Genomic DNA, 288358 nt, shown 5'->3' on the forward strand with positions numbered 1-288358 from the left:
TGCCATTTCTGTATAAATAAACAGATCAGCCCTAAAATAATAAAAAAAAACAGCTGTAAAGTAAGCTCATCTTGTCAGGGAAACCGGCATCCTGGCATTCACATGGATGCTGCTCTTAAAACTACCTAAACAGTTTTGCAGTTCAATATAACCTCACATGGCAACAACACTCCCCTACAGTAGCACCCCCCCCCCTAAAACCCAACCAATTAACACTCCAAACTCCCCAAGATACCAGTCTGATTGACTGTGTGAAGCAGGCCCAGTCCATAAAGACTGCACCCTACAACTCACAGGTGCAATAAGAGCTATCATTAATGTCCCACACCACATTGTTTACCGTAGCCTAATAAAAGATCACCACCAACTTGATGTAAATATCAAAGAATCTGAGTCTGATCATTTCCTTTTTTGTACAGTCACTGCTGTTCCTCCACTCCAGTTTGCTGTCCAACTGAACTTGTAATGTTTTACAACTGTACTGAAGCTAACTAAAAAACACCATTTCTGCAAGGCAACCATTTTTCCTTGCCATTAAAATTATTCACAGTACTATACACACAAAGACCCCATTTTGTAATAATACAATGCATGCTTAAAACACATCAAGATTATATTTACATATTGTGAAATGAACACAGTAGTTTCGGGCTAAAATGTGGCTACAAGGTTACACAAAATTTCATCCAAGTCAGAATAAATATTTGAAAAGCTGTATGAAATGTTAACAAATGTGTAAAAATGATAAGAAGTTAAGAAAACATTCTTTAGTGTTCCAGAAAGAGTTGAGTGTTTGCAGCTATAAATGACAAATGCCTTTAGGTTGTTTGGGCCACTAGCACCTCACAGAGGATACCATGCTAGGAATCTTGTTGTGATTATGGATGGTGCGTTTAAGCTGGAAAAACAGGTCAGCTCGGTGGTTAAGTCTAACTTCTTCCAGCTAACACTTATTTTCAATGTCAAGCATTATCTAAGCAAAAGAGACCTTGAAAATGTCATTCATGGTTTTTATTTCTTCTCGCTTAGACTATTGTAACTCCCTGTATGTGGGACCTGAACAGTCAGAGCTTCACAGCCTGTATCTTGTTCAAAATGCAGCCACCCATCTCCTCACAGGGACAAAGAGACATGAGCACTCTGGTGCTCCCTTCACTCCACTGGTTTCCAGTCAAGTACAGGATTGATTTTAGGATTCTTTTATTTGTTTTTAAATGTCTTAATGGCCCCCAGAATACCTGTCTGATTTCACTGTACTGCATTGGCCCCTCCAGAGCCCTTTGTTTAGTCAGTCAGATGGTTTTGGGGGTTCCTCAGTCTAACCTAAAAACTAGGGGAGACTGAGACTTTGCAGTTGTGGCCCCCACTCTGTGGAACACTTTGCCTTTAACTGTGTGGCCTGCAAACAGTCTGTCTGCTTTTAAATCTATGCTCTAGATCAGGGGTGGCCAACGCTGGTCATCGAGGGCCCCAATCCGGCAGGTTTTCTAGATTTCCGTGCTCCAACACACCTGACTTAAACTATTGAGTCATTGTGGAGATCCTTATAGGCTGTTGGATCCATTTAATTTGAGTCAGGTGTGCTGGAGCAGGGAAATCTGGAAAACCTGCCGGATTGGGGCCCTCGAGGACCAACATTGGCTACCCCTGCTCTAGATGCATTTGTTTGCCTTGGCCTTTGGCTGAGTACAGGCACCCTAGTTTTATGCTGTATCTTTGTGTGTTGTCTCCTCACTGAGCCGCCGCCTTACTATGGTGGAGGAGTTTGCATGTCCTGGTGATCCTAGTGGCTATGTTGTCTGGGGCTTTATGCCCCTGGTAGGGTCACCCATGGCAAACAGGTGTCTAGGGGAGGGACCAGACGAAGTGCGACTCAAAACACCCCTTTAATGATGACAAATCATAGACCCAGATTTCCCTTGCCCGGACGTGTGTCACTGGGGCCCCCCTCTGGAACTAGGCCTGGAGGTGGGGCATGGAGGCGAACGCTTGGTGGCCGGGCCTTTGCCCATGGGACTCAGTTGGGCTCAGCCCAAAAGGGTGACATGAATCTGCCCACCCGTGGGCTCACCACCTGCAGGAGGGGCCATAGGGGTTGGTGCAGTGTGAGCTGGGTGGCTGCCAGAAGCGGGGACCCTGGCGGTCTGATTCTCGGCTGCAGAAGCTAGCTCTAGGGACGAGGAATGTCGCCTCTCTGGCAGGGAAGGAGCCTGAGCTGGTGTGTGAGGTTGAGCGGTTCCGGCTAGATATAGTTGGACTCACCTCAATGCACGGCTTGGGCTCTGGAACCACTGTCTTTGAGAGGGGCTGGACCCTCTTCCATTTTGGAGTTGCTCCCCCCGTGAGAGGCGCCAAGCAGGTGTGGAAATGCTTATTGCCCCCCAACTTGGCACCTGTACATTGGGGTTTACCTCGGTGGACAAAAGGGTAGCCTCCGTCCGCCTTCAGGTGGGGGGACGGGTCCTGACTGTTGTTTGTGCTTATGCACTAAACAGCAGTTCAGAATACCCACCCTTTTTGGAGTCCTTGGAGGGGGTGTTGGAGAGCACTCCTTCCTGGGATTCCCTCGTTCTGCTGGGGGACTTCAATGCCCACATGAGCAATGACAACGAGAGGGGCGTGATTGGGAGGCACAAGAGTGTCCACATGTTCACTTGGTACCAGGACACTCTAGGCCGCAGTTCGATGATCGACTTGGTAGTCGTATTGTCGGACTTGCGGCCGCATGTCTTGGACACTCAGGTGCAGAGAGGGGCAGAGCTGTCAACTGATCACCACCTGGTGGTGAGTTGGCTCAGATGGTGGGGGAGGATGCCAGTCAGGCCTGGCAGACCCAAGTGTGTTGTGAGGGTCTGCTGGGAACGTCTGGCAGAGTCCCCTTTCAGAAAGAGTTTCAACTCCCATCTCCGGCAGATGTGGGGCTGGGGACATTGAGTCCAAGTGGGCTGTGTTCCATGCCTCTATTGTTAAAGCGGCCAGCCACAGCTGTGGCCGCAAGTCGTGGCAGTAACCCCCGAACTTGTTGGTGGACACCAGTAGTAAGGGATGCCGTCAAGCTGAAGAAGGAGTCCTATCGGGCCTTTTTGGCCGGTGGGACTCCAGAGGCAGCTAATGGGAATTGGCAGGCTAAGCGGAATGCAGCTTCGGCGGTTGCTAAGGCAAAAACTGAGGTATGGGAGGAGTTTGGAGAGGACATGGAGAATGACTTCTGGATGGCTTTGAGGAGATTCTAGTCCACCGTCCGGCAGCTCAGGAGGGGAAAGCAGTGCTCCATCAACATTGCGTACAGTGGCGATGGGGGGCTGCTGACCTCAACTCGGGACATTGTGAGGCAGTGGAGGGAATACTTCGAAGACCTCCTCAATCCCACCAATACGTTTTCCATTGAGGAAGCAGAGTCTGGGGACCCTGGTGTTGGCTCTCCCATCTCTGGGGCTGAGGTAGCTGAGGTGGTTAAAAAGCTCCTCGGTGGTAGGGCCCCGGGGGTGGATGAGGTCTGCGTAGAGTTCCTCAAGGCTCTGGATGCTGTAGGGCTGTCTTGGTTGACACACCTGTGCAGCATTGCTTGGACATTTGGGATAGTTCCCCAGACTGGCAGACTGGGGTGGTGGTCCCCCGCTTCAAAAAGGGGGACTGGAGGGTGTGCTCCAATTACATTCCTCAGCCTCCCTGGTAAGGTCTATTCAGGGTTGCTGGAGAGGAGGGTCTGTGGGATAGTCGAACCTCAGATTGAGGAAGAACAGTATGGTTTTCGTCCTAGTCGTGGAACAGTGGACCAGCTCTACACTCTCTTCAGGGTCTTCACTTAACCAGTCTACATGTGCTTTGTGGACTTGGAGAAAGCGTTCGACCTGGTCCCCCGGGGACTCCTGTGGAGGGTTCTCTGGGACTATGGAGTGCCAGACCCCCTTGTACGAGCTTTCCAGTCCCTGTACAACCAGTGTCAGAGCTTGGTACGCATTGCTGGCAGTAAATTAGAATTGTTTTCAGTGAGGGTGTGACTCCGCCAAGGCTGACCCTTTGTGGCCTCAGGATTTCGTATCTGCTCTTTGCGGATGATGTGGTTCTGTCAGCTTCATTGGGCCGTAATCTTCAGCTCTCACTTGAGCGTTTTGCAGCTGAGTGTGAAGCGGCTAGGATGAGAAGCAGCACCTCCAAATCCGAGACCAAAGGTGGAATGCCTTCTCCGGGTTGGCAATGAGGTCCTGCCACAAGTGGAGGAGTGTACGTATCTCAGGGTCTTGTTCATGAGTAAGGGAAGGATGGAGTGGGAGATCGACAGACTTTGAGTGAGAGATTACTGGATTTAATTAAACTGCCTTAGAGATGTTCGTACTTCCACATTTGCTTTGTATCAATGTTATATTATAATTGCAGTTTTGTAATAATTCCTGTTTGCTTAATACTAAAATGACTGAAAAGAATAATAAAATTAGACACCCCAGTGTCTAATTTTTTTGTAAGTGGAAGTGTGTTGATGGCCAGAGCATGAACTGGAGCAGAAAGATCATCTAGTAAATCACAACCTTTTATTTTGTTTTATTTTATTTATTTATTTTAATAATGCTCATACTTCATACAAGTCTAGAAAAGCATTTATTAATTTTGATTTAATTTCAGCAGCTGATGTTTCAATGACTTCAACCTTGAAATTTTGTCTTAAACAGATGGTTAAAATCTAAGAACTCTCATCGGAGAGGATGACTAGTAAATCACTTTATAGCCTACTGTATGTGCAGGTGCACGTTCTATTAATGGCCGCGTTCCAGTTCATGGATTTGTCCGCTGATTCGCAGATCTCACAGCGCGTGGATAAGTCTACCGCACTACGGCCATGACCACGGCTGTGACACACACACATAGCAGAGATACAGACGGTGTGGGACGCAGCCGCTCTTCAAGGCACGAAGCAACAGCAGCAGCTGTCATGTGAATCAGCTGGACGAACAAGGAAGGACATAAACAACAGCACGATTCCAAATTTCTAACTCCAGGTGAAATTTCGTGCATTTCTGTGGGTACGAAACCTGATATAGTGGACATAGCCATGCATGGTAGCTTTGTATCAGTGAATTAGGGAATGAGGTGCATTTTGTGATTCCTGTGCAGATTTTGCGAAGCTATCAGCAGCTAACCGTTAGCGTTGCCAGTCACATAAGTTGGCACGCGATCGTGCCAGTAGTTGTTTCGCTGTGGGTGCCTTGTCATTGTTCTTTTATATACAGACAAACCTGTAAAATGTTTCAAATAGTGTCAGCACATACATTACAGACTAAATCATTTAGACAGAGTACAGAGTCTCAAAGGATTTAGCTACGGGCCTCTGTGCAGCCACCTTGCGAGGGGCATTTAAACCCCAGTCACTCGTGCAGTAACAAGTTAGTTAATGTTATAGCTAGGTTAGCTTAATAGCTACTTATTCCCGTCCGGGCTACTTTTGTTATATACTGTTGAAGGATCTACCATGAGCTCATGTCAAATTAAAGTCGAAGAGCACCTTAGGAGGCTGTCATGTAAATTTCAGTTAGCTGGTCAGCTGAACTAGCAAGCTACGCTATTTGTTCAGCCATTACTCGGCATCATAACAGAACGTAGGCTAGCTGCGTTGGCAGACAAAGATTAGCATAGCTACATAGACTAATGGGGTGATAATAGTCAAAGCGCAAGTCAGCCTAGATTTGTTTTACCTTAATTTTTATTGAGATTTTATCTTGGTTAAGTAATGGTCCAATATGCTACATAAACGCCACCCAGCGTTTAAATAATTAGTCTACTGTAATATCAGAACAAAGAGACTAAACTGTAGCTGCTTTTTATATTTCGTTTTCTTATTTTCACAAACTTGTGTCAGAGTGGAACTCTAATAACTGGGTCGTAGTGCAGTGAAGTAACGTAAATAGAATGATTTAAAAGGCTTGAAAATCTGGCTTCACGCGGGGAAATGTGATCCTTTGTGTTTTTGGCACTGTAAAGTCAGAGTTGGGAGTGGGATGGGTGGATGGGACAAAAACCCGAGAAGGGATATTGGCACCAGCAAGGTTCAAAGGATCACAACTACAGTTAGTTGATTCTCTACCTCCGCCTAGTGGTGAATTCACGAACCAACTGTCCCACATCTTTATACTAGTTAGATTCTGTATTTTTTTTAAAAAAAAGGAAAGAAAAAAAGACTGAATGAAAATGAATGATTCATTTTTGTCTCTTTTTATTCATCCTTCCAGTTCCCAATAATTGGTCAACATATGTTTTTCAATTTTAAAACACATATTTTTATTTGTTACTTTCCCCCCCCCCAGATTATTGCCAGTGAGATTGCAGGATGGCGGGAGCAGGGGTGTACACCCCTGCAAACCCCACCTGCAAGATTATGACTTTCCGGCCCACCATGGAAGAGTTCAGAGACTTCAACCAGTACCTGGTTTATATGGAGTCTCAGGGTGCACACCGTGCAGGTTTGGCAAAGGTAGGTAACTTTTTCAGTGTTAGCTTAGACTAAAATTTAGCCACAATATAAATAGGTGTTTTCTCTTATGGGCTTAACTTTTCATGAATGTTACTTTGGCTGATAATGCATCGTTCTGGACATTTTGAATGCTAGATTCAGTCAAACGGAAGAAAGAAGGGAATCCAGAGAAATACACTCTTTTATAACTTGGGATTTATCTGCATACCCCATTGCCAGAAAGGTTGGAAGAGTTTTTAAAATAAGACCAAAACAGTCTTTGAAATACCAATTTTACTTCTCCAAATCTGAGATTCAAGCCTGATACGCTAGAACCAATGAAAGAGGTGGTTACATTCTAAGAGCAGCTATGATTGGTTTAACTTGGACTTCACTGCTCATTAACAAAATGTTGTATTGCTATTTCAGAGACTCCCCCCCGGTCCTCCAAACTAAAATGCAACAAAAGCTTTGTGAACTGCTATTAAATGTACACAAAAACAAAGGAAATATTTTCTAGTATCTTCTCTGGCTACCTCCATTGTAATTAAGACATTTAAACAAATGTAAAAGTTGATGCACACACCAGGCTTGTACAAAATTCATAAATTAATTCAATTCATTGAATGACTTTGAATTTGAATTGACTCCGCCTCACAGGATGTTGAATTATGTGCTATCATTTTCCACAATTTGAAAATTATTACAATTTCAATTATCTGTTTTGCAGAGCGTGATTTTAATGTTGATTAAAGTTAAAAGAAGCCCATTTACTATAATAAAGTACTGTGTACATGAAGTCTCTAGAATCATATCTGAATGGAATTCATGTTGCAGTCATACGTCATATATACTGCAAAGCTTCTTTGTTAAAAATACCTCAGCTATGTATCATGAATTTCATGGAATTCCAATTCTACTTCCTGCAATTTGAATTGCAATCCTGTTTCCTGTTTGCAATCACAATTCAAATTCAAGAAATGAATTGAAATTTAGGTGAAATTCTCCTTTTAATTCTAAATTTTGTACAAGCCTGGCACACACACACTGTCTCACATATCATCACAGACACTGTGATGGTGTAGCTTCCCCTGATAATGGTCTGGATGGCCTTTCTCATCTTTGACGAGTAGAACCCAGCATCCATTTTGCTTCACAACACAGAATATGTGTCCTCTGTTCTTCTGACCATCCATGCCTGCATTATTGCATAATAGACTTCCTGGTAAAATTTCTGGATGCAGCAACCGACAGTGTGGATTTTGTGCTGATTATCATTGTTATATGATGATAATTTTATTTAGAGTTATATTTCACTATGAAGTAGCAATGTTCCAGTTGTATTTTTATCAAATCCTCATTACTTTTCTGTTTGTTTTCCAGGTCATTCCTCCTAAAGGCTGGAAGCCCCGTCGCACGTACGATGATATCGACGATTTGATGATCGATGCTCCCATTCAGCAGATGGTGGCCGGCCAGTCGGGGCTCTTTACTCAGTACAACATCCAGAAGAAGCCTCTTAGTGTGCAGGAGTTCAGGCGATTGGCTAACAGTGACATGTGAGTGTTATGGAGTTTTCAGTGAAAGAGATTTTCTTAGTGTGGAGGGATGGCTCACAAATGTTATTTCCTGGTTCTACCTGGGTAGATTATAACTATTCTTTTTTTTTTGCACAAGGTGCGCTACTGGTACATTATAGGTAAAGTTTTTTCTTTCTTTCTTTCTTTCTTTCTTTCTTTCTTTCTTTCTTTCTTTCTTTCTGTCTTTCTGTCTTTCTTTCTTTCTTTCTTTCTGTCTTTCTCTCTCTCTCTCTCTCTCACGGATAAGCTGGAGCCTTCCCCAGCATTTTAGCAGATGAAGTTCAATGTCTAGCATTTAAAATTAAGTCTTTCAAAGCTCCTAAAATCTTATTAGTTGAAAGTTTTCACCTGTAAAGGAGAAACTGTTTTTAGAATACAACATAACTCCTGCAGTACTGTTTTATATTGGGCAGTCAGAGAGTAATAGAGCTAGTAATAGTAGCATCAACATGGTTGAAATGTTTTTGTAGTTTTTACTTCAGAGTTTTTACTGTACAGGTTTACAGGTGTTGATTATACTGTATCAGATGGATACTTTTTTCTCTTTGCAGGTACTGTACACCTCGCTACCTGAATTATGAAGATCTTGAGAGGAAATACTGGAAGAATCTCACTTTTGTCTCCCCCATCTATGGTGCTGATGTCAGTGGAAGCCTCTACGATGAGGTAGACCAACTCCTTTTCTTTTTAACCATTTCTCTGCTGCTTTCTTCCTTTTTCTCTTCTTTTATATCTCTATGTTGATTTGTCATTCCATCCTTAATTAGTCTTTCTAATTTGGTTTTAGGGTTACAAATAAGATGTCAGGCATGGATGGATCCCTATACTATAGACTCTTTGCATCAATAATGGCAAGAAGACTTGAAAACATAATTCGTGATATTATAGATAATGATCAAACAGGATTCCTCAAAACCAGACAAATCCAGGACAACGTAAGGCGAGCCTTACACCTAATAAATAGTATGAACAAAAGTCGAAACAAGTCCGTTGTTTAGAGCCTAGACACGGAAAAAGCCTTCGACTTTGTTAGTTTTAATGTTTCAGTCATTCAGCTGGTGAAGAACTTATATCAATTTCCAGAGGTGAGAATAAAAATAAACAGGGATCTGACCAATGTAGCGTCCATTCAAAGAGGTTGTCTGCAGGGTTGTTGTCTTTGTCCAGCCCTGTTTGCTTTATTTATAGAACCGCTCGAGCAAGCAATTATGGAGAGGATAAAGAAATCAGAGAAATTCGGACTAAGGACACTGAATCCAAAACTTGGCTGTACACAGATGACATATTAATAACCCTCAGTCAACCACAAACCAGCTTACTCAAATTTTTGTCAAGCATGAAAACATAGTGACTGGACATAACGGACTCAGAACATCTGCTAAAACCTGTACTACTAACTGGACTTATGGTGGGGCGGGGGGGGGGGGGGGGGGGGGGGGCTGGAATCGATTACTCGGGATCATACCTATGACACTTATAAGTTAAGGACATATGGGACATTCACTGACCTGCCTGGATGCCCTGAATCTGATTTTCTTGATGTTGAATCCACTTACCATGAACAATATGTCTGTGCTACTCTTTTTTTTGTTCTCCTTTCTCTACTTTTTGTACTGTTTATAACATGCAAAAATAAAGTTAAAAAAAATTGTTGAAAAATCTGGACTGGAAATAAAGTAGTAATTATCCTTCCCAGATCAAATGAACTGGAAGCAACATCAGCGTTACAAGCACAGAAATAGTTTAATCAGTCTACAAACAGGAACACACAGTATAACCTGTGCAGACGACCCACAACAGGCTTACTCCAAGATCTCTAAAATGGTTAATTGAATTATTTAGCTGGAAAAAGTATCTGTCCCAACAAATTTTCTTTGGTTGCTAAGAAGTCTGATGTGTCATATAGTTGGGTTTACTGAAGCTTGGACAATTTCCACATTAAACAACTTAAGTTTAAAACTACATTTTCCCCAAAGCAATACCTTTTTAAAGGTCCTGTACAGTGTTCAGTATTTCACTTAAATAGAAGCAAAGTGACTAATATTTCCTCTTGATTAACTCTGCCTGCTGGCACCAACCTTCAATATTCTGATGTCATTATTTGACATGATGATTTAAGTCATGTCTAACACTGCATGTTAGATAAAGGTGTTGAGTTTCTCTTACATCTGTGGAAAAGAACAAGTAACATTTTACAGTATCTAGCCAATACAGATTTAAAAATGCCTTAGTTGACCCCACTGCCAGTATGTAGCCCAGGTCTAACCCCTGTTTTCAATCCCTAGGATGTGGAAGAGTGGAACATTGGCCATCTGAACTCCATCCTAGATGTCATCGAGGAGGACTGTGGCGTTTCCATACAGGGGGTCAACACTCCATATCTTTACTTTGGCATGTGGAAGACCACTTTTTCCTGGCACACTGAAGATATGGACCTGTACAGCATCAATTACCTTCATTTTGGAGAGCCCAAGTCCTGGTGAGTGTGGGACATTGTATTCAGCATAGGGGGTGAAACCATAAAGCTCCAGACAAAGCCAGAGCAAGCATACCACAAAGTGCAGGGTTGCATGAACTCTAGAAGAAGTTCACTTTCCCTTGCATTGCTCAGGTTTAAAATGAGGCTTGTTGCTGTGGATACAACTTATTTCCATAGCTACTAAAATTCATGCGAGCTAATTACGGTTAATTGAAAGTCATATCTCTGTGGCATAGAGAGCCTTAAAACAAATGCGTCATTTTAAAGACAAACTTCATACATTTATATACAAAACTGGTTATGCAGTAAAGATAGTATATACACAGAGTAATAAGGGAGTGTTTGGCCTACCAATACCTGCATTTTGTTCATATTTACAAGTACACAATGGAAAGTGTCAAATGGTGTCAGAACCACCTTTTATAAGAACACGAAGAGCCTGAAGAAGGAAATCAGTGTTCACAAGGAAATGGATTAATCCTGCTTTGTCAGAGTGGGGTTTTTGCTTTTATGATGCTAAACAATACAAAATAAAATCTTTGTGTCTTAGTTTGTGAGACTGTTATAACTAAAGGTGATCAACTTATTGGCTACTTTTAACATCAAAATGTCTGTTGTGTTCACTGTTAGCGGACATTTTTGACACATCTTACAGTGCTTGCTGAAACAGAACAAAAAAATGTTATACAAATGCAAGATTTATTTAATATTCTCCATTCTTATTTAAAATAGGAGTATTTATGTGGTAATGTACATATTATTTAATTTGCTTTGCCTATTGCTTTTCTTTACCCTAGTTTTGTTTACACAGTGACAGAAATGTCCGCTGCAATAACTAGGAGACTAACAGGAGACTAAATACTTGTGGGAATAGAAAATAATGCAGCTGCAGGAATTAGTCTGCATGTTCATTTTGGGAGTGTGTATGGAGCTGTGTTATTCTCCAAGAGTTGAAGGATATGGTTGGATTTCTTGGAAGCTACATTTGTTGTCCGTAACAAGGAAAAACATAACATTTACCCAGTCAGCCAATACATTTTTTTTTTTGAAGTGTGAGCAGCACCATAAAGAATTAGCTTAGGAGTACTAGTTATGTTTTTACCATTACTGCTACCTTTCTTCACCTTGTCATACTGAAAAGAGAAAACAATAAGCAATCGGTCTGGTTTTTATTCAACAGAACATACTCTGATAACCAAAGTGCATGGTGTTATGATCCGGTTGGTCACAAAATGTGTACTGCCCAACTCTTAACAGGTATTTAATGACTTATAGGGGCTCAGTAAATAGGACATTAGGGTCAAAGTAATAGAATAAACAGGAAGATGAAAAATGCAGGTGGATCAAAATGGAGATGGCTTTTTATTTCTTTGTCAGTGTGGCCTGCTTCGTTTCCTTCTCCTGCCCTGGAGGTAGTTCTGCTCATTAGAGCCGCAAACCCTGCAACCCCCACAGGGATCAGTGTCACAGCCAGACAGTGACACACACACACTTTCACACACGCACAAAAAGCAGCCTCATGTGCCAAGTACCCACACGTACTCATGCTCTTATCGTCTACTACACACACACACTAACACACACACACACAAACGCACACTGACATGGTCTCTTTTATTCTGGTGCTTCTTTGACATCTCATCTCAGGAAGGGAGCAGCTTAAAGATGCACCTCTTCTCAATTCCCCATTCTGACTCCTTTACCTCTCTCCTTCCCGTGTCACCCCCCACCTGATGTTGCATACCTGTCTAACCGTAGTGCCGTGTTAAGCTGACAGGTGATGTGATGATAGAAACGCCACAGACCTGAGGGTGGATGGAGCTAGTCAAATGAAATGCCGAGTCAAAACTTGAGAGATTTCTGTCACACTCCCTGCAACAAACCCAAGATTGTATCAGCAACATGCCACAAAATAAAGCAGACTAATGTCAACCTAATATGCCACAAACGTGTAGCTCAGCAGAAGACAGTGATGGTTATTTTATCCTCATTAATACATATTTAAAGTCTTTCCTTTTGAGATATTTCACACTATAACACGTTAAACAGTGTAACTTGTAAATGGCCAGCATCTGTCTTAAAAAGCTGTAGCAAGCAGTTAATGAGATGCTTTTAAGAGGAAATTAGAGCATGAGAAAAATTACCTTTTTATATGTTGTAAAAATTTTATTTTACCAGTTTATTGCCTGAAAATGTTGACCCCCCCCGTCATTCATGTTCCCTCCACTTGATGGCAGTATTGAAATTCCTTGTTAAACTAAAGATGTTATAAAAAGCATATTCTGAATTTCACACAGTCAAAAACAACTCACTGTGCACCATATCTCCCATTTTAACAGGTATGCCATCCCCCCTGAGCATGGGAAGAGGCTAGAGCGTCTGGCTACAGGTAAAAGATTATTCAACATTCTTTGATGTGTCTGTTTAAATTGAGTTGCTTTGGGATTTATGTCTTTTCATGTCTGAATTTGAACTCAAAACTAATCTACAGGCAAAATTCACAACAGCAAAAAGAAAATGGATTCACTTCACTTGGAAAATGTTGCTCAGGTGGTTGGTTTATTGTAGAAAAATATCATTAATATGGCAAAACTTTTTTTCATTTACCAGCAGAATTTTCTGTTTTAGTAAAACATAGCCTTTAAAAAATGGTTAAATAAGATAGAATTATTTGAATAGTTTTTCTGTTTTTCAGATCAAGTAGAAGAAAAAACTATAGAATCAATTTGTAACTTGTTTTCTCAAAAAAACTAAACCAAACAAAAAACAACTGTTGTCTCACCTGTGACCCCAAAAGAGAGCCACCGTCTGAACGAATGAAGATTATAAAACTCCTCTAAGGATACCATGCAACTTTGAGTGTGATACAAGATGTAGTTTATGGATCAGATGTTTCTAAAATATGGAGCAATTTCAAAGAAAATGGGAAGGTTTTAAAAGGGAAACATAGAGGTTGATTCAGGAAGATGTAAAAACTCAGGATAACGTGAAGCAGTATGCCTTGAAAATAGAAAATACACAACACAAAAAACTTTCAGGAACAGAAGATAATGTTTATAACTGAACTGTCAGAAACTGGCTGAAGGAAATGGGATAGAAAAAAGCTTTTGGTTGGTGTGGTCTAATAAATGTATAAAGACACCTGTTTGCAGAAAATAAACTAATTCCCCAAATCATTCATGGTGTTGGTTGATGTCACAGGTAAAGGGCCAGAGGAGGTGACAGTCATTACCGCTGCATTAATTGTACCGATTGATGCTAAAATAGCACACTTTTCTCAACCCATGTCACTCAGGAAAACAGATTAACTCAGTGACACACAAGCAGCAAATGTAATTTAAATGAAACAGAGAGAAATTCTCCATAACAAGGTTTTATCCTGCAAAGCTGATCTGTCAGTAGCTAAATGAGGACGTTAAAACCTGATTGATGGGGAATTTTTTTTCATTAGTGAATTCCTAAAAGAGTTCAGTCTGTCCCAACAGCCTCATTAGCTGCAGCTTTGGTGATTTTTTTTTTTCCTTCCCTTAACCAGACAAAATTATTTTCCATTTATCATATCCACTTATATGTTTTCCAGTACTGCAACTGAATTATTAAGTTTAGTTTGTTTGCAATTATTAGTCCCTTGTTCCAGTTAAACTTTGTGTATCTCATAAACTACCACTTCAGTTACCCTATGACATCATATAAAATGCTATATGACTAATGACTGTTGATGACTTGCATTACTTGGTGTTAACGAAAGATGGCCGCAGTTAAGGGGGAATGTTTATCGTCTCTCTCATTGTCCATCTGTCAGTTTGTTTTTACTTTTATGCCCCTTTTAATTTAAAAGTTAAATTTGCCCACAGCGGCTGTCACCTTTCATCCTCCCGCCTTTGGTGAAGAGCTTATTTTCCTGTTATGATTCTGACACTTTGGTTTCGATATTGTGTTGGTTATAGTTGATGGTTTGGTGAACAGATGTTATTATCACATTGTTTTAGCTCATTTAGCCTTTCAGCTTGCATCTGGCTACCCGCAGGAAAGCCCCCTCTGAGACTGCTGGTTCTAAACATGAAATTGGCAATTAGTGTTGCACTTTTTCCCAAATTAAAAGTTGGCTGAGGAGTGAAGGTTGAGTCTCATTTAATGCAGTTGTAATTGTAGCAGCTTTGCTTTGTGATGTTGATTAATAATTACACTGTGTAATCTTTGTTTGTACGTTACATAGTGAGGCCAAACTGAGTTGTAGACCTCAGAACAATGGGCTTCCACCACTTGTTTCACACAGATATTGTTAACTAAGGGAAATTGATCAAGAAGTCATTTCTTGGATTATAACAAAATGTTGCTGTATGATAAAAAGGGATGAAATGACTGCATGATTAATCAGCAAATTGGTAGATTTTTAATTAAATGACAGATATATTAGTGTCTCTTTGTACTTTCATCAGTTAAAGCCTTGTGTGTTTGTGTTTCTCTGTCTCTCTCTATCTCTGTCAGGTTTTTTTCCTAACAGCTTCAAGGGGTGTGAAGCTTTCCTTCGTCACAAGATGACTCTGATCTCCCCTTCTGTACTGAAGAAGTACGGCATTCCTTTTGATAAGGTAGACTCTCCACTCTTTGAGAAAACATTTAGTTCACCTTGTCTTGCCATTTATAATATCCTTTATCTACTAACTTTATGAAAACATATTTTCTTGTAGGTGAAATAAGCAATGCCCCTGTTTATAGTAGCAATCTTCAGTGATGCTGTGTTATTATTTTTATATAAATTTTTTTTTAGTAGTGTTAAGAACTGTTTAGTGTCCTGTCACTCCTCAGTTTATTCAGACTGATCTCTACCCCACTTGTTAGATTACTCAGGAAGCTGGAGAGTTCATGATCACCTTTCCCTACGGTTACCATGCTGGATTCAACCATGGCTTCAACTGTGCAGAGTCCACTAACTTTGCCACCGTGCGCTGGATAGACTACGGCAAAGTGGCCACACAGGTAACATCACACTCGCACATTCCAAAGAGTTTTATTTTCTTTCGACTTTGGAAAGGCTGACAGATAAATCATAATTAAATCTGACTGATTTCACTTGAAGTTCTGCTCCTGTAGCATCAATGACAGTAAATACATTGTGTGTTAAACACAAGTGCAGCCGCTTCATGTTTTTCTTTTGTCCTCTGTCTCCCCTCTTCTAGTGCACATGTAGCAGAGACATGGTAAAGATATCCATGGAACCCTTTGTGAAGCGTTTTCAGCCTGACCGGTATGCTAACTGGATGGTGGGCAAAGATTCAACGCCTATAGACCACACCCAAGCCACTCCCAGTTCAACACCAGAGCTGCAGAGCTGGTTACAGAGACGCCATAAGACCAAGTCTACAAACAAAGGGTACTGAGACAGCGTTCATGCTGTTTTGAATGCTACTTTAGTGATGGAGAGTGGTCTGCTGCAGCTGGCCGGGAGGTTTCAGTTTAGAGGAGTGGTGCTAAACTGTGTGAATGGGAAAAAATCTGGATATGGATCACATCATAATAACTGGCATTTAATGTATTTGGCAAGAATTATTGAGCAGCAAAAAAAAAAAAAAAAAAAAACCACATTCATGGGTTTTAAGTCACAAAAATCTGCATTTCCTTTTATCACTTGTCAGTATAAATGTGGGCTATGAGTCTCCATCATCTTTGATCTCTTCCCTCATACAGCAGCAGCCACTCTCGAATGCGCTCCAAGCGCCTCAGGACCACAGAGGAGCCAGTTGGCCTGGATGGCAGCTCGGTGTTGAACAGCAGCAAGAGGAAAAGCCAGGGTGGTCCGTCTGCTCCCAAGGTGCGAAAATCTGTGGCAGGGACAACTTGCAAGGAAGAGAAGGAGAAGAAGAAGGAAGCTGAGTCCAAGCACAACCAGAATCCAAACTTTGTTCAGCTTGCTAGTAAGACTGACTAATTGTGGTGAGAATGTGTGTGTGTGTGAACAGGACAGTCTATTTACTAAATACTAAATTACTAATTATTAAACAAAAGCTTATTTATTGACGGTTGATGTGGTTTGTCCTATCCTTCGCAGGTCCTTGCAGACAGATGTGTGTGGTCAAGGTAAATCGTGTTGAGAGCAAATGTTTGCGGTTTTCTAATAAGGACGTGTCTAGTAACCCCCCCTCCACCTCACCTGCTTCACCACTGAAGAATGAAACAATTATCGATCCCCAGTACCTCTCAGGATCAGGGGTTACAAGCAGGACTCCTGAAGGACTCAGACCAAGTCCTGAGGCTAATCAGATGCATCTGAGAATCAAGGAGTCAGTGTGTTGCTCCGCTGTACCTCAAGACCTCCCAGATTGTGTAAACTCTACCAGGGTTCCTCCTCTGGAGGCCAAAAAACTCAGCTCACCTTCACATGCAAACACTTCATCTGAGACTGTAATAGACTCCAAGCTGTCTGCTTCCTCATCTTCAAGCCTAACTATAAACATGGGCAACAGCACAAACACAGGTACAAAGAAATGCACTAACACTGTTAAAGCGGGGAAAATGGACACACATGTTAAACCACACTCCGCTTCAGATGCACTTTCTGATCTCAAGATTGAGCCAGCAGAGGGCGATAGCTGCACACCAGGTGGATCTTCCTCTGCCTCTCAATGCATTTGGAATGGAGGAAAAGGCAGCATTGAGGAAAGACTTTTCCCTCCTCTTCTGCAGAGGAATGCAGTGGATATGCCACAACTAACACCAGAACCAGCTGATAAGGTTGGAATTTGCCCTTTACCACCTGTGTTAACCCAAGAGATGCCCTCCCTCACCCCTGCTGATGATGGGCTGACTGATTTCCCAAAGTCTACATTGTGCAGCCACCAGAGCGCACCTGTGCTACAGAGGGAGACGCCAACTGGCTCTCCATCTTCACAAGGAGCCAAAGAAGATCATTTAAAACCATCAACAGAACCTTGTGCAGCAGAACATGCCAACTGCTGGCATTTAGATTTACCAATTAGTTGTGAAGAGGCTGCAATGTCTGGTTTAGAGGGAAGCATGCCTCATTTAACTGCCAGTGGTTTGCACAAAATAACATCTGGTGCTGACCATGAAATGCTAATAATACCTGCAGCTGCTCCAGAAAAGGATCACACAAAGCTGGAAAAAAGGACTCCTGGACAGTTAGTTCATAGAACTGCTCCTCAAAGAGAGCCACAACCCAGCTTACCAGATACAAATAAAAAGAACTCCAAAGACCCAGCTCAAAGAGACTCCCTTCTAGCCCCCATCACTCCTTTATGCAATCAAAATGGCAACCACTCATCGTTACAACTTAATCACCACTCCACATACTCCTCCTCCCTTTGTAATTCCCAGAATGAATACATGGAACCAAAAACCTTCTCCGGTAGCGTCTGGAAAAACTTTAATTCCCAGTGTCCTGCGGTTCTCATCCAGAGTCTGCACTCAGAGCTCCCTTCTGACTTCTCCCACGACCCTCTGTCTTACACCATGTGGACCGAGCCACAATGCAAAGAGGTCACAGACCTGGAAGATGCAGCAAAAGACCTCCGTCAGTCAGAAAACCAGGAAAATGAAGGTGGGCCTCTAACTTGGGCCCAACTTGAGCCCACCTCTCTTCTTTCAGTTGGTACTATGGATCCTCTGGGACTTTGTGACGATTATGCTCTACAACGAGATGACGTAGATGGGACTGAATCCCTGTCACTGAGTAGGGAAGCTGGGAGACAAAGGGAGGCAGAGGAGCGTCTACACTCAGAAATGGCAGCTTCTTCTGTCAGGACAGGAAGGGGAGAACAGGATGGGGTGTCCGATATGGAATTAGGGGGATTCGATGGTGAAGATGCAGAGCAGCAAAGTAGTGCTAAAGGAGAGAGCAGCAGCGATTCATCTGAGGAGGAAGAAGAAGAAGAGGAGGAGGAGGAAAATGATGAAAGTAGTTATGAATGTGAAGAATCAGGCCTGGAACCTGGGGAGGTTTGTGCTGTGAGTGTTTTTTACACTCAGTTATAATCAATCAGACTTTTGCTTGACCTTCATACAAATATAGATAATATTTATATTCACATATGTGCACTGATAACATTTCCGTTTCTGTGTCAGTACCCTGCCATGTCAGCAAAAATGACCACTAAGAGCTGGCGTCACCCACTAAGGAAACCCACCGCAAGAGCAGTGCCCACTGCTGTCAAACAACAGACTGCCAGCGACGAGGGTGGGCACATTCTCACACACACACACACTTGCAGTTCATTAAGAGTTACTGCCACAGACAAGTAGTGTGAGCCAGACTAATTCGTGTTCATTTCACTAAAAACTGCAGGACATTTTCTGTTGTGTTGTGCTTCAGCGTGTGAAAGGACCAGAAACCATCACCCAGAAAAGGATGACTCACAATGAGCCAGAATGCAGCAGCCATAAAGTTCGTTTAGATTATTTGGCTTTGCAGGCAAAAAAAAATACATTTTCTGTGTTTTAACATGTTATGTCTAAAATTATACATAAGCAATTATTCTTCTTTCTTAATGTTGTGTGACAACAAATGAGTTGTTTTTGTCAGGTGAAACTCGGTACTCTCACACAGTGAATCCTTTGTCTCTGTGGTCCTCACTCTCTCGTCCTCATTTTTCAAATTATACGTCCCCCTCAAATGATTCTCCTGACGTCAATGCACACATAAACCAAACTGATTTCATTCTCAGGGCTACCACAGAGCAGTGACTGTGTGATTGATAATGTGTTTGTTTTCATGGTTTAATGATGTTGGAAGGAGAGCCCTCCTTAGCAACTACACATATATACACGCACACACATACACGCTCACATTTGTCATCCCCATGGTTGTGAAAAATGATGAATAATTCTGTAGCCACTGTAGTTGTTTATCCCTGAGTAACAAATGACAATGAAATGACTGTGGCTGAGAGAAACTTGTTTTATGATGATGAGCAAGCTTAATTGTTTTGGGCCGTTTGGTAAGCAGACAGGCGCTTGTTTAGTAAAAATGAAGTGGAGGAAGTTGTTAGTGCTGTGAATGAATTAGATCTGACTTGGCGCAGTTATAAGTGTGATGTTTAATGTCGTCTTTTTTATTATCTACAATAAAAGGAATCAAATGGTAAAATATTAAGAAGTTGGATGTTTAAATTAAGAAAATCTTAGATATTCCTGATTTTCTTTTTTTTGTTTTTTTTTGGAATGTGTTTTGCTGTTTTTATCTTTTCAAGCAGATGAGCTCATGTATACCTTTTTTTGCGTGTGTGTCTGTGTGTGTAATCATGAATAACTTGATTCTTAATCTTTGTTTTGGTCTTCACTCAGAGCCCCCTGAAGCTAGCCTAGCAGATGAGGAGGAGCAGGAAATGGAAGCATGGGCAAAGCCCCTTGTCCAACTTTGGCAAAACAGAAAGAGCTGCTTCACAGCAGAGAGGGAGTACAACGCTCACGCAGCCACCATGCAGCCATACTGTGCTGTGTGCACACTCTTCATGCCCTATTATCAGGTAACTTAGTGATGCACCATTTTCCTGGTACTGTTTCTTTCCTTTTTGTGAAACGGGCTTAAATAACATGACGAAAGAAGCAAACAGCAGCTGAATAATTGCAAGTGAGTTGCAAGTTTCAACTGGCCATCCAGGATTATAACTTTTATTATAAATAGGGACAGCAAACATTTAGTCATCTGCCTTCTCTGTCAGTAATCCACTCTGTTTAGGTCTCCAGAGAAACATAAAAATAACCGAGTTTCTTCCTCCTACAGGCTGAAGACAAAGCTGAGGACATTAAATCTACCACAGCTAAGGATGCCTCTGAATCATCCTCTCCAACGAAGGGCCCTTCACCTCCCTGCAGGGGGTTAAAGAGGACCAAGCCCCTGGTCCCTGAGATCTGCTTCTCTTTCCGGGAGCAGAACTGCCCCCCAACTCCTACTAACCCTCTGCTGCAGGAGGATGGAACCTCCCCTCTTCTCTCCTGCCAAGGCTGTTGCCTGCAAGTCCACGCAAGTACGTATGCACAGGCAAGAGTAGCGTGCAGATCTAAGTGTGACTGCGATGCACGTGTTACATAGCTGCTTAACTTCATGGGGTTTATTTACCACCCACTAGATGAAGCAACATTGTTTGTTTGGACATGTTGTGCTCGTCTCTGATGGCATCGTTGGAGGGTCAACGGGTTTAAATCCTGACTCACTTGCTTAGTGTTCCACCCCCCTTTCTGTTATTTTTTCCTTCTCTCTTTCTCTCTCTCTCTGTGGTTAGAAGTATTTTATTTCCCTGTCAGCTGAATGAGGGTGAATCCTTTTTCTTCACCACAGACAGTTCCTCTTTAAAAGCCTCGAGCCAGAAACAAGCTCTAACATACACATCCCTGTCCTTTTCACTGTAGACACAGATGCTATGTGTCGGGCATTATCACAATCCCTCAGTGACACATTCACACAAACAACCCCACATCTTGTTCCCTTACTCAGCGTCCTGCATCCATAACTTTAAAATGACATTGCTTCTTCCAAAAAGTCAGACTGTATCAGTGATATTGGTGTTGATCCCACCACACATTTTTGTCTGCATGGTTTTGGGTGTTGCGTATGAACTGTGTGGTGTGTGCACAACAGCTGTACTGCATTTGTATTTACTTGGTTTGTGTGAGCGTGTGGGAGTAAGAAATGAAGCGCATGTCATTTGACACTGATGAAAAAGCCGCAAGTTTGGTTTTGAGATTCAAGAATAAGTACAAGTAGATGTCGCTTTTCTCTCTGCAGTGATATTTAAACTCTGGAAAGGAAACGAAGGTGGGCTCAGATTTTACTTTGGGTTTTGTGATGGATAGTCGAAGAAAAGAACAGAGACACATCCACATACACAGACTTAACGTCTCGTTTTATAAATGTAAAATTTCCCCTTGCTTACATATCTAAAGCCCCCAGAGGATGAATTTGAACCAGCTTTTAAAAGAATCACATTTGTTTTACTCAATTAAATTCTGAATGTTTTTCTGTTTGAGGCTTCCAGCATGTTTTTCTTTCTTCCTCCCTGTGCTCGGCCACGCTAAGAAAACGGACCAAAACTAGACAATATAGACAGCATAAAGAGGCATCTGAAATGAAAGCACTGTTTTGTATGAGATAAACACACAGAGGTGTCTTATAAAACATCAATCAATACAGACACAGTAACTCTTCCTCTCGTATGGTTCTCCTTTTTCTGTCTTGACCACACAAACATCCCCCCACACACACGCAGACCACCAAGTTCTCAATTTCCCCTTAGTCTGCCCCAGTGTGCCTGTCTACATGGAACAATACCACTTCAATAACAGTAAAAAAAAATCTGTGGAAACAATGTTGATGTGGCGTTTTGTTCCCAGCTTTGTAACCTAACATTTCCTGTCAAGTCTGTTGATTCATTGATGAAACGCACCCTGCTTTGAGCTTAACAGCCGAGCAGTATTTGAGTAAATGATTGATTTTTTTTTTCATCCATGCCTCCCTCCCTTAGGTTGCTACGGTGTTGCAGCAGATGACATCAGTGAACAGTGGTCATGTGATCGCTGTACAGAAGGAGGCTTTGCAGCAGTAAGATCGTTTATGCTTTTGTTTGATTGAATATTTAACTTTTGGGTTAGTGAAGTGTTAATAGGAAGTTAATTACTGATTAAAAACTCATGCAAATGAAGTTATTTGAACTTTTTTTTCAATGCGATCTGCACAAATATACATGAACTACTAATTCTAATTAAACTATATTGTGTTTCCTACGTGCACTGAAGCAAATTTAATTTAAAGTTGCAAGGTTTTAACAGAGTTTGTATGTTAATTCATCTTTATAACACACAGCTTCCTGAAAATATGATTTGGTACCATTTGTTAATTGTAGTTGTGTTTTTATGTGAGCCTGTGTAAAGATTTTGGTTACTCAATTTTTTCTCTCTGTGTTCTCAGGAATGTTGTCTCTGTAACCTCAGAGGTGGAGCTCTGAAGAAAACCCAAAACGACAAGTGAGATGTGCTTTTGTTCAGTGATTATCTCTGCATATTCATCCCTAATCTCTAGAGCTCTACACAATGAATTGTCTGTGTGTCTTAATCATCATAATGTATTAACTTATTTTTATGTGTGTGTTTGTGCAGATGGGCCCATGTGATGTGTGCAGTAGCACTGCCAGAGGCAAGGTTCAGGGATGAAGCCAAGAGGAGTCCCATTGACATCAGCAGGATCACAATGCAGCGATATAAACTGGTGAGAGGTGACACACACATACACCCACACACACTCTCACACAGTCCTTGAGGACTGGCTTGGTCTAATTAATGAAGTGTTCACAGTCCTAATTAACAGTGTGAGATGAACATGCCCGCAATCAAAGCTAGATAATTAACCACTAGTGGGGTTGGGAGTGTGTGTGTTGGGGAGGGTTTTGTGTGTAGGTCTTTCTTTTCTTGTGTTTGTGTGTGTGTGTTTTTTTTCCTTTGGACATGTGTAGGTTTTTGTCTGCCTACTTGTGTGTAGGTGCATGCATTTGTGCATTTAGAGTGTGTTTTTGCTTAATGAGAGAGCTGGTGTGTGTCTCAGCAGACCTGACATGTTGCCACTATAGTTAGCTCTGTGCTGCAGGCGCTGTGGTAGCTCAGCAGAAAGTGAGGTGTTCAAAAGTACTTCCAGCACAGGATGGCTAACAGAGGTTAAATACTGACTTGTCTGTCAAATCCCAGCTTTTTTCAAGATTATATATTTGAGTAATTAAAATGTTTTAGTCCAAGACAGTTCTGTCAAGTTGTGTTTCAGAAACAGATTTTACACACAGCCTCTTAGGGCAAACCGACAGTGCTAGCTATGTTCATCCACTGACTCTAGATGGAAGACAAAGTTTGTGGACAAAGTGACCCACAGGGTATTTACAGAGATGTGGGACGCCGCACTGAAATTAGGCTCATTTGGATTTGAAAGCACAAACCGCAAAGTTTTTTCACATCCATGGGCCAAAAGTGTGAACAGAATGATTGTTGTTCTGACTGGAAAAGGCTGTATAGCTCATAAAAGGCCCAGACACAGACCTGCTTGGTGGTGAAAATGTAAGGACTTGACTTCTTTTTCAGGTTATCAGTGTTTTCCTGCCTTTGTGGTTAGGGTTAGGGTTAGTTATGTCAAGTATGTGATAGTGCTTAGTTTATGTCCAGATTATGCTCTGCCTCGTACGAGTATTAAAAGCAGGTTCTTGGGCAGTCTTTTCCTTTTGTACTATTTAAATTGCCTCTAATTAACAAGCTTCTGGAAGGGCTCTTTTCATTCGATGATAAAACAGATGGTTGGTTTTTAAAACATCTCTGAGAAAATAAAGATAGAAATAAATGATAATCCCTCTATCACTCAGCACAGACTTTCTCTTAATAGACCTAAAAAAACTTGTTTTTTGTCAGGTGTTTAACTTTACATGATCTTTGCTTCATTATGTGTATTTTCCCTTTATGAGCCATGTGTTTAAAAGTTTGCATTGGACCCATTGCCCCTGCATCAGCCCAGAACATTTATAATTCACCATCACACAACACACACATTCATAATTTACTGTGGGAATGTTCTTAACGCATGGCTCAACACAGGCACCCAGATACACTCAGCAGAAGGCAGAAGCACGAAGAAAACTGGTTTGACTTGCTCACACTTTAAAACTTTAAATTACTCTGACATATTTACTCTACTTTATGTTCTCTTATGCATCAGTTTTCCACCTAAATTTGTATATGAAATACTCATTTAGACACATTTTGCACACACAAGGGAATGTTTTCTGGGCCAGCTGCAGTCTCGTCATGTCGGCCTCGAAAGGTAGACAAGACAGTCGTGGCAGTTCGTCAGCATCTTCCTGTCCATTATGAAGGAGATATGTGAAAAGGCTGGATGAAATATAGGCCAAGTTACTCATCAAGACAGCTGTTGACTGGAAGTCCCTCAGTTGACAAAGTGGAGCAGCAAGGAAGCAACAGAGGTTTTATTAATGGGTAGAAAGGATAAAATCAGGGATTTTTATTACCATTTTAAATTTTTATATTAAGCATTTACATCCATTCTTGGTTTGCCTTGCAAGAGGAAAAGATGAATAACCTCGATATTCATCCGATATCTTAATTAAGCTAATCTGATCACACTGAAAATGAAAACAGCACCGCCAGAGATAGAGGTTAAATTATATATTTACTTTTTAAAATGAAAGAATTCAAGCAATAGGAGAGGAGATGGGGAAGGAAGTAAAGTGTAAAATACAGTGACTACTGAAACCATGAAATTGTTGTGCAAAGAGAAGGAACAGAAACCCAAAAAAGCATCTCCCTTCTAAAGTACTGAGGACATTTGGGTTTTGAACTTAAAAAAATATATACACTCTGCAGATTATGTGGGGGAGAAGTCTAGAAATGCTGACCACATACAGTTAGACTGCAGTAGCATTGTTGCTACAGTCTCTGTTGTCACATTTACACCTATGATGTCCTCAGTTTTCCACTTTCACTACATTAAAATCACGTTAAGCAATTAAAGAAACAATTTTTTTGGCTCCTCCTTACTATAAAATGTAAGTTGCACCTTGAATTCAGGCCCTCAGCGGTCAAGCTTTACGACTGACGACTTGGTCTCGTCTGTGTTTACAGAAGTGCATCTATTGTCGTAGCCGCTGCGCAGGGAAGCGGCAGGCAGGGGCTTGTATCCAGTGCTCATGTGGCCGGTGTCCCACCTCCTTTCATGTGACCTGTGCCCATGCTGCCGGTGTAATCATGGAGCCGGATGATTGGCCGTATGTCGTGTCAGTCACCTGCCATAGACACCAGTCACGGAGTTCTTCAGCTGTAAGTTATAGGATAGTGGTTTACTGCAGCTGAGAGGTCAACATGTGGGCAATTTGTTAATCTTGTACAGAACAGATAAGGCTGGTTGACTCTATTGTAAACATGTACTGATTTGATAGAATCTAACCAAGATCTCTCCAAGAGATAATTGTTTTCAGTGTAAAATCAGCATCAGTTGTTGGTGTGTAAATAAAAACATTTCTTTATTGACTAGCAGCAGCTGTAACAAAGAGGAAATTGTTCAGTTTTGTAGGAGACAAATAAGTGTACATCCTGTGCAAACTGTCTGAACACAGACTATGAATTTGTCTAACATTGCTCCATTATTTACTGCAAAGGATTATTGATTACTTCTGCTGCAACAGATCAAAGGAAAAAAAAAATTCCCACCTCAAGTGAAAACAGCTTGAAAACAGTGTTGACATAATTATATCAGGATGGCCATGAGTGCTTTTAATGTCAGGGATGTAACTTCACAGAGGTCTTAGTGGATGAATTGAAGGAAAATCTCCTTATTTTAATGAAGCGCTAACACCACTGAAACAGTTTAATAAAAGATAACTTACACAGTAATATTTAAAGCATATTTTTTTTTTATCTTTTATTGCAACTAACTTGTTTTACGCACCCTAAAAACAATCTGTTGAAACTAATCTTCATATAAACATAAATGTAAAATATATTTCCCTTAACTACACTGGGTTCATCATATCACAAATGAAATACTGCAGATCCAAAGAGATCTCAACCTGTGGAAACATGAAAATCAAACTGTAAATAGGACACTGACTGATGGCTTTCTTCTCGTACATGAGCATCATTGCTGCTCTCTCCTTCCTTTCTGTACCAGAAACAGCGGGCGTGCCAAACGTCCATCTCACTGGGCCAGACGGTGATCTCCAAACACAAGAACCTGCGCTACTACAGCTCCAAAGTCACCCAGATCACCTCCCAGACGTTCTACGAGGTCATGTTTGATGACGGCTCTTTCTCTAATGACACCTACCCGGAGGATATCGTGGTGAGGTTCAGTTTTAATTAGACACAAGCTCAAGGGATCTCCCCACAGTTGTATAAGGTCATGAAATGACACGAATGAAATGAGAAATGCTTTATTATTCCCCTAAAAGAAATTATATGAAATTTTTCTTCTCAGGTATTTAACTCCAAAATTTCAAAGGCTTATTTTTATTTATTTATTTTTTTAAACAGGAAATATGAGATTTTTTTTATTTGGTCTCATGTTTTTGTCATGAAACAAACAGAAACACAGCTGAGTTGTCATGGTAACGTGCAGACAACATGATTATTGTGTGTTATATCAAAGTAATAAAAAAATTCTATTATGCTTTAAAATCTGACAAATCATCTTAATTTAAAAAATAGTTTAACAGCATTTGCACCATATTTTGTTGAAATTTAATATGATAAATAATCTTTTAGACTAATTTTCAACATTTCAGAATTTAAAATAGTGACTTGTTGTGTAATTTAACCTGAAGGTTTTTGGGTGACTATAAAATAGATCCATTTGTTTATTGTTTTATATTGTATTTTTTATATATTATATTAAGATGCATCTTGGAAAGACTTGAGGCGTGTGGATTGTTTAATATTGAAGTTTAATCTGTTTGTGGCATCAGTCTTAAACCCAATAAGCTTATTCCTACAAGTTTCCCATACTACGTATATAAACTATACACACTACATTAGGAAAAGTAAGCCATGGAGATGGTGGTAGTGGAAACACTTCACAGCAGAATTGGTTGGCTCTTTCACCTAATTTAAAAATTTCTCCAACTCCTGATTTCCGTTTGCTCTTTTCTTATTTTACCTCTAAAAGATGTATATATATGTTTAAGAAATCTGAAATATTAGAGCCATGAATAAATCTGAAAAATAATGTTCTGATTTGCTTAAATTTCCAGCTGATACATTGTAGTAAATAATGTATTGAAAAGTGCATTTTTGGGTATTTTCTTTCCAGGAGTAAAGAGACGCGATAACAAAGAAAAATATCCGGGAAAATCTCCAAATTAATTAGAGAACGTTAAAGCAGTGATCCATCTAAGCATGTAAGAACCGAAAGGAGCTTTGCAGACCTACTGTCTATGTAAACCTTAATTAATGATAGATACACCAGATTTCTGTGTAGTCTTTTTCCCAGAGGACACTTTTTACTTGCTCAATAATGTGTTCTAACACTGGAAATGTGACCCATCTTCTATAAAAGTGGCCTGATAAATGACTCTCCGAGTGGCTGTAGTATTTGGCACAGAGATTTCTTCCAACATTACAAGTTGTTTTTCTTGAGCTCTCTGGTAGGATAGAAATAAGTTTCAATTAAAATGAGTCATGACACTAACCAAAAGTAATCTTAAAACTTAAAAGTAGTGTTAATTCACACCTCACAAGCAGTAGTTTCAAGTTCAGGCCACAAAGATGAAATATGATTCATTCATGTTCATAGTTCACCATAAATTTATAGTTTATGATCTTCCTTTAATGGCACAAAGAACTGTGGAGCAGTGAAGTGATCAGATGCAGGAGCATCTCTACATTTATGTGTTTTATTAGTAATCGCCACCACACTTGTACAAAGCCTTTCTTTGATTGTTTTTAACTAAGTTTTTTTGAGAGGTTCTGGTCCTTTTACAGGCTTAAATAAAGACGGCTTTGCTTTTGTAGCTCACATTCATACTAAGTTTCTTATCATGACAGTTCAGCTTCTGTCAGGTCAAATCAAACAGAAATGGATGCAGATGATTATAAGCTGCAAAGTTCTAACAAAATAGTTTTTCCCCAAACGCCAGATAAAAGAAATATTTTTAAAACCATATTCTGGTTCAGAAAACCATCAGCGTGCAAGCTGTGGCAAAGAAGCTGCATCAGTGGAGAGCCAGCAAGATGCAACCAGTTTAACTGAGCTATAGGAGCAGCAGAACAAGGCCCATACAGCCAACACTGATGCATTACTAGGAAAATCTGTGTGACGTGAAAGGGTGCTACTTGACTCTAACTTAACAAAACACTCGTGGTTCTATTGAGCTGTTTGGGTTAACCTCATGAAGTTCATGTTCACCTCGTTTGGTTAAAGTTTTTGTCTCCTTGTGCAGTTTAAGAGAAAGTCTTAAACATTTAAACCTTTTCTGACATAAATCCAACACTTGCCTCTTATGTTTCAGAGCAGAGACTGTGTGAACCTCGGTCCTCCAGAAGTTGGGGAGACTGTTCAAGTAAAATGGCCTGACGGGCTGTTCTATGGTGCTAAATACCTGGGATCTAGCGTCTCCTACATGTACCAGGTATGCATGTATGTGGGCAGTTTTCATGTGGGCTGGAGGAGACAGAGAAATGACCCAGTTGTGCAGATTTTATCTTTTTCCCACTGGAACAGTTGTAGGTCAGAGTAGCAACGCATTAGACTTGTTGAACTTCCCTAACATCAGAGGTATTGTGACTCCTGACGTTGTCAGGGTCCCTCGGTTTTATGTCCGGGGAAGCAGAGACGCAAAACCAGGACATTTGGGAAGGAGACTTGAAGCTGGAACGGCTAAATAGATTGAAGATGATGGGAGGGTAAAAATACAGATACGTAGGAGGAAAGGTGTGCAGACACAGTAATAGAAAACATGTTGAGAAAATCAATGTTGAGGGTGAGAGGAAGAGGACGAAGACGAGGAGGAGGTGACAATCTACATTATTCAAACTCGCTGAATTATTCACTGAGCTCAGAGTCTTGGGGCTTCCACTTAAAGCTTTATTTAGTCGAGCTGGGCGTCAATTAGTTATGCATAAATGCATCCGTGACGCACACACTCAGCTGAACACGGGTCAGATAGTTCTTTTAAAGGCTGAACAAGAATTGTCCATTGTCATGGTCTGTTTTAGATCTGACACAGTTTCAGCCTGAGCTTTATATAAAAATCTGGAATTTCTTGAGCATAAAAGTTAAAGTTTAGAAAATCTGGGCTCTTAGATTTAAAAAGTTTATTTGAAACTGCATTAACGGCGTTTTTATTATCTCAGGTGGAGTTTGAAGATGGGTCTCAGGTGCTGGCAAAAAGGGAAGATGTCTATACGTTAGATGAAGACCTCCCTAAGAAAGTGAAGCGCCGACTCGTAAGTGTTAGACGTGCTCGGAAACGTGAGTTTGATACTCTGATGGCACGAACACTGAGCTGAAACTTTTCTCATGACTCACCAGCGTTTTCTCCTGTTTTGTTTTCTAGTCAACGGCCTCAAGCATGCGTTTCCAGGATGCCTTCTTCACCACGCAGGGGGAGAGGAAACGACACAGGACGCCAAATTCCCGTTTCCAAAATGACTATGTGGCCCTGCCAGGCCTCCGTACAACTGCCAAAAGCACATGGGAGCAGCGCAGCCACAAAGGGAAATGAAGTCATGGAGAAGGACTGATGACAAACGAATGCACTGAGTTAACAGTGGATGTACAGGAGAGGTTGTTTTGTGCGAGTGTATGGTTGTAAGATTTTTGGATCCACTTCCGTGTTAACAGCTACAGCCCACAAAGCCCCCGTGCAAAGCTCAAGATTACAGGAAGTGATGACAAGGGAGTGGGAGACTTGGATTGTGTGGATGCTGATTTGTGAGTGCTTGTACATTTTAAGCCAGTGATCGGTGTGGTTGGTGTGAAGGGCTGGAGAGGAACTCTGATAGGACTCATACACAGCAGGTTAACAGAGGGCGCTGCTGCCTCAGTTGCCTCGAGCTTTCAGATCCATCAGGGAAATTAAACGTGACTTACAAATGTCACACAACCCTTTTTGAATTATACTTTTTTTTTTTCCTTTGTAAATCAGAAGTTCAAGTTTTTCTAAATAGCCCACCTATAGTAGCATTATTTAAGTGGGGGTCTTTAATTTCTAGTTTTGATTATGAATGTTTATGTATTTGGTTTGTAGTATTTTCCTCTTGTTTTCCTCGCATGTTCTACACTGTCTAACTGCTTCTGCTGGGCCCGATCCGATTACACTACGATGGCTTCCTCTCTGCATGTTTGTTCTTTTTAATGGATGTGGGAATTCTGTCATTTGGAAACGGAAAAAGACAATGAGCGAACATGTTCATATGGGAACATGTACAGACAGGAAGCCATGCCCTTGTGTTGGATTTTACCCTTTAAACGTGAAATGCTACTGTTGCTCTGTTGAATGAGACACATTGTTGAAATTATTTAAAATTTGTATTTATTTTTGGCTTGCTATATTGCTATAACTATTGCTAACTGCTGTAAGAAAAACAATAAAAATCTTTTTTCTTTTTTGTTTTTAAAATAGTAAAATTCTCCCACTAAGAATTGAACTGGATGTTTCAGGAGTCATAAAGTTTGTGGCTTTTTGAGACACAAGTTAGGGGAAAATGTTTTTGAAGATGACAAATATTAGAACAATGATTGGATATTGAGCACCATATTTCAATGGTTATTTTATTAAAATATTTGAAACTATTAAATTCAGACCTTTATTGTTTCCTTTGCCCAAAGCGACTGTTCCTTCCCTCTCTGACGTGACTACTTTATGAATGACATGATGGTTTTAATGGTAAAACATCTGCAAGGTGCAGAAAAAGTGACATCAGAATGTTTTAACTTCAGTATTACATATTTCACTCAGTTTTCAATTGTAGAATAGATGATTTAAAGTTTTTTTCTTTGATAGTGGTTTCATTGGAGACAGGGTTTTTAAACACGAAATACACGCTCATTGTTGGCTTTGTTACTTCTGTTCAACTGCAAATGGATAATCAGCCAATCACCTGGCAGCAACTCAATGCATTTAGGCATGTAGACATGGCGACTTCCTAAAGTTCATACAGAGCATCAGTTTTGGGGGGAGTGTGGTTTTTAAGCTATTTTGAACATGGCATGGTTGGCTGTGCCAAACAAGCTAGTATTTCAGAAACTGCTGATCAGCTGGGATTTCACACACAACCATCGCTAGAGTTTACAGTCTTAAAAAAGAGAAAGTATCCAGAGTGACAGTTGTGTGGATGAAAATGTCTTGATGTCAGAGGAGAATGGGAAGACTGGTTGGAGATGATATAAAGGCAACAGTAACTAGAATAACTTCTGTTTACAACCAAGATATGTAGAATACCGTTTCTGAACACGTCCAACATTAAAGTAGATGGGCTACAGCAGCAGAAGACTGCACCAAGTACCACTCCTCTGAGCTAAGAACAGGAAACCAAGGGTACAATTCACACTGACTAACCAAAACTAGACAATAGAAGATGGAAAAACTTTGTCTGGTCTGGTTTCAGCTGCTGCATTCAGATGGTAGGGTCAGAATTGTGTGTAAATAACATGAAAGTAAGGATCCATCTTGCCTTGTGTCAACAATTCAGACTGGTAGTGTTGGTGTAATGGTGTGAGGGATCACAAACAGCATCACTTTAACCCAGTCGCTTACCTGGGTATTATTCCTGACCATGTCCATCCCGTTCTGACCACAGTTAGCATCCTCTGATGGCTACTTCCTGCAGGATAATGCACCATGTCACAAAGCTTAAATAATTTCCAAATGGTTTCTTGAACATGTCAATGAGGTTGCTTTAAATAAAGTGGTCAAGTAGTGTAGAATGGACTTTCTAGTGTGCAAAGATTCAGTAAACAACGTGGTAGAAACCCACACTTTGTGTTGAAGAGCTCGTTTTAGATCGTAGTGATAACCTGTAGCTTTAACCAGTTATTCTCTGAATTGTTGTACCAGAATTTGCATGTTCGTACTAAATGAGGCCGCCTCACACCCAGGGATAAAGAGTTGAGTGTTCTCAGTAGATTCAGCCTTGCAGAGAAGACAGGAAGTGAAATCTGGGCAGCATCTTAAATGACCAAGCTTTGTACTCCCATTGAAACCACGTCACAGCACACTTCACATGGCTCTGATACCAAAGCCAGAGTGAGAATTAAAGTTTGATGGAAAAGTCAAAAAGGAGGGAAGAAAATTCACCTCCTTTCAACACCATTCCCTTTGTGTGGCTGTAGCGAATAACCATCTAGCTTTTAGAGATCCTTCAGGGATCATCTGAGTTCTTTTATAAAAACATCTTTTAGTTGTTGGTGAACATTCAAGGTTATGAACAGGACATCTCAGTCAGTGAACAAGCTTTATTTTTTACCTCCAAACTCTGATCCACCCTCACTCATGCATGAATAGATGGAAAGAGACCTCAATTAAAGCCATGATTTTATATAATAAAATACCTCTTTTGCTATTGTTAAATCCTTAGTAATCTTTTTGTAGCTTTATTCTAAATTAAATTTCACACATTTTACATTGATATTACACATTTATCATCAGCTATACTATGTATTTATTGACAACACACTATTCTTTACACCTGCTGGATATAATATATATCCTGCTATGTATATATTTACTATTTATATAATTATCCTTCAATATTATCAGCGCTTATTCCTTGGAAGCTGTACAAAAGCCCAAGTACATAATCCAATATTTATAAACTCCAATTAGACATTTTTAGACTTAGAAAAACTTTATTGTTCATAGCAGAGCAATGGAAATTTGTCTGTGACTAAACAGCCCACAGAATAAAAACACACAAGTTAAACAAGTAATTAAAAAAAAAGCTTTACTCCTAAGTTTGATTTATTTGCTTACAAAACCCAATGCTTAGTGAGTTACATTAACAGTTTAAATAATTGTTTTCACATTAAAACAGATGTAATTAATCCTATTGTAAATGTGCAGATGCTACCAACACTTGTAAAATCTGAATAACATTACATGTTATTGAGCCTCTTGTCAGGACAACAACCTGAACTTCAGTAGCTTTTCCAAGGGCATCGATCGGAGATGGAACAAACATCAGGAACTAAAGGGTTGAAAAAGAAATGCTTTAAACAGTTTTCAAGATGTGTGATTTTAGGAAATGGAAAAGGTAGAATTTGTCAAGAGCTTTGACACAGCCAAGGTAAAGAAGGCTGAAACATGATCAAGACTAAGTAACATTTGCAGGCTGAAGTGTCAGTATTGAGCCAAGAAAATAACCGAGGCCTTTCTTTAACCTTTTTTTTCCTTTCTTTTTAATGGATAGATAAAATGGAGGCGATGGAGAAGATGGATGGACCTGCACTGGATCATTGAGTCAGGTGCCAGCAGGATGGAGGAGGGTTGTTAGGGACTGCTATCAGTAATGATGAGCTGGTCGGACTTTTTATTTTTTTTTTTTTAGGTTGAAAATGGACTGAAAATCAGCTCCAAAATTTACTGGCAGTTAGTGGAAAATACTACAAGCATTGGTGCAGGAGGAAGTCTGTGATCGCATCACATCCATCCAGGTGCTTCTCCATTTATCCTGCCAGCAAAGATGATGAGAAAAGATGTTGCTTCCCTTCCTCAGCTGACTTAAATTCTGCTGAGGGACTCTTGGGCCCAGCTTTAAAGATTAGATTTATATTGCATTACATCCATCTGGAGCATTCTTGAGTTGTAAAGTGCTCACTGATGGCTTTTAAATATATAAAAAATGTTATTTGATATTTCTTTTTCCTTTTCTGTAGATTGCAACATTCAAGGTTTTTGCAGCTGTGCATAAGCAGCATCTGTGAGCACAGACCCTGCTACAGCATTCAAGTGGTGTCTGCTCCAAGCATGCCATCTGGATCGGACCAAAGGTGTCAAAGGGCAACTTAAAACAGAAAAACCAAGTTGCAGCATTATTTGGAGTGAGCACTTGTGAGACATTTAAATTGAAGGTCGAGCTTCAGTATCAGAGACAGGCGTCAAGAAGGTTGTTTTCCTCACCCTGTCGGTTCTTACAAACTGTCGGCAGTCATCTACAGGTTTGCAGTAAAGGTTTGCAGGACAATATCGCAGACAGCTATTTACCCAGACAATCTGGAACACACTGCATGCAGCTAGTTCACCGGTTTCATAGAGCTGCCACCGGAGCATGTGAAGGAACGTTATGTTCATGGATGAGTCTAAAGTATTTTATTGCCAGTTTGATCAAACTGTGGAGAAGATGCAAAGAATGCTATGCTGATTGCTTCACTGATATGTAACAGCTTTTGGTGGAGGCAATGTACAAGTGTGCAGCAGCATCCCACTTCAAAGAAAAACAAGGCTTGTCATCAGTGGATTGACATCAGTGCAGAGATATTGAGATAAGATTCTGCAACTAGCGGCAATCCTATATCTTCACAGTCTGGGACGGAACTCTATCCAAAAAGATGGCAATGAAAAGAGCAAGGTTTACCAGAGACCACCTCCTGAATTTGGGAGTGAAGATCTGCAATGGCTTGCCTGCAGTCCTGACCTCCACCTCACTGAACACTTGTAACATCATCTTGGGTGTGATGATTGTGCCAGAGTGACCAACACAACTACACTGGCTGACTTGTGACAAATATTGTTAATGAGTTGCCATCCCACAGAAGTGTGTGACTAAGCTGGTGACACTGCTACTGAGACCCCTGTTTGCTAAATGAAAATCAAAGTGCAAATAACTGACACAAAACAAGAGTGGACGGCACACAAAGCTGTTTGGACAGAGAAGATTCGGCTAGTTTTTCATGAGCCAACCCACATACTCAACTCTGCTGCTCATCCCACAAAGACATTTTCCTTATAAATGTGGCACCATTTAAAAAGGAAATTAACAATTTTTCCACCAGTATAATATTTACTGTCAGGAAATATTGTTGCAACAAAGAAATAATTATTCTAAACATAGATTTTTTACTTTTTGTACTAAATTTAGATGCAGTTTTTGCAGGTTGCAGAACCTCTGCCTATTTTTACTTCTAAAAGACTCTTCCTCTCCAAGGTGCTCCTTATTTTTTTAGCCAATTATGTTACTACTCTGCTGCCAATGAACATACATGCAACACACTCACTAACTGATTTTTCAGTGCCAGTCTACAAGAGAAAATATTTAAAAGGTTTATAAATTAAGTGATAACACAGCAACTGTAACTAAGGATCAGATAGGCAGCAGGAAAAAGACAGTTCCTAAATCTTTTTCTTGAATCCCAGCTGAAATAAAGTTTCTGTGGAGGAGACGCTGGAAAATAATTTGCTCAGCTCACTGCCTCAATCTGTTTCCTAATATGGATTTAACCAGGCTAAAAGAATTGCAGGGTAAGAAGCCCTGCGAGACTGGAACGCTCATTACACATCCACAATGATGTTCTTTTAAAAAAGAAAAGAAAAGAAAAAGAAAAGGAGGGGTGAGGATGGGATTGGTAACAGAGATAATGATGCTTTTCTTAGCATCTCATAATTAACAGGGTGGAATGGTTTAAAGTATGACCAGAGGATGTTATGAAAATCTAATGATTGAGCTGCTGTAAAACATTGTGGCTTAATTATATTCATACTTTGGTGTTTGGAACACAGCAACAATGGCATACATGTTCAGGGCTCCATGACATTCTTATTAGAACAAAAGTAAATGACAATGGACATGTCACAATGACAAGAATGGTTCAAACACTTAGATGTGCAGTTGTATATTATACCCTCTTTCAGTCTAAGGTTTGAGGTATCAGGGCATTAAAACATCTGACCAGGTTTTAAAATGAGATACAGCCTGAGATAAGATGCACTTTGTCATCATTTATTTGATTCCAGTTATGCCAAAATAGAGAAGCGGGTTGGAAAAGTACTCCTAAGGATTCATCAGCCTGTATAAACACTAATGACTTGCAGAAATCATTTTCTCTATGATGTTATCAGTCTCTCACATTGATGTGGAGGAATTTTGGCCAGCTCTATTTTACTAAGCTGCCTCTCTTTTATTAGGGTTTGCAGGCATTTATTTATGCACACAGGGCCCACTACTGCATTTCAATCAGGTTGAGGTCTGAACTTAAAGTGGACCATTGCTGCCCCTTGATTATTTTCTTCAGTCGTTCTGTTAAAGATTTTCTGCTGTTCTTGGGGTCGATGTCTTGCAGCCTGGACCTATGTCATCCAAGCTTTAGCAGTGAAACAGCTTGACCCTGGAATACAGTGACTGCAAGGTATCCAGGTCCTGTAGCTGTAAAACAAACCCGAAACCCCTCCACCACCATGCTTGACAGCTGGTGTAAGGTGATGATATATGCTTTATGACCTGAAATGTCCACTTTGGCTTCATCTGTCCAAAGGACAAAATAAGCTGTCATGTTCTTTTTAGACAAACTGTCCAAACTTCTGATTTTTTGTAGAAGCGCTCAAATTAGATGATCAATTAATCAAGTGCATGTTATTATCAGCACTTTTTTCTTCATGCAAAAAAGACAGAAAGGATAGATGAAAATGGAGGAAGTTCTTAGTGCATCATATGGCATCCCTCAGCATTCTGAGCCTATGGCAGCATAACTAAGGGATGGTTAGACCACCCCTGACAAAATATTTATCAAAAAGGAAGGTTTTAAGCCTGATCTTAAAGGTAGAGAAGCCGTCTGACTCCCAAACCCAAACTGGGAGCTGGTTCTATAAGAGAAGGGCCTGAGATTCTTTTAAACTTTGTTTTAAACCTCATTTTAAGATTTAAAGCAAAATGTTACTATCTGATCTTTAAGTGTAATCTTTAAATGTAGATTGACTACATTCAACAAGCAGCCAAAAGGATGTAGTTTACCGTTTTCTCTCAGGAAGTCTTCACGTAATCCCTTTCCTTTCAACAGAAACAATGAGGAACGTCAAACCTTTGATAGCTTTCAGTTTTTTGTGCATTCTTAGCATTTATAGTATCTTTTTTTCCTCTTTGGATTGTATGTTGTCTTTCTGTATTGTTTTATTTGATCTGTACAGTTTATTTCTGTTTGTACATGCTCATTTGTAAAGCTTTTCCTTGTACCCAGCACGGGACTATGGATCAAATGGAGCCATTTTGAGGTTATCCAGGCATGTTGAAATTAAATTAAATTCATCACAGCTTGAACATAGTCCCATGGAGTTCACATGCTGTCAGTAAACAGCTGTTTCCGTGTGGTGTGGCCTTGCATCTTTCAGGCATAGCCAATATTTAGAGATATCTCATCTTCTTTAGTAGCTGCTGAGTTAATGACAGTTATTGATCTTGTTCATACATGCTTTAAAACAGTGTATCAGAGGGATAGCCCTGTACTTTAATATTTTGTCAGTGATCTCATATTTGTCTCTAATCTCCAGCATATTTATATTGGCAAGAGGAACTTGGTACAGGGGATTTCTATTTTAGCTTTTCTCTCTTGGTTTGTTCCATTGACAGGTCAAAATAAATGAACACATGATAACATGTTTAAAAATATGCCCGGCATCATATGTTACTATACCCGAATGAAGACTGCCAGGATTTTATTCATGTTGTTAAAAGGACCAGATCAGCCTTTTTAGACAGTATAATATAGATGTTAACAACTTTTACAGCATTTACAGCCTCTGCTCTACTGGACATATTTCCATCACAATGCAAAAATGTGTCTGTGTCAAAGTTTTGATGTACAAGGAGGACTGGATTAGAAATTCTACCTGTCAGCACATAATGGATGCTGACACCTGAGACCACTTTAATTTTTAATGATGGGGTTTTTGCTTGCTGTGTAGTTTGGTTAAATGAGCTGAAAATAAAGCTAAAAGTTAGTCTTGAAACTTGCTGCATATTGTGACACTGGGAAATTACCCAGAGTGATTGAACAGGACAAACTCAGGACAGATGTCATCTGCCCCTTATCAGGTGTTACAATGAGGAAAATACATTGTCAAGTGAGCAACAACACATGGAGTATTTCACCAAAACTGAGCCAAAATGCAGAAACAGCATGCTGGTAAGTTAGAATAAGCCATAGCATGTAGTAAACTACCTTCAGCAGCAACAAGGTGAAGTAATCATTTTCTCAGTGATGATGTGATCACTATCTCATATTACACCGTCACCTGTCTCTACAGTGTTGCTGTTCATTTATTTGGGTTTTGTTTTTAGCTCTCTTAACGTCCTGTCTCTGCATTAGATGAGTATGAGGTCTGGACTTTGACTGGTCCATTGCTATACTTAAATTTTTTTATGTTGTAGATTTGCTTCTGTGCTTCATATCATTGTCCTGTTGCCAGGTGTTAAAAAAGGCTGCAAAACGAGCAAATCGTGGACCTCCATCACAATCCCAAATGATCCTGACCAAACATCTCCACTTTGGTTTTAATCTTTCTAAAGGAAATTGTTCCAGAAGTCTTGTAATTTGTTTAGATACAGTTTTGCAAACCTAAGCTGTGCTGCCATGTTCTTTTTAGAGGCTTCCTCTAAGCAAGTGTTTCTCAGTCCTGGTCATCAGGACCCGCTGCCAGGCCTGCATGTTTTAGAGCAGAGTTGCCCAAGCCCAGTCCTTGAGATCTACTATCCTGCAAGTTCTAGATGCAGCCTTTCTCCAACACACCTAAAACAAATGAATAGCTCGTTACCAGGCCTTAGCAGAACTGAATGTCATGCACACGAGGAAATTCAGCCATTTTTTTTCAGGTATGATGGAGAAGAGTTGCATCTAAAGGTTGCAGGATAGTGGACTTGGGCATGACTGTTTTAGAGGAAACCTTACATTAAACCACACAAATCAAATGAATGGCTCATTAACAGACTTGCAAATAACTTGAAGAGGAAATCAGGTGTATAGGAACAGGTAAGACATGCATGGTAGTGGGTCCTGAGGACCTGAATTGAAAAACACTGCTCTACACAAGCTTTTCTTTTTCTAACTGCACCGTCCTAAATTTTAATATTTAACATGCTAACTGAGGCCTGAAAAATGTGACATGGAGTCTTGAATTATGTTTTCACTTTCTCTGAGCATTGCACAGTCTGACCTCGAGCTGAACTTGCTGAGACATCCACTCCTGGGAAGACTAAGCTGTCTTAAACATTTCTCACTGTAGAATGATGAACAAATTGTTCAGAAATATAAATCTTTCCAGAGTGATGCATGGCATCAGTTGCTTCTCTAAGATGCCTGCAGATGCTTTTCCTCCCTAGCATTGCGTTAACATGCACTTTACATCTGATCAGCAGCACCTTGCTGCGACTTCCCCTCTTAATTCCTTTTTATGAAAATGCCTCTACATTTTTGGCTTGGTGTTGAGGAGTCTCTGGTTGTATTTACCCAGTCTTAAGGCATGCTAGGAGCCATTTTATCTAACGATGAATCTGCAGGGTGATTCTTTCCTTTCTGTTCCTTTCTTTCCACAGTCTGACATTTGTTACGGACCTTTTGCGTTATGATTGAGAAATGACAGCCGCAGCAGAAATTTCACTTGAGTTTATTTGTAACAAATGAAACTTGTGTCGATAAAGAACAAAAATCCAGACAGACCTGTTTTTTTTTCTCTTTTTTTTCTGTTTTCACACGCTCTGAGAACCAATGTAAGAAAATAAAAAGCACTTGTTGATTCAGAGCTGAAAAAAAAGTTTACATGTACAGACCAATTGGAGGTAACTGATCCAAGTAACACACCATATTTTCATTTTTTATACAATTTATAAACTCCAGTTTTATCCATTTACATGATACATTGCAGGGAGGGCGGGGCGGGGGTTAAAATATAACACATTTTTGTGAAACTTCTTGTTTGTGGTACAACAAATCCACAATGTGATGTATTGCACATACGGCTGTGCCATAAATCTGTGATTTCAGGTGCATCCTCTTTATTATACCACTCTTATATATCTGATAAATTTCTCTTCACTCCTGAATGCTATATTTAATTTACTTATTTATCCATCTATTTATGCATTTCAGTTACTCTCTGTGTTTTGTGTTATTTACATATACACAACCATGTGAGCATTGCAGAATCCAACTTTTACTGAGTTCAAGTAAGACTCCTTTTTTGGGGGCGGGGCTGTCAGAGATAATAGGATACTAGTATTAGTGCATAGTACAAAGAGAGAAAGTGCAAGTCTTCCCATAACTGGTGTGACCAAAGGGGCATCTCAAAAGTGGTACCATGCATACAAAAAAACGACAGGGTTACTGTAAGATGACGGAAAACTGTCGACCATCTCTTGTGTGGTCAAGCGTTAATGGAGATAAGTATATATGTATATAAAAAAAAATATCTATGTTCTGTGTCATTAGCACCGGAACTTCTTTTAGACTTTGCTGTTATTGGAAAACATACATGAATATCAACGTCAGACTGAGGAACAGAGGTGAGCAGTTGGACTGATTTTGGGTGGGTAACATAGTACTCCTCTGGTGGGGGTTTTCTCCTTTCTGATCAAACTTAACAGAGATCCACTGCCGTTCAGCTTTATAGAGATTTCTGCATAGTTGAGCAGGTTTGATCCGTCCGATCCGACTCAAGAAGTCAGAAAAAGTTGGCCGAAAATTTCATGGCAGGCAAACTGAAGTTTCCACGAAAGGAGCAGAAACACAAAGATGGAAAGGCTGGGGATAGTCGAACCGTCCTGCCGACAACCCGCTCTGAAACCACGTTTGGTGTGCAGCCGAGTCACGCGTGATGTAACGTACCTAGTCAAAAACAGACCTAACCTTGCTACAGCTACTCGACCTGCCCAGAGCCTCCCATGTAAAAGTACACAGCCAAAAAAAGACCCAAAAGTACCTGAACATATCGTAACATAACTAAATCAAATACACAAACGTTCAGAATCACAAGCATACATACAGAAAATACACCGAAAAAAAAGCCTTTAAAGAAACTTTATCAAAATAGGCGTGTAATATAAGGCACTAGAAATCTAAAATCAAAATACTAAATAGATGCTGTTGAAGTATGAGTTCGATCATTCGTTGCGACACACAGAAGGATGACATCATCTACTTGAAGTTTTGACGTGATAACCGATCCTAAGAGGTCAGAGGTTACTCCTCCGTCTGGACACGCTGAAACCGCATCGCGTGAAACATCCTTGTATCTGGTATAAATGACGCCCCAACATCTATAATATCATCATCATGGCGTATAACTGCAGTTAGTGACTTGACACAAAAATATACAATACATCTACTTATTGCACACTTAATCAGACAGAAAAGTCAAAGGTGAGCATTCCAGTGAGAAATTTGTTCCTCCCCCTGACCTCCCTTCACCCCCCACCCACCTTGTCTATATCCCTTTCTTGCTCCCTGTTTGAGAAATCTTTGTGAAGCTTATTTGGACACATAAATAGTTGTTTTTTTCATACTTCCTGTGCATACTCTGTACTTGTGTTTTCTCTGGCTTTTTATCAACACACACAGAACAACTTGGCAAAGGATTGTTGTTGGGACTTCCTGGGAGCAGCAGCGGTAAAAAAAATAAAAAAAAAAATAAAATGGGATGTGTATGTGTAAGACGTGTGTGCGTGTATGCCCAGAAGCAGGACATTTTCTTAAAGAGTGAGTGGAGAATACAAGATAGTGATACTCGATGGTGTTTTTTTTTTTTTCTTTTGTTTTTTTGTTTTTTTTTTCTTGTAGAAATGTGAAACGTTTCTCACACCAGAATTGATTGTACACTTTAAACCACAGAAAAATGGATACAGCTCATTGGATTTCACAGAAAAAGAAAGAAAAGGACATCCTTGCTTTGTAGGGACAGAAATCATAAACATGTAAAAAAAATAAAAAAAAGGAAACAAAAGCATGTGCCAAAGTGAATACCCAGTTTCTATTGTTAAAAAAAACAAAAAAACAATATAGTCACATATATTTCTAAAAAACTAAATAAATGTTTATTCTGTGTTATGCATCTCAAACTGCTCCTTCTGTACTTCCCTTATTTTAAACCGTGAAGCATAAGGTTGAACTGGTAGTGTTTATTACTGTACGGTAGAACGTTTCTCCTTGTCACTCACAGGAAACGAAAGTCTGTTTCCGAAACAAAAAAGAAAAAAAAACACTTCTTGGCCCTTTTTGTCTTTTTTTTTTTTCCTTTTTTCGTTAACGATGTGTTTGTCTCTTTCATACTGCGTGCTCTGTGTTGTTCAGTCTCCTGTTGGCAATGCTGCGGTGCTTAAAAGTCTGGGTTCTCTCGGTCTACAAGGCCTCCGTGAGACGGATTTGTAGACTCCTTCTGGACTTTCCTCGTGACAGAAAAATCAACACTTCCTGTGACTGGAAAAACAAACGACAAAAACGAAACCTGTAGCTTTGTCCTGCCTTTCGTTTGGTGATGCTACACTGGTGGTGGACGAGGTGAGTGTTCCACACCCAAACGACACAATTCTGGGTGCTCACAAAAAGCACAGAAAAAAAAATCTATACTTGATCAAGTATTCTGACTGGAACAGTGGTTGAAGTTGCCTCTTCACACTGACCAATGGGGATGTTTTTAGGGGGGCTGAGGGTGGAAGGAGACACCCTTGTCAAGCAGGTTTCTATGGCTCAGTTAGAGGTGCTGTTTCTGGGTACAGGATAAGCCGATGGTCCCCGTTAACTCTGCGTGTGGTGGTAAAATCTTCACGCACACATCGCAGCCTAGTGCATTTATTCAGGTATTGTGTGACACTACAAAAAGGAGAACTAGGCTGAATGTGGCATGAAGGGACAGCAACTGGGTTTACGTTGCATAGTGGTCGAAACTTCCCAGGTACTCCAGACTGGCTCGGTAGCAGAACTGGTACTGGTCCTAAAGCAAAGCAAAAGAACATCCAGTAAACAAGCAAATAAAAAAGGAGATTGTCTGTTGATTGTTTTTAGAAAACAGAGGGAAAACTTGCCTCTGTCTGAACGGTGGCAGGTCTCTGAGTGCGCAGCATCTTGACCGTCTGGAAGATGTCCACTACTCCCTCATACCTCATCCTCTCCAGCACGATACTGAGGGTGATGAAGACGCCGGTCCTCCCCACTCCAGCACTGTTAGTGGACAAATAATTAGCGCTTTTAAACAGCTGAACCTTAAATTCTTTGTCACAATAAGACTTTAACAACACGGTCATTATCATGACCAGAAACGTCAGGATAAAGATCTGATTCAAGTTGTAACAACACATCAATACATCAATTCAACAGCGTCGATCCACAAATTCTACACTCTAAAAATCAGCTAGCTTTACACTATATCCTGATTTAATGTTTCTTCTATGTGATAAAGCTCAATATTCAGAATGAGGCACTTTAAAGTCTATTTTTGTCCTTTTTTTCTTGTCAATTTAAAGTCTGAATGAGCTCAGAATAAAAGTTTTAAATATTTTATTAGCTTTTTGTGATTAAATGAAAAGAAGTGATTGTGTTAAATCAGCATGTGAGACTGAATCGAATCAAATATTGTTGAAGAAATTGTGCTAACGGCAAACATGAAATAAAAATCCATTTAACCGATATAATACCACTTTGTGTTCAAACTTTCTACGATACCAATAGAAAACAAAGACAAAATATGGCAATCAGACTAATTCAGTTCTGTGTTTGTATTTTTGGATTTATTTTTTGATAACTTAATAACAGACAAACTAAAATGTCATAAAATCCCCCGAATCTGCTTTTTATTTGAACTAAGTGAGATCAGAACATGATATAATGTGTGTGTCTTTAACATACCGATATCTCATTTTATTAATATAATGATTATCATAAATAACGGTACATCGTTATACTTCCAGAGTTATACAGCAGTACCTCCTGCTCATTTCATGACCTCATTCTGATTATCTGTAACTGAGACTATGGAGTCAAGACCAAGTTCAAGATGTAAGATTTAAGATTCAAGATAACTTTAATGTCCCACTAAGTTGGCTTTTATTCCTGCTGCAGCCACAGAACGTTGGGAAATAATAAAATGAACACAAACAACTAAAACCTTATCACATAAAACAGAACAATAAATAAAATAAAACAATTTAGTAAATTAGGAAAACTATAGAAACAGTGATAAAGATCAATTAAAAACAATAAAAATAAATTAAAAGCAGGAAACTGTTTACGTCCCAGGCTTTATCTGTTTGTTTAAAAGTTGAGCTGACTCAGGGATAAATGACCTTTTTTTTAACCCATTAAATTTGCAGTGAGGGACTTGGTTTCTCCTTCCTGAGGGCAGCAGCTCGTACTTATTAAGCAGGAAGTGGGTCAAGTCAATAATTATTTTACCAGCTTGTCTACAGGAGGCCTGTTTAAAGATGGTCAGAACAATAAAATGTTGAAATTAAAAACTTTAAACTAGAAAAAAAGGACTAATTTCAAACTTAAATACTTCAAACCTACAAATTTCTGCATAATTATTTATCTTTCTTTCAGCAATTTTTTTCTTTCAACTTAATATTGGCCAGTCAACATTTTCTTAATTAAAAAAAAAAAAAACTTGTAAATGATCCATTTTTCTTCTTGTACAGCGACTCTGCACAAATCTAATTGAATTGAACTTTTTGGTCACTGGGTAATGTAAAAAATTAGCTCAGCCAGCCCAATTATAGAGATAGAACCCTGCTAAATAAATCCACTCTAATATAAAATGCTGACCCTCCTTTCAAACACAAACTCAGTTTTGGTTAAACAAACCAAACGGCTTAATGCTTAATGTTTCTATTCTTTAAATATTCATTCAACAATTTATTTTAAGTGTGTGTTTTAATAATTTAATAAACATAATGAAACAAGTTCTTTTTATTTATTTATTTTAGTATACTCCAACTCACATGAAACATCCATACCCGGTTTATTTCCTTTACCCATGTATGTATCTATGTATATGTGTATATATATATATATATATATATATATATATATATATATATATATATATATATATATAAATATGTATATATATATATATATGTGTATATGTATATATATATATATATATATGTGTATATGTATATATATATATATATATATGTGTATATGTATATATATATATATATATATATATATATGTGTATATGTATATATATATCATCATTTTCAGAAGTGTGCATACAGCTGGCTGTGGTTTGTCCATTTTCTTCTCATTGTCTCTGTCAGGTTGCAGATGTGCATCATTTATTTGCATTACAGCAATAAATATTAGTCAGTGAAAAAAACAGATTGAACTCCCATGAGTTTCTTGGGTGGGTATTTGGCTTTGAATCAGTTTGCATTAGGACCTTTCTGAGAATTTTTGGTACAGAAGCAGATTACTTATATTATGTAATGCTTTGCAAACATCACTTGGATGCATCTTATGTAATGTTTTCTGTCCAAGTGCCAGTAAAAGTTTGGTATGCTTCCAGCTGTCTTTTGTGTTTTCCTTAAGTTGTTTTTCACATAAACTTTGTGAGTTTAAGTGTCACTGATTCATCTTTAAGATCATAAAAATGCAGCTGATGGCAAGACGAGACAAACTCCATCCAGATGTGGTCTTGAGACCCACACCAGTCTCGATTACTCCAACATTAACCATTTGATGGTACAGTTTGGTGGATACATGATTGTACTGAAAACTGAGAGGTTAAGCCCTGAAGTACCTCCTGAGCCACAGCTAACCCAATTTGACCTGTTTTCAAATGATTTAAACCCTTTATTTGATTTAAAACAGTAAAAATAAAAAAGACTCCAAGACTTCTTAGTGCTTTCAGAACAGTGATGAAATGTTTAGCAGAATATGATTTCAGTTGTAAGTTGGCTTCTGTCTTTAACAATTGAAGTGAAAATAAGGAATAGTTCTGGCTCACTGGCACGAACACAAAAAAAACTGCTGGTTTCAATGTTTCTGACAGAGTTAATCAGCACATGTGAGAGTGTAACCATTTTTTATTGTCTCTATGCATGGCTCAGAGATTCCAGACAAGTTTGCACACTTTTCTCTTAAGTTTGCTTTAAAACATGCCAACTTCTGCAGCAGAAATGTTGCAGACCTCTTCCAGGGTCTGTTTTTGTGTGTGCAACAATCATGAATCTAGTTCCAGAGCTGCCAGCTGGCATAAATCAAGCTAAAGAGCCACTGATCAGCAGGCTGATTTCTATCAACATTCATGAGCTGCTCTGTGTTGATCATTTAGAGTTACATATGGTCTTGTGATGCAGATTTTCCATGTGGTCTGTGATTTATGAAGGGAACATAGCTAGAAAAGCCTGAAGATTTGCATTTGCATTCCTTATAAATCAGTGTTACTGAAATGTTGCCAATTAGGTGCTTTTTTTTCTCCTTTTTTTACAGTTTTGTTGCATATATATATATATATATATATATATATATATATATATATATATATATATAAAACTGTAGAATTTAGCTATTTTGTTGTCTGATATACTTTTTTTTTAGTTAAATATAAGGTATACAGGATATGCAAATAGGTGCATCCCCCTTTTTCTCCTCAATTTACCCTATGAAAGATAGCTTGCACACTGCAGGGCTCTACCCGTAGCGTTTTTATGGCATCTCTTCATCAGACACTGTCCACCTATCGTGCACAATACATTAAAACTAGGAATATGAATTGACAGAATATTTTGTAGATGTCATCAAGATGTTGTATAAACATTATCTAAAACAACTGGAAAAACCAAGGGCTCATCTCTCTGGAAAATGAGGTATTATCCTCGTTTAGGGAACTGGAAATGATTATTTGCTTTTCTCTGTATTGTTGTCAGAGTAAACCTGTAGATTAAATGCTTCCAGATATCCTTACTAAAGGAACAAGCAGAATTCTTCTTAACTGGTAATTCTAAGTTAAACATAATAACATCCTCATTTTCTGCTGTAACTTTTTCAGCATAAATAATTTATAGGAGGACTCTGCCTTACCTGCAGTGCACAGTAATTGGCCCGTCCTGGCCAAACTGTTCTTTAGTTTTGTGCACCTGGCCAATAAAATCAATAAACCCTTCTCCTGATTTTGGCACTCCTTGTTCTGGCCAATCAGTGAACTGGAATTGACGAACTGTCCGTGATTGGCCATCCTGAGAAAAAGAAAAACAATGTGTTATTCTTCGCAAAAAAAAACAAACACAAACATATGAGCAAACTGGAGACTCACTCTGGCATCTGTCACTTTGAACTCTCGGAGGATGTACTGGGGCATGTTGTACTCGGCCATGGGATCCACAACGAAGTACTGGTACCTGGCTGAGCGCTCTGCAGGCCAGTACTGGTGACACTTCTCCTGCAGAGGACAGCACACAGGCTTCTTTTCAGAGCTTTATGTCATGTTTAAGGGATTTTTCTTTTTTATGTGTAAGGAGAGGAAATTCAGACGACTTCATCGTGAAAATATCTCAATAACTTCACAATGTCAACAGTTTATCACATTTAGATGAAAATGTGATGAAAACTTCTACTGAGGTCAAGAGTAGAAAAGTGACAATTTTTACAATTTTGTGAAATAAATTTCTTTACTAATTTAATAATCCTTATTAAATATTATCATTGCTTTGTATGATTATTTTATGCTTATATTCTTACTGTGTACAAGTTTAATTTGACCCCTGGACTGAGAACAATGTGTGCTTGGTGGAAGACACTGAGGCGTCAAAACAACACCTGCCAAGATAAGAAAAGCCTCAAAGACTGAACCCAATCTTATAATCCCACTGTTTTATTTTCCCCTCCCTCTGTGGGTCAAAGTCTCTACACATCTTTCTCCTCTAAACCTCCCCCGACTGTCTGAATCGGGTTGACATGTTCTAACATTTTGATCCTACCCATTGAGACGTGCTCCCTATGCCTTCTGTGCATGCGCACAACACAAAAACATCATTTCAATATGCGGTAAGGACACGCCCATAAATCCATGCTACCCTCAAGTCCATGTCTAACAGCGCTACCTGCATGTTGTGAGGGTTTTGTCAGCTGTACCTCGTAAAATAAACCAATAACTTAAATGTCATATTAATTTTATGTATTTTCATAGAAATTGTAGCCCTATATTTAAAATATTCATTTTTCTTTTATTATATAAGCCTGTAACATAAACTTTCATTCATTTATACTGTTGCGACATCCTACTTGCATAAATATATGATAGGTTGTAAAGTAGCATACGCATACTTCGATGGGATCATTTAAAAAGTTGAATCCTTCTCCCTGCATCAATAAAGTAGCATACTGTCGAAACATCCAACCCTCATTATTTAATTTTTGAACTGTTACATTATTTCTTAAGATCGTACCTTAAGGGTACTTCAGTTATATTAAAGATAATTAATCCACAAATATGTGAATTAATGATGTTTAACTATTTCTGATCGTACAAAACTCTGACAGGGTAGCACAGAGCGACGGGTAAACATACAAATTCAGCTCGAGGTAGCGTATTTCGGCAAAGCGGCCTTCTCCTTGTATGAGTTCCTTTTCTCTTTTTGTACTAAACTTTGTTAAACTTCCCTCGTCCAGACTCTTGATAATATTTTATCTACAACAAATTCATTAATTCTTTAAATAACCTCAGGAAAAAAAGGAAAGAAAAGCAATGAAATCTTGTCTACTGCCTAAAATCTCCAGCTTACCTACAAGAATTTAATTTGTAGTGGATTTAAATACTTTTTTATTTATTCTTTATCTAGATTTTCTATCTGAATAGTCTTTATTAAAAAATTTTTTTTCACTTTCTGGCTCACGGTCAAGTTCAAAGATAATGCTACAGACCTTTGATGGGACAGATTATGTGGATTTTTTCATGCTAACATAAGAGTATGTGAGTTTGTATTCCGTACCCTTCCCATTTCTCTCAGCTTGGTTAACATGACCACGATGGTGGAGTTGTGCTCCCACAGCATTCTCCAGAAGTCCTCTGTGGTCTCAGCCAGTGGGCCTTGGGTTGCTATATAGGCCTTCTGCTGCCTGGAAACACAAATACACAAATACGGGTATGGTTCTCACTCTGGATTACAACTCTGAAACTAATGTTCATTTCTAATTTTCCCTAACCTGTATCCATCAATGAAGCTGGCATTGATATAGTCAGATCCTTCCACTCCTCTGATTGGCTGCAGACACACGCGTGTGGTTTCATAGGGCATAATATTCACCAGTCGGTTCTTGAACTTGTTGCATGGCAGATTGGCACTCACAAACCGTGATGTGTGAGCCTTGGCACTTGCCAGGCGCTGGAAAAGAAAGAAAAATATGCATTTTTTTAATATCACACACCCACAAATAATAATACATTTTTACTATTGTTAGATAAGGGTTGATGAAATAAAGTTTGCAGGGGCACATCGGGCAAAAGCCGGAAAATAAAATGAAAGTTTAGACAAATTCAAGGACCTCTGAAATGTATTCAACAGGAGGCCTGGTCTTTCTCTGGCAAGTTGGACAAGGGAAATTGGAAGATCAGTTGAACTAGGCAGGCCTCAGGATATTTAGCCAGACATCTTCAGTTGAATAAACAAAGTGGGGGCGTCTTAGAGGGATGAGGGCAGCGGTAGGCAATGGAAGAGGGAATATAATAAGAAGAGCAGAAAATCAAAAGTCGGGGTTCAGGAAACCACAAGGCCCCACACTGTCTCAACTCACATATGTGAACCACACTTGATCCTACACCAGTAAAAACAAAAAAGAAACACACTCACACAAAAAAAAACTAAAACCTCTTAAAGCCAAAGCACACACCTTCATGCATATATACATATATGTGCAGACATGAGCACACAGTCCCCTTCACAGTCGACCATTGGATGACACGGCACAAAATGAAAGACAGAACAGAAACAGGCAATGTGGTGACCGCAGACACAAGGCAAACAACGGAGTCTTGTGAACTGAACCTTGAACCAACTATGGGAGAAAAAGCAGTGCCTTATTTTCTTACAGACAAACTCAGCTGGAAAAGCCCACTGACCAGCCAACATAAGTTCACCAGTTCAGCTGGGTACCGTGAGCTCTGTTTCCAGCATCTTTATGTCATTTGGACTGAATTTGACTCCGCCTTATCAATAAACTTATCATGCCAAACCTTTCTTTGAACTCAAAAATCAGAAAATAAGTAGATTACTAAAATCTGCCATAAAAATCTCCAGCATACTCTGGCTTTCTGGAATTTCATGTGAAGGATGTGATGCCGGTCCTCCATGAGAAATCTCACACACTTTTGACGTCTCAGGCAGCAGCCTGTTGTGTCCCAAAAGCTTTCAAGTCAGATGAAATACGGTGACTGGGACAACCCAGGCATGTGTTTTACATCGACACTGAGCCACAAAAACAATCCAGTGAACGCTCCATTCATTGTCATTCAGAGAAAACCGCTGCTATTAAGAGAGGAATGCAGGGGTAATGGGAGGATGCAGATTGCATGAAGACGCTGTGTTGACTTTGCCCTCTGAACGTCTGAGCAGACATAAACCTTTTCAGGAAAAAATCTAAGCCACCTGCTTTCACTATACACCTCACCCAGCCAGACCAGACAGGTCTGCAAAAAAGTCATCTGGGAAGAGGTAAACATCACAGTAAACAAAACAAAGAAAACCTGTCAAGGCTTGTCAAGCTTTAAAACGATGATGCTCTCTGACAGCTACAGTGGAAATCTCACTTTATGGTTGGGAAATGCAAAGCAAAGATAATATCAACCTCTTTTAAGAGGCTAAAACTGTACGGGACACTGATATCCAAAGATCCTCAGTGGTTATGAGGGTCAAAACCTCTTGACTAATACATACTAGAAGACAGTTAATACATTTACAAGAACAGTTAATCCAAATTGTGACTCTGCTATTAATTGAACTACTTATTTGTCCCATATGGAATTAACCTACTATTAATTTCTGAATACTACAGCAGGTGAGATACGCTTCCTTTTTTAAGCTAGTTTACATTGTTTCTTTTAGTTTTTTACAGAAATGAGATGCTCTGTGATGGACTGGCGACCTCTCCAGGGTGTATCCTGCTTCTCAGCTGATAGCAGCTGGGAAACGCTCCAGCCCCACCTCACAACTCCAAATTAGATTATGTAGGGATAGAAAATCAATGTATGCATTCTATTCCTTTTGTTGTTCTATGTTGTTACCATCTTCATCCTGTCTGTTCTGCTACTTCTGACTCAAAAAGAGCTGAAAAGACTGCAAAGCATGAGCGGAGTGCCTGTGCAAGACATAGTATAAGACTTCCAACTGAAATATCTCAGCTTGTTGGTGCAACTTAAAAAAAACGTTTGAATTCAGTCAGACTTTGGTTATTTTCACAGATCATGTAAAAGGTTTTTTTTTTTTTCTTTGCTGCAGATGAGTTGTCTTCCAACTGAGTGCTTTCAAAAGGAGCCGAAACTGTAGTGTCAATGTGGGGAGCTGAAACTGTTGAATGAAAGGTGGAGAAGACGTGATACTGTGCCCAATTTTTTCCTCATGAGGATGGGATTTAGCAGTCGGAGGAGAAAGACCATTTTTAGGCCCCGGTGTCTAAAAATTGTGGAACAACTTCAGAAAAATGTTCCTCTGTTAAATTGTGAAGATGTTAAAAGTACCTGGCATCTGCAGTATATTGTATTATGAAAAGGTTCAGATAATCAGAAGGAATCTCTGTGTGCAGGGACACGGTCACAGGTCTAAACTTGATGCTCTTGATCTTCAGGGCCCTCAGGTGGAACTGCTTTAGACACGTGCATGATTCTCTACAAGTAATCACCACACTGACTGAGGAATACTTTCAGAAATCAATATTTTATTATAAAATTTATAATGAGCTAAAATTTTTGACGAAATGATAAAATGTCTCGGATTCAACATTTGACATGCTGTTCATGTTCTTTTGAGAAGAAAATACAGTTTTATGAGATTTTCAAATCATTGCATTTTGTTTTTTATTCACATTTTACACTGAGCAGCAACTTTTTAAAAATGTTTTTGTTTGTGCAAAAACAATAGAGGATTATATAGCTTTACATGGTCAAACACTAATTTATATCTGGGAACTTCTGCAGCCATATGGTCGCAGCAGGTCCCTGAGGTCATGTGATCAGGGTCTACTGGTCGTGCAGCAAACACAGTTAAAACCTAAAGCCAACAGGGCCTTGACAATGTTTGCTCCTGCTCTCTGAAAAACCCTTCCTCCGAGCCTGAGCTCTGGACTTGGTGATTGCTTTTAAAAATCTGCTAAAAACCCATCTTAATAAAGTTTGGTTAGCTTTTGTTGTTTTCAATTTTCTCATGTTTCTTGTATCTCTTTGTGAAACACTTTGTTGTTTTCATCTTGATAGTTGCTACATAAATAAAACTTAGACATGGATGTCTAATCATCAAAGTGATAGGAGGCAAGAAAAAAGTAAGTGTTTCTTACAGAAAATGGCTAGATCTTGAACTGGTCCTGACCTTAAACTCCAGCTCCATGCCAGTGACGTTTTCTCCTGGCTCAATCTGTGTCAGCCTCTGGATGTAAGAGTACAGATTCCTCGCTGGAACCTCAGTGTTCCCGCAGGTCACGGCCTCCAGCAGAGCATCATGGATAAAGATGTACTGGTCCTCTGTCTGGACCATGTAGTTCCGCTGGGAGCGCATCAGTGTGACGTGGCCGTAGATGTCGATGGTCTTCTCGTGCTTGATGCGCTCCGTCATGGCGTCAATGACGATGAAGCAGCCGGTGCGGCCCACTCCAGCGCTGAGCCCAAACAGGGAATAAAACAAGAAGGGACATATGGTGGTGAGATTTCCTCACAGAAGCTGGGATGTGAACAGTAATGGTCGTGTGTGTGTTTGTGTGTGTGTGTATTTTCCTCCTGGGGCTTACTTGTACCAAGTAAATTAAGTAAGAATGTAAAAGATGCCAGACAGCAATATTTCTAACAAAGGACGTACAAACTGACATCAGCGATGAGTCAGCATCACCTTCTCATGGGCATTAGGAGGATATCATCCCTATCGACATATAATCCAGAAATATAATACACTCAGCTGCCCACCCAAACACTTCACATTTTTGCTGTGTTGGTACCTAAATGGTGAGATGACCTGACCGAGCAAGTTTGTGTAAGTAAATGAAAAACTCTCAATATGGTTAAATTAATATCACTATGTGTGCATGTGTGTGTGTGTGTGCGTGTTTTATTCAGGTGAAATAAGATTCAGCCCATTGTTTGAGTCGGAGGCAGCTTGATGCGTTAAGGCACATTATGACGGAGTCTTGCCAGGATAATTAAATTTGACTGATAATCCTGTTAGATACTCCATCTGACTGTGGCGGGAGATTAGGAAGAGCTCCTCTCTTGCCAGCCTCCTCCCCGCATCTCCCTGCCTCTTTATCTTCTCTCTAAGTACCCGTCCAGCCCTCTCACACCGACACCCACCACTTTTTCACTCGTGCATTTTGTTACATTTATTCTGACCCCATTTTCCATCCACCTTTCCCTCTCTTTAATTCATCATTTTCATTCATTGCGTCCTGTATTTGACCTCACTCTCTCTCTCAGAATGCACAAATCTCTTCTAACTCCTATTCCCCTGCTACCTCTTTCTCTCAATCATTGTTTCAACTACCCCCTCTTCTCACTAATTTTCCCTCTCGAGAGCATCTGCTCCACATTGCCTCTGCTACCCTCGATCTTCTTCTCTTAGTAAGAGCAAATCGCAGCTTCTTTCCAGTTCTGGAGCTCAATGTTGTGCCAAAACAGTAATGACATGTTTCCAAAATCTTCCCTCCATCTAGCATGTGAGCCTTCTGCTTAGACAGCAACTCATTTGAACATAAACTTGTGAACCCACATCTACCAGAAGCTTAAACGGTGAACTGTCAACTGTGAAAGCTTATCATGGGAAATCTTAGCGATGATGGATGTTGTTAAGAAAGGAATGTGGGTGTCTAAGCCAGTGAGGGAGATTTGGGGTTTGCATAATGGCAGGTCAGTCTTATTTTTGCTCATGGCCTCCAAATGATTTTAAACAAGTGCCCTTGGACTCCCAGGCTGTTTAAAATGATGTTGCACAGTAAAACCCAAAATTACACATAAGTGTTTTGAGGATTAAATGAGTTCCTTTTTGGGTCTACTGGATTGAAATCATGAGTAATTTTGCTTCAGTTAGTGACAAAAATGGATGAAGTGTGAGGTGAAAGATGCAAGAATACAGACACACACCTGCAATGGACAATCATTGGTCCTGCATCTGGAGGGTTGCAGGCCTTGACCCTGCGTAGGAAGGCCAGGAAAGGGGTGGGGTGTTCAGGCACCCCGTGGTCTGGCCAGGCTGTGAACTGGAAGTGACGAACCTCACGCTTCTCATTGGAGCCGCTCTAGATGAACAAGAAGATGGAGAATTATAAATGAGGTTGGTGTTTTTCCTGTTGCTTCCTTACTGTCAACAAATCCCATCAAAAATCACTTGGTCATGAAGAAGAAAGTGCACCTTCTTTCAACTCTAAGGTTTTACATGTCAGCTTTTTAAGTTATTGTCATTATTTATTAAACAAAAACTAAATTAGAAAAAAGAAGTACAATCCATGACTTAGAAATCAGCTTTAGCAGTGATAACCTTGAAGTTCTTATTATGGATGCGGCTCTCTTACAGTCAACACAACAGCTAAATCAGGTCGAGGTCTGGACTTTGACTGAAACATTGTAAAACCACGATTCCTTTAATTTTCTCAAATGATGATTTGCTGCTGTGCATAAATTAATTGTCCTAAGACACAGGGGCAGCATGGCTCAGTGGGTAGTGGTCATCTCGTAGCCTGAGAGTTGCCGGTTTGATCCTCGGCCTGTTGAGCTCATGTCGAGGTGTCCCTGAGCAGGACACCGTACCTCAAATTGCTCCTGATGGGTCGTGGTTAAGCGCCTAGCATGGCAGCTTCTGCTATCAGTGTGTGAATGTGTGTGTGAATGGGTGAATGTGATGTATAATGTAAAGCGCTTTGGGTTTACCATTGACTTGTATTTTAAGGATTAGATTTCACATTTGACGCTATAATAATTTGATGTGCAGATGAGTTTATGGTCAACACAGTGACTGCAAGGTATCCAGGTCTTGTGACTACAAAACAAGTCTAAATAATCAGCCCTCCACCACCGTGCTTAACAGTTGGTATGAGGTATTTTGCTGCTTGATTATCAACAAACATTGTGCTGTGTATTATGGCACATTGCTCTGAAAGTCTGGAAGTAGTTTCGTCAGATGCAACTTTGCAAAACAAAGCTGTGCGGCCATCTTCTTTTTAGAGAGAGAAAGCTTACTCCTGCAACTCCTCCAAACAAGCCATATTTTCCCCATCTTTTCCTAATTGTACTGTCATGAATGATAACATTCAACAAGCTTACTGAAGCCTGGCGAGTTTCTCGGAGCACTGTGTGGACTGTTCTTGGGATGAACTTGCTGGGTCGTTTACTCCTGGGAAGATTAGCAGCTTTTTTGAATGTTTTCACGTGTAATCTTTCTAATCTTTCTCATTGTAGAATGACGGACACCAAATTGTTTGGAAACGGTCAGCAACATTCCTCCTCTAAGATCTCTGCTAATGTCTTTCCTCCTTGGCAATGTTTTATCACACACCTAAATCCTCTAAAAGTAGCAAACTGCCAAAACTTCTGCTTTTATTCTGACACCTTGTGACAATAAATCAGGCAGGTGCTTTTAATCAGCAGCTTCTCTTAACTCCCATGAAGCAGTCATGCTGTAGCTTTTCATACACTTCTGCTTCTTTTGGCTCAGTTTGTGAAAAATAAATAATGATATCATTTAATAGATAATCTTTAAGACGTGGGAAAAAACATCTGTTTTTTTCCCACGTTTTTTTTTTTTACATGACTGTACATGGATAAATACTTGTGGAGCAGTTGGGGCATTGATTGTTAAAAATGTGCATTTTAGATAAAAAATACATATAATTAAAACATAAAATAAACCATTAAAATGTCAAAAATCACTTAAATCACATAAAAAAACCCAATGTAGTGTTAACAAATATCTTCCAAACCCCCTTTAAAAGACACAAATAGGGGCTTAAAACTGCCGTTTTGGCCTTGAAGCAGTCTGTAGAAATGTGAAGGAAAAATTGAAAGGATAATTACAATAAACTGGAACAGACTGGAGCTTTTCTCTGAATGATTCATCCTGTGCAATTGGACTCTATACAGAAGAAGACTTTTCAGGAAGTTGAAGAGCATTTATTGTGTATTTTGGGCTTATGAACCTCTGAAATGCTCTAAAAGTTAAAAATATGCAATAATTGTTACCTTGTAAAGAGCAAAGGTTCTGACGGAGTAGGTGGCCAGCTCCACTGTGTCCAGCAGAGTGACCTGAATGAGGCCGTAGGTCTCTGTGCCTCGAGTGGGCCAGTACTGATCGCACTTCACCTGCAATGTAGAAGAGGATAACCTGTTGGAGACGTAGAGCAGCTTGTGCTTGTGTGTGTACATTTCTGTGAAAGAAGTGAAAGAAAGAGTTGAAGAGTGGTAAAACCCACATGTAGAAGGGTGAAAAGAAGGGTGGCAGTGTGATGAGGTAGATCAGTGAGCGATTTAGCAAAATTCAGACAGTAATGTCTGCAAAACAAATGTGCTTTTTAGAGGTAGTCCAGCATGTGAAGAGTGACAGAAAGAGAAATAAAAGGAAGAGGGGGAGTTAAACTCTATGTCTTTTTGTTCTGCAAGTGTACTGTCACATGCTGATGAACTCTAACAAGGATGAATCACTGTTCTTTAGTAAAGCCAAGTTCAGCCTTCACATATTGCACATCGTTCCACATTGCAGCCATAAAAATACCTACAGAACTTTCACAGCACACCAAATCCCAGCATCCCTGACCACCAAAACACTTAGAAATCCCCAGTACAGGGCCATCATATTAGTAGTTTGTCAGCTCAGCCTCAGAGGCAGACGAAGGAGGGAAAAAAAATCTCGGAGGAGATAAAAAGGAGGGGAGGAGGGTCTTGGCAGAATCAGGCCAAACCAAACGTTATGTGCTGATCCCTCCAGTCCTCACATCAAAGACAGCAGGGAGCTCAGCTCAGCTTGCTCTGCATTCCACTGCTCCAGACTGGGGATTATGCATTTTGGCCTAGGACGTTCAGGCTGTAATTACAGCTTTGCAAATGCTGTTTTCCCACCAGACCTTGAGACACTGTGGGGACAGAAATTGTTGTCCTCGTAGGGGGGGGCTGCACGCTGCCAGCTACTATACAGGACTGCAGAAAATTCCTGGTGTGAAGTCTATATTATATGTTTATTTAAAGGAACACGCTGTGACATCGATTTGCTTTATGCTAAAAGGAAGGATGCTGGCAAGATTCCCACAGTGGGACCATCTGTGATCATCTGTGTTCTTAATGGATAAATACATAATGACATAATATTGTGTTAAATGAGATCACATTATTTTCTCCAATGAGCAGCCCACTACTCCTTCAAACAGCATGTAGAGAGGCATGGCAGTAGGCAGATAATAAAAAGCTACACATGTTCAAATTGAACACTTTCATTGCATCACATTGTACCATGTAATGAATTTAAAACTTAAATCTGAAGAGGATAAAGGGATTCCCCATAATTAGGTTTAACAATTATAGCAGCAATGATAGATTTTACAGCATAACCAATAAAAAATACTCCGAAAACTCATGATAATTTGGCCAAAAAAAAAAATCCCCTTCTTTAAATGGCTTCATGTGATACTCTGTAAACACAAGGCAGGAAAAGAGAAAAACAATTGTGGTGTGGTCATGCAAACTGTGGACAGGGATGTGCACTGTCTCTGAACTGCAGTGGTTACAATAAAACCAATTTCAAACCTAAAGTATGGGTGCCTTGTGGTAAGTTGGAACCAAATGTGCATTCTCATTTAATTTACTGGCTATCGCTTGTAAAAAAAAAGAAGAAGAAAAACAAAAGGGGTGGGCAGTAGAATAAAAAGACCGAATAGAGGAAAAAAGGTAAGGGGAAAACCATGTGAGGTAAGGTTGCATTTAAAAAGGGATTAGCAAAGGAGAGAAAGAGAGATCTTGCCTTAGAGAAGAAATAAGAGGGCATCTGAGGGTCAGAGAGACACAACACAGACAGTTGGAAAAGGGTTGAAAAGGAAACAGAGTTTTCAAACAAGGCACAGGTTAATAGGAAAAGAAGCACAGGTGGGAAGAAAGGATAATGTTCTGGAAAGGATGCTGGACATAATTGGTTAGCACTTTGTCATGATTCACACTTCAAACCCTTCTTGCTCATTTCATTCTTACATGACGTTCTCATTACACTGGATTTTTACTCATGTGCAGCAAAATGCCTTGAAACCAAATGACTTTCTAATTCATTACCGACTCCAGTTTAGCTGCGTCTGTAATCCCCCTCGGGCTTCGCTCACCCCTATTCTATTCTGATCCATTACATGCAGCCTCACATGACCACTCCAACTTAACCACAGCATTTGACACTTAATCATAATGACGCTTGCTGCTTTCTAGTTTATTGTCCTGTGTGTGTGTTCTAGTCTTTCATAATGAATCCCAGCTCTGCCTCTAAAGTCCTTTTCTTGTCTGTGCTGTTCTGTTGAGTTCTGCGACTGTCCTCCCACATCCTAAAAATACCGACGTCCTGATTTCCTGGACTGTCCTGTTCAGCTTTGTCCTACGCCTCCTCACTGCTGTCAAACTGACCTATCTCTCTTTATGTCATGCTACTGTACTCAGCTGCAATCTTTTGCCCTTTTTAAAGTGCTTGAAAAAGCTTCAATGTGAAAGTGTTTACTCAGCATTCAGTCCCATGTTAAATGACTCAAACTAAGATTAGCACCAGTGGAAACAAAACTAACTTCCACTGAGGATGCTGCAGTCACGGCAACACAAATAGACTCAGCTCAGGTTTTCTGACTGTAACTCATAAACTAAATGAGTTTAATTGATTTGTTTATTTATTTTTTAACCCCCCCCCCCTTGTTTTAAATCCTGTTGTCAAGACAGCTGGAAGCTTATTCTCTGTCCCACTGTATGGCACATGACGTCAGAGGTACAGTCAAAGGTAGTAAACTAGCCTGATTATCCCAGCTGTGATTACCAGAAACACAGCTTGTAGCAGCGTAATGTCATCTGGTCATGTTGTCGTAGTAACACGCGTGTCCTCTGGGAGACAGAGGTATTCCTGACCAGGACGTTACAGCTTTCAGATCAACTGATAACAAACCCATGTCTGCACAAAGTAGGAAAGGCTTTAAAATGCATCTTAAAATACATGTTTAAACATGCTGTTTTTGGTGTGAAATGCTGTTACGGTACTCTACTGCATTCCTCTCGCTTCACTTTTGTTTAGACTCTAAATAGGCTTAACATTTATACTATATCCTTTTTTTTTTAATACAAATATTAGTTTCTTTTTACATTTTATGAAAATGTAAAATGTGCCCAAAGAATAATTATAAATTTTAATATTTAGCCTTTTAAAACCTGACGTCCCCCAAATGGGGCACTTTGAGAATAGATGGTGCCAAACTGTACCAAAATGACCATTTTTGAGACCTTGCATGAACTGTTTGTACAAAAACTGCTCGAATTATGCTGTGCTTCACTTCTTTAGAGCTGGCCTTTCCACAGATGATGTTCATGTAATTTACTATGATTTGATAGAGGTTTGGGGCTACAGCTGCATTATTCTAAAACAATATTCATATTCACCCTAAAAGTCTTTTTTTAGGTGAGCCTGGAACTTTTTTTCCTTTGTGCTATGTGCCATCTTTATTTGTTCTTCACCAGCAGCACATACTTTATACTGATATTTACACATCTTAAATAATTTCACAAGTGTTCCCTTTACGACATTTCTTCAAACGTATTCAAACAGACCTTGTGGTTGCAGAGATATACTCATTATAGGTATGTACTTTATGAGCAGAGGTCTAATAAGTAGGAACAAGGCTCAAAGAGTTAAGTTTCTTTTTGTTATTTGATATGAATAGAATTAATTCTGTGTGTGATATTGTCTTAAATCGAACTTAAATCGCATCTGGGCAGAATATGTGATATTGCCAAAAGCTGAATTGTTATCCACTGAATTGATAAACTATATCTTGTTTAAATTTGGGATCTACAGCCCTACTTTACCCTAAAGAATTAAGTCACATTATTTAAATCCTCTATAATGTTGTTAAATCTACCTTTTATCTTTCAACCCTCTCATCAGAAAGAAAAAAACCCCTGCAACCCGACATAAAGTCCCAAATGATGAATAAGCATCTCTAAAATGTGTCCTGCGCATACTTGCTGTTTTTTAATTGGCCTTACATTACTACAGCTTACTCTGTCCAGCTCTTAAAGCCACCATTTATCATCCCAGTCTTATTACACCACCTATCTAATAATTTCCTGTGACTGTTAGTGTTGAGGCATGCATTAGCCTTTTCTATGGCCCTCCCTATTGATCTGACTTTTCTTTTGCCTTGAACTACGTCATCCTACTTCTTATAACCCCATCGAGTCTTTAATTTTTCTATCATGTTTATGATGAAGTGGTGTTAGCCTAGCCTATCCTCGCTCTTTGGTAATCCTTCATTATTCCATCACACTGTCTTACCCGTGACTTCTCCTCCAGTTTGGTCATCATGATGATGTTAGCTGTGTGCTGCTCCCAAACCATCCTCCAGAAGTCCCCAAAGGTCTCAGGGAGGGAGCCTTGAGTGGCAATATAAGCATTTTGGCGGCGGTAGCCGTCTATATAGTTTGCATTAATGTAGTCACTGCCAGGGACACCTATATAATGAGAGAAAAAGTGGAGGTTACAAAGGCTAAAGAAGGAGAATGACGTAACCAGGTAAGTAAAAAAAAAGGGATGCAGCTGCTTCTAAAAAAACTGCAATCTTTCATTAATGATCCAACAACAGACTCTCTGTCGCAGTTATTTTCTTTGTTTAAAAAAAAAGGAAAAAAAAAGAAAATGGATTATTAAAAGTCTACTGCTTTGACAGTAGGTTTATGTCAAAGTAATAAAGGGTGAGGATCATGTGAGGTCATGGTGGTGAGATTAATGTTTTCACTAGGCCCAGCGTCCTCTGGTGTTGGATTGTTCCGTCGTCTTGTTTTATAATACACGCTAAGACGATCATGGGCCTAATCTGAGTATACTCTGGATGTGTCGCTTTGAATGGCAATATGACTGTAAGGCAGTCTCTGTGTAAGACTCAGCTGACAGTGCTTGTCCTGGGAGGGATTGTGTGTGAGTGTGTGATGTGAGAGAGCGTCTGTGTGAGTTTGATTTAGGATCAGGCCTGCTCATCTAGGGCCTAATACCATAATCCCAAAAACCACTGAGTCACAGCCCAAACATGCACACATACACTAAAACACCAAAGTACACATAAAAACATGTCCTAAAACGTGCACGCGTGTGCTCAGATGTGACCCGCTTTTGCAGACGTGGGACACAAAACTCGTGTTGAGTCTTCTGATAGTAGTTTACGGTTAAAAAGATGGAAATCAGGAAGGAAACTGAATGAACCTGCTTGAGCTCGTTTTCTTGAGGCAGCCTATTTGACTGTATGAGCATGACTTAGTCTCATAAAGTCATAAAAAACTCCAATCCAGCATTTGTCACAGACACACACAAGTCTAAAAGAAAGAGGAGCGTTTGGTTTTTATGTAACTTAGTTCCAGAGGGAAGGGGATGGACAGCTAGTCAAACTTCTAACATGTGTTTATCACCCTCAGTTTTTTAAAGACAGCTTGACTGAACACTTTGGATAGGCTTCAACTTCGGTGCAAGGGACTACAACAGAGGCACTATGGAGATAAAACAAACATTCACATACATTCTCAGTTACTCTGTGGCTGTACTGGCTTGGCAGAGCCTATGTGACGGGGACTGGGAGCAGAAAAGTGCATATCTGTGCTTGTGCACACTCTGGAAATTTTTTTTTATATACAGCAGAGCGTATGTGCGTGCATTGGCAAATGTGTGATACTGTGTGTTTAGACGCACTCAAGAGTATATGTTTACAAAAAGAAAAGAAAAGACAGACAGCCAGGGCTCCAGGACAGATGGGGGTGGAAGGGCTGCTCACACATGCTCTGCCCAGATAAGGCTCATCTGCTTGGGCTTGGCCTCCCACTGCCTCCCTCTCTGCACAGTGGAGAAGCCAGATTCGTTGCCTCAGGTCTTCACCACCGAGGTGGGTGAGTGCGCTTCCAAATGCACAATAAGAATAGAAGTGAGGAAATTTTTATTCCTGTTGTTTCAGACCGTTCAAAGGGATGAAACCCAGGGAAAACGGCGAGGCAGTAAGGGATTAAAGAATAGTCTAAATAAAGTGTGATTATAATTTAGTTCCTCTTGTATTAAAGTGACCAAAATTGAAAATAAATTAGTTGTTCATTGTGGTTGAAAACAACCATTTCAGAATTCCTAATTTGCTGTTTTTCATTGTGTTGTATGGGATAGGAATTGCATTTAAATTCCATCTTCAGACAATGAAACATGGACAAGTGATATATTTAGTCACTTCTGCTTCAGATCTGCACAGTAGTGGGTGGCTGTGATTCTCAGCAGTTTGAATATTTTTAATTTGGATTTTCATGGTGAATTATGGTGTTTGTATAGTTTGCACAACTCCAGCCTATTAGAACACATGAACCAGAGTTTTCCTGATCTAATGGAGCCACTGTTTCCTTCCTTGGGTGCATTTTATGCAGGTGAATAGACGAGACTCCATCTTGTAATGAAAAATACAATTGTGTATGACGCTTGTTTCTATAAAGAATGGTAATGTTCCCGGAAATTTGATTTAGCTCCAGATGGGATGCTAAAGCCAGAACTATGTGAGACTGATGGCTGCAACTCATTGTACGCAGCTGCTTTATTATCACCACTGGCAGCAGCCTGTGGCACAGGGTGTTGTGCCAGGACACCAGAGTACGGGACTGAAGCAGCAATGGTAACAGAGCGGTGAGAGATCCAAAGGTGCTCTTTTTTTTTCTCATAATTGCTAACTAACAAACTCCATTTCTGGAAAAGTTGGAAAATGTTCTTAATCTAATTCCAGTTAAATTAATTATGACTGTTCAACAAAAGACATACTTATTAGTGCAAAGTTGCAAAATACTTTAAACTTTTAACATATACAGTTCATTATATTGTGACAAGATTAAGGGAGTCTGAGGAAACCATGTAGCCTTCAACTGTCAGGCAGATCTGCAGCGTAATCAGTACAGCCACATGGGCTTGGGAGTACTGTGCAGAACCTTTATCACTCAACACAGTCCACTGCTTCATCCAGAAATGTAATCTGAAACTGCATTAACCAAGTAGGCAGCTGTATATCAACTCTGCAGAGGCATATGTTGGAACTTTTAGGAGACATAAGCCACCATCAAGGCAGTGTCTTTTTCTAGAAAAAGTGGTTATGTCAGCATGAAAATGCTGAATTCACTCTGTATGACTTACAACAGCATGGATTCATAAATACAGCACATGTGTGCTTGACTGGCCTGCTGCAGTCCAGATCTGTCTCCTATTAAAAATATAGAAAGTGTCATAAAGAGGAGAATCAGACACTAATAACTAGGACCTGCTGAGCAGCTGTAATCATGTATTCAGCAGGAATAAACATATTCCTCTTATAAAACTGCAAAAATGAATATCCTCATATCCCAAATAATTAAAGAGTGAAATCAAAAGGAAGACTAATGTAACATAACAGCAAACATGTTTCCACCTCAACTTTTCAAAGGAATTTGTTAATAAAACCTTCAAACAAATGAATGAATTACAAATATAAGCTTTACATATCCCAAAAGTGTCTAACTTTGTGGTACAGGGATTTGTAATAATGTTTCATTTGCCTCTTGAATAAGCTTCACGTCTCTATGTACTGTGTAATGTGAATCGTCCCTTCAACTGAAACTGTGTGTGACAAAGTCTATGTCATGGCTTATAGACTTAAAGCAAATCATTAAGCATTAGGTTCTGATTTTTATTATCTGTAAATGCTCCAGTAATAAAAAACAAACAAAAAATAAATAGATAAAAGAACACTGACATGTTATAGAAAGAAATGATATGTAAATTTAACTGAACTGTAACATTAGCAACTGTTAGCTAACATTGCTAGCACTACACACAGACTCAGTCCTCTGCTGGTTCTCCTCAATCCATAGATTCATTTCACTATGATGCTCTTTTTAATCATTAGAAGACTGTGATCTTTAATTTGTATGTGTAAGTTGAAAAATCCTATATGGATCCACTAGAACTGCAAACCTATCCTAATTATCGTAGCTATACTTCTGTAACTTTGTCATAAACCTAAAAGAACCTTGAAAGAGACCCAGATATTTCCAAAAATTTTACAATTTTTTTGTACAATATGGTCATTCTTAAGCAAACCCTCACAAAGAGAAATACCAGAATATGAAACTGTGTCTTACCCTCAATGCTGGACAGTATAACTCTTGAGTGATCGTAAGCAATGACGTTAGCATAGCGGTTCTTTGGTTTGTTGACCTCCAAGTTGGAGTTCTCCCATGTGAACTGCTGACCGGGGTCGACGGACTGCAACACATGAAGGTGACAGCACAAAGATCACAAAACAAGAAGTTAGAAATGCTTTTAGTGTTTGTTGAAATGAATGAGTTTCAGACCATCTCATGGGCATTTTTATGAACAGTCATGCGATGTGTTATTTGTTTATAATAAGCTAAAAAAAGTTATTTGTGTACAAAGTGGATTTGGACTGACAGCCACATGCTAGTATGACAGGTCTGTAAGTCTTTGGATGGTGGCACAATTTAATAAAAAAAAATTCCCTGTGAAAAACATCTATAATTCCTAAATGGTTACTGAAAAATATCTGTTAAAATCCACAAATTCAAAGCTTCATGCTTCAATTTCAACTGCAGATCCACTGCAGTGGTGTACAGAGATTAATTGCCGAGGCCTCTGGCTTCTTACAAGATTGCAGCAAGGCTTTAGACTGTGTGTTTGTGGCCAAGGTACAGCTGGGAAGACAAATCAGTGCCCTTTACATGTAGCAACAGGGGCTGTAAGGGATGACAACAGTGAACAATGGTAGAAACCTAAAGAGGTTAGTGTAGAAGCTGCTGAATCGTTTGTTATATCAGAAGTGGAGAGTATTTCTCATCTGAAAAAAAAAAAACAAAGAAGGATGCTAGATGCTTGGTAGAAGAAATGCTTTAGCTTGTTTCCAGAATGAACTGGTCCAGCTGTTAGGTTTCATTGCTCTGATTGGTTTAAATACACAGTAACAGAGGAAATGCACCTACTGTGCATCATTGGGAGTATGATTAGTGGATATAATCTTAAATTAAAGGCTGCTGTCTTGACAGGAATCTTTGGAACATCCAGAAGAATCAGTGGCTCATGGACATTAATTTTAAAGTTGAAATGGATGTTTACTGCAGATCGACGTTATTGGGCTTGAATTCCAGTTGTTTTGATAAATTTTAATATTCCATTTGGCTCTTTTCTCATTACTTTAATGATGTTTATAAAAATATAACCTCAAGTTTTTGTTGAATCTGTTGCTGCAGCAGATTGCACAAAAGATCTTCCCCATTTTGGACTAACTTTCTGTGTTGCTGAGCTGGTCTGCCCTCTACCATTGAGCCTTTTCACACTGCAATGGTTTTATGTGAAACATAGTGGTAGTGGATAAAAGCTGCTGACAATATCCTTTTCAACATGTTGAAGCTTATTGAACTGTCTGTTATATTCATTAGGGTATAATTGCACCACAGCAACAGTAAATCTGTTATAAACTATAAGAAAACATGTTCACAGAGAGCAGAGGCTTCAGCTCTACAAAGACTTTTCCTTTTTTCATTTGGTTCAGATGCTGATTAAAATATAACTAAAGGCTGCAGCTAATTACTGGAAATAAAACCTTGGAAGAGAAACATTTTTCCAGGACACCACTACAGCAGTTCATACTACTCCTATATTGAAAGTAATAATGTACGTTACAAACACAGACCTATTCAGACAACCATCTCAAGATGTTTTGGAAATACACCAAGAGGGAAAGTCTCACATGACACTGACATGTTCAGTTGTGACCAGACTGCAAAAACAGTCTATCTAACCAAGTCTTACAATCTTATATTCAGCCAAAAAGTAATTTTTAACTTGTTTTGAGTGATAAACTTGGCAAAGATAGTTATGAAAGTGTGTAAAAAAAACACCTGGTAAGATTTCCAGGAAAAGAAAAATCTAGACAGTGAAAAATATCTTTAAAAAAGTGGGACTTGGAAGGACAAGGTAGGAAGATTCATTCCAAGTCCTTAATTGAGTAAAAACAACCTTAATTCTTCTTTTCAGTGTAGTTTTTTCTTACTTTGAGAAAATATCCAAAAACAAGGGAACTAAACAAGAATTAAAGAACTGATAGCACGGTGGTGCACAATTTAGTTGCTCTTGTTTTGAGATATTTTATGTCAAAGTGAGAAAGAAACAACACTGCAAAGCATTAACAGGCTAGTTTTGAGGGTTTTTCCACCTAATAAGGGACTTGAAGTGTTTCACATCTTGTTTTAAGATGTTTCTCACTCGTCTAAAATCTAGATAATTTTTGTTATTTCAGGAAATCTTACTACGTGTAATTATCTCACTTTAAGTGTATTTTTACTCATATTATAATAGCTTATTTTTTCAGTGTGAAAGATGTTTATGTCAAGTGTCTTTTTGCCACTTGATGGATGTAATCTGAGTACCATTACACTCTGGATGACAGCGTGGATTCCTACTTAAGACAGGCGGTTTATCTTGTAACCTACAAAGCTTCTTTTTCCAAACAGTTTTCAAAGATTATACCAAAACAGCTCCTAGAAAGAAAAATTCAAAGGTTGGACCTGATGATTTTCATGATGCGGAAAACCCAGATGGAAACATAAAATTTGACAATAAAACCAGAATTAATTATAAAACGTGTAATAGTTGCTGATCTGTTTTTCCCACCAGTTTAAGAGTTTTTCACCCTGCCTGAGCCACATGATCAAGAAAAGCTGGATGAGAGTTGAATGCAGCTGCTCAAGTCTCCCCCATGAAGTTCAGCAAAGACTACAAGGCCAACAGAAACCCTGAAATTGTCCAAGAAATTAAAAAAAACTCAATGCAACATCGATCTAGAAAAAAACTACTAAGCTGCATCTGTTTCTTGTGAAGCATCAGGATGAGAATATACCGGCTGACAAACAAGGACAGCTGGTTGAGCAGCCTGTTCAAATATAGACGTTACAGATCCGCGACGCAGCCGGCCCAGGTTTGAATCTCAGCCTAGTGCCCTTTGCTGCATGTCACCCCTTTCTTTTGCTGACCCTCCTTTCCTGTCAAGTAACCATAAAATAAAAGCCTCTATAGCCAAATAAAAAGAAAAAAATCCCAAAACAAAACAGAAATATTATAATAAAGATATTTTCCTACTGAACTGAATTTAATGCATGCACCACATGAACAGCCACATTCCCCTGGAAAAAAATCAGGTCTCATAACAAAACAGAATTCAGGGGGGGAAAAAAAAGAAAATATTTGGGAAAAAAATAACAGAGATTTATATTACCATACAAAAGTAGTACCACTCTTCCAATACTGATGGAGCTGAAGATTTCTTGTGACAGGTTGCCACTAAAAATTGCCCAAATGAACACGGACAACTGGCTCTTAGAAAGGGAAGATTTTCACAGTTCAAAGAATCTGAGCAAACCCTAATTTTACAACACCAACTACAAATGAAAGATTACAGATGTGCTGCTGATACTAGACGTGAACATGGGTACTTATGGTGTCCTTTTTCAAGAAAGACTTTCCAGAGAAGCTAGCTACCAGACAAAGATGATACAAAGCCCATTAAATTCCACTGGTATAGAGAGGATAGTTATGTTAGACCATTAAGTTCCTGGAGGGTAATTACAGTGTAACTCTTGCAGCTAGCAGGGAGAGGCAGACATGAGGTCATTACTGGGCTGTCAATGGAGAGGGACAAAGAGGGGAAAGCCAGAGCAATTTAGCAATTTTGAATATTTTACAACACATAATTATGGTTTGGTTGTGGGGAAAATGGACAGGAGTGGTGCTGGATAAATGCATGTATGTGTATGAGGGAGTTGAGGAGTTCTTTTCTCCACACTGCCAACATCATGTGTGCCTGATTATCACACCGCAATCATTTCTGGCCTCCCACTCTCCCTTCAGTCTCTCTTCCATCCATCTCTCTTGTTCCTTCATTGAGGGCTCAGCACCGAACAAAGCACACAGTCATGCAGAGGGAATGCGAGGCCCAACAGAGCCGTTCCAGCTCTCGCCACAATCACACACAGCTTCTCCCTCGCTGTCTCGTCCTTTCTCCCAACACTTTCCCCCCCGTAAAACAGTAAAACACCCTCGGCTCTGTTTTTATACTTTTTGCGTAATGCGTCCTCTTCCTCTATACATCTGTCACACACAATCCACAATCTGTCTCTCTGTTGTGGTAGCCAATTAAAAGCCTTGTGTCTCCTTCTTCACCCAGAGGCCCTTTGGTCTTTTCCTTTTTTTTTTTGCAAGCAAAAGAAAACATTTTTACTCCTTTAATAGCTCTCTGTGGAGCTCATTGTAATGCTGGGTTTAGCTGCTAAAAAAAAGAAAGAAAAGAAGCTAGAATAGGAAATATTTCTGCTGATCGGTCTGCTTTTTTTTTCTTTCTCATTTTAAAGCCACATTTCTGACACACTGTTATCTCCAAGCTGATGCCATTATTACTCCACATTAACTCTGCTGCAAATTTAAGGAAACTAATCAAGAAGGGTATTTTTTCATCTCTTAAATTTCACATATTTGTTCCCTGTATCTTTGTGCCTCTTTATTTCTACTTTCTCGTTCTGCACCAGAGCGTACAAATGAGCGCTCGATAACCATTTGGATGGAAACGAACTCTCTTTGCTCTCTTGAACTTGCAATTTAAGCTCCTCTTTTTTACATGTATGGTTAACAACAAAACAGCAGAGAGAGGAAAATGTGTTTTATCTTTTGTTGTTCTAAGATAACAAATCAAATGCAGAGGTCAGTTTAATTGAAGAGTGAAACATCAAGGATAAATATGTGCAACTGCAACAAGACCAGATGGATTTCCCACCTAAGGGACTGGGCAGATAATCAGTATTCATACCTCATACTCTTGAGAGAACTTGAGATTGTCGTTTGCCTTGAGGCGCTCGATGTGATCTGCCAGCTCAGAAATGGGGACCGGCGGGTGACTGGCCATACCTGCACAGCACAAGAATAGAAGAAGAGGCTGTTTTGACACAGGTATTGTACAAGTGAACTCCTTAGGAGGAAAATGTTAAGAGCTGGGACTCTCTAAGGAGGTGTTGTTTAGTTATCGCTCCATGGTCAGTGCAGGAAGCAAATGGAAGTGTTTCTTTTCTTTATATTTTCTTAGTTAAGTGACTGCTTTCTCTCCAGACAGACTGAGAGAACAATGTGCATGTTGAGAAAGTTACTGAGGCATAATAACACATCCTCAGAGCATATGAACACTGCTGGTGAAGGAAAAAAAAAAAAGAAAAAGAAGTCGATGGCACAGGCAGTTAAAAATTCAGCATGATTTTCTTTTCTGCGAGTAAGTATTGGTGAAATGTTGTCAATTCAAGCTGCTTCATCCTACATGGGATGGAAGGTTAGAATTGAAATGAGAGGAAAGAAAGGAAGAAAGAATAAAAGCAAAAAAATGTCAGCAGAGAGAAAGAAATCTATTGTGGATTGAGACCAACTAACTTGACAAACGGCGATAACCGCGGTACACTGATACACGGTAGGCTGAAAAGGGAAATGACATCACAGTTAACCTCATCGGCAGGATCAGTACTGACTACATGATGGTGATTTGTGCAGCTATGTGGTTCCCTTTAATCTACCTGGAGTTTGGAAGTTGATTCTGCGCAGCTCCACGGGATCAGTGGGGTGGTGAGAGGACATGGCTTTGCTGCAGGGGAAACTGCCCTTCCTTCCCTCAGCCTCAGCCCTTTTCCTGTAACCAAAAAACACAATCTACCTAAACACAATGCACGTAAACACACCTTGCATCAAAGTGAGGCTGCACATTTTAGGCTCAACCTTGTATCTACGTATGAATCTGCTGCATTTAAAGACAATTGACGAGATTTCTGATGTAAACCAGCTCTCTGGTTTTTTTTTTTTTATCCCCAGAATAATGGACCGCTTATATTGGAGCGGGCTTTGGTTACATGCAAGTAAGCATTATGTGGAGAGCAGAAGTCTGAAATACAATCCCAAAACCACCAGCTCTTGTCTGACAGCGATTTGAACTTTTTTTATTAGCTTCATTTAAACAATGACTGGATGGAACCAGACGTCTTGGAACCGATTTCTGTTATCCAGATCTCCATGATGGTTGCACCAGAAGCCCAGAAATAATAGCCGTTGCCCCCAAAGAAAAAGCCATGGCATAATAGCCAGTGGGTGCTCAGAATGATTAATGCTTACTTTCAAAGTTTTAGATTTGTGTTGCAATAAATGGAACAAATCAAACAAATCTACAGTTTCTCTTTGAAAATCTTTCCACAGGTTTGATTGTCTAGTTTTCCAGCTTTTTAGAAATGAATGGCTCATTTTCTCACATAGTTTCTGCTTTTCCTCACTGCCAAAAGTTAAAAGTAACACCTCACCTTGCATTTCCATTGCTTCTAGTTAAAGTGAACAAACCCATAAAGTGCAGCTATCTATAAATAATCACATCTCTTCTATTTTTAACCAGTGCACTGAATAAATTGAACTTGCACAATTCATCCAGCACATTCAAGGTTAATATTTAGTTATGAAAAGCAACACAAGCAAAATCCTGACTCTTATGCACATTTTATTTCCAAAGTATTTCTTGTCGAAGCTCTTCTAGAAAAATATGCCTACAGGCCAGAGGAAATGGTAATAGGTAGTGCTTGTTTACCTGTCAGGTTTGCTGGATCCAAACAGGGAGACGAGCAGATAAAAGGACAGACAAGGATGAATAACATTAGTGTCCGATCAAAGGACATCAGGGACACAAAACAGTCCTCATTTTCTCCCACGTTTAAACTAATCAGTGTCTTATTATGATGTCAGCTATGCAAAGTAGTGCCTCCTGTGGACATGGAGATGAACAGTAGATGTAAATATAAAAAATAAAAACAAAACAAAAATGATGACTTTTTTACACAGTGCACAAACACACACATCACTAAGCCATACACTGCAGCACCTAATAACATAGTGGAATTATAGCTTAAGCATCATCTTAGCCACAAGTGAGACGTTAATAGCTGAAGATCTCCATGGGTGATTACGAACATCAGATTATTACCATCAAGGTTAATAATTTTGCTATGCCACATCTGTCACAGCAATTATTTATGTGCATTAACAAACCTTTAGCCAGAGGAGCAGATGATAATCATGAATAATGCTAATGGCTGATAATGTTATCTTACCCTATCTCTTATGTAAGCTAATGCCTCTCCCTGTGCATCATAGGCTGACATACAGATTACAGGATAAAATAAATACTGGAATTTCTATGACAGATATGTGAGCTAAACTAAACTATAAATAATAGAATAAATAAACAGACTGAGATGATAGCTGTTTACCCCACAGCAGTACAGAAGCATGATAAATATATGGTGAGATAAACAGATTTTCGGGGGATTTAGCAAGAAGTTTAAAGTATTAGAACACAAAATTATTAATCCAGTTCGCAAATTTGATTCCTTTTTTATTGTCTTTCACTAACCAAATGCTGTATTGGACTGCTTTCACTTTCACTTCACTTCTACCTCCATCATGCTGTTCTTACCTCTTAAATAGAAGAATTGCGATGACGATGCAGACAATGAATATTACAGCCAGCACAGGCCCCACCACCCACAACAGCCCCTCCTCCTCATCAACTATCGGCTGAGGATCCACATCTGACGAGGTCACCGGATCAGAATAAGGGCTTGTTGCAAACATCGTCTGCAAGAAATTGAATGTTTAATGACACTGTAAAATAAGCTGGTTGAAGGATTTCATAGGGGAGAGCAGTGTCCATAGTTACATTTTCAGAGAGGTCCAGCAGTGCGAGGACAAAGAAGACATACTCCTGCCCATTCTGCAGAGGACGGTTGCGGAAATCACCATAGTTTCGGCCATCACCTAACGTAAACTCCAAGGGAAGGGTCTTAAACTGAGCTGTGACGTAGGCCTTGGGATCTGATTGGCCAGCCTGTCTGCGGATGCGCAGGGCACGACTGACACTGGTCCTGTTGATCTCTTTAAGGAGCTGGAAGAATGGAAAGCATAAGACGGTCAGATGGTTAAATGGAAAAAGGGGAAAGCTGTGGTCTGATGTTGAGAGAAACATCCGGCCACAGCTGGCGGTTAACTTTCATCTAAGATGTACCACATTTAAACAGAGTGCAGCATCTGTGCAATTTGGAAACTGAATTTCTTTACTATAGTATATGTAACTGTAACATTACTCCTTGAAAAATGTGGGGAAAGTTTCAGCAATTTAAGTAACGTAAAAACCCTTATCAGTAAACGAATACCAGGCTGAATAGGGCAATATCTCAACTGCAAAAATGTCATCATCAGCTGAATGGCTGCCACTATTATCCACTGATACAGTAAACGCCATTAAAAGAGTATAATCTAATACACTTGAATATGCTTTCAAAACAGCATAATGAGACAATGATGTCTTTAAAGTAAGTCAGAAACTGGAGTTAGTAAATAGTGCCTGACTCTGCTTTCTATAATACTTATTCACTTTCACAACAAAATGACCAAATCTGCTTGTTGGCATCATTATTCAGTTCTCACCTCATCCAGATTCATTTGATCTGGATGCTCCCAGGGATTCAGGAACTTGCCTCCTCTCTGCCTCTTCAGCGGCGCCACCACCACATAGTAACCCCTAAAACACAGCACACACTGAATGTTCAAATGTTGGAATATGCTCATCTTCCTTTTTTTTCCAAACATACTCATAGAAGAAAATATTTATACTACTTGCTTCTTTATGGTATATATGAATCTATGGGCATTACCACATCTGAATGTTACAACAGGAAATACAAGGACTCACATAAAAGTGAAAAATCTCCATTAATTCACAATTTTCCAGTGAATCATGTTATTGTTGTGAGCATTTCACTGGCGTTAAAGATTTTCTTGAAAATGTGTAGTATTTCCATTTTCCATAATGCCCACCACACGGCAGTCAAACACTTTAGCAAATTTATGACAACTCAAACAAAAACATTTCATAAACAAATCTTTTTATGAGGATAAGCAAGCTATTGCCAGTGGCGTCTTGTTAAATAGTACCTGTGTTTACCAGACGTTATGGATTCACCTGTGTCAACCTTCATGATTAGGAACTCCCATATTTCAAAGTTAAGACAAAAACAACCATGAAGTCTAAGAAATTCTAGTCCACTAGATTAGTTTAGTTTAAGATTATCATTAGTGCTCCTCCTAAAGTTGGTCAGCAGGTCAAAGTCACTAACAGGAAGAGCATGTGTTAGGAAGATGACCAAAAACCAAATGCCAAGTGTTTCCTGCTAAGCTAAGCTAAGCTAAGCTAAGCTAGCTGATTCACAGCTATAGCTTCCATGTAAACACAAGAGTGGTATTTGTATTACCATCCAACTTTTGGTAGAAAACTAAAAGGTTTTTCCTCAGAATCGGAAGCTATTGTTTTAATAATGTCCTTTGCATTATTACTTGAGTCATAGTGATTTGATTTTCTATTTGAAATGTCTCGACTCATCATTACCTGACTTTGGCTGTGGTTTGTACAGTTGGCAGCTGCACAGTCACCATGCCGTCGGCATTGGTCTTTCCCACGACAACAGGTTTGGTTTTCAGGATGTCTGGAGCTGTTGTGGCAGTGACACGGTGCTGCAGGCCACCGGCGCTGTTGGCTCGGTTAGTGAGCAAAAAAGAATACTGGGTGTCTGGATCCAAGCCAGTGATGAGCTTCTGAGTCTGCTTGCCATCTACTTCCACAGACCGGCCCTTTCCATACAGGATCTAAGAACACAGTACAGATTCAAAGTTAAACAACAATAACAAACCATTTCTTTAATATTTATATCTATATTTAAGCAAACTCAATTTCAACCAGTCAAAAATTTAGAACGACCATTTTTTTCAATTGATCTTCAAGTAGTAAAAGTCCTGTGGTAGCTTGAAATGGTACAAAGGTAAGTGGTGAACTGCCAGAGGTTAAAGTTTCCCAACGCTGAAAAATAATGCACATTTCAGAAATAGAGTAAAAAAAAGTTCAGGGAACAAAACGTGTGTTAGCAAGCTGTTTTGCAGCAATGGAGGTTAATGTAGTCTTTAAAGTTGATGCTATCAATCACTAAAGGTACTTAAACTTTTCTTCAACTTACAGCCCCTATGCATAAAAGTACTGCAGGAAGACATTGTGGTACCATAACCTTGGGAACATTAGGCGCATTCAGCCAGAGAAGTTCTAAGAACGCAGTTCTAATAACTGCCCTAGTTCTATGAACGGCCCTTCCCCAGGGGAACTGTTTCGTGTTGCAGTCGCACATGAGTTGGGGGCGGTAGCGGGACCAATATGAGGCAATCTTCTGCGACAGTGACGTGTGACTTCTTCGCCACACAACAACAAAACTAAACCCATGAAAAATAACGAGAGCACAACACCATCAATATGGACAACGAAGGGATCGCCGTTTTCATGCTCTGCCTCACTGGGATGTTACTGATGGAGGATGAAATCAGGCGTCTAAAGTCGAGGCTGGGAATGCACATTCAAAGAGTGATGTCGAGGCTGGAAATACACACAGAGAGAGTCAGAAGAGGAAGAATGCAGTGGCAGGCGATATTTTTCCGTTTCATGGAGGAACAAAGGAAAGCACAGCGCCGCAGACAAAGGAGACGACGTGTAAGTTTAAATTATTAAACATGCAACGACTGTATGCGTGTCGTATGACTAAACATTTCAGACGGTATTCTACTGTTTGTGTTAAGCATATGACACTGAGTACTTTCAGGTTTATTATAACTCGTGTTCTGTTTGCGTTTCAGACGTTGCTGCGGCTCATCGCACAACACTCCTCACCGTCCGTCTGGGTCCGGAGCAAAGCTGATGACTGGTTATTTGAATAGTAGTGTAGAAAAAGGCAACGGACAATGGAAGAGAGACAGATCACCATAACGCTTAAGAGTGTCGGCCTTTCCTATAGAAAAACTACCAAGTCAAGGTGTCACTGAGTATTGTCTCCTTCTTTGGATGCAAAGGCACTCAGAAACTGGGGAAACTGACAGAATGAGGTCTGATAGACTCAAAGTCACAACAAAATAAGAAGAAAAATTTCTGAGTTACCAGCTTGCATGATGGGTGGCCCACAAACCCATTTTTGTAAAAAAAGTTTTTTCAGCTGCCAAAGGTGACTACTTTGATGGGTCAAAAGTTCAGAATTCAGAATACGTTCAGGTTAATAAACAGATTTCATGAGTTCTTTTATAACTTCATTTATTTTTTTTTTATGTAGTTTTTTCAGAATCCAATGAGACCTTAAACTGCTTGAATACAAAAAAAAATGGGCGTTGTAAAACTTTCTACTGACATCATATGTATATAAATACATAAACCGTAATTTCAATTCTCTGTCCTGTACATGCTTCAGAATTGACATTAAAGCTGACTTTGACTTGACTTTGACTATATCACACTGAACAAGTTAAGATTTTAAAAAGGTTTAAAAGGTTAACACATCCAGATAGTTTGGTTGGGAGCTTCTGCAGGTTTATGTTCAACAGTAACTCAAACTTGGCTCAGGTCATATTCTTGGACCTTTATTCAGTCAATAAATCCATTTCTCTCCTGTTGTTTAATGGGACAGGGAGAGTAGTTCAGTTAAGTGGTCTAAGTGAGCTATAAGCATGTTCAGAAATGTACTGACTTGTTGTAAGATGCAGGTTGCATTCATTTTCACTCAGCCTAATTTTGGCTTTTGTTCCTGTTTGTTTTAAGCAATCTTGCCTGTAATTGTAAAACTACAATGGTTTAAGCAACATAAACACAGCTTTTACACAGTCTGGTGAGAAACTGTGCTGACAACGTATCTTCCCCCTTCATTATCCCAGGCTTTTATTTAGGACCTCCTTTTGTTTGCAGAAAATATATGATCTGAAAGCTGGCCACTACAGCTACTAATTTGTTTAAATGAAGTACAACAGAGCTGCACTTACTGTGAACGGCTGGGATGGGTTCTTGTCCCGGATCTCCCAAGAGAGCAGAACAGAGTTCTTCATGGCGGCCTTTACTCTAAAGTTGGTGGCAAAAACTACAGCGCGTGGAGAAAGGATAAAACAAAGATAAAAGAAAAAAGATGAATATTTTTCTACAGGCTCAGTTTTTTCCCCTGCTGGATGATGCGTGGCAGCCTTACCTGTATTTCAATCTCTAGTACCGGTCTTAAGCTAGGTATTAGTTCTCAACAACAGACTGTGTGACTGGACTGAGATACTTGCCCAAAACCCTCGACTCTTACCTTGATTTTAGAAAAGGATGTTGAGTTTAAGGCTACAGTGACAAGACAATGAAAAAGGACACTTAGGATGCAGTCACCAGATGTTGTGTGTTTGTGCTTGTGTGCATGTGGGAAATTGTTTGCGCAGTTATTCTTTAAATGTGCTGTTAAGAAGAGTGTCTGCATCCAGAGCAATGAAGATGGATTGTTAAGAATGTGAGTGTGATCCTACCTTGGTCTAGCCGCTGCGTTCTAAACTGGACACCAGGGCTGTACGGCCCACCCCCGACAGCTGTGAACGCACACACCCTGACATCATACACAGTATCGGCACTCAGACCCTCCAACAAAACACTCGACCCAGGAGCGGGCACTACAACCTCTGAGGCATTTCCTCGACTGTTTATATCCTTGTATAGCACCGAGTACTTCACAATTTTCCCATTTTGCTCAATTAGCGGGACTGATTTCCACGCCAGCCGGAGCGAGTTGGCAGAAGCCTCCTCTGAAATAACATTTTCTGGGTATCCACTTGGGGCATCTTCTGGAGTAGTCACCTCCTTTACAGCCTCTTCTCCATAGCCCATTTTGTTACGGGCAGAAAGTCTGAACACATAGTTAGCTCCCTTATGGATATCCTGAGCAGTGTAGCGGCTTTCCTTAGTGGGGAACTCCACCACAGTAAAGGGAAGGACGTCAATGCGGCCGAAGGTGAGGCGGTACCCCAGGAGTGGGGTGGGGGGGTTGGGAGTAGGATACCACTGGAGCAGGGCCGTGCCTGATTCAGTGGCAGTGACCATCAGTTTGGGTTTCTCAGGTACTGTAAACAGGAAAAAGCAGGAGAATGATGAACAGATTATTAAAAGTTACAAATCATGTTATTTGCAAAATGTGATTTATGTGGCACCAAATGACTTGCCTCTTACAGGCACAGCTAGGTCTGACAGTGACTGATGACTAACTTAATTATTTAATGGCCTCTAATGATCATTAATTATGCTAAACGTTATTACCAATTACTGTCTATGTGCTGTATGTGCTTTTTAAATTTTGCATCCACTTGTGTAGGCATACTTACAAGGCAGGGCGGTGCACACAGTTACAGGTTTGCTGCGAGCACCATCACCTTTAGCTGTGTAAGCTGCTACTGACACAGAATAGGAAGTGTCTGCTTTCAGGTCTCCCAGCACCACCTCCTGCAGAGCAACAAAAGGTACACTCAGCTACAAAAAAAAACCCTCAAAGCAATTTAGTTCTTAAAGTTAATGCGATTAAAAGTGTACATAATACAGCAGCAGTGACCAAAAGCTCAGTTTGTGTTTCTGAAGTTCTGAAAACATGTTTAGCTTAAATTGCTGCTGCTTTTGGTAAATGTGTACTGGCATTTTCATTTCCCAGCATCTCCTCAACACACGAGTTCTATTCAACTTCATTAAATTACAAAAGGCTGAAATCATCACTCAATTCAAAATATAATTTCACCACAACACACTAAACTCTGCAAGATTTGTCTCCATCAAAACAAGGAACATTTTTCCTTCATTTCTTGGCCTCCAGTGAAATCACATAAATTGTGATGCTCACAAATGACTCATATTCACATTAATCTGCATTTTTACAGGATCAAGAACATATAATAGAGAAACGGGACCTTGGGCTGAGTGGAAACCTCTTGCTCTAGTCCACATTTTACAGCTGCAATCTCATAAGTATGACTCATGCACTTTTTTATGCTTTGATATTATCACAAGCAAGCAAAAAAAAAAAAGAAAAAGAAAGAAAGAAAAGGTTTACTCACATATTCTGTTGAGTCACCACGTTCCCACTGAAAGATGAAGTGGTCCAGATGAAAAAAAATGAGAGAAACACAAAATTTTAAAAAAGCTTTCATTGGTGGCATCAGGTCACATCTCTTATTACCACATGAATGGTAGTTAGAATGATAAGCAGTAATGAACCGGCTTGGATGACTAATGGTTAACTAATCACCATGAAAACTAATGACCAATAATATGAATACCATCATCTATTTATCATCTATTTAATTTAGTTTTTAAAGTTGTTTTAGAAAGTAGACTACAGAAATTTGCTTTGTTCTTAAGGCTTAAACTGCATTCAGATAATCTGAGAGGAAAATGATGAAAAACATTCCCAAGTTCACCATGAGCTACAAGCTACATGCTAGCCATGTTAGCTAAATTTCTTTCTTTAAAGAAAGGCATATATATATATATTATTATTTTTTTTAATCTTTTGGAGTAGCATAGTGTCACTCATTAGCTAGGTGGGTAGCATGACTCATTCGATGCACACTGTAGTAAGCTACTGATGTTGAAATTAAATAATCTAAATCTAATCGATTAAAAATTACCTGTAAATTACTGAAAAGGGTGTTTTGTGGGAAAAAAAGTGCATTACATTAAAGTTACTAAGTATAATAAAGTGACTGGAGGGAGAACAGTACATAAGGTACTGACAGGCTAGTGAAATTAAACACACTTTTAAACTGATTAAAAATGAATTTCTTTTTGATTCTTGGAGAGGTGGTGTGGGTGGAACTCATTTCTTGATAGGCTTTAAATCTTTAAAACAACAGCTTAAAAATGGTGCTGAAGGTTGTTTAAAGGATGTTTTAGACTTTGATTAGTTTCCCACAAAGTTAAAGTTACAGTGTTATTGTTACCTGTGAGTCATCAATGAGGATGTCTTTGATGAAGGGCTGACCCTGAAGTTCTCCATAGTTCATCCTCACATAATGGATTTGGTAGCCTCGGACCTGACCGTGCTGCAGTTGGATTGCCGGTGCTCGCCATTTCACCCTAACGGCCGAGGCGTTCACAGTCTCTGCCTCAACCCCTCGAGGAGGACCACTTGGAACTAAAAATGCATTTGGGATACAGGTCAAGGGTCACAGATGATGGGCACTTTAAACTCTCAAGTAAAGGCTTTCACTTTAGTGAACTTTTGTCTACTCAAAAATAAGTGGGCAGATAAAAAACGTAAAAATAAAAAAATACCCCAATGCTGAAAAAAATGCAAAAAATTCAACAATCCAAAAAGTCTTAGACTGCTCTGATGTCTAGGAAAAAGTCAAAATAGTTAAAAATGAAAGTGCTTGAGGGGGAAAAATGGAGGAAAAAAGCAGTGGAGTAGAGAAGGCAAATGTAGAGAAAGATAAGAATGGCAGATAGCAGAGGATTTGTTGCCAGGGGCAGATAAACAGTGGCAGGCAGTCAGAGAGAAAATACTGTTATCAAGAAAGAACCTCTCTTGTACTGCCAAAAAATACATTTCTACCAAAAAGAAGAAAAAATACAGAAAGGAGCAAATCCTCCAGCCACAAGCAGTTGAAAGAGTGGTGGGATACAAAAATACAACTAAAAATAATACAAACTACCCTAAGTAGATTAAAATATCCCAAATAAATTTAGACAATGAAAATCCAAATATTTGTAAAAAAAAAAAATTGGAAAGGATTTGGAAAGATGGATGGTCAGCAAGAACAGCAGGGTTGAGTAAAGACTGAAATAAAGCTCCTCTTAGTATTGTAAGTGGATAATATTGCTATCATTAGAAAAATTTAAACCAAATCTTTTCTTAAAAAAGCAAGGGCTTTTGAAGAAAAATGAAAAAATGCTGGTTAAAAATGGCTGCTGGAGGAAACAGGGGTTGCTGTTGACAAGTGAAAGCAGTCACGAGGAAAGAGTAGGAAAAAATTTCCAGGTAGTGGAGGATTCTGGTGGTTATAAAGGAAAATAGGCAGGGGTTTAAAAGTTTGGAGAGTCTGACGGAGCATCATCAGTTTATAGTGAAGCTTATGGGGAAGACAAAATGACTTTACTAGCCAGTGGAACAAGCTAGCTGTTAGTGCTTTGAGCTTGTTAATGCTATGTTAGTGAGGCTGCCATTGTTAGTGGGCCGGACCATTTTAATAGAGGCTTTAGTTTTTTCGGGCGAGGGTTTTTGGAACATACCATCTTCCTCAGTGCGGATAAGCAGCTGTAAACTTTCTGGTCCGTCTCCAGCTTCCGTGCGTGCCAACACTGTTATCCCATACTCAGTCCATTTCTCTAGGTTTTCCAGAAGATACGGAGAACTTTCCGGAGAAATTCCATCAACTCTTTTAGAAGTTTTGTTGCCCTCTGTTGTGGAGTACTGGATGGAGTATCCTGTTATGACGCCATTCTGAAACTCCTGGGGAGGTGGAGCCCAACTTACCAGGATGCCGGTGGAACTGGGACTGGTGCATGTGATGTCCTGGGGAGGTGCTGAAGGAACTGATTGTCCAGTTTTAAGGAGGCACAAGTAGGGTTGTTTGGGTAAATGTTATTTGGTTGTGTGTGTAAGTTGTTAATAATGGGTGGAGAGGTGAGGAAATGAGGTGTGCCATGAAAGAATGGGGACGAAGTTGAGCAGATGACAAACAGAGAACAAAAGACAAAGAAACATAAAATGAAAACAAAACACTGGAGAACAGAAGATCTTGTGTACGAAAAATGACCCTGTGACTAGAAACCAAGATGGCCAAACAAAGATATCGAATGATGGGTGTCACATCTGCTTGGTATCGATGTTTGATCGATGTTAATGAAAACAAGTGAATGATTTAAAAGAAATGCAGGACAAAAACACTGACTAGAATTATATACACAAAGATACCTGTCCATAACTTACTTGTCCTCATAGCCTACTGAGGCCTCTGTGATCCATGTTGGAGTTCTCATGTCTACGTGCAAACCGCTGACCTCTTACCTTGTTTTGGCCGAATCTCTTAAAGACCTCAGATTGGTAGCCAACAAATAAACTGTTGCTGTCAATTGCTTTTGAAATTCTTGGCACTACACACCAACCAGCCACATTAAAACCACCAGTTCTGCTCAAAACCCCTGGTTCCTGACTTGTTAGTTGGACAGAAACTGTGGACAATGTGTACATGCATAACAGTATTTCAACTACTAACCTAATCTAAATAAAGCATTTACTGGATAATAGTTTTAAACATTAGTTGCACAAAGAATTTTACTACAATCCATTCTTGCTGACATGTTACAGAGCACACGCCAAATAACCATATTACTTCCTTCTATACAGAAGCAATGTTTGGACAAATCCAAAGTTTTAGTTATTGCTGTCCCTCAAAATGAACAAGCTCAGTCTGGGTTTCTCTTTCAGCCTAAAAATATTTCTTCTTTAGTCTTCCAACCTTTATTATTTTCACTGAGCTTTGCTGTAGCCTCTGTTGCCAGATCATTTGATAAAAATAAGCAACCAAATCTATAACAAGTCCTAAATAAACAAAATGAGTCATAAACTGAAAAGCAGGAGAGTGTATACAAGGCTAAAATTTGAGTCCAAACAGCAGATTTCCTCTTATTGCTTACTTCAAATATGACCTTATTTGGGTTAAGGTAATGAGAATTGGCTGTTTACATGGTAGCCGCTACATTTTCATCCCACTGAGCATTGGTCTGGCAACATGAGGGGGACCAACAGTTCACATTATGCAGGTGGTTTTAATGTTGCGGCTCATTTGTGTATTTGTGAAATACAAAGTCTGAAGAAGTTCTAGATATCTTTAATACCTGAATCAGATATTTGTTCAGCTATCCATCCTGAGGTCAGCTAGGGTGCTGATGGCCTTTTTTTGACAATGCAACAAAAAGCCTCTAATAAATATCCATGCCTGATGTTCAGATTTTGACATAAAATGTATTTAAGGTTTAGTATTTCTTTGGATTTCAATACATGCATTGTCAAAACTGAAACCTGCTTCACTCAAACACTCACACACACTAACACACAAACACCCTCTTCACACTGCTGTGTGAGCAGGTAGACCTACGTGTCTGTGGCGTGTCTATGGACACTTCATTGGTATACGCCCCAATTCCATTTTTACTCTTGGCTGCCAGCTGGAAGTTGTAGGTTGAAAAGGGCTTCAGGTTCTTGAGCAAGTAGGAGGTGGTGGGTTCAAAGCTCACTTTCTTCTGAAGAGATGCAAAGACAGGAGATACCACTCAGATCAGGTCATCTTCTCTCTACCCATCCCTTCATTTATCTACCTTTTACTTTGTTATCACATGTCCAACTACCCGTGTAAATTCCTACCTCCATCCTTACCTCCTCTGTGTCATCCACCCTTCGGTAAACCAGTTCATAGCCTGTGATTTGGCTGTCTGGGCCACCTTGGGTTGAGGGGGCCATCCAAGACAAGAGGATACTGGTCTCAGACTTGGCTTCACCCTTAAAGTCTAAAGGCTGGGATGGAACTACAGAAATGAAGAAGAACGGGATTTTTTTTTTTATAAGTACAAACAGTTTCAAGCAACACTCTTGCACATATACATTAAACAACTTTAAGTTATACCTCCAGTCTTGGCTATGATTCGCAGGTCCTGGGAGAGGGGTCCGTCTCCTACAGAGGTGAATGCCAGCACTCGGATGTAATAGGTCTTGTTAGGAGTCAAATCCTGGATGGTGATGAAGTTGGAGCTGCGCACCATCTGCTTCTCCCACTAAACACCACAGTTTCATAATTAATTAATGTAAGTAACATGTAATAAAAAAATTAAGGGATTCCATATTTATAAATATACACACCTGGTTGACTGGGAGTGTGTTGTCAGAGGTGTAGTAAACTCTGTAACCAACCACCTGACCATTAGGTTCCTCTGGCTCATCCCAGTGTATCATTGCTGTTGTGGCGCTCAGCATCCGACCAATGACCTGCAGAAAAAAGGATGAACTTCAGCAATTTAACACACTTAAAACAAGAGACTTAAAATTAAACATGACCAATCTAAACTCCATAAACCAAAGCCAGATTTTTTTATCACTGCTTAAACTTCAGACAGCTATGTCAAATTGAGGTTTCATCCCGAACCTGCCGGGGAGGTGAGGAGGGGGCCTGCTCTGCTGTGCGAGCCTCCACCACGTCGCTGGAGGGGCCCTGGCCGATGGTGTTGACAGCTGCCACCCGAAAGTCATAATGTGAGTACGGGCTGAGGCCGCCCACGCTGTAGCGCGTTGTGGCTATGCCATCGATCTCTTTGTAGGGGTCCTCTGAGCCTTTGGCACGATGCTGGAGGAAGTGGGAGATGACGAGGGAAGAAAGAAGAAGCATGTACTGATTTAAATCAGCATTAAACTTTAAACTGAGGAATATGTACACCTCTCCTTATAAGCAAACAGACACTGCATTATCTGAAACTCAGGCCAAAATACACAGAATGAAATGTGAATCTTGGTATCTGCCTTATTGTAAATTAAGCATTTAGTCTGCGCTCTTTAAGCAGTTCATGTTTCATTACTACATTTTATGTTATGGCTCCTTCTGGGCAGATAGCAGTCACAAAACACCAGATTTCATTTAAGCAGACTGAGAGATATTATCACCATCAGGAGAGACAGCAGGCCCTCTTCTTTTACGGCCCTACTTAGTGACTAAGTCTGTTAATATCAGTTTATACTGACATAAACTCTAGTGCTTTGGCTACTTTCAGTTATATGTGTAAAAAAAAAAGGTGTGTGTGCAGTAGGAAGTGTGTAAAATGTGTATGTGGTTATTCATCTGTTCCACACACCTGTATGACATAATAGGAGACAGGTTCAGGATTTCCTGAGTCCCAGGTGAGAGTTATGCTTGTTGCAGTTCTTTCTGTAACTACAGGGATGCCAGGAGCCTTTGGCAGAGCTGAGGGGGAGAAAAAGAGAAGGAAATCTCATCCATCATCCAGTTACAAGCTGAGAAAAAGGAAAAGGGAACAGACATGAATCCGAATCTCCACACAATGAGTGAAAATACAGATAACTATGAGAAAAATCAGTTTTAAAGTCCTTTTTGAAACTTATCTGTTGCTTCAAAGATAAATTTAACTTCCCACATATTAAATCCAAATTAAAAACTATCAACAGTAACAGACTAAAATGGGAGATTTTCTTTTGACCGTTTTGAAAAGGCAGGGAAAAAAAAATTATTCTGTTATTAGAAGATAGCAGACATGAAGAGCAGCAACTATTTTAAGAAGTTTTCTTCTTTATTAAGATTTCATATAACAGTTTCAAATTTGTTTGTAATTTGCTTTTGCTTCTGAATATTGGAATATCTAAAATAAAACTTCCACATATTAATACATTAAAAATGTTTCTTTTTACATTTAAAACCAAGCAGTCTCAAAAGTCATTTGCATCACTTCCCTTTCTTTTTTCTTCACTTTGTGATAAAAATGATCATTTTAGAGAGAAAAAACAATTCTCAGATGTCCTTTTAAAAACCCACCTCAGTTATGAATAAGTCACAAAATGTTGCAAAGCTAAAACAGTCTTTTCTTCATATTCTCTAAATAAGAGAACCTACCTTTTACAATAATCTGCGCCATTGCTTCGATCACACCCAGCGTCGACATGGCGACGCAGGTGTAGTTGTTGGACTGGCGCACGTCAGTCAGTTCCAGCACGTTTCGACCGATGGGCATGTCATCCTCAGGCGTCAGGTCCTCTGCTCCCAGCATCCACTTCACGTACGGCATGGGCGAGCCAACCGCCACACAGGTGATGTTGACGTTTCCGCCTGGCATGATTTCGCTGTCGGATGGGGGGATGGAGAAGCGAGGGGGCACACGACGAACTGGACCGAGAGGAGAGGGTTGATTAGAAATTCAATATTGCCCAGGAAGGTGGAAAACAGTTTTTATTTACTGCAGGATGACCTGTGAGATGAAGTTTTACAGCTTTTATATGAAACCGCAAGCAAACACACAGTCTGGTACATCATCACTCTGGTGCATGTAATATCGAAATATTTTATTAATGCCATTTTAAATTGTGCACCATTAAATATTTCATGAACTGAAGCACAAAAGATGTTAAAAAAAGTCACAGCGAACAGACATGCGCACACAGGGAAGACTCGCATACAGATTATTTTTAAAGACATAAATCATTCAAGCAGGTTTAAATCTAAAAAAAAACAGATGTAAAACAACCAAGACACAAATGCAAATGGATGATGAATAAAAGAAAAGACTTGGTAGAGACGTAAAAGGAGCCACACAGTTATTATACCAACCTTCTCGCAACTCTGCAGCAGGAGGCAGGGCAAAGCACGGTGGGAGGAGGAAGAAGGAGAGAAAAAGCAAAGAGAATGGGAAATATCAGAAAGATGGGGAGAGAAAACAAGTTAGACAAAGGAGAAAGAGAAAGAAACAGGGAGAGACAAGAATAAAAGCCATACAGTGGAGGGCTGATGCTGGAGAAAAGTCGTTAAGTTTAAGCAGCCTCCAATGCCAGCTGTCTCCACAGACCGCCTGTCAAACAGTCACTGAGCAGCTCTGCAACATTTTACTGGCCTTGCATGCCCTGTTAGACACACATCACTGACTGTCCTCTTTGTCTGTTATGTGTTATATACACACATAGAGTATAACAATGCTGCTAGTTGTGCTTCGTTTGTATGTTCAGAGGTATGATGCCAAGTTTTGTTCAAGGGAGGTGGGCAGACACCAAAACAAACAAAAAAAAACTCTAGGATTTTTTTTTTTAAAAAAAGAGTCTGATTCAAACATTTGGATGTGAATGTGTGAATGAAAGAGGGAAGGAGATAACACCTTAGGAGGTGATACACCTGTCAGATTTAGGGAGAAACAAAATTTTACCAGACAATGATTTGAAAAGGTCTAAAGGCTAAGAAGTCAGGGTGGAAAGATAAATGGCTGGAGAGAAGAATGAGTCCAAAACTATCCTGTTTTATGACTGTAAAGCTAAAGGAACATCAAGTACTGCAGGTTTAATGGAATCATGTTCCTCTAATATTATATAGATAATCTTAAAAAGCACTTTTTGAGGACTGCATCCTCCATTAACAGATGCTTTAGAATTTTCTTCGAATCTCACATGTTTGTTTGTTTCCTCTTACCTCTGACATAGAGGTTAGCCGGGGTGGAATAGCGTGTCCCATCACTGTTGGTGGCAACACACTCATATTTCCCCTGGTCTGACTCCTCACTCATCTCTATCTGGAGGGCACCTGGATGAATGAAGCGAAGGAGAGAAAGAGTAGAAGACAGGAAGAGGAGAGAGTCACACAGATAGATAAAGAGATAGAAAAAGGGGGCAATCACACAGGAGTGGTAGACGTCAAGTCATTTGATAAAGCAGTCACATACATCAATATACAGATGGTGAAAATTTCAGAAACATAAATGAGTCTGAGGGGAGTTTTAAGCAAATATAAAGTGAACTTTGAGGAGCACAGGGCTATAAAGAGAGCCACGAGCAAGTTTCTACCACTGCTGGTAGGAATCAGCCCAAAACAAGGGTCGACTTCCTGATTTAGAAATGAGAAGAAAACAAAAACCTTTAAAAATCAGAGAATGTTGTCTTCATGCAGAAACACATAAACCAAGCAAAAAAATATGGAGGAATCCAGTCACAATTACAATACTTAAAAAAAAAAACAAAGAAAAAAAGAAAAAAAAAAAAACAGAAAAAAAAAATAGAAAACGAATCTTTGCTGCAAATTGAGATGCGGTTATATCAAGGACAAAAGGTGACAAAGATATTGTCATGGCAATAAGATATCCCCAACCCTTACGGATCCACCAATGGGATCAGGAGTGTGATGTCAGTTTAAAAACACACCCAGTAAGGAAGTAAAAACATCAGTCGAACTCCATCAAGGCCAACAGATTAAAAAGAAAAGAGAGAAAAAAAAAAACAAAAAAACAAAAAAAGAACGACATACGGAAAGCCTTGGGAAGGGGCCGACGCTTTCTCGCTCCCTGAAAACAGAAAAACTGTCAAAAAAAGGGTCAACCAGAGCTTCTTTAAATATGGTGTGGCAAGGCAAAAAAAGCGCCCAGAAAAACTTTATCAAAAAAGTGGTTGTTTGGGGCTTTTTATTGTTAATGGAGGAGAAAAGAGAAAGTGATGGTTAAAAAAAACACAAAAACAAAAAAGAAAACCAAAAAAACATGAACACATGTTCATGTGTATGTGTGTGTATGTATGTGAGTGTGCAGGTTGGTGGATTTATTTGTGAGTGTCGGTACGCTAATGTTGTGTGTCTGAGTCTTCGCCATCTGGAGTATTCAGGCGGAGCGAATAACAGCTGGGAGGGAAAACAAAACTGGGACATTTGATTGGGCAAATATAGAGAAGGTAGAGGGAGAGGCCGGGTCAAGCTTGGGTCAAGACCAGACCGTCCAAAAAAACAAACAAACCAAACAACAACAAAAAAAAAAAACACACAAAACAAAACAAAAGAACAAAAAACTGAAAAAAAAACACCCAGACAAACAAAAAAGGAATAAAAAAAAGAAAGAAATTAGAGCACCAAAATAAAAAAGAGAGAGAAAAACACCTCAAACTAAGCAACAAATAAAAAAAACCCAAGTTATAAACACACCATGCTTTACATCAGGAACAAATTAGATGTAAAAGGTTAAATGACTGTAAACGGATGGAAATGAAAGAGTGATCACAGTATGGTGAGGGAGGAAGCAACGGTGTTACAGAGTGAATGCTGAGGCTGAGATGGAAAAATATAAGAATGACAAGAGGATGAAAGATGAGAAGAGAGTAGGTGGTAGTCATAGTATAATGAATTGCTTGCTCAACTCCAGTTCCTTCTCTTGAGCCTACTGCAGATCTGAAGCAGCTGGATGAGTCTTACCAATACGGTAGAGCCTCAAACCCCATATTGATAGACCCACCGGGAACTTCTATTCAGATCTGCTAATAGACAAGCAGGAACCAGGCGTTGAAAAAGATTCAGGCCACTGTGTCATGTTGGTCCTCCCAGCGGTCTTACCTCGTATGGGCGTGCCACCTGAGTGGGCAATGAATGCACGAGATTAGAGAAGGAGAAGAAGAAGAAAATGTTAGTACCACAGGAGGAGACGGGGGTAAGGGAGGGAGGGACTGGGGGGAGGTAACTTGGAGAGGAGAAGAATCAAATTAGAAAGAAAAGACTCAAAATATAGATCCTTAGAGAGCAAGATGAAGAGAAGGAAGACAGAATAAGCCTGAGAAGAGAAAAACAGATCTTAGATAGAATGACAGACAGTGACAGAGTTATAAGGAGATGGGTTATTGATTTGGCTTTATTGACTTGCAGCAGGGCAGATGTAGCTCTAGGTGTAGGAAATAATCTCTGAGCGCTTGGTAGACTGTAAGTATATGCCCTGAGTCTAAAACTGTTCTTGTCCTTCACATGGATCAAAAACATGTCTAATATGTCTAATACTGCTATTTGCACCGTGTAAAAATGTATTATTATATATAAGTAAAAAAAATAAATAAAAAAAAATCCACTCTTCAATGCTTTTAAACAGCTACGCATTCTTGATCTTCTATTGCTGTCTCCAGAAATGTTAGATGTGACAATGGGCATACTTTTCACCATGTTATGTTCTGTTCAGGTTTATGTAACGCATGCAAGCTTGTAGGGATTTATTAAATTAGCTCTGTGACCATTCCAAATTATATTTCCTACAGCGCCTCTGACACACTGTTGTAAGACGGGAGAGAAGAAGGAAATCCTACCCAACAATGACAATCAAGATCAGATACTGAAACCAGAAACTTATGAGAATTAAATGATCAATTTGGCTCAAAGCAGACAGCTACAATGATCACCCATGATTTATGTGTTCATTTATACATAAAACCCCCATATAGTAGAAATTGTGCCTATTCATGGCATCCCCTAAAGTAAATTAACTTATCCGTTTTTTACGCCATTTTCGCAAATGGAGTAAATGTTTGCTCTTGGTCTCTTCAGAAAGCAAACACTCAAGATTTATTATAATCAGCCTAAATCTTTGTTTGAAAACACTTTAAATACTTCTTTGGTCTATTTGACTTTTCTTTTGTAAGCAGTCTTGTACAAGACTATACTTGTCAGCTATTAGTTAAAACCCAAGAAGAAAAGCCTTTGATGCATAGTGTCCACTACAGTGGGCACCTATACTTCAGATAATATTAAAGATAAAGTAAAGTATAAGTGTAAATGTCTGTAGAAGTAAAAATAATTCATGCATCAGATCAGAATTAAAGCAGCAGTATTGATGTAGATGTGCCCTACTGAAGGCTTATTTGGCTTCCATCTTGCTTCCTGTCTCTTCTCTGAGTTCTCTCCAGTTTGTAAAAGTCAGATTGATGTTAACTCTTGTCTTATTTCTTACTCTGTCACTTTCCCTCTCTCTTTTCCTTTCTTCCTCCAATAATGTTCTCTTGTGTTTCTTTGCTGAATCGACCATGGTGCATGTTCAAAACAGTCAGTTACTGGCATATAATGCGGTGCCATAAAGTAAAACACAGCTGTTACATGATGCCTCAGGCTGGAAAAGAAATTTGTGAAGGGCGGTTTCTCAGCTTCGTGACGCTGCAGGGCAACGGCAGCACTGGGGACTCGCTTAATGAAGGACTGTGTGCCATCAAAACAAGTCAGACGCACAGAATCTGAAGGTCAGAAAATTATGCAGTTATGCTTTTAACAGTTCTGATCCAAAAATGAAAATAGCAGAAGGTATGAGGAGGTGGTCCCTACAAACCTTTTGACTATAAAAGTATATGAAGGAGACATAGAAGCTCCTACAACAGGGATCCTTAGCCCTGCTGGGTAATAAGCAGATTTGTGCAGAGGCTGACATAAAGCTCTGCACAGGTCTGCGTCTGAATCAGGTGTGTTGCAGCAGAGAAACTTCTAAATCCTGCATGACACTGGCCCTAGAGGACCAGGATTGAGGATGCCTGTCCTACAGGTTCAACAAAATGTTTTTTTTTTTTAGGAAAATATTGATCAGTGAATTACCAGCAGGCTTTATTTGTGAGCAAACTTCCACAGAGGTGAGTTGCCTCCATGTTTGGGATCTGCACTTGATGTTGCACCAACAACAGACTTTGTGTTCACCATATTTTAAAATGTCTGCATCAGCTGAATGGCAAAAGCTTTTCAATGCTGTGTTGTGATTATAAAAAAACACAAGAAGATAACAGATGGTGTCATGGCCAGATTTAAGCAATTGTAACCAGAACTGGAAATGACAGAGGAGCACTGCAGGGTGGATTTTTTCTTCTTTTTTTTCTAAATTGCAAAAAAAAAAAAAAAAAAAAGCTAAAATAAAGCTAAGCTTTATTAAACCTTTATACAAGCCCTACATCTACGAGCAGACCACTTCTGCTTTGCTACACTGTCTGGTAAACAGGTTTAGTCGTCTACACATGCTACACTGTACAGTCAGCGTCTGGTAGTTTGAAACCAGGAAGCCATCGATCAAGTCCCACTCTGGCTGCACCAGTAGGAAAACCTAACTGCTATCTGGAGCTGATGGCTGATGGCTTATTGACCGGTAACTCTATACAACAGGGTGGAGAGATTAAGTGAGTGAGTGAATGACAGGGTGAGTGAGAGAGGGAGAGAATAATTGAATAAGTGAATGAGTGGAAAAGTAAATAGGTGAGTGTGAGGAGGGGAGTTATTATTCTGCGGGTGTGGAAAAGCTGCAGGTGCACAGGTGAGGGTGAGGTTAGCTACCTATAGGTGGGATATGTATATATATATATATGTGCATGTCCTTGTGTGTGTGTGCACATTAATATCCTGTTTACATTATCTATACCAGAACAATATGAAGGCAGTTGTGCATATTTTTGTTGGTCTATGTGTTTGAGTGTGTGTACGTCTGGGTGTTATATCATTGTGTGTGACTGTTAGAAAAATGCATGCCATGCATTTTAATAACGCTGCAATGTGTGTAAGTGAGCAGCAGCAGCAAGAGTAGCAACATTAGTGAGCAGTAAATAGAAGAGTGGACAGTGAAGGTGTGGGCCTCAGATCAGAAGCACTTACCAAAGGACTCTGTGGTTAAAAAAGATACAGAGAGAAAAGAACAGCACAGACATGGCATTATAATCGGACCACTGGTTACACAGATGTGTTGACTTAGTAGAAACACCTTAAACAACACTGGAACTCCACAGAACTTCACTACACAGAACTTTCTACTTAATCATAAAAGTCAACAGTTTTGTAATCAAGATATGTAAATAAATGAGGCTAACATATAAAATATTTAACACTTTATTGTAACAATTTATTTTTACATGGTAAGTTAATAAAACTGAACCTGAGTGGGGCACTAAGCTAAGATAATGCTAATAATAGTAATTATTATTATGATTATAAAAATAAAATGAGGACAAAAGCAGGGGAATTGGGCAACACATCACAAGAAAATGGGTTCTAGGTCTAGAAAGTCCCTGGAAGCAGAGGGGGCACATAGGAAGGAGGGGACTTTGTGAAAAAATGGGATTTATCACACTACTGTGGCTACTGAAATTAATTTGGCACATTCTGTTATTGTATTTCCTCAAAAAACATTAATACACTCTTAGGAAGTTAATTTCACATCCATACAAAACACACTTTCCAAGAAATGAGGAAAAACAAAATGTTATTTGAGTGTTTAGTCACAGCAGTGAGCTACGCTCAAGAGGCAATTCCTTAAGCACAAACCACCATCACCCGGCTTTACAGTTTCCATTGATGGTGAAGAATTTTATCGAGTTTTGACTTTAGGTGTGTGGTGTACTCATGATTGTCAGAAATATATAACAATATGCTTTGCTTATGATTTTTTTCTTTCTTTTTGTGATGGTGATTTGCTCAGGAAGTCCTCAGAGAGTCTGGAGAAAAGTTAGGTGTTCACTTTAAAAGGCCTTGAGGAGCTTAGAGGGGTTGGCGCCCATACACAGCCAACTCATAATACAGCAGCAGCAGAGAAAGACAGCTGAAAATTACAGCCAGAGACCACCACCACGGCAGGAGGAGGGAGGAAGAGCAATAAGAAAAAGGGGTAAACAAGGGTAATAACAAAAAAGACTTTGCAGGAGTGGATCATAAAAAAATGGGTTTCAGTGGGAGAGAAAGGGGGGATAAAAGCCTATTAGGAGGGAAAAACCTTATGGGAGAGAAATAAAAGCTGGGAAAAGGAGGGTATGAGAAGAATAAAGAGATAAAAGCATGGGTTACCTGAGCGGAGCTGCTTGATTCGTCCGTTGTTATTGGACGTGTTGACCGGCAGGAAATCCTTGAACCAGGTAATTTCTGGGTCAGGGTTGCCGCTCGCAGCGCAGAGCATGGTGGCGGTCCGAGAACGCTCTACCACTTTTAGCTGGGGACCCATGTCAATGGTGGGAAACCCTGGGGGTAGCTGGTCCTCTGGATGAACAAAACACAGGTACATTTTTTAACCTTATATCACCAGGCAGCAGGTCCCAAACTCGTCTGAAATAATCTACCCTACAACCCTGCATCACTGATATGTTGATGTTGTGTTACTTTTGTCATAATTATTCATCAACTCTTGTTTTCTTCAAGCTTACTCAGATTTCTTTAGAAGCTGTAGAAAACCCGATCGGTTTCCTCTGATCAATTTTACACTTGGCCCTTCTCCTCCATTTTAAAGAGATAAGTTGTGCCTTTTCTTTAAGAGATCAAGAAGTAGTGGTCGTCTAGCCACCCAAATAGCTTTAGACATTGTGAACGAAGAGCTAGATGGCCACAAGAACTCTGTGCCTGAAAGAAAAATAGCACTTTACCCGAGCCAAATGGAGGTTTAGGGCAAAATAAATGGACCCGTATTAATAATCAAAAGGCCACACTAAAGTCAAAACTAAGGATCAGAGTGGACAAGGCTTGGAATTGAAGTAACACTGAACACAGCATTTATATGGATACTAGAGGGATTTCTGTGCATAACTTTATGTAGGAGAGAACAGCCCAAAAAGAAATTCATAGCCAGAGTACTACAGTATTGGAGATTAGAGTGGCATTTCTCAGAAAGTTGACATACATGGGATAAAGCAGCAAATCACACTGGAGATGTGTTGTGAGTTATGTAAGAAAGTGAAACTGTGGCTAAGCTAGGCATGAGCTCGTCCACTGGAAGACTGGACAAATTGCTTAGTGTGATGAGTCTGAATGTCTGCTGCCAGATTTAGATGTTGAGGGTTTGAATTTATAAAAAGCATCCATCCTGCCCTGTTATCAACTATGCACACAGACCGAGGCGGTGTGAAGGTGCAGGGGATGTTTTACTGGATCATTTTATGCTTTTTAGTACTAACTGAATATCACTTAAAATCACAACCTACTTGAATGTTGTCGGATGCTGTATCATCTCACAAATAATCACATCATGTCAGATGGGTTTCTTAAAGAAGTTGAATGTACCCAGATGGTCTCTACAGTCACCACATTTCCATTATAGCTCATTTAAATGGTGGTAAAAAAAATTACAGTTGGTGCTGCCCACAAATCTGCATCACCATGCTGAATTAAAGATTTAAGTGAAAGTCAAAGTATAGGCCAGCTTTATTGTCAATTCTGCTCTACATACAAGATAAACAAAGAACTTGAAATTGTGTCCTTCATGGTGTAAACATAAAAAATAGAGAATACAGAAAATATGGAATATAAAAAAATGTAAAATAAAAAGTCCTGTCCTATCCTCAAGGCAGGCAGGTGATAGCCAAGGGGAGACTAGAAAGGTGTGACCTGCTAAATGCTGCTCTGGTCCTTTTCAACACAGACTACTAAAGCACATCTTGTCTGCACTTATCTGTAAAAGCCAAAAGGACATCCAAATGTATGTATGAGGATTAGATAGAATAGAACTGAATACCCTTGTTCTTCTGTTTGATAGACACAGGTCAGTGAACATAAAGAGCCCAAAATGCTTATAATGTTATGACAAACAATATAAAATCACATTCATGCTTGGTCAGCTGGGTGATATTGCCAAATATTCACCCTACTATCAAAACATGTCCCCAAAAACAGTTAGCTGAACTTGCATGATTAATGCATTTAAAAATACTGTAAAAGCTGGATAGTTTGTAAATGACAGAATCACAATTATAGAACAAAAATGATACCAAACTGTATTGTTGAAGAAAAAAAATAGTCAGTTAAAATGAACTGAAGTCCATAAATATGTTTATTACATCAGACACTGGAGGGGAGAGTTTTGAAGAAGCCAATGGTGAGGTCAAGCTATTTACTCCCTGACGAATTTACTATGGCTTAATTCAGAAGGTGTTCAAGCAAAAATTAAGTGAAAATCAAACTGAATTCTTCAGGGAATCTGTAACATCTAAGCTGCACTTTTAGCAGCTCAGTCTTTTACACACAAGTCTCTCTGGAAGTTCAGCTCTTGCATAAAATGAAATATCAAGTCCAATAAAGATGTGTCCACTGAGATTTTCACCATTTTGGGAAGCTAAATCCATTGTAAATTCATAGACATCAGTGACAATTAAATCAAACATGGTAAGTCATTCCACTGTGATAAAGGAAGTCAAAGACAGTGAGACAACTTCATTCACCTGAAGAGAGAGATTTAAAGAGAAAGAAAGGGAAGTACTTCGAGGAGTTATAGATGATCAAAGACAAAAAAAAAAAAGCCTTGGAATCAAATAGGGACAGAGCAAATCCACTTTTAAAAAACACAATCAGAACTTATTGGGAGACTGACAAGATGAAGATGAGGAAGGAGTGTCAATTTGCATGTTTTTGTGCTGCATTTGATTTAGATGACATCTATTTTAATAATTCCTTTTCTTTCTTTTTCTTAAACTCACAATCCCCTGTGACATTATCCCTCTCCACCACACCGAGTCTCATTAACGGGAAATCCTAGCACTAAACCACACCAAGAAGATGCTAATTCTGGTAGCAGCCCATCGAACCGTAGCCAACGGGTCGAGAAACACCGGCATTAACGAGTTGCGTGTGTGGCCTTTTAACAGCTCTGGTTTCAATCAATCACAGCGCCTGACAAATGGAAACATGGACGTAATAAACTAACAGAAGAAGATGAGAACGTGCTTTGTGTGAGCCGTTGTGTAGTGCGGCTGGTGAAAGACGCCGAAAGTGCAAAAGAAAAAAAAAAGAAGAAGAAAGATGAGAAGAGAACAGAATGGGAAAGGAAAGTGTGACAGAAAGGAAAACAGACATGAGCAAGAGAGAAATAGACAGGGAGGGAGAAAGAGCACAAGGGATTTATACAGCATAACAATCCTGATTCTCTCTGCTTTCATTATGCAAACACTTAACTTCAAAGACAGCCCCTTGTAGGCAGGAATAATGCATTCTATTTCATCTACCTGGGGTGGGACACTGCACTGAACAGTGAGGGTGCGCAGTCAGAATGCTGCTCCCTGAGGTCATGCATCGTTTTCTGCCTCCTCTCTACTTACATGTGCGAAAAAAAAAAAGCTGTAGATTCAGATCTGCTTGTAGAAGTGCATAAAACCTTGTAAATGCAGACATGCATGGGTGTGCATACGTCCTGAATGAAAAAACACACATGTACAGACACTTGTTGGGATGCAACGTCACTGATGATTTTTATCAAAAGCTGACAAGGTGTTAATTGACATAACTAAAAGTTTTGAAGGCTCAAAGTTACACTCACATGTTAACACATGCACATAACCAGTCTTCCGCAGTCCATCATGGAGACAGGTGTAAGCTACGCCGAAGTGTGTTTGGCAAAAAACTGCTCCAGTACGTGTGTGTACATTAGACGACGCTGCTGAACAGTAACAGCTAAGAACCCCCTCGAGGTCAGGGCAGATGTGTAACTCTACACTCCACTGTTGATGCTGCCTTCCACACGTCATTGTGTTTCATTTGGACTTGCTTCCAATTCATTATTTCCACTGTGAGTAATCCAGATAATTTTAAAGCTGACAGAGAAGCCTGGTCCCACAATCATAAGAGCTGATGCATGAACACTGTCCTCTTTATATAAGACTCAAAATGTAATCCCCACACATTGCTGGCCGACTTCATCATCTGCCTGGAAGACTGCAAGTCAAGTCTGGTCTTCCAATCATGGGAATTGAAGAACGAGCTGGCTGCTATATTACAGCCACAAGTGTACATAACATGTGCCCCTGCAAATAAACTTGTTTCTTTCTTTAATGACTGCTTCAGGCAGTAAACAGCAAGGAATGGTTATAAGGCCCATATGATATTATCCCATATATCCATCCATCAAGCCCAGCTGCCATTAGCTGAGGAGAAGTGCACCCTGGACAGTCTGTCATGTTTACATTTTATCGACAATGTATGTAACGACAACTGAAAAGTGCATGTGTTTTTTTGGGGCCAAAAAGAGATCTAATTTACAGCTTTGTTTTTCTAACGAAAGAGCTGATCAAACATCCACTGAGGCACACGTGAACTTCATCAGAACCATGAATTATACAGCATCTAACTGTCCTGTGGATACTTAAGCATATAATTGCTTTAAGCCTCATTATTTTTTCAGCCTTCACCAATCAGAGGCATTTACTCTGAGCCAAGATTTCAATTAGTCTGGTTCTAATCATCAGTAATTAAGCCAGCTGACCTTTACACCAGATCCCTGTCAGTCAGTCAGTCTTTAGAGAGCCAAAGGGGGTTAGGGCACATGACTGACAAAATTGTGTGTGTTTGAATGCCTGCATGAATGTGTGTGGGTGCATACACGTGAGTTTAAGTGTGTGTATTTTATAATTGACATTTGGACTGACAGTCTATCAGGGGCGATTAGCTGCTCCCAGGTGGCCTCTTATTCATCCTCAACACAATGACTCCTCAGAGGAACAGAAAGAAGCTAATCACTATGTAAAGACTGACTGTCTTAGACTGAGGGGATGTTTGTGTGAGTGTGTGTGTATGACATCAGTCTTTTCCGCTATCAAGAAAAAGGGCTGTCGATGAGTGGATCGGAGCTTCCAACCACAGTGGCAGGAAAATCAAAAAACAGATGCCAAGATGCATAAACAGGAGCGCAAATACATATACACACACTCACAGCTGAGTATGCCTGCATGCACTCATGTACCACATAGACAAACAGAGAGAGTACACACACATACATGTCCAAAGACAACCCCGTGAGATGGGAAAAATTCTGGATAGATGGAGCAGAACAGCACAGAAGATGCAAAGAGAGGTTTGATGTGAATAATTTAGAGGTTGCTGTACAGTGGACCTAAGAGCATGTGGTGAGACAGAAGGAGGGAGAAACAGAAAAAAAGAAGGAATTTGTATAAAAACAGAAAAATGAAAAATTAAGAGTTAGAGGGAGAGGTCTTGTGGAAATCAAAATTAAGATACAGGATGAAGAACTACAAACTTTACCATATGCCTCAGGGAGGTGAGAAGGAAAAAAAGAAAAGAAAGTGAGGAGGTGCTACAACAACAAGCTGCATGTCCTTTCTCCCATGAGCTTCTCCTGCAAAGGCAGGTGATGTGATTATCCACACTTGAGCAACTTCACTCACTAAGACACTCTTAAGCTTCAAAACCGGTACATAATGTTCTCCTAATGGACTCCACTAACACCAACCATCTGCATTAATGGACTACTGCTAACACTATATCACTGACTACAGTGTATCCAGACTCACAGCTACCAGATATCTGTTTTATGTGATTGTAGCTTTAATGCTATCCAGCCGAACATGCGGAGCCCCAATAAAGCATTAAAAGCCAAGCTTTGAATTTCATAATCAGAACTAATACAGATCCAGTGCTTAGTTAATGCTTTAAGAATACCTTTTATCTAAATGTTGTTTACTTTTTTTTTTTGTCAGAAGAAGAAATGAAAAGACTTGACTCATGTTAAATTACTAGGTTGTGACTCTGCCGATCACTGCTGGTGGTCCAAACCGTACATGCTAGTTAGCAGTAAGGCTGTGTATCATACTTTGGCGATACTAATACTAATAGTAAACATGTTACATTACATTCGCAACAAAGCCAGTAAAGACTGTAAGTTACCATGACAACAGTTTCTCAAGTTATTTACTAATTTTGTAACAATTAGTCATTTTTTGCCATGATTTTGATTCTGTCTTGGTTTTCCTTTTGTTCCACCTTGTCTAAAGAAATATAAATGTCATTTGTGGATGTTTTTTTAAAGTTTTAGTATTATGCAGTGAATGCTTTGCTATATTATACTGTCTTAACTGCTATTATACATTTTTGCTTAATCTTGGGCTACTATTGATGTTTATGCAGCAATCCCATAATTGCATCTTGTTCTACCAACGTCTCACAAGAGGCTTAAAAATCATAAACTATGACAAATGTGGGACATGTGAAAATCTTCACTGTATTTGGAAACTGACTGTTCTAAAAATAACTATAACACATACCTGTACATGTACTAAAAATACAACATTTTGCAATCTGAAATCTTATAAATAATATGCAAATAAGATAAAGTTTCTACCAGGTGTATAAGTGTTTACATTTAGTGCCTTGAAAGAAGAATCAACCCTGCCTTGGCTTTTTACCTATACTGTTACATTACAACCTGGAATTTAAATTATTTTTTTGTTTGAATTTTATTTATTGGACTCCGCAAAAAAATCCAAGTTATGAAGTGAAACGAGAAATACATAATAATAAAAAAGCTTTTTTTAAATAAAAAAACTGAAAATTGGCGCGTGCATATGTATCAACCCCCTTTGCTTTGAACCCCCTAAAAAATCTGGTGCAACCAATCACCTTCAGATGTCACATAATTAATGAAATTCAGTCCACCTGTGTGCAGTCTAAGTTTTACATGATCTGTCAGTATATACACACATTTTCTAAAAGGCCCCAGAGGCTGCAACACCTAAGCAAAGCTAACTAAACACCACCATGAAGACCCAAGAACTCTCCAAACAAGTCAAGGACGAAGTTGTTGAGAAGTGCAAATCAGGTTGGGTTATAGAAAATGTCCAAATCTTTGTTGTATCATCAAATCCATCATAATCAAATGGAAAAAATATGACACCATAACAAACCAGTCAAGATAGATTTGCTCAAAAAAACTCATGGACCGGGCAAGGAGTGCATTAATCAGAGAAGCAGCACAGAGACCAAAGGTAACCCTTGAGGAGCAGCAGAGGCTGGAGTATCATAGGACCACAATAAACCCTTTATGGAAGAGTGGCCAGAAGAAAGCCATTACTTTCAGCTAAAAAACATTTTGAGTTTCCAAGAAGGTATGTGGGAGACTCTCAATATGTGTGGAGGAATGTGCTCTGGTCAGATGAGACTAAAATTTATCTTTTCAGGCATCAAGGAAAATATTGTGTCTGGTGCACATCCGACACGTCTCATCACCCCAAAAACATCATCCTCCCCACAGGAAAACATGGTGGTGGGAGCATCATGCTGTGGAGAAGTTTTTCAGCAGCAGGGACTGGGCCCGAGTCGAGGGATATTCTTGAGCAAAACCTGTACCAGTCTAAAAGTGATTTGAGACTGGGACAGAGGTTCACCTTCCAGCAGGACAATGACCCCAAGCATATAGCTAAAGCAGCACTTGAGTGGTTTAAGGGGAAACATATGAACGTGTTGGAATGGCCTAGTCAAAGCCCAGAACTCAATCTAATTGAGAGTCTGTGGGCAGATTATCAAACTATCAAACTTGAAGAAGCTGGAGCAGTTTTCCTTTAAAGAATGGGCAAAAATCCCAGCGGCAAGATGTGGCATGCTCTTCAAGATAAGCTCAGACTTCGCAAAAACAACTTGCAGCTGTGATTGCTGCAAAATGTGGCTCTACAAAGTACTGACCTTAGGAGGTGAATAGTTATGCACATCAATGTTTTCTGTTATCCTGTCCTATTTGTGTTTGCTCCACACACAAAAAAAAGAGACATCTTCAAGGTTGTAGACATGTTTGGTAAATTAAATGATGCAAACTCTCAAACAATACATTTTTACTCCAAGTTGTGAGGCAGCAAAGATTTTATGCTTCTGCAAAGCATTGTAAATATCTTCACACTGACCTCGTAGCACATTGAGTCGGGTGGAGGCTGTGATTTCTCCAGCTGAGTTGGAGGCATGACATTCATAGATGGCCTCGTCTCTGGGAGTTCTCAGCGGCTGGATCCTCAGGACTGAGCCAGATCCATCATCAAACTCTATTACCTGTTAGTGAGAGGAGATGTTAAAAACAGAAGATAGAATTTATGTTTCTTTTATGGATCAAGTGATGTGTTAACTGAGATTATAAATAGGTTTTACATGTAATTACAGTTCCCCAAACCTTGACATTTACACATGTCCTTCTTGGTGATGTGACAACATGGATTTCTTTTTGAGCTGCTGGATGCCGCATTGTAACCGATCTTGCATAAGTTTAATACACACATGTAATTTCCCTGGATTCTCAATTCTGGGAAGGTTTTGACAGGCTGAAATCCTACAATAAATCCTGCTACAAGCCCTGCCCGAGCAGGACAAGAAGGGGGAATTTATACAGCAGGTAAACTCTGCTCATATAGCTGGGATTAAAAATAAAATATCTCCTCGAGTGATTTAATTACAAACGGGAAGATGCCGAGATTAACTTAAACATGAAAGGAAACCAGAGTTATTAAAGTGGAAAAGCATCCCGGGCTTTGGGAGACACTGACTGTGATTCAACATCTCCATCTGAGGGTGACTCATGAGGCAGAGAAATAAATCAAAAGTTAGAGCCTTCAGGAAACTAATAAGGCGAATCATAGAGGAAAAAGCCTGGGGCAACCTCTGACATATGAAAGAGTTAGAGCACGCAGAATTTTACGCACCTATGTGACCTTTCAAGTCCAAAATGAAGAAAAGCAGGTAGACTGACTGAATGTGATCTGTACTTAAACTTTTCATGTGTCTTTTAGACACAGATAAATAAAAGAGAACCAAACGAAGCGGTCATTATCGAGTTTAATGTCAACTTCCATTGCAAAAAATAGCATTAAAATAATTCACGTTTCTCCCAGCAGCTCTTGAAGTTGTCCTTGAAAAAAAGGCGTAATTTAATAACATTATTGTTGATGGTTGTCTGTTGATGGCTTAGAAATAATTGTTGAGCCTAAAGTCACAAAAACGGATCTCTTTTAACCTGGCGATATCACCATGGCAACACTGAATATTTAACTTCCTCTGGAGCCATCTTAGTTTATAGCTTAGGATTAAATGAACTATATAAGCTTCATGCTATCAGTGACCCTTTCCTTAATCCATATGTCATATTTGTGGCAAAACTATTAAATCTCTGCTGATGCCAAACTGACTGTCCTTGATTAACCCCTTATCAAGCGGGGTCATTTTGGCAAAAATGGCTGTGATATGAACTCTCCAATTTAGAATTACTGCTGTTATTAAACCCTCTGGATTGTAAGTACAGGCTTGGGCTCTTTGTAAAGGTAACACTCTCTACACTCTACACTTTAGAACACACAGAAAAAAATATTTTTTTGGTCCTCGCCTAACCTGTACGGACAGAATGAGACCAATCTTGATGGGAAATATTGATGTTTGACCTATACAGAGCCCTCAAAGGTAAGGAAAGTCAACATTTAAACTTTCTGCTTTTCTGTAAAAAAGGCTTTAGTGTTAGCGTTGTGGTTGTTGCGTGTCAAAATGGTTTATATCATCGGAAAGACAGACTTTGAGGTTTCATTTGATGTGTATATTGTGGGCATTCATGACGGAGGGGCTTGAACATGGCTGCAATGTTGTTGATTAGTAGTCATGTACCGGGACTGGTACGTCTGCATCGTAAGGGGTTAAAGTTGAATATAAGTTAGATTTTTAAATAAATGACCATTTAAGTGTCATCTTAGTCGATAATGATTCCATCTTTTCCTAATTTAAGTATTAAAAGTTGGAAATATGACCTAAAATTGACCCTTTTGACCAAAAAAATCTGTCTTGAATAGAAAACTTGAGGCATTCTCAACTGAGGGAATACATTAAGCTGTATCTGTACATTACGTCACCAAAGAAGTATTGCAGATACAGTAAAGCAAACTCCAGGCTCAGTAACATGACCATGGTAATTTAGCTGGGAAATCAGAATGGGCTATACAATCTTTTCTTATATTGTCTGGATTAGCCGACAGGTCCACCCTACGCTGCTGCAACTGCTAAAAAACAAATGAGGATATCAGGCTACATCCTGACAATATTCATGTCAGTAGCATTTATTCCATGTTGGACGGAGATTGACGTGACTTCTATGTCATTATGGGACAGCATCAGAGCTAAATGCACTTTGCGAGTATAAGGTTAAAAGTTGAAGAGATTACCACAGCTAAACATTAGCAGCAGGCATATTAACTCGCTACACTCCACCACCAACCGTTTTTACTGCGGTCCTCTTATGTCATTTTTATGTTATATACATCTCTTCATTTAAACAGCTTAATCCTCTTATGAATGGAGTGTCAAGCAATTGTATTTCATGAACAAGATGTACCAAATGGTGTTTAAACATCACTTTTTTTTGTAAGTGTGCACTCGTACTACAGCCTAACTTCATCATGAATGATTCCACAAAGTGGCTCAGCTTCTGTAAAACATAATAAAGGAAAATTTATGTTTATAAGCGCCTCTAAAGATAACTAATTAAGCTCTTTTATCTTGACTGATTAATGAATGTGAAATCTAAGTGTAAAAGTAATTGTTGCCTTTTAGCTATCTAACGTTTCCATGACTTAAATGATTGCTTTAGGCAAACAGCTGACATTTCATTAGTGTTACCAAACAAAAATGTGTGCTTATAAATATTTATGATAATAATTACAGGACAACATTAACAAGAACGGACAACAATAGCAGCAGCCATCCTGCTTCAGTGCAGCGAGTGACCTTTCAGGAAAACCCCTCATTTCCACACAACCAGTGAGCCTCCATTCTGGCTCTGCTGTGGGATATCCACTCTATTAACCATGCCTCATGAAAAGAAGTGTGGACAACCACAGAAGATGTGAAGCTGTACTTTGGTTAGGAGTGTCACAGCACCGCACCTCAAACCTCTGGTTGCTGACTTTTTTGCCCTTCTTGTTCCAGACAATCTTTGGCTGTGGATCCCCTGTGGCCTGGCACACAAAGGAGGCCACTCCGCCCTGGACTCCCGTTTGGTCCTCTGGGGTTCGTGTGAATCTGGGTGGAGCTGTAGGAAGAGGCAGTCAGGGGTTAAACACCAGGTTTACACAGACGATGTTCATGTGCACATATGTGAGCATATGCAAATGTAGATAAGCAGAGGTAGAATTTATGACTGACAGCTTTACACCAGCTTCCATACACCAATCATATTTATTAAAAACACACACACGCATATACTGTACATCCTCTAATGGATTATTATGTTTTTTTAATGAAGTAATACAGTGTAATGTAATAATCTTTCAATCATCCATTTATAACAAGTAGGATTGGGAATCCATTACATATTTTCAATTCCGAACCCTCTTGTTGATTTGGTTTATGACCTTGTCCTAGTTTCAGTTCCTTAGTAGATTCAAGATCTCATAAAGAAGATACCCTATTGTCACTCAACATGCCTCATGCGAAGGAGCTTTATGATCCAAGGATTGGCTGTGAGGCACAAATAAGAGCATAAAAAAATAACATGTGATAGTAGAAAAAGTACTAGTGAGGCTATAGTTGTTGCAGTAGTTGGGGAGACTATAGCTCAGAAAAAGGGATGAAGGTTGGTGGATCTTCCTCCATCAAAGTGTATGAGTGTAGAAAAAAGTACTTGATTCATATACTAAGACGTGTGAGTGATTGGGTGAATGTAGCATGTAGTGTCAAAGATCTTTGAGTGGTCAGACATGACTAGAAAAATGCTGTAAGTATTTATTTATTGAAATGCACACATATAGGAATATTGTTGCATAATGCACATTATTTTTGAGCAGAAGTCAGATGCACAGGTCTAACAGAGAAATATCATTTATTTGGAAAATGGCAGCCTATGCAGAGAGAAATTCTTCCACCTACTTTGGTCTCTTTCAGGATCTGATAAAAAAGACATTTTTTCTTAAATAATACCTGATACATTTATTTCTATTTAGAACAAATCCCCATAAAAAGCTTCACCTGTATCTGAAAGCGAATGCTACAGCTGTTCTTGTTCACTGTTGTCACGCTAAAGTGTTACACTCTTTGGAATGTGTGAAAAAGTACCGCACCTTTCAGCACAGCCACACACCTGGATGACTTTATGTCTTCCCGTGAGCGCACAATCCGCCATGTTTTTCCCTCTGTCCCTGCATCACCAAAGAAGCTTAATATTTCTGTGCCATAAAGGATTTATGAAGACTTACTCCTGACATGACCACTAAAGCCCCTCGTTTCAACAATATCATAACTGCAGCCTCCGCTGGATTGTGACATCACAACATCAAAAAGATTCGGCACGTCAGTCACGGCACGTCACCACCAGCTCGCCTAATGGCATTCCAGCCAAACCAGAAAATCCCTACTTAAGGGCTTACCACCAGCCGCCCTGACAAAGAGAGAGAAATTGCTTTTTGCTGTTTAAAAGGAGGGAGGGAGAAAGAGAGAAAAGCTAAGCTGTTCAGAGCAGGAGAGAAAAAGCGAGTCTGCTGAAAGAGCGAAGAGCAAATGAGATAAAGGCAGCGAGCAAGAGAGACAGATGGAGAGCAGTGGAGGGAGAGGGGGAGATGAACAGAAGTGGGTACGAGTGAGAAAGAGATGGGGAGTAACAAAGGTGAAGACAGATATGATGGCAAACAGTCTGTCAGTTAAAGACGAGCAAGCTGCCCAATCAGCTCCACACCTCACAGGTTCACTGTCAAATCTAACCCAATGACTGCAAGTGTGGGGGGAAATAAACTTGTAATAACAGCAATAATTACCCTAATATGAGGAATAAACTTGGGAAGTTTCCTGGTGATACCAAATATTGGATCATTTTAAATTCCATTCATCTGTTGTGTTTCATCTTTAGTCATAACAGCCAGTTTTTTAAAATGTGTTTTTAGACTGTTGATTGCTAAAGAAGCCTTTCTTAATTTTTTTTTTTTTAATTTGATAATGACATTTTGGGTTCTGAGAGGTTGCCATGGCAATTTTTGTTCTTTTCGCTTTTGACATTTTGCATCCCTCTTCACCCCTACTTCATTAACTGATCAGACAGGAATAACAGTATGCAGATTAAAAAGAGATGAAGCAAACCATTTGTTTGACGTAATTACATGTAAAGCTTTACGTAGGGACAGTTTTCACATACGTGGTGTTACAATGTGAGTGTGTGCGTGGTGGCGCATGAGTGAGTGCATGTGTGCCGATCAGAGAAACAGAAAGGCTGAGGGAAAGAAGAAGAAGAAGAAGAAGAAGAAGAAGAATGAGGAGTGGGGGAATTTCGCTCTTAATCCTCTTGCTAATCTCTCCTCCACAAAACAAATGAAAAGTGTAAAGCCAGCAGAGCCATACTAACAGGCATGGTAGATCTTTCAATTGCTTTTTTTTTTTTATCTCCCTCTCTTCTTTTTATCTCTCTAGCTTCTTCATACATCTCCCATTTAACTCTCTAAGGTTCTCTCTGTCTTCTACTTTGCTCCTTTATCTTTTCACCCTCCTTCTAATTCTTTACCCCTTTATCACTTCTTTCTCCTGCTTCGAAGTAGCTCTCCCTTCTCCTTCTTTCCTCCTCCTTCTTCTTGTTACTCTTTCCCTGTCTCCTCCTTCCACCTCTGGGGTGTTACATAAGTCTTCCTGTCACATTGACTGACTTTATGAAGCGGGATGTGGGTGGAGAGGAGGGCTGCAACCGTATGCTCCTCACTTCTCCCAAATCTCTCTTGCAGTTCCTCTTCTCTTTAATGTCTCTCCCCCCCTCTCTTCATCAGCTCTAATGCTTTTCCTCTTTTTCATGATTCCCCTCTTCTCCCTTCTGTCACTCCACTGCCTCTTCCCCGAATTGATCCCCCTGGTTCTCCTCCTGCCATCCTCATTCCTCTTCTTAAATCCCTCTGGATGTCCTGTTTGGTCTTTTGCTGTGATTATCAGATTTCTTTTTGTACTGCAGCTTGGTAGGATTAGGCACTGACATTTGGGCCAAAGGACGGCAGGCTAAAGATCAAAATAACATACATTTTTGTAGATATTTTAGGGGAGAAGTAGACTTGAAAGTTTATCAAAGACAATTAACAGCAGAAGTGAATAGAAACTACAGAGAGAGACGGATTAAATTACTGTCTTACCCCTCTTGCTCCTACCTTCCTACAACTCTGTTGAGTTTTGCTGCTGTGCTAGGGATCCCTGCTCTGTTGTATGATTTTTTTCAGTCAAGCTTTAGCTGTCAGATAGACGGCCTTACATGGTATACAAAGGAGGAGATCATGGTGGACACAGTGGCTGCAAAACAAGCCCATATCATTACCCTTCCACCACAATGCTTGACAGTTATAATAATGGGCTTGTGTTGATATATGTGTTTGGTTTTCACCACAAATGGCCAAATATATCCACTTTTGTCTCATTGGTAAGTCTTGCAGTTTGTTTAGATGCAACTTTCAGGAAGCACAAATTTTCCCAATAAGCTTCATGTCAATGTCTTGATTGAATATTGGGCACACAACAGCTAGTTTTTATTATTTTTTATTTAAAATAGTATCAGTGTCAGTCATTATCTTCCTAAATGTGTCTTCTCAGGAGGCTTTTTATGTCGTTTAAGGAGAAAGCCCACTTTTAGGGTTTGTTCTCAGTCTTGACTAAATAATTGAGTGGATATGATTAAATGTAGAAAGCCAAAAATTGAGGACAACAAAATAGTTAAATAAATGGTTTATTTTTATGATTAAGTTTGAATAGTTAATTCTTGAGCTGTAAATCTGAGTAGAAATGTTTTTTTTTTTAAATATAATCATGTTTTATTAAGAATTTTGTTGGTCTGTGACAGGCCAGTTTGCATTATATATATATATATATATATATATATATATATATATATATATATATATATATATATATATATATATATATATATATATTTGCACATGGAGGAAAGATGCAAAGTTTTGTTTGCTGTTTGTTTGGATAAATGGAAAACTGGTTTTCTGCTTCTCCATGTCTACAGTGGGTCGTCTACTTTCTTTGCTCACACATCGCCCTGCCACACAAACCTAACCTGTAATGCTGCTTTTTAGTGAGAAGAGGCTTTCTCCTTCCAGTGTCTTCTAACAAGCCACACAGTTTTTTTTCTAATTGTAATGAGCTTTAACATTTATATGCTAACTGAGATCCGTAGAGTCTGAGTAACTCTTGGGTGTTTTTGAAGTTTGTACATTGCACGGTCTGATCTGGGATTGAAATTTCTGGAGCGCCAACTCCTGAGAAGATTTAATAGCATCTTGAATATTTTTCACTTGTGAATAATCCTTCTAGATACAAAATGATGGACTATAAAATTATGGTAAGTAACAGAGTTTCTAATAGTTTCTATTAGTTACTATTACTTCAAATTCATAAAACCTTAGATTTGAAAGAGGGTGTACATTTCTTTTTCACATGACTTGGGCCTGGAAGAAGGATGGCCTACATAAAGATCATTATGATCTCATCTACTCAACAGATGGCAGGGATCACACAGTCTGTTCCCATTTCAATACAACTTTTGAGTTATGTCTGCGGGTGTGTGATACATGTCCAGGATGGAAAAGATCATCTCCATATTTAAAAATCAATTAAACACAATTTATTCAGATAAAAATACAACTAAGAACCTCAGCTACTCGTCTCCATATGACATTTATACATCTTAACAAATGAAAAAAAATCTATTACGTGAAGTGGAATGGAGAGATAGAGGTTATACTTGATCTTCAAAAAGACTAACAGCAAGACTAAAGGAAACTAATGGTAGTAGGAGACTACAGAAATGTGTTGTGGCTGGCAGATGCTGTCCTAACCTAGAGGGACACTCGAGAGAAGTCAAGTTTGTAAGAACAGATGCTAGCACAAACCCTCTGGGAGAAGGATTTGTCTAAAGTGTGTCAAGACTGGGAAATGTGTATGAATTTGGCAGGAAGAGCAAATGGAAATGACTGGGAAAGCTGTAACATCACTGAGAAAATTAAGCTATAATAAATAAGAAGCTCCATTACATTTTATTACAGAGAAAAATTGAGGATAAAATTTTTTGTAATAATTAAAGACTGGATCAGTTTATTCTCCTGCATTTGATTAAAAAAAATTAAGAAAATAATCAACACATAGATCAATTTACTATGATGTTGCCATCCAAGTCCACTGAATGAAATAATGACACAAAACATATGCTTTACAATTCGAAGAGCAAGGTGCTCAGTACTCTGAACTCATTTGTACACATTTTTTAAAACCATCATATTGCAAATTATGTGCCCTCGGGCCTCGTCACATGTGCCCTCAATCACTTACTGTTGCTGATCTGATGCGTAAAAGCATAAAGCAGACAGGCCTATCAAAATACATCAAATCATACAAAAAGCAGGGGCTTAAGCTACACAGAACTGACCCACTCTGATAGTGCAGAGAGAAACTAAGAATTCAAAGAAACTAAGCAGAAAAGAGGAACTCAGCGATACCAGATTATCAACAACAAAAAATCCTAAAAATACACAAGCTGATTATTCATTAAAAATAAACAATGGAATCAGATGAAAGAGGCAGATGTTGGTTATTTCTGCTCTGGGGTGGATCAACTTTTAGAGGCACACAGATTTCAGTTTCCTGATCACATCTCTATCATATACTTATTTTATAGATATGTTCATATTTATGAGTGATATTCATGATAATTCTGAGTGTTTCAGAGAGCACATTCTCGTTTATGAATTGCTTATTTTTTTAACATATATACGAGACAGTGCTGGACATATTGATGACATCATAAATACTGAAGTGAAGTGTTTTATATGTTGCAAAACATATGAGTATTTTATAGTCCTTGCAAAGAAAAAAACAGCTGCATGGTATTTTATGTGGCTGTGTGTGGTTAGCTGATTATTCCCCAAATGAAAACTAAATCAGACCTGTCAGACAATTTGAGGGACGAGGCCAATATAGGGGGACTGAGCCAAGGCCATCACAGTGAGCCTGGAAAATGGGTGGGCAGCTGGCCAAAACCATAACTTAAAACACATTAACATCAAACCAACACATTAAGAGCAAATTATCAGCTGCTTGCTTTTGTCCTGGTAATGAAATTGGATTGCTGGGGCCAGTAAACACAGTGAGCTATCATCCTTCTGCAGAACACATAAGCATTAATTGGAAACCGTTTGGCAAAATGGGCTATTTCAGCATAGAGAATTGAATTTTGCACAAATAAATGTCCAAATATTTGACAGAAGGTCCTATTAAATGTCTTATCTAAACTATGTCTCCACTAAGTATTGGATTATTTCATTCACAGACGATCATTTAAAAGCGCATGCTGTATTTTGAACGTGTCATCTCATAGTGTCAAAGAAACTTTTTACTTTTCTGGACAACGTCCAGCTGACGTCAGCATGCATCGCCGTGACATTACACTGATGCAACAGCAAACAATAAAATGCACTTTTATGGCCTAAAGTGATGCATGTCCAATTAGCGAAACACTTAACCACCATAGCAGCCGCAGGGTCTGGCTAGTGCCACGTTAATCAGGGTTAATTTGCTAGAAACACAAGGGGAGGAATTAATCAAACAGGATCCTCTTTTATACACAGGTCATTAGAAACACATGGCCTACCCACAGGGTACAAAACTTTACTGGGTCAGAGCTGGCTTCCCATGAAGATGAACAGAGACTTGTCTCAGTGCTGGTCTCACTGCATTAGTCACACATCATTGCTCAGCTACGCTGGAGCTAAGCTAACGCTATCCAGGCCTCTTCACAGACGAGTGCACCTGCAAGGCTAATGCTAAGCTAAGTTAATCAGTTTCTGTTACTCACAGTTGGGCACACAGTTACACTATAGCTGCTGTGGATCAGCAATACAGCACACTAAGAAACTTCTCTTTCTACCTCACTTACATGGACATACCTGCTAATAGCTTTGCATCCTGGATCATGGTTAAAACCACATGTGTATATATATATGTATATATATATATATATATATATATATATATATAGTCATTATGCTTGCATAAATAGCTTGAATCTTGATTAGGGAAAGTGCATCAAGGGATATCCTAAGAGTTTTGGTTTCCAAAGTAAATTTGACTCTACCAATTAGTGTAGGGTTAATTACTTGTTACTACTATTACTAGTATATCTCTAATGCCAGTGTGTGAATTTAAAAGTTCAAATAATGAAACATAACACTTCACTTTTGTGTGTTTACAGTATACGTCATGAAAACATTTGTGCAAATAAGGAAAATAGCTTTGTATTTAGCATTAGCTAACACATTACCTAAAAGTAGCATTAACCCATTACCTGTTTTGTTATGCAAAAAGTACTATACCTGATGCTTGTGAAATATCCACTGCTTTTGAAAGTAGTTTGAATACAATTACAACAGAAAGATGTTTTAGATTGGTTGTAAATTTGAAAGCTAATATTGGGCTAAATACTAAAGCTAAGCAGAGAGATCTGCAACAGGTTTATGTAAATGTTTCAAGAGGTCATTATCCAAATCATATTGTGTTGTGTTCTTATATGATTTCATTTACCTAACTGGTTGTTTAAATTTAATAGCTTAATTCCCTGCAGCCATTTACACAACACAATGTTTATATTACAAATCATTTCAAATATGAAATGGTGTTTTTCTGGATAGCTAATTGAATCTAATGATAAACCCAAATACTGGCAGTAAACATGCTACCATTTTTTTGAGTCTGCGCTAGTGATTTGTCCAGTCCTGTAAAGACTGACAAGCAGAAGAGTGATATTGATCTGCTGGTCTAAATATTAGACAGGCTTTTTTCTCTAAAGGTCTCCAAATGTAGTTTTCAATAAGCTGTAGTTGGAATTTAATAACAGAAAAAAGATATTGCTTGAATAATCAGAGATAATCCAAAAGCTGAAAAGACTTTTGACCAGTGTAACACTGAGTGTTCTTGGTCATTTGATCTGCACACGGTCAAATTCAGCCAGGGCCTCCTTTCTGGCCTAAACTTTCAAAGCAGGGGTGTACAGTTTGTACTGAGATCATATGCAATGAGGCCAACCAGGGCTTGTTTTTTTTTTTTTTTTTGCTTTCTGTTAATCAAACAATATTTATTAATCATACAGGGAAAACCGAATCCATCCAAGAACTGCAACCTGATTCTGTTTAATGCCCTTAACAGATCCTGAGGTCAGAAACCTCTAACCTTTGCATCCCTATCACTTAATCTCATCCTAGTGACTCCTCATCCATCAGCATCAAGAGGCCATGAACCTTACATAACTCCAGATGCTTATCTCAATCTAAGCTCATTCACGCTAAGCACTACACATGTTTTCCTGCATCTATACATAAAACAGACATGTGCTAACAAATGCACACACAAAACCTCACAGTACTATGATGAGAGCTCACACATATACCAGGTGTATTACAGACTCTCTGCTGTCTGATGCTTGTGGTTTTGATTCAGGACAACAAAAGCATAGTATATTTTTATTTATTTTTTTTTACAGTAAATGAAATGGAGCATCTAGAAACCACCGTATTGTGTGAATTTTTTAGGAATTCAGATCTTTTAAATAGGGGTAAATTGAATGTAATATTTTCAGGCAACCTGTGTCTAAGTTCGGGACAAAGGGCTATTACAGGACTGACAGGCTAATCAGTCGTTTAAACAAGTTCCAATAAATGCAAAACTTAGATTTAGTTTCCTTTTTTCATTTAGATTCAACTAAAGAAATATACAGCCTGTAAAATACACAAATGATGTGATGCAACCTGAAAGTAAAGAGTTTTACATTACTGAAAGTTTCCTCAAGCAGAATTCTAAACCACTCTTTTCAAAATATAGTCTGCTCGCTAAGTGTTGCAACTCAGCAATGTCTCCTCTACTGTAAGCCTGTGAAAACCGAGCTGTTTTGTTGCATTTTACATACAGGAGGGTTGTATTTCCCTTGGAATTACCATCACATCCAAGCTTCACTGGGAATGGCGACAGCTTGTTAGTTTTAGGGTAAATGAGGGTCTGTGGAAAGAAGCATGTTATTGCATTGTTCTTCATCACCCTGAATGACACGCAAAAATATGCAGTTTCACACAGCGTGTCACTGCGTACATCGAGCAGTGGCCTAGTTTGCAACAGGATCAGGGCATTACTCTTAATCCACCAGATAGATGTCATGAACACGCACGCGCGACAAGCAAAAAAAAATGTGGGAAGAAAAAAAAAAGGAAGCAACGCTCAGTGCACTGCTTGCAGTGTTACACCATTGCTTCTGTCAGAATGAACATATGGTGAAGTCATGCGAGGTTTCCAACTATGCACACTGGATGCTTCATTAGATTGCACCTTAATACTCTCAGACCAGTAAAGTGTAATATGTGTGTACCAAGCATGTGTATTGACTCTGACATTTCTAGAGCTTAAGAAAAACTTCATTTAAATCTCCATTTTTAAAGGTTATTTTTTTAAAAAATATGTTCAATTTATTCAGCTAAGATGAACACAAATGCAACCATTTGTCTGAGAGCATTTCGAAACATGCAGACATGTAGTCAACGAATATGCTTGACGCGCACTGATAGCTGTTTCAGCTCTCAATATTTAAATCTGAGTATATCCAGTAAAAATCAAAAGGCACTGATCAACGTTTACAGAAAGAAGAAAAGAGAAGAGAACAGTTTTTCCTCCCCCCCGCAAGCTATGTATCCCTCCTTTCTCAGCAGATTATAGGGATGTGCTGAAAAAAAGGCAGAGAACGAACAAGAAAAGACGGAGAAAGTCACAATGAATAAGATGGAGGAGGGAAAAAGAAAAATAAAGACAGAGAAGACAGACAAGGAATCTTTTCCACCCTTGTCACGTCTCTGATGCTCGCCTAAGCCCTCATAGAGGAAGTCTGGAGCATCATCGTTTTGATGGATGACTGGGCCTTTACTGGCTGACCGGGGAACTTACACATGGGCCAATAGGGCAGGAGGCGTAAAGTAATACAAGAGACATTTGTTGATGTGTGTGTTCGTCTACTGGGCTCTGTGTGAGTGCATGTTTTAAAACATTTCAGCCTGGATAATGCATGGTGCTTTAAAGGGTAGTGATGATATGTGTTTAGGAAAGCATAACCGTAAGATTGGAACTGCATGATTCATCATTTTTAAAACTCTTATAGAATAAACAAATTTGAATCTAAATTGTACAAGCTATTATACTTTCTACATTTCTCTTTCTTTACACCAGATGCAACTTGTGTCATGAGGTGGTTAAAAAAGGCATTATTAAAACATAGTAATAAATTAAATATTCAGAAACAAGACTAAACAGTTCCTAAAAAAGGAAGAAATAATCTTTTTTCATCTGATTTCCCATTTTATTTTTTAATAATCTATTGTAGTGCACCTGCACAAGGTTTACTTTCTTCTTTTGTTCCACACTTGAGCTTAGTTTGAGTCTAGGATGTGTATGAATGACTCAAACATCAAAATTGAAAAATCCATTCAGAAAAATACAAGAAAACTAAAAAACAGACCTAATAACGAACAATTATTATTACCCAAAAGGCAGTCCTAAAACACAACAAACATGTCCACAACCATGATTATATATAGTCTATAGTCTGGACTAAGCAATGACTTATGAGACCCAAGTGTGTATAAACAAGAACACAATGCAACACAACAAAGTGAGTAATCATTACAACTCAGAACCGATGTGGAGTAAAAAAAAATCCAGGAGACAAAACTAATAGAAAGTCACAAGGAAAGAGCAACTTTAAAGAAAAAACAGGACATAAGCATAATAAAAACGTACAACATAAAGTCCAAAATGAAAGGTTGTTTGAAATCAGAAAAACAAGGACCACATAAAAAATAATAATCCATAAACTATGACGGTTAGCTGTTTTTATTGAGCCTTACATAGTGCTCCTTGTACTTTAAGTCAATATGACCTGTCACATCACTTCTTACCCTCCTTTATACCGGGTGTGTGTGTGTGTCACGTTACGGCTGCCACGGTTTAGTTCCGATCTGCGTGGCGTGGCATTTCATACCGGGAGCGTGCCAGGTTTGGAGCGCCCGAGAGTGCAGTCCACCTAGCAGGATCCATGAGATCGCGAAATCACAGGAGAAGTGGAGAATCTTGTGATTCTCCACTTCCAGGATAAATGTCTCATCTTCTATGATGACAAAAAAAAAAAAACAAACAACAAAAAAAAAACAAAAACATTGAGACCCCCTGACCGGTTAGTCACGTAATGTTTACATGGTTCAGCAGCGCAAATCTGCATCAGGGCTTTTATTTTGAAAAAATACCGGAGGCTTTTACACTGTTCCCATGTCTGATTTCCTGTCTGCCCCCATCAGAACTATGGAATTGACGCATTCTGGGTGCGTGAAGCGTCAAAAATAGACTCGGCGCGTAAATTTAGCGGAGCACCGTGACAATGTGCTTCTGGGACGCTTCTATATGTGCTGTGGTGCACCAGCTATAAAACAAACCATTGACTAAAATGGCCGTGAATAGCAGCGGAGGCCGCGTTTTCTGTGTTTCATGGGGACTGCACTATGGAGCAGGATTTAAACTTCAAGGCACATTCGACTTTAACTTTGGCTCATCAGTGTAAAAAAGATGGTTCCCTTTGTGCAGGAGTACATGGTTAAAGTATGTTATGCTGAAATCAGGTTTGAGAAGAAAAAAAAAAGACTTAAAAAAACAAACAAAAGTTAGGACACACCTAATGAGTGAGTTGGGTTTGACTGTTCCTAAATACTCTGCTCAAAAACTCAAGAGGACACATAATCATTACCATGTAACTCAGGGTCAGTCACACGTCTGGTATATCAGTCTGTCCAGTTAGGAAGTATCACTGATTGTGAATCATGTTGCTGTACAAATGGAACCGACAACAGGTGGAAATGAGATGCAATTAGCAAGTCAGCCCCTACAAAGGAATGGTCCTGCAGGTGGAGGCCGCAGACCCATTTTCCTGTCTTCATCCTTTCTGGCTGATTTTTGGTCATGTTTGCATTTTATCTGTGCCCTCACCACTAGAGGCAACATGGGGCGGCAGTGCAGCTCATCCAGGATGGTGCATCAGTGGCAAGGTTTGCCTTTTGTGCTGTTCATCTCTTTATACTGAGTTTATTTTTTAAACTTTTTTTCTTTGCCATAACTGCAACAACACTTGCTTTCAATCTGTATTATGTCTCCAGATTCCTTATGTTTGTTCACCATATTTGATCCATCATCTGGCAAAAACTTAATCTATTTTAAATTAGTGCTCTCATAGCCAGAAGACCTGGACTGACTTACTACGCTGAAAACCAGTGTTGTGACTAAGCTTATCGTGATCTCGATAGCAAGCTATTTAAGCCAGATTTCGAATTTATATCCTCTGTATGTTGGGACTGTTCCTGGATTTTACCCACTCCGTGTTTGTTTGCATCCCTTGCTGCTTTCCCCTTTTTTGGCTTCGCCTGGACATAAACTTTGGATTTTTGCCTCTTTTTCACATTTGGATTTGAAGCTGTTTTTTGTAAATAACAAATCATTTGAAAATAAAGACAGAGTTTTGTGGATATCTGATTATTATGCACTACAACCTTTCAGTTGAGCAAATAATCAACATATCAGTGGGCTTCCTAAAGAAATGGCAGCCATAATTAAAACCACAGATCAAAACTAACACACTAATGTGCATGTAAACTTACTTGAGAAATGCTTTGGATGAGGATTGGTCACAGAGATCACACACAAACACGCACATGGTATTAACACAATCACACAAACAGTAGGAAAATTATCTGATTTGCCATATGTGGTCTGTCTAGCCCTGCCAAGTAATACTGGGATGGACAAAACCAGCTGGCCACATATCAAAACTGATACCAAACAAACACTCAAGCACACTCACATATGCAGACAGACACAAACATATAGTGGGGCTGTGATATGTGCAGGGAAGTGCTTTGTAAGGAAAAACAGGTCCTTTCAAGCCTCTGTGAGTGTGTGTGTTTTTATATAAGTACAAACAATATGTGTATTCAAAAGATACGAGGTGTAAATGTTTTATTCAGCAGTTTCTATTTAAGCAAAAACTGTGTGGTACAGAGCAAACTTTTTAAGTATCAGAAGTGGAAAAGTACAAGTACAAGTAAAACAAAGTGCAGTAAACAGTACAAACCAGACCAAGTCAATGTGTGATGAGGCCACTCTTGTTCTAGATACACTTTCAAACAGTTTTAGGAGCTTTAGGAAAGTTGTTCCAATCATCTTGAAGAAATCACGGTGATTTGGTAAATTTCAGTCTGTCTCAACAGCTTCTATGTTTTCATGTTATCCTGATTAAATGATGTAGAGGTCACGGATCTATGAAGGCATCAGCATCTGTTGCATGGCCTCTTGTACCTATAATAGTCATAACTCTTGGTGTGTGTTTGGGGTCATGATATCAGAATCTAAAGCTACACAAACCTTTGTAAATTGTTTAGTGTGAGAAAGAAAGTAAAGGAGCAAGAAAAAGGACTCACAGTCAGCATCAGCAAGGAAGAGGAAGCTGAGAAGAAGCAGGCCCGGGCTGGCAGAGTGCATCGTGGGATAAGTCGACACATGCATGCTGTATCCACGGTGAGCTCACTGCCTCACTGTACGACAGGATGATAGAAACGAGCCTTCACAACCTGAGGAGAGAAAGAAAAACAAAATGCAGTCTTTAGAGAAAGTCTAAATTAAGAGAGTTTTAGATATTTTACAGTCGGTCCAAGTACACACACACAAACACACATGCACAAACAAGCGAAGACTTAGTGTGTGTGAGTTCTCCCCAAGGCCTCACACTCCATTTCTGCAGCTGCTTCTTCACTTTTCGCTTCACTGGGACCATACACTCATTGCCAGAGGTGCGTTTGAGTGAATGTGTGTGTGTGTTTGTAAGCAAGTTCACAAAGTAGCTGATGAACTTCAACTCATGGCAAATATTTAGAAATAAAACATCAGTCTATTCTGAAGTTCAATTTTTTATCTCCCAAGGGAGCAATGGCCTCAATTTTTCCCCCTCCTTCAGTTTTTGCTCGTTATACAATCTACAAAGCAGGCTGTACTTCAATATCGGATTTCTTCCAAATATGTGTCAAAACAGCTTGATTTCAGATTGATGAAAAGGAGCGGATGGCTTTAAGATGGAAGGGGTGGAAGGATAGAGCAAGGGATTGATGGATGATGGGGAGATTAAAGTGGGAGGAGACTGGCTGGGGTTATCTCCTGGCTATGTTGCACAAAGTGTTGGATCAACATACAGCTCAGTATCTCTATCCTTTCATCCTTACCTCACGTCCCTCCTTAGATTCTGTCTCTTTGCATGACACCATGCTACCTTCACTCCTGCACCCTTTTTTTTGCAGCTTTTAGTGTCTTGATGATTCTTTTCTCAAACCCCTACATTCTCTCTTTAAAAATGTAAGTTTTTCCAACCCTCTCCAAATCATATTTCCATCTCATCTCCACCGGACAGTTTTCTTTCTGTACCTTTGTCGGCCTTTGTGTCTCTCTGCCATCACTTGTGATTGGTTATATGAGTTTGCTCATCCCGGTGTATATTAACACCGACTGCATGTATCTGTGCAAAACAGTTCCCACACGCGCATCCATGAATGTCTATGTGCGTGCAGCTTACGTTTCCTGCATACACGTGAGCGAGTATGTGCATGTGTTTGCGTGCTTTCCAAAACTGAACAGATTCATCAGCAGCAACAGCAGCAGCAGCAGCAGTCTTAATCCCTTCCACTCCTGAACAAGCCATCTGATTAAAAAAAGACGAGGGGGTGGGGTTGGAAGAACACTGGAACCCAGAGCTCTTAGCATCCCTGCAGCCAAAGCAACAAACAGCTAAACCCACACTGGATTTTCCACTTGGTTTGGTCCAAAACAATTGCTTTGGGATAACCTAGATCTCTCCCTGCACAAATTAAGTCCCCTGCTATGATTTGCACTACTATAGTAGATAGGGAAACTCGGGAATACTGTTTGCGATGGCATAATATTTAGGAACCTTTTGAGTGCACCAGAGATAAACAACAAAAGCCATTCTATTCGCATTGCTAGTCAGACTTATTGGATTCAATCGTAAGAACATAATTTATAGCATTTCCAGATAAACATGGATGAATTATTTTCATTCTATGATCAGAACATTTTTAAAATGTTGAAAGGTATTGATTAAAAACAACAAAAGAGATTCTCATCCAGTGAAATAATGCAGACACAGCATGCACACTGAACAATCTTGTAGGCACTCTTAATTTTAATTGGTAAATAACAAGGTAACTATAAAGAAATTAAAATGATCTCACCAGCTTTTTACTGCATGACAAGCAGACTGGCTGTTTCTAGTTATTTTTTTCTCCAATTTCACAGATACAAAAAAACAGGAAATCATAAAATACCTAATTTCTTCCTCTTCTTCTGTTTTTTTTTTAATCAAGAAGGTTCCACAATTTCATAAAAAAGTCGAAATGCTTCAACCATGTGGCATTTACACGAATGTCAAATTAGGGAGGGTTGGTGCTAGATTCTGAAGGTCATTCTTTCATACTGTATTTGACCCCAGTACAATATAAAGTTGGTTTTAATTTTACAGCTGACTGATGAATTTCACACATTTGTCAATCTGAGTACTTTTAACGATATTCACACGTCACCCTCAGCTGCTGAAATGAGGTTAGTAATACTAATATTGACACACTGTATAATAGGACTAAAGGAGTCACAGATAACTGATACATAAGGTCATTATTTGGGTGTGTGTGTGTGTGTGTGTGTGTGCATTTGTGTGGCCACTAATCACACCAGCTGATTCAGTGTCACTGGAAAAGCCTGCATTATTTAGTATCTCACTTCACAGCATGTCACGTTAATTAAAGGCATAAGATAACTCAGTGGGGGGTGGGGTGTTGGTGAAGGGCAGATAAAAAGACAGAGAGAGATGAGGAAAAAGTGTGTGGAGGGAGGATGGATAAAAGCAGAGTAGACAAGAGTAAACAAATGGACAAAAAGACGATAAAACACACACTCAGACACACACACTCGCTTGCAGGATGCAGCCAGGTAGTCACCAGATAGTAATCTAGGTAGCTGTTGTGGCTGGTATTACAGTAAGGCTAACAGAAGCGTCCCTCTGCGTCTGAGCTTCTGCTGCTGCTGTGGATCACAGTCGGTCCTAAGCCATTCGCTTACATTAGGCCGTATCACTCAATTATACACCGTCTGTCCGCCTGGGCCTGCACATATCTGTTACACTGATCTGGTGGATAGCGTCTAACAGTACAAAGACTGGCTGTGTTTTCCTTGCAGGACAGACGCAGGGATGTATAATTTTAATAAAACACTGTAGATGCTAAAGGATAAATATCCATCTATTCATCCACTTATTCCAATGCTGCGTTGCGAAGGCTGGAGATGATCCCAACTAAGAATAAACAGATTTGGTCAAAAAGTTATTCCATATCAAAAGGCAATGTCTTAAAAGATAGGGCAGGAAAATGTAAAGATGAGGAAGCAAACATAAAAAGGGTATTTAAAAGTGAGACTATCCAAATACAGAATAGAAAGAAAAAGAAATTGTGGGTGTATGATGAGAAAGAGAGTGAAGGGGACAAACTACAAAGTGAAGGCATAGTAGAGCTCCAAGGGATGTTGAGAAAGATAGAGACACAGACAGAAGACAGATCCTAAAAAGCATAGCTTAAGGCAAACCATGCGCCATGGATAAGAACAGTGAGAATCCTAATTTGATTTGATATTCCAAAAGCTGAGCCACCAAATGCAATTAGACATACTAATTAACTTATTCTGTTTGGCCTGTTGAAATAGTGGCAGACTGACAGATGCGTCATTGGAGAGACAATTAGTTTGTTGCATCATCTTGCTGCACAAAAAAACATGCTAAACTAAGTGGGACAAACAAGGTTTGTGTCCTCCTTCTTTAGTGAAGATTCGGGTGAATTCAAGTCAAGTTTTATTCAAACTTCCACACTGAATAAAAGCCAGATTTGGTCCACTTTGTTCAGCTTAATTGTCAAGGGAATGATCTTATAAGTAATATGCATAACTTGTGTTCACGGTTCTTTGATAACCATAACCTCACCTGGTTTTCCCAATAGTTTTGATTGCAACAGCTTTCATACAGAAAGTGAAGATGCAGCCTTGCCATTCACATAGCTGCAAAAATTCTGACTGCAGGCAAAGAAAATCCAGCAATATGAGTCAATTTCTTCCTTAGTACAACACAGAAACGCTACAGATAGCTTGAAGGGTGTGTTTGTCTCATGAAAACTGAAAGTGTGTGTGCACATAAACTCATCTGCAAGCAGATTACCAGTTATCCATCATCTCCCCCAAGGTACAGGGACACACTCAAACAGACTCCATGAGTAACTCCTAAGCAAGTGTTGAAGAGAAATGTTGATTCTTTAAAAGCACAAATCTCAGCTACAGTGTCTGCAGGGGCCACACTGGGGCACGTTTTAATTGCCTCTGGACATTGATTCATCTCGGTAGGATATTTCTATGTACTGTATGAATATAGAAAGATACTGTTCCTTCCAGTATGTGCCACTTATATGTATATGTCTGTGTTTGTATTTTTCATAGATGAAATAGAAGGAAAAAGCATAAAATTAATCTCTTAACAAAAATGTACACCTCTGTTACCAGTTACACACTGGTGTTGTGTTTGTAGTGAGATTCACGTGTATTCAGGTAATATGAATTATATTTCCTACAGGCTCACATCACATGTTCATATCTGACATTCTTTGGTTAATACATTTTAGAGGAAAATTATGCCATGTGTGAAATACTCCCTCAAGTTTCTATCAAAGAAACTTGAAAAAAAAGGTGCAGCCTTGTATAAGAGCAACATTAGATATAGAGTTCCTCAAGAGTCAGTTCTTGGTCCTCTGATTAATTTATATACACTTCTATTGGGGTCACTCAATAAAATGTATCATATATTTATTTGCTAAATATCTATTTCTGTCAACTACATAAACCCTGCAAATGATCTCATCCAATATATTACCAATCTGGATGCTGTGTCTCCAAATCTCACTTGGAGATGTATGAGGAAGAAGCATAGACTCTATTAATAGGCCCCAATGAAACCCGATTTCCTCTTTTTTGAGTTTGTTTTGGTGGGGGGGGGGGGGGGGGGGGGGGGGTCTATGCATGTTATAAAAATTCTAAGTGTGAAATTGTATTTTGAGCTTAACTTTCAAAAAGACACATATCTTTTAGACTGCTTTTGTTCTCTTTTTCACAATTTGATTCTGCAAAGTTGGATCATATTTACATGATTACCTTAATTCACTTTTATTAATTACTAAAGCAAACACGTAATACAAAAAGAGTCTACCTTAAAGTACGGTCAGACTGCATGGTCCTGTTCTCTGAACTCTCTGCCACAATAGTGTCTTGTTTTCCAAGTAGACTAAAACAATATCCTTTCTTTCCAGCTTTCATTTAGGTTCAACTTGTGCACATAACAGACCAAACTATTACAATAAGATCTTTAAAATTTGCTCGTAGTTTGCATCATATTTAGCTCAAAACTGGAGCTATGCTACTCAAATACACTTAATTTGACCAAACACATGAAAACAAAGTTAATAGCACATCTCATAAGCAGAAAGACATTCTGGCTACATCAGGGTATCATGGCTCACAAATCTAAAGGCAAAATACAAACAAAAATCTCTACATGTATATAAGAGAATGAGAGGGACACAAAATGATCTCGCAGGGTAAAAACTTCTTCAATTCTGCCTTTAAACCATGTAAGCTGGGTTTGCTTTTCCACTGGATTCTATAAAATCTGCAAATGACAGGTTAAATATAGCTTACTTCCAGTTGAGCTGAGTTATTGTTTCCACAAAGATTAAACATATCTCTGAGAACCTACACAGATAATGGAGTCATAAGAAGGTGTAGTTTGCAGTTTGCAGAGGTTTACTGACATGCACAAAACAACTCTGGAAGGACTGCCTGCACCTAGTTTCCATCCTTAAAGCCAAACTACTGAACTTTGGCAGATTTTCACACCAGGGCGTCCCCTAACAACGCTGCAGGGCAAAGATGGCTTCAGGAATGTCCAAAATAAACAGCAGTGGGTTCTACAGATCACATCACACACTGAAATACAGTGACTCTACTTACACTAATCTGCAGTCCAGAAAAATATAAGAAAAAAATCAAATGAAAATAAATATTTGAACTGAAATTAGACATTAAATCAAAGCAAAAAAAAAAAAAAGTTACTTTCCCAAACTAGACTGATTTTATATTTAATATGTATATTAGAAGTAAAGTAAAATGTTTAAATATAACTTTAATATAATTAAGTCTTAAAATCAGCAAAATTTTTAAATTTACTTTTTCGAATGTGAATTTTTTCCTCAGAATTATTTTTAAAAGATTATGGTCTGGTCAGAGAACAACACTGTCTTAATTTGAGTTCTGAGTTAATTTTTTTCTGTTGTTTTTTAAACAAAATGACAGATTTTTTTTTATTGAAATTAACCAAAAACTGCAGTATGGGATGTTATAGTTGGGCTCTAACTCCATCAAGTAAAACAATAAAATACTGTTATTATGTCATTACAAGCATAATACGCCACAGGGTATTGGCAGCTCTTATTGTACAATTTCTATACTTAAATTCAGGTCTTTTTCATATAAGGAATACTTTCATTTACATTGTTGTATTGATACTAGTAATACACTGCTATATGTGATTCTACTTCAGCTAACTCTCGAATGAATCTTGATTTTTTTATTGCGAACAAACAAAACCCCTTTCTACTCATCATGGTTTTATATATATTTATATATGTACTACATAATATGCATATCATTGTAGACTGTGAGAATGAGCCCATCACATTAAAGTCTGCTGAAAGCAAGAACATTGTTGAACTCTAATTTAATTATAATCTTTCTCATATAAGGGCATGGAATAACCTAACATTAATAATCAAACTCTATATTTTGTACCTACTACATCACCTTTGCCTGACAGACAGACACATCTACTGGTTTTTACTGGTTGTCAAAAACTTGAGAAAAAAAAAAAAGATTCTGGAAATATAAAAAGATCTAATGTTAAATACTTCCTTGATGAGAAAGTCTTGTACTGATGATATTGTGAGCCTCGGTAAGGAAAACAGACGGTCAGAATGACCAGAACTCTGTTTGTACAAGTTTCTTATTAGTTGAAGCATTAAAATGACTTATTTTAACTAAAAAACTAACACTGTAAATGTTTACTTGAAAGGGAAATGTTCAAACGCAGTTTTAGTACGCAGAGCTGTTAGAAAAAAAATTCTTATTTTGACTCGAAGTTTGGTTTACGAAGACCCTAAAAGATTTACAACACTGTCTGGGCTGGTGCTGAATATAATCTATTCAGCATTATTTTATAACATAGACTGAAATGTAAGGGAGAGTAAATAGGCCATCGGTGTGCTCCTTACAGCTATGAGAACAAATGAGAAAATACCAGCTTTCACTGGGAGATGAAGGCCCCAAAACTCTGAGAAGTCATTTGAGGCGGCTCTCAAGACTCTGGTAGAAACAAGAAATCAATAAAACAAACTGAGAGGAGAGGAAGGAAAACGTGATTGATTGAGATGAGGGTTTAGGCTCCGTCCTCCTCCCCTCTTTCCTTTCTACTTTATCTTGTACAGCTTCGCTCCTCTCTCTCTCCCCCTTCGTCTTCCCCTATCCTCTCATCAACCCGACTTCTTCTCTCACCTTCTGTTTTTGCCGTTTTCCTCCTATTCCCAAAGGCCAAAACAAACAGTCATTTCTCTTGTGTATTTTCTCATTCTTTTGCTTGCATGAGTCGGGTTAATCAATCTCTCCCACTCTGTTAAATAAAAAAGCACTGGAATGTCAGTCAATCAAGCATCCTTTATTTGAGGTGAGTTTTGCATTCTCTTGAATTCCACAGATTTCGTAGCAAAATGACAACCCATTTAGCTTATCCAGTCAACATTTCCATTCAGAAATACTATTTCATTTCAATTTTAAAGTTCATCTTGCAGACAAGACACTCTTTCATCTCTGTGCTATTCCCTTATGGTCTCAGTAAAAGCTTTTTCAGTTTGTACCTCTCACAAAAAAGGAAATAGAAAAAAAAAATTCCAAAACAAACAATAAATAAAAGAATCTTTTCAGCAGTTCCTTGTGGGAGTGTGGCCCACAATCTCTTTGTCACTGATTAATAGGCAGACCTTAACAATTGCAAAAATTGTGAGACTGACACTTATACATCACTGTAAATTACTGTTATTGTTGATGTAACAGATGACTTTGCAACATGAATTCATTTCAAGGGCTGTAATCTGTTTTCTTGCTGTGGTCTCAGTGCTCACAAGCCCTGCAATAAACTCCACCGGCATCACAGATTGCATATGAACTCTTACCTTCAATCAGGCAGGCAATTTGATTTCTTAAATAGCTGTTGGAGAGCAAAGGAATGGAGCTTTCATTCTCTGACTGTCAGTCACTCAAAAAATATGAATCCCTGACCTCTCTGACAAGTCATGTCTTCTTTCTCTGTATGACTGTTATTGGTTAGCTTTGAGTAAGTGGGTGGAATCTGTATCCAGGTTCTTATTTCCAAGCATACAAATAAAATAAAATAAAATAGAGCTGAATGCAGGCTGATAAACAGAAAAGAAAAACTGTGAATACAGCAGACTGCTCAAAGTGGGCAATGGGAGGGTTAAGCCAGCTGTGACTAACAGGCCCACACTTGGACTCCATTGGACCAACTCTGGCAGCCATCCATGGTATTGAAAGAACAAGAAGGAAAGCAGGCTAGACAAGGATGAGTGAAGTTGAGTGGATTATCAAGAGATGGGGGGGTGACAGCATGTAATTACCTATTTACATCGCCTTCACTGGAAACCTCATCGAAGGCTAATTGAGCAGTGCATTAGCGAGAGGGTCATAAACACAGCAAGCAGAGCCGCAGAGGGATGTGAGAGATGAGCATCGGCGAAGGGGCAGGAAGGTTAAAGAGAGGGATCTAAAGGGTGAAGTACAGAGGGAAGGGTGAATGAAGGAAAAGAACTGGGAGGGAGTGAGGTAATGTGGTTACTTCAGTGAAGCGATGCTACATCTGTCACTGTAACTGCAGCTCCGCTCAAAGCTATTTTAAGTAGCAGGATCACATCAGAAACATGTTCAAACTGTCTTGGAAGAAAAAAGGAAATTTGCTTTACATATAATTATGCAAAGAAAGTAAATCGAGCAGAATTAATAACTTCAATAAAAGGACTGCCCGTTGTTTTACAGGCCTTACAGCCAAGCAGACAAGAGAACTTTGAATTGCCTTTAAGGCTTCCCTCTCTTTGATGTATTATGTTAAAAAGTAAATCTACTTATTTCATACATTTTTATATTCTTGTCAAAGGCCAGTGTGGCCATGATTCCCCACTTCCTCCAGCAACATACAGTGTACAGTAAAGAGCCTTTAGTGTTGGGGCTAAAGTGGCACATCAGAGGCAGTCATCTCTGTAATGTGCTTTAGTATATGGATGGATGGAGGGGGAGGAAGGATCTATGGATGGATGAGCCTGCAGTACGCTTACAGTGCAACTCCTGTAGCCCTGCAACATGCCACACACACTACTAGATGACAACATGGTTAGATACACATGAGGAAAAACATGTGTGCTGCCATATGTGCAATCACAAGCATGCACAAAAGCTTAAAACACAAACACACACATACATGGTTCTACTGATCTAGCTGGCTGGGTGACCTCCACAAGCAGGTGGAGTACAGCAGTTATAATTTACAGCCACTGAGCAGCTCTAACATCCAATAAAATATAGATTTCCTCTTGGTCAGAAGTGGGCTAACCCTTCAATAACTGTGACTTTTATTCACACGGTGCTCCGGCTATAACCCATCTACCAAATGCTCTCCTGTTATATACTATCTAAACTGGCCGTTCAATAAATGCATCACATAGTGAGTCCCTTCCGCTCTTTTCAGGCTGCTGTGAATGCATAACCGATAAGCAAACATGCAACCATTCTCAAAAAAACAGCCACACACATGTCAAAAGCTCTACATCAGCTGAGGGAGCCTCCTGTTTTAAATTGTCTCAGAGGAGCAGGAGGAGGAGAATCGAAGGTGGCATAAAATATATACGCAGTAGTCCATGAACTCTTCATGCATTCATTGAATTCCATCATCCACCACAAGTTTAGAGACAGTCTACCTACTGCATGAGAAACACTCCTCTTCAATGAGCAATAGAATTACTTCAGATTCCCTAGAGGTAATTTCATGCATGAATTAAAGCTCATCCTCATTTCTTTATTTGATCCATTCAGATACAAGGTTAAACCAACCCTCTAAGAAACTACTGCTATTTCTAAAGGTAGGCACCACAATCCTGGACAAAGAAAGTATTTGACAAGTCAAAGGCACCAAAAAAGAAGAACCCCCCTCCTTTGAAGGTCAATAAGAATGCGATGGACAACCAAGTCCAAAAATACATTTTTGATCAATCTTCTCCAATGTCCTCTTACAACAGCTGAATGAGAAGGATGGAGTTACAAAACCTTTTTCCTCAAATTGATTCTGGCCAGGAGAGTAGTGGGAGTACATGTATAACTCAAAATAACATGCAGGGAAATGCCAAGATGCAAACACCATGCATGGATTTTCTGATGATTTTGTGTTGTGCATGTCAAATCAATAATAAACTATAACTACGGTAATTAGAAAGAAAGCTTGTGCTTGAAACTTGATTAAATCTTAAATAAGTTCCTGCCAAATGGAAGGAGGAAGGATTTCACTTACAGGGATGGAGTCTCCACAGATAGTGAACGTATTAAAAAAACATAACAAGCCAAAAAAAAAAAAAAAAAAAAAAAAATCAATGCTTTCTTATTTAACACATAGCCAACATCACAATCATGTCACATAGGCCAATCCATTTGGGTTTTCTACAGCAGAGTTCAAGCACAGTGTCATTGCAAACTCTTGTGCTTATTTAGGGGTTAATTAAAGTGTAGATAAAGTGAGAAAGAGGAGAAGTGAGGATGAAGAAAGGCTTATTCTTACAAGTTAAACAGGGAGGCAGGAGAGCGAGCGAGAACTCTCATTCCCTTTGGCTCAATAATTAAGACAGGGTACAATAAATATGTAATGGGGGCTTTTTCCACCATACTTCTCCCTCTTGGAGATGGCTCTGCAGGGAGACAGACTCAGTTAGAGCGACTAAGTACACTAACCATTAAAAATAGATGCAAGGAACATCGGTGCTGGCTGGCCCTGTCGACCAGCCACCCAGAAAGTTGTGATGGGAGTTGCCGTGGTTACAGGGCTCCCAAATGGTCCTTGGTTGTCAGGGCTAATCAAGTCATACATGCGAGCGCCTCCGCCTTTCTTAGGCTCGCTGCCGCTGGGGGTACCAAAACCGAATGATGTCATTGAGGGAGGAAGTTCGGACCTGCAGTGAGAGTGTCTTTTGAAAATGTGTGAAAGAGAAGAAGAGAGAAAAGCATGCAAAACAGACTACAGACGGAAGTCATGATTTCCTCCATTTGCATCAACTTCCTTCACTTATAAGTTTGGGCTATCAGAGATGCATGTTAATGCAAACTTGTTAAGACTATCCAGAGGAAGAGAACACAAGTTCAGGCATCCAAACTGTATTCAGGCTGATTTTAATCCAAACTGCATTCTTGCAATATTGTCATACAAATAAATTCAATTATTTTTTTTAATTGTTTTCATGCTCAATTTATTGATCTCTTTGATGTCTCTCTATTGACTTTTGAGTTAATATGATAGTGATTGTTCCCAAAATAAGTTTCCTCAAGGACAACATTGTGTTGTACAGAAACGCATTTCATCGAATCCCATTGTAACGTATTGTCTCATATTTCATCATATCGTATTTGGAGATGTTTTAAAACTATATTCTTCTGATGTGTCTCAATCTGGATATTTGACTTGACCCCTGCTCACCAAAGAGCAGGCACACCCTTCAACATATACACACAATGCAGGACTCTCTGCTTTAACATTGTCACACACGTTTGAGGATGAGAGCTAAAGCCAGAGGAAACAAGAGACAGTTTTACCTTTGGCTTATTATAAGGATGATAAATGTAAATTTTGTTTAGGTTTTGTGGTGAAACACAAATTTAAATTGAGTTAAACCAACTTTTTAGAAAGAAATAATTATTCATTTATTATTTGGAAACATGCCTATATTAATTAACTAAGCTCGTCTTCTTGGATGTTAGTGCCTCGCTGAAGGTCAATGAAGATAAAACAGTTGATTGGCAGTGATAATGTGAAGCTCAGATTACTTCATGTTTGAGTTTTCTGTGTGACTAACAGCTGTTCAAGTCTATTTATCATTTCTGGTGTTTTCCCTCACTATCGTGTCTCAGTGGGGTTGGGACAAGCTTTGGGAGTTTCCAGACTCACTTTACTCATTTCCTCTAAAGAGTGTGATTTAATTTCCACATTTTGCACTTCAAGAAATACATGAGACATTCTGTTGAATTCTCCAGCAGAATGCTGCATGATGCTGTTGGTGCATACAGCAGAAACTGCATGTGGGTGCATTTAACCTCTCTGCCCTATAGTAAGGAAGCTCTATACAGAGCTATAAACACTAAATGGTATGTGACAGCAATACAGAGCTTGTTTGGTAGAGAAGGAACTAGGAACCATGGTAAGAATATTAAGGAGGGAAGGGATACCAAGGGAGGGTTTTCTCCTGTGCACATATACAAGTAACCTGCAAACCAACATACAGTAAAACAGTGTTCTTGAATTATAGTATTAAAAAAACACAATGTAACAGAAAGCATTGTGTGCTACTTCCTGACTTTATATAAATCAAACAGCTCCCATCGTCACACACAAACTAGAAAAAGACTGACGTGCAGAGGCTACTGTCCTCATTTCTATGTGTCACTGATGATCCTATTGATGTCGTCAATCATGACATCAGACCACTGGAGGGGATTTAGAAGTCAGGGATCGGCGGGAAAGTGCAAACAGAAGGCAGAATGAGACTAGCCAAACAACACTACACAAACTCTGTAAATAATTCCCACTTTACAAACGATTTCACCACAAGGTCAAACAGCAGTTTCATTGCTTTGATTGCCGCCCGGAGCCGTGCATCACTTGTGGAATTGATTCAGGGTTGGTTTAAGAAAGAAAAAAAAAAAAAAAAGGGCTCACGGGGTGTTTACTGAATTTGCATTACATAATGCTTAAGTACTGAATCTGAGAATATAATAATCTAACAGTGACGCTATTATTATTATTTTTTTTTTTGGCCAGAACTTGTTTTTCAGGGGACGGAAATTAGAAAAAGTTCATAAATACACAAGAAGCTGAAGGTTTCTCTTTAACGGATTGTTGTTATACCGTAAGGTGTGAGTCTTGAACCACCCATCATCTTTATATATCATCTTGTTCAGGTAAAAATGTCCAAAGAAAAACTTTAAAGGCTTTCAGACAAATATCGCTCAAGACTATTTAAAAGATTACAAGAAAGTCTTGCTTTTGAGGGCAAAATATATAAAAATAAGGGGCCGCTCAAGACTTATGCACAACACCGTAAATGCTGGAAGTTGCACAAGTCAGTGAAACTGTCTCAAAGGTCACACAATTATGAAAAAAAATACTACATGTCAGCAATGTCAGCTGTGAGCAATGAAACAGGCTTGCAGAAAGTTGGGTAGAAAGACATACACTCCGCTTAGATAAATAAATTTATATTTGAACATATATTCCTGCTTAACAGTCAAATATGATCATGATATGTGCATCATCATGCATCTAAGTACCCTGAGAATCAAATCCCTACCAGCATTTTGTACCAATGTCTGATCCATAGTTCAGGAAAATCACTTCAAAACTATTTTGAAAAGCATTTACTCTCAGAGTTCACACAGGAGTTTCCAACATTGTCTTATCTTTTTCTAAAAAAGAAACACTGCCTTTGCTTTCCCACACATACCGTATATTGTTTTTAAAGCAACTCCTCTAAACAATCATCTCCTTCCCTTTTCAGCCTTCTTGACAACACGCTGCCCTACAATGAAAGATGCTTTTTATATAACACAAAACAAACATGCATCAGATAAACACCAATATCTAAGAAAACAAGACTTGTATAATCATAAAGGGACATGATGATCTAATCTGTCACTTCCTCAAAGTCTGATCAACCAATGCATCAGCACATAAAAAGCCATTTGTCACACAGCGCTGGCAGGTTATGGCAGCGCTGATGGATAGGAGCAGTGGAAAGAGAAGATGGCTGAGTTGCCCTTGTCGAAGTTCTGAAATAGAGAAAGGAACGGGTGGGAGGGGGTGCGACCAGACCCAAATGTGCTCTGAACAGACTCGTTTGTCACGCTTTGTCACCACGGGACATGAAGTGAGGAAACAGTGCCGTGCATGCATACCATAGTAACAGCGTACATATATTTGACAGCGTGTAACAAATGTGCATGTGCACCTCATTACTGCAACGACTACTCACAGGGGCAATACATTCTGCCTATATGAGAGAAAAAACAACAAAATCTGTAACATAAAACTGTGTGCATGCACAAGCTCCTATTCAGGGGGATGTATGTGTTGTGGAATTCAAAACATTTGACCCCAATCTGTGTTTCTGCATTATTTAGAGTCTGATGCCAGCTTCCCTTTGTTTGTTTTCCAGAGCCTGTCTGTTTAGTCAAAGTGTGGGAAATAAAGATGAGAGGAAGAAGCACGTGGAGATGATGGTGAAATATGTAAAAATTCCAGCAGAAAACTCTTGTTGGTAAAATCTGTCTCTTTGTATTGATAAAAACGACAAGCGTTACAACTACCTGATGACTCTGGACCTTCCTGTAGTTTTCCCAAATGGGTAAGTGGGGCGCACACAGTTAGTGCAAACAGGCTGCAAAAGGGGATATAAGAGAGCTGTCCTTACGTTCTACACCACTCTACACTCCAATAAATGCACTTCACAATCCCTTTTCCCTTTATATCAGACACACACACAAACACGCATACACTTTATTCAGTCTCTTTCCCCGAGCCTTGCCGGCAAGGCAACAGTGTGTATCCTCAGAGACCTACTGTGCCAAATCAATGGCAGCCAGCTGCCTTCCACAATGAGCCCCACCATTTCACTGGCTGCCACCCAGTGCAGCTGAGAGGCGGCTAAATCATCTATGGGGGGAGCCGAACGGCGTAACCAGGCTACTCACAATAAGCATGCATCATAACGGGAAGAAATATTGCAGCATTGTAGCATGGGCGCACATGCAGCATGGCCAATTTCTTGAGCAGGTTTAACATATGCTGCCTGTGTTGGTTGGTACTGTGAACTGCCTCGATTTGTTGGTGTGTTTGTGTGTGTGTATGGATGTAGGATGAGGGAGTTAGAGAATTCAGCATGATTACAATACAGAGGTTGACTTTTCGCGGAATTCCAATCAGAGAAATGTGGATTTGCAATCGTCCTATGGACAATTGTTCTCTTTCAATGGATCTTGCATGTTATGCCCCACCCCCACCCTAATCACACACACATACACACTCACTCACACAAACCCACACCAACTATCCGTCACACTCTATGCTGGCATAGCAGACTGGTTTCTAATAGGAGAATCAGCATATCAGCCAAGAAATGTCAGATTATGTTATAATCCTACATTTCACGCCTTTGACTCTGTACGCGTACTGGGTCTGTGTGTGTGTGTCATAGTTTTGAGACTGTCAGTTTGTGGCTGCCTGTCTGAGGAAAGTCATACAACACAGATACCAGCACACAGACACTCACAATCACCCCTTGGTGCACTTGGACATGCACACACCTCACCAGGGAGCTCTGCAGGAGAAAGGGGACCAGCCTGCATCGTGACTGATTTCTAAACCTGACTGGAGTGTCTGCGTCGCCTATAAGGAAACACACACTAGCTGAAGGCCAATTAAATTTACATGATTAACTTATCTGATGACCAGAAGCTGCTTATCAGTCTCATTAAAGTGGGAATTTGCTTTAATATATTAATTAAGCCCTTATTTAGGAGTATAAAAAGCAACATAAAGAGGTGGAGCAGATACAGGGGAATTTGGTTGGCGCCTCTTTAAAACCCAGTGACTTTATTTGTCTCAAATAAACACAATTCCATAATTCTACTAGACAGTGCACAAGTTTAGGTTTGCTACATTTGTGCATCTGATTTTGCAAAAATAAAATATAAGAAGGAAAGCAGGAAAGCAACTTCCTAAATTCAGTTAAGCAGCATGATTTGGAAAGAAATAGAAAAAAAAAAGCTTCAGAAAACAGGCTCATTGAGAAACTCTCCACAGTTTATTGATGCACAAGCTGAGACAGGAACATAGCTCCATCTGTAACTCTAGAAGACAACCTTGTTATTTTCAATAAAGCTATTACAGGCACTTCTTTTATGAGAGGGACAGGGGAGGTCGGCAGCTGGAGAGGTGTCTTTTTTGCTTTGGCCGGGAGATTCAGAGGCTGCAGAGGGAAAATGATGCCAATCTCTACATCAGGGGATGTATTAAATGACCGGTCTAATTTAATATTGAGATATTGAGAAACCTGCTAAGGCACTTCCTGTGTCTAAAGGCCGTTCAGGAATGGAGTAGTAGGTGCTTGCTGAGTAGGTGGTTTGAGATACATTAGCCAGGAAAGAAAGTGAGTCCATAGGACATATTTACTAGCTGACTGATGGGCACAGTGAGATCATGCGAAGCTTGTCTGTTGGAACGGACATGGCTGACAAGTTTGCATGATATTGTATCATAAGGGGAGAAATATTCTTTTTTTTTCATTAGCTGAGGTCTTCGTGGAATGTTTGACATTCTTTGTTTATAATACGATTTTTAGGTTAAGTGATCACTGCTATCGTTTTGTGAATTGATGCATCACTGTAAAAGCGATGTACTGTTAGACAACCTTGAAACACAGAAGGTAATGGCCAAATACACCAGTCATAAATCCCATTGTAATACACCTGTGTTCCTTTGTTGGTCCATTCTTGTGCATTTTATTCAGATCTTTGGAGGCTAGGGTGGAGAACTATAGCTTAACAAATGTAATGCACAAAGTTGCTGTAATCTAAGACTGAAATGTAAAGGAATGCAATCCAAGTTGTTGACATTGCATTCACTGACAAATGGGAAATTGTAACGTCTCACTTTTAACTAAAAAAAATGAACAATTCCATTCCTTTTTGTGAAATAAAACATAATTCAAAGTGCAGTTGAGTTTAGTGAAATACACAACTGTGGATTGGAATTTGCTATCACAGCAAAGTAAAAAGCAAGAGTAAAAGAGTTTTAACTTTCCACAAGTTACAGTGAACGCAGCATCATTTGAACCTGATGCTGACGAAAATAAGTGGGGAGAGGCTGGTACATTCTCCTCTGAGGTAGAAGTGTGATGCAGAAATCCACTGCAAATGTGAATGGCTTGTTGAATAAGATATTTTGCAACACACATGAGACTTGGTCCTTTTTTTGTTTTAGTTGTTGAGTTTTATTGCCTTCAGACATCTAAATGTAGTCTCTCAAGCATCAACAATGCCTTTGTTTTCATAAAATCAGACAAAATATGACAATATGCTCAGTCAAGATTAAAAGTGCCAATCTCCTGCACTATATGTGAGCATCCATACATAAAGTGCCATTCACAAGGACGCCTGACACAAGTGTGTACTTATGTTTGCACAGCTGAAACACATTTAATATAAGATGATATAGCTTGATGATCCAGGTCTGGGTTTATAACATACTGCTGCTGACATCCTGTCTTAAAATCTTTTTGTGCTTATAAAGCACTTATTCATCCACATGTACATGCAAACAGCTTAAATGAATGTGTTCCCATCTTGTAACTCCTACAATCATTAGCTCATCTAAGGTCACTCTTTACTATGACTGTTACACATAAAGCCCTCCTACAATCAAGACTAACAGTGAAGGGACACACACACACGCACACACACATGCTCACATATCACGCATCATTTAATCGGTAGTGCCTTAGGGAGTCTGAGAAAAATAGGGAGGCTGAACATAATTCCTGAACATGAACAACAAGAAATAGGATTTGTGTTGGACTTTGATCCCCCCCCAGGGAGACAGAAAGAAGGGAAATGAACGATATTACGATAGAGGATAAACAAAAGGACAAAAAAAAAACAAAAAAAAAAAACCTCAGCACAACAGTCGTGTCCTGATTGCTTTGGCGAAGACTAACAAAATATTTAATCACAGTCATTAATTCAAAGACTGAAGAGAGTTAATCCTGGACAGGCGGAAGAATTAGGAGCTCAGAGAGACTAATTGAATTACTGTGTGGTGGGTGATTGGTGGGAGCCAATTTTAGGTGTCCAGTTGCTGTTTGGTCCTTCGTAAATGGAGTGCTTGTGGCCAAAGACTGAAGCCCTGCCATCACGTTTAGGACAACAAACACAGCTCATGTTACGACCTGAAGAAATCCTTGTTTTAGCCTGAAATGTTCATAAAAATGTCTGCTTCGTGTCTGCACAATGTTGATTTACACTGGATTGACATGAAAAAAGCCTGTATATTTATTGTTAAACACTTTGTTGGTTCCATTAAAATCTTGCACATTCATTTATAAAATTTAGTAAGGAGAGCCGTTATAACTAAAGCCGGCAGAAAAAATGAAAGAGAGTAAAAAAGAAAAACAGAAGAAGCAGAGAGTGGAGGAAGGCTTAATGCAGAGTTCAACTAATAAAATGTGTGCGAGCTAAACGGGCTAAAAAGCGGCATGAGTCACTTTCTTTTTTAGAGAAATATATGATAAAAAACAGGCTTAGAGAATAGTTAGATTGTTTGTCAGTGGTCTAAATAGTCTTGCCGCACATAGAAAACCCACACTGGCTTGTTTGTATTTCTTGAAACCAATCAAAGTCCTCGTGGGTGGCTTTAAACCCAGAGAACTTGCAGTGTAGAAGAGGTGGGCATTTGTTAGTCAGCAAATATTGGGAACATATTCTCTGGAGATCTTTGCAAGAATTCACAGAAGGAACCAAACAGGTCTGCCTTTTCGCATGATCCAAACAATTTTAGGCTGTTGCTTGCAGCTTGGAGGCTCTTGTTTCCATCAACACTGAAAAAGGAAGGGGAAAAGCCAGTTGGCAGGTATTGCCAGTAGTTGACATCTGGTGAGTCAGGCTGCAGACCAGCTGACAACTGAAAAGGGTAAGAATGGACCATGAAAACAGCAAATAACACACTTCTGATACACGGGTGAAGCTGTGGAAGCTGAACCAACAGTAAAAGATAGGAAGGACCCAAATGTCAAGATGAATGAGCAAAGACAAAAATGTCTTGCTTTAATGCTCCAATATGTAGAATGTAGTGACATCTAGTGTTATAAATGTAGGACTGCAACCAAACATTCAGATCAAATGAAACCCCATAAATGACAGTGGTAATTTATCGTCTTTTTTCCCTTTCTTTTTATCCCTGTGAACACCACAAAACTTAGAAAAAAATAGTGACAGCAATGGATAGAGTTCTGTCAGCATGAACATAGCACAAATTAAAGAATTTCAGGCTTGCCTAAAAAACAACACCACATTTTGAGGATGAATATATCCATTTGGAATGATGCAGCTGCTCTAAACTTCCATCAAATCATAGTACCATATATGAGCATTATTTCTTCAAAGGACAACTCTAGTAAAGTGAAGCAGATTTTAGTACAGACAGTTCAGGTGAGGTCTCCCAAATGGCCATTTTGGGCACAGTTTGGCAACATCTATTCTCAAAGTCCCCTTACTCAGGGATCTGTGGTTTTAAAAAGGTTGAACAAAGACTTTCTGTATCTATGAATCACAACCGATACAAATCAAAATCACACTGATTCCACTGTCATATTATGCTCTTATCAGTCCAGAAATTGTAAGAAAATATGTAAGACTATTGCTGAGATTGATGTAAAAAAAGTGAAGTTAAAAAAGGCACCTCAGGAGCTCTATAAAATCTCCTTCCAAGCATGTAAAATTAATGACAGAGGCCAAGAAAAGATCAAAATAGTGTGTCCTAGAGCCAATATTTGGTATGCTCCATCTGGGCTGTGGTAGCAACATCTTTGCATATAAATTGCTCAATGTTTTCTTTTTTTTTTTTTTTTTTTTTACATAACTCCATATTAATCAAAACATAGTTATGGGCAATATTTAGCATTTCTACCAATTGACAACCTCATATGTTAGGATATACACTGAAACTTCCAGAGAAGACCTAAATTGAAGAGCTGTCCAAAGTGACTGACAGGTAATTTCTGGGAAAGAATGACAATGACAACAGCTTGATGCCAAAAATATTACCCAAAAAAAAAAAATATGTTTATCTCAGTGAATAAGATTTCACTGGAACAAGTAGACCTACAGGCTGAAAACAGTATCTTTGGATCAGTACGCTGAAAAAAATGAGAAAGGGGGTAATCCATGACATGATTTCAGATATCAGCTGTGTTTTACCACTGTGTCGCTGCGACAGTGACTAAAGGAAACAATAAGATGTGATGCAAACACACGTCACACAGTCAAAACTGTGGAGAGATGAAAACTGAAAATGAATAAATGATTGAATAGACAGTTGTAGAAAAGAGAGAGGACGGAATGAGCCATATGGCTCCAAACAGCAGCAAATTCTCTGGCGTGAAGAAACAAGTGATGCTGGAAGTCCTGCAGCCGTGCCACTAAGCCCCTGCTGCAGATTAAACTGTACGCTAGTGAGGAGGGTTGGGAAGGCGGGGAAGAAGAGAAAAAGAGAGTCAAAAAGAGCAGGAGAAAGAGCTGAAGAGGGAAAATAAGAGCTTTGTGGTCTGGCACCAGTTTGCTATGTAAAGCCATCATGCGTGATGTGGGGATAGAAACCCAGGGATACGGAGCGCAGTTTCGGTGGGAAAGACACAGGAAGAAAGCAATACTATGAGAGGAGGGCAGAAAAAAGGAGGCCCAGACAATAAATGTTAAACTGACAGAAATGCAAAGTAGGGAAACACTTCAAGACGTGACTGTGGAGGACTGGTTTAGATTGTTTGTGTGATTCTGTGTTTGTAAGTGTGGCTGGAAAATTGAATTGTTGTGGTTGTTCCTGGCTCCCTTTTAAGGAGGGACTGTAAAGGGATCCCTGCAACCACAAACTTTGTCTGTCATTCTTTGTCACTCTTTGAAACTCTCTCTTTTCTATTTTTGTCAGTTCTTTACAGCACACATGCACACACACATAGCGTACAAGACCATGTTATAAATATGGAAATCCCATGCCAGTGTGTCTAAGAAGAATGCTGCAAAAAAAAAAAAAAAAAAAAAAAAAGTCCCTGAGCAGCAATGTTTGCTCACAATTTTCTTCCACAGCACCACTTTGATAAAAACAATGTCAAAAAAGGAAACTGCTGAACAGTTCTGCTCTGGAAAAAAGAAGATTGAGTAAGAACACAATCGAAAAACAAAGAAGGAGCATGTCTGTCAAAAGTCCTAGGAAAGTCCTAAGTTTATTTTATTAATATATCACTATATGCTCATCTCCACAGGTGAAGACATCTTTGCTATAAATTACAGCCTGCATGTGGGCATGATTGTGTGATAAATAGATGATAAAAACAAGAAAAAAGGCCAATAAGGAATGAGTGACAAAAAAAGGAAAAATGGAAAAAGGTAAAGCAGAAATTAAGTGTAACACTATCTAATAGATCAGGCAGAGAACAAACAAACAAAACAGAGAGATGACAGAAACAAATACTATGGATTAGGTTGAGACGCAGGGGAAATATTGGAAAGTGAGAGCAAGAGGCAATCTAGATATCTGACGGAGAAAAAGACAAGAAGGCTGAGACGCGGGTGAACCAACAGACAGATGATAGGGAGAGCCAAGATAGATTGGAAGCTGTCCCCTTCGACTGCCAGGTAAAATCAATAGCATGGCTGTGCCTCTCCCACTACTCTCAGCGACTCGTCCACCTCCTCTCCTCCTCTTGGCTCCCCATCCTATCACTTCTGCAAGCAGCAGCACAGCTGGACTCTGGCTAACTGGAGCTGAGGCATGAGCCTCTTGCCTGCCGGCTCTGACTGTAGCAGCATGTTTTCACCGCAAGGCACTCTCTCAAAATAGCCTCTTTGAGAGCCTTTACATACACAGTTTGACTCATGAGAATTGCTGTTATGCTTACTTTCTTTCTCCTTTGCCTTAACAGGCAAGAAAACAGGAAACCAGTCTTTTGACTTCTATATAATTTCTTTTTTTTTGTGTGTGTGTATGTCTCAAAGTTTTTTGTAAACAGCAGGATGAATTTACCGACTGGCAGAAATCTGGCTCTGTCGACCTGCTTCTTCCCTTTTTGGTTTAGACTGCGTTGGCTCAGTCTGTGGGAAAAGTCACAGTGACTATAATTACCAACCCAACTCAAAACATCCCTGACCCCTAACACCACCTTTCCTAACCTGATCCAAATGACATAGATATTTGAAGCTTATGCATACACATCCACGTCGCAGGCTTTATGCATCTGGGCACGTTGACATGCAGAAATGCACTGACACACACACTCTACCACAGCTGGCTCTGCAGACACTGGCATCCATCACATCTTGTGAAACTTAATCTCTCAGAGAGGTGGAACAGCTGCAGTGGCAAGCATGTGCACATGCACACACATGCGCATGTGAAAACACACACATGCAGACACACTGAAACATCAGCTGGGGTCATTTTGCTCATCCACAAACTGGAATGTGGCAGGGCACCTCTGACCTGTGAGTAACCATAAAACAGCTTGTGATCCACTTTCCTAATGTCCCCAAAGTATTCAAAAAGTGCAGCAAGAGCAGTTCCTATACCGGCATATAAATACAATAATTTCTAATCATCATAGCTTGATATTTTAGAAAATAAATATCTCATTATTATGTTAATGTTCAAACATTTGGTCATTTAATGACATGTTTAGGTTTGAGAATGCATTATCATGTATGGTTCCAAATGTGCAGGGTTTCTCACGGCAGCACTTAGTGGGTTAAGGCGTTCACAGGAGCTGAGACCTTATGAGTGTGAATTGCATATGTGAGACCTTTATCACTGCCCTGTCTCCTCCATGCACGTCTCACTCTCATATACTCACACCTAATTGCTGTAGAAGTACTAGCATGATTGATTTGTAGGCTAGAGAGGTCTGTAATGCTGCCATTGATGGTGTTATCAAGACTGCTGACTGCTGTTAAGCACATGGACACACGCATCTACACACACACACACACACACACACACACACACACACACACACACACACACACACAGAGCTATCTGTCCATTACAGCATTATGGTCATTGAGGCACAAGACATATAACTGCAGCAAAACTGGAAGTAAAGGTCTCATCTCACAGAAGTAGGAGATCAGCTATAATCTGGATATTTACAATAACCTCTTAAAAATATGTTGGAAAAGATTGGATTCAGGCTGGTGGAGTGAAAACCACAGTAAGAAATCCACTGTAGCCTGTTTGAGTCAGAGACATTCCCATACAAATTCACAGAACCCACTCAAAACTGACTGACAGCCATGAACAAGCCCTTTAGCTTTATATCTGGGAGCACTATTAAACGTCCATCCAATCTGCTACAGTATATGCCAATGGCACGGACCGGCCACAACAAAATACCTTTTCTTTTATTTATTATTTTCTTCGAGGGAGTGCACAGAAAGCCCTGCTCCCAGCAGGCACCAACCCCATAGGAAACCAAGTCGTTAACAGCCACCTTAATCTCTCATCAGCATCAAAAACCTCATTTTCAGAGCCACCCTGAAGCGACAAGAACTGCAATAATCTCGCAGCAAATTTGACAGGAAGCCAATGCAGTTTTCTGATCAACACTGTATCGTGTACATATCAATGTGTCTGTGACAGGAAACAGGAAAGAACAAGCAGAATATTGGGTAACAGTATATTGTAATGCAAGCCTTTGGATGCAGAGGAAAACTGGAGATTATAGTAAATGACAGATTATAATGGAGACTATTGACTGCGCTGAACTGAGATAAGTGTGAACTCGCAACTGGCAGGCGATGATACACTCTAGCATTACGGAATATTATAAAAGCAGCTAAGGGGACCACCTGACACATAAAACAACTAAGGAGACACAGGACAGATGCTAGGTGTTATTCCCACACACACAGACACGCATAACCGATAAACGCAGCTGCGTGTCGTTGCGTTGCACGGCAATGTTTTATCATGAGAAGTTAAGACTCTGTGGAGGATGTCAACAATAACAAAAACTACACAGAAAATGACAAGAACAAGCGCTCACCATATCAAAACCCTGCAGGGGAGCCGCCGTGGGGATGAAAAAGATTTCTTAAAAAAAAGAGAGAGAGAGAAAGCCCGGCTGGATAGACTCAAGCTTTCCGTCCGTCGTCCGCCTGCACAACATCCACCGCGGCTGCAGCCCAAATAATCCAGCACCGTGCGTCTGTTTTCAACCTCCCTCCCTCCCTGAGCTCTCTCTCGCTCCAGTAATTTTCTACCCGGCGCTTGTGCGTGTGTGTGTGTGCGTGCATGAGTGTGTGAGTTTGCTGTGTGTATGACTCGTTAAGGTAATTCTCTCCGGTGTGGTGGATGAAGTGAAGTTGGAGCGGATTTAAAGACGCAGGCGGTCAACGGAATGCTGCCGACCCGGGGGGTGGGGGGGTCCAAGGGAACCGTCAAAAAGGCTTCAACTTCATCTACCGTCACCCAGTCGGTCAGCAGTGAAATCGTCCCGAGTTGGAGGGAAGGATGCGAGGATCGATGAAGAACACAGTATTGGTAGCCTATAGTCTACCATCCCCTCCTTTATTAAAAGGCTTTAAATTATCAGCGCACTGACAAAATACAAATACAATTAATTTATATTCATATAGAGTAGGTGTAACCAAAAGTCAGAATTAAAAAAAAAAAAAAATAATAATAATGATAATAATAATAATGTGGGAACTTGATCTACATCAATTAAATAAGTCATATATACTCTAAGGAAAACCTGTAAAAATAAAGATGTTCAGAAGTTTTCTGGTGTAACTTTGTACAGTAGTGGTACGTGTATTTTTTAATTCATTTATTGCATCTCGGAACAAAAACCTCATTCCACTGCAAAAACTGTGATGGACAGATGCCATTAGAAGGAGCCACTGGACATCAGACTCCATTTCCTTAGACATTGCTTCCCTCACCCTAACCAATGATAAAAAAAACAAAACAAAAAACGTTTAAGTAGTGAATAATTATTATTTCATGATTTATATAAAAAGTGTCGCATTACTAAAGCAAATAAATTGTTTCTAATACTTGTGCGGTGCAATAATTATGATTAGCGGAAGATAACTGAACATGTTATGTTTCTGTCAGAGGAATCTTTTCAAAACTGAGTTTATATCTGGAGTCCTGTGTTCTGGAGTTTGTAATCTGAGATTAGTTTTCTTCTCTCAAAGTTTAACAATTAAGTCTAAGTTATGTGCTTTACTGCATATAATATTGTTGGAATGTTCTGTTCTGTTTGAAGATTAAACCATGAGTGTGGAGGACACTACCACCACTAATTAAAATGATGCACAGGGGGTAGAAATTATACTAGATATGAACTTAATAACTGATCTTGGATAAATTTAATTCAATAACTTGTTACCAATTGAAGTTAACACAAACAGTAAACCTGGGTATTGGGACTAAACATATTGCCTTAAACAAAAAACACATCTCAGCTGATGAGCTGATGAAATGAACCCTTTTCCAGAATGACGGGATTATCAGGGTAAGAAGGGCAGCAGATAAAGTGCTGGAGACATCATGCCAAGTGGTGCCTACTGTACAGTCATGTGGGGTTTTTATTTTAATTGATAAACTTTTTCTTCCCTATACATGGACATATATTACTGGACTGGAGAAGACAACAGCAGGAATGATCTGGCTCAAACTGTAAGAGTGGTTCAGGGAGCATGAGAGAGTTATTTTCCAGCTTAAGGTTCACAGACTTTTTGGATTCCAATTAGGGGGAGCTACATATCTAAATACCCTTTTCCTTAATTAGGTATTGACACTGAGTTTTATGAATGATATAGGTCTGTATTTGCATTGGGAGCTGACCAAGAACGGCTTCAGGCTGTTAATAAGAATATGTCGAAGAGAACAAAACAGACTTTCCACCCCAAGCAATTAATGTTTAAGTGACCTCGACTTTCCTAACAAATCATATCATTCCAGTAATAATGTGTATATATATATATATATATATATATATATATATATATATATATGTATATACTTTTCATTTATTTATTATCAGAAAATTAAACTCAATTTTTGATTAAATCTTAGCTGATTTTTCTATCATATTCTCTGGGACAACGTCTGGTTTTTGGAGATTATAAGAATGCCAGTGACAGGCACAATTTATCTGCAGAAACAAGTGGAGCTGATCTTATCTCCAGTAAGCAGCAGTTCCTTGATAAGCCGGGTTACTGCCTGGATATTTCGTTATTTAGGCCAGCACTTTCCAAAATGTGCTCTGTGAACATTACAGAGCCTGTGGGAGGTTTTGAAGAGTCCAAAGAGGAAATAAATGGTCACATATCACTATTATTTTGCAGAACAGATGTGAGAAATGTGCTCCCACAGCTGTGTGATTACTCTGAAATAAAATCCAAAACCTGTCCAGATGGAAATGCCAAGAGCGCTTAAGGTGCACAACATGATTATGCCAGTATGCATAAGAGTTATTTAGCCTTGTGATTTGATGAGTTATAGTGTACTTATATAATAAAAAACCAAGCAATTTTAAACAAGTTTATGTTCAGTTGAAAAAGAGAAAGAAGTTATTCTCTCTCAACTATGGGATAATATGCTAGGAGGTCTAGAAATATCTGGCAAAACAGCAGTTTTTGTTATCTTAAACTACAGACCAAATCATGTTCAAGTTCTGGTTAAATAGAGTAGGGGATATCTGAGACTGAGTAGAAACATTATGAAACACCAACTCAACAATTTGCTACAATTTGAGAAAAAAATAAATAAATTACTGGTGAGCTGAGCCACAAATATAGACAAAAATATTGGATGATTGTAGGATTCTCTGTGTTAGAGAAAATCCCTTCACAACATCCAGACATGTGAGGAAAACGCTCCAGGAGGTACACGTCATTACCCAAGTCTATGACAACAAGCAAACACAGAGGGTTCACTATACGGTGTAAAACATTCATACATCTAAAGAACAGAGTTAAAATTACACTTTGTTAAAAGTAGGACACGGAAAAGACCTTGTGCAAGACTTGGAAGAGTTTTTGATTCAAATCATCTGCAGTGGGCCTGCGTGAGGCACTGAGTTACCTGTGTTATTTAGTGATGGGACAGAGAGCAGAAGCAGCACAATGAGTTCTGAACTCTATGCTGCTGGAAAGCTGCACTAAAGGCCTGATTGGATGTCACAAAGGCAGCAAACCAGTACTTGATGATGTCGATGAATTCTGCACTTCAGGCAGTTCTTGCAAAAATATTTAAAATTGATCAGTTCTTTAATCTTTTACATTTATTTGCTCTGTTAATGTAACACTCTTTATAGAGGGTTCCACATATTAAAACGCTGTCATTCCTAAACCCTCCTTTCATGGTATGAATAGAGTAAATTAAAGCTGAATGTTTTTAAGCCCTTGTTCATTATGTGGCTGTAACTTAAACCTTTCTGTCTGCAGGTACATGTTAAGTCCTCAGTGTGCAAAAAAGTCCATAATCAGCTATATACAGAGCTCCAGATTGTGACATACAAACCATACATCTTCAGAAGAAGAGAAACAAAGAAAACAACCAAACAAGAATTTAATGCAGATACATTAATATACAAGCAGGCTCAAATATTAATAAGTAGACCTAATATTTGGTTAAATGTCCCTTAGAAAGTTGCACTTTGATCAGACCCTTTTGTAGCCATGAACAAGCTTCTGATGGTTCTCTTTAGATATTTGAGACCTCATCTTGGCAAATTTGAATTTAATTAAATTAGCTGTTTGTATTGCAAAATTTGGATGTATGTTTGGTGTTCTTGTCTAGTTTGGGTGCCCAAGTTAGTCCAAGTTTTAACAGTCGTGCTGAAAGCTTGAAGTTACACTGAAGATTTTGGAATTACCCCAAAGAATGATGGTGCCATGCCTAGTTCTATAAATAAACAATTATAATATTAACTTGTTTTTCTGTAGACTATGGTCAATTTCTTCTAAAATCCTTTTTGCAGGCAAGCCCAAAGTGGAGATGTTTGGTCATAACGCACAGAAGCACATCTGTCCAAAACCAAACACAGCACAACAGAACACAACCTGATGCAGACTGTCAAGCATGGTGGTGGAGGGATGATGATATGGGCTTGTTTTAGAGCCACTGGACCTGGAAACAGTTGAACGTGAACTTCTTTGTGTAACAAAGTATTCTAGAGTCAAATGTGAGGCCATCAGTCCAATAGCTAAGGCTCGTCTGAAAGTGGGTCATGCAGCAGCAATATTATCTCAAGCACAGCAGCAAATCGTCAACAGAGTGACAGAGAAAATAAAAGTAATAAGATGTTGCAATAACCCAGTAAAATCCAGGCCTCAGTGATTGAAATGCTGCGTTGGGACCTTAAGAGAGCTGTGCAGAAATGAATGCTGCAAAACTTAATCAACTAAAGCAATTTGATAAAGAAGAGCCAGTAAGGCGATATAACAGCCGATTGAATCAAGTGGTGTATTTAGTTTTTCACACACGGCCGCTGCATATTGGCTTAAGATTTTATTGTACAATAGAATGAATAGCGATACTGATGTAACATTTTTTAATACTTGATAAAAACCAAATTATTTCTTATCATGCTTTGATACTGTATGTAAAAGCTTACATTTAAAAGCGTGTTTATTTCCTTTTCACATTGGAAGATTTTTTGTACATAAAAAAGAAAGAATGTCAAGTTTGTGTTTTGCCAAACAGACAGACAAGAAAAGATGGAGAAAAGGGCAGCAAGGGTACATGCATGCACCACACGCATACACATAAAGACACACTTTCATGCCTACAGACTTATCTGTGTGTGCTGACCTAGAACTCCAAACACAATCAGATATTCAGCAGAATCCCATCAGCACAATGTAAACGAAATGGAGGGGAGTAAACGTGCTTTTGTTGCAGAAACTCCTCAGCTCAGTTAGTAAAAGAAAACACAACCTCAGGCAGAGCTGGGGCACATACGGAAACACGCACAGTTGCGTGCATTAACACACACCAGAACTACACATGTAAGTCCCACACACAGAAACTCAAAATTTAACGGAGGATATGATAAATTATATAAAAATCAAATAGACAGCTACATATGATCAGCCTCATGACATAGCACCTTAAACTCACACACACAAACACACACACACATTTGACCAATGTACAAGCACTGAGCTGTGAAGCAATGGGCTCCAACTTGAGTTGCACGATTCTCTTGCTATGTGTCCCACCCTATGCCCTCCCTCTGTCAAAGCTGATCCATACTGCTGTCCTGCAGCTCTTGATTACATATTCAGCTGATTCTCTGATGAATATGTATAGATATATGAGGTCAATATTTAAATATATGTGCATGCATGAATGCTTTCTGTGTGTGAAAACCCATCACTGTCAGCACACATGTTCACTGTGGTTCACATGCTCCCTGCAGGCATACAACGCATATTATTGAGCCGCTAATTTATCAGATTTCAATGTTTTCTAAGTCATGCATGAAACCCTGCCTGTCCTGAACACTGTTTTTTCTGCAGTCACTAAGCCAACACACCACATCAGAGTCCTCAGAGTACTGAGACACATTTGGACAAGTGACAAGTTGAAAGCGGATCTCTTCTTTATGGGTAATATCAGCTCTAACAAGGTTGGCAAGTGGGTTAATAAAACACTCCAGGCTGTTATGTTGCTGCCTTGTAGTTTTAATTTAGTGTACATGATTTTAAATAAATAAATTGTTTAATAACACATTTTTTTTTTATCAAGATATAGCAAATGGTCAGTTTTAATATTAATGTTCAGGAAACTTCATAATCTGAGATGAAGGTTATATAAATCCTGCCAACAGCTAAAGAAAATCTCAACAATGCTCCCTTAGACATACATTAAAATTACGTAATGCTGAATGAAGCTGTTGATGCTCAACAACCACATTTGACGGTAACTCTGTGACTTATAGTGTTTAAAGAAAATAGATGGCCTATGGGACCGGAGGGATTGAAGGATATCAGTAAATATTTAGAGAATCAAGACAAGTTAATTTTCCTTTAGGTCAAATATTTGTTTTATTATCCCTTTAAATGTTCACACTAAGAAAATAACAATGGAACAACGTTTCTTTGCAAATTTTATTTTCTTTTGGACAATAATAACTAGAGCCAATATAAAACAAAAAGGCATTATTCCCATCACTGATTACCAGAGGCTTGCAAAAATGCCTCTTCAGATAATTTAATGTGCAAAGATGACAAAAACAATGCCAGGCTATGCAATACCAGGGGGTTGAGGAACAAAGTTAGAATATATTTAAAGGAATTGCATGTTTGGATCAACTTAACTCAAAACTTGACTTTTGGAAAAAGTGACAGCTTCATCATACAGCTTCAGTTTTAAGAATATATATTAACTGTGGTACAATGAGCCCTGGACTGAATAAAATGTACAAAAATACATCTGATGAACGACTTTTGTAATTAAAATCCAGTTGTAAAAGGTTTTTGCTGGTTTTGGTGTGCAGTAATACCAGTAGACCTTTTAACACCAGTAGAAAATGTAATATTGTGATATCACATGATCTCACATTTTCTTATCAAAACTGATGTGAAAGTAAACTAAGACTGCTTCCAAAAACGAACGTGTTAATAGTTTCCTTTCATCAGTTAATAAAATGCAGTGAATGAATAGAAGAGAAATCTAAATCAAATCTATATTTGGTGTGACCACCCTTTGCCTTCAAGACAGCATCAATTCTTCTAGGTACACTTGTACACAGTTTTTGAAAGAACTCAGCTGGTAGGTTTTTCCAAACATAAACTAGCAAAGTAACTACAGATATTCTGCAGATGTCGGCCTTCTCTAATCCTTCTGTCTCTTCATGCAATCAAAGACATACTCAATGATGTTGAGATCAGGGACCTTATTTATAAAGCTGGCGTAGGTACAAAAACTGACGTACGCCATATATAGCCAACTTTTAAGTCAAAGTCAACTTTATAAAAACCAAACTTGGCAGGAGAATGTTCCTATCTACACGGCAACTCTGATCCAGGCATACACACAGATTCTAGAGAAACGGGAAATGGCGACACCACCGGTACAGAATAAAAACAAGGAAATGCTGTGAAATGTGAGACATTTGTTCACAATCCACTATTACCTTTCACACCACATGTTAGATATTAAAGCTGTTTGCAGAAATGAAGACTCACATTCGATATTAATTCTCTTAAGAGCGCACACTCTGGGGAAAAACAATAGAAATTTCAGGAAAAAGGGAGATGATACTAATAAGAACCTCAACCACTAAAATATATTCTGTCATTGTGAAACAAAACGTACATGTTATTAACTGCCATTTCAGTTTATAAGGTGGTCAGTCTGCTGCCAGCATGTACCAGCCAGTACAAAAAGTAGCTTTGGTCCTTCGTTCCAGTAGAACGGGACGCAGACTGGAGGCTGGAGGTCTAGAAGTGATGCAATGCTAATGAAACACACAAGAGGTGGATTTCCTTTTATTTATTTATTCTTGCACAATGCTTTTTTAATTGTTGTCCCAATTTCTGTCCAGACGGTCTTTATTTCCCACAACTAGGATTCAGACTTCGGTCTTCCACATGGCAGATGGATGTTCTACTGACTGAGATAAGCAGCCGCATGTTCCGATGCCTCTGGCGTGTTTTGTGTTTTGACAGTGTGATGACAGCATCATCCACCTGCTGCCACTATTCTACCTTTCTGACACAAGTAATGCCCATGCCGTGCCCACCAATTAAACATTTTTCTGTTTGTCAACGTGGCCGAGCCATCATGGAAATGATGTAATGAATACTCTTTACAGGCGTTCACCTGACTATTTTTAGCCACCTTGTGGGCATGGGAAGGCGTTTCCTCACGTGCGCCCACTTTAGTGTTGATTCTGATTAAAAATCGGAAACAGGTGTAGGATGTGTCTGGGGGCTCTTATAAAAATCTGAAACGCCTAGTGCTCCCACCACAACGTGGCGCAAAATCAGTAGCTAGACTCTTCTCCTCTGTTGTCCCCCGGTGGTGGAATGATCTATCAAACCCCGTCCGATCCACAGAGTCCTTATCCACTTTTAAAAGCAAGCTAAAGACTCAGTTGTTTAAGGAGCATTTCCGCACTTAACTCTTCTACTCAACAGAATAAGTTAGAAAGATTTGTCCAGCTCTTTGGCTCAACCAAGTATCAACCATCTTGTTTGAATTCTTGCTTGTGTTGTTCTTACTCTCAAATGTAACTCGCTTTGGATAAAAGCATCTGCTAAATGACTGTAGAATAGAATAGAATAGAATAGAGAAGTAGAAGTGCGCAGCATTTCTTTTTTGTGCAGCAGACGCCACCTGTAGTTTGCTTTGCTACTCACAGTTTTATAAATGAGGCCCCAGGGCTCTAAGGAGGCGATGCCCTCACATTCAGGGCTTCTTTTTCTTTTTTATGCTAGAGATGGTTCTTAATGACCTTGGCTGTATGTTTGGGGTCACAGAATTAATCTGGTGCCTATCTTATGCCTCCCTGATGGATAAGTGTTTGCCTGTATTTCTCAGCATTGAGGACACCATTAATCTTGACCAAATCTCCAACTCCATTTGCAGAAATTCAGCCCCAAGCTGGAAGGAACCTCCACCATGCTTCACGATTGCTTGTAGAAACTCATTATTGTACTGCTCTCCAGCTTTTTGCGAACAAAAAATTTTGACTTATTTGTCCAGAGCAACTGCTGCCATTTGTCCGCAGCCTGGTTCCTGTGTTTTTGTGCATAGTTTAGTCGCTTGGCCTTGTTTCCACATCGAAAGTACGACTCTTTTTGCTGCAGCTCTTCCATGAAGACCACTTCGGGACTTCTCTGGACATAGATGGGTGTACTTGGTTCCCACTGGTTTATGCCAGTTCTGAGCTGATGGCATTGCAGAACATCTTACGAATTTGAAGAGAAATAAGCTTGGTGTATTTTTCATCTGCCGCTCTTAAGTTTTCTAGGCCGACCACTGACTACAATCCTAGAAAATCCCTGACTTTTTGCAAGTGTAACTTAAAGAATTGATGTTGGTTTGAAGGAAAAGGGAGGAACACCAAATTTTGATGTAATTTGAATTTTTAACTTCAGTGACTTTAAGCAAAAAACAAGCCAAACTAGCAGCAGAAATGTCAGAAGCTTCATTTTGCTCCAAATCTGGTGCAACTGGTGGATGTAAATTCTTGTTCAGTCAAAGACATTAACATCTGTGATATTATTATCAAGATATTTTAGGAAAATATTGTGATATCGTTTTTGGCAATATTGCCCACCCTTATTCTGCATCAGTATCAGTATACATGTAGGCTTTTACCACTCTGTGATGCACCTTTTCTAACAATGTTTTAGGGGGGCCAATCCACTGATGCACAGCTGAAATTTAGCTGTGGGATTGACACACACACACACACAAAATCCCTGCTTCACATCAAGTCTGAGCAACATCTGAATTTGATAAAAAGTAAGGAACACTACAAAAGTCTGAGGAGCATCAGATACGTTTTGCCCCTCAACTGATATATATCTCAACATGTCTCTGTCTTGTTAGGGAGGATCTCAATCTTAACAGCTGATGACAGAAAACAGAAAAAAACAAGAGCAGAGAAAACAATGTGCAGAAACTGACGGATAGATGATGCTTCTGTTAGTTGTGTCCATCTGTTAGAGTTAGTGGAACATTAATTTAGCATGGGCAGAAAACAATGAACCTCTTCTGAAATTAAAAAGAATATAACTTACACATGTGCTTGACTAATCAAAAAGACTTGTTCGCCACAAAATATGTGTTGTCTACAAACTGACAAAACATAAAAGAGGAAAAAAACAACAACAAAAAAAAACAAACAAAAAAAACAGATGAAGTCTTTAAAGTGGAGAATAATGGTCTGCTAAGCAAAAAATGATTTCAATATGCAGTTTCTTAGTCAACAGGTTCATGTTTCGTCACACTGAAGGTTAAACTCATGACATGTGAGAGGAGAACACTGTAGTGGCCTATTGAAGACATGACATTTCAATAATTGCCTCTAATCTCTGCATCACAGAGTCACAGTGCCACCCATTTGCGCTACTGACACACACACACACACACACACACACACACACACACACACACACACACACACACACACACACACACACACACACACACACACACACACACACAAGCCTTAATCATCAAACCTTAATGAGTTTTACACTTGATTGACACACATACCCACAAACTGCTCAGTGCAGGCATGCTATGCAGTATTTTTTAGACACTAAAATCAAAGTAAAGGTTTTATATGAAAACTGCAATAATATGAGTTTTTATCAATTTATGAAATACTGTAAAATAGAAACAATAAATCGCTTGGGTGCTTGTGTGTAAGCCAGTCATTGTACACATGTGCACATGTCATCTGTAGATTCAAGATGTCTGTGTTGTTCCTGTCATGTAAGTCTGCACTGACTCGATGATGCTGAAACCAGAGCTCTGAGTGGGGCAGACCATTTATTGATGCATTTTCCATTTTTGTAGCTTAAGATAACTTTTTTATGTGTCTGACTGCATGTTTGAGTCATCATCATGCACTGCAGAATGAGGGCCTGATTAAGCGCGTCCGTGATGGTATTACCAGACAGAGAAGAATCCAAACATGTAAAATGTTGCTTTATGTACAGCTGAACATCCAAAGCCTTATAGGTTAATAAAAAAATCTTCTTTTTACTGCACATTTTCTAAATGCACACACATGTAGCATAGACATGAATGTGTTCCACACACAAGCGCCACCTCATTATCCCTTCCCTTCCTTTAGGCGCAGTCTTGGCACTTGTCAGTTTTCCAGTCATTTGTTTTCCAACCAGACATTAGAGGCTGCAGTAGGCTGCTAACCATTAGTGACTTGGCTGGCATTAGAGATGGCAACCTCCCTGGTTGCACCAGAACACTTACAACCATAATTTCATAGAAGAAGACCCTAATGCAGCTAACACGGAGTGTGTGAACAGGAATCTCATGGGAAAAGCTGCTGACTGGTAGAGTATATTTTGAACTACACTAAAAATTATGCACAAGAAAAATCTTTAATTTTAATTTGCCTGTTATCACTCATCCGTCCTCATTTTATATATTTTTTTACTATTCAGGTAATAAAGATGCTGATTGAATATATTTTCATTTATGTAAATAAGCTGATTTGGCTCTTGGAGTGTCAATCCTTCCCCTGTAGCTGTTAGGAAAACACAATTCAGAGCTTTCAAAGCATTAATTGATCAATTTACCTGAGCCAGCTGTGGAATGTGTTGTCATTTATGAGCATCAATAAAAATCCCCTGTAATCTATTTGATATTGACAAACACAGTCCAGTTGGGCTGAATAATTTGCTGTAGTCTCACAAAATTTAAAAGAAACACCAAGGCAACATGTTACAATACGTATCTGAATCATGCACAGGGGGCAGACTGTAAGTCTGCAGAGTGTGTGCGTGCATGCGTGGTTGTATCACAATAGCTAAAAATGAAGCGAAAGAGAAAGCAGCCTCTAAAGATGCTTTTATTGAACACTAAGAAGGGAGGATGGAATGATGAACACCCGGGCTGCTCTTTTTACTTTGAGGAAATTGCATTTGGGAATATTGAGCCTGCTGTTATGATGAAGTACACAACCTTTCTTCTGCACACGCACGCAAATGCTCTGATTTTTATGGTAGTATTGGCAATCCAGAAAAGATCATATTTACAGAGCTTCAGACACACACGCACAGGATCTCATTTAGTCTGTGTGCAAGGGGTTGGATGAGGACTACCTACTATGGAAAGAGCGGAAATGAGACTAACTGGAAACTAAAAGAGCAAGAGAGCAAAGGGGAAGCAAAATAAGGGAAGAGGAAGAGGGAATGAAACAGAGACAGAGTATATGAGCAAGGAACAACTGAGTGAATATTACAGGAAAAGAATATGAAAAGAGTGAGGTTCTTTTTGGAGACACAGTTGATGTGTGATGTATGAAAAAAAACCTTCTTTTCCCCTGATGTTTAGTGCCAACGGTCTCCATACAAATGGCTATCCGACAGGCCATTAACCATGGATGCTGACTCAAAATGAGTGACAAATGATCACAATGTTGGAGGCCGTAAGCAAGCCTACATTGTGTTTGGCAGCAGATCTCAAGCTGTGTGTATAAACCCTGAAATGAGATGCATTAGGTGACAATTTGCTCAAAACAAGGAGGTTAGAACTGCCTAAAGTCCTGATATGTTATTATATTCAGACTCACACAACAACACACGCAACATTTTGAACAGTGATGGATATTCAAATTATTCATGCACAGACAGAGAAACAGACTTAATGTAATTGGACAGCTTATTTCTGTTTGCGAAATGCAACAATAAGCCAAAAACTATAAAGGGAGAACTGTTGGTTGCATGTTGTACACAATCACCTAGCAATTTATTCGATATACAGAGCAACAAAACAGACAACAAAATAAAATATTATCAGTGCTTAACACACTAATACTCATGCTCGTGTGAGCAAACATAATGAACGCACACACTCGTACACACGGGTCACGAAGAAGTGGCTGTCATTGTGATTGGTTCCTGCTGCCGAGGGCGAACCCACAACAGCCAATTATCTGTCATTATACACCACAGTCGCTTTTGAGGTCTGGAAGCCCCTGCTTGCATCCCTGTGTGTACATGTACATGTGTGTCTGCGTGTGTGTCATAGTAGGAGTGATTGGCAAATTGCTAGTTACATATTTCAGCTTGCTGCAAGAAAAAAGAAAAAGAGACTGGAAATGTGGAGGATGATGCTGAAACAGAAATATGCAGATGGAATATAAAAGGAGGCAAAGTAGAGATTGATTATTATATTTGACAGTGGTAGTGGAGATGGGATCATGAGGAGCCACAGACCTCCGCTGAGCTGCATGTTGATGACAGATGTCTGGTGACCAGGATGCCTGATGCAGTAGGGCCAAAGTGTAGATGGCCACAGATTGAAGCACTCAGTCAGCATATGACTGATGTTCCCTCATATATGAACAATGTGTGACTGAGCTGCATGACCATGTGGACAGATTTTTAATCTTGACTGACAGTATCACTGATGACAGCATCACCTTGCCATTAAGCTCAATAAAAAGTTGGGATAATATTACCAATATTACTCTGACTGCTCATTCACAGCAATCAGACACGTTACTAATGAGTTAAATTCTCTTGTCCTTTGATTTGTTAAATATCTATCTTGTGTGCATGTAAAAGTGGCAAAGCCCAAAGTCCACATCAGAAGAAGTGATTCTCTTTAAGATTAGACATTGCGTCTAGACTGTAGCAAATGCCTTGTTTGTGTCTCCTCTCTTAATTACCTACCACCATGTAACAAATTAGCAAAATGTCACTGTCGTCAACATGAAAAACGTGGGAGAAAAGGCCAAGCAGAAATATGCAGAGGAAACACACAGAAGCTCTAATATCTCTTTATCTGCCTTCAACTTGTCAGCTTGATCCTGAATAAAACGAGGAAATCCAACAGACCAGCAGAACTTCAATCCAACAGAAAGATGTATCAGTTCTGTTTTCAAAGCCATTTTAGGATAGTTCAGACTTTTGTACCAATCACAGGAAGTCATGCCAGGTTTTTGCCATTGAAAAGAGGAGAAATGCACTTTCATAACATTTTAATAAAGGAAGAGATGTTTATTTCATTTTCTTAAATAATTAATTTATTAAGGAGCATGTAAAGTTCCGAAGATAAATGCTTCCATTTGATGCATTAATCAAATCAAGTCTATTTGCTAAGCACATCTGAAAACAATATCTGTTGACCAAAATGCTGTACAAGACAAAAACAAATAAAACTCCTAATTATACCAGTTAGTCTGAAACAGAGTTGCTAAGGTCTGCAAAACTGCTTGCAGTTGATCTCCTTACCTGTTGGCAACAACCTCTAAATAGAAGTCCAAGAGCCTGGACAAACCTAAACAAAATCTATGTCCTGCTTTGGAAGTTGCTGATTAACTATGCAATGACAAGAGAGTTTGGGGATGTTACATAAGGCTCTTTGGTGCGCTTAGAAAAAATGCATATATACAACAAGCATGTCAAAGTTTTTCATTGAGTCAAATTTTCATAAGCCTGTCAATGAATACATTATAGTCCCAATTTCAATCCTTCCAATAATTTCAAAGGTAATAGAAAAAACCATAGCAACACAATTATTAGATTATCTTGAGCAGAATAATATTTTTCATCCTAGACAGTTTGGCTTTAGACCAAAATACTCAACTGAAAAGGCAACTTGCTACTTAACGGACACCATCAAAAAAAGTTTGGACAAGGGGAATGTGGTTGGAGCAGTATTTTTGGACCTAAGAAAGGCCTTTGATACTGTCAACCATGACATACTTTTGCATAAACTTAAAAAAATTCACTTTTCTCAACAAGCTCTCAGCTGGTTTACATCATATCTGGAGTCCAGGATACAGAGTGTAAAAATCAATGGCACTATATCGGCTCCTTGTGAATATAAAATGGGGATACCACAAGGTTCAATCTTGGGTCCATTGTTGTACTGTCTCTACATCAATGAACTCCCAAACATCTGCACAGAGGCTGAGTGCCAGCTGTACACTGATGACGCGGTCATCTATGCCTCAGCAAAGACCTCAGATAAGGCTGTAGGGCTGTTGAACAGGCAGATGGTTAGTGTCTCTCAGTGGCTTAAAGATAATTGTTTGTCTTTAAATTGTTCTAAAACTGTTTCAATGTGCTTTTTATTACGACAAAAACCCACAGATAGCTTTCAGGTACAAATTAATTGTCAACCAATCCATAAAGTTGATGAATTTAAATATCTGGGAGTGGTTTTAGATTCACTTTTAAAATTTGATGCTCATATAAAGAAAATAACAAAGACTGTTAGGACTATTATGAATTGTTTCCGTCTTATAAGATCCTGTCTATCAATAAATGCTGCTAAATTATATTTTCATGCAATGATTTTATCCCATTTTTCCTATTGTGTCACTGTCTGGAGCCAGGCTAACCGGACAGCAATGAAAAGTGTAGTTTCTCTTTATAAACAAGCTTTAAAAGAGATGAATCAAAAGCCAATGAAATGGCATTACTGTAGAATTGAAGAAAAGCACAATTTATTGAGTTTTGAAAATTTTATAAAGTGTTCTTTGTTAAAATTAATTTTTAAATGTATTAATGGTCTTGCCCCAGAGATCATAAGTAACACAATTCAAAAATATCAAACCCAAGGCGTCACCACAAGGGGCGCTGCCAGCGGTGACTGTAGACCAGCCAAATGTAGGACTACATTTTGCCAGAGCTCATTCACTGTAAAAGCTCCTCAGATCTGGAACACCATACCTGCCGAATTAAAAGCCCTCCCAGATCTAAAACAATTTACTTGTAAAGTAAAACAATGGCTTAAATCCAATCAAGTCTGTGAACATTAGAGCCACTTTACTACCAGTGTTAATATTCTGTATTACATGCATTGTATGTTTTAATGTTTGTGTCTAATTGTTTGTATTTTTAACTGATACTCTTTGTTTTGTCTCAAGGACTTCTAATTAGCAAATTAGTCTGCAAATTAGCTGTTAGCTAGATGGCATGTGGACATGGCATCGGTTGCATTTGAAACTGTAACAATGTTTTCTGGAATCATGAAAACATTTTTGTAATTGAAGCTATGTCTGACTTAAAATCTCTTCTATGCAAGAGATTTTAAGTCAGTTTAATAGTGGCTACATCAGCAGGACTAGAGTTAAAATGAACTCCAAACTCATTCTTCAGCTGCAGTGTTGCTGTGTAAGGACGTGTATTAGCTGGAAAAGGCGAAGATGACAACGTCGGTATCAGTAGTATTGCATCTCAGTCTCTACTCTATTACTACCTTAGCATCAGTTTTACCAATCTTGAACAAGCAAAATTCTTAGTGGCAGCAGCACTCCCAAGCAGCAGCTTCTTCCCTCAGTGGGACAATACATTGTGCTACACCAGTAAGAGTTCTCAAGAAAACCTCAAGAGCCGATCTCTGAACTCCCCAGATCCCAGTCCAATTGAACATTTGCAGTATGTGCTGGAACAAACCTGATCAACTGAGACTCCATTTCATTAACCACAGGACCCAAAATGATTCCTGTCATCCTCTTCTTTCCAAACACCTCCTGGCCTCCACCAGTGGGTTATTTTTCTATGCCCTGGCAGGCCGGAGTTGTTTTGGCAGCTTCAAGGAAACCTATGTCGTATGAAGCAGGTGATTCTAGTGTTGTGGCTGATGTGTGGATATTCTTATCAGAACAGTGCATAGCCCTCAAGGTCTTTCGACACTAACAAGGCAAGTGGTGGATAGATGAAGTCTTCTTATACTGTGAGTTTATGTGATCACCACTCTAGACATTACTATAAGGGTTGTGGGAAGTTATATGACCATCAAGCCATCACAGAAGCTAATCTGACCACAGTGGTGGGAATGAGCTCATGCAACAATGATGTACTTGGGGTATTTTCTTGTTATAAAGTGTAATGAAGAGAAGACAATGATGGCACTGAATTCAGTTTTAAACACTATGTTTGGTGGCTCACCGGTGCCAGAAATTTCGTTCATCTCTGTTTTTTCAGGCTTCCTTACTGTTTATGTTACGGACTTTCCATATTTTGGATTTAGTGGAAAACATTTCAAGCTAAAAAAAAAAAAATCTCAGTACTTCCAAACATTACATGACCCTGCATGAAATCTCTTTGACTTTGAGTTAATAGTTCTGGCTCAGTAATTGATTACTAAAGCTTCTTTACTGCACTATAGAACAGTCTACATATTAGAGCTTGAAACATTGCTCAATCATGGCATGAAAGTCATCATACCATCCATCCCACAATAAATCCATCTTACTGTACACTCTTAATACACATCTACTGCGTATGTGTGTGTGCATCTATGAAGTATGACACTGATCTGTCTCTGCCTGTTTTACAGCAATGCTCCCATAATCCCTATCCTAATCCACTGCCTGCGTATGTGTGTATTTCTCTGTGTGTTGTCTTTCTATGTTTGTGCATGTTAGGCATGGCATTTTAAGATAACAGCTTTCATGGGGGGCTCCCTTTCCCATGCCCTCCACCTTACATGCAGACAAAAACTGTAGCCGTCCAGCCATCCAATGTTATCAACTGGACCACTCAGCACCATGGCCTAGACCTGATCACTCTGCAGCCAATATTTACATCACTATTTCCATCAACAGAAAACACTCGATCACATCTGAGTGGCCTTGGTTAATATTGCTTTTAAATGATCTGATGAAATGGGTGCAGCGATGCTGGGAGAGAAGGCCAAGAGTGCTTAAGAGGAAGAGAGGTGAAGATGTCATAGCAACAAATCAAGTTTACTGCTCTCACAAGTCTTTCTCTTTTCCTGTCATATGCTTTTTGCAGTGTGGATGGCAAAAGCCTGGGTGGCAGCATGCGATCACTGCTGTCTCTGCCTCTTTGTTTCTCAAAGTATTCCTGGCTTTTGACCTGCATGTTTCTGGCCTGCGGTTGCTGGCCAGCCATTTGGTACGGCATCAAATGACTGCAGTGGTCGGGGGTACTTATCAGTTCCAGCGGTGATGTAAACATAACACCTGAGAGGGTATGGTGCTTTTCACTGAGTAAGCTGGATTCTGTGTTACAAAAGTGAGGGAGACCAAGGCATTTCACATGCAAATCTCTAAAATCTAAGAGATGTGGTTACAAAGAGACATCACCAAAACAAGAAACAGGTGTTGAGGTTTGTTGAAACTTGCAAATGAATGAAACAGTAGACGGATCAACTGCCAAATGCATATATTGAATCCTGAGTCAGATCTATGCTGGATTTTTAAGGACATCAACTTTTTTTCTTTTTTTTTTTAATGCTGGCACTTCTCTTTTGTCCTCCACTTGTTCAGTTTACTCAATTTTTGTAAGCTCACACTGCACTCCATGCTGAGATATGCAGCGTCTTCAGCTAAAAGCTCTTTGGGAATCACTATGTTGGTGCAAAATCACAATTTAATGTCTGTCAAACTGTGGTATTTTACATTATTTATTGATGATACAAATGAAGTGGAGCACATGGTGTGTCTTTGTGATATGCTGCTACTAACAAAGTGCCTAATGATACTAATTAAAACTGGTTCTGTGCTCATTTTTCCGTTATCTGTAAACAACATTAATTCATCCACCGAGTTAGATTAATTTTTTATGATGCTTGAATGATTCATAGGTCAGTTTTAACAGGCCAAACATCTAGAAAACAAAACAAAATATAAAAACAAAAGACACATTCCTGTGAAAGTGGTACAATGATCAGACTGAAAATAAGTTAAACAAGTGACAGTGAAAGTCTAGTTTGGAAGCAAAATACAAACAACAGGTGACTAAAAACGTGCAATATTGTATATTGATGCTTTTCTTTTCTCTTTAATGTTTAAATTTATGACATCCTTGTGATTGATTCTTTATGACTTGAGTATATTATCATGTAAGGGTAGGGGTTCTTTACATTGGGGAGATAAGGATAATTTTGACATCTAACTCAAAAGTAATTTCCACAATCACTGACAAAAGAAAAAAAATTACAATGGCTTGGCGAAGGTCTGCGCTCTCTGAGTGCTTCTAGTTTTTGTTGATTACGAAAGGGAACATGCTGTTCTTTTCAGGGAGATGTTTAACCCCACTGACTCTGGTTGTGTTGAAGGTTTCTTCTTGTTAAAAAGGTCCAATTGTTCATAAGGAAATAAATGTTTGGTTTGTCAATATCACCAAAGAGGGAAATTCATTACCTTGGTGGTCATAGGAGGAACTTTTTATTTCAATCCAATGAAAATTATTTTCATTAAAAACATGAAACATAGCATAGACTTTGGTCATGGACGCAATCCAAATGTCAACAAGTCCTCCAACTTTAACATTGTCCACGAGGACAGATATGCCTCATACATGAGTTTCTGAAATAATATTGAGAAAAAAAGCTTTAAAGTCTTTCTAAGCATGGTAGAAGGGTGGTGAATGAAGTAAGTCTCTGGTCTCAGTCTGTTCACTCAGTGTTTGGTTAGTATTAATGTAGTAAACATTAAGTTTTAGGCCACAAAAATCTTGTGTAAGTTTGTAAAAGATCATGCTTGGGTTGAGATTTTTTCATAATACTGACCACCGAAAGATGGTAGAAAACTTTTTGTAAGATTTCTAATTGATGAAATAAGATTTTGCATGTGCGTTGTCACAAGAGGACCTTTTTTATTTTTGCAAATTGCTCAACTTGTATGAAGCTGTTGTCATGGGAAGAAGAGTCCTCATAGTGTTCTTTTACTTTTAATATTCTTCCTATATGTTTGCTGTGTATGATCCTAAAAGGGGTTGTGAGATAATACAATGAGTTACAAGGTGTTTATAGGAAATCATCAAAATGGCAAAAAAGTTGTATTCCTTCTTTAATTTTTGTAAAAGGTCTATTTGTATGTCATATCCATGCCTCCTAAGTTAAACAAACAACACAATCACAAACAAAGCAGAACATTTCAGAATTTCAGAGGCAATCTAAGAAGCTGGATTGTGTTAGTTTTTCACCAGCCAAAAAAGTTGGGAGCTGCTTTTAGTTGTGCAACAATATAAGAAGAATGTAGTATTGTGTTCATCTGATCAAAACTGCACTTATAAAGTCCATGAAAAAGTGTCAGAACAAAGTCATATAAAATCAAAGCTCTCAAATCTTGAATAACACACCCAGATAGATACAGCACAAATTATTACAGCTGAATTTCCAGTAAAGCTGCTCTCTCACTCTATTTCTTTGGGTGCTTCTGTCACGGAGCTAAACCCTTCGGAAAGTGTAGCAGAAAGCAGATAATTAAGACTCTGTGTTAACTGAGAGCTACAGAAAGCATTTCCAGGCTTTATAAAATTCTAACGTTAACATTGCAGATTGACTAAAATCAAAATTCAAATAACTTCAAGAAAGTGTCTGTGCTTACATGTGCGATGAACAGAGAAAGTTAAGTTGCACAAAAAATGGTTAATAACTTTATTACCCTTTAGTGCATGTATGCTGGGACAAGGAAGTTAAATGGCAGGGTCACTAAACTGTGAAACTGTAAAATTGACTAAGCTGTGCTTTTATTAGTGCTAACACACAATTTTAAGTCTTAATAGTAGCCTTGATAGCAAAATAATAATAAGAAAAACAATTTAAAATGTCAAATCAGTAACATCAGTCACAAAATAAAAGAAAGAAAATTCACATAAAATGTGTATTCTCAGTATTTAAGAAAGGAGTATGATGGTGAATATAGAGAGGAGTGAGAGGTTGTTGAGTGGAGCCCTCAGCAATGATAATCCCATTAGTACTGTACTGCATGTTAAGCTCTGCACTAATGACTGATGTGTGTGTGTGTGGTTGAGTCCTGCTTGGGCCATCCTAATTGTCAAATATGACTCACGTGAGGGTAATTACAGCATATGAGAGAGTGGAAACCAGGCTACGACTGACCCAGAAATTTGAAAGCTAACGAAGCGATAACTTACATCCATACACAGATCTCTTTTTCTTCTAGGTCTTGCACTCACCTCAGAGAAACAGAGGAAGAGCAAGAGAAAGCAATACAGTCAAAAGGACAGAAACTGGAACAGTGTTTCCTTCAGACCGCATTAGGAGCCAGTAGAGAGATTTGGGAAGAGCTGTCAAGAGATGCTCAGTCAAGCAGCTTGGAGCTCAACCCGTTCCTAGAATGAACTAATCTGGTTGCTCTCTGTTCTTTGTCATATCTGGCCATGGCTCCACAGCACTGTGGTCTGCTCCCAGAGTCATGGATTAAGCTCGGCTACCCGAGACTAAATTCTCTATTGAGGAATCATCTAGGTGTAATCCCTGTGTGAAGCCAGCCCTGTATGGTACAGCATATTATGTCTTTCACAATGACTATTATTCACAGCAGGCTGCACACTCTGGAGATACAGCAGACAAGCATGAGAAATGGTTTGCTGTGTACTGGCAGCAGAGCCCAAGGGTCGCTTTAATTTGTTATAAAATGAGGCCGGTTCACCTGAAGTGTCCCTGATGGGAACGCATCAACTAATTCAGGCTAAGTCATTACAATATTACACAACCTATCCCAACATTCTTTGATAATCCCAACTTTCATTTTTGTAATACTCAAACTTTATGTTTGATTCTTTGTTTTTGGTTAAATTCAATTGTGTAGAGGCAAAAAAATCAAGTGTATCCACACAAAAAGACAAGCAATGGGGACGAGTCAAAACATATTCTAATCAACAGCAGACAATGAACTGATTTTATAACAAAACTATTGACAATATTGTAAAGACCCTTTCAAGTTTAAACAAGTGGATGACAATCACAGAGAGCAGACAGTAACTGTGTACTAAGCAAACGGGTTCTAAGTGTTTACATCTTAATGAATACATAAACAAAATTAGCAAAGAGAACTGAGCATCTTTGTAGATGGCATAACAAGAACTGGACCACTGAGTCTGTTTTCATAGCTAAAATAATCCTTCCCCAATCATTTCTCAGAGGAAATAAACTTTTATGTAGTTTACACAGTAAGATACAGTTATGTGCAAAAGAAAGCAAATCCAGTTTTTAGGTTTAAATGATCAGAACAGAATGAAAATGATCTTGTTCGCATCAGCTGTTAAAATTAGATAAATGTGAGCTCAAAAACAAGTTAGCGAAAATGAAGGAGCAGTGTGAAAAACAGCACAAGTTTACTGATTCCATTAGGAATTAAAAAGTAAAGTTTTAGTCTAAGAAGGCTCATCAAATGCACCCAAGCAATGGACCACACTATAAAAACTGAGGTTTTTTGGCAGTTTTCTGTTCTGGGGCATTCAGGTGTGTTAACACAATGCCAAGGAGGAAAGACATTAGCAGGTCTTAGAGAGGCAAAAGCTGCTGCCCAAAGATGATTCTCAAGTGGAAAACAAAATTCCCGGCAGTGGACACCCCAAGAAGTTCCCTCTGTGATCACACAGTGTAATGCTCAGAGAAACTAAATCTCAGATTTTACAGACCTTAGTTAGCAAGGGAAATGTTTATAGTGGTAAAATTAGAAAGAAACTAAACAATTGTCTCTTGTTTGGAAGTTTGCCAAAGGATTGTCAAAAAAAAACAAACAAAAAAACAACAACAAAAAAAACATGGCTACATGGATTATGTTTGCAAAGTTGTTATTCCATCTGTGTAGTACAGTGCTGGAGGGGTGATGATATGGACTTATTGTGCAGCCATAGAGTCTGGGCACCTTTAAGCGACTGGGTCAACCATGAACTCCTCTTTGTATGAAAATAATCTAGAGTCAAATTTGTCTGACAGCTAAAGCTTGACTGAAACTGGTTTATGCAACTGGGTCTAATTAAAATGCTGTTGCAGTACCTTAAGAGACTTGTGAATAAACTAATGCCTGTAAAACGTAGCGAACTGAAACAACCTTGTAAAGAGGAGTGGACCAAAATTCCTCCACAATATGAGAGGATGATGATGTCAAACAGAATACTATTACTTGAACTTATTGCTTCTAATGAGGGGTCTACAGCTAATGAAAAATAACAATGTGTTATACAGTGACAGACCAAAGTTTGAACACATCTGCTCATTCAAAGTGAATGAGAAGACATGTCCAAACCTTTGACTGGCCCACAGGAGAAGCGATACAATTCCCAGGCTTAAAGGTGCACAGGCTCTATGGCTGCACAATAAGTCCAATTCCCAGCACATGAAATTAACTAGTTTTTTTTTTTGTTTGTTTGTTTTTCTTTATTATACTGGGAAATCCCATATAGGATCTCCTGTATGTCAAAGGTTGGAATAAGCATTTTTATGTTTGGGTTTATGAGAAATATAACAGTACAGCAACAGACAACCAAACCATTAACAATAGAATAAAGTTTTGACAACAAATAGTACCACATTGATTATCACAGCAAGTAGTACCAGGGTCATGGAGAATCTCAGCTAGTGCTCATCATATCGTGTTCAGATAAAAATTTGAAGCTTGTAACACACCAGATGTCTCTCATCTATCACTCATTTATTAAACAGTGAACTCACGTGATGTCGCTGCTGCTGCTGATGATTTGAAAACATCCGAAATTTTCAGACACATGCCGCCTACGCTGTTCCGCCTCTGCACACTTTCCTCGTGTTGATCATTAAAAAATACCATCATTTTGACCAATCACCCATATTACTGACAACTGACGAGCATAAATGATTTTATTTGTGCACAGGCGTCAGTGCCAGGCAGATCCATCGGCCACAACGATGTAATGCACTGTGATTTTTTTTTTCTTCATTTTCTTTTCTTTCACTTTTTTTTGACAAGCAAGCCAGTCAGGCCACTTTCGGGTCAAAGTAAAAGGTGGATATTTTAATACTGAGGCTGCTCAGCTAAACTAGTCTGTACACATGGGCTACTGTCCACGTCTGTCCTTGTCCAACTCAGAAACAGCTGTAAACTGGGCCAGTGAGGAACACTGTATTAGTCCAGGTTAAAATCTGATACGGAAACTTTGTGACTTCATCATTATGTCAGTGTGTTTATCATATTTTACAGCATGAAATATTTTGTGGGTCCTGCTGGACCAAGCATACCTCCACAGGTGGGTTGCTGCATGGAAACGTTTGGGAACCCCCTCTTAAGGTTGGGCAGCCTCTTATCTGTCTAAGCTGAGTTGACTAAGTTGAATCTCATCAGGTGAAGTTGCTGTTGACCACTTCTTGTTTTTACTGTGAATATTGATTTTAACATAACAGAAATCATGTTAACATGATAGGAATAATGGAGTCCTGCTGTGAGTCTTTTGATGAGCGTAGGAGAGAGAAAAGCACTGGACTGGTGGCGTATAGTTGAATATGGATCTATATAGAATATTGAACTTTGGTGATTACTTAGCCTGAATGTGTACACTTGCATGCATATGTGCACTGTGTGCAGTATATGAATTAGGGCAGCCTGGGTGAGTGTACGTCTGACTTTTTGTCCCAGTCCGGCTGACCATATGTAATGTGTTGTTGCTCATCTGAGTTTAGTCACGCATTCATATTTCTTTGGACCAACTTTAGTTTTCATCATGACACATGTTCACACAACATGTGCCTGGTGAATCATGTCATTGCCATCTTGGAATATGTCTACATCATCAGCAAAGAAAAACTTTTAAAACTAAGCAGAAAACTTGTGCACATCATGTAGCTCATATCCTATGTACCATCTAAAATGATTTTTAAATTAATGTAAAAAAAAAGGTGCGGACTTCTATTTAGCCCTATGTATGTACTTCATTTTAAGATCTGGTGAGGATAAGATGACCATTTTAAAAATTTTCTAATGAAATTCAACTTTTGCTACTATCTGGATATTTGACTAACAAACAGACTGCAGTTTGTGGGACTGAAAGGTTGTATGTTCAGCTGGACAAGAGACTAGACTGGAAATGCAACACTGAATCTGTCTATAAAAAAGGGACAGAACAGACTCTACTTCTTGAGGAATCTAAGATCATTAAATGCCTGCACCAAGATGTTGCATATCTTCTCTGTTATTAAAAGTGCTAGCTTTAGAGTTGAGGGCAGCACCTTGTAAACAACACAGTGAGGAAACAACTGGGTATAGTTAGTGAAAGTGCTGCGACAGAAAATAACAGGAGGTCATTTCTGCCAGCAGGCATCACCCTCCAATAATGCAAATAACTTTGGTTGACAATTAATCATTCATAAAAAAAAATATTGGTGGGTTACGGGTGGGATAATGGCTATAGCTGCAAGAGAAGAAGCCTACAGTGCAGTGACCAGCTGTGACATTCCACAGCTGGGAGTTTTGGTTATTTAAATGGAACTGAATCCACATTTAATAAGAGAAGGGTGTCTCTGGATGAACTATATAAGGACCTATGAAATACTTTTTAATTTTTCCAACCTTGAATTCTGTGTTTTACTAAGTAAGCTCAGGTTTTCCATGCCTTTATGACACAGTTGACCCCCTTCTGTCTTTGACCACAGTCATGGCAAGGAAAGGTGGTCAAAGACAGAAGGGGTGACCTGGAGCAAAGGGCTCTGGGCCATGATTAAAACCTTCTGATCAATCAATTGAGCTTAGTGCCATCAACATCCTTTTATCTCTTTTTTAAAAAAAAAAACACTTTGCTATCATTGTGAGGAGGATTCAACAGTATGATGATTGTGAATTATGGTTCTCCCCAACCTTGGTCTGTTGAGCTAAGCGTGAGTTATTAAAATTCCTGAGGTATTTTCATTGTTCTGAGTTGAAAAGAGCGGCAATTTCAGTTTATGCCAGTATGTATATTACATTATACTAGGGCTGGGCAAGTTAATGCGTTATTATCATTTTAATGCAGATGGGCACAACACTGTGATTTTTGGATGGGAAACTGTTTCCAAAAGACAATGAGACGTAGCTTTTTTTTTTTTTTTTTATTAAATGTGGTTTTATTCTGGTGGATATGTTTTGAGGAAAGACACAGACGGTAAGACATTTTATGACTATGTTTTACAAACATGAAGCATAAATTGGGCATCCTTTTGCCTCTGGTTCTGTAAATCTTGGTCATAGTGAAATGAAACTTTTTGGAATCTGTGAGATGTGTGTTTTCGGTAGAGGAATCGTTTATATATATATATACATATATATATATATATATATATACATATATATATATATATATATATATATATATATATATACAGATTCCCAAAAGTTCTGGGCAACCATGAAAATTTGCGAAATGTTGCGATTAATCACATTTTTACACAAAATGTCCTTTTCCTCTAAAAGAAGGCCTACTGCTATAACATGCAGTAAAATTTGGTTCACAAACTGAATCAGGGATCTGACCCACGGTTCTGGAGTAGTAAGTGTCTCTCTGGATCTTCCAGCTGAATTTCCACAACATAATGACATTAAAAGTATCAGTAATATTTTTTTTATTGTAAGTTTTTATTTTACTCGTCATTAAATTGGAAACTTTTTTTTTTTTTTACATTATTTTCCACACATATCTACATCCCATTGAAGAAAGTCTGTCTAGCCTCGCTTTGCAAAACTTTTATGTTTTTCTTTATTTTAAAACGTAAAAATATAAATAAAATTTGTTAAACCCTTCACATAAACTCTGATCACTGTGCTGTTTTTTTAAACATCCACATCAGTGAGCACAAACACGAAGACCTCAGAGGGGTTAAGGCCAGTTTATGATTTACAAGTCCTTGTGTCCACGAGAGTCCTCGCTGGTGTACTTAACATAAATTTTGTTATCTCTCCCAGTCCACAAGTGGCCAAAGGGAGCTCTTCTCGGACACACAGGCCAAAATTTGTGCATGTGCGGACTGTACAGATTGAAAGCAAGCAGGCTGAGCCAATAACAGCAGTAATTAGATGTAACTCTCGTTCTACAGTCCTGTTGGTGCTCTGTTCTCTGTGCTGTTGGTATAAATTAAGAAGTTGGAAGGACTTTTTGAGGAATAAAACCATTCCTATGCTTCTTTTCTGTTTGGCTCATCCATGTTAAGAGTGATCCAGTTAAATCTTATCCAGTCCTTTGCATATTCCTCTATCCTATTCTTTGATTTCCTTTTTCTATTCTTGGACCAATGGACCATTTGGACCACTGGACTAATGATACTGACTGTAACTATAAAAAAAATTTGGAAATCTTTATCTCAGTCACGTCCTAATTGACCATCCGTCATTTAATTTCTTACATAGTTTCCAGTATATCAGGCCACAGTACCACAGTTCTATGAACCTTTCATTCCACAGTTGCTGGTATCCACCTGTCAAATTACTTCTGAAACTCGTTGCTCTCTTCGTCTCTTATCTGAAGTCATGTTCCTCAACTCAGTTGACAGTTTTATTTCTGCATCCTCAGCTTTCCTCTTATCCAGGCACATTCCTTCCGCCTTACTCCAACTGATTGTCATTCTTCTTCTCTCCAGACTAAAACCCCCACCTCTCCGAGCTCTACTGAATCTGCTCCCTGCGATCACCATGTACCACAATGTCATCTGCGAGCACCGTAGCCCAGGGATACTCTTGCCTGATCTCGTCCATCAGCCTGTCCATCAGCATTGAAGACTGTGAGGGTTCAGAGCCCACCGCAGGTGCAATCCCACCTCCAACTTGAACCCATCTGTCGCTCCTCCTTTATACCTCACTGCTCTCAAATATATCCTGCACCACTCAAACATACATCACTGCCTTTCACAAGCTCTACACGTAATGTCACACCTGATCTCACAGCACTTATATTTTTCTTAAATCCACTGTTTAAATTAACATGGTGGAGCCAACTGATTTTATATAGAGGCATGCAAGAGTTTGTTAATTTCCAAGTTAAGAATTTCTATTGCTAGAAATGGTTAATGGTTTAACTCTTTGTATGGGTACCCCGTAAGCACTCAGATGACTTGCTGGGGAACTGGCTTTATCAACTTCAGCAGGCATGGGCTCCTCAAAACAGCTGCCTAGCACTCCAAATAAAAATGACTGATTCCTAGAAAGCATTAAAAAAAAAGCAAAGAATTTTCCTAAAATTCGTACTGTAATGTAATTAACAAGCTGAACTTGAGAAGAATGGTGGCGGTCAAGTTGACGTCTGGAATACCAGAAAAACTTTGATTAAAACCAACTCCAAGACCAATAGGAAGGCAATTCACAAGCTCTCTTCAAGCTTTAATAGACTTAAAAAATAAAAAAGAAAACTGGAGCAAAAGTATGGCCAAGCAGAAACTATCCAACAAGTTTGAAAAGCCATGATGGACTCAGCTGATCAGCAGCAGATAAAAACAAAACAAATATCCCATTAAGTGCTCACCATGCAAAATATCAATGCTTTGAACGCTTTCACATTTTTGTTATCCTAAAACTGTATAAGTAGGAAATAAATTTGTAATCCATCATCAATCAGGTCATCATTTATTTGCTCAGCTGTTGACAATAGCAGAAATTTTGTCTATGACTTCCAAAATATTTGGATACTGTTATATTTTTGGAGTTGCTACTCCTCTGCATTTTTCTTAACAATCCATCTACTTCTTCTGTCTTCCAGAGCAGTGATGCATGGCTGTTGTAAACCTTTAAAATGGACCTTTCACTCTAAGATATATCAATTTAGATACATGGAGATTTACCAATGTAGAAATAGTCCTGTAATTCACAGAGGAAAATCAAAAGATAGAGAAAAGTCCAAAATCTCATCCTGTTAATGATCTTAGAAACCCTCAGATTCATCACACAAGGCTTTGGTAATCACTTGAGGAAATGAACAGCATCTTAATCTTGAGAGTTGCTACAGAGTCTGTGGAGTGTTTTACAGTCTCACACAAGCATTTTCTGCTTGAAGCAGCTGCCACAACCGCTCCACTGCTGCAGCAGTCTAAGTGTAAAGTGAAACAATGTGCAACCCACTCGTGTGTTGGTCTGTAAGGCAGAACAGGGTACCCTCAGCCCACACTCTAGCTGCGATGCCTGTCTCAGGTGCTCCTACGCAGACAGAAAGCGTGCGTGTGTTTGACTATGCAGATGACTGACTGTGTGTATGAGTGAGCTATCCTGATCAAATTCCCAATTACAGAGGCGAGTGTCTCTTCAACACTCTTCTCCTTGTACAGATGAAAAAAAACAGACATAATACACCCACTCTCATTCAAAAAAATACATACTGTATACATAAAAACAACCAAAACAAAAAAGAAGCGCATACTCACACACACCTTACACAGCTCAGAAGCATCAGGCATTTCATTTCCTATTCCGCCCCCCTCGGCACCCTTGTATTCCTCTCTGGTCTCCCCAACACTCAACCCACAGTCACTATAGCAACCTCACAAAGAGCTACTCACAGCCATGGGGGCATTTCATCATTTCAGCATTTGTGACAAAACGGACACACACACACACACACACACACACACGGATAACATAACTGTCTTACCTTTGCTCATGGCTCATGCTTGAACATGAAGTTTGAAAGTGGGAGCTGAAAGAGAAGAAGGTCTTTTATTTATCCACAAAACAGAAATCCGTGTTTTCTTTCATGGTCTGAAAGAATGCATTGATTGTAAAGTTTTATTAGACAGAGTGCTAGTTATAGGGGGCTTATAAAGGTAAGCAAGTAAAAATGGGGGCAATCAATTCTACCTGATCCCTGCTGGGTATGTGGCTCTGCTGCCACCTATAGATCAAACCCGGTATTCTACATGCACAAAGTCTCAAGACTGTGACGTTACAACATCCACCCAAATCTGACTTCTGAAAGTGGGAAAATGACTAAGAAAAGGGAGGAAAAGGCGAGCTTTTTAGTCTTAGTTAATAATGTACCAGACAGTCTTGGACCTGCTGTGTTCCACATGCTGTCTGACTCAACAATAATCTCCTCAATACTATCTCCTCGTCTCAGTGTCAAGTGAATAAGACTCACGATGGAGCACTCAGCTTGCTTTGGTAAACTCTGAGCATCAAATGCCAACACTTTCAAAGAGTTTGATGAAATCTATTTTTGTTTCTGAGTTCAGAGGCTCGAAACCAAATAAATGAATCAAATGCAAACTCAAAACTGCAGCCAGTCTGAGAGAAAGGAAAGTGGCACACAGCCTAGGTGCAGCCTCTGCATCTTTTAAAAAACTGAAAAGGGATGAGCGAATGCTTTATATTTAGAACGGTGACGCTATACAAACTTGAATGCTAACATGAGAGGAAAGCTCAGTGATGCGTTGAAGAGCTGCATATTCAATAATGTATCAGAGGCAGCATTTTAAAAACAGCTGGGGATTGCCACTCTGTCTTGTCTTGTATGCCGGTCCGTCTTTGCATGTCTTTCTTTCAGTCTGTCCACTGCGACAGCAGTGGATTTGCCGCTCCTGAGGGAGATGATGTTTGGTTGATCTTTTCATCCTGTCAATAGTCTTTGCACATTCTTTTTGTCCCTGAGAACTCGCTTTCTAAAAAAAACAAAAGATGCCATCCATTGCTGCGTTCAACCTTTAAACAATGTAATGCAAGGAACAAATCTGGGAGGGGAGGACGTTTACATGTGTTTAATATAAGGTCAACATGTTAATTAGTGCTCACCTGTTTCAGCACATATGTCCACTCTGCTGCTTCATCCTTGAGGAATGAAAGAGTGTGAAATCTCCCCAGAATTCTCCTGCAAGACAGATGAAGAGATAAAGGGGGTGGGGAAGGAAGGGGAAGAGGAAAAGTGGGAAAGGGATTAGGAGCAGAGCTTTAGCCTTTCAGAGTTCAATGCTCTTAAACCCAACTCTGGCTTTAAATAAGTTTTCAGTGTTTGCGTGTCTTTGCATTTGCCTTTTCTTGTGTGTGTGTCAAATTGAAGCTTCCACTTTGAACCCACAATTCAACTACTGCAGCTGAGTTGTTCCAAAAACAGTTTGGGTCAAATGGACAGCCCTGGCTCAACTCCTACACTGGGAGCTTTTAAGGCTTTTAAGGCTTCCACGCCAGCAGCTTACAAATCTTACAGACTGTGAGGGGAAGAGGGGCTGAAAAAGCCCGGGTGGGAAAAGCATGCAGCACTTCGATATGAGAACTACTCTTTCTGACAGATCAAAGGGGTTGCATTAGGACACATGTGGGCATATGAGCGCAGAGGCGTGTGAAATGTAAGCATAGAGTATGCACACACACACACATATGCACACAACTGAGTGTCACTCCATGTTCTTCCATGTTTTGTAACTACAATGACCCAACACCATTATCCTGAATCCTTCTGCCATCGACGGTATGCAGCAGAGTGCACCAAATGGTAGCAAAATTGAAAACTACTTCAGACATGAATGGGGTCTCAAAGGACAGGTGGCTGTTCCACAGTTATTCTTGTTATGATATTTATCCTCTGTTGAACCTCTTAAAATGAAAAAACAAATTTTAATACATATGGAGCAAGCAATCTTGAATAGTTAAACTTTCTTCTGTACAGCACACTTTCTAGCTGGCTGTAATGGTATGAATGCACTACTACAGTAAAAAAATAGAAAAAGGACTATTTTTGTGACCATTCTATATCACTTTATTCCATAGTAAAATAGTAATAGGTGGAATGACAATGAGTCACCACTAGTCTGTGCTGTAACACCACTTCTGTGTTAGTGCTGCTGACCAACTTCATACGCGGGGGCAGACTTAATGATGACAGCATTCATTAAATGTAGGATCTGATGATGTAAAGATTGAGAGTGATTTAATTAAAAAATAAAAGTAGGGCATGTGTCATTACGGTTGCGTTTCTTGACCCATAAACACACCGGTTGTTTTTAGGTTGTCCTGGGAGCGTTTTACATCATGCAATTAAAAGGCATTTGAAGAATCTGTGTCTCTGATGATCTGTCTAAGATGTGGTGGATTGCAGGGCTGTGGCTTGCAAATACTACGTGCAGTGTGGCAAAATGGTTGTGCACCATGTGTGAAATCTGGTTCACACTTTATTTTCAGTTGATGACACATTCCTCCCTCGATTCCTTCTCCAGTTGCACCATGTTTCTTCTGTAATGATCTCACAGCGGCGGTGAAATCAGTGGGGGAGGAATATGATAAGAATCAGTTACCCTCTACAGCTTGCTGCAGTTTTTCCGTCTCCACCGGGTTGTTTTTCCGGTTGGATTTCAGTGCTCGCTGGTTGGAAACCACCTTGTTAGTGAGAATGTGCTTCACCTGTGCTGGCCCAGCAGAAGTAATTAAGGCCTTGGCAGCATTCTGCTGGAGAGGGTGTCTGGAAACTAGATCATTTTGAAAGCTTGTGTTAGTGCAAGCAGTTTCGTCTTACAGCTAGCACAATAAGCTAGCAGACGTTATGTTTATCCAACACTGGTGGATGTGGTATTACTGTAAATTCCTCCATGATTTAAGTGTTATAAAGTGGCACCCACAGTGAACGTCTGCCTGGAAACCCTTTTTGCTGCTTTGAATCTGAGCGTGGACTCCCATGGGAGCCCTTCAGAGCAGCATTTGAAGCACTTTTATGTTAATGGCTGAAGTGACTATTCAGCGAGAGTCAAAATGTTGATCATAATTAGAGGGAAATTAATCTAGGTGCTGCATCTGGACATCATCTTATACAGCTTCTGCTGCTGGTGGATATTGGGGTGAAGGAGCAGATTATTTAGGTCACTGAAGCGCTTCCACATACCCTTTTCACACCACGAAACAAACTATTTCTGCACTGATCTGTGCAGCAATGGCCCAGATAATTTTTTGATGTCTAACCCTAACCAGGGCAGCTCAGTGGAACTCGGCTTACTTTGGTTTGGCTTCACTCAGCATGTGTGAAACACTTCTTCGGCTTCTGTCAAGTGAACTCAACATCAAGGCAAGTGGGTAAGCAGGGCAGCAGAGTGGGCATCAGATGTCCATCTCTTAAGCCTAGTTAAGATGTTGTAGCAGAGTAGGGCCACCCATAACACTGACACGATGGCCTACAAGCTTCACACCCAAACACAAAACTCCTAAAGCTGCACCGTCTCTTTTTACAGTACCAGTCAAGTGTGAAATGTCTCCATCGTCTGCTCACCAACATCATTTTCAAAAGAAAATATATTTCAGGAAATTTCAGTTTTGTAAACATGTTTACTCTTTTTAGGTGTGTGTGCAGCACTGATCAAAAATCTGTGCGGAATATCAAGGAAGCTTTTGCAGGTCAAACTGGCAACAGGGACTCAGAATGGATGACACAAATCTGCATAAACATCAGACTTGTTTACGCAAAGTGGAATTCATCTGATGCGCCATCTCAGGGATGACTCATTGGACGAATGCTGCGTTTAAAATCATCAACCACTTCTTACCTGGGCAGCAAATTTGGAAACAACTGCATGCTGCAAAATTTTTCTGCCCGTGAGACCTTGCTGATGTAAGATAACCTGCTTCTGTTGTTGCTTTGAGTTTCCGACGCAGTAACTGGAGGGCCCTCGCCCAGTTTTATTCCCTCTGTTTGTCTGCCCCTGTTTTCAGTTAATGATTTGGTTCAACCTACATATCAGGACTCCTTGGGAGAAGAAACACATCCCAGTGGTTTCCTCCCGGCAAAATTGTTCCCTGGCACAAATTTACTAGACAAAAATTTACTACACAATTGGCTGTATTACAATCATTTAGGATTTTTTTTCCCCCCTGTAAAGCGGTATGTAGCTTTGGTTTATTTATCTGCATGCAAACAACTTGAAAAAGTACCAGTATTTAAAGTTTTGACACACTAATACAGAAAATGTGACCAAAGAGAATAGCTTATCCTTGACTGATCACTCTGCGTGAGATCAGAGATACAAAGTTAGGGATGAATTTCTATTTAAAAGAAATCGACTTGTAACAAGAAAAATGGGACTTGTGTTTCATTGCTCATTAATTTGGGTTAATCCTACAACTTTCTTTTTGTCAATGGAGCAAAAGAAGCAATTCTGTCCAGTCCGGAGTGACACTAAACTCATTTTTGAGACAGACTTTTAGAAAACTGGAGCACTCCCCCTGTGCTCAAGACTTGGTTGTTTGGGGCTCAGTCCCACTCCTCTTAACAACCTAATTTGTAGTCTTTGATGAACCCCTTCTGTATCTGCACTACGTACTAAGGATTGAATGGCAGATTAAAAAAAAAAGACTAATCTGATGGTGCTTCAAACAGAGACCGATCCAACCTGAAAAGACCCAAAGCTAATTAGACCTGATCCAAAAGGTCAGTTAACTAACATCAGCAGGTGGAAAAGAGCAGCAATATAATTATTATAATCTTCTCAACAACAAAAGAAAGGTTCTACTTCAACACCCTGAAAGTGGAAAAGAATAAATTAATTAAAAGCAGAAATGAAAGAAATATACTGGCCTTTTGTTGCTATTATTATCAGACATGCCGGCAACTGATTAGTCTTGAATTTGGAGACAGGCTCATTTTAGGTTCTGGTTAGAGACAAAGAGTTGAAATTTATTTTTCTTTAGTTTTTAGCTTTTGAAAATCAAACCACAGACAATACAAACAGAGATTATTAGGGGGACAGCCAAATTATTCCATCCATCCATCCATCCATCCATCCATCCATCCATCCATCCATCCATCCATCCATCCATCCATCCATTCATCCAGCCACACATTTTCTATAAGTTTTGTAAATTTACGTAAAAGTAAAATTTCTTCACTTTGCACATTAGCTACATAATCATCTTTGTCAAATCTGAGTTAGTAATTGCGTTACAGCATTATAAAAGTAACTAGTTATGAGAGAAAGTAACTATTGAACTACTTAAAAAAAATGTTAAAATGTTCAGATATGTTCCCTTTGAAGGAACTTTGAATTTGCCCACCTGTTCATTTATGTATAAGAGCAGAAAAATCTGCTGATGCTGATGGCATGGTTCTGTCTCCTTCTTTATGAGCTTAAGTTAGTCTCACCTGGATCTGGGCTGCTATCATCAACAGCACTGTCCCGGCTTTCTAGAAGCCGGGACAATAACAGGTGATTCATGAGATTAAAAAACCTTACATCTGACATGAAGAACCACTATATTTCTGGGCTTAATGTACATTTTACATAACGTTGTTGTCTTTTATCTCAGTAAAGTAAAAGTAATGTCTGTGCTTCCACTTTTTAAAATACTACCTTTATTTTCTCCAGGCTCACCGCTGCTGCATGTGTCTCTTAGTCGTTTGTGTGTGTGTTTGAGTGTTCACACTTGTCCAAGTATGCCTCTGTTTGGCTTACCATGACATTTTACTCTTCCTCAGACAATCATCATCACTTATCAGGATGTTTCTACCCTTAAGCTCCTGGTCAGAGGAAGACAGCTTCAGTGTGCTAAATTATAGGAATGTGCCATATTTTTTGTCAGTAAGGGTGACAACGTTGCAACCATGGAAAGAATAAATAGTTATATGAGCTGCATTAGCAATGCAGCTCATTTTAATGCCGTTATTCCCATCAGTGTTCAGCCAGTCATCCTAACCATGTCTACTTGCCTAAATACATTAAGTTGTTGCCATGATGTTGAATGATTAAGTATTTGTGTAAACAAGCAATTTAATAGGTGTACCTAAAACATGGCCGTAAACATTACGTTTACTGTGTTTAATCCGACTGCAAAATCCTTGCTTAAATTTCTTTCCCCACTCAGAATTTATTCTACGTAACTGATGACTTTATGAAAAAAAAAAAATAAATAAAAAAATAATAATTAAAGCAAATCTTGGTAGTCCTTGCCTGCATGTTTACCAGAGCAGTTCTGTCACACGATGTCAAGTTTTCTGTAAAAAGCTTGTTGTGCTGATCCTTGAAATTGTATTAAACACAGTTTTAAGTGCAAAATTGTGCTTCAGCAGTCGTTACAGCAAAATCCGTCAATTTTCCCACATACGCAAGATTGGAGAGTTGCAAGACATTGACTAAAAATCAGAATTCACATCTTATGCTTCTTCTAATTCAACAAAATTGTGCTTTTGCTTTAACTTCCATGTCTTGTCAATGCCTTCCTCCCTACAGCTATAAACCCCAGACACCAAAACAACGTAGTGTAGGAATCAAAGTCAAGGTGACTGGGATAGCAATCTCTATAGTCTATAATAAAGAATCTCTAAAGTTTTCTATGACTTTAGATTTAAATGCGTTGAAGCAAATTACAATTACTTTAGTACAAACGTAATAATCTATTCAGTTTCTTGCCAAACCACTTAAAACAGCCTGTACCAAGCCAACAACATTAAAGCAAAGTGAGCTACAACACGTCATCGGGCTTACTGGAAGGAAGAATAGCTGCAGAAGAAGTGGTGTCGGTCCTTTTTGAAATATATTTTTAAATTCTGCTTAACTCTACAATGATAAGAAAAACCATGTTCTCTTGAGAAAAGGGTGCTGTTGTGTGCTTGGGGCAGACCTGTAGCCATGGATATATGGTGACAATTCTGAATTATCACTTCTTGGCTGCAACAAATTACTCAGTGATGTCCTACTTTTAAAGACATATTGGACTGTAGTGTGCTGAGGGCCAAGAGAGCGACTGGCTGAGGGAGTGAAACAAGTAAAAGAGAGTGTCTACACAGAAGAGAAGTAAGAATTATGAAGGGGTGTTGCAGTGCAAAGACGAGGGACGAACATATGGAGAATTATGGAAAGTGAGAAAGGGCAAATGAGATGTGCAAGAACTTCTAGAGAGGAGAATCTTAGGTAGGATTTAGTCCTATTCCATCTGATCATCTATCATATTTGAAAGGCAAAATTACACGGTACATGTAATTCCCTTTTTCACAGGTAACATCCAGCTGTCTGAGTGCTAACATCTGAATGCTTACACTGCAAAGACAAAAAGTACAGATTTTCTGACTGCGAGCCTATAAAAGTTTTGGGTAAGTAACACCTGACATTTTCCTTTCAAAAGTAAGCGAGACGAAGCTGTAATATAGGCTGAATAAATAGAGAAAGGAGGCAGAATGTCACCATTGTGGAGGTGGGAGAGACCAGCATGACCTGACACCTGGTTATTTCTTGCTTTTGACGAGGTCGCAAATGTTAGGCAGATATTGGATTCCCACGAGGGCTGGATAGGAATGCTGGGGCGGAATTAGAATGGCCACAAGACGGCTGGAACAGGCGTCCTAATGAAGCCTCTCGATCCCACTGCGAAAGTGACCCATTTTTTTCCCACTTCTCTCTCTTCTTTTTCTCCCTCTTACTGATATACATGCCCTAAATTCTTAACAGGAAGGAATATGCATAAATTTAATTAAAATGAGTAAAATTATTGGAATAGATAGTGAAATCTCTTCTCTCTGAACCATTAGTCCTTGTGTTTGTTTGGACTACGGGGGGTGTAGTGTGTGATGGGGGTCAGTTTTCATTCCCAGCAGAAAATGTCACAATAGTAAATTCCAATAACACAAATGAACTTTTACTTTAAAGGACAAGACTGAATTAAAAAAAATGTTTTAACTCTGTGTGTGTATGTTTAGATGTGGTAAAGTATCAATCCTTTCCTCGTTTTAAACTTTCCTGTGGCTTTTTTGGTGATTTTTATTTTGAGGGGGGGGAACACTGAAAAGATTCAGGAAGGTTTAAAACAGAAAACCGTGGGAACTGGTCCAAACTGCAAACCCCTTTAAGATAGCAGGGATTTTATTAAATACCTTGCAATTACCTGAAGCAACTGATTATACACTAGTCAGACACTGTCTGCAAGAGCACAATGATGTTAGCTGAACAAAAGATAATCTACTTGCATGCTCACAGCACGGTTCTTTGACCATAAGATGTTGAGTTTTAATTTATCTTTCTGCTTGGTCTGTTCTTGTCAATGTACAGCTCCAAAAACAACGAATTACTGGCACACATCCAATAAGTGATGAAAAGGAAAATCTTTCTTTATATCCTTTTTCTTCCTTCTTTTATCCTGCCTATTTCGTAGGCGTCATGCTTTTGCACATTTATGAGAACACCCAAGTTGGCTAGATTCTGCGTGACGTCTGTGTTTGTCATTATGCAGATGACTGCATATCCAACAATTTGTCATGACTGCAGAGGCTTGATTAGCGTGGAAAGCAGACTCAAAATACATCTCTCTGAAGACTCTAATCTATTATCTAAAAAAAGTGTCCTTAAAGTGAACCCTAAGCAGGCACCATAATAAGAATAAATGCCACCAACAACATAAATAAGTACGATTGGCATCTTACTCAAAACACTGATGCTAAGAAAAGCCTTTCCATCCTCTTTTACATGCAGAATTTGGTCTGTTTTGTTGGCCCTGACAGAGCAAACAAAGTAGTACCCCTGGAAAGCGCGGGGGCAGTGTTGACCAGTGCGACCCACGGAAGGAACAAAGCAGAAAAAGTCACGTATTTAATGGCAGTACAGACCACCACCTTCTACTGTGCTGTCTCTTTTATGTCTCTTTTATGTCTCTTTCTGAGGATGTACATCAGGGATCACCAACTCCGGACCTCTTGAACCACTGTCCTGCAGGCTTTCAACATGTCCATGCACTAATGGGTCGTTGAGGGCTGGTGAGGGCCAGGTGTGTTGCAGCAGGGACACATTGAAAACCTGCATGTTGGCGATCCCTGATGTACATTATCTGATCTCATCCATCATTGCCATGTTTGCTGTTGTCTGAAATTGACGTCGGAACTTGCAGGTGAACTTTGAACTCTGAAATCCCCTCTGGTGGATGTATTTGCAAATCACCATGCAGTGTAAGGAAAGCATGTATGTATGAGGGCAATGGCTTTTGAAACAGACATACCTAACTTCATAAATTGGCCTTTAGGGCTTGTTTCAGAAGATCTACATCCCATGCACTAACTTTTGAGATTTGCCCTTATGTTACTTGACCTGTAACAGCTGGGGATCTATAGATCTCGCTGCCAGCAAAAAACTTTGTTATGGAATTAAGCATGAAAACTTATCACAAGGCCATTCTGAGAATATTCTGAGACAAATAAGTGCAGTCATGATATGTAATTCCTCTTCACCATGGAGTTCATTTATAACAGCAACAGGGCAGGGCACAAATATGCTCAGTTTCCACACATTTAACTTTTGAAACTAATTAGACATCATACACAGGAGTTGCACAATTGAACACGAAACTCCTACCTTAAATAGACACAACTGAAGTTGTGATATCCTATGATACCACTTTTTCACTATCTCCTCAACTCAGCAAATTATTAATTTGCCATTTATTCCACATGTCCTTCTAAAACAGTGTCATTCTGGGGTTTGTACTGAAAGATAAAATTACATACACAGATATAAACCTCACAGCAATATTGTTTAAAAGCGACAGATGGAACAAATGCTAAATAAGATATTTTGCTAAGTTTTGGAAGCCAGTGAAAAAGAGGCTTGCTAATTGGGATGCCATGACTTCAGTTCTGTTCATTTAAGTAAGAATATTTGATATACAGACGAAAAGAGAGTTTGGTTTCTCTTTTTTTTATAGTTGTGAAAAGTCTGTTTTAGTGGTAATACAGGGGAACATTTTTCATTAGCCATGTTAGCTATGTAACATTACACTAGCTCTGAATTAATCCCAAATGATCTTTTTTGTGTGTGTTTAAAGATGCAGCAGTTATATGTTGAGGTTTTTAAAAACATTTTTGACATAGCTTAGCCAACTTCTTAATAACATTACAGATTACTTTGGGATTAATTAGCAAAAAATTTTTAAAGTAATGTTCTATGACAAGTTATGTAACAAGCAGATGAATACTCTTCTTAATAATCTTGTACAACACAGAAACAGACATATTTTTACACATATTAATACATGGGTTTCTAAGATTTTTCTGATTTCACACTTTGGTGGCAAGCTGTGGATATTTTCTGCTCTGATGGCATTCCCTTTTCCCATCAGGAAGGACAAGCAGATTACTCCTGTCACTGCTCCTGTAGCTGCACAATTGTGCATGTGTGCGTGTGCACACTTGTGTTTGTTTCTTCTTGAGTATCTGCCGTCATCCAGTTGGTGAAAAACGAGGTGCATATAACTCATCCAGAGAGGTAGTCACTAATAGGATAGAGGCTGCTCCCTTTTTCACTACCCCAGTGCTCACAGACACATGACTTGCACACATAGGCTACCACACACACACACACACACACACACACACACACACACACACACACACACACACACACACACACACACTTCCACAGGAATGAGCTATGGCCTTATTACCCAACTCACTTCCTTGCAGCCAGTGTCCTCCCGTAAAAAAACCACAACATTCTTCCTATCCATCCATCCATCCATCCATCCATCCATCCATCCATCCATCCATCCATCCATCCATCTATCCATTTTTTCTGTCTTTTCAGTCCCCACCTTTTTCCAGGACTTCCAATACTTCTCCCAGCTATTCTTTACCATTCCCCCATTTGCAACACTTAATTTCTTCACCTCATTCATTCCTTTACTCCACACCTCTCATCAATCCCCCCACACCCCTCATTTGGCACTTCTTTCTCTCCCCACCTCCAGCACCATGCATTAAAATAACCTCTTACACACCTCTTTCCCTCTCATGGCTCCTACCTGACTTGATGAGATCCTTTTTTCCTTTTACTTTTACCCCCCACTCTTCTTTCTGCTCAAGTCCCACCTTAACCTGACCCACCCCTCTCCTTGCATTTCCATTTCCATTCCTCTCCATACTCCTCTAAACTTTCATCATACGCCACTCCACTTGATCTATTAATCTCTCTCTGTTCTTCTGCAGTCTTCCTTTTCCCCTTGGCTCCTTTCCTCCCATCTTCCCTCCCTCCCATGTTTTTCTCACCCTATTTTTCCACCTCTCCAAGCCTCAGCACCTGCTGCTGACGCTATCTAGACTGGCAATAAAATAAGGATGGAGAGAAGAAGGGGGTGGATGGGAGACAACACAAGTAAGGTGTATGAAAATAGGAAGATAAAAAGAAATAAAAACTGAGAACTGTGTATGAAAGGAAAAGTTTGATGCAAAAGATAAGTGGCTTGAAGATTTGAAGATGGCATGAAAGCATTTAGAGATACTGTATAAAGTTCATGATGTAAAATGGCCTAATCCATATTTAGAAGAAAAAAGTGCTAACATTTCATTGTGGTTCTTTCACAGTTGTCACTTTCTCTTTTCTCCCCCCGTCTAAACTGTTTGACTTCAACCAGAGAAAACAACAGCAATCATTTTCTGCTGATCCCTGCTTCACATCCAGGGAACACCTCTGTCCACCCATCTCTAATTATTTTTGATTTCTGCAAGCGATCTGACAGCGCACACACTTTACAAACTGATTCAACGTCAGAGAACATGACATACAGGGATGTTTTCAGCTTCATCTTTATGAGAGGCATGAATGAAATTTGTGGCATTGGGCCTGTCATGCTATGAATATTTGTGGTAGGAGAGGAAGAAGGACACAGGAAGTGAAATTGTGATGAGGGAAATGAGGACAAGCAGATGCTAGATTACCTCTTTACGTGACAGTTTTACACACACACATGCTCACAGTTTAGTTTGATGGTCTCCATGTTTGTGTGATTCAGAGTGTTATGTGTGCTTGACAGGAGGAGGTGTCCTGCGTGACTGTAGCAGGATGTGATAATTAACCTTTCTCCTGCTGAGAAGAGCTATTAAAGCTGAGGCTGTAAACGAGTTTTACCACAAACACATTACATTACACATCTTAAGTTGCTGCTGTACATAAAGAGGGAAATTGTTAACTGGACAGGTTCATGCAGTGGCCAGTCTGCTAGTTTACGTCTATGTACTGCATATCTTTCCATTGTATTTATGTTCTTACCCACATTTACCCACACCAACTTTAAATCTATGTTCAACTATGCTACAACAAGAGAAGTGTTCCGATTTTTAATCAAGCAGAATTATTCAAGCCCCCAACCCCCTCCCCAATAATATCAGCTGACATCCAACTCATCAGTTGGCTAATTTTTACCTTTTCATCTTTTCTTCTCGCCTGCCATCTGGAGCGATGAAAGTTTCTAGACTGACTGACAGCTTCACAATTTCACAGCACAATGCACACATGCACATAGATTTGACCAAGATTCCTGCGTGATCCATTACAAGTAATAGACCAACATTTTACATTTTACTTCTGTATATTCACAGAATACTGATTAAAATGTCAAAAATTAAAAAGCAGCAATTATTGGGCAAAATGACATGCTGGTTTAATATTACAAATAGACTTTTAGTAGACAAATAGTCACATCTTGTGAAAAATACAGATTATAGCGACCTACAGTGTGATGACATGAGACATGACCTCTAGTGGTAGCAGGAGCAATAACATGTGACGTGTAAAAGTGACGTCCATTAGTGACAGTTTAAAAAAGAATGTATTTTATCTCTAATCATGACTCCAACAAAGTAGCTTTGATTTCTAACCCTACCTCTAAGCCTAACCCGCCTAAAACCAGCCAGGAAGTAACAAAGATCACTTCTTGCTGTCCACAGTTGAAAGCAAATGTATGATTGAAAACCCTGCACATACAAGAACATTCCACTTCCCTTCCTGATATTTAATGTTTATTTTCGTATTCTTTCTTTATCTCCCTTTTTAAGTGGGGTTGTATTAAGTTTTTATGAGAAGTCAGTATATCACCTCCAAGAGACACTGGTTAGAGTACTTTAACCAGTGAATGGAATCAGAAGCTTGTCTGGCAGGCTAGCTAAAGCTAAAAGCTACTCTAGTGAGAGTTTATGGATGTTTGCAGTGCATCACTTTAGCAAAACAGTTGTTTACATTTTCTCAGCTTCTGAGAGTAGCAACATGATCTATGACCTATGATACATTCAAAAATAGTCTGGTTTGCAACGCTGTTCAGTGAAACAGATCATGTTAACCTCACGCTTGTCACAATTATAACATAGCTTTCACTCAAGCTACGAAATTTTAGGTTTGAGTTGTTTTTGAATGATTAAAAAAAATGTATTTTCTGATGGTCTTCCTGTGAGTAGCTTTTAGCTTTAGCTTAATTCTTTAAAAAGGGAGTAATCTGACCAGTGCCTATTGCAGGTAAGATACTGAAAACACACAACCCAAACTACAAAAAAAACTAAACAAACAAGCAAACAGACTTTATGGTTTGTTCTCTAAGCACCTGAGAAATGTGTTCCTCTAATGTGGAAATCTTCATATGAGTCATGTTTCTCTCCTGCTGCTTATATGTGCAGTACTTTTAGAAGACACTATTATAACAATCCTAAATTTATAACATAATGTTGACTTCAATGCTGTCATTTGATGCTACTGAGAAATAACAAAAACACTCTTCATAGTACCTGAACTGGGAGCAGCTATAGCTTTTTTTACATAGATGGCACAATAATGCTAAAAACATGACTGCCTTATTATGCAGGCAGTGCATGCCTTACATGAAAAGAATTTCGACGTCAGTTTTAGACAATGGCAAACATGGTGACGGTAGGGGAGATAATAATAATAATAATGCACATACTCAAGTGAGTTTTAGGACAAACCTGAGTTACTTCATAGAGAAAAGAGGTTTCAAAAGCTCACAGTGACAAAGAAAGTGGAGCAGCAGGGACTTCCTGCCACTTTATTCTCGCTGTTGTCATTGTACATGTAAATACAGATAAAAACACAGCACATGCTCTAATTTTGTTTGGGTCAGAAGATACTGCTTAAAAAATAGCATTTTATTATAGCAAAGCAGCCTTACAATGATGGTAAACACTGTACCTCTTTCTCATGTGCTTTTCAATTTTAATGTCAGATTTAGTTCACCGTCTTATAACAGGAGCAGAAAAATATATAAGGGCAGCTTAATTGGGAATTGGGCTCTATCAAGATATGTTATATGTAAACAAAGAATGCAAGAGAAGCAAACAGATGTAAAGGGCAGGTGCTAAGCAGAGTGGAAATATGGCTCAATGATGTAATTAATAAAATAAGAAACAAAAGTACATCAACTGGCAACATTTAGCTACTTTCTTTGTAGCAAATTTTAGCTTCATTCCATTAGAAATTGATGGCAGCACAGTGCTGGTGCCACATCGTGCATTTTGAGATGGTGGCAGACTATGTCTCTATCCACAAAAATAGTTGTGTGGCATAAATTATTAATACAGTTTGATAATATGCTAATTTATTTAAGCATAGTTTGGACACCCTTGACTTTAATCAGCACTACTGAACTTTGGCAGATTTTCACGTTGTGGTGTTCCTTAATGAAGGATAATTCTGCATTGATTGCATCCTGTCTCTTCTCAGAGCTCTCTTCTGATAGTGAAAGCCTGTCCGATGTTGACACTTGTCTTATCTATTGTTCTGACATTTTCCTTCTTTTTTGTCCTCGCTTCCTCCGATAATGTCCTCTTTCATTTCTTTACTGAAGCAGCCACTTTCAAGTTGGCCAATGCGTTAACCAGTTGCCGATGTGTGATGCCCTGGCATAAATAGCAGCTGTCCCATGATGCCCTGGGCTGGAAAATAAATGTTGTGAAGCAGAGTTTTTTCAGCCTCTGGACGATGCAGGGGCAGCAATGTCTCCAGGAATCTGCATAATGAATGTCAGTGTGCCATCAAAATGAGTCAGAAATGGTTGCAAAGTCCTATTCTAACCAATCACGGCTTTACAACTGATTGAATAAATTTGATTGACAAATGTCCGCTTCTGTTCTGCAGAGACTTCTTATCTGAAGCCACAGCTTCCCATTTATCTGATGTCAACTGAATGTGTCTGAGTAATGTTTGAATGAGCAAGTGGTGCTTTTCTCTAACATTAGCTGTATTCTGACCAGGCTGGACCTGATAAGTGGACAGGCATATAGCATCAGATTAATTTAGCTTCTGATCAGCAGTTCAGAGGAATTTGACAGATTGTTCTTATGAATAAATAACTGTTGTTAAAGAAAATCCTACTCTATGGTTTCCTTACAATAATAGACTACATTTCCCCAGTTGTCTTTGTATTTTTATAACATTTAGGTGAAATGAATGAGAAAAACTGCTTGAGCTGCAGCTTATGTTGTCTGTCTGGTTATTTTTAACTGCCTTCATCCACTATTGTCTTGTTAAACACAATATAGCATGATTATGATGAATTTCTATGTCAAAATGGCATATGAGAAAACTGTGACTATGAAGTTCTTGTGAGTTGTGCTACAGCCAATCATTTCACCTGCAGCGATGACAGTGAGGCCAGAAACCTGATGTTAAGTAAAGCATTACCTTTATTTAGTGTTAATAGCAACTTTTGCATGCTACAATGGTTGTTTTCCTTCTGTTATTCCATTTTATTCTAAACAATTTCTTATCAAGACCAGAACAGTTGAAACTGGTTTTTGAGCTGGAGACTAAATCTTTCTGTTAACTCTGCCCATCATGGAGGAGCTGAGGTCAGGCAGAGTTTAATCACATTGTACAGCAGCACTATGGGTTAGCAATGATTACATAATGTGGAGAATATTAAAAAAAAACTTGGCAAGTTATTTAGTAATGATAAAAAAGGAAAACTTTAAATGTTGTAGGTACAGAAAGAGAAAGGTTATAGATTAAAACAAGTTCAATTTGGACAGAGATAAATGGAAAATAAGAGGCAAACAAAACAAACAAACAAACAAAAAATACATGTTGAAAGTGGTGGATAACTGTAGAATACAACTGAGCATTTTGGCTCATTATTTATTTGATTAATATTGTTGTGTTGTGAAGGTAAACTGTAGACTTAACCCAAAACTCAACATTTGATGTTTTTTTTTGTCACCTACAACCTCAGAATAAAGCATCTCTTTACAGTTACCATAAATGAGAATATACAGTACTCAAAAAGTTAGGGATATTCCATTTTTTGTATGATTTCAGAATGTAGCTACAATATAACCATTATAGGTGATTTTAATTAGACTTTTTCTTAACATTTTATTGCTTAAGTACTAATGCAATAACATGCTGTTCTTTAACAAGATGATTACCAACAACACAAATGAGAGTCTAAACCATGAAATGGTTCAATCTTATAGCTAAACAATTCTCTTACTCACACTGTTCACATTTCGACATCATCAGACCAAGACGACACATGACAGGTTATTGAGACATTGATAATGTTTAATTGTTGTGGAATACCCACCACTGTTTTTAGGTTTTGTTTCAATAAATTGTTTGAGATGAAGAAATCATTGCATGATTCTACTCAAATGCAGCACATTTATAATGTAATATCAGTCTTTGTATCAGTGCATCAGTTTGTAAGTAGTGTATAAAGTTAATCCTTTAGGCACCAGAGATTTTACAGTTTTGGAGGCATACTATGAAAGAAAAAAAAAGAAAAAATGAACCAGAGTTTATGATCGTAGTAAAATTACTTGTCTAATTTTGTATTGTGGCATGACAGGTTGTCAGCTGTATTAGATTCCATACTTTTCACCATGAACTATGACATGATTTTCAACAGCAGCATCACTTTCATTGTTGCTAGATAACTACTCGTCATCCTCAGTAGGCAAATTTTCTCCTCCAGAATCAGAGATGGGTAATTGCTGAGAAAGTACACCATCAACAGCGAAAAAGCATTTCGATATGTTGCTGCTTTCTCTGTAATCCACTCTGCATCACCGACTATGAGCACTTCCTCATCTGCTCAGTATGGTGTCTTTCAAATGCGATTTCCTCATAAACTTTGAACAGACCCCCTCCCTCGCCTCCCCCACCCCACCCTCTCCTCTCTACCAATTGTGTTACGTTGAAGATTCATATGTCTACCATCTAGCAGGGGAAAGTTGTAACAGCTCTTTTTCTGGTCTGGTGCTTATTGAAATTTTGCCAGAGTTAATAAGGGTTAACTTGCTTCTTCAGTATCTGCAAAGCAGAACCAGCAAGGACATCAGTAAATAAACCATCTCATCTGATTCACATTCTAAAACACAAATTCCAACTAATCCATTTATCTTCCTTCTCTTCCTGCCACAATTGTCTTTTCATGCTTATCTTTACAGTGGGCTACATTTCATGTTGGTAATGCAGATCAAAGACAGCTGGAGAAAGGAGATCTGCAGCCTCCTGGTGTGTATTTGTGTGTGTATTTGAAAGTCAGAGTGAAAGAGAGAAGGTCAAAGTGGATGAACAATAAGTCTGCTGAACGTTCAGATATCTTAAGTTATCAAGGATTAAATCCACTGGCTGCTCTTTCACTTTTTGGATCCAACCAGCACAAAAAGGTCATATTTCCTATACAGTTTAACACAAACCCAATCGGCCCTCTCATCAGCACCAACTGCTTATAGCACCTACAGTAAATCCCCCATCATGACTGTTATAATATTCATTTAATGATGAAATGATAAAGAGAGAAGGCAATGCAACTGCCTGACATACAGTAAATGTATTTATCAACTAAGATAAAGTGCACTAGAAATATCAGTAAATACAAAGTCATTGTACTTTAGAATGAGACTTGTAAAGATTTACATGCACAAGAAAGAAACAAAAGTGTAAAGTGAGAGCCAACATGGCAGATGGGGCAGCAGTAGAGTGGCATATGACTTAGTGCCCCGAGTGTCTCCAGTTGCAGCATGCCGGCCAAACCTTAGCCACTAATGAGGCTCTACACAAAGTCCCAACAGAGCACACTCCAAACACTGACCCAGACACACACACACAAGGACGTAGACTAAGTCTTAGATGTAGGCACATGCCTTCAGAAACACAGTTTTACACAACCTTGGGCAACAAAGCAAACATAAACTACACTAAGAAGCACACTAACATGGCATCTGTGTTCAGTTAAAACCTCCTTAACTTCTTCGCCCGATTGGCGTCCTCCATTGCTTGCTTGTGGGAGATCTGGATAAAATTTCACTTCAATTACTGATGACAGGGTGCAGGGTTCCATATCACAGCCTATACAATTAATAAACTTTTAAATTAGCTTTCTATATTTTTTACTACTTTGTAAAGTTCTATGTTTTTAGTATGTTTTAGTAAAGTTCGCCCAGGCTCACCCAAATTGGACAAATAAAATTGAAAAACACTACACCTGTTCTGTTGAGTCTGAATTTCAGCTGCAACATTCAAATGCTATGGGTCAGAATTTAGTGTAAACAATGTGAAAGCAATGATTGCGTCTGCCTTTTAACAACATTTAGGCTGGTGGTTGTGCTGTAATTGTCTGGGATATTTTCTTGGCACACTTTGGGCCGCTTAATACTAACTAAACATCAATCTGACACCACAGCCTACCCGAGGACTGCTGCTGACCCTGTCCATCCCTTAAGGACCATAGTGTACCACCTTGTTTTATCTATGCCTCCAAGAATTAAGTCAGTTCTGAAGGCAAAAGAGGGTTCAACTCAGAAGGTGGACCTAATAAAGGGGCCATTGAATGTGCTTCTGTAGTAGTGTAAAAACACTTTAAATCTTTGTTACAGCTCTATAATCTCTGTATAACTGTTACTAAACAGCACATTTGAAATATATAAAAAATACTTTCTTTGCACACATACTTTTTCTATTTATTAAATTATTAAAGTATGTTTATTAATATTATATTTATTGTATTACACATGTAACTGTAATTTTTTTTTTACCATAGTGTTACTGCATTAGCATATAAACCCCCCACAGTTTAATGTAATATTCTAAATATCTATTTAAATGGAAAGAATGATAAAATCTTTACTGTAATCTTTCTTCTTTTTTCATGTACATGAAAAAGGGGGGTTTCCAACAGAATGTGGATGTGTGTAGTGGATGTGTAAAATTGTTGTTTAGTGTTTTGAACCAGTTATCTATTGGTGTAGAGAGAATCATGGAGACAAAGTAGTTAATCTGGGTTAGGGTCTTAATTTTGAAATTCTTTCATGGAGAGTTTAGTCCAGCACTTATAGTCACCTTCAATTTTCTTAAAGACCCACTCCAATGCTTATTTGTAACTATTTAAGATGTTGTCAGTGGTCTTTAAATTGTGATTATGAAGTTTTTGTTAAAAATTACAAAACCTGTGCCCTTTTCCAGGACTCTGCTTCTAAATTCCAGTAGCTCATTAGCAATTTGCCTCTGCGTTGTGGGCAGTCTGCGCTGCTCAGTGCCGTCCACCGTGGGCTCCCAACAACCCCACCTTGCCACCCCTCCTGTCGATATGTGCAGGCTCTGCATGCTAGTGCACAGACCAATCATTAGCGGTGCAAAAAAAAAAAATAAAAAAAAAAAAAAAATAAATAAATAAATAAAATTTTAAAAAAGGCATGTAACATAGGAGCTATGCTGACCCATGTCTTCCTTGAAGTGTTGACTGCAAACCAACGTGTGGTTTGTTATATTGTGATGACCAACAAACCTAATCCATTGCTCTCTCACAGCAAAGTTTTTTGGTAAATAATGAAAGCTAACGTGATTAGCAACCCGCTACTGCACATAGGTGCCGATCCGCCAACTCTTCATCCTTAGAGTCAGAACGGGCGGAGAGGGCGGGGCAGGAGCATGTGGCCTCGCCCTGTGGGTTTATGACGTGTAAATGCAGGTCTGTCGAAGCTCACCTTTTTCTGCCCTCCATTGGTTCACAATGATTTAAATGCAGAAATACTCTGAAAAGCCATTTTGATAAAAAAATTCACAAGATATGTTCTCTAGCATTAGAAAAATACCACATGGCCATGTGAACAACATGAAAAACATGATTTTCACCAGAGTGGGTCTTGAAGGAAAGAAGTGTAATTAGGTTTAAACAGCTCAGACAGCCTGAGGTAAATACTGATACCTTGGTATTTGATATTGTTAGTGCAAAGAGGGAGGCTGGAGTTCCGAGCTTTAGAGTCCCAAACAACATCTCAGAGAGGTAGTAGGTAGTTGATTTATTCCAGTTTTTAGTGTAATAAGAGATAATTGAAAAAGTATTGATATTTAAAGATTCTTGAAGTGATGCAAATGTATTATGTAGATAAAGTAATAAATCATCTGCATATAAACTGACTTTGTGATCTGTGTCTGCTATTTGAATTCCTTGGATTTTTTTATTTTGTCATATAGCTGCTGTGAGGGGGTTCAATGAAGACTACAAAAAGGGAGGGCGAGACTGGGCATCCTTGTCTGGCCTCTTGATGCAGTGTGATAAAAGCACAACTAACTTAACATAACTTTCCAACAATCTATATTAATCTTTATTAATTTATCTTTCTTAAATATTTATTTACAGTGCAACAATATTATTTCACTTTGTGGGTTAATAAAGTAATATTCAGTGCAATATGTTAGAAAATGATGCAGGCACACTTATTCCCAATTAGCATTGAATAACATGTTGTATAACCACAAAAAGAATAGCTAAATTGTTATTTGTAATTTATTGATGCTGATACTCAGAAAATAAGAATATTTAATAAGATATTTCTATACAGCAGCAGGGATGAGGAGTGCAAAATTAAACAAAGCAAGTTTAAATCTCTTAAATCTTGTCAGACATGCCTGCATCATTGAAATGACATTTAGACTTTAACAAGAGGATTATTTTTTAATTCAAAACAGAAAAAAATAAAATAAAAATTTCCATTACCCTTTAAAATGCTGAAAAAACCCCCAAAATAAACCAAGCTGAGCATGGCGAATCAGGGGTGCCCTAAGGGGGAGATTGTTATCTATTGACATCATGATGCAGTGCAGCAGGGCTTCAAAGCACACCGTCTATTGTCTCTGCACAAAAAATCCAGTGTCACCGAATAAAAGTGAAGCTGGCACAAAATCTTAATCTACTGATTCATGTACACAGAATGAATTTCTCAGTATTTGTGTGCTAATGGACTACACAAGGAGAACACACAGGAATCCAGTTTTAAAGCATTTTCTCCAATTGTCACGAAATAACTGTTTTTTATCATGAAATTTAAGCTGTGTTTTTAAAGTAAGTTTATTATTAATAATCACTTTTGTTGCTGTTTGTTGCTATTTTCTTGCCTTTTCAGCCATTGTTTGGTATGATTTAGACACCAAAATCTTCATAATTAAGATTGAGAATTTAAAAGTATGTGGTTCATTTTAGGAAAACTGCACAAAAATATCCATTTTTTGAATTGCCAGCTTACAAACCCCATGGCCTTGACTAAATACACAAGGCATTATGTAGCTATTTTATTGAAACATGCAAACACAAATACAAATGCAGTACATAAGGGTAAAAGTGTGAAAGTCAATATTTGATATGACTATGTTTTTTTTTCTTCAACACAGACTGAACTCTTTTAGTCAATCTTTCTTGTAATTTCTTTAAGTAATCTTCAGGAATAGTTTTCAAGGCTTCTTGAAGGACATTTCAAAGCTCTTTGGATGTTGGCTGCCTTTTGTTCCATTTTCTGTCAAGATGATCCCGCTCTGCTTCAATAATGTTGAGGTCTGGGCACTAGGGAGGATTCATCACTCCATTAGACCTGTTGTCTCTGATTTTCAGTCCAGTTCTTGTGTCATGTGGTATACCTCAGTCTTTTCTCCCTGTTTCCCAGAATGGCTTTTTGTTAGCCACCTTTCCATGGAGACCCCTGATGAGGCTTCAGTAAACTGTAGCTAGATCAAGTGAAGAACTACATGTATATTACAGGTCCAGTGACAGGTCTTTGCTGGGTTATTTTCTTTTCAATTCTTGAAAGGACATCATTTTCAGAATCTATTGATCTATTGTAGATCTTTGAAGATTTTACGCATACACTGTGCACAGATATGTCAACCTTTTTGCTCTTAGCTTTCTAATGATAAACTTGATGGCGCAAAAATATATTATTCTATACCTGTTAAACTGTGTTATATTTGGTGTGTTGTGTCTTTGCAACAGGGTGCAGGTTACAAAATGCCCACCGATGAAAATTAAATAGGTTCTTTATCAAGTTGTGTCATGAATAAAGACAGCACTGACTGCAGTTAAGAGGCTCAGATGGGTCAAGTTAGCTTGACCTGACCATTTAATTGGAGCACCATCCCCGTCCAAAAATTGCCCTACATGCATGAGAGTTATCACTGGAATCCGGCCAATACCACAACACTGTGGACCTGTGTGACAAAAATAATCCACACATCCTGCTACTTCCAACTGTTTATATGGGAAATAATTATATGTACAAGCAAAGGTGAACTCACTAAACAGACACTGTCTTAAAGACACTTCAACAGTAAATATTCAAAAACATGAACACTGATTTTGTCTGTGGTTAGTTGAGTATAAATCTATATGAGTTAAGCTCCAACCGTACTATCTGGGTGTGTCAGCCTAATTTTGAGAGCTTCGATTTCATACAATTTCAGACACACAAACATTTTTATATACTTTTTTGAGGGCCATTTGGTTAAGTTACCAGATTATTTCTTGTTTTATTTTGTTTGTTTTTTCAAGGGTCATGTAAACATACTAACTAGTTCATCATTTGAGTTTGGCACCTGTTTTATGCTTGAATAATTCAAAGATTGGAGTTAAAGCATAACTATATAACTTTCTGACCCTAAAAATATGTTTCTGACTGGTTTTGATGATACACTGACATATGTACATTCCTGGAGATGTACTTGCTGAGTAGTGAGGCTGAGAAACACCACTTTGCAACTTTGGGTTTCAGCCACACATTACACATTACAGTTGACTTTTGCTTTTGCTTGGCTCACACCCCAGCAACTGGATATTAACAGACTGGCCATTTTGAATGCACACTGAGGACATTAGGAAATTATCAGAGGAAGAGAAGAAAAGAAAGAGAGAAATGGACAGAAAAAGAGAGAAGACAAGAGTCAATATTGGACTGACTTTTACTGACTGGAGAGAGCTCACATAACAGACAGGATGCAGGATGGGTGCTAAATTAGCCTTCATTAAAGGAAATTTTGTCATTAAAAAAAGACTTTCTTCAAAAATGGCCGGGAATCAGGATTGGACAAAAAAAATGACTAAAAAGACAGCTGTGTCCAAACTCTGAAAAAAAAAAATTCTGGAGAATTATCAAGAAAACCTTGAAAGTCTGGCTCATTGGAAGCAAAATATAAATAAATTAGAAGTGACTCCAGACTTTTGCAAAGAAATGTGACTGAAAATCTTAAGCAGGTATGGTTCAACTTGTTTCTGAATATATTAAACAACTGAGGCTATATGAGGTCATAAGAGGTCATCAAGTAGGCTATTCATGAATTACATAAAAAACATTTGTCCTAATCTCTGACAGACATTCTTACAATGTTTTGAAAAAAAAAAACGTGGACACAGAGCATCCCCATTTACAATGTGTCTTGGCACCAAACAAAGAGGATGTAGCTTAACAACTGTAACTAAGCAACACCCCAAGAGAAATAAAAATTAAATTTAAAAATAGTTTATTTATACCAGAGAAAATTGCAATGTTGTAGTAGTTTTTTGTATTTATTTATTTTTAATGGGATGTATTTGAGTTTCCTGTTTATATTATGCAACAGTTGTAACACAAATTTTAACGGTTGTATTGGATGATATAAATCACTGGATGATTGTTGTAGTTTGCATATCGTAAAATGAAATTATATATCATGCAGCTCTTCACCCACAAAAAAATAACAGGAAAATTAAGAGGTGTCACTTTACTAAAAATATTATCTGTGATTAATCTAAATATATTTTTAACTTGACTGATAGCTTTTTTTTATTTGGTGATTTTTATATTTAAGCATGTAGTGTGGCTGATATAGCTGTTGGACCACTTAATCTACTCAGTCTACTGTGTTGCACTTCACAGTGGGTTAGACGTGTCAAATCTCAATAATGGGTCATGTATAATTACAAAACATTTGGAGAGGAGATGCAACGCTTTCAACCAGTAAAAAAAAACCACGCTGCATGCACGCCCACCTGCTCGCACTGTAACACTGAAGCCAGGCATCACACAGACACCATGTGTGCCCGAACAAAGGGTCAAAACCAGCAGTACAGCATTGTAGCACATTTCACCTTCTTTTCTAAACATTGGGAGTCTGTCAGCATTATAACATAACATCACAGCCTGAGAGTAATAAGTTTGAGATATACTACAGCTGAAACCTAAAGTCCATAAATAAACAATAACGGTGTCATTGCCTTTAAAACACTTTAAGTCCATCCCATAACCCTGCATCCCCCACATGGACCTTGTTATGACTAACAGCTTGTGACAGGCAGATTCAGTTGGAAGACCCTGTGGAAGGGGATTTATTGTTCTTTATTACAAGTTGTGCACATTGTGTGGAATTACATTACAACTCTGATGATATATCATGCTGAGTTAAAGTTTAAAGTCCTGTGCGCTGCTCTTGCTCTGCATCAACATCATCACGCTGATCTGAAATTATTTATTAATTGAAGTGAGAACTGAAATGTTTAATGCATGGTGTAAAAATCCCTTTTAGAAGTGTAACACTGGCTGTTGAGAGAGTTCCGTATACTTCGGATGCAGTGGGAGTGCTACCCACTGCACTCCCTCTTTATCTTAACACAGTGTTATTGTGTTTCAGAGAACAAGTTACAGCCAAACAAATTTTGAGGTCCCAGATTGTTTTGTGATACACACACTGTACTGAGTGGTGCTGGCGTGTCGTGTCATATGGTTAGAAAATCAGAGAAAGGATGAACATGAAAAGAGAAATACAAAATGAGACTCTTACCTTAAGAAGTACTTGAACACATCAAACTGCAAAGAGAAGGAAAGGGGGGCAGGAAGGGATGAGAGACAAAAGGTTGAAATTAGCCATCTTTACAGAAAAGAGAAACAGTTTTTTTTTTTTTTTGTTTTTTTTTAAAATTAGTCTATATATAGCGGGGATGTCCAAAGTTGTTCCTCGAGGGCCAATGTCATGCAGGTTTTAGATGATTGATGAGTCGACATGCTTGGGCAGAACTTGACAACAAGCTGTTGAGGATAGACATTTAATTTGAATCAGGTGGGTTTGATCAGGGAGATTCCTAAAACCTGCAGGACTTTTTTTGACAACTCTATCTTAGGATGTAGAAAATATCTTCATGAGGTAACACATGAGGCAGCTTTGGAGGGAGCTTGTGTAAGCTCCCTCTAAACCATTTTTGGACAGAGGCAGCATAGATTTGATAAATCTCCTCTCCCTTCCCTGTGCTGCTCCTAACTTTATCAAATCTGAGTGTGGACCTAAAAGTAGGTCTGTAGTCCTGGTTTGTTCAGTATTGTTTTTCTGTTATATATTGTTCCTATGCCAACCCAGAAGTGTCTGCACTTTTTGTCTGGCATATTAATCACCCTGACAAACACACACACACACACACACACACACAAAAAACACAAGTGACAATAAAAAAAAATGTTTTAAGGATTATAGAGGATGTAAGTGGTTGAAGTGTTTCCTAATAAAAGCAAAAACTTCTTAAAAGCATGTTGAGTGAAAAACATTGTTCTTGCAAGACAAGGCTTCCCACGGAGTTTCATAAAAGATCCCAAAACCAATTCAAACTATAATGCCATTAGTTCCATCCCTTTGTTACAGTCAGTACATCCATTCTTTTGTAAAGAAAATCTGAGCTGTGTCCATTTTAGTTCCACCGACTGCAGCATCCATAGTAAAAATGAGTGTCTACTCAGGTCTTGTGTTTCCACTGTTGCTGAGTTAAGATGTAGCTGATCTGTGTCAGCTGTGAAGTCACTGACACAGGTCTAAGTGACAAACTCTTTGCACTAAAGACTGGGTTTCGGCAGGCTTTTTGACTAGTGTAAAAGATGCCTAAGAAACAACCTCAGGTATCAACATATATTTTAAGAGAAACTAGAAATGCACAAGAATGAAGTGGCAACAAGGACATTCCAGAATTGGAGGACATTTTATGTCCCACTTGTAAAATTTCAAGGAATCTGTGCACAATTCACTAATACATGCACTGCTTGTGTAAATTACACTTGTCTTGAGAAAAAAAATATAAATACAGTTGTTAAAAAATATGTTCCAAATGATTATTCAAACTACCATATAGATCTCAAGCACCCCCTAAAATGGCATTTTTTACTTGTCCTTTCTTCTAGATGACAAACTTGCATGTCAAATATAACCATTGGAATAAGTTTTTAATGCACTTTTGTTGGGTGAGCTTGTCTAAGTGTTTCTCTTGTATTATTAAAACAGTTTAATTTAATAATCAGCATATCTTAAATGATGGTAATAATGTGCTGAAGTTGTGTCCCTCAACATGGCTGCAACCCAGTTACCAAACCTATTTAGCATGGCAGAAGAAGAAAACCAGTGAGTCACATGACACAGAGGACATGACTCATCAAGATTTATGCTAACAGCATGGGTAGACCAAGGGTAAGGATTCTCTTAAATTTCTTTCATATTTTCGCACTCATTGCAGCCTTGACTGAGTGTGTTGAGACCCTGTTACCCATACTGTTAAATGAACACAAATTGATTTAGTTTTTTTCTTTATAATTCAATATAACTAACTCTGTCTTCAATGTTAACAGTAACATTACATTTCACAGCTTGCATATTTTCCTGAATAAAAGCTAACATTAGCGTTGTTTTTCAACCCTGTTACTTTAATTACAGGGTTGCATCTAATTCAGTTCACTCTGAAGGGGCAATCCATGATCTAAAGTAAGATTAAATGTGTGTATAATTTAGCATAATATACTTGTTGCGCTTAAGTAATGAAATCTTCAAGAAGGGGTTTACAAGGAGAACCTGGAACTTTTCTGAGGCTAGCCATGGGAAATATATATATATATATATATATATATATATATGTATATATATATGTGTGTATATATGTATAAATAGTATATTTTTGATGCTTAAGATGCTTAATTCCAATTCTGGAATGACCCGAAAACATATGGTTGACCATATGTTTTTACACTTTTTACTGTTTTATAGCTTTCATTTTCATGTAAAGCACTTTGGTCTACTGTGTTGTTTCAAAAGTGCTATATAAATAAAGTGGAGATGGAGATGGACATGATTTATTCCTGTAACTCACCGAAAATAGAACTCCTACATATGTGAGTGTACACAGAGCAAACAACAAGCTAACAAAAGACCAACTTTCCCGTCACTCTTGCAGCTTTCATTGTTCAGCATATCTTTATGGGCATTATTGTGCTGGCTATGTTTATTTATTTTTTACTGATCACATAATGCTGCTTCTGTTATGGTTTCTTGGTTACCAAGGTGATCATTTCTGTAAGTGTAACGTTACTGGTGCCTTTCTAATAGATTCGTAAGATTCTAAATAAATAGGTGCTCTAACTGGCTGTACAAATGGTTGGGTATAACTGCTTTCTGTTTAGTTTTCCACATTGTATCCTAATTGAAAACAACTGAAAAAAAAAAAAAAAAAAAAAAAAAAAACCTCACAGAAAAAGGGTGTGGGATAAATTGTGTTTAATTTGCATATAAGCAGGAAAGAAAGCAATGCTGCAGTAAAACTGTTGAAAATGTTAAAGGTACCTCTGATGAAGCTGGACTGCTTCAACTACGATGTTTTCCCCAAACAAAAATAACATTAGTTTGAAAAACTGATTAATGAGCAAAAAAAATATGGATTCAATCATGAAGGAGAATCTGTTACCAAACTGCACCTGCAACCATAGCTGCAGGTGCAGTTCAAGTTCACCTTTGATGTATTACTTTGTTTTCAGCAGGCTTGTTTATTTATTTCATTATTTATTTTCAGATAGATCCACTGCAGACAAAAGATGGGAATTAATTAGATTCTTTCATTACTGTTGCTGTAGTTGATGCTGCTTATCGATTCAGTTTTTTATTGATTCCCTTATCAATTCTTCACCCAATTTTCTGTGGAAAAATGTGCAGTACTCAGGTTTACAGTGTCAACACAACTGCTTACTATCTGAAATCTCAAACTGAGTAAACTTTGAGTTTAGTTTTGTCAATGAAATACAAATAAAGGAAACAAACACTGAACTGATTTAAGAGAATATCAACATTTAAATTCACAGGTCGTAATAATTTTAGGCCAACTTCTTAGAAAACTACTTTCCTGAAAATCTTACTTTTCAAACTTTTGTAACCTGACCTACATGGTTTGTGCTTTTTTTTTAAACTGTCAACTAAAGGCACATTTATGCTCCCTTAGGTATGTAAATAGCAACGTTTGTTTCAGTGTTATCATATATTGCCGTCCTTATCCTTCCATGCATCTTAAAGTTGTCATGGTTGTTAAAGTGTAATTACACCCCCTACTTTTTTGCGTAACTCCACCCTCTGCTGAATTCACAAAGCATCTACGGCACTATGCGGTCTTTGAGGAAGAAGACCTTTACCCTCCTGAATCTCCTCAGCTACACAAGAACAAGGTGATCCTGAACCGTGTCAGTCTGAGCTGTTAGTGCTGTTACGCTGGCTTTTCGACAGCTCCGGTGGGCTCTGAAAAGCTGCAGCGACTCGCAGCAGGTTGTAGTAAGATGCTACTGTTGCCATACGAGGATCAGCAGGTTAAAAATAAAGCCGGTCTTTTACACCCTTTAGCACAAATCCGTCCCATTGCAAGAATATTTCATCAAAGACTCTGTGAAAGAATAGAAGTCTGAAACTAGCAAATCTACACCAATTAAGTTTACACCCCTTCATATGCCCTGGTGGACGTGGTTTTCTATGCCCGCAAGGCGAGGACCCACATATTTGCATCTGCAGGGAGGGGGCTGTGAGGTTTTTTAAATTTTCCCATGACGTAGAGACGGCTCTACATTACGAAAAACAAAACCTTGTTTTACCCTGTAGAGGGTGTTATGGGGCATTTTTTTACCCACAAAATCACATTTTTTTAAATAAATTAAAACAATTATACTCATTTTATCAACAGTATAGGTGATTTTCATCACAGTTAAGCGATACTGCTCCGTCTTCTGCATCAAGTGACGGATAGCTAAGCTCCGTGAAAACAGACCACTTCACACGTGTAACCAACTCAGAAGATGGACAAAATGTCCATTTGCGTGTCTGTCCATCAGCATATCCGTCTTTTGTGTCAAGCATAAATTGGCCTTCAGCGTACAACCTTTCAATATTTAAGGATGTAGAGAACAAAGCCAGCAATAAGTTGGCAGCCAAATCTGACAAACTCCCCCCACTAAGGGTTCATTTATGCTCAAAGTTAAATATATAGCTCATATATGAAAGGTTTAGCGACCAGCAAAAGGAACAGAGACGAAGAGGCCTTGATGTATTTAATGCCTGTGCAGACCACTGCCTACTAATGACCCGCTTCTTTTTCTCTCTTTCAGAGAAAGAGCATTATCGCAAAATCTTCCATCGTCACCATGTTTGTGACGACTAAATGGTGACTGAAATTTATGTCAGAGCTTGGCAGTGAACAATTAACTTTATGTTGCTCTCTAGTGGATGCGCTGCCTAACAATCACGCCACCATAAAACATGGAAGTATGTGACGTTACATTATGCAGGGTCTGTCTAAGGCTGAGTACTGGCACATTAGAAAGCATGTGATCATAAGCAGCACACCTTTCTCATGATTTCTAATTTCTGATTTGATGCAGGGACACATACTGGAAAAAGGATGGCAGATATAAATAAAGACCTTGTGAATAGATAAGTAAATCTGAAAAAAAAGGTATAGATTTGGGGAAGTAGTAAACTTGTGGTCATCTAATGTAAAATATTAAACAAATTTATAAAAGATAGCTACAGGGGTCCCTAAAGAGCTCGGGGAGTCCACGAGGCTTTGACTATGGAAACCTTGTGTGGTTGTTAAAATGAGGACATGTCTACATAGAGATACGTGGATGTGCGTCTACTTAAGTTTGGACCTTTTGTTCACATGGAACCAGCATTCTGGGACCTTGAACTCTAATTTTTGAAACCAGGTCCCAAAATGAATAAAGATCTGCTATACAACAATAGCTTGAAACATATACCCTTGGTCAGAACAAAATAACTACTTAGTAGGCCACATTTTCATCCATGTACTTTATGGTGTATAGAGGTCAGTGAGCAAGTGGAGTTATTGTAGGTGGGTAGTTCATGTCTATCCTGGTAACCTGGATTTTTCCAGCACCGTTTCATGAAACATCTGACACACCACAATGGATATGATTCGTCCCTATTACAAAAAAACAACAACAACAAAAACAAAACAAAACAAACAAACAAACAAAAAAAACAAAACATAGCAAATCCCCATTTAACCCCAGGACACACCTATTCAAGTACACAAAATAAGCATAAATTTACCCTAAAAGTGGCTGTATCTCAATAGTAAGAGCAGGCATCTTCCATTAGAAAGACTGGTTGTTGAACCAGGTTTAGTGCAGCTTTGATCCACATTTGCTTTGCATGAGTGGCTGTGTGAACAGGTGTATGTTATTTGTAGTCTTTAAGAGCTTTCAGTGGTCACCAAGACAAGAAAAGCGCAACATTACATGACAATGATGTCATGGAAATCATCATAGTTTCAATCATAGTTTTGTTTGAATGCCTAAACAATTGGACAATTACAAACACAATTATGTCAGACACATTTCATGTTACATTTATCAACTACTTAAGGAACATTATAAGCTCTGACCTTAAAACTCTGTGATTTGATGGCATACTGGGATTTTAGAAATTTTTGACTGACAAAAACATCCTTCACAAAAATAGCAAAACTGCTAGGGATATCTAATTCAAAATCACTCAAGAAACAAAAGAAAACTTCAAAACAATTTGTTGCATCGCGTTTTATCATCCAAAAAGCTACCAATGGAAGTATTTCTTACAACTTTCATTTCATTTCAAACATTTATGGTTTGTACATGTGTGGCTTAGAGTACAAAAAACAGTCCAGACTGTAATTAGTGTAAGAGTAAACAACATGATACTGTATCTATGCACTTTAAAATCAATCTGACATCCTGGAGAGCATGCAACACACACACACACACTAACACACACATAGAGAGAACGATTAGATTGTTTCATTAGTAAGGAGCTGATAGATAACCCTCCCGAAAGAGACATTGACCAAGAGGCCATTGATCTACTGAGCTAGGCCAATATCCTCAGATGCGTGTGTGTATGTAGGTGTGAGTAGGAGTGTGTGTATGTATGTGGGTGTGCAAGTGTGCGTGTGGAAGGTGGCACACTGATGGAGTCTTTAAGTTGTTAGAGTAAGCACAGTAAATCTAATCCAGCAGTGTTTAATGGAGAGAGAAAGAAACAGGCTGTCGACATATTCATTAGGTCAAATTACTCTGTCCAATCACTGCCATCTCACTCACTCACCTACCGGAGCTGGAGAGCATTAGCAATATTTATGTGTTGGCAAGCCACCACGTTAGGAATATGGTTGAATGATAAATAAATAAAAAAAGAATACATATTTATTCCACTTACTGGATGACAATATGCTGCATTTGGAGGCATCTAATTTCATTTGATCTCATTCAAGCCTGGCATGGTGCTGAAGCGTAAATCAATCTGGCTTAAACTAGAATCGCTAAATTATACAGTCGTATTGATGATTCAATAAAGCTTGTTGGGCTCAGGGGTTGTAATAATGACTTATGGTAATAATACAATGACACAGCCATATTTTCCATAACGAGCTCATTGTAAACACTAACAATCACCACTAAAAACAAAAGAGTGATATTTCTGGTCACATATCATCCGCCTGAGTGTGTGTGTGCTTGAATTTTTTCCATCTACATGTGGGGTAGTTGTAATTAGCTTTGTAGCTTGTTCTCTTGCATTGGATGCGAAGGTAATTGGGGCTTTTGGACACTCAGGCTCAGTATCTGTCAATGTAAGCATGAGTGTGTCAGTGTAAGTGTGTGCTGTTTAGTTTGAATTCTGGAGGATGGCCAAAGCACTACTGTGTGCTCAGCCTGCTCTAAAGCAGCTTGTGATTCATTAGTAATGAGTCCATTTAAAAACTAAATGAATGTCTGAGTGGCCAAACGGCAACGCATGTAGTGATTGTGTCCACTTACCCACACTGCTCAGTGATTTAGCCGTTAAACACACACTGTTTTATACGTGCTGTGTTGAAGTATGTTGTTATGTTTTCTTTATGCTAGTGTGTGTGTGTTTGTTCAGCAAGCATGAGAAGCTCATGTTGAGATAATGAACTCAGTCACTTGCACCATTAATTACTGTTTTACACCTGCATGTCTCAGCTAATTAGACATGCTGACACACAAGTACACACATCGTTTTTCACAGCATGTATATACACACACATATAAAAACAAATCCTAATGCAAAAGTTTTTTTCTTTTTTTGGCGTAAACTAGTCAAAAATATATTCTCATTTTCACTTTGAGGAAGGTGAGATGGCACAGCTAAACACAGCAGCTCTCTTCTCTCCCCGTCTCACACACAAACACATCTCCATGTACCTCCCTCTCCTTTTCTCACTCTGTCATTCTACTACTCTCACACTCTTCTTTCCTGCATGTATTCCCTTCCTACTGTCACACTCCAAAGTCTGTTCTCTGCTTCGCTCACACCACACACTCTCCCAGTCTTTAACCCCAGTCTTAGTGAGTGTGTATGACATCCAGTTTGTGTGTGTGCGTGTGTGCCCTCCTCACCCATTTCCCCAACAAAGGCCACAGCTGCTGCTGGTTTGCTGAATAAAAGATGGCAGTCAGAATATCAGGAGATTACCAGCTGACAAAACAATGATATTGCCCAATTTAAACAGCAACATCAGTCGCATTCAAGCACTTTGCAAGTCAACTGTGATTTCATTATGTTTGCCGTCAAATTAAAACAGCTTCTTCTGCACAACAAGTAACACTCTGACTTTGTCTCTCTCCAGCTTTTGTTCTCTCACACCCATTCTCACTGTCTGTACTCTGGCTGGCTCTATCGCTCTCTCTCTCTCACACACACACACACACACTTAGCATGAAGAACATATGGCTATTTCTTTCCTCTTTGAAGGGTTGCTTTGAAGCTATGGCACCCGTATCGATTGGTGCTCAGATGAGCTCGCTTCACCAGAGCCCTGCGATTATCTGTCGCTTTATTTCAAACAGAGCGCAAGAGAGGGAGGCTTACACACCCATCACTCACTCACACTCTCAGAGTCAGTTATACACTCATAAATGAAGCGCACATACATTAACATGCACACACACACACACACACACACAAGCAAACGGGGATAATGAGATGAGCTTACACCCTGAATCCCAATACTTAAGGCAAGCTGCGCTTCAGAACTGACAAGTGAGCTGTGAATGTTAAGAAAGTGAGGACACAGTGAGAGAAAAAGACTATAAAGTCTGGTGATGAAACTTGAGAGAAAATATTTCCCCTTACAGCTTGACGCTGATTAAGAAAGAGCTTGCTCTTCCACAGATATAATGAAACTTATTTAAACCAGAAAGTAAAGTTTATGTAAAAGAAAAATTGATCTCAGAGTCAAGGCTGACAGTGATTGTGAACCTTTTTTTTTTTTTTTTATTTCCTTTTAAAAACAAAAGGAGTGACATCCTCAAAGTTGTATGTAAGCCTTGTCCCTAAAAGTGGTTACATCTGGACATTGTGTTATTTCAGATCATTTTTATAAACATATTTTAAATAACTTTTGGCCACTGATATCATCACAGCTGTATCAGATTCCATGCTGTACTTCCTCTCTCTGGTGATGATCAGGAAACATTTGCTAAGGAAACTTCCTTTAACAAATTCCTCTATTTCCAACCATAAACTTAAAAAAGGTGGATGACTGAAAGTCTCTAAAGTGGCATCCACACAGATATGGAACTGATTTTGTTTTTAAAAGTTTTCCATAAAGAGGGAACAGTGAGCATCCAAACTAAATTACTGAAAATGATGTAGCATGTATGCCAAGCCTGTTAACGAGGCTGTATCACTGCCACAGAAATACACCAAAAACAGAGAATAAGATACAGAGAATAAACATGTACAATGTAAACAAATACCTTAAAAAGAAGAAATGAAAAAAAGAATCAAGCTAAAAAATTAGACATTTGTGTGGATTCTGGATTTTTAGAGATTTTGTTGTAAAAGCCATTTTGTCCTTAGATTCTTCTGCAGCATGAACACAACACTGTAATCTGCCACCATCTTTGCTGAACTGATGATGTATGTGGGTTATAACACACAAAGAAAACAGTGGCATTTTCATATTTATTCAATTTGGGCCTGAATTAAAAAAAAAAAAAAGGTTTTTGGATGGCCAAAATGCTGGATCCATGTGAATGAAACAACCAAACAAGAAAACACTTTAGCAGATACACCTAAATCTATTTCCGTGTGGACATAGTCTGTATCTTTAGCACATTTAAAATATATAGTTAAAAAAGATAACTAACTGACAAAGCAGTGTAGGAAGAGGCAAAAAAGCCCAAACAGGCTTATATCAAGCTTTCACTTATGACAAAACAACTTATATCCAAATTGTAAAAACAAAACAATGTTTAAATAAATACATGCATATATAAAAGATTGTAAGTCACCAATCAAATGACCTTTCAAACTTTCTACATAAGAACATTTGTTTGCTGGATAAGAAATATTATTCAATTTTTTAGCACCCCTGAATCTTATTGAAAATAGACTCTACCTAAGTAGCTGAAGAAAACGAAAATCTGCTGATTGTTGAGTTACAAAAAAATGGATCTTGGAATTAATTTAAAAATAGGACCCGTCTTTATGGACTAAAAAAATTATGCAAAAACATTGCGATGGCCCTCTGGTAATTGGCTGCAGTATCAGTCATAAACTCCACCAACTCTATAATAACAGAAGAGGCACCTTTACCTGTCTAGCTAGCTGTTATTAGGGTTGGGCATCGGGTATTGATTGGAACTGAGACTACCTTTCCAAATCTAAATTTCGATTTATAGTTTCAGTACCCAGTCCGCTGACTGGCAGAAGAACAACCAATGAAGAAGAATATGTCGGAAGTGTTTGCATAATCGTGCAACCATTGACAGTGTGCAGTGGCGGTCTAAAGTTAATAAAAATAATGACAAATCATCTCTGTGCAACACTTGCGAAAATGTGATATCATGCACTGAAGGGTGCACGACAAACATGATCAAATGCCTCCGGGTTCATGGTATACAAATAACCGTGTGCCTCCTCTTTGACATTTTTCTGTATCGTCCTTCCTCCTTTGCCTCTTCCTCAGGCTCCGGCTCTGGCTCCGACCCTCAGACTAGCACTGCAATCTAGTCCAAATCCGGTAAGTAAAACAATAAAATATGTTTTATGTCAACATTGAGACAGCAAGTTATACTCGACTTACCCAGCAAACACCCAGCTAATGTGATTTTTCATAGACAAATGACCTGAGATTGCTAACGTTAGCAGTAGACAAGACTCCGCAATGTGCTATGACTACTCCGATCACCACAGCGGCCAAGGGAAAGATGCCAAAGAAAGGTAACCACATATATTATAAAAAAATACATCCCTTTTCAGATGTGTAATCATAACATTTAGGTTAGTCAAGCAATAAAAAAAGAGCTAAGCTAATTAATACTGAGCTAAATTTACATTAACAGCGACATTATATGTTTGTTTTTTTATGTTTGCAGGCAAATGGTGAAAAACCTAAACCCCAAGTACACACCACCTTGCAGGGAGTATTATTCAAATAAATTAATCTCAACTTGGTACAAGGTCTGCTCTGTTTCACTCACATGTGATGGCTGGTGTAGCATCATACAGGACCATTACTTCACCATCAGAGCACACTATATTGTGGAGGGCAAAATGCAGCAAAAAGTTCTAAAAACAAAAGCTTTATACTATATAGTTTATAGCTAAACTACAAATATGTCCGATTGGGGTCGAGTGGAACGCTCTGCGACCTGGAGGAAGGCGGGGCATAAAATGCCTCGTTCACATTTAAAGAGACCGCTCCAAAACGAGTCACTCTAAAGACGCGCCTCAGAACAGGGGTTAACAAGGGGTGTGTGGCGCTAGAATAACCAGGAATTCAGACCAAAGCATTGCAGTTCTGCTTTATGTAGACCACAAATGAATGATTTACATGTGAAAAGGAATGATTTAAAAGCATGATATGTCCACTTTAAATTCCAAAGTAAATCTGATCATCAAATAACTGCTGTTTGTGTTGGTGATCGCTATGATATCAGGCACTGAGAGCATACTCCAACATCCTTTGGAATTATTACATTTAGGATTCTTTTGGGAGATTTTTTTTTTCCATTTTCTTTGTCAAGCGAGTCAAGGTTAGGATTAAAATACACCACTTTCCTAAAACAAGCTTCCCTGCAGTGTTGAAAACTGAAACCAAGCTTTCCATTTATACTGATTATTCATTGCAAGGACCCTTGACACAACAGGATACACAGCTGTCACAGCAAGAACAGACTGGAGCGGTGACAGTCTTAGAAGGGCAACAAGCCTATTCTTTAATGTTGCATCACATTGGTTAAATTATTGGCGACTATCTCATTAAAACTGACATTCATGTAAACTCATAGGGCATTATTGAGGTCAGCAGAAATCATGGCTCTAAAAACCATATAAGTTGCTGTTAATGTTTCTTTCTGTCCACAATCAACAGCCATTCATTTATTCGTTATTTAATGTTATCCCATTAGATATCCAAGTAAAAAGCTATATTTATATGCCTAAAAATATTGTCTGTGATGAATTTGAATCAGTTCATTGTTCAGTGTAAGTGCACATTTGTTCCAAATTTGAAAAATTCCCGTCATGACACTCCCGAATTGAGGACACATGGTCAGATGGAAATATGTACAGAGGGATGAACAGACAACCTGCCACTGCTGTCACTGGCACAAAGATGAAAACTGTCAAAAAAATTCATATATGGAAAGATTTTTCACATTCACTCTGCATTTATGTATTCAGATGGTTGATATATTTAAACTGATTTATTAATGGTGACATTTTGGTCAAAGTGACATGATGCTTAATCCCTTAATCCCTGAATTTATTTCCAGTTATATAAAAACAAAATAAATACAGGAAAAACAGAAAAAGACCGAACACAATAAAGTATAATTAAACATTAACTAAATAAACCAAAAATATATATAAATAAATAATATAAATAAAAAAATAAATTAAATACATAAATAAGAGTGAATTAAGGAAATAAATTAATAAAATAAAACAGTTACATAGAAAGAAAAAATAAACAAAGGTCAGAAATGGTTTCTTGCAAATTTGTGATAACAGGCATAGATGTTATATTTTTATTGCTGTATTATGAGAGTGTGTCCACTATTTAATGCAATACCATATTCACTGTACATGAGTAAATGGCTCCATACATACTAACATCGCATAAAACACATAAAATATGCACATGATATTACACTGTGGTATAGGCAGGTTGTTTAAATGATTTTTAATTTTACTTTAAGGAAAATTAATTAACATACTCAAATAGAACAGTATTTAAAAAGTAAAGAAAACAGAACATAGGTTGGCCCTTGACAATAAGTCAAAATTACAGGCAGAAAAAGCTCCCCCGAATGTTAAATACTTAATAACATAACAGGAAAAAATGTTTCATGAGTGAGAGAAAAAAACCCCAAGACTCCAATAAAAAAGACTGACCAACTTGGTCTGTTTTTGCAGACTGTAGCACTGATTACCTAAAGAGAGAATTTCTGCTCCATGCCTATTGGACTACAACAGACAGTGAGCCAGGGTGACATGAAATGTTAATGGTCTGCCCAGAGCAGCAAAACCTCATAAAAGACTTGATTTAGAATTTACAGTGGCTTTCAGGAACGAGCAGTCACATTACAGAGGCTTAAAAACACACACACACACACACACACACACACACATAGGTATACGGCTTTACATGTGTGTGACATACTCTTATGTTCTGATTAAAACCTTGGGCTATGCTACAAAATTGTTATTGAGAATAAACATTTCTGAGAGTGTACTTTGACAGGAAACAATAACAATATGCAAAACCTGCACCCAGGTGAATAAACACACAGGCATATTGTACAAAAACACTGAAAAATTAATGCATACACACACGTGCTGTACCTCTTTTTCGAACCAGACACAGACACACACTTAAGAAACAGCCACATCTGGGAATATTGATACAGATGCAAAGGTATACACCTGTTCATCCCAAAGTTGACATTTACTTTGTTTGAAAGAAGAGGAAGGCACAGATGCAAAACAGACTATTGTACCACCAACACTTGAAAATGCAAACAAGTTATCGGCATGTACATATTCAAGTATGTTATTCAAGAACAGCCCATCAAGATGTGGCATTTTGTTTTAGAAGCAGCCTAAAAAACACATGACTTACAAATGATTTATCAACTACCTCAACAGAAGAAGCAAAAGAACTAACACATGCAAAATTAGGATTATAAAAGGTACATAAATTTTAAAACCTGATCGAGACGTTTTGAGATGAGAAATTGAAGATGGTTTAAAGTATCAAAATGTACATCTAGGTACTAATGATTTAAAAAAAATGCCTTTTTTGAGTTTATTGTTTCCCCCAGTGACAAGTTCATTTCACAGTAGGGCTGCAACGATTAGTCGACGTTGTCGACAATAGTCGACAATAAAAATAGTCGACAACGAATTTAGCCGCCGACTATTGTCGGCCAAAAAAAAGAAAAAAAAACTACTGAGTGAAACATCGTCTTCTAATCCTATCTCTGCTGAGAGTTGCAAAATGCACATGAGCAAAGAGGGGAAAAAAATACAGCGTGAGACATCGTCTTCTTTTTTAATCTCTGCTGAGTTGCACACGCGCAGTGAAGTCCGCCAGGGGGAAAATGTGGTGGCGGACTAGGGAAGAAAACGGCGGCGGAAAACGTTAAAAGTCTGGGATAACTTCAAGTTAAACTTACAAAATAAATTAAATACATGTGAGATTTGTAAAGCAGCCCTTGTGTACCACGGAGGTACGTCTGCAATGCTCGAACATTTAAAGAGGAGGCACGTCAGGCTTAACAACCTTATGCAAAATTTCAAAGCTGAAAGTGAAATAAGATCCATTTATAATAGTCATGAGATACATAATCTGATTGGTCGACTAGTCGTTTTAATAGTCGGTGACTAATCGACCATCAGAATAGTCATTAGTTGCAGCCCTAGTTCACAGAAAGACAAATCTAATCAATTACTTCAGAGAAACTTCAGGAGTTTTTTGTGTTACACGTGGGAAAGAGGGGTATCAGTTTTTTTTATTGTTGGATTACCATTAAACTTAGATACTCAAAAAGGGACAAATTATGGGTCTCCAATCACTCCAGCAGCTCTGAGACTTTTAAGACCTTTGGAAGGTAAGATTCAAAAAGATGGGTGCAGAAACAAAGTAAATGGTAAATGGCCGTAGTTATATAGCGCTTTTACCCAAAGCGCTTTACAATATACATCACATTCATCCATTCCCACACACACTGATGGCAAAAGCTGCCATGCAAAACACTCAACCACGACCCATCAGGAGCAATTTGAGGTTCGGTGTCTTGCTCAGGGACACTTCACATGAGCTCGACAGGCCGAGGATCGAACTGGAAACCCTCAGGCTACAAGACGCCCCCCCCAAAGCACTCCAGATAGAGAGTTACAAGCAATATTACAGCAATGGGGGAGTAGTAGCCTGGTAGTTACAGAGGTGGGCTTGGTCCTGGAGGACTTAAGTCTAGTCCGGCAACATTGGTGGATGTCTGTGGGCCCCCTGAGTAAGACCTTTAACCAACCCCAACCCCAAGTGCTTCTGACTAGCGCTCATAGCAGAGAGCAGTGCTATTGGTGGTTGTGTGTTCAGTCAGAGCTTCAGGAGCAAAGAAAGGAAAGGAGAACATCAGGAGTTATTTTAAAGTGAGCCAATGTAAATGTTAAGTCACAAAGAAATTATTTTCCAAGTACCATCTGTTATTAATAATGCTGATAATAACAATCACTTAGTAAAAAAACTTGTTTTCTTATCATGCAGAAATGTGTTATTTTGTCAGGTGACTGAATCAAAGCTGCCATAACACCTCAGAGGTGGAGAAACAGGTAAGCTTTAGTACTCAAAAGTTGTTTTTTGGTTCACATAAATAACATTTAATCAGTCATAATATGGCATACTGAAGAGTTTACCTGACCTTCACATAATATTGTAACGGCTTTCAAGTTGTTATATTTAATTTACACTTGGCACATATCCTTGTGTCTTTTGCACATTCACTGTCTTTCAGATAAACATTTTCATCCAATGTACTAATCTAATATCTGTGCAGGGTAAATAGTCACAGGATATCTAAGTGATTCCACTCGCTTGAGTGGATCTTGCAACATTTCTTGCAAAACCTGTTATTTTGCCTGGTAAAGGTGTATAATCCATGTTAATGTATGTGTACAGTGGGAGGATGTATATTGCACTAAAGTTGTATAAAGATCATTGGCAAAATTATGAAAATAAAAGCTTACATTATGTCAGGTTATGCACTGAATAGTGTATGTGACATTTATGTGTGTGTATTAAAGTGTGATAGAGGATAGGGGACCAGAGAGGTTGAAATCTGGTTGAGTAAGTTTATTGAGGTGGGAATTTTATGTACATAAGTGTACCATTAATATCTAAAAAGAAATTAAAATGTGTGTGTGCATGATTAAGATACAGAAGCGAGAGTGTGTGCATGTGCGCATGTATGTCTGTGCTATGTTTGTGTGTCTACACACTCATTAGGTTGGTATCCAACTATTGCAATCAGCAGTAAGCCTGACTCAGCATCAATAATGACCCCATTAGTCACAAACCCCTGCTGATGTGCATATAGACAAACTGAAACACACATACGCACACAATGAACGCCAGATGGACACTTTCTCTAATTACTGTGCACGTGAATGTAAATCATTATGTGGCATTTTAGACATTGAAGTCACGCACTCATGTCATGTACTGCATGAACACTAGGTTTATCTCATTTTTATTATTTAACCGAAGCAGGTAAGTCATCTTCAAACCACTGCTGCACAAATTTAAACATTTACTGACATTGCTGTGGAGTGTTTTTACAACTGAATTAATAGCAGATCCGTGTTTATGGTAAAACTTCATCAAGATAAGGTTTTAAATCATAAACAGTCACTGAAATTCAAATTGAATTTGAATCTCTTTTAAGTAATCGTGGATATAAATGATTGTTCTGAAGCAGGATGATGAAACGACGCTATCTCATTTTATATGCACAAATCTGCCCTTTGGTTTCATCATGTTAAACATTTTCATTATATGCATACATTGAAGAAAGTTTGGATATGACTTTGTCATTGTAAGAAAGGTTTGCACGAATTGAAAAACAGAATAAAAAAAAAAAAAAACAGCTGCGCAGCAAAGGACATGGAGAATAAAATTTAAATACAAAGTCATTATATATTTAAATTCAAGTCATTACTTTATTTTGTCCTTGTATGGGTTTGGAGTTATGGACTGTGGATCATCTGCTGCTTTCATAGAGGTGGAGTATGTGAAAGCATGGAGTGCGAGGAAGTAAGAGCGGTCTAAGGACTCTTCTAACCATAATGGGCACAGAAAATAAGCCCCATAAGGACAAGAATTGCAGCAAAAATCTAAAAATTGAGAAAGACAAAAATGTCTGCTTTATTTAAATTCTGTATATATACATGAACTTGAGTCTTGAATGTTACATGAGCACCTTTTAATTGTAAAAGACAGCAGCCAATTCAAATCTAATGAAATTCCCCTTAGTTTTGCATCATCATCTTACATCACACATCTTACTAAAATGCTGTGCATATATCATGTATAGTTTTCGTGTTCTTCTTTTCTGCACAGTCAAGCATGATAGTGCTGTCAGGTGCATGGCACACACTGAAGGCAATGTGGTTTTTACTACACTCACCTTTTAAAGCCACCTCACCTACCACATCATCACCACATCCACCATATATGATTGTGTAAATAAACTAAGTGTACACATAAAACCTGCTGCAGTCCTTCTAGGAACACAACATTCAATTTCCTCAGTGTGAGGCTTCATCAAAACACTGGCCAAGCTAATAAAAATTAAAAACTGTCCAGCTATCAGATGTAGACTTCTGGATGAAATCATTTTGAAAGGTGTGAAGCAATCAGTTAGATTTTTGTAAGAATATTAACAAGAAGACTCTGAGACTCCTGGGTAATGCTCAATGAGGGATATACTGACAATGTTGGAGGACTAAATGAAATAAAACGAGTGTTCAGGAAACACAAAATGTGCTTTAAATACTAACATGTTTAATTTTTCCCTATTCCTTATGTCTTAAGCCCCTAACACAATGGAACAAAAAACCCCACCAACACAAGCTAACATCTATTTTTTAAATAGAGGCAAACCAACGATTAGCTAGCTATTAAAAATGCACCAAAGAGTCTGTTGTCATATAAATATTACATACATATTACTCAGAAGAAGACGAGTGAAAAAATCATGTTAAACAAATTTTTAAAAAATGGTTAATTTCGTCTAGACTGCAAACTATTTTGAGTTGGATGTGGGCAACAACAAACTTTGAAGTAGGTTTCTATTAACATGATTTTTTAAAAAGAAAAATAATGTACTTCAGAAAGTTAGTGTAGAATTAAGCTAACAACCTAATTTGCTAGCTCATTTAGCACATATTAGTATTTTATTGTCAGTTAACAACAGGGCAGTGGGACACCATACCTGAGAACAAATCCAAGCACTATCAATGTCTGGGAATCCGTAATCCTTTATAGCTTTGTAAATTAAGTAATGAGGCTTTACGATCTGCTATAGTGGACACACACACAGATACAAGCACCCATTTCCTCATTAAAAACTGACATAGGTTCTTGCCACTCAAGGTGGATCTTTCTATCAAGACTGTATGGTGATGCTGGAGCCACATGGAATCGCTAAATGTTTTGCTGAGATGCCTGAACATTTTTCTTGTATAATTTTTGTCTAAACGCTATGCACTGTCATGTTTTCTGTTATTGCTGATGTATGACTATGATCTACTCTGTTAAGAATTAATAAAAATCTAAGTTCTAAAAAAAAAAACTGACATAGGTTCTGTCTGGGATGTCAACGTTGACCTCTGTGACAGCTTTATATGGACGGTTTTTTTTATGAGGCTACAACAATGCTGAAGTCTCTGACAGGCACATGGTGATGTTCGGGAAAATAACTCTTAAAACTGTGTGTTTAGTCAGGCTGAGAGCTGTTATTTAACTTTCCAAAACTTTTTGCATCCATTCTTCTGGAAACATTTTTCTGACAGTGAATCAACTTGAAGGTGAGCAAAAGCATGATCACAGCGAAGGTATTCCATGTCCTGCACTCATGATTCTTTAGCATCAACAATAGCAAGACTAGACTTAATTTGTTACCAAACTATATTTATATTTATTTATTGAAAATCAGTTGGCAGATAGGTGATGAGTGTGCAACGACACCCATACAATGAGCACATTTACATCACATTAGGGTTATTGTATTAGACCAAATCAAAGTCACAGCTCTCAAAGCCAGGCTATAAAACCCAGATAATGCAACTGCAGATCAAACTACTCCTGTATGTATTCACTCAACTAGACTGAAATGGACCTTAACACTCTGTACATGGTCCAAAGTTCCATGTTTTTGCACCTTGTAAACCAGGGGTGTCCAGCTCCAGTCCTCGAGGGCCACAATCCTGCAGGTTTTTTGTGTGTCCTGCTCCAAAACCACCTGACTCAAATTAATGAGTAAATATGCAAAACTTAATAGGCTGTTGGATCCATTTCATTTGAGTCAGATGTGTTGAAGCAGGAAACATTAAAAACCAGCAGGACAGCGGCCCTTGAGGACCGACTTTGGGCACCCCTGTTTTAAACAGTAAGGTTAATCTAAAATGAAGCAGCTATCAATCACATATTTTTTGTGTATGTTATCAGACAGTTAAATGCATTAAAGGCTGAATAATTAGGATTTTTTCCTTAAAATAATTAAAAATGTTCTCATTTGCTGTGAAGGATAAAAGGAAGCTTCCCTATAAACAATCTGTCTCCTACATCAACAATGTCTTTGTCAAGTTTTTCTCCTTCAAAATAAGAGTTCTGTGCCGGAATAACTTGGGACGTTGGGTATGTGAGGGGGGAAGAACGCGCTCCGTGTTTTGCAGTTTTGATTTGAAACACTAGGTGTCAATGCTACTTATTTTGCCTTTAAGAAGTGTGACTGAAAAGCTGCCACATTTAGACTCAGAGTAAACTCTTGGTTGTGGGAACCATATCAAACACTGTTTATTTGCTCTAAAATCCTTTAAAAAAGCTCGAAAGAAAGATGTCTGTGTAATAAATTGGACAACACTTTAACAGACAAAGAAAAGAAATAATTTCTTTAACTTAGGATCATGCCACGGTCTCGGAAATACATACAATAAGTCAATTCTTCTGCTCTGTACATACGCTGGTATGTGGAAGTCGGTCCAATTAAAGGGCCAGGTGGTAATTTAACTGTACTTTGACTCAGCTGTGCATCCAACCTTGCAGAGTGACATCAAACTATTTAATCTATACTGCTGGAATACCACAAGAATACTGTGAAAAACACAGCAGAAAAATACATTGTGAAATCACAGTACAATTTCATAAAAAAAAATACAATCTATACCTTCATTTTTAGAGGGAGTCTTGTTTTATTTCAGCTTTTTAACCTTTAATGAAAGACGCAAATGCTAGTTTATTGCCATTCTGGGAACTTTACATTTTATGGAAATTGTAATAAATTGTAATAAAGCATTTTTTTATGTCAAATTAAATTATATTCCATTTAAAATGGAAATGCTATGTATTTTTTTCACAGTTAATGGTTTTTAATGTTATTTTATGTTAGACATGTAAATTTGCAGTCCATTTCCTTAATCTTATTGGTATTTTCCCATATTTAAAAAGTACAGGGAAAATCCCCAGAAAAAAGCTTTAATATTGCAGATATTTTTTACAGCGTACAGTGGAAGCTGGGAAGGTATTCAACTTTTTTCCAACTCTGCAATCCAGGTTGAACATGATGAGTCTCTTTAAAATGCAGGATATTTAATTCAGCACCCTTCATCCACTTTTTGTTCTAATCCAAAAAAAGAAATGTACTCTTTAAACTTTAACAGTATGCAATTTGCATCTATAGACTTCTAATAATACATTATATGTGTCGTGAAGGTAGTGAAAGATGAATGACTAACTGGCAGCAGCAAAACAATATATGACGACTGATGTGAAAGATCAGCGTTGCTGACAAAGAAGCAGCATTGCTGACAGTGTAAGGTCAAAGGTCATGTGTGAAAGTCCAGTCAGCAAAAGTGGACCCCACAGGAGACCTCACCTCTACTAGACCTCGCCTGCATGTGTGGCTGCTGTACATTAAGTGTGTGTGTGTGTGTGTGGAGGGGGGGGGGGATTAGTTAGATGGCCTTAACAAGACTCACTTGCTCACACTTACACCATATTTCACTCATGACAGATAGGTGTACCCATCACAAACCTGTGTGTATTTCATGGTGTGTAAGTGTGTGTGACCCTGTGCCCTACATCTTGACTGAAAGATCCAGAGGGCTAAGAGAGGAATGCTGGACCCCGAGGTGTCAGTCACAGATTCAGATTGACAGACGAGTTAGCTGGTGCTGCTCTCACATTCACCCACACACTCTCCCTCTCAGGACTGTGCTCTGTCACTCTCTCAAGCTGACTGTCTTTCACTCCCTCTTCCTGTCTCTGTCTCCTCTCTTTGTGTCTGTGCCCTGTCGATCCCTCTCCATTTTTATTTTTTGTCCGTCTCAGTCCGTGTCTGTACATTTGCAGTTTGTCGACCCCCAACCACAACATTTGCCTGCCTCTGTCTTTCAACTTGTCTCTCTTCTTTTTTATGGGACAGATGGGTTCTTCTGTTTCTGTTTCGCTCTACTTCAGTACACCTCGTTTTGCTGGTTTCTTGCATGTATTCACAGTAGTCTGTGCTGGTAATTCATGAATGCACACATGTGGCATGTATGTCTGTCAAACATCTGTTTGTGTAATATTTATATCAACAATTTGCTGAAATCTGAACTTTGCTTCGTGACTAAATCGCAGAGCATGAGTGTAGACTGGTTTTTAAGATGGATGTTTTAAGAGTGAATTAGTTTATTCTAATTTTCTTTTAGGATCAATTGATGAAATGGTACACACACCCATTTTTGATGAGTTCCTTAGTACTCATTTTTACAGGAGAATTTGATCAATTTTATCAGTGGTTAGTTTCCAGTGTGCCCTATGTGGCGGCCAGGCTGATCTTTGAAAATGTTTGTGTTTCATCTTATGGCCCATGGCAGATTGTGAATAGTCTCTTTGTCTGTCAGGCCTCTTGTACACCAAGCCAATAATTAGCCTTTGGGCACATCCTGGACATGGGTTGAACATCTACCTCGCTTGTATTTTCATTGTGTTACCCCCTCTCTATTGTTGGAGCAGCTTCTTTTTTGGCCAATTTGAATTACAAAATTGGGGCCCAATCCAATAGTTAAAGTGCTCAAATTGATTGGATGATCAGTAACGGTCAGTGAATCCTGAGATATCAGGATTTCTGTTAGTTTGGTTTTTGTTAGATATCCATTTCAAGTCCTGGATTGTTTTTATTTCCTCAGTGTGATCTTTTGTTTGAAGTTGGGCTTTCTTAAGTTTAGTTTGATTGGCCTTTTTTTTACATTATTTCTTCTCTTCGGAGATCTCACATTCTGGTTAAGTTCATATTCTAGTTAGTTAGTATTGCTTCCTGTTTTTGTAGAGTTTGTAGAGTCTTTATTTCCTGTTCTATCACATCAGGTTCTGTGTTATTGCCATGCCTGATCTTTGTTTGTTGTTATCTTCCTCCAGGTTGTCCTTTGTTCAGGGACAGCCCTCTCAGTCAGTCCTGTGTTTATCCATGTTTTTTTTATTCCTTAGTTTTGAGTTTAGCACTTTGCTAATCATGTATTAGCCATACCTTTTGCCATTGATGAAAAAAATGTAGTTGTTCATTCCTGGTATCCACCTCCAGGTACCATATTTAGGTCCTACGCCTCCCTCGATTGTGGAAACCACTGAATTTTATCCAAATGAAGAGGTGGAGGCAGGCAGCAGTAAAAGAAGCTACACTACCGTTCAAAAGTTTGGGGTCACTTTGCCATAGGATTCAATCGGGAAGTGACCCCAAACTTTTGAACGGTAGTGTAATGGCTAACTTCAACACGTTACATACAAGCTCTTGTCATTTTTTATGTCCATTTCCCCAAAAGAAGCAACATTTTGATAATTATGTGACCAAGCTGAGTGAAAAAAAAACTGAAGAGCAACTGATAACCATGACTCAAGTGAGCCCACCTCTTTTTGATGTGACTGAAAAACAAAAACACATGCAATCACACCTTTTGTTTATTTTAAATCTATGTGGTCTTGCAGTTTCCTGTTTTATATAACCTATGTTCCACCCCCACCTAGCGCTGGGGGGTTGTGCGTTCTTGTTCAGGCACAGACTGAACGGCCTCGGGCAGCTGTAAGTCTTCTCTGTTTATGTACTGTGGTGTTTGTTGAGACATCGGTTTGGTATATGAGGCCTTAAATTACAGTTACTTTCAGCTGCAACGTTCACCCATCACGAGGCCTTACAGTGCTTAGGCAGGAACATTTAAAGAAGGTGATCGGCAAACTTTTGTGTTTACCAAGAAACACAGATTGGTTTCAGTCAGTGTGTGTAAGTCTGTGTGTTAATGTTTATGTGAGAAAGTGAGAAAAGAAAGGAAGGTTTAGTTCACATATACAGAGATAGTTTTAAAAACATAATGCAGCCCTAGTACTTGTCTTTCTTACTGTCTTTTTCATTTTACTGCACATTCCCCCGCATAATCTCCTCTGTTTCATCCCTTTCTTTGCCATCATCCTCTGATACCATTTCTCTCCCCTCTCGGCCCTCTTCATCTCCTTGTGTACTCCTATGCCTTCCATCTGCCCCCTCCCCACCTCACTTCATTGCTTTTCTTTCGTCTCTACACCTGACAGAGACAGGATCAAGCAGTAAATCTCCTAAAGCATGCTCATCCACCATCGTTCACACCACAAAGCTCGAGAGAGAGTGAAGAAAGACAGTGAGATGGAAGAGGGAGACGTGGAACATTAGTTTGTTGAGAAGGAGAACCAAAGGCACACGATAACAAAAAAGGCAAACATAAAATTGCTGAAGATGCAAGAAGAAGGGGACATAGACACAGACAGAGGTGCTAAAAGAGTGATGGAAGGGAAGACATTGAGGGACGGTGATAAAGACAAGCTTTCACATGGCACGTACAGCAGTCCATCCACACACATACACACTAGTGATGCGCGGGTCGGGTTTTTTTCCGACCCGCGGGTCCCGCTCTTTTAAAAAAATTGGACCGCACCAACCCGCCCCGCACCTCCGCTTCTATTTTTTTAACCCGACCCGACCCGACCCGACCCGCCCTGCCCTATTAAAACACATGTTATGATATTGACGAATGCTTTTATTTAGTCTGAGAAAGGCGCATATGGTCTCCTAAATTGGCACTGGAACCTGGCAACACAAAATGTATTTTCATTTGAACGTTAAGTCTATAAACATAAATAGGCAAACAAATAAAGTGTTTTAAAGCGTTTAAGTGTTATAAAGCCAATGCTGCTGCTGTTGTCTGCACTGATTACCTCGTTGAACCTGTCCCAAACCTGTGATTTAGCCATTTGACCCTCTTTCTTCTTTTTAAGGACGTAAACTCCCGAACGAATGTTATTCAACACTTCTTCCATCTTTTGTTGCTTGTCTGCTTGGCGCTTTCTGCACGTAGCCTGCGTAGCCTACTACGCGCCTACGTGGACATTACGTTACAAAACGTGACCTGTGTTTAAATAACTGATAAATATTTTGTCTTACATATTATAGTAACAAAATGTAGACACTGATTAAGGTCTTTACTTTCAGTTTGACAAAAAATAAAATTAATAGATAGAACTAGATATTTCAGAATAGTAAACCGCACCAACCCGCCCCGCAGTGAAGCGAAAATTCTTTGACCCGCCCCAACCCGACCCGCGGGTAACCCGCGGGACCCGCGGGTTAGGAGGCGGCCCGCGCATCACTAATACACACACATTCAGAATAGTAGCAATACGAGCAGCATGATTAAAATTCCCTTTGGGCAGAAGACATCCTTCTTGCCCTCACAGAGGGAAACATGTTGGGCTAAGCTCCTTGGGTAGAAAGCTTCAACTTATGGAGGACCACCACTCAGCTCTTGGCTTCTCGCTTAAAGCTATGTGAACGTGCGTGGAAGTGGCTGTTATATGCACATGCTTGCCTATGTGTGAGGAGAAGTTTAAGCTTACACACACATATCTGTCTTTGTGCATGAGTCTACACTTGCAGTCATTTTTCTGTCTCTGTGTACTTGCGATTGTGCTTCCGTGTGGGTGTGTGTTAGTATGTGTGACAGCGGGCTGGACAGAGAGTCCATAGCCGGTGGTTTATGGCTGCTGAGGTCTGATTACACTGGTGTGACTGGAGGGGTAAGCAGACTGGTGGTTCTATCTGTCTTCTGCGTGGCTGACTGCACAGACACACACACTCATACACAGAGTGAATAGAGACGACTCAGCCAGAGACACTTGGCCAGCCTCCCGGAGATCTCACAGAGATTGAGCCCCATTACAGATTCGCACAAGAATACACATCTGATTCTTCCTTGATTTGCCATTCTGTGTCTTTTAAATGTATTTGATGATGATTTAAGCAGATTTTTTTTGATTAGTGGCTGAGGAGTTGTAAAATAAAAAATATGCTTTTTAGTTGTACATTATACAGTATTTCTGAAACCTGTGTTGACTTAAACGCTTTTTACCTGTGAAATAATGGTTATATCCACCAAAATGCATCACTTATGTTTGTGGCTTCAGATAAGATATAAAATACATAAAAAGTCTAAAAACTCTAGAACTTATGACAACATAATTATAGGTGAGTAATATAGGTTTGTAATAGATAAACCGGCATGAATTCTACTAGATAAATAGAAAAAAATTAAGAAAATAAAGTGTGAAATGTGTTTTTACAAGCTAAATTATTGAATTTGTCTTTTATTTAAACCGTCTAAGTTAAAAAAGGGTTTAATATGAACATTTGCTTTGATGTAGAAAACATAGCATCACAAGTCAAGGTTAAAAATAGTGAGTAATAAATCTCCAAGGTGTGATTTTGTATAAAGCAGCATCAGCATCACATGACTGGACCCATAAAACTCATAAGTCTAATTATAAAATTTGTACTTTTCAAAAAGGGAACTTTTTTTGGATCACCTAACTCCTAATCGTGCAATTTAAACTTCAAATCCAAACCCTTTGCTAGTTGAACTAAAGTGGAATAGTGATGATTTATGAGTGGGAAAGGAGGCGTTGCAGGTGTGAACAGATGTTTTTGAGGAAGCAAACACTGTGAGCTGCGAGTCGTGTCATTGCCATGTCAACACCAAGTGTCAAAACCGGATCAGTAGCAAATAAAACTAAATCACAGTAAAGAAAGGTGTTGGGCTAAGCAATGATTACTAGTTTTGAGCATCTGATCTTAAAGGATAAATTTTCTGTCTCTGGGGGTATTGATCATGTCTTACGTGGGTTTGTTAAATTGCTATCTAGCATAACCACTCTTACAGCTACTGGGAAATAGGTATGAACTGATGTACAGTATGCTTTAATTACGTGGGACAACAAGATTTGGGATTTCATTTTTTTTTCTTTTTTTTAATTATAGCAATCTATATGTAAAAAAGTTTCCCATCTTTAAATGACCATAATAAGGAGAAAAAATATTATCGAAAGAATAAGGTCTGCTATAGCGCCCACCGTCCTCGGTAAATAACAAAAGACTAAACACTTAATTATTTTCTCTTTAGGGGAAACTCTTGGTACTATTCTGCATTCATTTTGTTCTTTTCTATCCTTTCTTTTTATAATGTTTGTTTCCATTCTATCATTTTCTATTCTAATTTCTATTCATCCTTTTTTTGTTCTTCTTTTACAATTGTTTCTATTTCTGTATTAAATTGTGTACTTCTGCTGTTTAAACATTTTTTTATTCAGCTCTTTTCCATTCTGTTTTTATGCAGTATTTTTATTCTATTTTATGCTATTCTATACTATAATTTTCTTTAATTTTAATCAGATATATTATCATTAAAGCTTCTAATCTATCTTTTTTTATTAAATAATTTTCTGTTGTATTCTGCTTTATATTTAATTTCCATTCTGTCATCAAATTCTATTTAATTCTGTGATTCTAATATTTTATCATTGTATTTTATTCTTTTTAAAATTCTGGTTCTTTCTGTTTTGTTCTTTTCATGCAGTGATTCTATTCTATTCTATTCCTAATTAAGTCGGTCCTTTGCTATAAAGAGTCTGACCTTTACAATAAATGAGACAGTGTTTTATGATGATCTTGCTTAATGATAGCCATGGTGGATGATACACAGATGAATAAAGCAGAGGTAGTGTGCTTTATCTTGTAATTCTAAGTATGCACTATTAGGAGGGGTGAAGTGACAGAAGGAAGGAAGGAGGGTAGAGATGGTGATGGTGAAAAGGGGGTTGGGTGGGGGGTACAGGAGGCTAGATGTTGTTACATTATTGAGAAGTAGCCAAAACCCTTTGTGCTTTGGGAATTTGAAGAGAAGAGAGAAGTAATGACAAAGATGGGGCTGGTGGATAAGTGTGCAGAGAGGGTGATCGTGTGAAAGATGAAGGATGAAAAGGCGAAGAAGAAAGAAAAAAAGACAACTGAGAGAAGTGGTGAAAGATAGGAAATAGGCTAAGAGACAGAAAGATGGACAGTGATGTATAGGTGTGCTGGGCAGTCAACTACAGCACAGGGTTGCTCCCAGGTGTGTGCAGTGTAAGGAATTAGAGGGAACAATGTGAAGGGAGTCTCAGATGCCTGACACTGTTTTTGTTCCCTTCCACTGTATCAGGTGGAAATGTCCTCTACCAGTCACTATGGTGTTCTTCTGTTTGAGAGGTTGAAACAAAGAAAAATTGCGACAAGTAGGAAGCAAAAATAGATAGAGAGCAATAAAGGGAAGATAATGAGAGAAGTAACTTGTGTGTTTGTGTGTGAGTTAATGTGTAACTGGCTGTGTGTATCTGATTTTATGTGAATCCTAAATGTGGACGTACACTAAGGCTTTAGCTGTTTAATCAGCCCCATCAGCGCTGTATGGGGACTCAGGAAGCTTTCATGTGTAGTTTCTCTCTCTCTCTCTCTCTCTCTCTCTCACACACACACACACACACACACACAAATGCAAAGCATCCCCTCTTGCCTTCTGTTCTAAATTTACACCTAACATGAGAACAGGAAAATGGGGGAGGAGGCAAAGAGGAGTACAGCGAGGTAAGGGAGCAAAGATGGAGAGCAGAGGAAGAGTGGAGGAGGACAGAAGGAAGAAGGTGGTGTTTGTTGAGGGGAGAGAAGACCAGAGTGGAGTAGAGGGGAAAAAAGTGCACAGGAGGGATGGAAGAAGTTTAGACTCAAATTAGGATGAAACACATCTAAAAGGAGAGGAGCCAAATTTGATTTAGGTACTGGGCAACCGACACGGAGAAAAGGTTTGGAGAGGGGGGCTGGAGAGTTAGACAGACTGAGAGAAAGAGAGGGACGAAGAAGGACAGCGGTATATTAGTCAAGGTGTCCAGTCTGTGTATTGCCTGCTGTGCAATACCACCCCTCTGATTTACTCTGTCGAGTGACTGATGAGAAGGTGGAAGAGAAGGAGGGATGCAGAGATGAAGGGATGAGAGAGGAGGGAGGTCTCGCTACGAGCGTTTAGGCCAAATTAACGGCACCTCATAAATTAGACTAACAGCCAAAGCGGCAGGGCTGAAGGGGAGGGGATGTGAGTGTGTGCGTGTGTTGTGAGTGTGTGTGAGCACAAGCGAGTCACTATGTGTACACAAGAAAGTAAGGGCATGTATGCGAATGATGACATGTCAAGAGGGAACGATTTGAACCAATGCAAACAGATTACCCTCTGATAAAGCAGTGATACCCCACCACTCAGTCAAACACCAACACAATTTCCTCCTGATTACCACACACGCTGAATCATTTTCTCCTGCATGATGCACTCAGAAATGGAAACAGCAGGTACAATGATGCTGAATTTCAGTGGGCCGCCTTTTCACTCATGAGACACTTTCACTTTGTCATCCTGACATGTTTGCACAATTAATTTGGGTACATCCCGACCATGTCTGATATCAACTACTGTCAGATACAATTTATGCTTTAAAAACATGTATTTTCTCTCATTAGCTTGATGGGGATATGTTTACGAATGCCACTCGTTTATGTCAAATGTTTTTTTTTTTTAAAAGTGTGGCTTGTTAAAAAGAAATTCCAGGTCTGGATTAAATATTGAAATAATTGCTGAAATGGCCAGGATGTGTTACACAACAGAAAAGCCCCTTCCTTTTTTTATGTTTACAATTTTTTTCTTGTTATTTATTTAAATTTAAAAAGAGAATAACAAAAAGAGGGTAAACCAGAATAAATTAAAAAGTTTTAAAAAGGAAGGTTTACCTTTATTTATTTTTTTATTTATTTTGGCCAGTTTGAAACTCTTGCCTTCTCTCTTTCACTTACTGCTTTCTCACAAGCTCTAAGGCAGTGAAATGAAAACATTTAACCAGAGTCAAAAGAACCAAACATTGTGTAGAATTTGCTTTGCTTTTTACAGAGTGGTTGCTATCCAACTGCGTTTGTATATGAATAGTGCAGGTAACTCTCCAGAGAGTTCACATTTACCATTCTATGCTCTCTCCTGCCTGTAAAATGCACTTGGTTGCTTTAAAAGATTTATTAGATTGTTGTTCAGCTACTGTTAATATAACCACAAAACACCATGTTCAACAACAGGAAGTGATGTCACCACACACGTGCATACTCTGAAATAAATCTGATAATGGACAGGCAGTGTTACCCCAACCAAGTCACAACAATAATCATTCAAAGTTACATTTCCTTCTTTTATTTTAAACAATAAATAAACAGTTTGATGTTATTTATGTGATTTGCATGATGGCGTGTCATAGCTGCTCTCTGTCCACTGCAGAATTCCACCCATATGCCACACACATAGAAACTAGTAAGCCACTTGATGACACCACTAAACCGCAGTACTGTCTACTCTGCTGTGATGAGTACTCTGCTACATGTACACACTATGATACCATTTCTACATCACCCTAAACATCTTTTCTGCATTACATTTTCCAATAAATAAATAGAATGATCACATTGGCACAAGTAGGCCAAAATATTATTTGCCAATACCGTCATGTCTGTGATAGCCCAATACTAGCTCGTAATACGAACCAACCAACAGCCCAGACATGATTCTCCGGACATTTTTCACGTGAACTCTAGACATTGTGAAAACTGATTTACTAATATAAAGATGTCACACTCCAGTGCTGTCATGACTCCAACTTCGCAGAAATTACATCTTACCAATTTCAAAGCAATTTCAAGTGTATAAACATATTTTGTAGGAAGCACGGAAACATCTAGCTCACACTAGACTCAGTCCAAATTTTATTCCCCTTTAGATAATGTATGTGTTCTGTTACAATTCCAGCAACACACAACATAAATCCTCTCTCTTATATGTTATTTATGTCAGCGCCTCTACATTATAAAGAAATGTTAACTCTGTCAGAAGTGCAAGCACTTGCCGATCGCTGTGTGATTACAGCCCTGGTTGACTGAGTGAGATAATAATACAATCACACACACAGACATACTCCCAGCCACAGACACACACTAACTCAACCACACACCAATCTTGGCAGCATATAGCTGATGCTCAGAGTGATTAAAGTGGCATGCTTCTGAGTGTGTCACCTGGGTGCTGCTGTATCTTAAATCAGGACAGTGGGGCTCAGATTGGGTATTGACTGGTCCACAGAAGTCTCCATCCATCATGCTGAGAAACGATAGCGCAGAGGCCGCCCTGATGTAGCCATATACCAAGATGTTGCTCACTGGCTGGCTGAGGTGACGTAAGGTTAGGGTTATTATGGCACAGACTCTTGGTGAGAAGACAGAAAGGTGCGGCTCACATGCAGATGTGGACTGACAGGTAACATGTCTGCAGTCAAAATATGGATAACCACTTCCTCAGAGAAAAACAAAAAGCCAAACACACCTGTGACAAACACAGGCTGACAAACACATATGCTCAGTCATGTAGCGCTTATCATAAGCAATCAGGCCTCCTTTTCTGTCTCTGTCCAGCTGTCTGCCAATCTTAGTAACACACAAACACATAGGCAAGTGTACACACCAAGACACACACCACTCTGTCTTGAGCAGCATCTTTTGACTATGTGCCTAATGATAATAAATGAGCCATCATGGGTGGGGAGGGAGGCATTAAGTCATCCTTGTCATCGACAGGAGGAAGACTGGGAGCCCCAAGGTCACCCCACTGTCAGCATCACTCTCCCTAATGACTCTTCGCCATCTCTCACATGCACACACGCATGTCCACACACATGAAATGGCACAAAGAGCCCCATGCTGGGTTCATGCCAAAAAATCTTCCACCCAAAATCACCACACTGACTGTTTGTCACTTCCACTTCTATAGAGAGAAAAAAAAATCCACACAGGGAGGACGAAGGGGTAGAAGTGGACCGAAGTGGACGAGTTTCAGAATTCTGTCCAGTTTATCCTCTTTCCAGGACTTCACTTTCACTTGTTTCCTTTTTCTATTGTTGTTTGATTCAGTTACAAACTGAAACTACTGGGGTACATTTTACCCACCAAGACGATTGAGAAAATATCATGGTACGATGTAAAATACAGTAATTCTCATTAAAGGTGTAGAAATTTCTCAATGATAAAATGTATAATGATGCGACCGACTACATCACTGCGGTGACAGAACTTAACTGATAGTTAGGTGCAAATCAAATGATTTGATTAAGTGATCATCAACAAGTGTGAGCACCTTTGTAAAAGCAGAGTTTTTTTTCAGTTTGCTGGTTTGGAGCATTCAGGTGTGTTAACACAATGTCAAGAAGCAAAGACATCAGCTGTGAACGTAGAGCTTGTAATTAGAGTAATAAGCTTGAACTTAGAGAAACTGCAAAAAACCCAACAGCTACAATTTAGACTCTAGAGGCCTCAGTTACCATGTTAATCTTAATGTTTATGACATAATTATGGCTACTATGAGAAAAGTTTATAGGGGTTGCCAAGAGAAAGACTCTTCTTTCTTAAAAACTTTAAGACTGGTGAAATGATGTCTTTTGAACAGATGAGACAAAAAGTGAGATATTAATGTACACCATCATGTTTGACAAAATTCAGAGAGCATATCATCCTAAATGCCTTATTAACAGCTGTTAAGCACAGTAGTGATGGGGTGATGATTTGGGCTTATTGAAGCCAAGGGGTCTGAGAAGCATGCAGTCGCTGAGCTGATCTTTAACATTTCTGTATATCGAAGTATTGCAGAGTCAAATGTAATTTATCTGTCTAAAAAGATAAATTACAGTCAAAACTGAGTTATGCAATAAGACAGGCACAGCAGCAAATTTACTCAACCCAATGGAAATACTGAGACGGGACTTTGGGAAAGCTGTGCATAAAGGAATAAATAACGATACAACATGTAATATGTCATATATTGTAGTTCCTCTGTGTGTATATTAGTCTATTTACCTAACTGGAAGAACTGCTAAAGACCAGAGCATTTTCTTACTCTGTCCCAAACTTTTGAATTCCAGTTAAATATTTTTTTAAATTATAGTAATTGTACCATTTCCAGGTCTGTTTATGAACATGCATGACCATTTGTTTCTGCAGGCTAACCAGGTGTTTTAAATATTTTAACCTCTTAAAACCTGAGTTCCCCAAATTGGAGGATATTGAGAACAGATGTTAAACAGTTGCTAAAAAGGCAATTTTGGATACTACATCTGAATTGTCTCTACTCAAACCTCTTTAACTTTGTTTTGCTTCACTTTAGCTAGTAATAATCTTCACATATTGTGCTATGATTTAAGGTTAGAGCTACAGCTGCATTGTTCCAAAAGGATATTCATATAGAGCCTGAATGCTTCTTTTTTTCTTTTTTTTTTTTTTTTTGAGGCAAGCCAGAAACATTTTTTATTTGTGCTGTGTGCCATCTTCATTTATTTGTCACCAATGACACATACTGTCATTTTCTTAATCTCACAGTGTTCCCTTTACTAGGACTCCAACCTTGTGGTTGCAGATATATACTCATTTCATTATGGATATACAATTTTCAAACAGAGGTCCAAAAAATAGAAACACACGCTCAAAGGGTTAATGATAAAGAAATCAGATTAGGTCCTCTAACTGTACCATAAAAAGGTTTTTGTCTCATTTTCACATGTGCTGTTAATAACTACCACCCCCAGTTTAGAAATCATTGCAATAATTCCAGATAACAGTTTCCTAGATAAAGACAAAAAAAAAAAGCTAAACATTAACTGTTAATTAAAAATGTCTTTTGCTTTACTGGGAAATATTTTTTACAGTTCATCACTGATTGAATGAGTCAGGCACTCCTTAGCTCTGTAGTAATATTTCTTCTCTCGCAGTAACAAGTGTACAGAATATCAGCACTTTTGGTCTTCAACAAAACAGCTTGAGATCAGATCAGGAAAGAATAAGACAAGCTTTGCATAACTCAGACACGTCTTCAAAACCTTTCTGACCCTCTTGACGGAAGTCACAGGTTAGAGCTCAAATCCATAAGTGGGTGAAAGACACAAATCAAAAGAGTGCAAAAGAGCTCGTTTTTATTAAGGCTGTACTGAAAATGTGAGTTTGTGGCATCAGAAGGCACGGTGGAGAAATGAACAGGAAGGTAGCACTTTCACTTTGAACTGTGGGAATTCTTTTCACACACACGAGCACATGCATGCATGAGCATACACACACACAAGTTTAGACTTGAGCTGTAGAAAGCTAATTTGCACCACATTGAAATGCATCTCAATTAAAGAGAAACACATCGAGGTGCCAGGGGAGGAGAGATGTGAGAGAATGGGAGGAAGGAACGGGGTGTGAATGGTTGAGCTCAACTGTATCTGGCAAGGGAAAAAGAGAGGGAGACGGAAACACAGGCAGAGAGTGTGTGTTTTTCATCTCTCCACTTGGAAAAGCATCTCATTTTGGGATGAACCAGATTTAGAAAAGGGTGTAAGAAGGTTTGAAGCGCAGCAAAACAATTCTGACTAACTTCAACCTTGTTATCAGCACCTCTTTGGTTGGTGCCAGCACACCGGGGCTGTCCCTGCTTAAACTGCATGTGTGTGTGTGTTTGTGTTTGTACTCTGCTATTTTTAAACCCAAGGCCATGTACTCCTTGACAGAATGAGTGGATAACTAGAAGACACAATAAGGTTTTGGGTAATTATGTAAGAAAATGTGGGTATCTTTTAGATGTGTCGAATGCTTTTCTTTGTCATACCCATTTGTGTTAGAAATAAGATAATGTGTGTGTATGTGTGTGCATTGGAATGTGTATGTGCTGTGTGATTTATCAAGTGTGCATCTGGGAGAACAAACGGCAAGCGGAAGAAAGAAAAAAACAAAAAAACACACTCTCAAGCTGTCACATGGAAAAAAATCTGGATTTCTTTTGCAGGCCGCTACCATTTTGCATGGATTGTCAGGTTCTTATGATTGCAGTGGTGCCAGTCCACCATCTTAACGGCAATTAATTTAATTTGAGGCATTCTGTCAAGCAAGAGATACACAGCTTGTCTGCAATTTACACAAGTTCTTTAACCTGGTATTTTTTATTTTCTGCTTCTGAAACATGTTGGAAGTTAGGCTGTTGTCAGAATGCAGAACACTGAATAAAAGAAAGGCCTTTTAATCTTATTCCAATGCAAGATGTAGCCCGCTTCCTCCAGCTGGATCAGTGTAACACCACCATAACCATGACGTAATGCACCTGCCTAACTACAGATGGGGACAAGAGTGTTCTACAGCCACAATAATTGATGTTGACATTTACATTTAGTTATTCAGGAGATGCTTTTATCTAAAGCGACTTACCAGTAAGGAACAACACTCAAGAAACCCTCTTCTATACATTAAGTGCTAAATGGTTTTTAAGTCTATGTATATGGCAGTAATAGTTAAACAGACACTACCATACAAAATGAGTGCATAAATGTGTAAGTAAGTCAGTAAGTGTATTTTAGATGTGTTGGGGTGATTGAGTTGTTAGGAAAGAGGAGCTCATATAATGTAGTTGAGTCTTCAAGAGATTTTTGAAGGTAGAGGAGGACACCTCTGCTCTAAAAGTGTTGGCTGCTCTATTCCCCATCGTGGAACCACAAAAACCACAGCCCTGTGGCAGCACCAGGCGATAAGAGGAATATGGTGATCAGGAACGACAATGAGCCTATATGCTTGAGTTTAGATACAATAGCAGTCCATAGAAAGTTATTAGGGCTGGGTTTAAAAAATCAATTTATCCAATTTAATCGATTCAAAGAAAAAAAAAAAATACAATAGCGATTCATAAAACTTGGAGATCGATTTTTTTTAAAATTTCATTTCTGGTAACGTGACCCTATTCTCGAGTGACTTACAGAGACTCATCAAGATCCTGTGTTTCCTCCATCAAAAATCAGTGTCACGGTCGTCATGGCAACGTGCATAGCTGAACAAGCTGAATCTACATCATTAAAGGAATAGAAATACGAGTTTAAATGGACCCCATATTCTTTGTAAGTTTTATAAACATCAACATGTTCTAGAGATCTGAACTTTAAGAACATTTAGAGCGAATCCACTGAATGAAATAGTTTCATCAGGACATTTAAAAAGTTTCACTTTTTTCTGTCCTGTGGTCTTCTTTTTTTTTTAATCACAGATTTCTGGCTTTGAATCTGGGGAAACACTGTATTGTTCTGGTATTTCAAAAATGCATGTAGATGTGTCAGATCAGATTATTACAGTAATCTGATTACTCCCAGATAACTGCTTTTGATTGTCAAGTAAATACACTCAGTGTTTTCCAAAAAAAAAAACATTATCTGAGAATGTTTTTGATATACATGAAAAATCGGTGGTGTTATGTAATTAACTGTAAATGAATTGATATCAAATCGAATAGGGTTTAATCAAAATCAAATCAAAATAAGCTGTTGTGAATCAAATCGAATCGATTCAGGAAATTAGTGACGATACCCTGCCCTAGAAGTCATATAGACTTAAATCTGGTTTGGGTAGTCATTGGTGGTCTGATATCAGTCATAAGTGTGCTGTGGTTTGGAAATGGGAGCAGTTGAAAATATCACTTTTCTAAAAGTTTAAGTATGTTTTTGCTTGTCCGTCTCTTTCCTTTCCTCTCAGGCCACCTCCTCACTGACCTTAAACTTGACCTAAACATGGTAAAAAAAATCCCTCTGTTAATTTATTTAAGGTGCTACACTAAATAATGGTGGAAAAAAACATGTTTATTTATTCAGTGTTTTCATAATGATGTTTCACCAACTGATCCAAAATCTGCTACTGGGAGAAAAAAACTGTAGACTAGAACCACACTTCATCTTTATCTTCACGTCCATCAAATGATTCAGTGAGTCTTTCTGTCCTATGGATGAGGTCATGATCTTCCTTAGGAGATCAATCTCTTCAGGCAAGAAATGTTTCTTTGAAGGGAATTGATCACTCAGCATAACATGATCCATGATCCTTCTGGATATATAAAAAGCCAAAATATAGACTCAGAGCCAACAGAAACATTCAAGTCATTCCTCTAATTTATCACTCTTGTATTTATCATCATTATCAGTGATATTCTGATGATCAGTATCACAACTATCATTAAGAGGAACGATAACAACCCTGTCATCATAATCATAGAGTTCGCCATCAATGGCACCACAGCTTGTCATCTGAGAATATATCTCATTTTCACCTGACAAGAAAAACTGATGGAGGTTGCGGAGGCTAAATGATTGGTTCATTGAATGATTGCTGGTCATGTCTACAGCTAGGCTCAAATTCTCTGCTGAACCATCTCTGTGAATTCCACACCGAAACTCATCTCAACAGAGTGCGGGAGGTAAATCGAGGGAGGATGACAAGGAACGCTTTCCCACGAAATGAATTTTCTTTGATACATTATTACAGCCACTGGTGATATATCATTACTTCCTGTGTTTTCACTTCATTTTCCAACAAGGCAAAAAGCTTAATGGAGATGCAGCACAGTGGATCCTCAACTTTTGTCCAACACTTTCCTCTCTAGTCACCTGAGTTATGAGCTGCCAAAACTTGTTTTTGTTCCTCAGTCTTGTTTGATCAATCCTCTTAACCACTCCTCGTTGGTGTTTGCAACCATATAACTAAGCTAAAATAAGCAGTGTCCTTCTTTTGTATAAACCTCATGCCAGAGGAACCTTTAGTGATGGGCGAGGACTGTGACAGCCAGACGTATAAATACATAAGCCAAAAGAAAAAAATGCTTACATGGGTTTTCCTTTCCCTCTAAAACTTTGAGTTAGCATAATCTCTCCCTGCTCCTTTTTTTCTTTTTGCTCACTCATTCTTTACTTGCACACACACGACTGCGCAAAGCCAACTGTCTTTCTCTCTCTCTTTTTCACACACACACACTTAAACACACACGCACAAACCATTCCCGGGTACATGCTTTACAATGATAGCCCCATACTGTACTTGGACAATAAAACACATCAGCTAACTACTCGGACAACCTCCACAGCCACTTTGTCTTGTCTTTCTTGTCTTTATGGCCGCTCCATCTGCCCTTGATGACACCGCTTATGAGCCTTTGAGCTGCACCTCTGTTGTGAACGGGCTGACAGATCGAGATGTCATTACATTAAGTAGGGACTCTCTATTAGCTCAAATGGTGGCACATAACCAGATAATCGGCTGTGGACACCAAGTGTGGCTATGTGGGAGGTGAGATGCTAGCGGATGGTGTGTGGGAGTGTAATGTTTTATGTTGGAGGAAGTGTGATATCTCCATTATAGACAAGCTTAATTGATAGGCTAAACAAGACAATAACAGTAGCAAATGGCCCCATAGATTTCTTTTCCCTTCAGCATAGACAGGAATACAGTAAGATGTCACTCTATATGTAATGGGTTGTAATGGAACTGACAATAGCAGCATATTTGGAAGAGGTTGTAGAACAGTCTTAGATAATGTCATCATTGTACAGACTATTAACATCCCTCTAATAAGAAGGGAGCAGTGCTTCCCTAAGGGATCCCTCAAATGTTTCTTTCTTCTCACACTCCTTACACATAATCTCTCCTCCCCCCACAGTCCAGCCAGCATTATGTACTCCATCCACTTTCCGTGTTAAGAATATTTCCAACCCTAGTAATTGTCACAAATAGCCACGTTTAATCCACACGCGTAATAAAGCGGGAACTTCGCTGCCACGGGGCACAGAGGAGCAGCGTTACCACAGCCCCGGTTTCTGCTCCAGACATATGAGAACAATTCATCAAACACTCACAATAAATGTTTTGAAAGCGACTGGGTTACATAGCCCGCTTACGGAGGCCGGCAGCTTTTCTATATCAGATTAAGCTCTTTGGAAGAAAAAGAAAGAAAGATGCACAAAGATTCAAATCGAGCAACAATTCTGGCCAAATAAATAAATAAAAAGTGTGCTCACCACAAAATCCTGATGAGCGCTCGATGTACGGAGAATCCCGAGGAGTTTCTCGCCTCTTTCCTCGCCCCAAGTTGAAGGCAGATGCGGTCCCACAGTCCCGACTGAGCTGCGAAGAGAAAAGGTGAGACCACATTTGAGAGAAAAAGCACGTCAACCCATGAAAGACTCGCGCATCCCAAACGAGGTCAGTCGCCAACCCACCCGCCAACTGGAAAAAAAAGTACATCGATATTAACACGTGCTTAGGTCACCAAACCGAGCCTGTACCTCGAAACGGAGGCGGGATGACCAGCGGAGAGTGGAGACGGGAAGAGGATCGGACAAGGCAGCGGCTGTCAGATTTCACTTCAAACTAGTGCTGACGATGCGCACAGAGATAAGCGGCGGAGGAGAGAGAGAGCGAGAGAGCGAGAGAGAGAGAGAGAGAGAGAGAGGAGCAGCCACTCAAATCAATTAGGAAGAAAGAAAGAAGGAATAAAGACAGAAAATTACTAAAAAGTTACTTATGTGAAGACAAACTATCTTTGCATTGAATGGCTGTTCCCAAATCCTCTAATCTTGAAGCATCTAGTTTAAAATGGGTAAAATAGGTAATCTACAGCATTACACGTAATTTCCTGCATTCTGATTATTTTTTGAAGGTTTTAATTTGTGCCTTTTTCACATCAGTATATATATATATATATATACCCAAACATTCAAGCACCAGATGAGTAGTCATCATACAATGTAGTAAATCTCTGTACTGCGTTCAAGTGTTGACTCATTTAATTTTATCCCTGACATGCAGGCATGATACTGCTCTTCATGCCTCTTCTGTGCAATGATTAATGAATTCGGTCTTATTATTACCCCAGACCAAACTTTATTAGCTTGTTTTAGTAAGATTTCTTCTCATGAACAAAACTCCCTGCACCTTCGAAACGTTTTGCACATCAGTGTGAGCTTTTACTTTTCGCTATTGCTGTGTTTCTTTTAGGTAGAAAGGGTAACTGGGAGTAATTTTATTTATTTATTAAAGTTGCAAAAAAGCAAATGCTTCAGTAGACTGGTTTAAAGCAAATATTTTGGGCTGTGGTGTCACCAGTTGGTGGGGTATAAGCTACATTGGTTATAATTCAGTAGAAGAAGTTTTTTTTTTCTTTTTTAAATTTTTTAACAGGTCAGTTTTTGTTTTTATTTATTATGCTTACCGTTTCCATTTACCTTTTCTTTTCAAATCATTTAAGTACAAAACAAATATCGCAGCAACCTGGGTGATGTTTTCAAATTTAACTTCTAAGAAGAAAACAGCATATTTGGTCATAAGAGAATTATAAACTTTTGTTAAAGGTATTGTCTTTAGGATGGATAGTACATCAGAAAACATTTCAAAATATAAACATAACATTATCTGTGACTAACAATTTTCTAAAGCTTTATGAATTACCTAATAAAAGGCTATACATCTGTGGCTGAAAGGTGAAGTTGATGCCTAAAACCTAAATTCCTTTAATTGTGCCTATTTTAACAATTGAAATGAATCCCAAACAACCCCTTTGTTAAAATTTCTTATTTTCAAAGCAGAAATAACTGAGTTGGGTAAATTATTTTAGGCTGAAAATTGTGTATTATTATGTCATCACACACTTCTATCAACAGGAGATTGGGAGTTAATGCCGTATGGATTTTCAGTCAGATCCATCACTTGAACTTTGCCTCTGGCTCTAAATAACCCAGATGGTGACGGGCAAGTCATAAACTTGGACATTCTTACAAATTAGTGTACAAACCAATACTCCAGTTCACAGGTGCTTTTCCCATGTTTTGTATACAGACTACATCCTCAAGAAGGTCAGTGGTTATTAACATACCTGTATGAGCACATTGCTGGAGGAAAGAAAGCGATGCTGGTTGAGATCATAATACTTGTATACTTTTGGAACCTTGAGGGGAAAGTAGCCCCAGTACATCCTCCAACTAAATCTTCACCCGTGGCTTGTGCACAGACACACTGACACAAACACACATAGTGATTATACAGTTAAGATATTGCACTTGACACTTATTTCAATTACTTAAAGAAGTCCGGTGATAACTTTGCATTGTATATACCTTCAATATTAAGTATCACATCTTGCTCTTAAAAATGCACGTGTCTTATCAAAGAAACCTGGTACTTTCCCAGTAGCACAAAGCTACTGTAGATCTGCAGAACTGTGCCTTAGACTGGTAGTATCTTGTGTCTTGCAGCTAGTTTATCATCTGAATATCCAATTGGCAAAAAGCAAAAATCTAATTTCTCTCCAACTATGATCAACAGAGAGTGTTTTGCTCTCTTTTTACAGATATTAACTGCAATTGTCAATCAGATGTGATGTACTAACCCAGTGGTTACTTAGTTACAGTGTAAATGAGGGGTGGCTCAAGATGATTGTTTTATTTCAGAGATGTATCAAAATAAACTGGTTGTGCTAAAAAAGCAAAGTGTCTGACAGTGGTATTTGTTTGCTGAAGCTCAATGTCCAAAATATACAAGCATAGTTTGTGTTCCTGCAGCTGGATCTGTCAAAAAAAAAAGAAGTCATTAACTAATAACAATATATAGGTCGTTTGTTTTACCTTTGAATATGTCCCATAAGTGCATTCTGTAAAGTATTACCCCCACAATAAGATGGAAATACAGCTCATAGGAATGATCCAGTCTCTTATAGGAGAGACTGGATCAAGTAGATAGTAAGGAGTACTGGGTAGTTCGGTAATGTGAAGAACCTTAAATCATTTATTCTTTCCTGGTCAAGACTTATAGTTATGTTAATTTAAAAAGATCAGAATTTTCTAAAATATGGAGAAACGTCCTGGTTGGGTTTAGCCTATAGCATGAGTTGGTTAGTAATAAAGGAAAAGGAAGGAAAAGGTTTGTGCTGTTTTTTTCGAAATTTCATGGACACCATTTTGCTTGTTACCTTGTTTACATGTAAACACAACATGTTGCGATGAAACTTTGCCACATCCTGGTTGGGTTAACTTATGAGCTTCACATAGTTATGGATTAGGGAACAAACATGGTTAGGACTAAATCAATATTATTATTTTTTTTACCTATGAGACCTTAATCTTCATGGATGTAATTTTTTACAACTTACGCACATTTGCTTTCATGAGCAGTAAAGAGGCCACTTATTCCACAAAGGTAATTATGGGCGGTTTCAACCTGAATGAACAAACAACCCATTGGGAACACATTTGAGTGGAAAACTGTTTGATTCTCCTTGTCCCTCCCCTTTCCAAATAAAAGCAGGTGGCAGATGGAGGTCCTGCACCTCCATTTGGAACAATTCTATTTAATCTTCTGTGAAATGTGAACGAAATACAGCAAAGAGGGGGTTTAAGATAAGATAAGATAAGATAAGATGCTCCTTTATGTAGATGGCCTCAATGTTAGCAGTCTAGTCCAGCTTGTCCAGTTGCAGGCCCAAGTAGGTATCTGTAGGATTCCACCACCTCAACATCCTTCCTCTGGATGGCCATTGCTGTTCACCATCCCAGCTATTTGTTTTTCATCAGGGAAATTCTCTGCATACATTACAAAAATAAATAAAAAATAAAACTATACCACCATTAAGCAATAAACAAATTTACACGATTGTTTATTACACACACAAATGTTTCCTTCCCCAAAAGTGGCAAAAAAATCTTTAACCTAACAAAGCTCCTCATACAAAACTCAGAGTGAAGTTTCAGAACTGTGATAAAAAGTACAAAAGTATTAACTTGAGCAATATCCAATTTTCAAACTAATCTTTCTTTTTTCTGTGAGCCAACCGTGCAAACCTCCGATATATTTTATTAGACAACTCTCTGTCAGACTTCTGTATTCATACTTCCACATTAAGAATTCTTCCAGTAGAGAAAGCTGTCCCATCTTGTGAATATTTTTATTTTATTAAATGCAAACCTGACTGCTTAGTGACAGCTGCTACTCACAAGGTAGGAGCAGCAGATAAGAGGAGAAAATCAGGAAAAAAAAGGGAGAAAGAGGAAGGATGGCATGGAGATCAGATGAGATGGATGCAGTGAGTAGAAAAAGGATGAGATCCTTGACTGCCTCTACCTTTCCGGAGAGAGGAGACAGGGGGGAGGACGAGGAGAATCATTCCAAGTGCTGAATCTTTTCTTTTCATATCTCATTCCTGAGTCACCACTTCATCTGTCCACCTACCCCAGTTCTCTTTTCCTGTATGAGTGTGTATGAGTCTACCTCTCATTCACCCTTCCTTTCTTGCTTTCTCGCACTCCTTCTCTCTCACACGAGGAGCATCTCTTGTTTGTCCATGCACCCAAATGTCTGCAACATCCTGCTCTCTATTTACAGAGCATGTGGGATGAAATGTGTGCATTGTGTGTGTGTGCCAGCTTTGCACTCATGTAACTTTGTGTATCCTTGTGTATGTGGGTTCATTTGGGTGCTTTTGAGATATGTGTATTGAAGTATTGATCTGTGCTTCCACAATGTGTGGTTTCAGCGCTCTAATTTTGTGCTTTTGTAAAATCTGATGTAAAGTACATGAGACTGTTAACAAAAAGAGAAAATAGTGATAAAGGATGCATGTGCCAATGTACCGGCTGTTCAATCAGAAAACTAATGCACTGGATTATTTTTATTTCTCCATGAAAGGGCACATGTAGGAAGTCTTATAGAAAGGCGAAGTGCATATTATAAAGCCTTTATTCTCTGGATTTAAACTTTCAGGCCCTTTCTTTTGCTTTTGAAAGCTGTGTAGGCTTCAGAGCATTTTAGTTAAGACACCCTGGGATTCAACTCTTCAGCAGATTTAGATCTAAACCTGGATTTTGAGGTGATGAATCTTATTGCTATGCACCTTCGGTTGTATCTGTATCAGTCTGTCAATCCTAATACTCTTTCATGAATCATCCATTGTAACTCAGTTTGCCAGAGGACATGGGTGCAAAATAAACAACTAAATACTATCTGTGTTAACAAAGTTACTGTTGGGTATTGTAGGAAGAAGCAACTGAAAACAGTGATAACAGAGTTAATACCTCACAAATACAGCACTGACACTCAACAAACAAAACAAAAGATTTTACTTTAACTTTGGCATACAGTAAGTGGATTGGTTGACATGCGTCTCTGGCCGTTTTCATACATCCTAAGGACATCATTTTCAGATATATAGTTAATCTGCTATAGACAGTTTTTAGGCCTGCCACTTACTCTGTCCTCCACTTGTCCAGCCACATTACACATTATGCTGAGATATGCAAAATGGACAGAACTAAAAATGAATGAAAAAGCAGCCAAAGTCCGAAGAAAAGTACTTTCAAGAAAACCCGGAGAACTTTTGCTTGAGACTAATTTACTATATTATGATTTCTCTCAGGGGATTAATAAAGTATTTTCCATTTGATTTAATTTAAAACATCACAGAAGTGGCTGCCCCTTAGGAACTAAATATAAGAAAAGGAAGGCTCAAGACTTTGCAGAATACTGTAAATGAAATCTCACAAATTCCAATGTGAAATGGGAAATCACATTTTCCTGCCTCTGGTCGGCTACCAGACCCACAATGCTCTATGCCAGGGGTGGCCAACGTCGGTCCTCGAGAGCCACAGTCCTGCAGGTTTTCCATGCATCCCTGCACCGACACACCTGGTTTAAACTAAGGAGTCGTTGTGCAGATCCTTATAGACTGTTGGATCCATTTAATTTGAGTCAGGTGTGTTGGTGCAGGGATGCAAGGAAAACCTGCAGGATTGTGGCTCTTGGAGATGATTGTGGAATCACAGCATTAACTTTTGAGCTTCCCCTGCTTCCTCTTCATGCTCTTTTGTTGCTTGGAATTTCACCATCTTCTTCTGTAGTTTGTAAACCAGCATCCAGTTGATGAGCAGTTGCCAACCACAGGTGGTGCCACAGACTTCCAATCTGGATCTGGAAGTCCATAACAGGTTGGCACCTTTGCAACAAAAGATCCCTGTCATCCAGAGAGAGTCCATAGAACTGTTTGGGTTACTTCTAATCAGCATGAAGCTTTATAAACTTTTGAGTCACAAAAGATAAGAAGCAAATCCAACTTGGGTGGTAACATCTTGGTTCAGGCATACCTAGGCATGCATACGATTTGAATGAGGTCCACCATTTGTATAAAACAGTACCACATCATGAAGATTTGCATGGTATACAAACAAATTAATAAAATAAATAATAGATAAGGTGGATGTTCTGGATTACTTGAACTAGTATGTTGACTTGTTCAGTTTATATATGCAAAACATCAAACATTCATTTTCTTCCAGCTCCACGTTAAACAGGCCTTAATAGATTGTTCTTCTAATAATTTTCCTTAAAATACCATTTAATAAGACTCACTGGAAGCTATTTAAAGCAGTATAGGCTCCTTATCCCTGCGTTTTAATTATCCATCCCCCTGGGCCGTCATCATTAAGGCAAGCCAGACACTGGGACATATTTGGCATTATATTTTTAATGCAACAATAACTGGCTCTGCAAAGAACAACCACAGAATATTCACAGTGTGTGTCTTGGCTCAGCTCCATAAACTGTGACACATTATTATACTTTATTTCTCTCCTCTTCCTTCAGCCCCCCATCTCATCTCAATGAACCCCTTCCTTTTTCTCCATAGATGCTTTTTTTTTTGCCCCTTCAGGAGTCAAAAAGGAAAAACACAGCACTGTCATACATGTTCTGTTGATTTGCTTACAGGGTTGCTATTGCTGTGTATGTGTGCTGTGCAAGTACTGTAGGGCTGACGGTGCATTGTACGTGTGCCAGTTGTTTATGTGCCTCTCTGTGTGCAGCAGGAAATTCAAAAAAACTAGGCCATATCGACCACCCAGGGGTTTGAAAGCTCAGGGGGTACCAAAGCAACATGGTTTAAATAATTTAAAAAAACGTCTCAACACCATAAAAGGAGGTGAAAAAGACAACACGTGTGCACTTTCTCACACATGCAAGTCAAGTACACATGCATGCACACATAGACAGGCAGACCTTTCATCTGATAAATATTGGGATTATGTTATGTTCAAAGTGCAAGATCAAACATTAAATCACACATATCTGAATCTACCTTACGCTGCTTAATAAACATCCATATTTCATTTAACGTGGTCTTATTTAATCTTGTGATAGTGGCCCACCAGTTCTCTTTGAATTTGGACTTCCCCTGTTGATAGAACCTGAGAAATGGGCTGCAGGACAAGTCAATGTTGATCCAGCTTGAGTACAATTGATATGAAAGGGATCAGCTGTGTGATTTAACATGACCTTTGACCTCATCAGAGGTTCAGTGCGTTTTAGTTAAATGACTTAACTGCATGTTTTAAAGGGTTTGAAACTGAAGCAATATCTGAGCCAATGCAAAACAAAACATTATGTAACGATGGTAGGCAATGTGTTGAAATAACAAGGCCATACTATGGAAACCTGTCCAATAAGGGATCATTTCACAGCTCTGTCATTGCAGATACATGAATCATCATGTTCAGTTACAGTATGAAGGTCAGTCAGACTAGGCAAGTTGGAAGCAGAACACAACTACTGCAAGTCCTTAACCCATGCTTTAATAATTTAGTAAGTGTTGTAGGAATGTTGTTGCTCTCATTTTGAATTACCACTTGGTTAGGTTAATGCAGTGGTTCCCAAACTTTTTCTGCATGGCCCACTTTTCACTGACAAAAATAATGTCAAGCCCCCCTCCCATCCCTCTATCACATGAACCCTAATGCTTACAAATAAACATATGAAGAAATGTGCCATGGAATATTCTTTTGTTTATTGGCTGATACTTCCTTAATTGTAGTTAAAACCATGTCAGTGGCAGAGAGAATGATTAATTCCTCTACTACAGTGTGAGGCGTTTTAAACCAGGAAACTGCAAACCACTTCCCACGAGTTGATGAGACTATTGCTGCTTTAGTGAAACAACTCTGCTATTTATGACAGATAAGTAATTTATTTCAAAAGTAATCATCAGACTTTTCTTTGTGTTCAGGGTGAGAAGTTCCCTCTATAACTTACTTGGCTTCATACTGTCAGATGCTGGTATTTTGAGACATACAACACACTGTGGTCTCTCTTCATTACCCACCACCGACCATTACCATTACTTGACCATTACTTGGTCAAAGCCCAGGGCAAAGATATGCCTCGTCATATTTTCTTGTCTTTATTTAAGTAGTTGAAATGTCTGTTGTTAATTCGTCATCATTTGTCCTTTGGTACTTTCACAAATTTGTCCATATTTTCCTAGCAGTTCAAAATCTATAAGTTTTATTTAGTCTAGCTGCGCTCTCTCTTGACATAACTCTGGACCCATCCTCGGGGACCCTCCCTCCAGTTTGGAAATCACTGGGTTAATGCAAAAAAGCCTTTTGATTAGGTTCAGCAAAGACAGCCTTGGTCAGCCAGAATTCATAATCAAAACAATAATTGGACTCAGTTGAGGCATTTGTGCGTTTTATATTCAGTGTAATCAGAAGCAGTGTCATTAACACCAGGGTGGCACTGTGCTTATGAGATGATGGCAAAGAAAATTATGCACCATTTAAAATCTGTGATCTGAACACTATAAGAAACCTTGATGCTCCTTGCAAAAATTCGAATTGATAAACATTTCTGCTGCTTTTGTCTAATGGAAAACTCAGCTGCATAATGGATCTTTGACAAGGAGATCATTTTTATGATTAGATAATATCCCAAATTATTTAAATTTAAATTTCTCCAAATTTCCAGGCTTTTAAGGTAAAAAAACCAAAAAAAAAAACAAAAAAAAAAAAAAAAAAAAACAAAAAAAAAACAAAGCAAAACAGCAACAAAAAGGCTTAAAATAGGTAAATGAAAAAAAATTTGTGTCGTTATATTCACCACGCTGTTTAGTAAAAAACCATAATTTGTGTTTCAGTAACATTTATTTAATTTTAATGTACCATTTTTCCCAACTATACATCATAACTCCCATACGTATGCTCACACAGATAAATGCACTGGGACGATATTGATTTCCACATCTTGCCTTGAGGCACTTTAACATGTAAATTGTGAAGCTAAGGATCAAACCACTGACCTTCCAACTGACAGATGACAATATGTGCACAATACTGTAGATATGACTGATGCAAAGTCATTGTAAACCATCTTGTCTGTTAAATTCACTAAGAATAGCCTCAATAATAAGATGGGCTTTTTGACATGCACATGTTTTCTGGGTTTTCGTGATATAATTATTGAAATTGGGAGACTGCATGTTCTGGTCTAAAGTTGAACTTTTTGGTGACTTATGCTAGCCTTTATCTGGCATCAAATAATAATAATTTAGAAAAGCATGCGTAATGAAGTCATGCATTCAAACTTTTGTCAGTTTAGACTGCTTTTCCTTTTCTATATTTCATAGAATTTAGCAGGCAGTGAATGAGACAAAAGATTCACTAAGATATTATAAAACAAACCATCTGCAGTACAAAAGTATGTAACAAGGAATGGTAATGGGATGACAGTTTTAATTTTGTCCTTAAAATATTTTGTCCTCTGGATCATTTGAAATTTAATTTATTTTTTTCTGTTTTGTGTCATTTCTGCACCTGACAGTCAAATCCCTGCACCCATGACACTTTCAAACCAAAGTTAAAGTTAAGTTTGAAAATGTGAATTAACAACCTTTGACAACTTCTGAAAATAGAACATTGCCGGGTTTTAACCCAGAAAACATTTATAAAATGAGTCACTTTTTCTCTGCAAAATAGAACCATCACATGTAAGAAAAATATGAGGAGGTAAAAAGTACAGCGGTATAAGCAGATGAGTGTTTGGGCGCTTTCTTCTGTGGCTTAAAATGTTGTTGCATTTATTCTCTAAGGGGCCTTGAGGTCCCAGTTTCACATGTTAATTGATATACCCATTAAAGAGATAAGTAGGCTTGAGGAGGGAGAGAAAGCCAAGGAGCAGAGAAGTTACTGCGAGGTGTAGTCAAAAGAAAGAAAAGTAGCAGGAAGATGAAGATGTTGTTGGGGGCGGGGGCAGTTGTTTCAGGATGACCCCAAATTTCATACAATAAGTTAAGGGAATGAGTACATTACTGTCTCAAATGTCAGAATTAACACTATATGTTGTATCTGTGTGTGCGTGTGTGTGTTGTAGATTGAGAAGAAAAAGAGTGTACTTACAGTAGTAGCGGTTTAAAAGTTCTCCTGTTTCCATGATGGGTCCTTGACTGGTTCTTGACTGGTCCTTGACTGGTCCTTGACTGATCCTTGGCCGATCCTTCACAGGTCTGTGGGGGTAATGTAATCCCCCGCAATGACGTCGTCAGCGAGGCTCTGCCCCTAAGCAGCCCAAGTAAAAAAACAGCTGCAATCCCTCTTTTGTCCACGGGGAGGAGCAGTGATTTGATCTTGCTGCTCTCTAAACAGTTTATAATGAGCTGTGTCGCTCATTTGTTGCATTTTTGCCAACATTTAAAAAATGATTTGATTTGAAAATGGCGTCAAATAAATGTATCAAAAAAGCCGACATGTGTAGCTAATGGTGTTATGAGGCAAAGCACAACCTCCTCAAGTCGGCTAAGTGGTGAATGTCACTAGCAGCGAGCTTTCTAAACATCCCGAGGAGCGCTGCCAGCGGTCATTTGACTGCAACGTAAGTTATTCACAGTGGGGGTTGATACAGCTGCTGCATAACTGAATATTGACAAAATCATAACGTAATATCGGCAGGTAAAAATAACATAATACTGATAATGTGTAAAGCAGGGATCACAAAAGTCCGGACCCAGCCCAACCTATATTCTGAATTAGGCCTCAAAGTGCTATTATCCTAAGTAGATAAGTAAATAAATGGTTTATACTGTGAAATGAAGTGTCCCTGGATTTTATTCATAGCGATCTAGTGATAAAACGTGATAAAACGTCATACAACTGTGTCTCAGCGGTGGGACAGCTGCCTGCCCGCTGTCTGAAGCAGGCACATGCGCAAAGGCTGGTAGGAATGACAGGAACCAGCAGCCTATCATCACACAGGGTTTGTGATCTTACAGCCAATCAGAAGCAGAGTAGGGCGGCCATTTATTACAACTCCATAGCCGTGATATACGACAGTTTGGCTGAGAAAGAGTCTCCCTGAGCAGCTCTGTGGAAGTTTAGACGTGCTAAACTGCTCGTAAATATTGATGTGTTTACTTTTCCAAACAAGTAAGCAGGTAAAACTATAGACAACAACTATATAATAAAAGTCCTAAAATACCAGGTTCAGCCGTTTAGTTTTTAATACACTATAAGCATGGTAGCATGACTGGCGGTCATCAAAAGACCGCTGGCGACGCTTCCAGTGTTTAACACTAGAAAACCCAGAGATTTCTTATCCCTCTACCATGCCCAGAGTACAACCAAAAGGCTGCCCGGTTTGAAATTAACAATTCAATGGCCAACAATTAGCACCTTTACATTTGTAAACACAGCCATTACCTGCCGTTAGCTGTTCAAGCATACTCCTTGGGGGGAGGAGTGTGCTTGAAAAGAGCCTTGTGGACTGTGCTGTATAGTTTCACTCACCACAAATGGTATTTGTGCTTTTGACCATTTCTCACATTTTCATGTACCCTTTATTGAGCATTGGTCATGTGAGTTTTCATCGTCATCACACTATTGTACGCCCAGCTTGCTTTCAAGTGAGAGATTATCACGTTTCTGTTTCCACAAAGGCAAGAAGGAAAGCATAATCAAGTATTTCAAATGAGAGATAATTACATTCCTTTTGACCTGGGAACAGAAAAGCAAAATCAATTTAATGTTCCTCACTTCCTAATATGGTGCAACAAGGTTCACAGTCCTCAATGTTTTTAGTAAAAAAAAAAAAAAATTAAAAAACACCTTACTAACAGGGTGGAATGGAACATAACAGAGTGGAACAGAATATAACAGGGTGGAAAATATTTGTTCCCAATTCCAAATAAAAACGCTTCAATGGCCAGATGATCAGCAATGAATAAAGATTTTTCTACAGTGATCCAGATTTTTTGTTTGTTGTTTTTTTTGTTTTACATTTTAGATTTTGTAAGAGATGGGTGTGTTTTAACAACAGCAGTTTTATCCGTGACTTTAATCGATAATTATTATCATTATCCAGTGTATAAAAATGTTGGTGTAAAAACGCCAAAGATAGATAAGCATGATGCTGAACTTCGTGGTCTTAGCTCCTGGTTTGGTGTGTCTTGTTCTGTTTATTATCATTCTGAAAGGTATACCAAGTTGTGGGCTGCATATATGCAGCCCACAACTTGAACAAAGGCTAAATTCCTCAACATTCGCACTTGCTCCATAAAATTACCATCTCCAAGGCTCCTCCACCACCACTTTGACTATGGATTGATAAGTAAATGAGCCGCAGTTTTGTAATTGTTGCATTGTCAAAACAGTTCTGTTAGTGTTGTCACACAAAATTCAGTAGACTAGTTGGTTCCTATGCAGTGAATTTACATGTTATTACAAAAATACACAATAATAAAATAGGCAAGTGGTAAGATTAGAATAATGTTATAAGTTCTGCGCAAAGACTCCTTTTTCATTTTCCAAAACAAAACTGACATAAACAATCTTGAAAAAAATGTGCACGTAGGCTATGAGGAAAGAATGAATGCAATGAAGTAGGGACTGGTTGAATAAACACGGTTTAACTGGACGCCTAAGCGAGCGCGTTGCAGGATGGCTCCAGATTTTATTGTCAAATGGTTCCAGGTCAACCAAGTCCGAACTGCTTAGAGCAGAGTCCTGCACGGTTCCGTTTTGCTACGCATACCTGCTCTAACCCGTTAGAATGACTCCCGAACCCGACTCGTCACCAATGTATTTATTCCATTTAAATCCGAACCAGACTGATGTTTAACCCGCGACCCGAGCCATTAACGCATCATTGCCATGCTGCACCGCTTCTTTTCCATTATTATAGCCTATTGTTGTTTTATCATTGTGTTAATCTAAAACACATAGATAGCCTATGAATGTTTATTTTAAGCTTGCTCAACATTTTTAAAACAGCTTTATATTCCTCTGACTGAACCATTTCAGAGTGAAGACTAAACCAGACCAGTGTGTTTTATTTTGCCACTGAGATTTATAATAGGCTACTCGGAGATTGCTGTGCTTTAACAAAATGTAATCCACCTTTCCTGGCAGCAGCTGTGTTCTCCGTTCCTGGACTACAAATCCGGCGGCAGAAAACTCTGCTGCGCAAATACCAGCGTAAAATAAACTTTCATATATTTTCTCTGTGTTGTTGTAGTATATTCAGATGATAAAACAACAATATAATAAAAAAGAAGACTTGGAAGGAGGAACAGCGGTGCAGTAGGCTATGGCACACGTTAACGTTAAAAAGCACACTGCTTGTTGTAAATACTTGGTTTATGCTTTAAGAGGTAAATATTTTGGTTAACATGTTGAAGAAATATCGTTGTTTCTTTTTTCATCTCTTGCTATGCTATTGAATTTGGCAACATTAACATGGAAATTCACTGCATTAGGACCGACTAGCCTACTGAATTTCTGGTAGCATGACAACACAAACTGGACTCGTTTGACCACTCTTACCCAATGTGCAACAATCACAAAACTGGGTCACTTGTTCAGCTGCCTCATTGCGGCTCATTTACATATCAATCCACAGTCAAAGTGGTGGTGGAGGAGCCTAAGAGATGGTAATTTTCTGGAGCAAGTGCGAATGTTGAAGAAGGCGCATGTTCAAGTTGGGGGCTGCATACAGTACCTTTTGGAATGGTAATCAGAGCGTGTCGGGGAATAGCCCACCTGGAGGGGTGACGTAATCGGGATTCCCGGCGAGCAGGAAGTCGCAGCACAGCGAGTGTTGGATGTCCCCCCGCGATTAGACACATTGAAGTGGAAGAAATTATCTCAGATCCTGCGTGGGGCTTTTATCTGTCGCCCTGTCTTCTTATGGAGGTGAAATAAATAATATGAGAATAAAATAACCCTTCCTAGCTACCTCAAACAGATTCTGTGTTGCTTGATCCAAATCTGATTTGTCTATGTTAATAATGCTAATATTAAAAGATTAATCAGTATGATAAATACATCCTATTGAGAATAGAGCTAGGGGCTGTGATCCAGTATTTGAAAGGTTTTATTAACCTACTAGCATTCATTTCTGAATAAAACAATTGGCAGCGCACAAGCATGTTACAATTTCACATTCCACGTCAAACGATGATTATGTATTAAGTTTTATGCATTTTTATGAATTGTGACTGGCCATCAGAGGTGCTTTGAGTGGCGCCTCTGCCGGTCAGTGTAAATTCAGATAAAATCTGACAGACTACGGGCGATGAGAAGTCTGTGAGAGAAGCGCCATCTTCTGGGTCTACCCTATATTACAAGGAATGGGTGGAGTTTGATTAAAACATCGACACTCCCAGGAGAAGGAGGGGGCCTCTCTGGCGGCTGGAAGTTGGAAGGCAGCTGGCTGGAACTGGAATGGAACTGGGCTGGAAGCCGGCAGGTATTCGGCTGGCTTTCAGCTTGGATGGGAACTTTTAAACCGCTACTACTGTATTGGCTAACAGAGCTGCTCTCACCTAGTTTGGGATGAGTCACAGTTCGCAGAGCTGTTAATTATGCTGGTGGCTGAATCAAAACTCGGAGAACGAGAGCAGCTGTCTGTGCATTTACATATCACACAGCCTACATGGAGAGGAAGGGAGGGAGGCATGAAAGATAGAGTGGGGAAGGTAGAGGGAGAATCAGCGGAAGATAGGAGAGGGAATGGATTTGAAGAGGGGAAAAAAAAACAAACTTAGGAGGAACTAAAAAGGATTCAAAGAGAAAATGAAAGATAAAGAATCAGGGCAGGAAGAGGACAGCTGAGGAAAGTGTGTGGTGCAAAATAAAGTGTGATAGAAAAATGCAGTGATGATTATCTTTACTTTTGTGTTTGAATCACCACAAACTTTTGTTTTAGCATGATTATGTCACACAAGTGTCTTTCTTTTACTCACTTCAAGAACAAAATAATTACTCTTTACTAGACATGCTGCAACTATCACATTCTGTTAGCATACAACTGGCATTAGATAAACTGAGATGCTGTTTATTTCAATTAAAGTTACTAAATCTGCTTAGCCTATTTTGTTTTTTAACCCAACATATTCCCAGAGTTCACAACCTTGTGACAAGCACTGGCCAGAAAAAGACATTTTGATTTCAAATTTGCAAACAAAGCATGATATTAGCATACAGTTGCCAAAAGACTAGCCTGCTGGTGCACTTAAAGCCTTTAGTTTAGATTTTTTTTTCCAAAATAAAGCAAATAAATAAATAAATGAACATGCACAACACAAAACAAGTGGCTGCCTTGAATTAGTTTAAGTCTACGATTAACACTTATGCAGGGTTCTATGATGGTTTGCCTTTATTTACTATAGCTAACTTCAAAACATGCTAACGAGTGTGTAAAGGAGAAACATATGTTTGCCACATAGTTAACCTAACAAGAATATGAAAACTATTGCCAAGTAGCCTATTGTAAAATTAGGTCTCAAAATAAGAGGGAAACTAGCAGTATTCTTTGGTCTGAGATGGGACACGTCAGCAAAGATTGCTGATTGATAGATTTCACATTAACTGAAATAAAAACAGAGTAGAGCTGTTCTCATTTCTATTGAACCAAACTGTAATGTGTCATAATTACAAATCTTCACTGCAGAATGTCACATATTAGGTCACTTTCTAGCTTAGAATGATTAGCATTGCTAATTTGTGCAACTTAGTTTCTTATAATAGATATGTCCTCTTCATGATTCAGACACAATATGAACACGTCATTAGCATCTCAGGGGGACATGGAGTATCTGGATTTCCTGACACAGCTGTGTATCAGTGTTTCTTTTAATCCCAGTTGTATTTGGTAAAACTTTATAAAATGACTTGGTGAGAAAGGAGGCAGGGAGTTGGCAATGACTCTCAACTCCATCAACATGGCTTTCCACACTTCAGTACACCTAACACACACTGACCAGTTACTTCTCTAACTTCTCAGAGTAGGTACAGAGCCCCTTAACTTTCATAATTTGACTCAGCAAAATTTACAAACAGAACAAAGTAATTTCATTAAAGGTGTCATCACCTGGCCTTTTCATGTATCCACTGTCCTCTGTCTTTAAATATTTTTTGAAAATGTATTAAAAAAAAAAAAGATCAAATACAGAGCTTGTTCTGACCATTTGCTCATACCACAACTTTGTCCTATGAGAGTTCATGCAAGCTTTTGGCTAATGATAATGAGGTGAACACTGATTGGCTGCAGGTACGCCAGAATCGGAATGGGGGCTGGCCCAATGCATGCACAATGCGTCCGACTCCAAAACATCAACAGTGTTTAGTTGCAAACAGTTTGGTGATGGCGAGCGAATCTGGCCGAACAGCAGCTTACGGAATTCAGCCCATTTATGTTTGAACCAGACTCCGAGCCTGAGAGTGAAGATACTGAGATGGTGGAAGAAGCATGTTTACAACACAATGTTTACAAAAATTTACGTGGCAGAGCACTTCACCCTACTTATAAAGAAGAAAACATGGGGCTCGTTTGTACATTACAGGGGGTTAAACTTTTAGGCTCTTCCCTTAGCATTAGCATTAGCATTAGCATTAGTATTAGCATTAGCTGTGTCAACAGTAAAGCATGACTTTATATCATTATATCATTGCAAGACTAAAGCATGACTTTAGGCGTGGAAGAGGGGGTGGCTTATTCAAATAGCCTCCTGTGATGACGAAATCCCAAGAGCAAATTAAAATCACGCCTTTGCAAGAGTTTACCCTTGTTGGCGGTTCTGCTGTGAACAAAAGGCCCAAATGGAAAAACTTGACTGTTTTCAAAATAAAGGCTTTCATGGAAGTTAACACTTCGGTCCAACACCAATACACATGTTTTAACTTGAAAAAGTGCAACTTCTGCTTAAATGACGACTCCTTTAAGCAGTGCCCATGCAAGGCTCTAAACAGGGTTATACAGCTGCATTTTTCCATAGGCCAAATTGTCAGAAAGCTTTGGCCTGTGGGCCACACATTCCCGTCGACTTTCACACACACATTAGATGTACAATTAATGCAAAGTGCCAGTTCATTTAATTTTTTTTTTTTTTTCATAAATCACATGAAATCACATTACCTGCTGGATTTTAGTGCAAGTAAGATAACTAAACAAAACCAGTTGGTTTAGTTTAAAAACTATCGATAACTGTCAATATTTTCTAGTAGTCAAGCTCTCTGACTAAGACAAACACACACACACACACACACACACACACACACGCACACACACACACACACACACACACACACACACACACACACACACACACACACAAACACACAAGCCATTTTTGTGTTCAAGTGCAAAAAGAGCTTTGCTGTGGATCATCTTGTTGTGCCTCCTCATATTATATTCTTCAGGCAGATGCCGTTATTTTTGCCAAGATGCCAGCATTTTTTATGTGTGCACACTTATCACACACATTAGTCCAGTCATTATTAAATTATCTATTTTCTTCTCCTTTGAATATGACGTTTTCATAACGAGCCGGTGTCAACAATGTAAACAGCAGTGCTATGTAGTATCACAAAATGTCACAAAGTAGTGCACTTATAATTAAGTTGCTGCTATTAAATGATACTATTTATGAGTAGATGGGCAATGAGCTGGTGCATGTAGACCGATGGGTCGAGTTTGGCTTGCTGTAGTATCTGCAGGGAGATATTGTTCTGTTGGCCTTTCATTCCACCAATATTAAATCGTTGCTCTATGCAACACTAATCCAGTTCTTCTCAATATTCCCAATCCTTTTACCCAACCTTAAACTGTGTAAATTTATGACGAAGGCATAACAGTTAGCTAGATGATCAGATACACAACAAGAGCTAGACAACACAGTGATTCAAGGCTAACACATCATCAGGCTGATTAGAGTGCTGATTTCAGACACCCCCCATTAAATAATTCAAATATAGTTCTCAGGGTATTAGGGGGGTTGAATTTAATTGTTTCTTTGGTTGTTAATTTGGTTCATTGGTTAGCATAAAATTCTGACACCTTTTAAAAACATTTCTTTAAATTGACCCAATCTTGCTTATGCACCTTATGGGTAGAAACACTATTTCTTTATTTTATGGCTTTTCTTTCTTTTTCTTTTCCTTTTTTTTAAAGAAAAATCTGTGAAAAGAATGTACGCTGATGCCTGCTGTACTATTTAGCTGAGTGACATGTGACTGCAAAGTCTTTATTCTTTAAATAGCTATTATTTAAATGTAAAACACCTTTTCTTTTTAAGCAAAGAAGAAAAGAAGAAAAAGAAAAGCGGAGAAAATGTAGGGCAATAAATAAGATGAAGGACAAGTAAATCACATTCTGGTGTTTCACACATTTTGAAGGAGAGCTTTGAGTCGACAGGCGACAGGAGTCATAATTTGCCACCAGGAACAAATTTTATTGTGCCGATTTCCAGCAGAAATTAAAATGCCACCTTTGAGAACATTTTACAGTCAAGTTTATCATCTGCTTCCATGTAACAGACTTGGTCGCCGCTTCTTTGCAAGTGTGTTTACTGGACGTGAGCGGAAGCCAGATGAGATAGTTGTGTCAATCACAAAGACTTCGTTCATGACAAGCAGGTGGCTATGGTGGTGGTGGTGGTGGAGCAGTGTGAGCAGGGTCTCTAATGAACAGTCTCTCTCAGTCTTAGTCATCAAAAACTGCACTCAGCTGAGCTGCAGAGAAAGAGGAGGACACAAGCCCATGCTAACAGACAAGGGGCATAAAAACTTGGTTGATATTTCCTTTATGCAACAAAAGATTTAGAGTAATACATCCACTGTTGGCATAACTAATGTGTATGCTTTTATATTTTATACAAAAATTAGTTGTATGTAGTATGTTGAAATTAGTAATTTATCCCTGTTTTTCTCCATCCCCTAAAATCATTTTCGAGATTCAAGATTCAAAGTGTTTCTTGTCATTTGCCCAGAAAGGAAACAAGTTTCCTTACTGACAATGAAATTCTTACTTTGCCGTTCACACTGAATGCCATAAAAGATTATAAATAAAAGATAAACAACTTTAAACAACTAGTTAGTAGATAGAGATAAAGATAGGATACAAAAGACACAGAGTAAATAATCTATGTACATAAATGTGCAGTGTGCTGCATTCAACAATGAATGATTAGCTGTGCAAAGAAAACCGTCGTGTGGTAGATGGTAAGATGCATGTGCAAAATCAGTTATATGTAATAAGACACATAAGCAGTAAACAATATTGCAGTTACCATGGTTGACAATATAAAAGTCAGTGTGCAGGGTACAGGTTGTTACAGACTCCTATCAGCTGTTAAGGAGTCTGATGGCCAAGGAAAAGAAAGTCTGGTTGTCCTGCATTTCAGACTCCTGTAACTTCTGCCTGAGGGGAGGAGAGTGAACAGTCCATGTTGGGGGTGGGAAGGGTCTTTGATGATGGAGGCAGCTCTTCTGTGGGCTCTTTGCAGGTAGATGCTCTGCAGAGAGGGCAGCTGAGTCCTGGTGATCTTGGACGCAGTCTTCACTACTCTCTGCAGGCGTTTGTGGTCTGTGGCAGTAGAGCTGCCGTACCACACAGGATAGACAGGATAGACTCAACCAGTGACATGGTGAACTTCCTCAGCTTCCTTAGGAAGTACAGCCTCTGCTGAGCTCTCTTCACCAGCTGTGTGGTGTTGAGTGTCCAGGTGAGGTCCTCACTGATGTGGACCCCCAGATTTTTAAAGCTGCTCACCCTCTCCACTTCCAGCCTGTGGATAAGCAGTGGCTAGTGAGAGTTCCTCTCCTTCCTCATGTCCAATATCATCTCCTTGGTCTTGTCCTCACACCATGAGACCAGAGAGACCACTTCCTTCCTGTGGGCTGCTTCGACCCTGCCACTGATGCGTCCTATCACAGCGGTGTCGTCCGCAAACTCCAGGCTGGTGTTGTCCTTGTGGGAGGCCACACAGTCATGGGTGAACAGGGTGTAGAGGATGGGACTGAGGACACATCCCTCCTTTTTTCTGCTCTTTTTTTTTTTCCAGAAAATAAATTTAGATTTAGATTTAGAAATTTATGTTGTCTGATCATCATTCATCACTTCAGTGCTCAAACAGTTACCATGGCTAAAACCAACATCCTGTCCTTGTATGGAAAAACAATAAAGAACCCTTTAAGTTGCAGATTATAGTATAATTCTCCTAATTATATTAGACCTGGTGGTGAGTTGGCTCAGATGGTGGGGGAGGATGCCGGTCAGGCCTGGCAGACCTAAACATGTTGTGAGGGTCTGCTGAGAACGTCTGAAGTTTCAACTCCCATCTCCAGCAGAGCTTCAACCATGTCCCGGGTGAGGCAGGGGACGTTGAGTCCTAGCAGAAGGTGTTGTGTACCTCTATTGCTGAGGCAGCCAACTGGAGCTGTTGCCTTAAGGTCGTTGGTGTCTGTTGCAGTGGAAATCCTCAAACTCATTGGTGGACAGCAGCAGTGATGGATGCCATCAATCTGAAGGAATCCTATTTCATCTTTTTGGCCAGTGGGACTCCCAGAGGTAGCTGATGGGTATCGGCAGGTTAAGCGCAACACAGATTCAGCGGTTGCTGAGCCAAAAACTTAGGTATGGGAGGAATTTGGAGAGACGATGGAGAATGACTTCTGGAAGGCTTTGAGGAGATACTGATCCACCATCCAACGGCTCAGGAGTGGGAAGCAGTGCTCCATCAACAGATTTGCAGATGATGTGGTGCTGCTGGCTTCATCGTGCTGTGATCTTCAACTCTCGCTGGTGCGATTCGCAGCCAAGCGTGAAGTGGCTGGGATGAGAATCAGCACCTCCAAATCCAAGACCATGGTCTTCAGTCAGAAATAGGTGGAGGGTTTTCTCCAGGTCGGGAATGAGATCCTGCTCCAAGTAGACGAGTTCAAGTATCTTGGGCGTCTTGTTCACAAGTGGAGGAAGGATGGAGCTCAGCTGAGTTGAGTTGCTTTTTCATTACAATAACTACAGAAATGTTAAAGATATGATGCTTTTAAAAAATTCTGTAACTGTAATCTCTTATGATTCATGGTTGAAGATGAGAGAAAGGGCTCTGAGGCAGCAGGCAGATGGACAAAGAAATGAAGATTTATTAAGTGAAACTAAAGGTGCTGCCATGAGAAAATATTCAATCCTAACTAATAAACCAAATGGAGAACATAACCTGATTAAAATGTTAAATATTTAAATCCTGTCCAAAAAAACAGTCCTTTTTTTTCTTTTGTTGGGATCAAGATGCATGTGTTTTCTCTTGTAGTCATTGATTTTCTTCATAGTAAATAAATTAAAAAGAGCATTGCAATCTTTATTTTGGGTTCATCAACACAAATCTTGACTCTCTTAAAGAGAGTGTTACATCTGAATGAAGTGTCATTCACAGCAAAGTTTATATGATAAAACACACAAAGCGTTTTACATGTGACTGAATCTTTTAGTGCAGTGCAAATGATGGGTTTCAGACATGACTCAATCTTGGCAGTTATCACACAACCAATATGAAGCAAGCATGCATCTGAAGGATTTCTTTGTGAGGATCCCAACTGCTTGCCTCCCCCTCCCCGCTCCACTCCACCTCCCAGCAGATGGAGAATAACTCATCACAGCACTATCGGCCAAAGGAAACTGATGAGGATTTAAACAGTGGATAAAGATTTTATGTAAAAAAAAGAAAAAAAAAAGTTCATAAAGTCCTTCTTAGATTTTCTAATACTGCCTATAAAGCCACAGTGCGATCCCCTTATGTCTACTCACAGTTTTATAACTGTATGTATGGACACCTTACAGAAATTAACATACATTTTTGATGCTGCATTATATGGTGGAGGCATGCAATGTGTAAAAACAACAGTTTCTCTGCTGATTGTACAGTGTTTAATTTAATTCAACTGAGGATATCCATGCAGGGCTGATTCACAGCAAATCTAATATTAGGACACTTTAAACAGAGAATAAATAAATGCTATTACAATCTCACAATCTATCTGGACAAGTGTCCAGATAGAATCCAGTTCAATCAAATTCATTACAATCCAATTATTTTTTATCCACGTCAATTTAAATCAACCCAGTTCACTTTGTTTGTGTTCATGTGAAGCCAATTTATTAAAAGTAGTTAACTTAATGTAGCTAAGAGTAATTTAATTTAATTTAATTTAATTTAATTTAATTTAATTTAATTTAATTTAATTTAATTTTTTTTATAATTTTTGGGCTCTAGTGGCCTTAACTGACAGTAGCTTGATAGGATTTTGACAGGAAAAGGGTCAGAGAGAGAGTAATGACATGCAGGAAAGGGCTGCAGTCTAGAATCTGAACCTATGCCAGCTGTGTTGAGGAGCTTTATCTTCTGTGGTGCAACTGGCCTGGTTGAGCTGCCACCCCAGGTAGCCTGTGGTGTCAAAAGCTGTGCTAATGCCATGTTCATGTCAGACCAGCTTCATTGGTAACAAGGGAAAGCAGTTCTGCACATGATTTCATTCCTCCATCCATGGACTTGTTTTTGTCTAAATATGACAAAATATAGACTGAGAGGATAAGTAAAGGAAAAATTAAGGAATGGTTAAATGTTAATATATTACTATACACAGCTTTTCTTTTCATTGTTATATTGGAAAAAAATAAAGAAAATAATTCAGCACTACCTTTCAAATAAATCAAAATTCTGTTAAAACATAACTTTAAAATTTCAAAATGTCTGAGGTCTTCAAAGGTGAACCTAATAAATAATTACATATTGTTTTACATTTGCTTGTGCACACATCTGTAACACAGTTAAGTTAAATATGCAAGGTAGATAGGACAGATAGAGCTCAAAAGACAAAACTTAAGCACAGAATTCACTAGCTTTTTCCAAGCACTTACTTGTTTGACTTAATGGATGAAGTAAACCTTTGGGACTTTGAATAAGACAGCTTTTTCAGTTTATGCCTCACTGATCACATTGATAGAGGGTAGTTTGCCAACCATTTTGAGGCAGAGGGAACACACAGGATAACAAATGTTGATGCAAAGTCTCGTCAGATTAATGCCCCCATAACCATTGGAATGAATGATCATAATTTGAGGAGTGTAATTAATCATTGTAACATGTGTAATTGAAATAATGAAAGTGTAGAAAGTACTGTTAATCATTCCCCCACCCTCACTGCCACAGCAGACAATTGTTAAAGCAGTTTGAACACCGAGCCACAAGTCAGTTTCCTAAAGCATCAATGTGAAAATAAACACGTGCAGAGGAGTTTAAAAACCAGCATATCATATATAATTTTAAATGGACTTTTAAAATATAAACTCCATGCAAATTTCTGTTAAAAATGATCAGGACTCCCAACTGTTGGAGATTTTGCACACAGTTTATTTTAGAAAATCTAAACAATGGGCTACTATTCCCATTTCTTGGAGAGGTTTAGGTACTCAGATAATGATATTTTCCTAAACATAACCATGTTTTTTTTTTATGCCTGACAAAACTAGAAAAAACTTGAAAAAAAAAGTAAAAATAAAAATGAAAAAATAAAACAAAATACTGGGAAACATGCAAAATGTAAAGTATGGGGATTTCAAAAGGCAGGCAGAAATATTGACATATTTAAAAATCAACTTTAAATTAAATAGAGTTTTTATGAATTAATAAGTTTTAGAACTGATGAAAATGCTCCCGAAAATAATTTCTGAAAGAGTGAAAATTTTACTCACGACTGCTCACATGAAGAATCATTTGTTTCTGCCTCCTGTGAAAAGACCTGGCCAATATTCACTGATATGAAAAAAATGATGACAAAATTTCCAGTTTGAAAGGATTCCTAAACTCATCTCTCCATTTATTGTTATATATGACATAAGTGAGTGTCCTTGTTTGCGCCTTCCTCCTCAAAGGAGACTACAACATGCGCAATGTTGCCTATACCACCACTCAAATTTTTAATGAAGAAACATTTCAAAGGTTTGCCTCAATTTTTACTAGGGATTAATCACATTTTAAAACACATTTTTTCAGACCAAGTACAAACATTTACATTTGAGTACTTGTTATAACACTTTTATGAATACTGAGTATGAGTTCACACACACATATCATACCTATAACTCATACTGGTATTACTTGGAACTATGACTCCACCATGCTGGACTAAATGCTGATTGTAACCTGCACTAAAGCCAATCCATAAAACAAAGTGTAAAATACAAACTTACTTTTGGTGGCAATATTAACAAATTTTAATATTTGGCTGCTAAAGAAGAAAATACTTTATGGGCAGCTTCAATAACCCCTGAAATAAATAGCAACATTAGGTGGCAGCTCCAGTTTCTGCTGTCTGAAAAACCATAACAGAGTTCTGTGTATGGGCAGACCACATTCTGCTGCAAATTTATTCAGCAAATACTGACTGCCTCTCATCTTCCATATTGAGTTTCCTTTGATATCGGGCTGCAAATGTAGAAACATGCTCAGCTGTTTTTACTTTGCTGTGTTCAGCTCTTGAAATTTTGGAAAAGATAAATTGTTATACAGGTGCTTGCAAAAGGGTTCACTTCTTTGGTATTTTCCTATTTTGATAGTTGTTTTTTTTATTTTAAACCTGTAATTAAAATAGATTTTTTGGAGGGTTTTTATTAAAAAGAAATAAACAAAAAACAACAACAACAACAAAATACAATAAATAATAAAAAATAAAGACAAAAAAATAGTAAAACTTGGTCAATTGAATTTCCCTTTGGGATTAATAAAGTATTTTTCATTCATTCATTCATTCAAGTAAAATTTTATTAAAAACAACAACAAAACAGTAAAAGTGGTTCTTAAATACACACACACACACACACACACACACACACACATATATATATATATATATATATATATATTCATAGCCACTGCTAGTCCTAAGTCCAATTAACTTATTTCTTTTATTTTTACCTTACAGATTTATTTTATTTTTTGTCCATTTTTTACATTCTTACTTTAAATTCAGGTGCACTTGCACAGTGTTGTGCAAAAGTCATCAGCTACCCCTCATTTCTCTATATTTTGCAGGGAAAGTGAGAACTAGGTGCAGTAATGTATCAAAATATTTGCAAACTAATTTATGCATAAGATATAATGTATATTCCATAATATAATGTGTAAAGGAAGCTTGATTCTTTAACACAGCCTGAGCCTCAGACAAGTCTGGGTGTAATTTCTTATCACAGAAATCACAGAAAAAATTTACATATTATTACAAAACTGTGTTTCTATTGGTATCTAATCTCTTTATTAAAATAACTGTTATGTTTTATTTTCTTAGAATGAACCATTTATATCTACTTGCTGTGTGTCCACATGCATGTCAGCTGCCATATTTACAACTTTTACTACAGTGTCTCTTTATGGATAAACAATACAAATGAAAACTGGAAGAATTTTGGCCACTGACAACCAGTATCCATACACAACTGTGTGTGACATTTGAAGTCATTTCTATGCGCATCTTCACCACTAAATGCCAGCAGTTCTTGTACACTATACCTTTAAATAATCTTCAGGAATAGTTCTTCAGGCTTCTTGAATGACATATTGGCCAAATTTTGCTTTGTCTCCCATTACGATCATCCTACAGTGCATTAATTATGTTGAAACCTGTTGCTACTGATTTTCAGTCTAGTTCTTGGGTTATTTGACATACTTTCTCAGTGTCTTGCTTCCTTAAGAATGGCTCCTTGACCCTGCAATTGAGTCCATTTCTGATGAGGCTTTGGTCAACAGATAAACTAAAGGGGCAGATGACTCTCTTTGGTCCTTTGTCTGGTCTTTGAAAGTGATTTCTTTGAGGTGAAAAAAAAAATCAGGCATTGTTTATATTTTGTAAAATTTTTTGAATACCCACAACTTCTTCTGTTGTCTACTCGTCCAGTTCCCTCAAAACATTTTTACAAGCAAACCAACGAAGAGGATATTCATTGCATCAGTTATTATGAAAGCGAATGAAGGGAATAAAGAGTACCACTAAATCTACACAAATTTCTAAATCTGGCAAAACCCAGTTCTCAGGAAACTATGAAAAATGGTTATAATTGTCTGGTAGGAAGGGTTTGGTTCATTTTATGAATCAATGTTGCAGAGAAAGAAGAAGAAAAAAAAAACCCAACAAACAACATAAAACATAACACATACACAATGGTGCATGACAAGATGTAAGTGGAACAGTATCTATGTTTTACAATATATAATAATTAATCAAATGACACCATTCCAGTAACGTAAAACTGTCTGATCTATATTTGGATATAAATATATTTTCAAAGCAAAGCACCAAAACTAATTTGTAATGCTAAACAAACAAATGGCCTTTAGCTATTCAAATGCAACAAATAGTTCCCTATTGTGACGGTAAACAGCTTTAGAAGTGTTTTAGGATAAAAGTGCTATTATAGTTTACCTTTGAAGGTACAACATACTAGTAGATGCTGTTTTTCATGCAAGGACAATATTGGTCAAATCATTAATAAAGTTTTTTAACAGAAGGATACTTGATCATTGCTACTGTACAGCTGTTGTGAAATTCTAGATAAGCAAAATGTTTTAAAAAAACAAATGTAAATCTTAATTTCACGCTAATAAACAAAGCTATTATAAATAGTAATATGCTTGTGAGAAATGTGCTTAACGGAATAATTTATATAACAGTCTTCACTCTGTTGAGGTAACCCACAATTTATATTTATTATAACAGAAAATATAATTAAAGATTAGATTTTTAGTTTGCTGTTTATTAAGAGGCAAGGAAATATTCATTCAGATATTTAATTAGTAAAAGGTAGAAAAAGATTTGCATCATCGTTGACCAAGTGTATCCAGCTGAATGTGGGCTGAATTTGGAGGAATATATATTTTAAAACATTATGCAACATTTATAAATAACAAACTTTTTTCATGACCCAGAAGCACCCAACATACATCAAACACCGAGATTTTATAAAACAGTGATGAATGTAAAATTAAAAGATAATGAAGTATAATGGATAAAGTTGTAAATATTGTAAAAAGTCATCTTTGGAGGATGAGAAATACATCAATACTGTGGAAAGATTGAGATAAATCTCTCTTGAGAACAGCAAGAAATTCCTGTGTTCATAAATATTATCTTCTCTGGATTAGAGACGCCTATATTCTATTTTTCCTCAATGGACCAGAATATTTCCTCCCGTCAAAAAATTTCTGTCAAATGTTTTTTGTTCTGCAATGGCTTGGTAAGTTCTGCACTAGCCTCTGGACAAGCCTTTAAAATTGAGTGCGGGACACTGGCCGAAGAAGTCCGAAGTTGGTAATGCCTGCTCTGGAACATGTTGTAAGTTAGAAATGAATAAAATTCACCAATGTGAAGAAATCAAACAACAAACAATCCTGAAAGTGTTTTTTTTTTTTCAAGATTACAGTGCAAGTACCAGGTTGGACCCCCATTTGCCTTCAGAGCTGCCAAAATTATTTGTGGCATAGATTCAACAAGTTGTTCTCCATATTGACATCATAATATCACACAGTTGCATTTGTCAGCTGCACATCCATGATGAGAATGTCTCATTCCTGTGCATCCTCTTTGGATTGAATCTGGTTGCAGCTGAATAGGACATCATTTTATTCCATCTTCTATTGTCCAATTTTGGTGAGTCTGTGTGAATTGTGGCTTCACTTTTCTGATCTCAGCAGACAGGAGCGGCACCCGGTGGGGTCTTCAGCTGCTGTGGCCCATCTGCTTCAAGGGTCAATGTGTTTTACATTCTGAGATGTTTTCTGCATACCTTAGTTGTAAGCAGTGGTTATTTGAGTTCGTGTTGCCTTTCTATCATCTCCACCCAGTCTGACCATCCTCCTATGACCTCTGACATTAACAAGACATTTTTGTCCAGACAACTGCTGCCCACTGGAAAGAAAGATGGCTGTGTGTGAAAATCCCAGTAGATCAGCAGATTCAGAAAAACTCAGACCAACCCGTCAGGTACCAACAACAATGCTACGTTCAGTGTCACTAAACACCTTTTCTTCCCCATTCTGAAACTTAGTTTGAACTGCAGGAAAGTTGTCTTGACCATGTTTACATACCTAAAAGAAATGAGTTACTGCAATGTGATTGGCTGATAAGCTATTTGTATGATGAATCTGGAACTCTGTGTTATTATATTGCATTTCTGTGACTAATTTTATTTCATTCATCATATATTATTGTATCTGCCCAGAAACAGGGTTATATGTTGTGGATTTTCCTGCAAGTTTGAAGATGATCCTTTTTAACTTTAGCCTCTTGGCAATATGAAAATAGGTATAAATTACAGGTATGAGTATGATATACACTGCTTAAAGAGGTTACTCACATTTGCAAAAAACATTTTTGCTATTGTTGCTGAGTTCATTTGTACTTGACTTTTACATTTGTTGGTTTTTAGTATAAAATGTCTTCCCAAATTTATATATCTGGAGAAGTGCTCACAAACATATCTTTGCAGGTTAGTTTGAAGTGAGCTGTAGCTTTTTGAAATTAATATTGTAATAGAAGTGGAACATTAAAGGTGTCAGTATGGCGTACATTAAAAGAAAAGTTGTGCAAATGAGATGAAATGTTTGCTCTGGTGGGAGGACCTGCACACCAAAGAGCTCCCATACAGGATTTTTATTTTGTTGTCATGACGTTTCAAGTTCTTTGGTGTGCGGCTCCATCCTTCTATTTTCATGTCTGCTGTCATCTGATCCAGTATCCAATCCAGTGGATTTTTGCATGTGTGCATCCTCTCTTAGGTTTTTCTGGTGGGAGGACCCCACGTTGAAGCAAAGAGAGTGGGCGACACTGAAGGAGTATTTTGGTTACATGTAATGCTCTGGGAAAGTTTCTGAGTGGGAGAAAGTAGAGCTACTGCCTGAAGAAATGCTCATTTCAGCAACCATTAAATCATTCTCAGTTTCTGTGATCTTTAAATTTACACAAGTCCTAATGGCAAAATAGTTTGTGAAGATTCAACTGTGAGCAAACCCAGAGGCAAATAAAAATAACCATAAAGCAGTGTAATAAGGCTGATCCCATTAGAAGAGGATGTGTAACAACCAATATTTGGAAATCAGAATTAATAGTTGGAAGCATAAAGCATAAAATAGTTGCAGAGATGGTCTTTCCATATCAGATGTTTCCTTTGGTCTTTTAGTATCCAGATAAACTTTTGTCAACCATTAAAACATGATGTGTTTTCTCTCTGGATTAAGGAGATTAAGGTTCAACCTTTGCCAGAATATTCACAGTTTTAGAGTCCACATAAGACTGAAGCACAACACTGACAGTCCATCATACAGGTAGGTTCAACCCACAATATACATTTATCTTGCTTCATTAAATGTAACTACACTAACCACACGGTGTGGTCACACATTAGTGGTGATCAGCATGGTAAATCAGTCCAGGCTTTTTAACTATATGTATATACACATTAAAATGACTTTGTTGGCAAACAATATTTAGACTATATGTCCACGATACGATGATTAAAGAGTAATATTTCAGAGCTAGAACAAGATGTAGTGCATGCGTAAATAATGACATATCTACTTGCTCCCGCTGTTGATGGTACAGTAGCACAATGCCGTGTTGTAAAAGCAGTGCATTTAGGTGCAGAAGCTGTACATAAGCCAGGACTGCCTGGAGCAGCATCACAACACAGTTGGTCACGGACGCCATTATTGCTGTTGTGTTTGGAACGCGTTCATCACACTGACGTCATATCCTCCAGTTGTGCGGTTATGCTATCCGCACAATACCACAGACGGTAGAGGTCTCAAACCTATCCACCTTGGTACCTGGTTTTAGACATGATCGGTTTCATGGAGGCTAATCCCTGGTTTCGTGGGGATGAAAGGGTGGATTGGTAAAATACTTTTGTGGTTTTACTGCAATTTGGCATCGTGGGGACAGCCCTTTAATTACAAATTCATATTTTCCTGGATTTGTTGCTTTTTGTGCTTGTATTGTTGTATTATTATGGAAAAGCAATATTATTGTTACCTTCACAGCTTTTATTAGAAAAGGAAACTAAGATCTATCAAAATTAACGTAATAATAAAGCTCAAATGCAATCTGACTTTATTACTGTCTTTTTCTTTTAAATCATTGCAAATTTTTGTGTATTGACTCAAACTCGAAAAAAATAGGCTTGCTTGTAAATCTTATGTCAACAAGAACAAAGATGCAGTGTTTTAATGCTGATTAAACATTTCCACAAAAGGTTCTCTATATACTTTGGGAATAACACAACCTGCAAGTTGCACGTTAAAACAGCTATTTTCCATGTATGGCCGACACTAACTATGTTTAAACACCCGTTCATTCAAGAACAGAGGTCTGTGCAGTTTTAGTACAGAGCACAAATACACAAATGTCTCACACCTGTCTGTTGATTAACTGCTCTCTTCAGGTCCCACCACAGCATTTTAAACAGGTCATGGTCAGAACTTTAACATAAGAAAGAGAATCAATGTGTTACAATAGTCCAGACACGCTGTTGTAGATTTGCTGCTGGAATCATTTTCATGTTCTTGTTTAGACAGAAGGGGCTCCATCCATCCATCCATCCATCCATCCATCCATCCATCCATCCATCCATCCATCCATCCATCCATCCAATCTAATCTAATCTAATCTACCTACCTACTCATCTAGAACTGACATTGTTACACTATCTTTAAAACATGGAATAAAGAGCTAATAATCCAAACTTATAACAAATGAATAACTTAACTTAATAATATAAAAAATAATAGCAATAGTTATTATTTAACAGTTAATAATTAACCTGATTTCTCAGAGTACAGGAAGCATGTCCTGACAGACAGGCTGCCTGGAAACATTAGCCTTACAGCACTTCCTCCATAACCAATTATTTTAATAGAAAGGACCCACTGCAGCTGAATACAATGACTTTTCTTTGGGAAAAATATGGTATAAACACGACTGCTACATTCATACTTACATAATTTCCGATGAGCCTTATTATTAGTTTCAGAGATGAACACTACAGATAAAAGAGTGCCACCTGTCACACAATATACAGGTTTTTCTCTCCATTTTGCAACTTTGTTTGCTCCTTTGAGTCTTTGTGTTTTCTCACCATCCTGAGCAGAACAGCAGAGTTACCACTTTTATCCTCACATCTAGCAACTCAGAAAATGTCTTGTTGTGTTAGCCAGATATTGTTATTTAAACTTTTCTGTTATTGAAATTAAATTTAAAATATGTATTTGAGTATTTCACAAAGATCCATGCATGATGTGTCCTTGGTTTGCTGAATCTGTCATCAATGAAAATGACTGAGCCAGACTCGCATTTGTTCACTAGTACGCCCCACACACACAGACACACTGTGGTGCCAGTGATACACAACAGCGAATGCTATAGGGAGGAGAGAAAGTGACTGATTGTCTAATTTTTTTTTTTTTTTTACCTTTTTTCCATCAGAGAGAAAGACAGCAGCAGAAGAGAGAGCTGTCATCTTTCCTCTGCTGGTGACAGGATATATATATATAGCAAGTAGGTTCTCTTAAAAATCAAGATGAAAACATTTGCTTTGTTTCCAGAGAGTTGCTTTGAAACCAGCAGCGGGGAAAAGATGCTCCTTCATGTCTCCCTCAGTAAGCTGGTGAATAACGAACAACAAGAAGGTTCCTCTGAAATGCCTGACCTAATATTTGACAGATAGTTAAGAGATCTGTATCCAGGGACAAAAATCCTTTTTACAGATGAAATTTTATTGTACAATTTTCTTACGTTCCTGTGTCTGAACCACTGATCCTTATGGGAAACCATGTCTTTTTTCTTTGCACAATCAAAGGAAATATCGGGATGTAATCTGTAATGATGATGTCATATCATAACTGTGCGGAAAGTGGTTCAGATAAAAATTACAATTCTGCAGCACCTGGACATATTTCTGACACTTTTCATACTTATTTACAATCTACCCATAATTTTGTCATCCTACTCATTCAGACTGTAAATTTTCTTTATTGCAAAACACCCTGAAGCAAATGTGTTATGTGTGAAGTCGGACTATAAAGTTAAAACATGGTTTAATGCTTACGGCAAAAAAAAAACAAAAAAACGGGATGACTGTACTCTTATACAGAAAAATCTGAAGGAGGCCATAATGAGATCCACAACAGTTTTCTTATTGCATTTTGCTTTCACTGTAATTGACTAATTAACATCAGCTAAAATACGTAGCCTCTTTTCCTGTTGGATACAGAGGAAAAAAAAAAAAAAAAAAAGCATGAGAGAACACGTGCTTGTGTGTGTGCAGTTGCATTTGTCAGGAGACCAATTACATTTCCAAGTTGTACTGTACTTCAGCTGAAACACAATGAATCACTGGCCTTCCCCGATTTGGCTCCAGCAAAAATGAAAGCAAACCTTGGCTTTAGTGTTCATCCGTTCCTTTTTGGCGGGCTGCATGATTTACGCAAGATCTTTTCTCTGCGATGGCAGCTGCCTTGCTTGGCAGGTGAGGATGAAACAAAGATATTGATTTTGGGCCAACAAGTAGCTGCCCGACTTCCTGAATGAGCAAAACTTGCAAGTAAACAGAATTAAAAACAAAGCAATATTGAGTCTAACAACCAACAAACCAGCTGACTGACATGGGTACAACTGGTATGTAAAGAAAATAACTTGGTTCAAATTTGAAATGGAGCAGTATAATAAGGATGATTTATGTGTTGTCTTAGATTTGCTGACAAATCCTCCCTCTTATCAGTTTACCTGTCTGAGAGGCTCACAGTATCCCACTTCTCCGAGGAGGTAATCTCTCAAAGTAATCTTTAAGATGCAAGAACACGGAGGGGGAAAGCCCTGGCTCCATAAATGCACAACACAAAACACCAAATACTGCATGCATGCGTCCATTAATCCTTGCCTCTGAGTAATCCCAAAGTGTTTATGTACTGGGCTAATCTCCCTCTCTTCTGCTAAGGGACTGAGGACGAGGAGCCTAGGTAAGCTTCATTCCCATACCTCGGCCATAATCCCAGTTCCAGATTTGATAGAGAGCAGCTGGAGAAAGAGAGAGAGGATTTAGTTGTTGATCTGTGTTTGTGTCAGTTTGGGAGGATGTTTCCAAAAGCATTTAAACCCTGTGTGACGATTTGAAACTGTTAGTTATTTCTTTCTGCAGGTCAGGATGTCAACTGTGACATAATGTAATGTTGGGTAGTGATGCTGAGTAGCTACAGTAGATATGTTGCATATTAGTTTTGCAATTGAATAATCTGTTATTAGTCTTAAACTAGCATTGTGTTGACATTTTATCACAGCAGTCTGTGTGTTTCCATTCCACAAAACAAACAATAAAGTCAGAGAGAGAATAGGAAAATCCATGATTTGCTGTGTTTCTGCTGCTTAACAGCTAGTCCTGCACATGTGCAGTTCATTCACGAGACAGCAAAAAGGACAGTGTTTACATCGTGGGAGTTCCCAGACTATTATAAATTATACTCTCTAAACACACCAAGAAGTTCTGATAGTGGGAACAGGTGTGTCCAACACATAAGAACCTGACTATTCTTACTGGACAATACTACAAAAATGAGCGAAACATAGCTAATCATTGAATCACATGCTAACAACTCAATGCATTCAGACATGTAGACATGGTCAAGGAGACTTCCTGAAGTAAAAACTGAGCATCAGAATGAGGATTTAAATAACATTCAATGTAGCATGGTTGTTGGTGCATTTGGGCTGGTCTGAATACTTCAGAAACTGCTGATCTACTGGGATTTTCAAACACAACCTTCTATCGGGTTTACAGAGAATGGTCTAAAAATGAGAAATTATCCCGTGGAACACTTCCCACGAGACAATGGGTTGACTGGTTGGAGATTATAGAAAGACAAAAGTAACTCAAATAACCACTGGTTACAACCAAGGAATGCAGAATAGCATCTATGAATGCACAACACATTGAACGTTGAAGCAGATGGGCTACAGCAGCAAAAAAACAAACAAACAAGCAAACAAACAAACACATCAGGATCCACTTCTGTCAGCTTAGAACTGTAAACTGAGGCTATAATTCACACAGGTTCAACACAACATGACAACAGAAGATTGGAAAAATATTCCCTGGTTTGATCAGCAATCCCTGGTAGGGTCAGAATATGGTGTAAACAACATGTATGTATAGATCCATCTTTCCCTTTATCAACAGTTTAGGTTGGTTATGGTGGAGTAATAGTGTGGGGGATATTTTCTAGTCCCACTTAGGGCAGCCTACCTGAGTATTGTTTTTGACCATTGCCATCCCTTTATGACAGTGTACACTCTTCTGATGGCTACTTCTAGCAGGACAATGCACCATATTACAAAGCTCAAATAATCTCCACCTTGTTTCCACAAAAGCCATCAGATTTCAATCCAGCAGAGCACTTTTGGGATGTGGTGAAATAGGAGGTTCTAATCATGACAAATCTGCAGCTATGCCACGAAAAATGAAAGCAGTGCTAAAGTCAAAGGTGATCCAGCCGGGTACTAGCAAGGTGGACCTGATAAAGTGGCCAGTGAGTTTATTTTTCATTAAAATACAGTAAAATAGTGGAAGACGTTTCACTATGAAGTGGACCTTCACTTTCCCATCCTTATTATTTATTTACATAAATTACAGTTATTACGACTGTACAAAAATAAACAAGTTCTGTTTTGAAAGTTGCGTTTGTAAGGAAAAAAGGGACATTATTATCTCCTTTCCTTTTATAAAGGATGGCCTGATGTTTTCTTTCCTAAAGGAGATAGTAAAGAAACTGAAGCGCATTTAAAGAATTCATCCAACTTTTATTATGGCTTTAACTCAGACACACCAAGGTCATTTCACTCAGTTAAGAATATTCATAAGCATGAAAACCCTTCAACAGGACTCAGAGAGGAAGACAAAAAGCCAGCAGAGCAACCCAGAGAGTGTCGTCACACAAGTGGATGACAGCAAGTTGAGTAGCCTATACTGTATATGTGTTTATATAGTATAGGCTACAGTGCTTGGTGGTTTGTGTGGTGAGTGTGCGTGAATGTGTGTATGACACAGACAGACACAGAAAGGCCAGCCTTCCAGACTCCAAGAGCCCAGAGGCTCTCTGACCTATTTCTGCCTGGGAGTAGCTGCTTCATCATAAGCAGTCACCAGCCACCACACCTGGGCTGAAACTGTGTGTGTGTGTGTGTGTTTGAAAAAGACAGAGAGAGCATGTACACTTGTGTAACTCAGTTATTGCCGTCCATATCTTTAGTGCCCGCTGGTGTAAAAGAACACTCATTTCTTTTTCCTGTCGTCCCCCTCCAGTTTCCACCTTTTCATAAAGCACACACACTCACACACACACATACTCACATGCTCTCCCCTTCATTTCAATCTCTCAGGTGCTGCTTACTGCGATGTCCACTGCTGAGTGTTGCTGTATCTGCACTCGCAGCAGAACATACACACGCATGCCCATTCACTCAAACCCACGCACACACACCCACGAAGATCTTGGAACACTGAATGTGTTCACAGCAGGGTAAACCTGATTTAAACAGCCAGCAAGAGAAAGTCTAATGATGGATGATGAGACCAGAATATCTGCAGCCACAGCAAAATTACACAAACAGGTTATCTGGGACCTCAAGGCACTGAGCTGTTTTTTACGTGGCAGAGGAACACTGCTCAGATCTCAAACCCAGGGCCATAGAAAAACCCTTAAACCACATTTCTGGATGTGCCAGTAGACCTGAGCATATATTCTTTAAAAACAAACAAACAAAATACAAAAAACATAGATGCCACATATATATACCAGCTCACTTGCTTCCACTTTGCTGCTCCTCCATCTTCCTTCTCGCTAGCGCTCTGGTACTTTGGAGAGAAGTTTCTGCTGAACTGCTGAGGAGGCAGGCAGGTAAGCAGGCACATCAGCAGTGGGGCAGAGGTGCTGTTAGCCTGATGAGCAGTAAAGCTGTCAACACCAAAATAGCTTGGAAGAGATACATTCCCTCTCATGTTTACCAAGCTAAAATCCATTCTGGTTTCTGCCTATTGTACTCCATGACATACTTTGTGCAACCACATCTTTAAAATCTATAAGGATTTTGAACTTCAAAAGATGAAATATAAAGAAAGTGATGCTCGGATCTCACATGTTAAAGTTAGCGTCATAGATCTTTTAGAGTGTCAGGAGTGGAGTGTCAACTGCTTAAGATTGTATTTGTTGTTGTGATAAAGCAATAGACAGAATAAAAGTGTCTCTGTACCAAAAGTGTGATTTGAGTCTTTCCCACTGACGTAAGCTGGAGAGGAGCATTCTCATAGAAAACAGTGATGTAATGTAGCCAGTCTCCTTCTTTTTGCTCTTCCTCCTCCTCTTGTTTCACTGTTACTCCTTCCCTCCCTCCCCCTTCTCATTCTCTCTGTTCATACCTCTGTTGTTTTTCTCTCTTTCCTTTTAGTCTTGGCAAGCTACTGCTTCTACTCCTCTGGGAACAGTGAAATTGAACCCAACAGCTCCCTCTTTTGGTCAAAATTAGGAACTGCGTCAGGAGATGCAAGCTGCTCCTCATTTCTATTTATGTTTATGTCCACATGCCTTTATCTGTCCAAAGGTGTACTGCACATTGCTCCACCCTCCTCCATTTCATACAGTGATTTTCATTTCAGTTGTCAGTTGCTGTCCAGGATCACCCAGATCTGTCTTTGAATGGTTTGTTAGATGTTTTCTACACCCTGACAGTTCTTTTGTCAAGCTTACTTTCAAAAACGTGAAACATTTATTAGATTCAAGTCCCCACCAGGACTCCCACACTATTACTTCTCCTCCTCCTCTCCTCCTCTTCTTTTCTTCCTTCCTTGTTTTCTGTCTTCATCAAAGAAGAACCACCAGCTATTTTTGCTGCTGGGAGACCCCAGAACAAGCTAGATCTAACTCCTGGCCCTTCTCTAGTTAATTGTCATGCTGTGAAGAGAAAGAAAATATGCTGATAATAATACAGTAACAGAAAACTTAATGATGACCACTTAAAGGTTTTTGTTCCTGTAGGGTGGCCTCCTAGACATCCTAGACATGAGAGCTCAAACTGCAATTAAAAGAAAAACAAATGGAAAAAAGTGGACAGAAAGAGACTTTGGGATTCTTTGTGAATAAATAATCTGCCATTAACGCAACTGTTTTTACTTTTTTAAAATTGCAAAAGCAAAAGGAAGGAAGCAAATGCCAGTGCACATACCAATGCCACATATAGACAGAGCACACATGAACACACTTTCAACCTTCCCAAGAAGGTTGGCACTTGAATTCAACTGGTAGCTAATAATCTGCCTCTGCACAATGGAAGCCCTTGTCAGGCATCTTAGCAGACAAGATGAGTAAGCACATTGCTCTCTATAAAAATCTCAGAAAGGAACTGGAATTAACACCAGAAAAACCAAGCACCAGCTACTGTTCAGCGCAACAGTCACATGAGACCGTCAAATCCAAGAGATGAATCTTTGCAAATCTGACTACAAGAAAGCTGGCACATGCAACAATACTGAAACGTCAACAGGACACTGAGAGCCTTAATTGAGAGCTCAGTAGGAATGTGCACAACAACTCTGAAGGCTAATTCAAAGCCAGCTGGACAAGATAACATGAGGTGCATCATATACCAAAGAGATGCTTTATAGATGCCTGAACTGCCTTAACCAGATCATCACAAATAGTAACTACTGATACCGGTTCCAACGAGAGGCAAAAACCAGCTAAATACTAGCAGAATAAAACATCAACCCAGTGATCCACTTCACCAAGATATGCAGATATCAGGATACAGAAATGCTATAAAATCAGGATGTCACTGTGACTGAGTAAATGTGGTAAAATGGTATCAAAGAGAGGTGAAATTATCACAACCAAAGGGTTTGAACTAGAGGGCCACATAAGAGATGTTTCAAGACATCAACAATAACAACCATGAAGAGATTGCAGGCAGTTTTATTGAGGCGTGAAGCAGGTCTTGTAGAGCCTGGTGACTGACATGAATCAAGTCCAAGCCATCAACAGATATTTCCTGCCAGTTATTAAATACCTTGCTGGTATAATAATCTGACAAAAGGATGACATGGAGGGCAGAAATAGTAAAAATAAATAAATAAATAAATAAAGCTCCTCACATTTCAGGCTGAACAAAAAAAAAAAACTAAAATGAAGAATTACATCAGGCAAGATGTCCCCCAGTTACGAACTGCTTAGTAAATGCCTCAGGCAGCAGAAATGCAAATTAAGAAAAGGAGAAAGAGGAGAAACTGTTATAGAGGGGCAAATCCTTACATGAAGTGTAAGTCTGACAGACTGAAGAAATGGCTGATCAGTCAGAATCTTACCAGTCTGAAAGACACCAGGACACTAAGCCCAGGGTTTTACCACATAGAACAGAAACTGAGGTTTCTGGGAAGTTCAGCACATACGGTAGGTAGCAGAGGGTAATATGCGAGCAAGTATAGCATGCTTACAGTATTACCAAGTAGCTGGAATTATGTCCTAAAGTCAGAATGGAAAGTAATGAAAGAGCTAACATCCTATGGGACTTCCAAATCCAGACTGAGAAACTGGTGTTTGGAGAACCAATCAGACATTTGATCATGGGCAAACAGCAGCAGAAGGTAGTACTATCAGATGCAGAGATCTGAAACAACAACATCAGTAGAAAACAATTGCAAGAAGCATGTACATTTCTGAGGGTTTTAAAAGAAAGAAAGGTTGACGTGAAGGTGACAGCAGTTTCAATAATAACTGGATCACTTGCAGCTGTGAACGCAGGTTGAGTGGCTCCAGGAGATCTCAACAACCTCCTAGATAGGTAGAGGGGCTTAGGTTTAAAGGGAGGGTCACCTACATTCACACTGTGAATATGTATATATATATATATATATATGTACAGGTACCAAGGGGTTTAAGAGAGGAAGCCCACAGCCCACAACATAAATATCCAATTACCAAACACATCAAACGCACAGGAGATGAAATATTGATAACTTTGAGATATTTATGTAATCCACAATGGTGCCTTACATAAGTGTTCCATTTACAAGGAGAAGCAGAAATGTGCAGGGAGGTATTGTCTTTTTTCTTTTTTTCTAAATCACAGAAAAAGAAAGAAAGTGTTGTATGTTGGGAGATGGTGATGGTGAGCACATGAGAGAAGTGGTTGGAAGCAGTCAGATAAAAATGCTCCTCCCTTCTGCTCTTTCACATTAAGTGCTCACACAGAAAATCCATGTGCACAAACACACCTATAACGCCCATGAAGCAGCGAGGCATGTTTAAAACATGTCATTAATCATACTATAAAGACTCTACAACCAATGAAAATGGAAGTGAAATGAGTGATGACTTAACTACAAGTGGAGCGGCTCTATTCTGGTATTGGATGTACATTTATGAGTGGGAGTGACTGGGATGTTTTATTTGGCAGTTCAAATACGGCTGTCAATCGTTCAGTGGTGGAGCCTTTCCCAAGCATATGGAGCTGATGGGGAGATTTTAGCCTTCCGGCTCCACTGCTCTGCTTTGAGCTGCAGATCATAGAGCCTTTGCAAAGGCACAAACAAGCAAGGAAATATGGTTTCTCTCTAATTAATTGTAAATTGTCACCGCTTGAAATGAGTATGCTGAGTGATATGTGCATGCAGAGGGTGTATTTGTGTTTTCATGTGTGAGAGAAAATGAGAGGGAGAAAACAGAGGGGAAGACTGAATAAATTGACTTAACTTTCGTGCCTTATCAACAAGCCACTCTTCATGGTTTTTCCTTTGAAACTGCTGTTCCCCACTAAGGCCGAATAAATTAGAACTCTAAATAGGAATTATAATGAGAGCATACATTATTTCTGTTGTTGTTACTGGTTGATCTTATTGTTGTTTATGTCAGTAGGAAGGCTGAGATCTCCATATATGCAAAAAATTAAATAAATAAAGAGGTAACTTCTCTGCATGTTTTATAAGTTTGGGTGATCATTTTCATGGTGACCCAAAAAGATGTCCTAGATATTTGGGGAACATCCTTTTGAAAAATTCTTGAAACTAGACAGACAGAAGCAAGGCGGGTGGAAGGAAAGAGGATAGGGAACGCTTTGATGAAATGGAATTTGTGTATTATGAATGACTAATAAATTCAAACATGTCTCAGTTCCCACAACAAAACCTTTCTTTACTCCCAGATGTTTAAACACTTAGAAGGTTCTGTAAATTCTAGATTGAGTGGTAAATCTTATAGATAAGTAACTCATTGTTGATGCTTATTGAAAGATGATAGCCACTTTTTTAAGACTTTTTTTTTACTCTTTGTGGGTTCCACTGGTGGTTTACAATCTTACTGACTTCCCACCGGCACTGTCTCTCAGGGAAGTCCCCGACACCATTTTCAATCATGTTCCAACTCACTGAAAACTCACATGATATTTTATGCAATTAATATTTCGGTAGCCCACTCCCAAATCCCCCCCTTCCCAAAGGCCTAATCACTAAACCTGAACATACTTTGCTCCCACCACAGCTGTAGAACTTGATTATCTAAGTCCAGGAAGGCTAAACGTTACATAAATAGGTTGAATGGGAGGAACTATCATGGCAGTTTACTATCTGGAGAAAAAAATGCTGAATTCTGTATAACCACGAGGCTGCAGGTCAGACTTTAAAAAACACATTTCTGACCCCATATTTGATGTAGAGCTTGTAAAATAAGCAAATAAACACCATGCCAGAGGCCTTCAGGTCTGCTCCTTTCTTTTGTAAGGTGTTTAGATAACTTAATCCAAGAAGCAGAGGAGCTAAAAATGCGCAGAAAATAGTTTCTCACATGAGATTAAAAGAAACTTTTTTTTGCATTGTAGGCTCTTTGGAATTAGATGTTTTACATATGTTTAGATCACGATCAGTCATATTTAAAAAATGTAAAGGGATTATGATTTACATGCTTTTATTTTTGTGAAATGAAAACGCTTTTCTACTCTGTCAACGAATGACAGTGTTTATATTCATTGTTCCGTTTTTTTTCTTCTCTCTAAAACTTCCCATCTAAAGGGCAGACAGGTTCTTCCATACCGCTCTGGCCACAATCAGACATTAGGTTAGTGGAATGACTTCCTCTTGTTTCCTTGGCACGCAGTGTTTTGGGGCATTACCGCCACTAACTGGTAAAACGTGTGGGTCAGTATGTCAGATGCAACAGTATGGTTAATAGTGTGATATGTGAAATGAATAGTTCTTTGGCCATTCTCTTCATGTAAGGCTTGAAAGCTGTCAGTCTTCATTGACAAGGAGGATAAAGTGGTTTTAGGTAGTTCCGGTTCACTGCCATGACAGGGCACATACATGCCCAAAATCAGTTTCTCTAACTGAGATAATTTCAAATTTGGATTTTTGATATGACGTGAGTATCAGTGTTGTTTCTGGACATCAGATGATAAAGCTTCTAAATGTAAGGAAAACTACCAGTCTTCATAAATAAGGAGAATAAAATGGGTTTTGGTGGATTAAGTTCACCGCTGTGAAAAGGCACCTACATGTCTGAAATCTGCTTCTCTCGCTAACTTATTACTAAACCCTGATTTTTGACATTGTGTGAGTAATAATGTGTTTTTTTATGCATTAATGTGTTAAACATTACAATATCATGTTAATTCCACAGATTAATCTCTTTATGTCATTTTGATAGGCCTAAAATTATTTTATAACATTTTTGTCTCAGTTGCATTTTAGCAAACTATAAACATCCTTAACCATTTGGAATCATATGTGAATGTTTGACTGAAACTCCACAGATATGCCAAAAACATTTACATTATCCAGGGTTGAGATGTTGTAACATAAGATTTTTTTCTGCATGCCTTTCATGTGTGAGGGTAGGATGACCTTTATACCTCACTAATTTTGTGATAATATTACAACATTTTGATTTATATTATAGACAAGTGATTTAACCTCTAAAGACCTGGCCAAATTTTCAGAAAAAAATACCTAAAAAGACATATTCAATGTGAATGAAGAATTGGACTACGGAAGAATTGACTGAAGACATCTACAAACCTCTAAAAATTTATTACCTGTGTCAAAAATGATGTCTGTTACCACACCTGAGTCAATTGCAATTAAACAGAGAAATCCCAAATTTTTATTCATATATATATATTATTACAGTGGAACAATTTAATGGTTGCATCTCTGTGGCCAGTATTTAACTATCATATTACAGGGAAATATTTCAAAGTGCCTTAACTTTCAAGATTAAAGGTGCAGTGTGTCAGAAATACTGACATCTAGTGGTAGAGATGGACATAGACACAGCTGTGAACGGACGGTGGCTGTCAGTGGTCAAACTGTTGGCCTCAGGAGCAGCGATGTTGGCATTACAGATTACTACTTAAAAATTGTGTACATGTGTAAAGAGTTGTTTGTCTATTCAGAGACACCATTATAAATACGTTGGCAAAAACAGGGCAGCTGACATGTTTGTGGACCAATGGCAAGTGGATATAAATGACTCGTTCTAAAGAATAATTACACAAGAATTATTTTGGTCAAATGATTACATGCTAATAGAAACAGTTTTTCATACATGAAATTTTCTGCCATTGACCTTTGTTAAATGCTGCACCTTTAAATGTTTAATTACAGTATAAATTTAAAAATGGTATCCTATCCTATTTTATTTTATTTATTTTTAGTTGTTAATAATTAAACCAAATAAGCTGTTTCTGAAATACAGGGAAATTCTGTTCTTTTTAATCAACAGCATACTTATTTTATTTAAAAACAAGTTTAATTATTTTTTAATGGTCATCTAACATTAAGCTTTGGTTTTAAAACTCCGCCCTCATACCCTCTTTTGTTTTGCTTGTGAAACTGTAGCTCTTTGACTTCTGCTTCCTGCTGGAAAACAACACCTATCAAAATCCCAGCCAACAGGACGCCAGATTTAACGCTGGCATCACTGCCTCCTTGTGGGTGCACTTGTTTGCTTCACATCACCTCCTCCAGATGATTACTGGTTGACTGGACTCAGATCACAGAAAAGTTTATTTTTGCTCAGGCCAATCCAGTTTTCTTTGTATAGTACAGCTTTTCAGAGAAAAATAGACTCAAGTTAGTTGAATGCAGTAATATGAATTATAATCTAATTTAAACCAATAAATGATGCTGATATTTATGTTACCTTCCTGTCAGCTTTTATGAGCTGTATAACAATTAACAAACATGTCATCCTGTCAGTGTTAATATCAGTATAACTGGTTTGATAAGGTGGACATGCATATCTACAGTCTGCTGCAAGAATGCAGAGAATAAGCTTGTACATGTATATCAAGGGTTAACATCTATATATTTTCTATTGGTTTGTTAAATGTGGATGGGAAATAATGTAATAAACATGGAGAACATTTTCTTGTAATTTATAATTTACGATGTTTATACCGATGTTACCATATTCTTCAAAAGAAAATTTCTTTTTTCAATATAAATTTGAACAAAAAAATCTAATGCTTGAAACTGACAGATTCACCATTTAGATCTTGTTTAGATCCATCATGAAGATAATACTAAATAAAATGTAGCCATCAAGTGGTCATTCATGCAGAGACAGACCCTAATTACAGACTGGCTTCCTAATTGGACTGTTATAATGATATATAGACTCATTTAAAGGGTTGGCAGATCCATGTCATGTAATCTGCTGAAAACAGTTAACTTGTGATTGTCTGGAGGGAAGTAAATTGACAGCACACACAAGAAGGCAGTAACATTAGTGACATTAGTGCTTTTTTTTTTTGCAATGCAAAGTTACATACAGATGAAGCCTGAAAGTAAGGTGAAGGATTCACACAAGAGAGCAGTGAGGGGCTTTTCTGAGCGTGAGGGCAAAGTTTTCAGGGTTAGAGGTGTAATGTCTTACTGTTGAATCATGGGATCTACACCATTACACCCCCCCCCCCCCCTCTTCCTTTCCCTCTAATGTGCTTGTGTGTACATACAAGCAGAAATGGACTTATATTATGTTGAAAGAGTAAGTAGCTTCTAGTGATCATCGGAACAAATGGTTTCCAAACAGTGTCTTTTGCATTGTAAAAATAATGTATTTTAGATCAAACTAGAATTGTTTCTAATTCTATCAAAGTGACGTTTTTGTCTGAATCCAACCTGAAAGTAAGAAAAGTGTATTAGTTAAGTGTCTGTTCCAATATGGAAATGTTTATTTTAGGGATATTTCCCACATGATTTTATAGGATGGAAGTATGAGTTATATTAAATGATATGAACAAATGACAGATGTGACTGTCTCAGTGGGATCTTTCTATTTTGGCTGTGGGGTACAGCCATTTTCTGTCAAGTTTATGGTGGGGGAAAAAAAAACAGCTCAAAGGTTTTCAACAGTCAGTTAAATATGTTGTTCTCTACACCTAAATAAGTACAAAGATTATTAACTGTAAAAAAATGCCACAGATTTAGTCACTTTTTTTCTGCATCTTAGTGTTGGACAATAAAGTTTTCTGCCCCTTGACAAGGGGACACAACATGCATCTTTGTAGTTTGGGCTACTTGTAGGTTAAAATAAGATAAGATAATCTTTATTAATCCCACATGGGGAAAGTTCACTGTTACAGCAGCTCAAAAAGAGATAAAACAAGAGTTAAACAAAGTACAATTAAAGGAAAGAAACATTATATACACAATACAATAAAAGTGCATAATTAGCTGTCGGTCATACTGTCATGAAAGTTCATGAAAGACTAATCGTGGCCAGATGTCTGCCTCCTTCTGCTATGTCAACCATCATGTCACAGTAACATTAGCTTCTTCTTATTTGGACTTGTATGACAGTTCAATGCAATAATTATACTGTGCATTTTAACTATTTAGCTGAAGCTGGAAAGTCACCATTTGACAATACCATGACTTTTAAATAGACTAGTAGATGTGATGCAGAGTTTTCCATGTGCACATTACAATGCATCTTAGAGAGTCTAATCCACAAAAACTATTAGTTAAAAGAAAAAACAAAAAAACAGTAATTTTACTCATGCTTACAAATGCAAGTACTTTTACTTACTGCAACCCCCTCTTCGAATGCAAGATTTTTTTTCCTGTAATGGAGTAATTTTACTTTTTTTTTCATTCTATGCTTAAACCTCTAGTGTATTAGTGGTACAAATGATAAATTGCAACCAACTGAATATCCTCCAGACTCCTCCAAACTACAGTAGCCTACTTACCAAAAACATGAAAGACCTGTTCTGTACCTGTGGGCTATTGTAGTCACATGGCACTGCAAGATGACAGAGGAAGAGAAGGAAGCATCTCTTGAAAACAATATATATATATATATATATATATATATATATATATATATATATATATATATATATATATATGTATTATTTTAAGTTAATGAAAACACAACTTGCAATTTTGTGTGATTTAAAACTGACAACTACATATTTATGGATATTATCTTTAATTTCTGGCAATAGATTCCCCTGACATCGCACAATAGATCTTTAATTAAAAGATTCAAGGACTTTTTCCACCATTACAAATGAGCCTACTTAATAATTAACAACAGTGATAATTAATAAAATTCTTGCAAAAACTCAGACCTCCAGCTGATATAAACATCTGCAAAACTGCACAAATGCACACTATTTTTTGCCTTGCCTGTAGATGGCACTCCTTAGTGAGCCTTCATCTGTGTCTCAACACATGTGCTGCTAATTTTCCTTCCTAAAAGTGGCACAAGTTAGACTGGAACTGCAAATCTACAAATATACTTTAGGCTTCAAAAACATGGTTGTGTTGAGAACACACGATGAGCCGGGGTAGAGGTTAATGTTTGTTACTCACCTCCGCTACCTGCTTTTCATGGAAACCGCGTCTGAAATTCCAACATCTGCATGTGAAATACAGACATCAACTCTTATGGCCTCACAGCACAAGCTGCTCCTCATACCTCTGTATATGGACGAGCCCAGAAAATACACACAGAGTTTAGAATTTACACTTTCACAAAGACTGTTTTGTTTTTGTGTAAAACGTATGGCTTAGTAATAAAATAAAATAAAAAAATCTACTTTTTGTGTTTAAGTGCATATATTTAGAATCTATATTTATAAATGTACATTACAAATGGGTTATTTAAACCATTATGTGTTAAGAAAGCACTCATGCATGAGTGGGCACGCAATTTACATTATTCATCTTTGTGGAAATCCCCTTTTGCAGCCCAGTCACAAGCCAAGTATGAAGTGCTGCTGCCTGGTAGAACAAAGCACGTGAAGCTCATGTGACTGTATTAACCTTTCAGACCTAATCTCTTGCAGACACGAATAAGAGGAAGAGGAGGGAGATCATAAAGTTAAAGTTAAAGAGAATTCCAAAGGCATGCAACAGAGCACCCACAGAGAAAAGAAATTCAGAAAATATTTTGTTGCTTCTTTGAAGCGCTTATGTTTCAATTTCTATCTTATGGTTTGTTTTGACACTGAGAACACAGACTCACGATATGCAGAAGCGCACATTTAGCACTGAATTGTCAAATCATAGTGAAGCAGAGATCACTGCATGGCACCCAGCTTAGCTTCAAAAGCAACACAAAGAATTACACTGACATGTTCCTACACTGACACAGACAGAGGAAGGGCATTATTTCTGTAGATGGTTTCATAGCTTTGAGAAGAGTGTTCCTGCTGAGGAACAAGAAACATAATAACATGTTAGGGTCAAGGAGTCTCATCCATGAGAGGGGTTTATAGTATAAGTCTTTTGGCAGGAGAAGCAATTGCGATTATCAGCCGATTTAAACGAAAAATAGTAAATGTCTCTCAGGAAGAGTACTGTTGTTGGGGAAATCACAGAGCAGCTTTGGTATGTAATATTAAAGAGATACAGCTAAAAAGGGCCAGGCCAAACAGATAACTGTGCAGAATTGATGCCTGTACCTGGAAGAAAAATATGACAATTTCATTTACAAAGCTATCATTTCATCAGTGAAACTACAATTTCGCTCATTTTAGGCTGAACAACAACCCTTTAACTCTATTTCCCACCAACCTTGAGATGAATGAATGGAGCCTTTTATGTGCAGTACAAACAGCTCTATTGATGTTACTGCAGCTGATTGTGTAAAGCATTAAGCATGACGATAGTTGTTACTACAGAATTAAGCAAGTTGAAAATACAAAGACAGATGGAACAAAATTTGTTACTTTAACCAAGTGTTGAATGTGACAAGGGATGTTCAAAGTGTCCACAGTTCATCCTAAGGGGGATGAAACTCATCCAATGAGATTTTCATGGTAATCCAAGAGGTTAATTTTAATTTAAAATATCAGAGAGTAAACAAAGTTATTAGAAACATGGACATAAGGGTGGGGCTAGAAGCGCTGGTCACCTACGAAATATCACTAAACACCCCAGGTGGACCTCAGGTGATTAACAGGTCACTGCAGGGGGAGGAAAGAAACAGCTTTCTCCATGTATGGATCACCAGTGTCACTACACAAGTGTGAAGTAAATTTTAATGGTTTTCTAACTATACATCCTATAAATAATATTGACATGTTGCTGAACATTTCTTAAAGACATTTTGTCTCTGCGCAAGTACAATTGTTATGTATCATGAAGAATCCATTGTCATTTTTCCTCTCAGCAACAGATGAGATGGAAGTAATGAATACAGTGATGAAATGTAGAAGTAAATCAGCATAACACTGGTTAAAAATGTTATTCCAAACATTGTTAAGCCCCTAACATATATCTACAATCTATCATTCCAGTCTGGTTGTTTTCCTAACAAAATGAAAATAGAAAAAGTAATACCATTATTTAAAAACCACAATTTCAAAAATTCTAGAGAAACCTTTTCAATTCTCGACTTGAAAAGTTTCTCGAGAAACATCAAATATTACATGAAGGTCAATATGGTTTTAGAACTGAAAGAACTACCTCAATGGCAATAATTGAAGCAATTGAAGAAATTACTACTGCCCTTGATAAGAGAAAGATTGCTGTGGGTATTTTTGTCTATCTTAAAAAAGCTTTCGACACTATTAATCATTCAATTTTACTTAATAAACTGAAAAAATATGGATTTCGTGGGATAGCCTGAGACTGGTTGAAAAGTTATTTAACGGGACGAGTACAATATGTTAAAATGGGGCAGTTAACTTAAACTGTTTGTGGTGTCCCCCAGGGCTCTGTGTTAGGGCCTAAACTGTTTAATGTATATTTAAATGATATTTTTAATGTATCCAAAGCACTTAAAATTATTCATTTTTCAGATGACACAAATATCTTCTTTAGTAGTGACAATTATAATGAGCCCTTAAAGACTGTGACTTTTGAACTAAATAAAATAAAAACATGGATGGACATAAATAAATGATCTATTAATAGAAATAAAACTAAAGCAATAATGTTTAATAGTGAAAAAATTACTTTAGAATTACCTGTCACTATTGGTGGTATCCAAATTGAATACATAAATGAGAATACATTTTTGGGAGTTATAATTGATAATAAATTATCATGGAAACCCCACATCAGACATATAAAAACAAAAATCTCTAAAAACCTTTCAATTTTAAACAAAGTAAGCCATAACTTGATGAGAATGCACTCCGTACTTTATATTGCACCTTGGTTCTCCCATATTTTACAGATTGTGTTGAAGTGTGGGGGAACACTTATCAGAATACAGTAAATCCATTGGCCGTTTTACAGATCAGGCTAAGACAGACCCTAACAGCTCCTAACATGAAGCTAGCCACGGAATTTGTTATGTAAACCAGAACTTCAAGGGGGAGAAGCCATTGATCCACCTTTTATGAGATCAAGCTCCACATACTGCTCCCGAAAACAAACAACTTATCTTTTTATGGGTCTTGGTGATCCAGATTATTCATGTAAAGAAGTTTTTCTTTTGTTTTTATGCACCATGTTATGCACTTACTTTTGTTAAAACTTGTTTTGTTGCTTTTTATGTTTAACTTTTGCACAGTTGTTTTACACACTTTTGTATGAAAGTGCTACAAAGTCCTATTTAGAAGGTCTGACTTTGTTGTTATGATTTGCAGCTATGACTTGTGGAGTTCCGCTGGGGTCAGTTCTTGGACCTCTTCTGTTCAACTTGTATATGCTCCCTTTGTGTCAAATTTTACAGAACTTTAAAATTAATTATCACAATTAAACAGATGATGCACAACTTCATGTGTCTTTGTCACCTGGAAACTGCAGCTCAATAGACTACTGACACTGTGTCAGTGTCTGGAGCAAATAAACAACTGGAAGACAAAACTGAGATTATTCTGGTTGGTAGCAAAGACAGTGGCGTCAGTATTAATCACCACCTTAAGACTCAGGGTCTTAAAATCACTAAGTTTGTAACCTTAGTGTGTTACAGTATTAAATCCAGATCTGCCTTTCAACAGCAACATCGAAGTTGTTGCCAAGGCAGCTTTTTACCATTTCAGAAATTTAAATATGATTAAAGGTTTTGTCTACGTAAAAGAACGGAAGAAACTCATCCATGCATTCATCTCCAGTAGACTGGATCACTGTAATGTTTTTTTTTTAACAGGTCATCTTAAAACAGTTTAGGTCCATCTGTGATGTGTGCAGAGACTATACACCTACCAGAGCTCTTAGATCCAAAAACTCAGGTTAGGTAGTCCAGACCAGAGTCCGGACTAAACTTGGAGAAGCAACATTTAGCTGTTATACTGCAAACAAGTGAAGCAAGGATTAAACTCTGCCAGTAGAGATTAAACAGACACTTTTGTGTCCAGGTTAAAAACATTTCTTGTCTCTGGTGCCTATGCATGAAATCTGCACAGTATCTTTTATCTAGACAGTTGCTTGCTTTTAATAGTTTTGATTTAATTCAGTTATTTGATGTGATTTTATCATAATTTTTGCACACCCTTGTATGTTATCTAATATGATTTTGCTTTTCTTTCATGTTTTTTATGTACTTTTTTAATGCTTTTCCTGAACCCCGCTTTTTAAATGTCTTATCAAGCCCTTTTGATGGTGTTGTACAGGAAATATAGAAACAAACTTGCCTTGCCTTTAAATAAAGTATGATTAGATTAGATTAGATTAGATTAAATTAGATTTCTCATGCCATTTTTTGTGATGTGGTGAAAATGTGGGATTGGCCGTCCTCTCATGTATTTACCTAAAAAAAAAACCCAATCTAGTCATCATGAAATGTTTTGCAATTTGGGGTTTTAAGAAACCAAAATGCCTTGTCTTTTTGTAGCTGCTCAACCCTCCCCCCACCCCCTTCACTTTGGACATGACATTTTTCATATCACCCACTTCATTTGGTCACTTCTGTCCATTCTTTCAGTCCAGTATGGTTCTGCACACATTCTTGATTGGATATAAATAAAGAACTGCATAATAAGTCAAATCATTTTTTGACTGCCTTTAACCATAGCTGACACTGAAGACAAATCCTAATTAATGCTACATCTGCTTCACATTTCTTCTTCTTATAGTATAAACGCCACCATGATGTTGTTTAAGAATGTGTGGTGTCCCATAAATGTTCTTTGTATTATATAATAAGAAATTTATAGATGAACTGTTGCATCGCTGTGGTACTCTGATCTTAGCTATGGACACAACTGCTCTCACAGAAGTGGGTGTAGTGTGAGAATGACAGGCCTTATGTGAATAAAACCACCTATAACACACACACACAAAGACGCCAGTTTTTTTCTTCCTGTGTGAAAAAGCTAAAAAAACAAAAAACAAACAAAAAAACAAACAAACAAAAAGAAAAAGCAAACAAACAAACAGAAAAAAACCCACTTTCATCACATTCATTACGGCATTATTTTCCATACTATACTCTGATCTGCCTTCTCTAGTTCTATGTCAACACCCACTGCTAGCATCATTCATGCCCCAATCTCACAGCCCCTCTATAATTGCTCCTCCAGGGTTCACCTTGTGTGTGACATGCCGCCGAAACTTCACCACAGTCCTTGTAAAAGTCTCAAAAGCATTTAACATTGAAGTGCAACTTTATGTAGAGACACCTGGTGGTACGAAGAAACCTTGGGGTGGCAATATTTAACATGGCAATGTTCGTTTTTCACCCTCCCTCACTTCTTTGCTACCTCTTAACATCACACTCCCTTGTATAGGCCAATTTACTGTCTAACCATCCAGAGCCTATGCACTCAGCGTATGTTCTGTAGTGGTGCACATGCTCGAACTTAAGATTTGAGTAAGTTTTTTGGGGGATTGGAAAGAACGCAGTGTTTTCCTTGGAAAGACTTGGATTGTTTTGGATTATATCTTTGACAACATGAGATCCTGGACTTCTAACTTATTCTTGATGGTTTTGGTAATACAACACTGCACATCTGAAGGTAGGGTGGTGTTCTGAAAATGAATTTTATTAAATAGTAATTTCTTTGTATTTTCAGGAAAGAAAAACACTGGTTGTTAAACTCAAACTACAACTTTAGTTTTGTTTTTATTAACATTGAAAAGCCTTGCTCTTATGTCATGTAATAATGTGTACAAGAAATCACAAAAGGATGACAGAATGAAAAGTTTGCTCAATCTTTGGTAGGAATTTGCATGTCTCTCAATTTAATTTGTGGTCCTGATGTTGCATCCGTCAAATAGCGACAATGAACATGTTCATTCATCATCATCCTTAAATTGTTAGTCTGAATTAACAAATACACACACATCAGGAATCCTACTTTATTACCATGTTGATTACAGCTACAATGAAGTACCCAAAATGCACAATGCTATCTCCTTAGGTGTGTCAACCCCCATCAAGTCCTCCACTGAGGTCGGCTACCAAGATGGCCAAACATTATCTCAGGAGCCAGAGCTACCTGCTGCAGAGACGGTGCCAGTAGTGTCCCCTCCTAGCTTGAAGGATGTGCAGCAGGCTGTACAGGAAGCCTCAGAGCAGGTGCAAGGTCGTGGGGCAGAGGAAGTGTTAAAGGAGCTGTTGGAAAGGGTGGTAGAGGCAGCTTTGGGCCAAGTTGAAGAAGGGAGTCAAGAAAAAGGGGCAGTGGCAGTGCAGGAAGTGGTTAAGGAAGATGCACTGGGGATTCAAACAGAAGAGAGTAATGCTGAAGCAGAGGATGAAATTTTGGAGCAGCCAGTTGGGTATGAAAATATTGATCTCCAAGAAGGATATGCTGGTTCTGTGGAGAAGCAGGAGACAGTAGAGGCAGATGTCTCTCAAGATGTAGCTGCAGAGAGTAAAGAAGTTGTCCAGGCAGAGATTGAAAGAGTAGCGTCTTTGGAGAAGTCCACAGAAAGTGTGGAGACTGGAGTTGGACAAGTAGAGGGTTTGGAGGTTATTAATGAGTCTTTAGCAGCTGAATTCAGTCAGGAAGATGTTATGGAGGCTTCAGAAGAGACAGATGGGGATTTAGAAGCAGGGGAAGCAGGAGACAAGGACAGCAGGGAGCAGGTTGTGTTGTCAGTAGATAAAAATTCTGCTGAAACAGAAATAGAAGATGCAGAGGACTCTCCAGGTGCTGTGGAGGAGGCAGTAGATAGACAGCCCGATCCGGAAACATTGCACAAGTCTGAACCCAGCCTGGAAGTGGTTGATGAAAAGCAAATAGGTAATGACTGGGAAAAAGAATTAGCTCTTAGGGTAGAAACTCAAATAGATGAAAAAGAGGGTGAAACAGCAACACTACCTTCTAATGATTTTATGATAAAAACAACACAGTCTATTGCAGGAGAGCCAGTAGATGAAGAGGAAGGGGTTAGGACAGGGGAGGATACTGAGGGACCTACAAGAGAAGAACAAGGCCATTTAGTGGAGGGAGGAACTAAACAAGAAGTAGAAGAAGGCACCGATTTAGGGAGAATAGCAGGAGATGAAAGGGAAGGAGATGAAGAAATCAATAAAGAATTAGTGACATTGGCTAATGAGGAAGATGAAGAAAAAACAGGAGAAGATGCTTTGGAAGATTCACATGCCACTGATGAAGATACTCAAGGTGAGATATGTGTAAGTCCAACAAAGCTTCAAATATGTTGTTAATGAAGAGTTATCCGGTGTAATAAAGACTTAAAACAAAAGCTCTAACAAGTCTTTCAGTCAAAATGACCAAACAGGTCATTTGCCCACAAAATAATCCACTGGGGCAAGTTCAAAACTACTGCCAAAAAAAGGGAATGTCTCCTATGAGCCACTCCACTTGTCAGATGTTTCCTTTAACAAGCCACAAAGTTCTATCATGGAAGAAGGAAGCGGGTGGATTGTTCAATAACATGCCTCGCTTTCAACAGTGGGATGTGAATTTGACAACCAGATATCACAAGTGTTTTGTTTCAATAACACAACAGTACTTTATTTAAACAATTTTGTCATTATCTGGTTAGGTTTAAGCAAAACCTTGTTTTGGTTAGGTTAATGAATTACAACTGTTTGGCTAGGAGTTAAAATGATAATGGTTAGGGCTACATTGCCACCATCACAGTCTAGCTTAGAGTAAAATAAAATAAATAAAATAAAATACACATCATGGTTAATACTACAACATATTTGTATTTTTCCACAGCCACTTTTGTTCAAAAGACCACTTTGAACTTACTGACATCCATCCATCCATTGTCTATGCCAGAGATCGCCAACTCTGGACCTCGAGGGCCACTGGCACTGCAAGTTTTAAAAGTTTCCCTGTTGTAACACACCTGACTCAAAATAATAATGCAGGACAGTGACCCTTACGGTCTGGAGTTGGGGATCCCTGGTCTGTACTCATGCATCCATTGTCTATACCTGCTGAGGGTCACAGAGGGTGCTGGAGTCTATACCAGTAGCTAGTAGGAGAGAGGCAGGGTACACCTTAGGTTCATCCCAGGACTGAATTTATAAACAGTTTATGTTAAATCTAAAAGCAATGAGGGAAATCATACTGTAAGCTTCCCAACAGATACAAATATCTTAGACATTAGTTCCTAAAGACGCTCAAAATATGGGACACAAAATGAGGAATTGATGGTACTTGTTTTAATATATTTAGTAGCATTAGATCAGCAACTTTATGATTAGCAATGCATTGTAAGCGACTTAGGCTACTTTCACTAAGTAAAGGTTTTAAACTGGGAAGCATTTTATTATAATATTCATAATCACCCAACTTTGAGTGAAAAACATATGCTGACAACTTCTTTTCTAGTAGCTATGCAGTCTGCATAAACAATAAGTTTAAAACATAAAAAAGCAAACAAACAAAAAAAACAAACAAAAAAAAAAAAACTACAAAAAAAAACGCAACTTGGTAAAAAGCAGAAAATGTTCACTCACTGTGTGTTTTAATGCATTTCTCTGGCTTACCATTGCCCACACATTATGTCCTCACATTATGTTCTCAGCAACACATCTATGTATTATTCTAGATTCCATAGGTCCACTTGAAAAACCCTATACCTTGGCCTCTTGGCTTAATTTTCATGTGTGTGTCACATACCAAACCTCTCTCCTAGAGATACTGGTGGTCTCTGGCCCACAGCCTGTGGATGGTAGTGAAGCCTCCATAGAACAGAGCCCTGAAAACAAGCCCACCACACCTGAGTCATCCCTTGATGAGATGGAGAGTCAAGAAAATGCCCTTGGTAATGAGAAATCTGACCATGGCGACAAGCTCATCATCCCTCATCAACCTACACTGGATGATTTTGAGAATGATGTTCTAGCTAAACACATGGAAGCAGAAGGAGACGAACAAGAAGAGGCTGATGAGTTGGTGGAAGACATACCTGGGATCAAAGGTAAAATAGAAGGTAGATTAATGGGATATAAATTACACAAGTTACTTAAAAAAACACACACACACACACACAAATAAATATAAATATATACAGTTCTGAAGCAGCTTTAGAACCACATCTCAGGCTATTGGTTGTTTGACATATATTTAATCAGAATCAGTATGAGAAATTTTTTATTGATGCCAGACTGGGAA

At 38.7% G+C, this 288358-nt stretch overlaps 2 protein-coding genes across 28 annotated transcripts; one reads left to right on the forward strand and one right to left on the reverse strand.

The window, feature by feature from the left end:
* The first annotated feature begins 4777 nt into the window (after positions 1-4777).
* kdm4c (lysine (K)-specific demethylase 4C) lies at positions 4778-30699 on the forward strand. 9 transcript variants are annotated; one of them, XM_041982731.1, is made up of 22 exons: positions 4792-5018; positions 6297-6463; positions 7826-8001; positions 8574-8688; positions 10308-10501; positions 12841-12890; positions 14990-15093; positions 15344-15481; positions 15682-15875; positions 16190-16416; positions 16551-18466; positions 18584-18695; positions 19802-19983; positions 20241-20484; positions 21979-22055; positions 22422-22477; positions 22610-22718; positions 25124-25318; positions 26169-26339; positions 28504-28623; positions 29348-29440; positions 29551-30699. In XM_041982731.1, exons 2-22 carry the CDS (start codon positions 6320-6322, stop codon positions 29716-29718), a joined length of 4785 nt encoding a protein of 1594 aa, XP_041838665.1. In that variant the 5' UTR covers positions 4792-5018; positions 6297-6319; the 3' UTR covers positions 29719-30699. The 9 variants fall into 9 exon arrangements, 8 of the variants coding, with proteins under 8 accessions (XP_041838672.1, XP_041838670.1, XP_041838665.1 ...); XM_041982735.1 differs by having other exon boundaries at positions 4792-4994; positions 29348-29465; XM_041982730.1 differs by having other exon boundaries at positions 4792-4994.
* An 8869-nt stretch (positions 30700-39568) lies between these two features.
* ptprdb (protein tyrosine phosphatase receptor type Db) lies at positions 39569-233579 on the reverse strand. 19 transcript variants are annotated; one of them, XM_041982806.1, is made up of 46 exons: positions 233489-233579; positions 233222-233327; positions 195130-195155; positions 171113-171188; positions 169977-170021; positions 117083-117232; positions 103460-103605; positions 100454-100595; positions 92640-92828; positions 91458-91466; positions 88416-88433; positions 86520-86630; positions 85674-85685; positions 84963-85232; positions 84190-84299; positions 83490-83687; positions 83207-83332; positions 82974-83121; positions 82727-82875; positions 82449-82593; positions 80581-80883; positions 79290-79483; positions 78405-78431; positions 77685-77802; positions 76839-77426; positions 76326-76420; positions 73873-74129; positions 72915-73008; positions 72148-72372; positions 71905-72065; positions 71020-71031; positions 69971-70083; positions 69831-69872; positions 69223-69320; positions 64493-64616; positions 60648-60823; positions 58101-58124; positions 56333-56452; positions 54242-54396; positions 52485-52770; positions 49114-49292; positions 48900-49026; positions 47225-47350; positions 46993-47147; positions 42992-43127; positions 39569-42900 (listed from the first exon to the last, which is right to left on the reverse strand). In XM_041982806.1, exons 6-46 carry the CDS (start codon positions 117165-117167, stop codon positions 42832-42834), a joined length of 5862 nt encoding a protein of 1953 aa, XP_041838740.1. In that variant the 5' UTR covers positions 117168-117232; positions 169977-170021; positions 171113-171188; positions 195130-195155; positions 233222-233327; positions 233489-233579; the 3' UTR covers positions 39569-42831. The 19 variants fall into 19 exon arrangements, with proteins under 19 accessions (XP_041838740.1, XP_041838742.1, XP_041838743.1 ...); XM_041982808.1 differs by lacking the exon at positions 80581-80883 and having other exon boundaries at positions 82715-82875; XM_041982809.1 differs by lacking the exons at positions 80581-80883; positions 91458-91466.
* Between the last annotated feature and the right edge of the window lie 54779 nt (positions 233580-288358).

The sequence above is a fragment of the Melanotaenia boesemani genome, chromosome 4 (assembly GCF_017639745.1).
Source record: "Melanotaenia boesemani isolate fMelBoe1 chromosome 4, fMelBoe1.pri, whole genome shotgun sequence".
NCBI classification, from domain to species: domain Eukaryota; kingdom Metazoa; phylum Chordata; class Actinopteri; order Atheriniformes; family Melanotaeniidae; genus Melanotaenia; species Melanotaenia boesemani.

What these genes read in the sequence shown, in the direction of transcription:
- kdm4c (XM_041982731.1), top strand. Translation starts at nt 6,320, where the DNA reads ATGGCGGGAGCAGGGGTGTACACCCCTGCAAACCCCACCTGCAAGATT. An exon ending in TTTGGAGAGCCCAAGTCCTG is followed by an intron (nt 10,502 to 12,840) that starts GTGAGTGTGGGA and finishes CCATTTTAACAG; the next exon opens with GTATGCCATCCCCCCTGAGC. An exon ending in CAGAAGGAGGCTTTGCAGCA is followed by an intron (nt 22,056 to 22,421) that starts GTAAGATCGTTT and finishes CTGTGTTCTCAG; the next exon opens with GAATGTTGTCTCTGTAACCT.
- ptprdb (XM_041982806.1), bottom strand. Translation starts at nt 117,167, where the DNA reads ATGCATGTGTCGACTTATCCCACGATGCACTCTGCCAGCCCGGGCCTG. An exon ending in ACACACTCCCAGTCAACCAG is followed by an intron (nt 83,122 to 83,206) that starts GTGTGTATATTT and finishes TGTGGTGTTTAG; the next exon opens with TGGGAGAAGCAGATGGTGCG. An exon ending in AATCAACTTCCAAACTCCAG is followed by an intron (nt 69,873 to 69,970) that starts GTAGATTAAAGG and finishes TTCCCTTTTCAG; the next exon opens with CCTACCGTGTATCAGTGTAC.